Source organism: Sturnus vulgaris, chromosome 28 (assembly GCF_052056855.1).
Source record: "Sturnus vulgaris isolate bStuVul1 chromosome 28, bStuVul1.hap1, whole genome shotgun sequence".
Lineage (NCBI taxonomy): Eukaryota > Metazoa > Chordata > Aves > Passeriformes > Sturnidae > Sturnus > Sturnus vulgaris.
Window position 1 is genome coordinate 4,320,158 of NC_142270.1, and position 285,465 is coordinate 4,605,622.

Here is a 285,465-nt window from a genome sequence, read left to right on the forward strand (position 1 = left end):
GAAAGGGGAGGAAAGGTTACATTAACACTACATTGTAAATTTAATGCAGCTCCAGATGCCTGAAGACTTGTGGCTTTTTTATAATAATTCTTTAGTTTGGAGAGCAACACCAGCTGCTTTGTGATCCCATTGACTATTGGAAATTTGCTTTGATATTAAATAGAGCTCCAAAAATAGAACGAAATCCTCTTGCTTTCCTTTTTTCTTTCAACCAAATGCAACGATTTTGTGCTGTTGAAAACCACGTTTTCCATCAGAAGTTGAGGAATGTGTGATCATTGTTTTAGTGAGGTTTTTTCCCCTGTAGTAACATGATTTTATTGTGAATTACTACTTCAGTGTCTGTCAGTGGCTAAAGGAGGGAAAGAGATTCTGGAGTTAAAGGAAAGGGAATATTTCTAGAACTAAGGGATAATTTCATGGTTACTTGATGGCTGCCCAAAACCCACAGAGATCAAGCAATATGCCTTTGTGAATTCAACTGAAGCAAATATTGGTTATTTATCAATTAAAATATTTCCAAATAAAGTTGGTGGGTGGAAAACTGAGGCAAAAACCATCCTAAAATCACCTATTCAAACCCAGGGTTTGAGTTCAGCTCCTCTGCAAATTGAGTTTACACAGGTATTGTTAAGCAGGGCTGTGTTCTCAGTGAGGGATTCTCCCAGGAATGGAACTTAAAAATAAAATTAAAAATTAAAAAAAAATAAAAACGATGCCCTCCATTTAATGAGGAATTCTCCTGCAGAACTTGATTGAAGCCCAATGATATTTAATGGTAACGACTGGTGTGTAAAGGGGAACAATAATTCCGTGGAATTAAGATGAGGCTCTTCAGCTGAAATGCTTCAGCTGAGACCTGCTGCTCACACATTTGGCTCCTGTTGGTTGGGAATTCTCCTTCCTGCAGGAGCACAGTGATTAAACAGGCCCTGCAGTGCCAGGGAGGGGTGCAGGCAGCAGAAATTTATATTAACAGTGGTCAGCTTTGAACCAATGTCCTTTCTTAGGAGAAGAAAGAGGAAGGTCAGTAATTGCCCTGTGTTTTCAGCAGAAAACATGACATGGAGTGTTTCCTGGCAGGTACCCCCTCCTCCTCTAGATGCTCTAGGGAGGAAGAGAAAGGAAAAATAACAAGGTGCATCCCTGGGGAGGTTTTCTTCCTGACCTCGCAGTGGTTGGATCAGTTCATCATCAGGCATGTGAGCAAAGCTGGGATTTCACCCAGCTCACTCTAATCCACAGCTCACAGGGCTCTGTGTCACTCAGGGAATGGAAAATGATTAAGAGGGGTGGGATGATATTGGGAGTGAGGAATGTAGGGAAAAGGATGGCAAGGATAAACCAGAACTGCCCAGAATGGGAATCCTGATGGGGAACTGTGGCAGAGACTCCCGTGGTCAGGCTGGGATGGGGATGGGGATCACTGAATGCTGGGACAGGTGAATGCTACATGGAATAATCATTGTGGGGGACTCAATTCCCAGGTAAAAATTGCAAAACAAATGCAGCTGGTGTCAGCAGAGCCCGGGCCCGACACTGGAGGGGGCAGATTTCTTCACTGGGTACTGACTGATCCAACAAAAGGTGATGTTATTTTGGATTCTGTGTGACTAAGGGAAGGACTGACTCAATTGCAAGAGAAAAACTACTCAAGAAGTTTAATGTGCTCAGATCTGAAGGCCAAATATCCATGGGGAAAGAAAGCTCCCAGAGTGATGTCTCATCCATTAAAAACAAACCACAGATGAGATCCACTCTGTCTCACACTGCCAGCAGAAAGGAGGGGAATTTGTTGCATTGGGCTCCTCTGGTTTCTTGTTTGGGTACAATAAACTGGATTAACTACAGCCAAAAGAGAGCAAAATGACATTGGAACAGATGCAGGAATGGGGCATTAGGGGGACAGGGGCTGGACACAAAGACACTGTACAGGGATGGAAGTGCTCTCTGAAATTACCCTCAGGTAGGTCAGGAAGGGAAATAATTATTTTAAAGCTAATGTTAAGTATAAACTGACTAGGAATAAATTGAGGCTGTAAGCCATAAATTCCCTCATCATCAGGCTTTAAAACAAGATGAGTGTCCAAGGCAGAAGGTGGAAATGGTTGCAAATTATTTTATGAAAGCAGCTGCCATTATCTGTGGATAAAAGCAGGAGAAAAGGTGCCAGTGAGCCAGGAGTGGTGCCCAACCCCTGTGCCCAAAATCCTTCAGATTCCCTGGGGTGAAAATGCCCAGTTTGCCCTGCCAGCTCCCAGTTTGCAGGCTCAGGGTCCTGGAGAGGATTTCCCAAACAGTTCCATGGAAGTTTTGAGCAGAGTGAGGCTGCTGGAATTTTTCCCATTGTTTATCTTATTCCTAATCCAACTGAAGCAAACCCACCATATCCAGGCTCTCCTCCTGTGTTACTCCCTCAACCAAAATTCCTGTTGACATCAATGGGAGCCCTGTCCAAGCCCAGGATGAGGCTTGACATATTTCCTTCCACTCAGCTGGAAATTATTATTATTATTAATAACGATTTTTATTAATAATAATTTTTATTGTTGCTGTTGTTGTTATTAATTTTTTTAATCCTCATAGCAGTTGTTTTTTGGTTTTTTTAAAAAGTTCAAATAACATGGTGCTGTGACTAGAGAGTTTAAGGGAAAGTGCATCAGGAATTCAATATTGTTTCCAGATGTACGATGTCATAAAGAATTTTTTCCACACTTGGAATGGTAACAGGAATTTTTTGAGAGAGATCATTTACACAGTGATGAGATATGTTACATGTAAGTAAATGCCTGTATGCCTGGAATGTTTGTACCATATGTCTAAATAGGTGTCTGTGACTGATACAGGTTTTATATCTGGGGATGTGAACGGATTTGCATATCTGTGATTTGAAGAGCAGCACACTTTAGAATGTAAAAACACTGATATAACCTAGCTGGGGGAGGGAAATTTGTAGTAGCCAGGTGGAGGCTTGTAAAGAAACACAAAGCCCTGAGCTGTGCAGGGAGGTGAAGGAGGGGCAGTGCAGCTCAGAGGAGCCGAGTTTAATGTGCTAAAGACACTTTGGCTGGATGTCACGGGAGGTGAACCCTCCCCGTGGGTCGTGAGCGAGGATTGCATTACAGAAATCCACCTGGGAAACAAAAATCATGCGGAGATCCAGCCCCAGCATTTCTGCAGCTCTGCTGGGGAACGGCTGCTCTGTGCCTGTGGCCTCCCAGCTGATAAGAAGAGCTTTGCAGATTGGCAGGGAGAACCTCAAGGAGTGTGAAAACAGCTCAGGATCCTGTAATTCCCCCAGAGTTCTGGGGGAGATGGGAATCTGTGTTTGGGAGGATGCAGGAATAACACACTGCCCTCTCTGTTTCCTTCTTGCTTGCTGTTCTCTGAAACCCCAGCAGAGGTGACAGTTTGGTCCAGCTTTTGGGCAGCTGGACTCTTAACAGATTCTCAAACAGAATCTTAAACAAAATCTTTAATTTTTATGCTGCCTCTGCCCAAAATTTGGCCCCAATCCATGGCCTACCCGACCTATTCTGTTGTCCTCAGATCATTCCCTTTGGATTAAATTTTGTATTAACAAATGGTGTTAGGCAGAAGATGACCCACAGAGAGCAGGCAAAGAAGCCAAATTATCATACACAAGAAGCAGTGCCATCAGGGCAGGAAAAGAAAAACTCACCAGAGCCATCTGCCAGTGGGCAAAAATCAGAATTTAAATCTCCAGGGGAGTTTGCACATCACCTTTCATCAGCACCAAACACAGGGGTTTTTTAAAAGGGCTTGGACTATTTTACGAGGTTGGGAGAACAAGTGTTGTTGATAAATACGTGTTCAGGAGGGTTTTGGCAAAAGTGCACAGAAATGGTTAACAAGGTAATGGTAAGAAATGTTGACCTTGATTTGTTTAGCTAAGATGTAAAGATTTTTGAAGGTCAAAGGTGTTCTTGTGTAGTGTTTTGGAGTCTAACTGTGTCTGACCCTCTAACATTAAGCTGCTGTGGCCTGCAGTTTTGAAGAGTGAAGCAAACCAGGGGGAAAGAGGGAAGGGGGAGAGAACAGGAAATGGAGTGAGGTGTTTCAGGAAGTTGTCAGGAGTTGACTGATTGATTCCAGATGGAAAGGGTCACCCTTCATGACCCAGGAAATACTCACTGGGGGAAAGCAGTTGGCTTGTGAAAGGGAAGGGCCTGGGAGTTAGAGACCATGGTGGAATGCACATTCCTCCTCCTTTTATCCATAAAACATTGGTTTTTAATCTGCAGAATAAAATAATTGTATTGTGATCTCCATCTGGCAAGAGGGAATGGCTGGGGCAAGGTGAAGAAGTTCAGACATTTGGATGATTTCACGTGTCCTTCCTCCACACCACAGATGAGGAGTTGGCTGCTGGTGGTGTAGCAATGACAAAAGTCTCTGCCGAAATTCAGGTTACAACAAAAAACCTCCCAAACTTCGAGAAGGTTCTGCTCCAGATCTGAACTTTGCATCTCACCCTGTCCATGAGACTGGTGTTTATTCACCCTGGGTCCCAGCTGGGGACAGGCCAAGGGGCTCTGGCCCTGCTGCCATGGATGGGAAAGGTGAATAAAAATGGAACCACACACGGGGAGAGGTCTGGAAGTGCCTCTTCCATTGCTGCTGGCTCAGGGAGCAGAGGAATCTCAGCACTTGTGTCTCCTGGGCTGGTTCTTGCCATTACTCTGCCATTGCTGTGGGGGTCTCTTCATCTCCTACCAAAATGTGGCTCTTGTGTTGTGCACAACCCAAATGGTGATTCCAACGCTGCCCTCTGCTCTGGGGCAGTGACAGGAGCCAGGGAACAGCTGGAGCTGTGCAGGGAGGGTTAGGCTGAATTTTGGCAAAGGTTGGATATTGGCAAAGGTTGGATTTTGGCAAAGGTTCTTCCCCCAGAGGGTTTGGGCACTGCCCAGGCTCCCAGGGGATGGGCACAGCCCCAAGAGCTCCAGGAGAGTTTGGCCAGGGATGGCCAGGGTGGGATTTTGGGGTGTCTGTGCAGGGCCAGGGGCTGGGCTGGCTGATCCCAGTGGGTGTTTTTTCCACTCAGGACATTCCATTGTTCTTTTCTGTGTGTGAACACTTAGCCTGCCTCTGTTCTCTCTTCCTGGGAGCACGTGGCTGTGTATTGATCCCACTCGTGTAAGTGAGCTCAGAGATGTCTCTATTGCACAGTGTAACTGTATATACAACACACTCTTTTTTATTTACATTTGGTTGCAATTTAAACACTTGCTGTAAATATTTCAGACACTGGAATAATTCAGGCCTATTCCCCTTTGCCACAGTGTGCTCTGGGCTGGCCAGTGAGAGAAGTAAAATTTATTTCCATTGTTTAAGGGAAAATAATGAAGTGCATCTGAGTGGGCTCAGCTATGTCATGCGGGAAACGTTCCCTTTGGATGGAGTCACACCCCACCCTAAAGGGAATGAGGAAATCAGTTGGCACACAAAAGCAACACATTCTGTGACAAGAATGCTTGAGAAGTATAAGAGTACAGGATGACAAGAGCCTTTTGGAATGAATTAGAGTTGTCTCGAGAAAGAAAGGATTCTTTAAGCTCGCCTAAGCCTGGGGAGGGCAAGGTCTCTGCTGCTCTGTGCTGGATAGAGTTTTATCAACAATTGGAGCTTGACATTCTCTTACCTCGCCTGTGACAGCTGAGGCTGTGAAAATCCATGAACACATCCAGGGTTTGACTCTCCGTGGCTGTGCATGACTGTGGGTGTGGCAGTGGGATGGAATTAAACTCCTTTACACCAACTGATGGTCAAAACTGCTCAGTCAGAGGGCGTTCTTTTTCCAGGAGTTAAAAAATTGTTTGTTTTTCCCCAAAATTTGTGGTTTGAAGTCACACATCTTCCTGGATTGATGGGATTTAGAGCTTTGGATACTGTAAAAACTGAAGTGGGATTATTTAACATGTACAGTTACTTCCTCGAAGAATTCAAATTGGAGCCTGGTCATGGAGGTTTTTTAAACCTGCTGCTCACTTTGGGGTGCTCAGGCTCAGATGATTTTTCAGGAGGCACTGTGAACTCACCTGTCAAAACCAGGCACGATATTAGGTCTTGTTTTCTTGGAGTTTCCATCCTGCAGGAACTGGGTCATTATACAGTGAGGCTTCCATGCAGGATCTTGTGTTAAATGCAATTAATGCACTGAATGAAGGCTGAGAATATTTTCTCCCCTTCTTAAACCCCTGCAAGGTGTGCTGCCATTTTACAAAACGAGGGTCTAGCCGAACTGAATAATTAATCCATAACGAGCTGAGTTTGGAATAAATCGTTTACCTGGGTGTTTTTCTCTTCTCTTTCTCAATATCCAGGTGGTGCTATCGACAACAGTGAACGTGGATGGACACGTGCTGGCAGTGTCTGACAACATGTTCGTGCACAACAACTCCAAGCACGGGAGGAGAGCAAGGAGACTCGACCCCTCAGAAGGTGGGAATTTCGTCTGGAGAGCAGAGCAGAAATTACCCATTCTTCCATTTCTGTTTGTTTTCAGGAGTGAAGGAGAGAGCTGAGGGGGGAATTGCAGAGCCTCAGGGGGTTTGGGGAAGGCAGAGGCAGGAAAACAGTGTCTACTGCATGCAAAATATGATCCTCCTCACATCTAAGGGACTGGCTCCCCCTCCCCCTGCAATTTATTAATTAGTATGTACTGCAAAGATGAAAAACACAGAAACACCAAGTATTATCTAAATTTCAGCCCTCTCATTCAGCTGGGATAGATTTGATTTCAGGCAAATTAGGCAAGATGACATCTTAGTTAAACAGAGCCGTTCCAGCACGAGATGTGTATGAAAAAGTGTCACTGGTTCCCTTAAACAAACTGTGCACGGAGCCTAACGATGCGCAGAGGGAGCTGACACTAATTGATGGGAGTTTGTTTGGCTAAGCCACACTCATGGCCAGCTCCAGGATGGGTTGGGGACTGCATTCAAGCAATTACAAATTCTTGTATCTGTTAAGTTTCAAAACGTTCGGCCCCTCCTCTCCCTCTTGGTTCCCAAAACATTTCACCTCCCTCGGGCAGGCAGTGCTCAAAAACGGCTGGAAAGTGCTGGAAAATGCTACCAGTGCCTGCTTTTCCCTCTCCTGCAGCCACTGAAAGTGAGAAGAGCTGGTGATGTTAGTGGAATAGACAAGCAAGGATATTATTTCATTATAATGTTTTGCTGCCCCACTTCTTAACTGTGCCCTGTATCAACCTAAAAGAAGAATTAATGAACTGGAAGAAAATGATTGAATCAGTAAAGAATTCAGAGTGGTGTTAATTCTCCCCCAGCGGGCAGTGAAATGGTAGAAGGAAAATCCCAGGATTCCTAGCCTAGGAAGCCATCCAGTTTTTCCTTGACTGATTGGATGTGATTGACTGGCTGTTCAAAGGAGTCTCATGTTTTTGGAGCACTGCCAAAGTTCCCCTCCACCTCTGACCCTGTCAACATTGGGAATGGAGTGATGGATTGACTTTGGTTATGGCCTGGAAACCATATTGGGTTCCTGATGGGATGCATAGTCCAGAGGCCTTGAACATATGGAAGAAAGAAATAAAAAAAAAAATAAAAAATTGACTCTATAAAATCAAGAAAATTATTAGAAATTATCTCCTGATGTGAATTGGAGGAGACATTTGATATTCCTATATCTTCTCTCACCCATTGATAAACTTAATGGATGTGACTCTACCTTTTTTTCCAGGGGGTTTGTGTCTGTGGGATCATATGCTAATGAGTGGGTGTTATTTTGGATTTTTAAGCAGCCTCTGCACAACCATTTAAGCCTTTCGTTTTTACACCCACTACAGTTGGCCTATTAGGCTTTAATGACACGATGTTAAGTGCCAGTAATGAATAGGCAAGTAATTAACACTTGCAAGGCAGAAAACACTCCTTTATTTATTTATTTATTTATTTATTTGTCAACATTCTGGGGGTTGTGGAGAGGTGAGCAGCCTTCGTGGGTGAAGGGATTTGTCCCAGGTCTCTGCCAGCAGTGGGAATTGAGGAATTCCCAGGTGTGCATGGGTGGAGCTGCTCTCAGCTCCTGTTTTCACCACTTGGGATGTTGGATGCTCACAGGAATTGCTGCAGGGATTCACACCCAGGCCTGCAAACGTCCTCAAACCTCTTGGAGGGGATAAAAAAAAACACCTTAAAGCGATGTTTTGATGTTTTTTTTTGTTGTTGTTGTTTTGTGCAGCCACGCCCTGCATCAAAGCCATCAGCCCGAGTGAGGGCTGGACCACAGGGGGGGCCATGGTGATCATCATCGGGGACAACTTCTTCGATGGGCTCCAGGTGGTGTTTGGGACCATGCTGGTGTGGAGCGAGGTGGGTACAGCTGCCCCCAGCCCCTGGGCTGGGAACAATTCCCTTTTCCGGGGAGGAACAGGGTTATTTCCCTTTGCCAAGGAGGAATGGGGTTAATTCCCTTTGCCAAGGAAGAACAGGGTAAATTCTCTTTTCCAAGGAAGAACAGGGTAAATTCTCTTTTCCAAGGAGGAATGGGGTTAATTCCCTTTTCTGGAGAGGAATGGGGTTAATTCCCTTTTCTGGGGAGAGATGGGGTAAATTCCCTATTCCAAGGAGGAACAGGGTAAATTCTCTTTTCTGAGAAGGAATGGGGTTAATTCCCGTTTCTGGGGAGGAACAGGGTAAATTCCCTTTTCCAAGGAGGAACAGGGTAAAATCTCTTTTCTGAGAAGGAATGGGGTTAATTCCTGTTGCCATTCTGTGGTGCTGTGTCAGGTGGGGCTCATAAACCTGTGTGAAGGGAATTCATGGGATGTGTTTTCCTTGCTCTGTGATATTGTTGAGTGATACCCAGAATGGAACTGAACAATTTTGAGCATCTATAAAATCAAGGAAATTATTAGAAATTGTCTCCTGATATGAGCTGAAGGAGACATTAGATATTCCCATATCTTTTTTGAACCCATTGATGAACTTAATTAATGTTAAACTACCAAATTTTCCACGGGGTTTCTTATTTACACAGGTTTAGTTACATAAGAAAAGGGAGAGAAATAAAGAAAGGGTTTGAGTTTGGGAAGGAGAAAAAAAAATCTGTCTGGGCTCAGGAATAAACCATCAATTAACCAATGGGCTTAACAGTACCAATTTCTTGATGACAATTTGTCCTAAAATGTGTGATCCTCTCCTGGAGGCCAGGACCCAAGCAGGTGTACCCCTCTGCTGATCTATAGTGCTAATAAAAAATAAAGAGTTTTTACTGAGGCCTGTGATGCAGGACAAGAGGGGATGGTTTTAAAGTGAACAAGGGTAGAGCTGGAGATGAGGATGACATTTTTTTGTTGTTTTGGTGAGACCCAGAGAAGCTGTGGCTGCCCCATCCCTGGAAGTGTCCAAGGTTGAACAGGATTTGGAGCAATCTGGGAGGTGTTCACTGGGGGTTGGACTGGATGATCTTTAGGGTCCTTCCAACCCCCGACTTTTCTGTGATTTACTCATGGAATAAAGGCTGGAGCAGCCAGCTGACGTGCCTGTCCTGTTGCCATCCCCAGCTGATCACACCTCACGCCATCCGTGTGCAGACGCCGCCCCGGCACATTCCCGGCGTGGTGGAGGTGACATTGTCCTACAAATCCAAACAGTTCTGCAAAGGAGCACCAGGCAGGTTCATTTACACAGGTGGGTGCCTGGGATTGGGGCTGCAGGAGCTGTGTCCATGATTTGGTTTGATTAATTAATTAATCAATTTACCCTCTTGTTCTTCCAAGGCCACTCTGGCAGTGGTGACACTTTGGGGTGTAAGGAGGAGATTTCATAAAGCATTTTGACTTCACATTCTTATTTTTCCCCAACTGCTGTCACAACATGAGTCTGCCCACAGAATATGCAACCAAATATTTATGTTCAACCTGATTTATATTTGAGCTTTTCTGTTTTCTTTTTTTGGAGAGAGTCACACTAAGACAGATTGCTTGAAGAAGAAAATGGCAAAGCTGTTGGAAAGATGAATATAAAAATGAGCTACACATTTGAAGGGTAAATTTGACTGGCACAGTGAGGCTGTTGTGGGAGCTCATCTGTGTCTTTAAGCTGGGCTCCTGCCCAGTGTGCTGTGGTGGCACTGCTGCACTTTGGGGCTCTCAGCATTCCCACTCCCCAGTGCTCTCACCCAGGGTGCTGCAGCCTGGCCATCAGCCTCCTCTCATCACCAAAATGGGACCTGTGGACTTTTCCAAAAGGTTCCCACATGGAAAACTTCCTGTCAGAGTGAAGCCAGCAGGGTTCTGTAGACAGGTAATGATGTGCAGGAGAGTAGAGCAAAAACCCAGACAAACGGCTCCTTGGAGGGGAGTGGCAGCTGCTGAAGCAACTTCAGCAGCTGAAGTAAGAGATGAAATACTTAAAATGAGAGATAAAAGCCTGTTTTTAAACCACCACACCCAAACATTTAGTCCCCGTGTGTGCCTTCATCTGGTGGGGATGCAGGTTGCACACACATCCCTGCTCTGAATTGCTCTCCTTTCATCAGCTGCTCCTGGAATAAAAAGACATTTGTTCTCTGCTGCTAATCTTGCTGTAGCCTCATATTCTGCTTTTAATACGACACAAATTCAAATTCTCTGCTGCTGTAAGTGGTTCCATTATAGTTCCCTTGGCTTTAATAACACACCAGTTTATGCCAGCTGAGGGCACGTCTTGGAGGCTTTCCTAGCTCAGCTTTGATCACAGCTCTGCATTTACTTTGTCACAGAGATGCTAACCTGGAAATGTGTATATCAAGGAGATTTGGAACATAATTTTCCTTGCTGAGCAGAAATCCTCCAGGGGTTACCTTGTCAGAGCAAAGCAATATAAAATCATCTGTGGGAGAGGTGGCGCTCTGGGTTGTGCTGTATCAGCCAGGATCCAGGGAGGGGAAGGTGCTGCTTTGCTAAATCTTGTAAGGGGATTGGAGCTCTTGTTTTCTGCTTGTGAGAAGCAGCACTTACAAGGATGCAGAGAGCTCTATGAATTGGAGGAGTGAGTTGGACAGAAAATGCTGAGGTGACAAAACATTTCCTGCTGTCACTGCTTTAGCCTGTGAGAGACATGGGGGGAAAAAGAGAACTCCAGGATCTGAGGGGGCTGACAGGAAAACCAGAGAGGGACCCTTCATCAAGAACTGTGGTGACAGGACAAGGAGTAATGGGCTGGAACTGAAAGAGGGGAAATTTAGGTGAGATTTACAGAAGAAATTCCTCCCAGTGAGGGTGGTGATGCCCTGGCACAGGCTGTCCATAGAAGCTGTGCCTGCCCCATCCCTGGGAATGTCCAGGGCCAGGTTGGGCAGGGCTTGGGGCATCCAGGATTTGTGGAAGGTGAGCCTGGGAATGTCCAAGGCCAGGTTGGACAGGGCTTGGAACATCCAGGACCAGTGGAAGGGGTGTTTGCCCATGGCAGCAGGGTAGAACAAGATGATTTTTTCAGGTCCCTTCCAACCCAAACCATTTCATGACTCAAACTGTGATGCCACAGGTGCCTTTTCTCTGTTAACACCTTAAAGTTTGGGCAGCCCACTGCAAAAACTGCTCTCCCTCTGCTGCAGCTTTGTGGGTTCAGGGTGTTTCTAGAGATATCCAGACTTGGTTCTCCTGTTTTCCCTGTGCTCTGTGGGGTAAATCCAAGGTGAGCTGCAGAGCTGTGGCCCTTTCCCACATCTCCCAGGGTGATCCCAGCACGAGCTGCTGCCACTCAGGGTAAATCATGCATCATCATCCTCCTCCAGCAGCCCGATGTGCTTTGATGTGTGCTGAAATAATTAATATTTCCAGTGTCAGCACTGTGCTGGGTGGGTGTTGCAGCCACAGACAGGGGCTGAGCTGCTGCTGCTGCAGCTCTGGCAGATGCAGCCAAGTGTCAGGGAAGAACCTGCTCAGCTGTGAGAATCCTTCCCCTCCTCCTCAAGTCAGAATAGCTGTGCTGAAGATGAAAACACAGGTTTGGAAGGGTAAAGGACATCAAAGAGGAAGCACTGTCCAGACTCTGAGCCTCACTTAAATAAAATCAGTTGTTGACATGTTTAGATCCCTCCCTACTCTTATACAACAAATCTCTTGTTACAACAGGCCTGCTAGGGAGAGGTTTACAGGCTCACTGATAATTTCGTTTATTCCCTAAGTGGCTTCTCTTTTTGTGAATAAATTGTATCATGCCATGCCCAGGTTTTTAAACTGTTTTGGGAAGTTCAAGAGACCCCTTGAACCCGACACTCTGGATTTGAGGATTGCCAAAGGGATTTGGTACCTGAGTCCATTTGCTGAGAGGTTTCATTTCAGATATCTGATTTCTAGGAAATAATGAACAGCCTGCTTGTGTGTCAGACCCCTTTATGGTCTCTGAATCCACGAACCCCAAAGCATTTGGATTTAATTCTGGCATATTTCTGTGCAAAACACAGATAAATCTTTCCTCAGTGGAAGTGGGATTGTGGGGAAGCTGCTTAAACTTCCTGGTGGATTCTTCATCTGTGGCTCCACTTGGGAAGGTGTCATTTACTCCTCCAAATACTTGGTGTTGGTTTTTCACAGGATTTCACAACAGAGATATTTTTGTTCCATTAATGAGTAAAACCAGTAGTGGGCAATTTTGTTGCAGGCTGCACAGAAAAGCTTTGTGCTGAAAGAAATAATGTACACATTGATTCAGGATGCCTGAGTCCTGAGAACAATTCAGCATTGTTGGCAAATCATTTGCTGCTGCTGCTGATCTATCAGGATGAAACTGTCCATGTCAATCCACTGGAAAAATGTTTGTTGAATAACAGCCAGCTTCTTCTTCCTGAATTAGAATTTTGCATATTCCCACTAGCTATTTTTAGTAACTTCATATATATATATATATATATATATATATATTTGAATTCCTGTACATTTCACATGTTTGAATTCCTATATATTTCACATTTCTGTAGCTTTAGATATATAACTTAAATGAGTAGATTTGTGATCAAGAAGAGAAATGGCACATAATGATGTTTAGGTTCTTGTGAGAACTGATCTTTAATTCTCAGGATTATTGGCATAATAGCCCCCCAAATAACCCCCCAAAAAAACTGCTCTTCCCAAACGGGATGTAGATTGTGTGGCAGTTGAAATGTGTATTATTAAACTCCTTAAGCAAACCAGAATGGCTCCCAGTGGAGAGCAAAGACATTCTAAGTATAGCCAAGACTAAATTCTCAGGTCTGGGTTTTCTCTGCTCAATTCCCACTCGATTATCTCCTGTAATATTTAAACTTCATGCCATGCCATAATTATTTAATAAAAAGTAAATATAAAATGTATCTCAGTGGGGAATTTGACCTTTTACCTTCATGTTGTTCTACCCAAAGGCAGACAGGGATAAACAGGGAACCTGGATCAGTGTAAAAGTCTCTCACTTGATGGGTTCATCTCCTGGTGCAGGAGATGCTTCTCCTGTGAGGTGCTCAGGATATTTTGGATGATTCAATAAGAACCATCAGCATCTCTTGTAATCAGGAGTTTTCAGCTGTGCCAGTGCCAGAGATAGTTATTTTAAAAAACAAAGATTTTTTTTTTTTCTCCCCAAAGGACCACAAATGGTACAAGAAGGTCTAAGCCAGCACTGACTGAGAGTAGTGCTAAAGGACTTACATATGTTACTGATTAAATGTGTCATGAAATTCTTCACAGAATCCTCAGCATGAATGTGTCGTTTGTGTTAAAATGTGCATTCTGAAGAATAAGGGAATTCAAAGAAAAACATCCCTGTGGCCGTGCTGGTGCACAGTGGCACTGCTGAGGTGTTGGAGGCAGGCAGAGCCCGAGCACACAGAATGCTGCAAGCTGACTTTTGGGTTCTGCACCAATTGAAATTGGAGTTTGAATAATCAGGAATTTGATTATTATTGCCGTGATTTCCTAGCAGAGACTGGGAGAGTGTCTGAAGTTTTCTGAAATCATCAGCGATGCCAGTAGGGCTCTGCCAGCTATTGCTAACTGAGGATCTGGGTCAAAATATCCTGGTTTATCCACCAGAGATTCAGATCATTACAGGGAAGTGGTGGCGTATGCAGAGCACACAAGTGGGGAGGGGAATGTGTCTAATGAAGAGCTGTGCCCTACTTTGGGACTGCAAAACGTTGGGGGCATGTGTGGAATGTGTTTATTAGAGGAGCAAACACGGCTGGCTGATTTCTGGCTGTGTAAGCAGCAGGACCAGACCTGTTCTGGTGGGTATTTGTCTCATAATTTGCTTTATTGCTGTCATGGTTCTGTCCAGAGTGAAACATTCATCCTTAAAGGAGTATTTTGTGACAGCGCTGCTGCATCTTGCCAATTGTTCATTCAGCCTTTGATAGAGGAGTCAGCCAGGGAAACTGGAGCACTTTTAAGGGCAGAAGTTGTGATTTCTTTGTTGCCCTGTTGAGACAGAGCCATATAAAAATCCATGTTTAGATACACTCCTAAAATGTCGTGGGGTTTGATGTTTTCCTTCCAGCTTTAAATGAACCTACCATAGATTACGGCTTCCAAAGACTGCAGAAGGTCATCCCAAGACATCCTGGGGACCCTGAAAGATTAGCTAAGGTAAAATCATTTTAAGCATTTCACCCAGCCCACCAACTGTGTTCTTTCACTTTTAATTCATAAAAGAGACACAATTATATCTTAAATGAAAATCACATCTGAATTCACCAATTAGTTGTAAGTGTGGCACGAATGGGGTTGTGTAAGCCCACCGTGATTTTTGTGTTCAGTCTTTGTGTCGTTTTGCTGCGGAATTGAGTCCAGTGAACGTTCCCAGTTCGTTGTCCTTGTGCTCTGCCCCATCCTTGGTGGCAGATCCCTGAGCCCAAATGCTGTGTCCACGCCAAGGAATTTATTGAACCCTACCCACGTCAGCGTGTCCGTGGAAAGGACCCACTGAAATCCCCGGGGGAGCACAGGGACACCTGGGATTTGTCTCGTTTTTTTGGGGCTGCTGAGGTGGAGCAGGTTCAGGACTCTGGAGAGCTCCGGGTCACGGAGCAGCCCAGGCAGAGCCAGGATCAGCCCCCGCTGGCTCCGAAGGGACTCGGGCTTTGGGGGGGCTGCTCTGAGCCTCTGGGAAGGATTAAATTCCTCGGGTACCTGGCAAATAACACGTGGTGAACGCAGCTGGGCTCCAGAGTGACCACACACAAACACTGGAGTCACTTGAGAGAATACTAGCTCATGGTGTTCTTTAATTTATTTAACCATTCCATTCCATTCCATTCCATTCCATTCCATCCCATCCCATTCCATTCCATCCCATCCCATCCCATCCCATCCCATCCCATCCCATCCCATCCCATCCCATCCCATCCCATCCCATCCCATCCCATCCCATCCCATCCCATCCCATCCCATCCCATTCCATTCCATTCCTTTTTAAATTTTACTTTAGGCTAGTCTATTCTCATATTCAATTTACTATTTTATTTATTTTCTCCTATTTTATTTTATTATTATATTGTGTTTATTGTACTTATTTATTGATTTGTATTTTATTTATTACGTATTTATTTAATTGTATTTTTGTATGTATTTTTAATTTATTATACATTTATTTCTATTATTTATTTCTTTATTATTTATCTATTACCTATTTAATTTTTAAATTTATTTTCTTCATTTATTATAATCTTTTTTACTTCATTTTAATGACAAGAGCTATGTTTGGGATTTTTTGTTTGTTTTTTGCCATTCAAACACCTCTTTCCCTCTGCCCCACAGGAAATGCTGCTGAAAAGAGCTGCAGACCTGGTCGAGGCCCTGTATGGGACCCCCCACAACAACCAGGTCAGGCTGCCATGGGTGGGACAGTGCAGCCCCAGACACTGGGAATGTTTCCCATTCCCAGACCCGGGGAGGTTTCCCATTCCCATTTCCATTCCCATTCCCAAACCCTGGGAAGGTTTCCCATTCCTATTCCGAGACTGAAGGAAGGCTTCCCATTCCTATTCCCAGACTGAAGGAAGGTTTCCCATTCCTATTCCCAGACTGAAGGAAGGTTTCCCAGTCCTCCATTCCCAAGTGCCAGGAAGGTTTCCCATTCCCAGACCACAGGAAGATTTCTCATTCCCATTCCGAAACCCTGGGAATGTTTCCCATTCCCATTCTCATTCCCATTCTCATTCTCAGACTCTGCAAAGGTTTCCCATTACCAAGCCCTAGGAATGTTTCCCATTCCCATTCCCAGACTCTGCAAAGGTTTCCCATTGCCAAACCCCAGGAATGTTTCCCATTCCCAATCCCTGGGAAGGTTTCCCATTGCCAAACCCCAGGAATGTTTCCCATTCCCAATCCCTGGGAAGGTTTCCCATTGCCAAACCCCAGGAATGTTTCCCATTCCCAATCCCTGGGAAGGTTTCCCATTGCCAAACCCCAGGAATGTTTCCCATTCCCAATCCCTGGGAAGGTTTCCCATTGCCAAACCCCAGGAATGTTTCCCATTCCCAATCCCTGGGAAGGTTTCCCATTGCCAAACCCCAGGAATGTTTCCCATTCCCAAACCCCAGGAAGGTTTCCCATTCCCATACCCCAGGAAGGTTTCCCATTCCCATTCCCACTCCCATTCCCATTCCCCATTCCCATTCCCCATTCCCATTCCCATTCCCAAACCCCAGGAAGGTTTCCCATTCCCAGACTCCAGGAAGGTTTCCCATTCCTATTCCCATTCCCCATTCCCATTCCCCATTCCTATTCCCATTCCCATTCCCAAACCCCAGGAAGGTTTCCCATTCCCATTCCCATTCCCATTCCCATTCCCATTCCCATTCCCACTCCCATTCCCATTCCCATTCTCCAGGAAGGTTTCCCATTCTCACTCCCATTCCCATTCCCACTCCCATTCCCGTCCCCCATTTCTCCCTTCCCCTCCCTGAGCCCCTCCTCGTTCTCAGGACCTGATCCTGAAGCGCGCGGCCGACATTGCCGAGGCTCTGTACAGCGTTCCCCGGAACCCCGCGCAGATCCCGGCGCTCTCCAGCTCCCCTGCCCACAGCTCCATGATGGGCATCAACTCCTACGGCAGCCAGCTGGGCGTCAGCATCTCCGAGTCGGCTCAGGGCAACAACCAGGGTGAGCTCAGCGGGTCCACAAAGCCAGAAAGCCTCACGGTCCTGTCAGTCAAAGCACGGGAGTTGAACTGAGAAAAATTCAAAAATAGGAAATGTGGCTGGGGTGGGGAATGTGAGCTGTTACCTTCGTGTTGTTCTACCAGAGGTAGGGAGGGTTAAACAGGGAATGGGGGTGCTGGAAGTAAGAATATAGATGTAAAATTTAAAGCAGAGATGTGTTAAGTGGAAAAAAAATGTAGTTATAAAGTTCAGGATATAGAAAGAATAAAGTCGTTGCAAAGGGGACACAATGGGTTTGTGTGTCCGGACAGGATTGAGAAAAGTCACGCTGTAATTAGACAAAATTTCTTAGTATTGGATTAGAAATATAAATATCCTTGTTGGCAGAGTTTTATTGGTGAATAAGCCCTTAAAAGATCTGGTAGCCATAAGTCTTGTGACTTCTGGTCTTGATTTCAATACCTGTGGCAAGAACTCAGGTTTTCTGTAGAAGATAAGAAAAATTAACCACACTTTCTGGGCAGCCACAAGTCCCATCTCTCTGCCTCACTGGGAGTAAGGAAGAATCCCCATGGAATGTGATAATGTGGGAGCAAAAAGCCCCCAGTGAGCCCCAAACATTCCCTGGGCTCTGAAAGCCCCAACCCAGTCACATTCCCAATAATTTTTACCCAGTCACATTCCCAATAATTTTTACCCAGTCACATTCCCAATAATTTTTACCCAGTCACGTTCCCAATCCTTTTTACCCAGTCACATTCCCAATAATTTTTACCCTGGAAAAGTTTTTCTAACCTCTCCATGTGCCCAGTGATGGCTTTAACTCCCATCCCAAAGGGTAGTGCTGTCCCATGTCCCTAATTGAAATAATTTTTGATATTTTTTGATATCAACTCACCCCTGAATTCCTTCCCCGTCCACCTCAAAATATCAATTTTTTTAAAAATTTTATCTCTGTTTTCACAAACAATGGCAGCAGCAGGAAAAAGTCTCACACAGAGATGGAAAATTTTCCCTTTTTTTGTTTTGAAGGCATTTTCTTCATTGTTAATTTTATCAATATTCATATATTGTATGTATTACATTTAATCCAGATACACTATTGATTGTGAGGGAAACAACCCATAAACCACTGTATGAACATTGGAAGAATTATCAACTTTTCTGCCTCCTGAATATTTTGATATTTTTTAGCACACACAGTCTGGGGTTGATCTCAGTAATTGGCTGTGTGTAACACTCTAAGGCAGCAAACCCAGATCCTTTAAAATTAATTTTCTATCTGCCCAATTAAAATCCATCATAAAGATAATTTTGCTCATTTTTTCAAGGTGTTACCAGCCCTGAATTAGAACCTCATAATGCAAATGAGCAGAAATTACCTGACTTGATATACTTAAATATTATTTCTAAATAGTGACTACTCTTAATGTAATTATTGTATCAGTTTCTCCAATGAAAGTTTTTCCATGGAAAAACCCTTTGCAGCTGGAATAATGATTTTGTCCTTTTATGCTGGTAGCTACAGTTTTCAACTCTCTTTTTGAGTGAAAAAGGATCAATTCTGGCTCTCAATATTTGTTAGTATTTTTTTAATACAACAAAAATAAGTTTTACATATCCACTTTATTTCTTTCTCCCAAGTAGAGGAAATTAAAAGTTAAATTGCAAACTTTATATGGGTTATAATTTCCCTTTAGTAATGTACTTGCTTTATCTCTAATTCAACGACTCAACAATAATTTGAAGAGTAAAACCTCCCCCATTCAATGGTAGAATATATTATAAATATATTCCCATATATTATAAATACTATCCCAGGTAAATATAAGCACACACAATATTATCCAGGTTATTGGAGTGAATTTAAAGTTTTAACAAATCAAATTTTATCGGAAAAATATGCATCAGATGGCTTCAAAAAGTTGGTTCAAAACTTGAACTGCAGAAAAAAACCCACCGGATTTATCATCATTGCTTAAAAATTTTAAATAACGTGGGCTTCAATGCTAATTATTTAAGCGGGGGGGGGGGGGGATGTGCAGGAGGGAATTTTCAGCTCTGAAATGGCTTTTATTTACAGGTTACATCCGGAACACCAGCAGCATCTCTCCCCGGGGTTACTCGTCCAGCTCCACCCCGCAGCAATCCAACTACAGCACGTCCAGCAGCAGCATGAACGGCTACAGCAACGTGCCCATGGGCAACCTGGGCGTGCCCGGCTCGCCCGGCTTCATCAACGGCTCGCCCACGGCGTCCCCGTACGGATGTACGGCCACCCCTGCCTCACTGATGCCCCATTTGTACCCCATTTGTACCCCATTTGTACCTCATTTGTAGCCTATTTATACCTCATTTACATCCTATTTATACCCCATTTACTCCTCATTTATACCCCATTTATAGCCTATTTATACTCCATTTAAACCCTATTTATACCCCATTTATACCCCATTTATACCCCATTTATAGCCTATTTATAGCCTATTTATACCCCATTTACACCCTGTTTATACCACATTTATACCCTATTTATACCCTATTTATACCCCATTTATACCCCATTTATACCCCATTTATAGCCTATTTATACCCTATTTATACCCTATTAATACTCCGTTTACACCCTGTTTATACCCCACTTATACCCTATTTATACCTCATTTACATCCTATTTATACTCCATTTATACCCCATTTATACCCTATTTATCGCCTATTTATACCCCATTTATACCCTATTTACACCTCATTTATACCCCATTTATACCCCATTTACACCTCATTTATACCCCATTTACACCTCATTTATACCCCATTTACACCCTATTTATACCCCATTACATCCTGCTTCAGTTACCCCATATACCCCCATCTATACCCCATTTACACCCCATCCTGCCTCAGTGATACCCCTTTTATACCCCATTGCATCCTGCTCCAGTTACCCCATTTATACCCCATTTATAGCCCACTTATACCCCATTTATACCCCACTTATACCCCATTTATAGCCCATTTCCACCCCATCCTGGTCCTTTCTGCCTCAAAAACCATCAAAAACCACTTTAGTTCCCATTTTGCCAAAGGCTCTCTCTGTGTTTGGGTACAAACTAGAAAAACCTCCTGTTTTTTTTTTTTTTTTTGAATGTTGAACCTTGCTTCTTTTTTTTTTTTTTTTTTTTTTTTGAGTTTTGAACCTTGCTTCTTTATTTTCCTCCATATTTTTTTTTATCCTAGTGCAGATTCTCGAGTGGCAAAGCCACCGTGGGAAATTAGGAGCAGCTTTATTAAGCGAGTAGCCACTGCTTTTAGCACAGAGACTTTGCAAATCCTGGGTAAAAGCCACTCTGAAATAATTTTTATGAGTTTGAAGGCATTATCAATAACTGAGAACTGAATTGGGGATTAATTTCCTGTGACACCATATTAACTTGGATAAATTAATAACCAGAATTATAATATATATAACATAGAATGGAATTAAGCTCTCAATTTCTGCTTGTTTTACCATGGCCAGCCACTCTTCCTTCCATAACTTGATTTCTCTCTGGCTAGGGGATGGGTGAAAAGCAAAAAAAAAAAAAAATGTATACACCACCAGCTATGGTATAAGTAAATAATTAAATATATGATATATATGTATATCTAAAAAAACCAGGATAAAGACTTAAACAGATATATTTATTATTATTATTATTATTATTATTATTATTATTATTATTATTATCCTCTGTTCTGGAGCTTTCCATAAGGAAAGGACCAGGTCTCCAGCATCGTGTTATTGTGATTTCAAACTAATCCTTCCAGGAGAGGCAATTCACATGAAATATTGTTATTTGTTCCCCCTTTTGCTGAGGAATGGCTGATACAGTTCTGGAAGCTCAGCAAACAGTTCCTGGACAAGTTATTGGACATAGAAAAAGCTTTTTTCTTGCAAGGCACTTCTTTAAAAAGTATTCAATTTAGAGTAAAATCTAAGCAGCAGCTTGAAACATGGGAAATTTAATTTTTAAGAAGCTGGGGAAGACACGGGATTTGCCAAGTTTTCCAAATTCCAAGGACACTGAGTGGCCAGGCCATTACTGTTCCTATTGACTCTGTTTCTCCCTCGATGGATTTCAATTTTCTGGCACCTTCACCTTTAATTCTGAAAGAATTAGGCACCATTTTTTTCTGAACTATTCAGTTTAACTCCCTCTCTACTCCAGACCTTAACTGTACTCACTGAGAGAACAGAGACTCCTTTAAGAGGCAGAACAAGGAATCAACCAACGGATCCTTGAAGGAGTTTTTACCAAATTTCTGACGAGAAATTCCCTTTTTTTTTCATCTCTGGCAGTGATGTCCTCAAGTCCAACCGTTGGTTCCTCCAGCACTTCTTCCATCCTCCCGTTCTCCTCCTCGGTGTTCCCTGCTGTCAAACAGAAGAGTGCCTTTGCTCCTGTCATCAGACCCCAAGGGTCCCCCTCTCCTGCCTGCTCCAGTGGCAATGGGAATGGCTTCAGAGGTGAGCAGTGTGTCGATTAATTAATTCATTAATTCATTAATTCGCGTTACATTTCGGTGGTCACTGCGCTGCAAAGAGAGAGAAAGGGCAGCAACACCCACGGAGCTCTGTGGGGAAAAAAGGCCAATTTATTGTACAGCCAGCCCGGATTGAAAGTGTGTCAGTGCAGCCAGGACAGCACAGGAGCTCATGGGACAATTGGGAAAAACATCCTTGGGACAGCACCTCAGGATGTGTCCCACGGGAAAGACACCAGGGGTTAATGTTGGTGATGAATTCCACTCTGTTTGTCACCGTGTTGTCACCCTGGGAGACTCCTCCCTAACTGAAGCTGCAGTCAGCTTGTCAGCCTGGGAATGGAGCTGAGAGTCAGGAGAAATCCAGGCCTGGAAGGAATTCCCAAGCTGGGATTCCCCAGCTCTGTCAATGTGTGTGTCCACACATTCCAATTTGGGCACCACCAAACATCACCTTGAGTGCCATCACCAGGCCAGTGCAGGGCTCAGGAGGGAAAATCTGCCCCAGCCCAGCTGGATTAAAGGATTAAATGTTGGATTAAATGTTTGGATTAAATGTTTGGATTCAATCCAAACTTTTGGCTTTAAAGCAGGGGCCAGGCACTGATTTCCACAGGAAGGTTCTGACCCAATACATTTCAACCCCAGAACGGTTTGGGCTGGGACCCAAATTGGACCCTAAAGATCCAATTCCAAACCCCCAGCACAGGCAGGGCCACCTTTCCCTGGAATATCATGGAGTAGGAGCTCTTTTGTGGGGAATGACTTCTCCCCAGGCTTGGGGGACACGTTAAACAGAGCAGAGTTAATCCCCAGCTCTGTCCAGAACACAAACCTGCTGCAAGGTTTAGGCTCAGCCTGGGAATTGAGCCCCACAACCCATTTACAGCCCTTTTAAAGGTGATCTGTGAAACAAATGTGAGCAGTGAGATAAGAATGGAAACCTGTACGGAATTCTTGCTTTTAACAGGCTGGTGGGGGGTGTGTGCAGCACATAAATATGCTCCAAGTCTCCATAAAAAATGTCTTTATAGGGCCTGGGAAGTCATCTGGCTCCTTCAGACTTCACTAGAGATAGCCTAGGAAACACAAATCTGGGAATTGAGCCGTGCCAAGAGGCAGTGGCAATTCCAAATGAGCCCCACAAACAGCACCTGTTGGGCTGGGTGTGATAGAAACCCTCAGCTGGGCCACGGGGACCTGCAGAAAGTGTGATTATTTTATGTAATAAGGAAATTCTAAAGTGTGCTGAACAAAACCAGGAACACTTTTAAAGGCTAACCCAGAGAATTCTGAAACAGCTTCTTCCCCTGCCCCAATTACAAGAAAATCCACATTTTGCTAAGATGATTTTCTTCCCATGAATGGGTAGATCCATTGATCTCACCATGTGAATGCATAGATTCAAGTCTGCTTTAAAGTTAAACTTGTCTAATTGTTATGTAGAGAAGGCCTAAATATTAAGCCTAAATATTAAGGAGTTACCTGAGGTGGTGCAAAACACAAATCAGAGAGAAAACCACTCAGGCTGCTTGTGGGAGACAGAAAAAGGACAGATTAAAATATTGAAATATTTAAATGAGTAATTTTCCTTAAGATAACACTCAAGGCTCTGCTTAGAAAGAGTTTATCTCTCTTTCAACCTATAAAGAAATAAAGTACTGGAGACCAGTTGGTGCCATCAGTGCCATTTGGTGTCTATAATGTATTTTATGCAGTCTATAAATCAGTAATCAATGAGAGATTCTAAAAAAAATGAGATTTAATATTAAATATTACAAAATCTCAAAGCTAAAACCTGACATCCATCCATTTCTACTGACCCAAGTCCAGTCCTGAGCTGGTCAGGATTAATCCAGGAGTCAAGGCTGTGAATAATTGCTGAATTAGTAAAATGAGAGATAAATGGATACAGAATTTATTCACCACATCCCTTTCTCCGTGGCATTTCTACCTGTACATCAACACAACCATAAATATATTCATATTTTACAACCGTTAAATATAAATATCCAGTAAAGCAGGACTGCTCAGTGACACAACAAGAGGAAACAAGGTTTGTTACACCAGGTCTTGGTAACTATTGAACTCTTCCAGCCATGGATGCAAATTCCAGCAGAAATATTTAAATTGATGCAAGCTGGGGAGCACATGCTTTGGAAAGGATCCAGGTACATGCAGCCTGATATCCAAATTAACGTTCCCACAGTGCTGACAGACAGATGTGGCCAAAAAGTCAACAGGAGGCTCCCAAAGAGGCTCCTTGCCTGGATTCAGGACTTGGGAGATGGATAAAACCTTCTGCCACCCCCTGGGGCTGCAAACCAGGATAGGTGTGCTGGGCATGGCATTTAGGATTTATTTACTGATTTATCAAACTTAGGCATCTGAAAATGCTGCTGGAGAGAGAGAGAAAAACACAGAGCAAGCAGTGAATATGTGCAGGCCTCTTTCCAAAGCCCATTAATTCTGAATTTCCCCACCCATAACATGTGGAAAACATCTCCTCAATATATAATAGTAATAGTAATAGTAATAGTAATAGTAATAAAAATAATAATAATAAATTATAGAATTGTATATCTACATTTAGAAGATTATAATCTTCTCCTCCTTCTTCTTCTTCTTCTTCTTCTTCTTCTTCTTCTTATTATTATTATTATTATTATTATTATTATTATTATTGTTATTGTTATTGTTACTATTATTTACCAGCAATGAAAATCTAGATTACACCTTCCATATGTGTTAACCATAGCAGTATTTAAGCCTGGATTAAACCCCAGCCTAAACAGGAGCAGCTGTGCAATCCTCAGATTTGCATTCCCATTATTCCAGTCGTTTACAGGGAGGGTTTTTTGTTTGTTTTTTTTTTCCCAAAAATGTATTTTAGGAAGATTTGGTCCCTGTGGGGCTGGGATGGAATTCCCAGAGGAGCTGTGGCTGCCCCTGGATCCCTGGGAGTGTCCCAGGCCAGACTGGAGGTGTCCCTGCCATGGGTTGGAATTAGAGAATCTTTCATTTCCCTTCTCACCCAAACCATTCCATGATCCTGGAGCTCAGCTCTAATCCCCTTCCCAGTTCTCACATCTGAATTTCCACGAATCCTTTCCCACTCCAAGACAGTTTTCCAAAGGCCGTTTGTACTCACCAGGCTTGTGATCATTATTAATTGCACCCATTAAAGGTGCCTATCACCAGATCATCTGGATGTTACCCATCTTTGATTATTTATTTATAAAAAAAATTTCTCCAACCTTGTGACAATTTTAATCAAGTGTTTCAGTTGATAATTGCAAGCTGTCAAGGTTAATACAATAAGGCTCATCTCTAATTCTTTTTCCATTTCCCTCCAAGAGAGAAAAAAAAAAAAAAAAAAAGAAAAGACCCTCTGGGATAATGACTGGTGGTTGCTATATTCCCAACTCATCAGGGAGTGTCCTGCATTGAACCACCTTTATTGAAAAGTTACATCGATTCAATATATAGTAATACAGGCAAAAATAATTACAGCTTTGCTAGCAGTGTAAGACCTTAATCCAAACCTCCCAAACATTCAATAAAAAGCGATCCAGGCTGGGAATAAGCTTTTGACAGTGCAGCCCCAACGGGGAGTGGAGGTGGGGTGGAAATGGGCAGAGCTGGGTGTGTGAAAAGAGAGAGAAGCCTTGAGATGAGCTGGGGAAAAGCAGGGCAGAATTCCAGCCAATATTCCTGGACAGGCTCACTCTTTGTTGCAGGAGGAGGTGAGGCTGAGGGTGAAATGCCAGTGACACAAATTAGGCTTTGCTTGTATTTTTTTTTTTTTTTTTTTGTGTTCTAGAACTTGCTGTGGCAGGTCGTGGAATCACAGAATTCCAGGATCATTTGGATTGGGAGGGACATTAAAACCCATCCATGGGCAGGGACACCTCCCACTATCCCAGACTGCTCCAACCCCATCCAACCTGGCCTTGGACACCTCCAGGGATGGAGCAGCCACAGCTTCTCTGGGAAGCTGCTCCATTCCAAGACATATATTATTTTATTATTAATATCTGTAATCCTACAGTAAAAAACGTACTTTCATTTAAAGTTAAGAAACTTCCCAAAATCACCCATCTACAAATTTTCTCAAAACATTTTTGAAGAGACAAGGCAAAAACTCAGATTTAAACTTTGCTTTGCTGGAAGTTTCCCTTGATTAAAAAAACAAGTGAAAATAATATTTTTTATTCTTAATAAAAATAATATCACAAAAAAAAAAAAAAAAAAAAAAAAAAAAAAAAAAAAAAAGCAAAGCATTGATGCCATGATGGACTGACTCTCTTGGGAACAGAGCTCAAATCACACTGGAAAAGACCCATCCAGGACACCTCAGATAAACAGAATAAACTCAAAGACCCAGCCAGGACACTTCAGATAAAACCAGGATAAACTCCTGGCTGGTTTTGCCTGGAGCAGGACATGAGGATCTGCTCCCCTGGGGTACCTGTGGGATGGAGCCAGCACTCCCTCACCTCTCCCTGCAGCCCAGCAGAGCCTGGAGCAGGGCAGAAATCCCAGGTTAAATCAAGTTTTCCTTTCAAAGGACAGAAAAGCAGGCACGGGGTGAATATCCAGCTCTCCATGTCACTTTCGAGGTCACCGTTAGAATTATTTTTGGGGTTTAGGGGTGGGGAGAAGGAATGGAGCAGCATCCTTGGTTTCATGCAAAATTCTCTCTTCTAATGCACTCACACATATCCCAAAAAGAGGCATGAAAGTGTTTACCTGCTTTATTTAGGGTTGAAAATACGAGGAAACAACAGCACATTCCAAAGCAATTACAAAAAGTATCTGTTTCACTTGGAGCTGTTGGGTTTCACTTTCTCTTTCAGCTATCTGCTAAAATTGGCAGGGACTTTAGCCCCAGTCAGTAAGAAAATATGAAAATATTTATTTTCCTATTGTATTAAATCACAGGCCATATCCACAGTTGTTTAAAAACACAGCTCCAGTAACAGCCTTGTGTCAGCTCAGCAATTTGCCCAAAGCACTTTTTTTTTAAAAAAACCCTCTCAAGGAAAGGGTGAAACGAACTCTCAGAGGGACGTGGCTTTAAACACACCAATAATCCCACAAATTTCAGTGAACATAAATCTTTGCAGGATTAAGACCTTGCACTGCACCGAGGCCCCTTTGAAAAGGTGACTCACTCATTTGTTACATAAATACATCCAAACTCAACTTAGCCCTGAAAACCTTGGGGAGCAGCACCGGCTCCAGGCAGCTCCAAACTTTGCTGCTGTCGGTTACGAGGAGCAGAGCTGCAATTAAAGGCAGGGGAGTGACTAATAAATAATTTACATAAGCCCAGCGTTCTGGGAATGTGCCAGGTAGGGCTGCAGTGACTCAGACACGTGGGGGAAGCCGAGTGAGGCAGTTTCCACTTGGACCCAGACTGGCAAAACCCAGCCCTGAGCCTTGGTTTGGGATTCAGGGCTTGGAATTCCCGGGCTCGCAGCAATTCCCTGGTCAGTGGCACAGGGGGGAGCTCCCTTTGCTTCCACTCCTTTCTGTGCTCCCAGCCCTTCCAAGCACGTGAGCTTGGGATAAGGAGCAGAGTTTTGATTTTTCTCCCTGCTCGGTTTTGGGTTTTGAGGATGGTTTTGAGTGCTCAGCTTGAGAAATCTGGATTTGGGGACATTTCGGAGCTGTGTCCATCTCCAAGAGCAAAGCACTCAAAAATGGGAAGGTTTTTTTCTGCAAATGCACGTGAATTGATCCTCTCTCTTTTTTATCCATTTATAAATATATTTATTTAATAACCCTGGCTTTTCACAGGATCAGAAAACCATGGAGTGGTTTAGGAAGGGACCTTAAATCCCATCCCATTCCACCCCTGCCATGGTCAGGGACCCCTCCCACTGTCCCAGATTATCCCAACCTGGCCTGGGACACTTCCAGGGATCCAGGGGCAGCCACAGCTCCTCTGGGAATTCCCTCAGCCCCTCACCACCCTCACAGGAAAAAATTTATTTATTTTTTTTTACCCTGGAATAACCCTTTTCCCATTGCCTGTGTCATGGTCAGTCCTCACAGTTCTCCAAAAGATTTCAAGACACTAAAATTCTAATTTAACCTCAGATCAGGCCCTTCTGTGATTCCTGACTGCTCACAAAGGGCTTGAATATATTTTGTTCCATAACATTTTTGTCACAATTTCATCTTTTTCACTTTTCTTTTTCAGCCATGACTGGTCTTGTCGTTCCCCCGATGTAAGGAAGGGGCAGCTTTGCTGCTCTCCCTCTTCCCCTTTTCCTCCTTTTTTTTTTTTCATTTTTCTTTTACAGCACAAAACTACTTATTGTGATGGACCACTAAAAAGAAAAAAAAAAATAGCACTACAAGCTCTTTTTTGGGGGAAAGCCAGGCCTGGAAAAAAAAAAAAAAAAAGAAAAGAACATTTTTTATGGATTGGACAAGATAGAAGTCTGCATCATTTACCTGTTTCATATTTCTGACACAACCACATCAACTCCTCAAACATTAGGAATGAAGAATCAGCAAGAGCCAGGAGGAAGAAGAGTTGGCAGAATGGAATTAGAAATGCAAAGTCTTTCCTGGAAGACACGAAAACCTTCCTAAGATTTGTAAAATATTCAAAGGGAAAAAAAAAAAAAAGAAATTGGCGAAACGATTCAAGCTCGATATTTTGGATACAATTTGTTTTACTTTGTAGGGGTGAAAAAAAAAAAAAAAAAAAAGCTGAAGTTTCTATTTTCTATGGAGCCTTTCAGATATTGATTTAGTTTATGCAGAAAAAACAATTCAACAAAACAGGGTACCAGCATGAAAGAATTTCTAGGACAAACTGACATGAATGATGGAACTTGGTGTATGTGTGTATTTGCTTATAGTTTAACCTCTTTAAAAAATGTAAGATGTTTTACAATTATTTAAATAAATAAACTTGTAACTTATTGTATGTAGAGGTAGAAATTCAACCCTTTTTTGGACTTTTTTCCTCCAGTTGTACAATGAAGAAAGATGATGCAAAAATGTAGTGATAAGTTTGAGATATATTATTACTGCTGCAATTGCTCCTCACTTTTTCCCCCCTTTTCACTGAATTCTTGTGCAAGGATGTATAGGATTCTTTCTGATTAACAAAACCCTCAGAAAATTTTGCCTACATTGTGCTAAACAGGTCATGTAGGGATTTTTTTCACCCTCCTCATCTTTTCCCTACCACCCCTTTCCATTTTTTTTTTTTTTTTTTTTTTTGCTTCAATTTAAATATTCAGGTACTAAGATTAAAATGCTAAGTCTCCAAGACCCAGCTGATGAGTGAGTGGCACTTAGGGATTTGAGTGAATCGGATTTTTCATGAGGTACTGAGTTTATTTTATAGGTTCAATGTATGAATTAGGAGGGGAAGGGTTCTCTGTGGTTTTTTCCATGTAGTTAGAACACCTTAAATTCAGTTATGCTTCATATTAAGGGTGCATTTATAAAGGGTGAACATGTATTTGAGTGATTTATGCACTTTTATCCTGAGTCATTTTAAATGGTAAGTATTTGCCAGTTATATATTGAATTTCATAGAGGTAATCAATTGCTTTGAATTTTCCTGCATTTTAGCCTAAAAAAAAAAATAATTTAGTTCTCCTTTGCATCTCCTCTTCTGAATTTGGAAGGTGAGGACAAGTCTGATAAACTAAATCACAAATTATCCAACTAAACCAGAGAATACTCACAAGAATTTGGTTGTTGGAAAGCCATTTTTAATGGGGGGGGAAAAAAAATCAGTTATACTATGGAGACCCCTCTAAAATCCACACAGTTAATGAGTGCATGGACAGTTGTTCCTATGGAAACACCTTGATGATAATCAATAAACCCCAAATTAAGCCCCAGGATCTGAACTTCTCCATTTGCCCAGTAGTTTTCTGGGTGTAAAAGGCAAATTGTGCTCTTGGTGATCTTTAGGGATGGCACAAGCTGGGCTGTGCTGGGGATGGTGACATTGGGACAACTCACATGGCTGAGCTCGTCTGGAGCTGGTGTGGGGCTAATTGGGATTAGGAAGAGCCAAAAATCCTCTCTGCACATGATGGGGGGTGACCTCAGGGACCCTCAGCTGAAGGACAGGTTTTGGGCACAGGGCAAAGAGAGCAGGGCATGGAATCAGAAAATCCTGGAATGATTTGGGTTGGAAGGGACAGAAATCCCACCCAGAGCCACCCCTGCCATGGCAGGGACACCTCCCACTGTCCCAGGGTGTCCCAGCCTGGCCTGGGACACTGCCAGGGATTGGGAAACACTTCCAAGGATGGGACAAGGTCCTGCAAGTTCCCTTTCCTGGTGTAGTTCAGTTTATTGGATAAACCCACAAATCTGAAAGGATTTCCCAGAGGGACTGGAGACACCAATGGGGCTGCTCTGGCCATTCCTAAAGAAAGCCCCAGGTGTTGGGAAGGGGTTTTGTATTCCTGGCAGGGTCTTCTTGGTGCCTCCTCAGTGCCATCCAGTCCCATTCTCTTAATCTCGTCTAAAACTCAAGGCCCAGCTCGTATCAGCAAAAACGACAACTTAAAGAGAGATTTGGTGGGAATAATGTGGGTTTGAGAAACGTGGATATCATTAATATTTCACAGTCAGGCTGCTGAAACTGTCTGAGCTGCAGGAAAAATGAAATAAAAGCAATCCCTGTTAATTCTGGCTGCAGGTTGATTGTCCTTACGGGTTCTCTGCGTGCCCCTCGTGCCACCAGGGGTGTGGCAGCCCTGACACCAAGTGAGCTCTGAAATATCCCAGAATCACAAATGCTAAAAAGTCTGGAGTCCTCAGTGAGCCTCTGGTAACAAAGCAGGAATATCTGACCTGGATATTCCAAACAGCAGCAACAAAACTCCCCAAAATATTTTATCTATTCATAGGTACTGATATCCCAGCAGGGCTAAGTGGGAGGTCCAAATTCATATTTGGAATTAGGGATTTATCCATAAAAATGGATTAAGGGCTGGAAGATCCGGGATTAAAACTTCCATAAATTTCAGTGAGAACATATTGAGCCCTAAATCCAAAAATTATCTTGGTGGACCAGGCTCATTCTATCAAATCCCTCCCTCCATTCCCACCTCCTGAAAACCCCAAAGAGCTGAAGATGGTGAATATTCCCCCTGCCCTTCTCTAAAATTGATCATCAAATGGACTCAACATCCTGTCTGCCAAATATTCCAGATCAGTAGGAATTTCTAGACCATCTGCTGGAGAGTTTGCTACCTTAAATCCTCTCCCTCTTTTTAACAAATGGGATTTTCATGATAAAAATCTCAGTCAGGAAAGTTTCCAATTAAAAAGAAAAAGGTATTTAATGGAAAATTCTGGGTTTTGTCCATCCTTCTGTTTGATTTTTGCTTATTCGGCACAGGCACATTAAAAATAAAAAAAAAGATCTACCACATCACTGAAATCTGGGGAAGATTCAGGGGGAAAAAATGACAGTCTGGCAATAAAAAATAGAAAAAGATGAAAGTTTCAGGAGCACTGAACATTCCTTTCACCCTTCAGTTGTTTTTATTAGTTCTGTCCATTTGCCCATGAGCCCAAGTGAAAAACCTCCCTAAAAAGCTGCTCCAAGCACTTGCAGAAGAGGAACTGCCTGTGTTGATGCAAATATGAAAAAATCTGATTTGCTTTGAGCCAAAATTATGAGAACAAATTAAACCTCGGAATTATTTCCAACATGGATTTTGCTCATGCAGGGAAATCATGGCAGTGGGGATGAGTGTGGAATTAATTGAGAAAAACACCTGTAAATAAACACAACCAGAAATCCTTGGCCAAGAAAAAGGAATTTGGCAGTGGCAAAACACTCAACAAAAAGGGGAAAAGATGATTTCAGAATTGAGTTCAGAATTGAGTTCAGAATTTATATCAGAATTGATTTCAGAATTTATATCAGAATTGATATCAGAATTGATTTCAGAATTGAGTTCAGAATTGATTTCAGAATTGATATCAGAATTGATTTCAGAATTGATTTCAGAATTGATATCAGAATTGATTTCAGAATTGATTTCAGAATTGATATCAGAATTGATTTCAGAATTGAGTTCAGAATTGATATCAGAATTGATTTCAGAATTGAGTTCAGAATTGAGTTCAGAATTGATTTCAGAATTAATGTGGGAGGAATTTTTTCAAGCAAACCTGCCCTCTTTGAGTGGTTGCTGCTGCCAATTCCCTGCGAGTTTTCCTCTTTGCCACTGGGAAGATGAAAGTGTTGCAATAGGTAATGACAAATTTCATGACAAATTCATTTCATGACCAATTTCACCATGACTTTGGAAGAGTTGGTTTGATCTCCTAATTTCTCTCGGTAGAGCATCCTCCTCTCCCTCTTTCTTTGCACACTTCCACCATGCATGGTTTCTGGTTTCTCCAAACCATTTCCTGTAAATTAAAGCCTCATTTCTCCCTCCTGTATAGTTTTGGGGTTGGCTGGTTGTTTTTATTTTTTGTTTTTTTGTTTGGTTTTTTTTTTTTTTTTGGTTTGGTTTTTATTTTATATTTTTTTTTTTTTTTTTGCTTTGTCAGTTATATACAGTATGAAGTTGCTATGCACAGAGCTTTTGTAAAGATAGCTTTTTTTTGGTTTTTTTTGTTTACTGTTTTTAATGGTCCTACTTATGGAAGAATATCTTGTTTGTAAAATGAATATGTCTACTTCCGTTTTAAACTTTAAATTATCCTAACAAAAAAAAAAATAAAATTTTTGTACTGTAAATAAGGGGGGAATTATCTTAATTTCAGAGTGTTCAATCTGCTTCTTTATGGGTCACTCCGGGTAACAATAACACTTTAAAATGGTATAAAATGTTATGTGAGAGTTTTTCAATCAAGATTTGAAGGTTTGCCTGTAAAACATCCAACCATAATTTGGGAGAGCCACAATTTGAGATTATGCTGCAATAAGAGGATAATTAATTTTAATTTTTGGCTTTTTTCTGACCATTCTTTTATTACAAATGGACAACAGCTCTGTGAGAGTTCAGTCCTTTATTGAGGGGAAGGACTCGAAGGGGATGTCATTTTTGGACACCTCCCCTTTTTTTATGAGTATATTGTTGGTCAAAGAACAAAATCAAAATGAAAAACTGGGACAGACTGATCCTGAACTTTCCCTGGACTAAATTTGGGGTGGGTCCTGTTTTAGGCACTGTCTTTGTGCAAAACTCTGAGTAAACAATGAGGTGAATCACATTGGCTCCCAAAAATAATCTGGATTTATTTACTCCCTCTTGTGCAGAGTGCACATCTCAGAGTGCTGAAAGCTGCTTGGAAAATGGCAATTGGCCATTTGAACCAGGAATGTTCCATTTTCTTCAATGAAAATTACTGGAAAGGTTCAAACAAATGAAAATTTTAATGATGAAGGTCATTTTTACTGACATCTTTGACAGAATGTGAGTCAGCGTTTAAATTACTGCCAGATGTCAGTGAAAGCATCTGAAAACACGAGGCACTATCAGCCCAAAACTGAGGAGAAAACAGAAGTTTTTGGTAGCCTGCACCAATTCCTTCCTTCAGGAAAAGGTGCAATCAGCAGATGACCTCCACCCCAGCACTGAAACCCAGTTTTTCCACTGTCCTGATGAAATATCCTTCATCTCCTCTTGAACAGAGGCCCATTCTCCTGAAAATCTGATTCAGCTCTTTTTTTTTTTTTTTTTTTTTCCCTCCCCCTAAGAAATCCCAGCAGTGCTTTAAGTGATGATTTTGGTGATAAACCCCCTCCCTGGTTGCTGTGAAAAAGAATTCTCAGTTTTTAACAGGGGAGGAAGTGTGCTGGGCAGATGAAAGCTGGGGATCTGCTGCTCCACTTCTCTTTTCTTACATCTTTTCTTACATCTCTTAAGGACCTGATGATGGACACAGAAAAACACGAGCCTGGGCTGTGTCACCCTCCGAGCTGGAGCCTGAGAACTTCCAAAAAAATAAAAAAAAAAAATAAAAAAGGGAGGGAAGAAGGAGATGGATGAGTTTCAGACCAAAAAAAAAAAAAAAAAATCAGGTTCTTAAATAAGAACATGAACAGCTGAGATTATCAAGGATTATCTGCCCAGAAATGTTTTTTAAAACAAACCAAAAATCTCTAGGATCGCTGTCACGAACGTTTTTCGTTATCAGTCTTGCTCCACTCTTAAAAAACATTGTGAAAAGAGATTTTTGGTCAATGTTAAGAGCAATAAAGGCTCGAAAGCTCCCCCCATGTAAAAATCCTCGGCTCACCAGGTTTCACAGGAGGATCAGATCTTCAACCTTCCCTCCAAGGCTGCTGCCATGCCCTGGCAGGAGTTTGGTCACATCAGACAGAGAAAGTGTCCCTTCCCCAAAACCAAAATGTCTGGCTGAGTTTGTAGAGCATCAGGAAGAGCAAAGGAATATTCCTGCTAAGAGCAGGAATAATTAATTATTAATAATTAATAAATAATTAACAAATAATGGGAGTTCCAGGGGATTCAGTGCAGGTTGCTCTTCCCCAGGGAGGGAATTGTCACATCTGGGCATGGCCACGATGCTCTGCCTTGGCTCAGAAAGTCCTTCCAGAACAACACATCCTCTCCCACCCTGGTTTTTATTTATTTCCAGGTCTTTTCTAGATAGGAAAAAAAAAAAATCTGAATTTCACCTCAATAACGTTGAAACAAAAGCCACTCCCTCAGCCACTTGTGCAGGGCAGGCAGGCAATTGCCAGCCCAGTTAAAATATTTATCTCTGTGACAACACCCAGCTGCTGAGGGGCAGAGATCTGAGGCTTTATTTAGGCAGGAATGTCTCATTAAGTCCCAGAGCAGGCCTGGCTTAACCTGCAGCTGGGCACGGAGCTGAGGGTAGTGACAGAGCAGGAGAACAAACACCAGGGGAGATAAGGGAAGGGGGAAACCCAACACTTCTCCATCCCGGGGGAAAAGACACCAAAAAAAAATCCCCTGGAAGAATTCGTGGGGAAGGGAAATGGGATCTGTTGTCCTGTGTCAGGTCTGGGCAAAATTACGACAGAAAAAAAAAAATCCACAAATCTGGACCTTGGCACGTCCTTTTGCACGGGGAGATGTGGATGCAAATTCCTCCTGCAGGAATTGGACCTTCTGAAGTCACTTTCTGGCCCATTCATTGGCAGGGGAAGGTCCTTAGAAATAAAGCTCAGCTCTTCAGAGAGGCATTTTACACTGCTTTTACAGCAGTGGTTATTCCTAATTGAAGCTGTGATTTTGAAGATGTGACTCAGTTATTTCTAAGAGTGATAGAAAACAAAACCATTTCCAACAGCAAGCAGCCTTTTGAGAACTCTTTGGATCAGTTTTAAGAGTGCAATGAAGCTGGGTGAGAAATCCAAGCACCCCTTCTGTTCTCAGGACCCCCTGGTTTAAGTTGTGGAGCAGAGTGGGATTTGTGTGGGGTTGGGGTGGAGAAGGAATTCTCCCAACACCTCCCTGCCATTGCAGGCACTTGATTGGAATTTACCAGCAGGGTCCCTCTGACACTGCAATTGCTGCAGTCATTTCTTTGTCTTTAAAATGCCATATAATTGCTAATGTAATTAGTGATGTATACAGAGGGGGCCCCCGTGCAATTACCAAGTCCTAAGATCAAGTAATTAATGTTCTGTCAACAAAACAGCAACTGTTTCATTAACAACTGTCTGGGTTTGAAAACAGACCAACTCACAACATACCCACTTGGCTGAGTTTGGCAAGAGCAGTGAATTCCAGCCCAAAACACACCAGCCTGGACCAGCTGGGTGTGCAAAAGGGGGAAAATTCCCATTCCCACCTCCAGCTCCCAGTTATTCCACCCCCAGGGAGATGAGGATTCACCAACACTGCCCACAGGGACAGGGCTCACAGCTGGAGCTCCCAATTTTATGGATAATCTCAGGTTTTTAAAAAAAATCACAGAGGGTTTCTAGGACCTGCTAAATTTTATTGGATTGCAGGACTTGGAATTTTGGTGAGGTGAGGTCTGTGATTTTGCTGGCCTCGGAATATACCTTGTATTCCCAAGGTTTCCTTTGATTCCCAAAGTTTCCTTAGAATTCCCGAAATTTCCTTTTTATTCCCAAAGTTTCCTTTGTATTCCCGAAATTTCCTTTGTATTCCCAAAGTTTCCTTTGTATTCCCAAGGTTTCCTTTGTATTCCCAAAGTTTCCTTTGTATTCCCAAAGTTTCCTTAGAATTCCCGAAATTTCCTTTGTATTTCCAAAGTTTCCTTTGTATTCCCAAGGTTTCCTTTGATTCCCAAAGTTTCCTTTGTATTCCCAAAGTTTCTTTTGTATTCCCAAGCTTTTCTTTACTGCCACGACCCCAAGCACCTCCCTCAAGGGACAGGAGTGGGGTGCCCACCGTGCTCTGATTTTTCACTCTCCTTCCTTTACGAATTCGAGTTTTACAAAGAGGTTTTTAACCAGGTTTTCACCTTTTCCTCAATGCCCAAATCCCTCCAAGTGTCACCCAGCCCCCCTTTGGTGTCTCTTGCCTGTCCCCTTGTCCCAGTGCTTCCACCCAGAGCCCATTTTTAGGGGTGAGACCCTGGAAGGTGCTGGGCTGGTCCTGCCCAGCTCCATCCCCTGCTCTGTCCCCCTCAGCACCACCCAGGGCTCCTGCATCTCTCCCTTTATCCCTGGGGAGGATTCCAGGGCCAGCCCTCCCAGGACACAGCACAGCCTTGGAGCCCTGATGCATCACCTCAAATTTCCACCATGGGAATTGTCCCTGTCCCCTCAGTTTGCTGAGCCTTCAGTCCAGGATGAGCTCTGTGCTTCCCTCAGAGCATGGAATTCCAAATTTCCCCTCTTCTCCTTTCCCATTTTTCCTGTGCCTTCAATCCAGGATGAGCTCTGTGCTTCCCTCAGAGAATGGAATTCCCAATTTTCCCTGTTCTCCCTTCCCTATTTTTCCTGTGCCTCCAATCCAGGACCTCCTCACTTTTCCTGTGCCTTCAATCCAGGATGAGCTCTGTGCTTCTCCTCATTCCTTCAGAGGATGGAATTCCCAATTTTCCCTTTCTCTCTCCCCATTTTTCCTGAGCCTTCAATTCAGGATGAGCTCTGTGCTTCCCTCAGAGCATGGAATTCCCAATTTTCCCTCTTCTCCCTTCCCAATTCTCCTGTGCCTCCAATCCAGGATGAGCTGTGCTTCTCCTCATTCCTTCAGAGGATGGAATTCCCAATTTTCCTGTGCTTTCAATCCAGGAAAAGCTCTGTGCTTCCCTCAGAGGATGGAATTCCCAATTTTCCTGTGCTTTCAATCCAGGAAAAGCTCTGTGCTTCCCTCAGAGGATGGAATTCCCAATTTTCCCTCTTCTCCCTGCCCACTTTTCCTGTTCCTCAGACAGCACAGCACAGGAGCTGTGGCAGGGTGGAATTTAGCAGCAGGAGCGAGAGGGATCAGCGAGGATTTCCGGGGAGATTTGAAACACAAACAAGCATGAGGAACTCTAAAAGTACACAATTTTTTTCCTCCCGCTCTGCGTGTGTTGTTTTATTACAGGGTAATTAAAGAACACTTTAAAATTGTGATTAATCGGCTTTTTAGCTTCAGAGAAATCACATCTTTGATGTCAGTCTCTTAAACACTCCGTTTACTTTGCCATTGAGGAATGGAAATAAATAAAGGATGCCCAGGATGCTTTTTTCCCCCCTCCTCCTGCTTTCTACAGGGAAGGTTTGTGACAGTCACACGGATAAAAATGGGATTCATGCAAGGAAAAAAAAAAAAAATGCCCTTCCAGCGTGAGTGAGCGAAACCCTGGTCACAGCTCTGCTCACACTCAGTGTCACAGTGTGGCTCCAGCAGCACTTGGTGTTTATACTGAATTTAGAGGTTCCACACAGCAGCAATAATTCAGATTATTGGATTTTAAAGGAAGCCACCGTGGTGAGGCAGATCCCAAAGCCAGGAGCCTTCAGAGCCCATTCCCTGGGGAGAAAACTCTTCCCTGGCTGCAGGGAACGATCTGTTCCTGGTCTCTCTGGCAACACCAGCAAATCTCAGGTGCCCAAAGCCCGGCTTGCTGCTTGGTTCCAGGCTCTGATTGCAGCAATGCCTCTCTAGGGTGCTTGTTTTTATTTCATGGGATTATTTTTAACCATGGGTGAGCTTGCACAGCGTGGAGAGTTAAGGAAGAGATCGGTTCTAATTGCTCTTATTGTTAAGATTTAAGATCTGGGCTCCAACACCACCCCCAAACCCTCGACAGCCTGAACCCCACACTTTTTATCATAAACATGGAGATGTTCAATCCCATAACAGTATTTTCAGCCCCCTGGCTGCTTGTTTAGCCAATATTTTTTCTTAAAGACTAATTTTCACTCTTTTTTTTCTCCATTTCTCCTTTCTCAGCCTTTCCCTTTGCATCCATAATTACAGAAAAAGTAAAAAGGCAGGTTTTGGAGTTTGAGGGGATAAATTAATCAGTTAGCCTATATTTAAGCACCAATTTCTTGAAATATTTTTTAAGCTTTATTGGAGTTCCTTAAAATATTTTTGTAGCTTTATTATCAGTGGGGGTTTTTTTTGCATAAATCCTGCCAACACACACACAATTCCTTCCAAATATCCACCTCTATGCAGATTAAAATCATGGATGCTTTTTCATTCAGCTGCTTTTGGAAGAAAAAAAAAGGGAGGAAAGGAAAGAAGGGAGGTGGGGGGAAGAGGCAACTTTAATACTCTACAGTAGCACAGCCCCCCTGGGCATGAAGCAGTGCTCAGGTAGACACATCTGGTGAAATGCATCACATCAAATTAGTATCAAGGGTATTGAGATTCTGAGACGCCTGGCAGACAATTCCCCTTCTAATGTACTGCTTTGGAGCTTGTTGAGGAAACTTGAATCCCAAATCTCCAGTGAAATGAGTGATACTAAACATGCCTGCTCAAATACTGAAAGTGAAGATCAAAGGCACAGTGTCCAAATTGGCTTTGCAAACAAAGCAAGCCCGGGGATCCCCAGGAGGAGCTGGTGCTAATTTTATCAGATCTCCCTGACTCCTTCCTCCCAACAGTTTGTCATTTAAGAGAAATAACAATAACAATAATAATAATATTGAGAATGCATTTCTGGCTGGCTGGCAGGAGCCTGGTTGTGAGACAAACAAATCCAGTGTCTCTTAAGGGTGTGCTTTGCAAGGCACCTTAATCCAGTTAAAGTGAAAAAATGAGAATATTTCCCTCTGAAATCTGCCCACGCCTCGGTCCCCAAACCACACATAGACAAACACACAGGGCCATGAATATTTCAGCACAGCTCAGCCCTTCAGATCAATACAGACAACTCTCAAGTTCTATTGATTTTTCAGAGGTTTGGCTCACAGGGGGTGATAAAATATTTCTCAAGTTATGAAACCTGAGCTCGGGAGCTTTTGCTGACGCCTCAGCATTTACCAGACACATCCCTCTCCCCTCCGTGTGGATTTATGACTAAGCAGTAAGGACTGGAAAGGTGGGCACTGCCATCCCATAGGGCCCACTTAAGGTCAAAAGAGAAATCAGGGCGGTCCTCCAGGTCACCAAACTTCTGTTTTCTGAGGTAATCACTTCTTCTTTGCCCTCCAAGTCCTTATTCCAAGATTCATTAGGCAGCGAGTTGAAATTCCCTTTCAGCGTCCCCTGAAAGCTGTCAGAGAGAAAGGGACACCAAAGCAGACACCAAATAAAGCAACTCCCTGCTGAGGCAAGGGAGTTAATCCCTCTCCATATGGAAAGGAAATACACTTAATTATGTATTTATGCATGTCATTGCAGGCTTATATCTTGTTTCACTTTCAATCCACAGTGATCCAAACCGATTTCAATATAATGAGTAAACATTTCTGGGTTTACAATAACACAAGCACACGGTCACTCACCATTTCCCAACCATTTCCTCACAGTTCAGTGCGGTTTTTATTTGTCCTGGAGCAGCATCCAGGGAATGCTGTGCTGATCTGTGACTGTGAGGTGTTTATAATCACAAAACCCAGAAGAGCTGGACCCAAAGAGCTTAAAACTGAGCTGAAAAAGCATTTTGAGAGAGAAGAGGGAATCTGTGGATGCTGCTTGCAATATTCCAGTTATTCCCTCCCAAAATGGGTATCTCTGCATAACCAAAAATTACTTTTTTAATCCACTGGGTTCCCCACAATTAGGTACTGAGGTCATTTGCTGGCCCCACCAAGAGACCTGGTGTATGTGAATTATGGATCTTAAGTTGCTTTTTGATAGTTCAGGAGGAGAATCCTCTCCGTTTCTTTGTTTAAAGCTGTTTTGGTTATTTTTGATATTAATATTATTAATATTAGGAGCTTTAAGGGCCCTGTGCTCCCTGTTGTCCCTCAGGTGGCAGGACAATGTCCCCAGACAGCTCCTGCCAGTTACAGACAGGGTTTCAGGGGGAATAAATAGCAGAGAAAAGGGACCCGTGCAGATCCACAGGCCAAGGCAAGGGGAGACCCTGTGAGACATTCCCAGAGCCTGCAATTAAAAAAGGCAGCAGAAAGGACATTTTCCAAGTCATTCACAAAAAAAAAAAAAAAAAAAAAAGAGGCTTTGTGTGGGGGGGGAAAGACCCACTGGCACAGTTCCACTGCCCTGCTCTGTGCACGACCTCGAGAGAGCTCCTGGACTGCACTGAGACACCAGAAAAGTTCATTTCGAGACCCCTCCCCAGGTGCCAGGGCTTGGCAGGGGAGTCCAGCCTGCCCAGTTCCCCCTTTTCCCCTGTGTGATGGCCTTCTGTGACTGTCAGGCACAAAAAAAACCAAACCCTTCATTTCATTCCTTCCAACCAAATCTGGCTCTCCTGACAAAGAGCATCCATCACCCCCCGCCTCATTTCAACATGGGTTTCAACATTTAAACATTTAAAAATGGGTTCTGCAGCCCAGCCCCTTGAAACTCTGCTGCTGCATCCCAGCTTGGCACTTCAAAAAAATGCAAGTTCACATCATCCCACCCCCATCCAGGCCTCCCCTGGCAGCAATACCTGGGAAGAATCCTCAGTCAGACAAAACCCACCTCAAACCCCCACATTGGCCATCTCTAATCAAATTACCCTTCTCAAGCTGTTCACTCCCCAAATACCCTCAAATGCTTCCTCAGATTTTTCCCACAACTGGTGTTAAGCTGTAATTGCTCGCTGCATCTTTTTTTGCCCCTCTTGAATAATTGGTGTTAGATTTGCCACTTTATAGTCCTTGGGAATGTGACCTGTCATTACAGAGCTTCTAAAAAATCTCCTTTAACACTTCCCAATTTTCTCTCCTTTATTTCCTCCTGCAGCAATGGATGTGCCCTCCCCGGACCAGGTACCTGATCTGCCTTTGGAGCATAAAAAAAACCTTTCAGCAATAATTTTTTTTGCAGTCATTTATGCAGTAACACCTCTAACATGCCTGGGAATAGAGAGGCAGGTCTTTAAAGGATGTAAACTGGCAGAGCTCCACTGATTTTAATGGTTACCTTGGTTTTGCACCACTTGGAGGGTTCACTGAGAATTTTTGCACATTTACAGGCTCAGACAAGCTTATTTCTCATTATTTAAAAGGCTCAGCTTGACTACTGCATAAAAAAATCAAACTCAAGTGATAAGAGCAGCTGTTATTAAAGAAGAGATTTCCAGACTAAGTGGAGATTGCATTTTGGGACATGCCTAATGGGAGGTCTATTGAATCTATCAATATCCTCAATTAACTCCTTGAACTGGACCCTCAGTTCATAAGTTCAGTGCCTCATCTTCCAATGTGCCAAAAAAAATCCACATTTCCAGTGGCTGGGACGTGCAGAAGGTGGGATTTTGACAGCCATAGCCAGGAGGATCTTCGTTTGGATAAGTTATACACAAAGTTCCCTGTGGAGAGGAGGGATTTGAATACAGAAAAATGTTCTGGAGGGCTGATATTTCCTGACTTCTGTAGCCTTTTCCTTCACAGGTTCTTGGAGGGTTTCAGGAGTGGCTGGTGCTCTGATTCCCATCTCCCAGATCCCCAAATCTCAGCTGGCATTTATGGTGCTCTAACACACACACACAAAGAACCTTTGGCAGGACCTTTGCACACTCACTCTCCAAGCCCCAGTGCCCAAAAAAACCCCTAAATATAAAATACTGAAAGCACTTCTCTTGGCCAAGCATTGCCCAAACTCTTTATGGAATGGATGGAATTCCTCAGCAATCCCGGGCTTGGCCATTCCTCCTTCCCTGCGTGCTCCAGCCCCGTTTTCCCAGCTCTGGGAAGGGGGAGGCAGCTGCACCCAGCATTGTTGCTCCAGCTCCACAGCAGATTGACCCCTGGCCTCTTCCAGCAATCCCCAATTCCCGGCGTTACATGATTCCTAATGGCACTTTTTTGGCGCTGGACAGGGCAGGGGTCAAGGTCTGGAATGTCACCAGAGCTGCTACTTAACAGGGGACAGACAATTAGGGGATTGTCTGGGCAGGGAGCTCCGGGCAGGGTGTGATAAGCTGCAATCAGCCCTGGGAGGTGATAAGAACAAGCTGCGAGCCACTGGCTTTTCCTTTCTTCCTTTCCTTTCCTTTCCTTTCCTTTCCTTTCCTTTCTTCCTTTCCTTTCCTTTCCTTCCTTTCCTTTCCTTTCCTTTCCTTTCACTTTCCTTTCCTCTTCCTTTCCTTTCCTTTCCTTTCCTTTCTCTTTCCTTTCCTTTCCTTTCCTTTCCTTTCTTTCCTTTCCTTTTCCTTTCCTTTCCTGTTCCTTTCCTTTCCTTTCCTTTTCCTTTCCTTCTGCTGCACACAAACCCTTCTCCACCCTGCAGCCAAAGGATTGGGGCTGAGCCATTTGCAGATATTATTTATATTTATTATGGTGTTATTTATGCAAATACAGAACTCCTAATCCTAAATTTCCCTGACAGACACACACACACCCCACAAGCTCTTGCAGAAAGGAGCTGAAACTGCATTCCCAAAGCCCAGAAAAGCACATTAAGGCACAGAATTACTGCATTTTAAATAACAAAACTAACCCAAAATAACCAGGCAAAGCATTACCCCCAAGTATCTCAGGCTATTTGTCACTTCTAAATTTTAAGTTTTAAGATGAGCAAACCCCATTTATTCCTGGTTGGAAGTAGGGAATAAATATCACCATGTTTTTTTTTTTCTTTTACTGCAAAATACTGATATGACATTCAGTTCTCTAACACCTCTAATTCCAATGATCTCCCAGTATTTTACTTGTGGTCCTTGTTCACCAAAAAAAATGTAATCACAGAATTAAAATCCCATTTACTCCAGCAGAATGTACTCAAGTGCTTTGCTGAACTGGGGGACAGAACTATTAAAATTTACATGCCCACAAGGCAGGAATTATCTACCCTGGTTCACAGAGCAGAGGAAATGAGGCTTGCACAGAAACTCCCTCAGACCTGCACTCCGTGACTCAAGGTATGTCCAAATCAAACACCAGGATGCACAAGGATCCAAAAACAACAGACTGGAGGCAGCCCCTGCTTTACAGAGTTTGATGAGCTCATCCCTGAGCCACAGAGCCCTGACTCGAGTGGAGAGGAGACAAGACCAGGTGGAGGGACGAGTCCATGGGCACTGAACATGAATATTCTGGAGAAATCCCATTAATTGCTCTTTTCCCTCAGAACGAGCACCCAGTTCTTGCTTTAGACCTGGCAAACTGGCACGAACTCAACATCTGAAATCCAAACCTTGCCTCTGGCTTCATAAAAGGATTTATGGAAATCTCAGCCTCCTCAAGCTCTAGAGCCAGCAGGGAAAGCCTCGTGGATGTGTGTCTTACCCAGAGCTGCTTTACAGGACCCTCTCAGTGTCCTGGGAATGCTTCCCTCTGCTTGCTGAGAGGGATTTGGGAAGAAATGAATTTCCTGGGGATCCTGCTGGTGTTTTACACTGAACCCACCCACACGTGGGTACAACCCAAAAACCTCACAGTTCCCTCCTCAGCATCCCTTCCCCTGCCTTGATTAAAGGAGCTCCCAATGACCTGGGACAGAGCAGCAACCTCCACACCAAGTGATCATCAGGCACGAGAAAATCCTCTCCCAAATTCACCAAGTGAACATCAGGCAAGAGCAAATCCTCTCCCAAATTCACCAAGTGATCATCAGGCACGAGAAAATCCTCTCCCAAATTCACCAAGGGAACATCAGGCACGAGAAAATCCTCTCCCAAATTCACCAAGTGAACATCAGGCAAGAGCAAATCCTCTCCCAAATTCACCAAGTGAACATCAGGCAAGAGCAAATCCTCTCCCAAATTCACCAAGTGATCATCAGGCAAGAGCAAATTCTCCCTTAAATTCACCAAGTGATCATCAGGCAAGAGCAAATTCTCCCTTAAATTCACCAAGTGATCATCAGGCACGAGCAAATCCTCTCCTACACAAGCCAAAGTTAAGAGAATATCCAGGACGTGTTTTATTTACATTCCTCAAATAAAGCACTTGGGCCTTTGGGGGTTTTGTGGGTTTGGTTTTGTTTTTTTTTTTTTTTTTTTCCTTTTTGTTTCAAACCATCTTTTGTCGGATGAGTTTTGTCTGAAAATTTCTTGTAAAGCCCTGAACAAGTTCTGCTGAGCAAATCCAGGCCTGCATTTACTATTCTCAAGCTTCCAAGGCACCTTCCTGCACCATAAATGCACCATCATGGAGCAGTGAGGGGGGGGGAAAAAAAAGGAGGGAAATGAATCAGAGCTGGTCATATCCAAACTATTAAATGTAAAACTTCTGTTTGTGAGCCTCAGAGGTTTCTTAAAGAGTGGGGAACGTCATCAGTCTGACTGTGCTGGGGGCTGGGGGCTGTTTAAAGCTTGGTGGAGAACAGTTTCTTTCAGGTTCAGACCCACTTAAACCCCACCTCATGTGAAGTGAGAGGTTCTATAAAAACTGGGAAAGAATGGCTCACTTGGAAAACATCTGTTCAAATGTTCTTTGTCACCTAGAGCAGTGACAGACTCAGATCCAGAGGAGCCCAGGACTAATGGAAGGGCTGCTAAGGACTGAGAGAATGGAGATGTGGGAGTTACCTACCAGCCCCAGCTCTGTCTGGCCCAAATTCGGGAAGAATTTCTGCACAAAAAGGGTTGTTAAACATTGGAATGAGCTGCCCAAGGAGGTGGAAGTGTCCTGGAAGTGGCACTGGGAGCTCTGGGCTGGGGACAAGGTGGGGATTGGGCACAGATCCGTGAGCTTGAAGGGCTTTTCCAACCTCATTTTTTTTTCCATGATTCTCTAAAATGACTCTGGGAGTCAAAAGACCAAGTCAGGGTCTGCCTTTCCTTCCCTGATGCAATAGGAACCAAATCCATGACGATTTCCATTGCATTACAAACAATAAAAGATGAGTGTTTGTACAGCCTGGGCAGAATTTAGAGCCACACTGGGTACAAACCTTCAGCTTCTCTTGCTGCCTCTGTGCTGGGTGTGAAATCAGCTGCCACTGGTACAATTCTCCTGCAGAAAGAGGCCCCTTCCTCCTCCCTTCATATAATTTGACCCCCAGGGCACAAGAGCTTTCTCCTCTGCAGCTCTTGCCCATCAGTGCATCTCCTTTGCATCTCTTTTCCCCTCCAACTCATTCACACTCTCTTCTAAACTCAGCTGGAAGCATCTCTTTTCCCCTTTGCCCATGACTCTTAATTTCTCTCTCCCTTGGCAGTTATTTAACTCATTAACTGAATTAATTTTAACCCTAAAGCACTTTGGGTGAATAGATTTTATGAAAGATCTGATGCGAAATGAAGTCTTGGGGGCCTTTTTTGGCACTGTAGGTGCACAAAGGAGCCTCAGTGTGCCTGAGAAGCAGACCCTTATTTCCCAATTTCTACATGGAGCTGAATCTCAGAGCAACTCCCAGATTCCAGTTAATGACAAAGTGGCTCTTTGATTGATAAAGTCCCATGCCTCTGATGCAGACTAAATAGCCAAGCATCCTGAACAGTGGAAAAATTATTCTTGGATCTGTATGAAATGAAGTTCTCCATCATTTTCCCACACTTGCTCCTTAGAAAAAATCCTTTTCGTTTTAAAATGCTGTTTTATTAGGAAATATTAAGAGCAGAGGAGACTCCAACAGGGTGGTTTTGCTTTTTGCTCTGAGAGGTGCCTGTTTGGCAGGGAAAAAACCCAGAAATTCTACAGAGAAATAACATGGAAGTTGCCCTACAGATTGTTTATTTTGCTTAGGTGCACTGGTGGCTTTGAAAAGCAGTTTAGTTTCTCTTTCAGGTCAATAACACTTTTGTTCACCAAAATTGCACTGGAGACAAGAGTCTACCAACAGGAGGCATTGATTGGAGGCTGCCAGCACCCAAAAAGGAGCATTTTCAGCTGGCTGGGCAGAGGTGGTTTCTGAGGCTCCAATTTTCCACATAAATGCTGGGATGAGGAGGAAGGAAAGCTGCAGGAGTGTGATGGGAAGGGAAGGAAAGGGAATTATGGCTGCTCAGCCCCATTTCCATTCCCTATATCCCATGGACAGGAGCTCCTGGCTGGCAGCTTCATGGCATTCAGACCAGCTGAACTCAGATATATCCACAAATTCATCCCTTTCTATATCATTGCTATATTCTAAAATATGGTTACTGTCCACCCTGCTCTTTGGAAATGAGAAACTCATCACAGCCAGGCATCCTTTCCAGAAGCAGCCAATTTTCCCTGCACTTTGCACTGCTCAGCTCTATCACAAATCTCAACTTTAAAGAGCATTTCTTCACCAATAAAACAGTTAGAGAACAGCAGAACTAAGAGTGGCCCATAAAATCACCTTCTGTTTCCCCTCCCTGCCTGCTCACTGAATCACCTCCAGCAAATCACTTCCCAAATCCTTTTTTATTCCCAAGACCATCAGCTACTGGGGGCAGGGTCACTGGATGTGAGAGGTGAGCAGGTTTAATGGCATGGTGGCTGGACAATATTCCTATAAAAATACAAATACACGAAGTGACTGGAATGTGCTCCACCCCTGGGGGTGTCCAGGGCCAGGTTGGGGGGACTTGGAGCAATGTGGGATAGTGGAAGGTGTCCCTGCCTGGAATGAGATCTTTAAGGTCTCTTCCAACCCAAATAATTCCATGATTTATGATATAAATAATGGGAAAAAAAAAAAAAAAAAAGTCCTGTTTGGCTGCTATCCTGTATCCTGGAAGGAAAATCTATTTGAAGACCAGTCTGGCACACAAAAGCTTCAGCCCATTTTTTATTATAACATATTTATTTCAGTGTGTTTGAAAGCTCCATCAGCTTCTGCAGCAGGACCAAACTTCCAGGAAAAGGGATAAAAGCAGCAGGAGCACGTTGTTGATGGGCTTGGGAAAAAAAAAAAAACAAAACGGGAAAAAAGGAGAGAAAGGGGAGGAAAAAGGAACCTGTCTGCAACTGCTGCTATTTTCTCCCTCACAGCCTCTCACACACTTTAATCACAGGCACTGAACTCCCTGCTCTGATCCTCTCAGCACAGGTGACCTCCCAGCTCTTGGCTCACCTGCAATTGCTGGGTTTCAGCTCATTTCAGCTCCTGCTGCACGACGACCCCTGGTCAGAGCTCTGAGCCAAAGAGCATCCCCTGCACCCCGGGCACGTCCCTCTGTCCCTGAGACACGCAGAGAACTGACCCCAAACCCAGCCCTGCAGCTGCTGGGGCTTTTCCCCTGCAAGCAGAAAATCAGGAGCAGGGCTGAGGAGCTGAGCCAGAGTAATTTGGGCGGTTTTGCTTTGCCTGAACGTTGATCCCCTTCGCCTTTAGTGGCATCGTTCAATCAGGACGACTCAGCCTCCGAGGGAAGGGATTGCAGGCACCCAGGGAATTGCTCACTCCAGCCAGGAAATGTGGGGTTTGTTAGTTCAAACAGCATCTGTAGGAAGCCGGTAAACAACAGCTGAGATGATGAAAGATCACATCAGCTCCTTGCTTTGAAGTAAAAGATATTAAAACCACGAGTGCAGGAGTTCTTATTCTGGTTTATCTTCCCCCCCTGCCTGCTGATCCCTGAGAACCTGGCATGGCTCTGGCTGCTGCATAACAAGCTGGATGATAAAAATCCATAAAAATATCAACGAGACACTTGGAAGTGACATGAAAAAGCGAGGGAGGCCTATTTCTGGTGATGCTGCCATTAAAGGCAATTTGTTACTCAATGCCTGGAATGAAATCAAACATCCTTCCAGGCCCAGAGTGACGTTTCCAGTCTCAAAAATTTGGGCTGTGTCGTCACCTGGATGGGCACATTATGGATATTCAGAGGCAGAGCCATCAGCACCGTTGGCACCCAGAGCCAGCATCAAGGACAAGGACAAGGGGTCACATTTTAACAGACTCGTGAGGCACTGAGCTGTGAATTCTCCCATTTGCAAAGCCAGGTCGATTTGTATTAATTATCAAGTTTAGGAGCTTCTGCAGGGCTCCAAGTCAATGCCTGCAGTGGACTCGATGAGCCTGTGGGTCCCTTCCAGCTCAGCTTGTTCTGGTTTTCCCTAAAGCTGCTGGAAAAGCCATGGGTGCAGTTTATGAAAGATCTGATGTGAAATGAAGTCTTGGGGTTTTTTTTTGGCACAGAGGAGCCTCAGTGTGCCTGAGAGGCAGATCCTTATTTCCCAATTTCTACATGGAGCAACTCCCAGATTCCAGTAAATGACAAAGCTGTCCTGGAAGTTTTTTCCAGCTCCCTGGACACCACCTGAGATGCAGAGCTCACATCCCTGCCAGCCCCTGTCATTCCAGCCCATTCCAGCCACCCACATCTCCTCACCCACTCCCCTCCCATCACCTGCTTTTCCTAAATCTGCTCTCCTAAATCCCCTCAGCCTTTGGTTCTGTGCTTCCCAACCTCTCCACCTTGATTTTTTTCCTCTGAGCTAATTAATCCCATCACGTTTCTTACCCTGGACAGAAATGGCACCTCCAGGATCCACTGGCCTGGGATGATGGAGGCCCCTTAATTCCAGTGCAGTCATTTCCCTCTCTCAGCCATTCCACTACAAAACGAGGAGAACAATTTACATCTTCATTTCCAAAATGCTTTGAGATGTCGACATGAAAAGAGCCAAACAGCAAGAATGAATAATAGATGAGAGCTACAGGACAAGAGATGAGTTTATTCCTGGTCCTAACATGCCAAGTGCAATATTTTAATCTGTGTAAATATTTTTCCATAATAAATTATTGTTAGCAACTGCTTTTTCCTTTTTTTTCCCTTGTTTTGTTGTTTTTTTTTTTTTTGTTTGTTTGTTTGTTTATTTGTTGGTTGGTTTTTTGGTGGTTTTTTTTTTTCTTTTTTAAGCCTTGAGCTTTCAAAATTGCCTAGTCAGGGAGACCTCTAAAAAACATAACCCTGATGATGTGGAGTCTTTCTAGTGCTACTGTGCAGCCCCTTGTCCCCCAGAAAAAGACCCTAAATTGTGTATTTAATATCCAGGCATCATTACAAGGGTGGGATAAGCAAATAAAGTGAAATTTCTAACTATTCATGTCCGTATGTCAGGAGATGCCTGAAAGCTGAAATACTCAGAGGCGTTTTGCCACCTGATTTGTTTGATTAGATGCCTTTCAGCTCATTACAAAACATTTATTTAGGATGCCATGAAGCTCACAGAAAAAAAACCCAAAGTGTTTTAGGGTTCAGCACATCCAGATTCTGCAGAAAACAAATATCTTAGGCCCTGACCCCACAATAAACCCCACACCAACAGCTCTGGCTCTTCAGCAGAGCTGGGTTTAGGCTCTAAAATCTTAAATTTAACTGCTGTTCCCAAATGGAGGAGGGATGAAGGATGTGGATGAAGGGAGCAGCCCGGGACAGTGGGAGGTGTCAGCCCACGGCTCTGGGTGGGATTTAGGTCCCAGCCCCAACCATTCCAGGATTCCCTCATTCTGTGCAAAGCAGATGTTCCACAGAGCCGTCAAGGGGACTCATTTCTCCAGGTTTTGTAGGGAATATTGTGGTGAGAGGCTGTGTGGACACTCACTTGAGAGAGCCAACCTGGAAAATATTCCAGGCTGGATCTTCTCAGCCCTGTTCCCAGCCTGATGAGCTGGTGCAGCTCAAGGCCAGGGAGAATTTCTGCCAGGGTGATCATTTGGTGACAATAAAAAGGAATTAATACCAAGCTAGAAGCCCTGTTGTGGTGTGTGCCCAGGCCCTGGCCATGGGGTGTCTTCTCTCTGAACCAATCTCCTTTTCTCTGCTCTGGCAGTTGCAGTCCTGCTATCAAACCAAGGGTGTTTCTCAATAAACTTGGCTCTTTCCATCATGACAGACCCCCATGGAGCTGTGCATCTTATTTCTGCCTCCCTTAAAGGGTTAAAACCCCTTTCCATGGCTACAAGGCTGCAGCACCCCCAGGATGAAGCCCCAGGAGAGGTGGGAGCTGCAGCCAGCACCCCCTGCTCCCCTTCCCTGTGTCCCCTCCCTCCCAAACCCCTCCCAGTGCCTGAGCATGGCCAGGAGCCCAGCCTGGCACCACTGATGGGTTATTAATTAATTAATTAATCAATTACTGGTGATGCTCTCCACAGCCTCCCCTCAGCTCCAGGGTGGAAAATGAAACATTTTCCCTGCTCCAACCAGGGGCTGCAGCTAAAAGCTGAGCACCAGCAGGGCCAGGTTTTGTTTCTTAGTGCAGAGCTCCTGCTCCAGGGGCTGGATGCTGGGAAAACAGGGCTCAAAAATAATAATAATAATAATAATAATAATAATAATAATAATAATAATAATAATAATAATAATAATAATCCCGACCCAAACACTTCTGGTGTTCTCTTTTTGAGATATCTCAAAGATATCTCTTTTTTTTTTTTTTCCAGCACAGGATCTGATTCCGTCAGCCTCGACAACAAATCTGTTCAGGTTCCTCCTCTCTGATTGCAAGACTTAGCACCTCTGCAGAACGAGCAGGGAGAGCAGCACACGCTCTGCAAATGAATTAATTAGACCTCGGGAAAGAATGTGTGGGCTTGGAGGAGGGTCTGAGCGAGCAGTTTACAAAGTAATAATGGGTGAAAAAAATTAAATTGCATTGCCCAGCGCCCTGAACAGCAGAGATCAGAGTGCTGGGTGATGCTCTGGTCACCAGGAATCTCTTTGGAATGATTTTGGGCTGTCAGAACACGCTGGGCTTCAGTCACCCCCTTCCCCAATCCCAAGGTATCTGCCTGCATTATGGGACTGCAAGTAATGCCATAAAAAGAAAATTCCAGTTTCATTTGACTCCTGTTGCTCTGTACACCAGGGCTGCCTGCTTTACAAGTCTACTGGAGTGAAATAAAAAGTAAGACTTCCTGCATGTCTGCTCCACTTCTCAGGTTATGAGGCAGAGAAAAAAAAAAAATCATCAGTAATTGCTTTACATATAAATGTGAAAACAATTTTAGAACTCCCTGGCCCTGCATCAACATTCATGTGCCTTTTACCAGCTCTGAGCTGGGTATTATCCTAACTTTAGAGCCATGATAAAGGAAATGGTTCTGCTCCACAGCTCTGGGTTAACCTGCTCACATCCAAGTATTTGCAGAATTGCTCTTTTTCCCCTCGAGGTGCTGCTGGGGATGCTGAGGGCTCTGCAGTTTGTTTGGTTTTTTTTTTGGTGAGGGGTAACAAAATAAAAAACCTGGGACCATCTCCCTTGGCCAGGATCCACCCCAAAGCTGTGGAGAGGAGCAGGAGGAGGAATCCAGCACGTGAATCCCAGCAGCCATGGGTGTGGATAACATCAGGGCTGCTGTGGTTTCTGTGAATGCAGAAAGCACAGCACAGACAGAGCAAGATGCTCAGTTGTGTGTATTTCATTAAATCCAGCACAGAAAGCCAAATTCTGTGTGGCTCAAAGGCAGGAAAATCTGCCCCAAAAGAACTGGATGGGTTTAAACCCCAATGTACAATTTTATTATTTCGGAGCTGATCCATCTACACAAACCAGCCCCACGTTCTGCTGCATCCATGAGCAGCAGAGCACACACTCCACCAAGGAAAAAGAGAAAAATCAATACTATGCAATTAAAAATATTTCTTCTAAGTAGCAGCAACCTGTCTTTTCCTTTGGCAAAGACAGCCAAAAGCTTGTACAGTACAAACACAACAGAGGTAAAGCGAGTGGACATTCTCCTTCAGCATTCATAAGCAAACCCCAGGGAGCTGAGTGCCACTTGAGGGAGAAACAAAGCACTTACCTCGGTGTAATGCAGTGCCAGAAACCATTACAAATAAAAACCCAGCAGCTCAGGCACTGCAGCTCCTTGCCCTGCCTGCTGGGGATGGCCCTGCACCCCAGTTCCTGCTCTGGGGACTCCAGTTAAAGCATTCCAGTTCAGTTAGAGCTCCTGGAAAAAATGAAATTCAGAAGTTGTATTAATTAATTAATTAATGAAGTGGCCAGTGCAGGCAGGGCTGGATTCTGGCTGTGGAGGAAGCCCTGGTAGCCAGACTTGGTATTTTGTGGCCAGGCCTTGTGCAAACCCACTATTATTATATTTTTATATTATAAATTATATTTCTATCATTATATTATTATTGGGGATCTGCAAAAGTCCTCCCCTGGGCCCAGGAGCCTGTGGAATGATGTGCTGGATTTTAAGGCCAGCAGTGCCATCACAGAATTCCCTCTCCTGGCTGGAGAATTCTCCCAACACCCTGAGCTCACCAGCTCCTGCTGCTTTCCAAAAAGTCACTCAGTCAAAGAGTGGAGAAGAGGAAAGGCTGAGATTCCATCACACTCATTGTCCCAGGGGCAAAGGCTAAGTTTAAATATGAGACAAGCTAAACTTCAGCCAAAATAATTCTTCCCAAAAAAAAAAGGATATTTTTTCCCCTTGGCTCTCTATGCCCCTACAACATTCCCAAAAAAATCCCCCTGAGCCAACTATTCTTTTTCAGGTTAAAAGAAGTGAAGAATTAGAAATCAAACATGGGATATATGTGGAAAAAACCCACATGAGATATTTGTAATAAGCTGCAGTTTGATGGTCTCCTGTCCTTTTTCACTGGGTTTTCATTTCCAAAGGGAACAAATCCCAGATCCTACTCCATGAGCACAGCAGGGTCCTCCTGTGTCTGGGTGTGGCTGTTACAGGTGCTGAGGAGGAATTTTCTGTGATATTTGCACACATTCCATTTATTTTCTTCCCCTTCCTCACCCCTCTCATTCTTCTCATCATGTCATACCTAAAACCAAAAAATATTCACGGTCACAAATTCAAATGTGTGATCCAAAGGCAAGGAAAGGCTTCCCTAAAGGTGTTTCTAGTCCTGTGGAGTTGCCAGCAGTTTTTCTGGGGTTTTTTTTTACAGTTTTTCTGTAAAGCTCTGGAGGGGCAGATTTTTGAACCCCCTCATCCCGAGGAGATCAGACATGGGGGAAACGGGCAGTGTTTAATTCCTGAGGAGAGCAAAAGATGAACAAGAAAACCAAGCTGGGCTTGGACCTGATCCGTGGGGATCCAAAGGACCCAGCCTGAACCCTGCCCAGGATGTTTAAGGCTCTGACTCAGTGCCCGATGAAATCAATTATTGATTTCCACAGGAACTGGAAGATGTCTTCTGTGAGGTGCCCAGAGGGACACGGGAAGTTTTGTGGCACCAGCCCAGCTCCCCAGCCCTGCCACGTCTCCATATGTCCGTGTGTCCTTTCACATTTCCCTGCCTCGTTTGCAGAAGCCATTTCCCCCCAGCTCTGCCCCCCTGCTCTGCTGGCAGGGAGGAGATGGCACTTTCCCTCTTTCCCTCTCCCAGCCTCGCTCTGGCAGCTCCCTCTGCCACTTGGGATGTGCTGTCGCTTCCATGGAAACAGAATCATGAATCCTTTTCCCAGGAAATGCCTCCCAACTGCCTTCATTTTGTTTTGTTGTTCTTTCCAGACAACTCTGCTGCCTGTGCTCGCTGAGGCTGTAGGACTTCTGTTATTTATTGTAGAAATGTCCTTTTGGGAAACCAAATCGGGTGCAACATTAATTTAAGTGGAAAATATCCTCTTTTTTCCCAAAGATTTCCACTCTTCTGCCTTGGGCTCCTTTGCCAACATTGGCCTTGAAGTTTGGATGGCATGTGGGTATTAAAATATTCTCTGATTTCCCTACATCTGTCATGGTCAAGAGGAAAGAGAATCACAGGACTATGGAATACCCTGAGCTGGGATCAGCCAGCCCAGCCCCTGGCCCTGCACAGACACCCCAAAATCCCACCCTGGGCATTCCTGGAGCACTGTCCAAACTCTCCTGGAGCTCCTGGGGCTGTGCCCATTCCCTGGGAGCCTGGGCAGTGCCCAAACCCTCTGGGGCAATCCCAAGGATCTCTTCTCCCACAGCAGATCCAGCCCTCCAGTTCACCCTCAGTTTCAGCATGAGGATGATTTTCCATGGCCTTGTTAAGTGCTGGAGGCTGGACTGGAAGGATGTGGAGCTGCTGGAGAGAATCCAGAGGAGGAACCTGAATGTAAGGAGTGCTCCTGCTTTGGGCAGCATCCAGAAGTTCCAGGTTAATCCTAGAAAGGGGTACATGGATTCAGCAGAATTTCAAAACTCAGTGTGACACGAGTGCTCAGGAGAGCAGAGTCCTGGTCTGAAACCATTACACAGAATTTTCATGGAATCCTGGAATGGTTTGGGTTGGGAAGGGACCTTAGAGCTCATCTCATTCAACCCTCTGCCACGAGCAGGGACATCTCCCACTGTCCCAGGGTGTTCCAATTTGACCTTGGACACTTCCAGGGATCCAGGAGCAGCCACAGCTGCTCTGAGAATTCCATCCCAGCTCCTCCCCACCTTCACAGCCAGGAATCCCTTCCCAAAATCCCACCTACCCCACTTCTGGCAGTGGGAAGCCATTCCCTGTGTGCTGGCACTTCAGGCCCTTGGGAAAGCTCTCTCTCCATCTTTCCTGTTGGCTCCTTCAGGTCCTGGAAGGCCACAACGAGACCCCCCCAAAGCTTCTCTTCTCCATCCTGAGCAATCCCAGTTCCCTGAGCCTTTCCTCCCTGCAGAGCTGCTCCATCCCTCTGATCACTGGAGAAAAGAGAAGCCAGGATTAGGACAGGAGAGACCAGGATGGCACAAAACCCTTCAGGAGCAGCTGGTGGAGCCAACTCAGCTCTGAGCAGGGTTGAACTATCGGAATCATGGAATTGTTAATGTTGGAAAAGACTTGTAATCCCATCAAATGCAACTTCCAACCCAACCCCACCACGTTCACCACTAAACCAACATCTTCCAGTGCCACATCCCCTTGAATGTTTGCAAGGAAAGAGAAGCTGCAGGAACAGAGGAAACTTTGCTTTCTCATGTCCTTGGACCAACTCACCACACACAACAAATGATTTTGGCTGCCAAGGAGAATTCTCCCAGTGCCCCATCTGCAATGCTGAGCCGTGCACAGAAACCACAGTGTTGGTTTCATGTCTCACAACAGCCTGGGGGAAACTTTACTCCTTTCTTTTTATTCTAATTCCATTCCTATCTCTTCCTATTTCCCCTCCATCTTGCAAACAATTAATTATAATGCTACACCTAAATTATAAATTACCAACTTTCGGGGGGCACAAAAAAAACCAAAAAAAAACCAAAAAAAAAGGAAAAACTTAAAAATTCTGAAAGGCTGAGATGTCAAGACTGGGGAGAAGCAGCTGTTTTGGAAATGTTGCCTTTTTCTTTGTTCCGAATGCTATTTAAACATTGGCAGGGGGCCTCATTAAAGATGAATCGATGAATTAGTAAGTAGTGTTGTAGCCAGAAGAGACAGCATGTGCTCCTGTGGTGAAAACAGATTTACACAAAAGAAAGGAAGGGGGGGGGGGCATAAAATACCCCCCTCTCAACGTGCAACAAAGTCAGTTTTTACAATATTCTATCAGGGCTGTGCCAATCCCGGGCAGGATCCATCAGAATTTCCAATCTAAATTCATATTTGGGGGGTTAGAAGTTGGAACTGGCTGCGAAGTTTCCTCTGGGCTAAAATGGAATAGATAAGTTTGGAGCCCCAAGAGCATTTTGGTTACCAAAATGTTATGAAGTGTGAAATAATAATAATTAGGGGTATGGCATGGGAATCACAAACCAGATAGAATCCAGCTGCAAAAGCAAAGAGAGATATCAGCCCAAGCACCACCACTGATGTCTGCAGGCATGAATATGGAAATGGCACCTCACTTTTGGCACCAGACTGCAAGGGAAGTCCTGGAGAAAAGGATCAGCTTCAGCCATGGAACTGCAGGGGGGACCCACAGGGACAAGGGGAGAAATATCCAGGGGCAGAGCCCGAGTGGAGCTGCTTGTCTGGCTCTGAGATGCAGAGAAACCCAGGACAAAAGGGCTGTCACAGCTCCTGTCCCCAGCACGGGACCTGTTCTGCCCTTTCCCTCCTGCTCCAGCTCCAGGAGGTGTGGAACTGGAGCAAGGTGGAAGTTCAATGGGAATGGAGCTCCCACAATGCCTGGGATGTCACCTGCATGTCCCCACCTGGCCCTGGGTGTGGCATCAGACACCTGGCACCAAGATCTCATCCATGTGCCACCTCTCCCATGTCCCAGCTTCACACACAACCTCCCCAATGGTCCCAGACACTCCCCAAGTGGCCCCAGACTCTCCCCAAGTGGCCCCAGACTCTCCCCAAGTGGCCCCAGACTCCTCATTTCCAGCTCAACCCCAAGCTGAGAGCAGCCAGAAGCTGAGCTCTAATTTTGGTGGCACAAACCAGCTCCAAGCACCACCTGAATATTTTTTCAAAAGTCCCCAAGGTGTTCCCGAGGAGCATTTAGAACATGAGGTTCTGCAGTATTTTGCCATTTAAAACCAAACCATGACAATTCCAAAGTCCCAGAAGTTTCTCCTGTATTTTAAACCCGTGGAGAAGAAGGAGCTTGCACAAAACCACACAATCCCAATCCCATATTGCTCCATGAGACTTCTTTCCTTTGATAATAATTTGATTTCTGCCAATTAAAAGAGACCTGAAATTTTGGTTTTGGTTTTTTTTTTCTGGAAAATTATAGGAGAAGCTATAGGAGAAACAATCCATTATTAAAAAATAATTAATTACTGATCATCTATTATCACCTGTGTGCTGTTAATTCCTCTCCCTTTTTTGCTGGCCACAATAGGCAGAGGATAAATGAAACATTTACACAGCCCAGAGAATATTTGAGATAACTTTGTGTTTAATTTGCTCTAATTTTTTTATCTGAGTTCTGAAAGGGGAGAATGGAGGCCCAAAGAGGTTTTGTGATTCACTCAAGGTCACCCTGGGAGTCTCCAGCAGAGCCAACAGAATCCAGAGTTGCCATATTCAATATCCTGCATCTCTACCACAAAATGAAGGAAGACCAGAACCAGCCCCTAAACAGGAGATTTCTGAGGGACTCCAGTGCATTTTAGCTCATATTAAAATAAATAAATAAATAAATAAATAAATAAAATATATATATAATACATTGCTCCAGCTTCCAGGACCCTGATTCATTTCAGATCTATCACTATTAATAAACCTCAAGAAAAGTCTGAAATTCTTGCAAGACATTAGTTGGGTTTTTTTACCAGAGGTCCATTTATCCTACTTTATTAAGTGTGAAGAGTCAAAATGTTGAACTGCCTTAAGTTTTTATCCACACCAAGGGTTTGGAGCAAATACAAATTAGTGTCATTTCAGTCGATTCCTGCAGGTCGATTCCTCCTCTGTTGTTTTGCTATTTTAAATTGTTTACTGCTGTAGATCTGGTGCAAGACACTTTGAATTTGAAAGATTTGGAGGTTTTTAAAGAAAAAAATAAATATTTTGTGCTGAACATCAGCTGAATTACTGACCTGAGGCAGGCACTGGTGCAGGAGCATCCTGAGCAGGCACCAGCACTGGGATGGAGAATTCCTGCATTCCAGCTGGTATGAAAGCAAAAGCAGTGAGAGACTCCAAGCCAGAAATACAATTTAATAGGAAAAAAAAAAAAGAAAAGAAAAGAAAAAATGCAATAATACAAAAAAAAAAAAAAGCACTGACAGAGCCAGAATACAACCTGACACCCTGTCAGTCAGGGTGGTGGGAGCAGTCCAGATGAAGTTTTCTTGTTGAAGCAAAGATCCTGCAGGAAGGTCTGGCAGCTCCTGTCCTCTGGGATCCAGTGGGAAAAGGCTGCTCTGCTGTTCCAAATCTCCCCTTTGATCTGGGTAGGAAATGCTCGGCTCCTGCCCTGGCTGGAGCATCTCCCCATGGGATGATGGAATTTGATCAGCCCTGCCCTGGGACTGCATGGCCATGGACAGGAGAGATCTCCTGGAGGGAGGATGGGCTGTGGGCAAGAGAAAGAACCCTGCAACAGCTGGGTGAACAGCTGGAACATGAACAGCAGAGATCCCCACAGAGATCAGGATCACTGCAACAGCTGGGTGAACAGCTGGAACATGAACAGCAGAGATCCCCACAGAGATCAGGATCACTGCCACAGCTGGGTGAACAGCTGGAACATGAACAGCAGAGATCCCCCCAGAGATCAGGATCACTGCCACAGCTGGGTTAACAGCTGGAACATGAACAGCAGAGATCCCCACAGAGATCAGGATCACTGCCACAGCTGGGTGAACAGCTGGAACATGAACAGCAGAGATCCCCACAGAGATCAGGATCACTGCAACAGCTGGGTGAACAGCTGGAACATGAACAGCAGAGATCCCCACAGAGATCAGGATCACTGCCACAGCTGGGTGAACAGCTGGAACATGAACAGCAGAGATCCCCACAGAGATCAGGATCACTGCCACAGCTGGGTGAACAGCTGGAACATGAACAGCAGAGATCCCCACAGAGATCAGGATCACTGCCACAGCTGGGTGAACAGCTGGGGATAGAATCTTTTGGGCACATCTTTACATTTTAACCTAGGACACAGCACTTGAGACCCTCCCAGCACCCCCTGCTGCCCCCACAAGACCCCCCAGGCACAGGAACACCCAGGGATTTTCACCTTTGTTCTCTCTCCCTGCTATGGAATCACAGGACAATGAAGGTTTGAGAGGACCCTTCAGTTCATCAGCCCCCGTGCTCCCCACGTCCTCCAGAGCCACATCCACACGTTCAGGGGTGTCCAGGATATTGGGAAATCCCTTACAGAGGTTGTTGGAAAATCCCCTTTCAAAGGGGAGACCCTGATTTCACCCTCAGGTGCTCCCAGCTCTCGTTTGGAGCACAAACGGTTCCATTTCCCATGACCTGGATGTCAATTTTACAGTTGTTGTTGGATCCCAGAAACCCTGGGGGTTTGTGAACTTTCTGTGCTTTCTGACACTGACCCCCAGGAGAACACAGCTTTGGACCTGAGGCCTTGGAGAAGCTCCCAAAATGTGAGTGGTGGAGTTAAAATCACGGGTGTGTGGTTAAACAGAAGTGTGTGATTGCACACGGTGAAGGGTTTGGGATTTGGGGTTTTTATAATATAATAACAGGTGTGGGGCAAGATGGAGGATTTTGGGTGGTGTCTCTTTCTGTGCTCATCTCCCTCCTTCTCCAGGATTTCAGGCAGTTTTTGGTTGGACAGTCAGTGCTGCACGGGGGGTCACAGGAGTTTGGTTATTGGGCTAAAAGTATCAATAATATTGGTATTAATTCTTTATTGGACTGTTTAGCTTTAAAAGACCTTGTAGCAGCTGGATCTGTCTCCAGTTTGCTCACTCCTAGCAGGTGGCTGGATTTTGGTAAAATTCAATAAACAACCAAGCCCAAAACAGGAGAAAATTCATCTCCTTTGTAAGTTTTTTAATCCTGGCTCTGAGTGAAGGCAGGAGAGACTGAGAAAAAAAAACCCACTAATTTAGCAGTCCAAAACAGCCACCACTGTTACAATTTATTATCAGGGATATGAAGAGCAGAGTTGTTGGGTTTTTTTGGTTTTTTTTAATTAACTTTCTGTCCCCTGACTCATCCCCAGGTGCTCCATGCACATCACTTTTCCCACTGCCTCCCTGTGACCGTGACCCAGATTGGAGCTGGGACCATCCAGGAGGAGCAGGACCAGCTCACCTTGGGCAGCCACGCCACACCTGGCTTGATGGCTTAAGTTAAACCAGCCCAAAAGGCCCTCTAAGACACCTTCAGTCTGATTGGACCCCACAGAACAGGAAAATCAGGTGTCACCAGGGTTTTTTTTCTGTTTTTTACCCCACATCTCTATAGGAACTCATGAATTTAGAGCCTCCTTCCATTAATGTTCACCATTGCCAGGTAAATCCTCATCACTTTGCACCAGCTGGGGAAAAGCAAACTGGTAAAACATGGGGAAGTTTAGGGAGTAAATAGAATTTAATTCCTTAAAAAATCAAGTGAGTTGCTTGTAAAATAAAACACCACTCAGAAATAAAGGGGAGGATGCTTAGATTATAAGCCACAGCCTGATTTTAATGAATTACTGAAAAACAAAAAAAGTATTTAGGATGGGGAAAATTCTCCAGCAGGTTGTTTTCTAGCTCAGATTGGCAAGCACAAAGAGAAATGCTAAAGCTAAGATGAAACCTGAATTATTTAAATCAAGAGGACAAAAATGCTAAAAAAAGGCTGAGAGAGAACAGCGAGAGAGAGGAATATAAAATAATAGTAAAAAAAAAATTGGTTGAGAAAAAAAAACAGTTTTGGGGTTTTAAAATCCCCAAAAATTTGGGGTTTTGATGTCTGAGAAATATTAAGGTTACAGTCCCGAAACTGTTAAAAATTCCTGCAGCAGAACATGCCTTAAAAATAAATAAATTAATAAATGAATAAATCTCAGCTCTCTCTTCTCCTAAACCACCACGGCTCCCACTCAAACTGTTTGTTTCATCCCATCCTCTGCCTTCACTGTACTTTTCCGAGGTTGGGCCATAAAAAAAAAAAATATATATATATATATATATATTGTACCAAAAAAGAAGGAAAAAAAAAAGAAAAAAGGAGTTAAAAAAAAAAACCAAAAAAAATAGAAGTAGTTGGATCTATTGATTTGTGCTGTAGCAAAGCCCCTGACATTCCAGCACGATAAAGATATTGCTCTGGACCCTGTGTGCCTCCTCATACTTCTCCTCTGCTTATGAGGGTCTCCAAGGATGGTATTAAAGATATTGTAGTTCCCACTTTCTGACTCTGGGATATCAGCGAGATTCTCCTGTGTAAAGAATAATTATCAGCACTGCTGTTACCTCTAGTAAGTGTGTAATTACATGCTCTGTTTTGTGGGCTGTAGGCTGTGCAATTTTAAATTATACAGTAATGACAAATTCTCCCTTTTTCACCACCTTCTTTCCAAATAATCATCATCATCATTATCAACGTCATAATGAAAGAAAGAACCTTCTTCTCTGGCAGCATTAGCAGTTTGTGTTGGCTTGTGGAATTATTTTAAGGCTGAAAGGAGCCTTGAAATCTAAAATTTTTTTATTTTTTTTTTTGCTGAAAAATAGAAGCAGGTTAATATGGGGAGAAGGGGAGTGAATAAAAGCACGGGAAGAGCCTGAACAGGGAGTGAGGGCAGGTGTGGAATTCCAGCTGACCCCCGTTCATCCCACGGAATCTGCCCTGCTTTTATTGGGACAGATTCCCAATAAATAATAAATAGAAATAAATAATTCCAGAATGGCGTCCCCAGAAAGGAAAATCTCCATTGCCAGCCCTCAGTGGGGATTTCTCTGGAGGGAAGCAGCTCTGGGTGAAATCAGGTTCATTCAGATAAATCCCCTGGGTGGGATGGACCCTGTCCCTGCTCCAGGGTCAGGTGTCACCATGGTCCTGGTCCCCATCACCACCCCAGTCAGGGCTCCCCAACCTTCCCAGTTTGGGGATCCATATCAAAACCACAATAAAGGTTTATTTAAACCACATGTAAAGAGCTAAAATATAATATAAAGGACTTTCTATAAAGGCCACAAGCAAAGTTCAGGCATTGCTGGGAGCCACCACGACCCTGCTCTGTGCCCACACAGAAAAAAAGGAGATGAATTTATTGGGACTACTCAGGAAACAAGGGATAAACCCCAAATTCATTTGCAGCTCAGAAAAGGAGAGAAGCCCATTTCTCCTGAACTTTTCAGCTGCTTTATTCATCCTGAAGAGAGTTAAAAGAGTTGATATTTGCTGCAAATGTGGTTCATGGCTCTATTTTTATTTTCCTACTCCCACCAAGGTTTACATATATTCATGTTCCCTTCAGGGAAAGTTTTATAGTGATTACTGGGGAGAAAGCCAAAAGGGACCTCTATAAATACACCTCAAACCACTGCAGGATTTAAATCAGATCATTTCCGTGGGTTATTTCAAGGATGAGCCTTGCAGGGTGTCCTGGGGAATGCAATGGTTTGGATCCAACCCTCAATGAAATTCTGTAGGAATGTCACAAAATGCAAAATTCATTATGGCATTATTTACTAATTGTTTTCTTTGGTTTTTTTTCTGTCGTTGTTGTTGATTTCCAGCAGCTTTCATTGCCAATATGAGAAGCTGTAATTGCAGCACCATTGCCAAGTAAATATTCACAGGAGAAAAGCAGGTAGGGTCAGGCCCTGAGGGCACCCAGGGGCTCGGGGAGCATTCCATCAAGTTAATCTTGCCTGCAATGGGGACAAATAGATTAATAATTTGGGATTTTGGCTTGTGAGCTGCTCTTTGGGAAGGAAAAAATTTGCAGAGCAATTACACGAGATTATCTGGGAGCCCAGGACTGTGTTTTAGGACTCAGGCAGTGAATAATTCTAAAGGCATGGAAACAACTGGGGCTTGTCTTTGACTCCATTCCTGTTATCCTGCTAGGAATGAATTCTCCCACTGCAGCCAAATTCTGAGGCTCTGATCAGGCAACATCCCAGGGCTTGGAATGAGCTGGACTTGAAGGAACCTCCCCAGACCATTCTGGGATCCTGGAGATAAACAAAGAGCAGAGGGGTCAGTGAAGAACAGAGAGGGGAAAACACTTCCCCAGAGCTGTGAGGGAATTGGGGATGGAACCAGCCCTGGAATTCCAGATCCCACCTCCCACGGCCTGCAGGGATTGAGCTGACTCAGATTTTTCAGCTACCAATGGAAGGACAAACCTGCCTGGACCCTGGAACAGCCAGAGTAAGAGGTGTTAGAAAATATTTGGGATTTTTATGCTGTTCCAGGTCGCCTCTGAGGTAGAAAGAGTTTAAGGGATGAGGCCAATTCATTGAATTTCAGATCAATTTGTGACTAGATCCTGCTTCTCCAGACTCTGTGTTAATCCTGGTGTGGATATCCAGCTCACCAGTCCAGGGCAGGAGCTGATCCCAGTGATCCCAGTGCCAAAGGCAGAGATGGGATGAGTGTAACTGGTATGGAAATGCTGATCCAGAACCAAAATCAACATTTCTCCTGCTTGGTACAAGGGAAAACCAATTCTTCTCTGCTCATTGTCCCCAGGCAAGCCTGTTTGCAGTGAGCAGGAGAAAAAACACTGTCATTGTTCCATTATACTTTTATTTAACAGAAAATAGGCAGAAATCATCTCCTTTTCTACTATTTCAGTGTGTGGGATTTAATACAAGATCCAAAAGGTTTCCAGCAGTGCTGAGAGCCATTTTCTCCTCCTGTTTTGCAGCTCTCTCAGTGTCACAGCTCTGGTGTGGAAGGCAGGGAGGACACCTGGGATTCAGCTCCCTCAGGAATCCAGAGAGATTCGGGACCAAGTCACCTTGGAAAAATCCTCTCCGTTAAATCTGAGGGAGGAAATGCTTGAGGGTGTTCTTGGATCAGCCTCAAAAGACAAAAATCCAGCCCTGACAGAACAAGGTGAGGGAGAGGCACGACTGGGACACGAGAAATAGGAATGAAGTCAAGCATGCAAAATTGTCATTAAAATTTACCAGGCCAGGGACTAAATATCTGCTTCTCCCTTACAAAGCTTGATGGAGAGAATCTTAGAAAAATTAATAGGCACTGAGTCAACAGCAGTCTATAGGAATTAAACAGGATGCCATGGAAATTACTCCAAAATCTACAAGGACAGGTGAAGTTTTAAATACGTTTTCTTTTCTCATATGCTCATATTTTAAATCCTGCCACAGCAGTAAAAGCTTAAAAGAAGTCTAGAAGAGGAAAAAAATTCACCTTTAAATGCTATGAAGATGCAGGGGGAAACACATTGTTGTATCTTGAAATATAAAACTACTTGTCCAGAGCTGAGGGAATTTTACTCCAGGGTTACATCTCAGATGAATCTGAATGGTTTTTACTGAATTTGAGAAATGTTTGAGGAAGTTCATCTTTAATCTGTGTTTTTAGTGTTGGGTTTGTTTTGTTCTGGGACACAGGAAAGGCTCTGCTCACACTTAACAACAGATACCTCACAAAAATAAAAACCAAATCTTTCATAAATGAAGGGATGAGACCTAAATCAGGGATTGAGGCAAAGGGCTGAGATGCTGATTGAGATAATAAGGAAATAAAAATAGAAATTTGGGCTACAAAAAAACCCCCAAAAAATCCCCCAAACCAACCAACCAACCAAAACCAAAATCAACCAAACAAAACCAACAAAAATCAAACAAAAATGAAAAGAAAAAAACACAAAAAACAAAAAAACACCCAACCATCACCCAGAACCCCAACCCTACAACTGCAAAAAAACCCTCAAAACAAATCAACGACCCCAAAAATCCCCAAACAAAACCACAAACACTTTTCCTGCTGCTTCAATTCCCCTTTTCTCCCAACCTACCCCTGGACATCCCAGTCTGACACCCCAAGGAGGAGCAGCAGGGATTTGTGTCCCCAATTCCATCAACAAAAGCTTCAGTTCCTCAGGTGAAAGATGCCTCAAAACTGCTAAAATTCATTAATGAACACCTTCTCTACACATGTGAGTGCTTTTTAACCCTTCAAAAACAGCAGGAGGTTGTTCTCCTGTGATTTCCACCACAAATCCATACAAATGTTAAGTGCAGGGTTTTTTCCCTGGCAGCTCTTCCAAGTTTCTTAGGACAGATTTGGTTCCTCTATTTCAGCTCAGTGGGGAAAATGGCTGTAAAATTTCAGCTTTGGATGATTTTTATTTTTTTTTTCTCTCTGAGATAGAGAGAACCCAAATCTAATTTCTTTGTTACTTCCAAAGACAGTTTTGAAAAGCATCCCCAGGCTCCCCATCCCTTTTTCCTCGGGGCTCACATTTCGGATTTTTGAAGGGAATCTCTTTTCCCAGCCTCTAATTGACAGTGAAAAGCTGATTTCTGGAGCCAACCTAAGGTACTGAAGGTAAGTGATCAAAACACTGCCCCTGTAATAAATCACCAGAGCCCAGGTCAGGGGCTGGAGTGTGAATGCAGCGTTCAATAAAGAAACACTCTGCACCTCTCAGCTCCAAACTGACCCAGCTAATTGACCTTGTTGTGCTCCCCCCATTAATCATCCTGGCACGGGGGGCAAGAGGCAGCTCCAGTGCTCAGGGGCTGGGGCTGGAAATAAAAGGTGAGATGAAATCATAGAGAATTCTTCCTTAATTAACTCATTGGGTTTGCCTGCTCTGGGAGGTGTCACTGGTTTTTTTGGTTTTTTTGTTTTTTTTCTGGTGGGATATGAGGATTGAGGTGCTGGGTCATTCAGCCCATGGGTGACCAACACAGCAAATTTAGGGAAATAACAGCAGTTTTTTTGGGATGCAAAATCACAGAATCTGCTCAGCTGGGAGGGATCCACAAGAATCACCAAGCCCAAATGTTTGGGTTTGTTTCCACTTTGTTTCCAATCCAAGCCTCCATCCACAAAAACTTCACATATTCCCATAAACCCTGTGCATGTAAATATCCCTGAGTCCTTTACCCAACAGCAGAGTAAATGGAATTACTGATGCACCTGCCCAGGGTTTCCTGCAGGGATTTTTTTCCATTAGAAAATTGTGCAAGAACAAGTTGGAAAATCATGAAGTCAGTCCTGCATCCCTTCAGCCATTGTCACCCTTCATTCAAGATTTGAAGCCACTGTTTGGCACCTAAAACTCATCAGCTCAGAGTTTGTCTGTTTATCTGATCATTTAGAACCATCACCCAGAGATCGTGGCCATGCTCACTTGAGGAATTTCAGCAATTAAATTGAAGGGAATCACCTGATTAATGTAAAGTCCAAGTCTGTATGTGTTCCATTTTCCAAAGTAAATGAATTTTTGCTTTCCAAAATGGTTGAGTTAACAATGTAATTCAAAAATTGGGGCAAAAAAACCCCCCAAAAAACAAAACAAAACAAAAAAAACCCCAACAAACCAAACAGTGAGAGACAATGGAATTTAATCTCCAAAATCTCTGCTGAAAAAGGAACACATGAGCACTTCCAAACATCCCCCCATTTGAGGTTTGTGCCTGATTTATTTTCCTTTGGTCTAAATCTCTTTATTGGCTGTGAACATCATGATCCAACTCAAAAGTGGCCCAGCTTGGAGTGGGGGATTGGAGCAATGACCTCCACACTCAAACTATCCTGGAACTCCATCAGGAAAGGTGAAGGATGGACTGAAATCAGCCTTTTAAAGAATGAAACTGCAGTGATATTAACAGGAACTTATAATTACTTGTTAAACCACCAGGTTTTTCTGGGGAAACAACCACCACAAGGCTGAGATTTTCAAACCTCTAAAGGATTTATTAGAAACCAATGATTTAAAGTGAGTGAGGTGCTCAAAACTCATGCCTGCATTCACAAATATTACCCATATTCACAAATCAATGGAGATTTTGGGAAGAGGATAAAAAAATTTAGTCGTGTCTTCATAAAATATCACACTGAACCTGCTCATCTAACCGAGGAATTCCACAGTGGAGTGTCCCATGAATGCACAGATGCCCCAGCCCAAGGAATTGCTGGTGCTACCAGGAAATGACACGATTTACACAGAGTGCTTGATTTACAGAGACCCTGAGCTTTAAAACCAAGCTCCTATAAACCCAGCATCCCAATTTCTGCAAAACCTCCCATTTCTGAAGCCACACTCCCACCTGCCCTGAAACCCTCTCCTCTCCTTCCCCATTTTTCTCCATTTGCAGGCACTGAATGCTTGAATGCTTCCCCGCCAGCAATTCCAGAGCAAGGACAATCCCCTCGGAGCACGAGACACAGAACCTATTAATAAGCAAATGGAAAGAGCTGGCATTATATTTCTCATTGTTTAATTCAGCAGCCCCCAGAGCCTGAGCTCTCCTCTTGGGGGGCTCAGCCAGGCACAGGCAGAGTGGGAGCAAAGAGCCCCAAATTCATCCCAACCCCCCGTGGGATGGAGGGGTTCCTTCACACAGCAGGGCTGGATTGGCAGGGGATGGAGCCTTTAATTTCTCCCCACCCCGTGCTGGGTTTGATTTTTGGGGTGGGGAGGATGCAGAACCCAAAGGGGCTGGGGAGGGAGCAAGCCCTGAGTCCTTATTCCCAATTGGAAAACCATCCTCCAGTTGTGCTTCTGGGGCTGCCTTAGCCCTCTCCCCTCCCAAATCTGTAGCCGTGGAAAGGGATTTTAACCCTTTAAGGGCAGCAGAAATCAGATTCACAGCTCCATGGGGGTCTGTCATGATGGAAAGAGCCAAGTTTATTGAGAAACACCCTTGGTTTGATAGCAGGACTGCAACTGCCAGAGCAGAGAAAAGGAGATTGGTTCAGAGAGAAGACACCCCATGGCCAGGGCCTGGGCACACACCACAACAGGGCTTCTAGCTTGGTATTAATTCCTTTTTATTGTCACCAAATGATCACCCTGGCAGAAATTCTCCCTGGCCTTGAGCTGCACCAGCTCATCAGGCTGGGAACAGAGCTGAGAAGATCCAGCCTGGAATATTTTCCAGGCTGTCATTTTCTGACTTTCTCAATGTGTGTCCCACACCAAATCCCAAATCTTCCCCTCTTGGAATGCTGAGCAGCCTGAAGAGAATTCAAATCACCCTCCCTGGGACAGACCTTCCTACCCACCTTCCCTTGCTCTGGTCATAACACTCTTACATCAGGATTTGCTGAATTATTTCCATTATTTGAAAAAAAAAAATTTAATTTCTTTTCAGTTATTGTGGGTTTTTTTCCCCTCATACACTACAGATTTTGCACAACCACTCCAAGGATCAACACAAATATTTCCTGGGGAGGGACTGCTGGGTTCTAAGTCAGGCTCAAGGGGAAGGAGGCAAGGTTTGTACTCAACAAGTTCTGCACTTCTCCATCTTAAAAACATTTTCACCTCTGCTGCTCTGTAAAAAAGGATATTTTTCTGCCAAGCAACAGGAAATATCAACTCTGATACAACAAAACACTGGAATCTGCTTTTTTCCCTTTAAACAATTGCTGGCCCCAAAAAAATGTTCTATTTTCTGCCCCAGGCTCATCTTCTCTTCCCCAGGCTGAATTCTGCAGCTTCAGTTCCTTCCAGTGTCTCCAAGTTTGTTGTGTTCCTGCACACAACACGCCCAGTTTGCTCACAGATACACCAGAAATGTCGTGTGAGGGGAAAAAAAGCAAAAATCCTCAAAAATCTGCCCCCAAAGCCCCAAACCCAAAAAGCTCTGGATAATTATCCTGGTAAAATACATCTCCCACCTCCCCAAAAAGTCTAATCCTGGCCCTTGCCAGCCTGAGGAGTGTCGAGTGTTTAAATTCCAGGCTCTGTGAGTATCCTACTGGGTATTTCCTGTTCTTAAATCGTGGGCTTGTCTTTCACATTGACACTTCCTCCAGTGCAGCCCCATCACGGGAGTGTTGCAGTGACATGTGGAATGCAGAGCAGCATTTCAATGCTGTGAGCAGCCCGTCACACCTTTCATCCTCCTTCCACCTTGCTGGATAAATTGGGGTGACCAGAGAATGACAACGATCTCAGGCTCATGCACCATTTTCCATTTCCCCTCCCCTCCCTGGATTGCTGAGAGAATTTTTCACGTTTCACATTTCACCTGTGATTCCCTGCCTGCTTGCTGCCCCAGAACCTCGTGGAGCTTTAGCACCGTGGGAAATCACAGGGTGGCTTTCAGAAAATAAAAATGGGAGCAACCCCATTAGAAAAATATGTCCAAATGGCCCCGAAGAAAATGTGTTGATTTTTTTTTTTAAGTTGCTAAGGATTGTTTATGGTTTAGTATTTTCTACGTGTCTGTTTTGCCTGTTTGTTCTGTCCACGTGCACGGGCACTGAAAATTAATAATTTAATCAAAACTCTTCTAATTTATCAAAACTTTATCATTTCAAGGTCAAGCCTTCGCAGCACACCCCGCAAAATAAAGCTGCCTGTTTCACTACTGCTCTGATTTATTAGAACATTAAAAAAAAATAAACTCTTCCTTGTGAAATCAGCTCCACAGTTGACTCTGCTGTGAAGGGGGACCAAAATGGACAATTCCCAGCCTCAGACATGAAAATTTCACTGGAAATCTCAGCTCTCACCTGGGTGAAGGGCAGGGAAGCAGAGCTGTGTAAATGTTCTGTAAAATCCAGATCATGGAGCACTTGAACTTCAGAGCTCCTGAACAAGAGCAGATCGAACCAGGCTGTGCTGGTGGGTGGTTACTGCTGTGATTCACCCAAAAAAACGACTTCTGTTAATGAACAAAAGATGTGATTTAATATAAAACCACCCTCCCCCCCCACACACAGGTGCAGTCCCGTGCCCAAACAGGAAGGAATTCCAGGATTTTCCTGAGATTTCCATGAGGAGCCCCCTGGGAGCTGGTGCAGAGCTGAGCCCAAATGCCATTCCCTCGGAGCAGTTGGGTTTTACCCAGCCTGAGCATGGCACAAATTCCACCAGCCCTGTGCCAAAGCAGCTCCTGATGCCCTTCAGGTTTCCTGGGTGATCTCCCCACGCTGGCTCCGTTGGAACATGGAATATTTCCCAAGTCATTTCCACCTCCCTGGTCAGCCAAAAAAAAAAAAAAAACCCAGAAGAGTAATGAATGGCAGCGCTGCCCTTTGGAGGACCAAAGTTATTATCCTAATGCACGGGAGGAATGATGCATTAAGGCATTAAAGAATCAAAACAATCACATTAATGCCTGACAGCATAAGCAGGAAACAAAAGATGAGAGCTGTAATCCAAACCATATGGCTTAATAACTAATCTCTCATTTAAGCATCGTTATTAAAACACCTCCTGAATGTTTGGGCCTTACCAGGACATCTCAGCGTTGTTATTTTACACATTTTATCTTTTTTTTTTCTCTCCTCCCTTGCTCCTCTCCCTGCTCTTTCCCTCTCTAAAAGTGTTTTGTTGTGGGGTTTTTTTTTGTTTTTTTTGGTGGGGGGGAAAGATTTTCAAACTGTTTCTCCTTTCATAAAGTCCAAATCCTGCGTCAACCCAATTAAGCCTCCACAGTCATAACAAATGAGGGTTGTCAGTTTGGCTCACTTGAGACACAAACTGCAGCTAATATTACTCAATATGCAGATGTTTTCTGTCTCTTTCCATTGGAAAAAAAAAAATAAAGTATTATTCAAATGGATTAATGATGAATTGCTGTTAATTTGAAGAGGAGATGCTGCAGGATGACACAAGGTTGCAGAAATGTCAAGTGGAGGAGAAGTGTGTGAACAATGAAATCCTCTCCATGTGCAGGTGGGTTTCAAGAATTCCTGAATTGTTGTGGTTTATTTATCAGGAATTCAATAATTCCTGAACTGGTGCTGGACCACACCAGCTCTCCCTTAACAAAACACCCCCAAAATCGGTTGCATTAAAATGTTTGGATCTCAGCTGATGCTCAGACAGATCCAGCTGTGGATCTGTCACAGAGAGAATTCCCAGGAAAACCGCTGGGATCATCTTCAGCTCTTGCAGAAGTTTTTGGGAGTCAGGAGTCCTTAAAATGCCCCAAAATCAGATTACACCTGACTCAGCAGAGCAAAGTTCCCCCCAGTGGCTGCAGCTCCAATGACTTCAGTGCAGCCACCCCATAAACTGATTAAAAACAGTTTCCAGTCTGCTTTAAAAGGTAATAATTCCCAATATTATCAATACCAGTGAAGTAGCAAAAGTTATTTAAATGCCTGAAAAAAAAAAAACCCCAAACAATACATCAGCATCTGTTTTACTCAGCCTCTGTAACTCTTTCTGTGAATTTGTTTGAAAGAAGGGAAATTTTGGTCAGATGGATGGAAACAATTCCTGCCTGTGAGGGTGGGATGGAATTCCCAAGGGAAGATGTCCAAGGAAGTGCCCGAGGCCAGGTTGGGTCAGTCTGGGACAGTGGGAGGTGTTGGGGTTGGAACTGGAGGAGTTTTCAGGTCCATTCCAACCCAAACCATTCCATGATTCCCTGATTCTTTCATTTTCATGCCATTCTTTCTACAGCTCTCAATATTTTTTATGTATTTATTTCACAGCTTGACACCAATGGCAGAAGAAATTGTGGCTGAATTTGAAGCATTTCAAAACTTGGGAAAGCTTCAAATCCTGAGCAAAGCACTTAAAATAATGTTTGAACAACAGGTGCAAAAAGGAACTACCCAAGTGTAGGTGTGGGAAAAGGCTTCCAAAAAATCTCCTAATGCAGCATCTTGAATTTCTTTTTGATTGAAGAAAAGGCTTTTTGGAGGAACTGGAAGGAGGTAGAGAGAAGAAATCAAAACTATTTTGTATTGCACCAAAATGCAGGGTTAGGGCTCAATGCAAAATACTTTACAGCCCTAGGAATTTTCCAGAAAAAAAAAAAAGAGAATAAAAAAGTACATGGAGAGTTTTTTCCTTCTCCAGCACCAGCAGCTGCACTTTGTGCTTCACCAGCCACAGATTCCTCCTGAGCTGCTAAATAAATGTTAATGCTCAGGATCATTCTTTTCTTGGGGGTTTTTCCCTCTCCTTTAAAGATTTCTGTGAATAACTGGATGCTCTGATTTATCTCCATTAGAGTCATTGTTACAGAACACTGCCTTCATTCAGCAATAGTTTACTGGAAAACATCCAGAGTTGGAAATTTTGATGATGAGTGGGTTTTTTTTTTTCTCTTTCTTTCTTTTTTTTTTTTTTCTTCCCTGTTTTATTCTGCTTTGTTTCCAAAGCAGTTTAACAGGGGGTGAAATGCTATAGAAAAATCAAAGTTGCAATGAAAATGAGCATGTGAATAACTTCTAGATTTAACCAGCCTGAAAGCAGGTATGCCATATGTGGAAATTCCAGTTATATCTATGTTACAAAAAAACAATATTTTATTAAAAAAAACAACTTTATTTCTACAAATCAAATAACTTTGAATGAGATTACAGGAGCTACCTTGGCTGATGCTCTCCTATGGCAGAACTGGGATTTGTGAGAAGGAAATCAGAAATTACCAGAGCTGAATTAGATGTCAGCAGACACAAGTAAAAATCAGCAAGTTATTATTTATTTTTTTTACTTTCCTCCTGCTCTTCGGTGTATTTACAATGCACACATTTGTTGCTAAAATAAATAATCTGGTTTTGATATTTTCTGTGGATTTGAATGCAGATATTGGCTAAACAGGAGCATAAACATTATTTGATGCTGTAAAAACAAGATACTGTAAATCTGATCGTGATCTTAAGTTACAATGGGGCTACAACGATGCCAATTATCAGTTCCAGAAGTGTAAATTCATTTATTTCAGGCACAGAGATAAAGAGGGATCGAATCAAATCCTGCAGTGAAAGAATTTGCTGGTTTTCCACTGGCTCGTGGACTTTTCCATCACCTGTGCCCCGGAATCCCAACCAACCAAACTCCCCCACTGCTTTCTGCATTCATCCTTCACAAAAAGAGGCAAAAAAAAAATAAAATAAAATAAAAAAAGAGCAAAGCACAGAGGAATTACAGTTCTAGGCTGTGGGAGAGAACGCTGAGAAGTTTGAGGTATTTTATTTAATTTTTTATTCCCTCATTTTGCATCCTCTGCTTGGAAGGAGTTGGCAAAGTGTGTCAGCTTCCTGCCTTAATTGGAGTCTCTGTCTACTGAGATCCACAGTAAGTAATAAATAGATTCTCACCTCCCCACTTTCCAGAGCTATTCAAAGCCCACCTGGGCTACTGATGTTCCTGCTTACAATGGAGAATAGAGCAGGAGCTGAAGGATTTGACACTGCCTGAAACAGACACTTAATAAATAGTGTTCTCTTGGAATGATTCAAACCAGCTGGCCACGGAGAAGCAGGGTAGAATTTAACTCGGGAGAATGAAATAAAGATAAAGTCAGAATAAATTCATCTTCTGCTTCCCAGCCTCGCTTTCCTCAGCTCCTCTCCCTTCCCCCAAGGCAGCAAACCTGGTTTTCATAACTGAAAAGAGAAAAAAAAAAAAAAAAAAGAAAAAAAAAAAAGGGGGGTGGGGGGGGAGTTGGAAATCCAAGAATTCTTACTAAAAGAGATCAGCCAAATGTAAACTGTTCCAAAAAACATGAAAACCATTTGAAAATCTTCCGTGTCTCTGAGAGACCAGTAATTCCCAACATTTGGCTGCTCAGCTTCAGAAATTGAGAGGGAGGGGAAGGAAAAAAAAAAAAAAAAAAAAAAAAAGGGGGGAAAAGGAAAATTTAAAACACAGGAACAAGATTTCCAGTCACGAGTAATGATTTTCAGGGACCCAGAGAGAAACACCTGCCTTGCTGATAAGTGATTCCCTTTCAGATAAGTCAAACTGGACAGCCCTGGAACAGATTCACCTACAGGCAGATTTTTCACTTTGGAAATAAAACTTAGCTCCCAGATTTGCCATTAATGTAACATCAATCTTGGTTTTTTTTATCCCTAATGGAGTCACGAAGTGTTTCAGAGGGAACCTCAGTGCTTGGCTGAAATTCAGCCTTAAAACTGCACAAACACAGAGCAGGTTGGGGCATTCCAGCCAGGGGGAAAGGCAGGAAAATCCAAAATCCTGTCCCCAACCAGGGTAATCCTGCAGTGAAAGAATTTGCTGGTTTTCCACTGGCTCGTGGACTTTCCCATCACCTGTGCCCTGGAATCCCAACCAACCAAACTCCCCCACTGCTTTCTTCATTCATCCTTCACTAAAGGAGGCAAAAAAAAAAAATAAAAAAGAGCAAAGCACAGAGGAATTACAGGTCTGAGCCCAGGAAAAGGTTCAGAAGTTCTCCAGTGCCCACATGGTTCGAGATTTCCTGAATTACAGTGAGGCACTGCTGAACTTACAGGGAGAAATTCCTCCCTGGCTGGGATGGAATTCCCAGATTTGCTGGGGCTGCCCCTGCATCCCTGGAAGTGCCCAAGGCCAGGCTGGGATAATCTGGGACAGTGGGAGGTGTTGGGTTTGGAACTGGAGGAGTTTCCAGGTCCATTCCAACCCAAACCATTCCATGATTCCATGAACTCTTCTGGATCTGGATGGACACACTCCAGGATTCAAAATCAGCATTTTCTTTTTTCCATTTACAGCCAGCTGGGATAGTACAAGGAGAAATAATCCCAAATTGAGCAAGGAGAGGTTCGGGTTGGACATCAGGAGGGATTTGTTCATGGAAAGGAATTGTTAAACATTGGAAGGGGCTGCCCATGGAAGTTTGGAGTCCCCATCCCTGGAGGTGGCACTTCCCAAAAGGCTGCACTGGGCTGGGATTTGGTCAGAGACTGAATGGGTGAAGTTGGAGTCCTTTCCCAAACTTAATTAATCAAGGAAACTTTAATTTTTAGTATCAGCAGCTAAAAAGGTGAAATGACACCTAAAGGCACTCACTGCAGCCTCAAGGATTTTCTCTACCTCAGCTTTCTGTCCAAGACTAAGAGGCACTGAGTTGTTTTTCAGACAGAGCAGAGTAAAAAAAGATGAAAAATAATATTCTTAGAAGTTTCAGAGCTCCAGAAGCTCATTTGTCATGTGACACATGATAAGTGACTTGAAGAAACGCAGGCACTGGCTTGAAAAAAGAGGAGAAAATCATTAATTTTTGAGTTTGTGTTCAGAGGTCACAAGCCTGAGGCTGAAAGTTACTGGAAGAACATTAATGCACAAACAGGGAGGGAAGAGCCTGATATTTCTTGCAGGGACAAATCCAGCAGGATTCCTGTGATAATTCTGTGATCATTTAACAGATATTATGGCATATATTTAACATGGGTCTCTTCAGGAAAGTCATTTCAAAATATCCAGAAGTTGCAAGCACACCTTGAAAAGTTCTCATTCACAGGACATGAATTTTTGGGGGTTTTGTGTTGTTTTTTTTTTTTTCCAAGATACCAGAGAAAATGATGTTCCAAATTGTACAGCTGAAAGAAGCAGATCTGGGATGGAAATTCCTGCTGGGGAAAAATGATTTTGTTCACAATTTTAAAGCATCTTTTGTTTGTTTCCTAAACAGTTTGACTTGGTGAGGCTGAAAGGCTGAAATCCCAAATACAAATACAAATACAGGAATGTAGCCTCCCACTGAGTTCTCCCATCCCCACTCTTCCCACTCACAAAACTCAATTAAATTCTTGAAAAAGCAAGTAAAATCTTTTTTTTCCAGGTGCCCAAGGCCAGGCTGGAAGGGGCTTGGAGCACCCTGGGACAGTGGGAGGTGTCCCTGCCATGGCAGGGGTGGCTCTGATGGGATTTAAGGTCCCTCCCAGCTGGATTGATGATCTTAAAAGTCTTCTCCAACCTTACCAATTCCACCATTCCATAAAATGGAGGCCCAGAGCTGTCCAAAGTAATTTATGAAGAGTGTAAAAGAAGCAGGAGCAGATCCTGAGAGATCCCTGCTCCAGCTCTCTGCACCAAAACCCAACAGGATTTAAAATATTTATTTAAAGTATTTGTTTAAAGTGTTTGGAAGCCATAAATACACCCAGACCTGGTGGAATGAAGAACTGGACAAGCACTGGGAGGGAATGTTCTTGTCCTGGGAAACAAACAGGGAGGAAAAGGGAAGGGAGAATTCATCAGCAGAGGATTTGGAAGAGAAATCACTGAATTAAGAGATGGTTTGGGTTGGAAGGGACCTTAATTCCCACCCAGTGGTTTTTAGGGTCCCTTCCAACCCAGGATTATATAATAATTAGCACCAAGGTTCTAATTGCCTTCAGCAGGCTTTGAATGAGGCTGAGTGTGTTGAGAACCAGCAGCTCCCCAGTGCCACAACCCTGGGATGGGTCCTGGGACGTGGATTCCCATCAGGGACTGCAAACCCAGCCTGTGGGAGAAACATTTCCAACCTTCCTGCACTTCCCTCGAGCCCTCCCTGCTGCCCCAGGAGCCTGAGGACCAGGGCTGGGCTCTCCATGTCCAGAGCTGCTCTCCATGCCTGCTCCTGGAGGATCACCCCTGCCAGGCAGACTGCACACATTTGCTGGAGTGAGAGAAGATTCTCAGTCTAATTTTAGGGACCTGAACAGAAGGCAACACTCCAGCTGGGAGAAGATTTCCACCGAAAACAATTTTTTGATGCAAACCAGGGGGGTGAGGGGAGGAGGGAGAGGGGGGGGGCAGTTTCACAACGTGATTTTCCTGCTTTTCCCGAGGCTGCAGGGTGGAATCCACACGGGACATTGCTTGGTAGCTGCCACTGGCACCGAGAGAGCCGAGATGGTCCCTGCAAAAGCTGCACCAAAACCAGGGAGCTCCTGCAAGGAGCAGGGATTCCACAGTGGGATGGATGCTGGAGTGAGGCAGAGGATGCTTTGTGAGCTGTTCACACGAGGGACCTCAAAGAAAAGAAACACTTTGGGGCACTGGGCACAATTCCTCAACAATTCCTTTCGTACCTGGGCACTGGGAGTTGCAAAGAAAAGAAAAAAAAAAAAAAAAAGGTCTCCAACCTGCAGAAATTGTTATCCTTTCCTTCCTCCAAAGGAGACAGACTCAGAACTTACCTGAGATTGGGGAGTTTTGGCTTTTTTAAGAGAAGGCAGAGATTTTAAACTCAGTCAAACCAGCGATTTTCTGGGAAAGAATTTAAAAGCAGGGTGGTTTTAATCAACATCACTTACAATTCACCTGTCCCAAAAGTAATGCAAAATTTCCTCCCTTTAAGGACAACAAATAGGTAGGAAAGCTTCTAGCCAAGGCAGCACATTTATTAATTTTAGAACACACAAGTCAGATCTTGCCAAAATGTACATTTAAACTATATATATATATAAAAAAAAACCATTCAGAACTCAGGGTCACCCTTGGAATTGATCTTGTAGGAATAACTGAACGAGCAGGGAATGCTCAGAGGAGAGGCTGGGCAGACTCCCCCTCCCTGTCAGACTCTGCTCCAACACCCCAGCCCTGCTCTCCCTCTCCTTGGGATGCTCTGGGAAGGAACCAGACCATGGACCCGGGGTTGATGTCCCCTGGTGCCCATCCAGCTCTGCTCCAGCTCAAAAAAAACCACCCTGTCAAGCTGTTCAAAAAACCCAAACTAGTATTTATAACTTCCTGACAGCCTGGATTGCACAGAGCTTTAAGAGCCCTGTAAAATCTGTCTTCCCTCCTTTCTCTCCCGACAATAAAACTCGTGGTGGCTCTTTGGGGTGAGACATTTCTCCCCCAAATTCAGAGCCAGTCCTGGAGACACCTTTGCTTTCAACACCACCTTTCCAGCACCTCCAGCTGCCAAATCTCCCTCCCCATCCCACGAGCAGCCCAAGGCTCAGCTCCATCCATGAGTGTTCCTTGACCAGCACTGATTTCAAAGATAATGGAAGGCACCAGAGGAAAATCCTCCAAGTGGCAGCTTTAGGTGACAGAACAAGCAGGAATCCTGGCAAAACCCACAGTGGGACTGCCAAGAAATTCTATATGATACAGGTGCAAAAGGGTTTTTTTTTTTTAAATTCAGACCAATTAAAATATGTATTTTACAAAATGAATTAAATTAAAACATCTGCGAGCGAGGGGGAAAGGCAAAGGCTGGAGAGCAGAGCAGGGTTGGTCTACACACACACACACAATTCCTCTGTTTCCAGTGAAAAAAAAAAAAAAAAAAAAGTAGATTTGAAGGCCCAGGATTTCATCAGGACCCATAATTGTGGGAAAGTAACCTGAAGATGCCAAACAACAGGAAATTACCAGAAGAATCTGTCAGCACAATCAGCTGCTATTTTCATTGTTCTTTGGCAAATTTATACACAGTTGGAACACCTGGGCTGGCACCCAGCCCGGCCCTGACTAATTGCCAGGGGAGAGGAGCAGTCATTTGTCTTCAGTGGGGTTTCCTACACTCGCTCCTCCAAACATGTGGTTTCACTTTTCCCCCTCTCTCTGCAGGAAATGGCAGGACAGTGAAACGCAGAATAAATGAGCTCGATTCCAAGAGGTTGCCTCCTCAGAGGCCACTCCAAAAATAACTGTCTTGTGAGAGGTTGTTAATAACTGAGATTCTCTGCACTGTCTGCAGCAAACAGCGTTTCAAAGGCTCCTCTGCTTCCCCCAGCCCCTGCACGCTTTCAAAACATTGTGGGGGGAAGAAAAGGAAGGCAGGGAGAGGAGGAAGAGTTGGGAATCTGGTGTAATTTTGTGGGGAGTTCACACCCTCTCCAAATTGCACCTCAAAGAAGTTTGTTTGAGTTTTCCCTTCGGCAGGACCCTGCTGCTTTCCCGGCTTTATTCCAGGATGGAAGGAGGATTTGTTGAGCAGCTCCTCAAGGGCATTTCTGTCTCTCCATCTCACACCTCCATCCCCTTGGAGAACCTGATCCTGCTGGCATCTCAGCCATTTACAGACAACAGACAGAGGCTCCTTCCCCAAAAAAATCCCCAAAATCCAGGCACAGAGTCCTCCAGCAGTTGTGCTTTGATCCCCCCCTGGCCCACAGGGACACCCCAAGGTGTGTGAGAGCAGGGCTGTGCTTTCTGTGCTTCACATCGCCAGGGTTCATTGCTATTTGAAGCAGGTATTTGCTGCATGTGTCTTGTATTAAAACAAAGCAAGTGCCTCTCCGAGTGCAAGTTCTGAATGGGATTTTAAAGCCCTGTGACAGACACCAGAAGAGTCCCAGCACTCACCTGTGTTATAGCTTTATCTCTGCCCAGACTCTGACATGCTAAGAGTGCACTTTAAAAGATCACCTCTTTACAAGAACCACCTGTCTAAAGCGACAGCTTTTCCCTTTAACCTCACAACAGATTTTTAAGGTTAGCATACCATTAAAAAAAAAAAAAAAAATAATGCCCTCTCCTCCCATTACCACCAATTCTCAGCAAATCCAGGCTGGGATGTCCCCTCTGTGCAGCAAAAATATATTTTGTATATTTTGTGTGTTTTTCTTTTAAACCTGAGGTGCTTTTAATTTAAATGGCACTGTATTTACCATTTGGGATGGTCCCAGCAGCAGCACGTTCTATATTGATGTGCAAAGCCACATTTGGGATGTTTTTACCTGCATCTTGTCCAGCCCCTACAATGATTTAGCATCATGGCACTCTGACAGCAAAAAAATCACCAAAACAAAACAAAACAACCCCACCCAAACCCAACCACTAAAATCCATTTCTAACATACAGCAGATGGTCATTAGGGTGGGTGAAGGAGCTGAAGGAACATTTTGGCTCCACTTGCAGCCTCCTGAGCAGGGCACAACTTGGCCATAATTCTAAACTGACCCAACTTTTCTTCCCTTTCCCCACCCCCCCCCAAAAAAAAGGTGGAAAACCCGATGGAACATTTCACAACACACAGCACATCGCTTACACTGCAGCTCCGAGAGGGCTCAGACTTGGCTTATTTTCTCTAGGACTGAGATGTTTTGACATGTTTATTTGTTTAATTTGTTTATTTTGACTAGCTCTGATTATAATTGGCAGCAATGAGCAGCATTAACATTAGGCAGTGTCTTAGACTTGTCGGTTACAATAATGCAAAAGGCATTTGAAGCCAAATTCTCCAAAGGAGTGACAAGAGCTGGAGTTTGGTTCAGCAAAAAAAAGCAAGGAGAACAAACAGGGCTGGAATTTCATCTGCCCACTGATGGCAACAACACAGGACCAGCCCCTTAAACAAAATTTAAAACTATTATTATGTTTAAAATCATAAAATCTGTAGCCTCTAAATCACTGGATTTTTAATCAGAGCCATATATATTATCTGTCTATCTATCTATCTATATTCTATATATAGTCTATTTCTATTCTATTCTATTCTATTCTATTCTATTCTATTCTATTCTATTCTATTCTATTCTATATTTGCAACGTACTTTTGCCCTCAGGTTCACTCCTTTGATGCCACGGGCAGTGCAGAAAGGGTTTGTGATCCTTCCCATCCAGACTCTTCATTTATTCCTTGGAACTTATTCAGGCAATGAAGGCTCTCATTGACTTCTCTTCCCCAAAACCTTCATTTAACCTTCATTTACTTCTTTGCACTGGAGCTGTTCTTTAGACCAACAAACTTTTCTGGATTTCTCTTGGGGTTGTTTTTTTTTTTTTTTTTGTTCTTAATTGCAGCCACAGAAACACAACACGAGTTGGGAGGGGGGGGGAAGGGAATCTCTTCAAGACACGCACTGCAGAGCATTTCTATTTTTTTTTTTTTTTCCCCCTCAATCCAAATGTTTTGCCTCCAACAGCATGTATTTAAACTGACAAAAGCAGGGATATTTTCTGAGCTGCTGCCTCCCTCACACAGGCTAGCGTGCTGTGATATTGCAGCCCATATGTTCCACGACCTCACACTTCCCCAGCTCTACCTGGGCGATGCCAACAAATCCCCGTCTGTGCCTGGAGCCTGAGCAGAGGGAGGGGGATCAATCTGCACCCAACTGCCAGAGCTTCCTTTCCGTGGCTGATGCTGCTCTGGACATTTTATTCTCTGTTTTAACCTTGCTCCCCACCCCAAAATGCCATTCCAGCCCCCAAATCACAGCCAGGTTTTAGCACCCCTCAGGTTCTCCGATGGAAATTTTGCCAGAGCGTTGCTCTGCTCCATCACTGAGCAAATAAAACACCCCCTCAACTGCTGAGCTTTGAAACGCCATCCTCAACCTCTACCAGTTAAAGACCAAACACTCAATCCAAATCTTCCCCAGGATTCCAAAAAATCCCCTTGCAGAGCCCAGCTGCGAAGTGCAGATTCTTCTGCACAATTCCAAGAGCCTGACAGCTTCAGTTCAGGATCCAAACATCTCCACAGAGCACTGGAGATCCAGGCCAGATGTCAGTGGCTTCCTCCTTCCCAGAAGGAGCATTCAGATCATCAGAGATAAACTTCAGACCCTTCACCAGCAAATCCCAGAGAACTTTGAAGGGAAGGGAAAAAATAAAAACCACAGCAGGTTTTCCAGACGAGAATCTGAGGCACAAAGGGGGAAAAAAAGTGATGTCAAGCATGAGAAAGAAGTATAAGATTTAACTGTTCTTAGTTTTGTTATTATTTTTCTTTTCCTTGAGATCATTTACAAGGGATGGAGTAACAGGAGAGGGGCTGGGATGGAATTCCCAGAGAAGCTGTGGCTTCCACATCCCTGGAAATGTCCAAGGTTGGGTTGGACAGGGTTGGAGCAATCTGGGATGGTGGAAGGTGTCCCTGTCCATGGTGTTCACACAAACACTGCAGAGTTCACCACACTGAATGCCTTGGGTTCATGCTTTTGCTTACTCATTTTGCACTTTTAAATTATTGATGTGTTTGAAAACACATTCCCTCCACCAGGCCCCGTGTTCAGCTCCAAAATTGGTTAAAATACCAGCAACACCTGGAACTGGCCAGGACTTCCCTGCACAGGGTGAGGAGCCTCGTGGTGGAGAGCAAGCTCAGGAGCTGTGTTTAAATTCAGTTTAAATATTCAGCCCATCTTTCAGTGAAGATTCATTTCTGGTGTCCCTGGGCACTCTCCAGGCTAATTATTGAAGGCTCCACACTCCCACCCCAGAGCCTGTTGGTTTTAAAGTGATAACACACAGCTCAATCCACACAGGGGAAAGGAACAAGGTTCCCTCAGCTGCCAAACCTTTGTGGAAATGGTAAATATTTCCCATTTCTAGTCTGGACTTGTGTAGATCAAGGGGTGAGAGGTGATGGTGTCACACCCACACTGAAAATGCTCAGGTGCACCTGAAGCAAACACTGAAAAGATCCCCTTGGCTCTTGTGGTAGAACATCCTGGAAGGTTCTGGTGCCTCAACAGAGAAATTCCTGCCAGGGCAGGTGCAGGGCAGGTGCTGCTCACACTGCTCTGGATTCTCAGCGATTCACAAGCCTCGAGTATTTTGCCACTCCACGGCATCTTTCAGCAATCCAGGCCTTTAAATTCCCCTCACACGACTTTCCAAAGCACACAGCAAACAAAAACCTCCCCAGCACGTGGAATCAAAGAACCATGGAATTACTGAGGCTGGAAAAGCCCTCCCAGGCCATGGAATCCAACCTGTGCCCAATCCCCACCTTGTCACTGAGTGTCACCCCCAGGGATGGGGATCCAAACCCCCCTGGGCAGTTCCAATCCCTGCCCACCCTTTCCATGGGGAAATTCCTGCTGCTGCCCACCCTGAGCTCCCCTGGCCCAGCCTGAGGCCGTTCCCTCTCCTCCTGTCCCTGTTCCCAGATCCCAAATCCCCCCGGCTGTCCCCTCCTGTCAGGAGTTGTGCAGAGCCACAAGGTCCCTGCTGAGCCTCCTTTTCTCCCCTTCCCAGCTCCCTCAGCCTCTCCTGGGGCCCCAAACCCTTCCCCAGCCCCTGGATATTCAACCCTTTCTCATTATTTCACAAAAAAAAAAAAAGAATTTTGAGCATTGGTTTTAATGGTTTTACAGGTGGGAAATCGAGGCTGGGCCAAGAGTCACCCCCAAAGCCACATCCTCAAGGCAGCAGCAAAATCTTCCCAAAGAGCCCCACAAGTGCAGGGGGGTGAAAAACCTTTCAGAAAATCCCTTCTGCTGGAGATGGTCCCAGGCACTGGCCTGGCAGGGTCCCCGAACAAAGGCAGCACAAGGGACAAGGCTCAGACTTTGCTCCACAGGCAGCAAAGGTCACTCGGGGCTGAACCTTCCCAGAAAGTGTCTGGGATAAAGCAGGAAAACCCAGATCCTGCTCTCGGGGCTCTCTAGGTGGCTGCTTGTTGCCATCTCGTGGATAAAAAATATAAATCAACCGTAGAGCAAAATCAAAACCCCCTCCTCAGCCCAGCTCGGTGTCTTTCCCTTTGGATTATCTCTGAACTCCTATTGCTCTGTGTTATCAGCTGCTTGTTGTTTGCTTTTCAGATAAAGGGATTTTTTTTTTTTTTTTTTTTTTCCTGTTGACTGAAAAATCCAGTGAAAGGACAGCCTGGGTCAAGTCTAAGTTCCTTTAATTAGTTTGAAGAACTGGCTGGGAGATGAAAGAGAAGGGGAAGCAGATGAAACTTGTGCCAAATGGCAAACAAAGGGTTTGCTCTGCAATTTCATGGATCAAGCAGTGGTCAAGGGGTGAAAACCTGAACTGAGTCATTTAAAAGGACTAAATTAACGTTCATTGGGAAAGAGAAAAGTTTTCTTTTGTCATGAACAGTGTGATCCAAGTTCCCTCCCGGCCCTTCCTCTCCCAGTTTAGCCAGGGATGAAAGTGTTTAATGTCATTTATTCAATGCCATGTCATGGGACAGTGCTAATCCTGAAAAATGGGAATTTTTGTGCCCCTTTTTGAGTCCCCAGTTCACGAGAGAGAGAGAGGGAAGCAGGAGCTGGGCCTGGAGGAGTTGTTATTCTCAATCCTTCCCCTGGAGATTTATGGATTTTGGGTTAAATCACACATTGGCTCCGTGTCTGCCAATAAAAACAGCTCAGACATTCACATCACCTGCCAGATGACCCCACAGAGTCTCCCTGCCTCAGTTTCCCCACTGAAAAAATTCCAACTCATCCTTGGACCTTCATTTCTTAACCCCCCTCGAACTTCCCAAGTGGTGATTCCTACTAGAATTTAACTATTATTAACGTGCTATTAAAAAAAAAAAAAAATCTTCTGAACGTTGGTGCCAGCACAAAGGCAAAAAGATCACAAAATCAATGATGGCATAGATAGAAAAATAAGGGTTGAGGAAGATATGAGGGTGGTTCCAGGGGTCAAGCACTGATATCAATTCCAACAGAGAGATTCATTCATATTCAGTCAATCAAAACAATAGGAAACCAACCAAAACCATAGAAAAATCTGCAGTTAATGAAAAAAACCACACTAAAATAATAAACATTAAAAAACATTTGAAGAAAAAAACCGTTTGCAGAAAAAATTCACTTGCAGAAAAAACATTTAAAGAAGAAACGCATCAAGAAAAAAAAAACTTAGAGAAATAAGCATTTAAAGAAAAAATTTAAAATTTAGAGAAAACATTTAAATAAAAAAAACATTTAAAGGTTTAAAGAAAAAATACGTTTAAAGAAGAAACATTTAAAGAAGAAACTTCACTTGAAGTGACTCAGCCAAGCCCTGGTAGCCCACCCTGAGCCCCTGGAGCAGCAGAATGAGCACATCGATGGCTGACACCATTTATCCTTTAAACAAAGTGTCAGAGAAGTCAATTCACGTCCAGTGGAAGGTGTTTAAGGAGTAGGAAGAGATTTCCTCTTTATTTTCTGGCCCCAGGAATGGGGATGAACATTTCCCACCCTGCCAGGGAGGAATCCCATGGTCAAATGTGACAGATGAGTTTGGGGTTATGAGCTTTGCTGGTCCCACATCTTAACCAAAATTCTGTTGTTTGACACCAAAGTCGATCAGAAATGGTTCTTATAAACCATTTAATAATAAATAAATTATAAATTAATTAATTAATAAATGATCAAGCTACTAAAATTGGTTGTGATAAGCAGTGGGGCAGGCTCAGAGAGCAGTGGCCACTCCCTGCTGGACCAGGACCAAACCTCAGAGGCTCTGCCAGGACATCCCAGCCCTCCTGAGCTCCTTATTCTGCAAAAATCCCCCAGGCAGGGCTCTCCAAAGAACATTTCATTCAGCAGAGCTGGACTTGGGTCACTTTCCTCTGTCACCAGGCTGGAAACACCTGAAAATTCAGAGTCTGACACATGAAACACCAGAGCAAAATCACTCTGAATCCTCTGAATTCACCACTCTGAATCCTCTGAATTCATTACTCTGAATCCTCTGAATTCACCACTCTGAATCCTCTGAATTAATCACTCTGAATCCTCTGAATTCAATACTCTGAATTCTCTGAATTAATCACTCTGAATGCTCTGAATTCAATACTCTGAATCCTCTGAATTCACCACTCTGAATCCTCTGAATTCACCACTCTGAATCCTCTGAATTCATTACTCTGAATTCTCTGAATTAATCACTCTGAATCCTCTGAATTCATCACTCTGAATTCTCTGAATTAATCACTCTGAATCCTCTGAATTCAATACTCTGAATCCTCTGAATTCATCACTCTGAATGCTCTGAATTCAATACTCTGAATCCTCTGAATTCATCACTCTGAATCCTCTGAATCCATCACTCTGGATCCTCTGAATTCATCACTGAAACTTATGAATTCATCACTCTGGATCCTCTGAATTCATCACTGAATCCTCTGAATTCATCACTGAATCCTCTGATTTCAATACTCTGAATTCTCTGAATTCATCACTCTGAATCCTCTGAATTCATCCCTCTGGATCCTCACTTGCCCAGAGGGGACTGGAGGATTCCTGGCACGCTGAGTTCCATGGTATTAAAGCACCCAGGAACATTTTCAGCTCAGAAATCATCAAAGCTCCCCCCGAGCTCCGGGAGCTGTGTGAGCCTCAGCCCCAGCTGCACCGAGCCCCAGGGGAATGGAGCAGGGAAGCTGAAAACCCCCAGGGAAATGGTTTTTGGTGAGCCCAGAATGTTCCCCGGTGATGAAGCACCAACAGCTGGGCACGCAGGGTGAAATGCCCTGGAGCCATCAGCAGGAAGTGAAATCTCCCTTCCTGCACAGAGATGAGCTGCTGGAAATCCATTTCCACCTTCCAGCACACCCCACACAGCACTTCAGGGCTCATTTCCCACGTGCTGGAAATCCAAGAAATCCAAGAAATCCAAGAAATCCAAGAAATCCAAGAGATCAACTACCATGGCAAGACCCCCCCCCCCCCCCCCACTGCTGCAGATGTCCTGATAAATATCCAAACACTCAGGCAATTCTCCAAATTTGTGCTGAATCACAAACCTTCTCCGTTTTATTCCTCAAAATTCCATCCAGTTTGGACCACGAGGGACTTGAGAATTTTTTTTTTTTTTTTAAAGCGCAAAGTGAGTGAACAGAAGGGACAACAAAAATCACCAACCTACCCCTGTCCCGTTTATTCTGCTTTGCATCACTTAAAAAACCGAGCACTGAAGGGCTGAGCCAGGGGCTCTCCTTTCTTTTTTTTTTTTTTTTTTTTTTTTTTTTTTTTTTTTAAATGTACTGTAATTTCTCAGGAAAACTCTTTGTGAAAAGTAAGCAATATATCCTCGTGGATAAGCCTGGAACCACAGTTTCCCCCACCATGCAAAACATCTGTGCCCTTGCCCAGAGGTCATTGCTGTAGTGGTGTTTCTCTTTACTTTTAAAGAAATGTCAGGCCATTTTTTATCCCAGACTTATGACAGGGTGCTGTTTATTGTATCACAAAGCCACTATAACTCCAGCACAAGGAAACTGCTATTATTTGGGGAGTATATATCTTCCTGACTAGCAGTAAGGATGAAAATAAGAGAGGTCCTTTTTTTTTTGGAGAGTAAAAGTCAGAGTCTCACCTACTGACACCGATATCTTCTGAAAATTCAGGATTTCTGGGCTGCTCAGCCTGATCAAGGCTCATATTTTAGGCTGGGGGTTTCTATCAAGTCACTCAGCTGATTTTCCACTGAAAGTGGTGCCAAAGTCACTTTTTTTGTGGTCCCTCACGTAACCATCAGATCATTTTAGCCACCAGACTTCAAATTTCAGCTCCCACACCATCAAATCTTTTTTTTTTTTTTTTTTGCTTCATGGGGGAAGCGTGGCAGAAAATGTCAAGGACGCTTTGGGGCAGAAAGAATAAAAACCATTCCCAGTTCTCCTTTATTTCCTCTCCACCTCTGCCATGGAAATCAACTCGTGATTTTTCCTGGTGCCTCTGCTCAGTGCTGGGTGCTCTGGGCAGGCTCCAGGGCTGCGAGAGCTGAATTTTCTAAATCACGATTGGAGTGAGATCCAAACTCGTGGTGCTCACTGAGCTCCCCCCGTGCTCCTCACACGAGTAACCCCCCCTGTCCTGGCCAAATTCCAGCTCCAATAATTACAATCCACTCTCCCCAGCACCTCTCCTCTCTTCCCCCCCTGCAGCATTTCCAATTGCACGTGAAATTATTCCGTTCTCTAATTAGAAAGGTGCCCACGGGCTCCTGGCGAGCTCAGGTTGGGGCTCACCTGGAGCCTCCCCAGCACTGAACCAGGGCTGGCACTGGGACCCACTGGCCAAACTGGAGCACAGGGCCCTGTCTGAAGGGCGATAAACTGAGAAAAAAGACGAGTGGAAGGAAGTTGAAGAAAGGGAAGCAAAAAAAATTTAAAAAAAAAACACAAAAAAACCCCAAAAAACAAAAAAAAATTCACCCCAAAACCAAACCAAAACAACACCAATTTTTAAACTAAATAAAATAAATAAATCAATATTTTTATTTACAAATCAAAATAAAGAAATTTTAAAAACCACCAATTTTCACCAATTGGTTTCACCAATTCTTGAACTTCTCTCCCAGCTCTGATGTTACAGATTCCAGCCAAAGAAGTCTCAAAATTGAGGGAATTTTGAGAATTCCCTCAAAGAAGAGGGAATAAAAATTTCCTTCTCCTAATAACTTGGACAGCTCATTATTACTTTTAAAAACCCCAATATTCATTAACTGAGTCATTTCTAAGCAGCCTCTTGTCATGCTCGATGCTGAAGTAGTTACCAAAGAAAGATCAAGGGTTAAGCTGCAAGACTTTAAAAGAAATAATAATAATAATAATAATAATAATTTAAAAAAAACAACCACCAAAAAACTTCATCCAATTTTTTTTTTCCCCAAATTAAATCAAGAACATTCCTAATTAGTTTTTCCACCAGAGACATCTAGTGGGAAATGAAAGAACTGAAAGAGCCATGAGCTGCCTTCACCCTTTCATTAATATTTGCTCCCAAATGCAGGTCAAATAAATCGAACTCACAGTTTGAGACGAGCAGCTTTAAAACTCATGTATTATTTTCTGCTCAGTTTTATGCCACCCATTTTGGATAATTACTCCCAGTGCTTTTTCCCTGTTGGCTTCAGAGCTTCTTCATAAGAATGAAACAAAAAAAAAGTTGTGATCCTTGAGAGCTCTCCTGCTTTTAATAACTTTTCATTTCCCATCCACCCTCCAAGATCATTTCCAGTGTGAGGAACTGGAGTGCAGCCATGGAAAGGGGTTTTAACCCTTTAAGGGAGGCAGAAATAAGATGCACAGCTCCATGGGGGTCTGTCATGATGGAAAGAGCCAAGTTTATTGAGAAACACCCTTGGTTTGATAGCAGGACTGCAACTGCCAGAGCAGAGAAAAGGAGATTGGTTCAGAGAGAAGACACCCCATGGCCAGGGCTTGGGCACACACCACAACAGGGCTTCTAGCTTGGTATTAATTCCTTTTTATTGTCACCAAATGATCACCCTGGCAGAAATTCTCCCTGGCCTTGAGCTGCACCAGCTCATCAGGCTGGGAACAGAGCTGGAATATTTTCCAGGCTGTGATTTTTTTACTTTCTCAATGTGTGTCCCTACAGGAACACCCTTGGTTTTACAGCATGACTGCAACTCCAAGGACAGAAAAAAGATGGGGCCTGGAACAACAGGTGTTCTATCTTTGTTATATATTTGTTATTAATTCTTTTTTATTTTAACTAAATTATTACTCTGGGAGAAATTCTCCCTGGCCTTGAGCTGGAGCAGCTCATCAGGCTGGGGACAGAGCTGAGAAGATCCAGCCTGGAATATTTTCCAGGCTGTCATTTTCTGACTTTCTCAATGTGTGTCCCACAGCTGGAGGTGCTGCCACTTTTTTGGGTGGGTTTGGCTCCATCCAGGCACAAAGCAAAAGCAAAACTGTGTCCCCTAAAGCTCAAATTCCCATTTAAAATCCATTTAAAATCCCATTTGAAATCCATTCAGAACCCCAAGCCACACGTGGCTCATGTCCTGGGTGAGCAAAGAGCCCAACCCTCCCTGCCCTGCCTGCAGGGCTGACAGCAGAGCTCAGGCTGGGATTTTGGGGGATCTGAACGTGGACTTGGTGGCTTGGACTGGAGCCACTGGGAAACCAAGGGGGTAAAACTGGGACTGCAGCTGGGAAAATCCGGGGAGTCCAGGCTTTGGGGATCCTCCACAACTTCCAAGAGAAAAATCAGCCTAAAACAAACCCCAGAGCAGAATCAGGGAATGCTGAGAGCAGAGCTGGGTCCTTTTTTTTCACGACCAGCCAAAACCATCAGACAGCTCTGAGCACCCCCTGAGAAGAACAATTGGAGGGCAGGAGGCAAATCCTCTCAGTAACACCCCAAATTATTACTTTATTAATTAATTAATATTAAATTATCACACACAAAGCTGCACCATAGCCCCTCCATCATTTTCCTCCCTGAATTCTTTAGTGCACCTGAGGTTGTAGCCACCTCTGCTGTGACAGTGGGGGTTAAAACCATGAATTCTTGGATCAGTTTTGGTTTTATCAGAATTATTAAATCACTGCTATTGCCTGTATATAACATTTCTAAATATTCCTTGCTCCCTGACTGGTAAATCCACCCAAAAAGAACAGGCCAGCATGTCCCAAAATCCTTTTTCCCAATATTTAACCTTTCAGAAGGTTCTGTCTGCAGACATTTGCCAGCTGAGGGTGGTTTTGGGCTGCACATCCCCAAGGGAGGGCAGGTCCTGGGCACTCCTCAAGTTTTTTCCTTCTTTATTCCTTTGCTTCCCTTCAGCACATCCAGTAATTGTGAAGGGAAAACCTGTCCTGGAGAACGAGGAGCTCCAGGATATCTGAAACTCTTATAAAGACAAAATAAAAAAACCCTGTATTTGCTCACTTCTCTGGAGAGATGAACTGAAGTCTTGCCAGATAAAGGGAAAACCTAAAGAGGAAGAAGAGGCTCCACGGAGGGGAGCACTGGAATGTGGATTTTAGGCAGCCTTGTTCCACCTGCTGGAGAGACGAAATGAAATTAAATCCTCTTTGCTTTGTTTCATTCCCCCCTCACAGCAGAGTTCAGGTCTTGCCTTCTCTGTCCTCACCTGCCCAGAGAGCAAAACTTGCCCAATTTCCAGGCTGGATGGTGGAGAAAAGATTTAAAATGAAAATCCAGGTCGGGTGGTGATGGAGGAGGAGGAAACCTGAGCAAGGCAGAGCTTGGGCTGGGACAGGTGACAGGAGGATGTGGCACCAGGGAGGGCTCAGCCCTGAGCCCAGCTGGCCCTTGGCCACTGGCCACTGTCACAGCTTGCCTGGGGGACAGCAGGAAATTGCACTTTTGCTATTTATAGACTGTGAGAGGGAAAGAACACGAAAACCCTGGGTTTGCCTCTGCCCAGCCCCATCTGGGGGAGGTTTAAGAGTCCTGAAACCCCAAAATTTGTGTTTTCAGCTCTCACAAGGGCACCTCCCTCCTCCCAGCCCAGAGCACATCTCAGAGTCACTGCACTGCAGTGCCAAGCTGGATAAAGAACATTTTGGGGTACAGCTCCAGGGGGCCTCTCTTTAATCCAAGTTTTTTGGGAGAAGGTGGTTTATCTGCACTGGCTTTGTCAGCAGACAGAGCTGCACATCCTTTACAGGTTTATTTTGTGGAATTATTCACACTTTGGACCTTCCTGTGTATAAAATTAACAGATAAGAACAAAGCAAACAGCTTCAGGTGAAGTCAGCACAGCGAGGACTCGGCCCAAACCAATCCATTTATACAGAGCCTAATGCAAAAATGTCTCAGGAAAAGAAAATCTCCCTGATTTGGAAATAAAAAGTTAAAAAGGGGGCTGCTTCCACTGTGGCTGTGGGGTTTCTCCTCCAGCTAAAGACTGATAACAAAAATCCCTTCATGCTACAAACAAACATTAAACTAAGGCCGATTTTATAGCAAAATGTATAAAAAGAGATTTTCTGCCTTGTAAAGCACGAGTTCAAGTTACAAGCAAGTCTCCTTTATTGTGTATTTATTCCTTTATTTCTGTTCTTTGCCGTGTCCCAGCTGAGGCACCTGTGAGAGTTTCCAGGAAAGCACAAACTCACCCCAGTGGGTTGTTCCAGCAGATTATGGTTTGTAATATTTCCCCCAGCAGAGCTCTGTTAATGGGAGATGCTGGTGCTGCACTCACCAGCTGGGAAAAAAAATTCAGTTTCTACCAGATAGTGTGAGGTTCAGCTTTTCAGGGCAAGGAAATTCCCACTGGGATGGGAAAAGCTACAGCTGATGAGCACATCCATAAAAATAATAAAAGAGGCACTCATGATTGTACTGAGATAATGACAGGAAATAAAAAGATTTCGTGCACTGAACACTCCAGAATATTTAATCAAAACGCTGCTCCAAAGGGGCCTCCAGAGTGAGAAATAACTGTGGCATTTTGGAGCTGCAGGGATGGGATCTCTGTTGTAGGATCATGGAATGTCCTGAGCTGGAAGGGACAGGATGGTGGATCCAGCTCATGCACAGACACCCCAAAATCCCACCCTGGGAGAGCTGTCCAAACTCCCCTGGAGCTCTGGCAGATTTGGGAATGTGCCCATTCCCTGGGAGCCTGGGCAGTGCCTGAACCCTCTGGGGAAGAACCTTTCCCAAAATCCAACCTTTCCCAAAATCCAACTTTTCCCAATATCCAACCTTTCCCAAAATCGCCAACCTTTCCCAAAATCCAACCTGTCCCTGATCACCAACCCTTCCCAAAATCCAACCTGTCCCTGATCCAACCTTCCCCAAAATCCAACCTTTCCCTGATCCCCAACCCTTCCCAAAATCCAACCTGTCCCTGATCCAATCTTTCCCAAAATCCAACTTTTCCCAAAATCCAACCTGTCCCTGATCCCCAACCTTTCCCAATATCCAACCTTTCCCAAAATCCAACCTTTCCCAACACCCACCCTGTCCCTGATCTCCGAGCTGTCCTCCCTGACACAGCTCCACCCATTCCCTGCTCCTGCCATGTCTGGAATCAGCTCCATAACCTGGGCAAGGCTCGGATCCTTCCAAGCAGGGACTTTGTCCTTGTCTCAGGGGGCTCATCAGGGCTCAGCCCCACAGGAATGGACCCTGCAGGTTCAGGGGATGCCACAAAAATGTGCAAATGGGTTTTGCAAAGCAAATGCAGAGACTGCTGGTGCCTCAAGAATTTGTAAATTGAATTCAGTGTTCATAAATGGAGTGAAATGGGAGAAAGGGCTGAAGGAAAGGAGGAACAGAAAGGTGTCCCATGGCACACAAAGGGTGAGGAAAACTCCTTGTCAGCTGTGGGGCTGAAAATCCAGCCCTGAGAGTGCCCAGAAATCCCTCACCTGCCCTCTGCCCTTTCACACTGAATAAATTCCCCCAAGAGAAGCCCAAAGGTGCCTGCAGCCTCACCCTGTTAGAAAGGTGTAAATTCCTCTGGACTGGATTTTGGGGAGAAATTCTTCCCTGGGAGGGTGGGGAGGGGCCGGGATGGAATTCCCAGATTTGCTGTGGCTGCCCTTGGATCCCTGGAAGTGTCCCAGGCCAGGCTGGAGCCCCCTGGGACAGTGGGAGGTGTCCCTGGAGGTGGGACTGGATGGGATTTAAGATCAATTCCAACACAACTGTTCCACAAACTGGCAACACCCAGTTCCAAATTTTACAGTTATTTAGCAGGAAAGAAAACCCCAAAAAACAACAACAACAACAAAGAAAAAACACAAAAAAACACAAAAAACCCCTTCAGTGCCAGGAGTCCATCCCTGCCCAGCAGAATGTGCTGGGGCTGAGCCTGCTGGACTCTCCTTCAGAGGGTTTAGATCAGAGTCCAGCAAGGAATGATCCCCTCCCTTCACTTAAACATCAATTCTTTGCTAATAAAGTATCCCAGGCATTGGGTTTCAGGCCCGTGTTTTCAGGGATACACGGGTTATTTCCAAGCCCAGCTATTACCAGTGCACGCGGTGACATTAATATGAGTAAATGCAGGAAAAAGGATGAAATAAAACATATCCTATTGAAGGAAATGAGAGCTCCTTAAGAAAGAAAAACACACATAGGAAAGACGTGGGCATATCAGGATACAAATGGGACACTGGGGAGCTGCAGATTCCACAGGCATGATGTTATTGCAGTGTTTGATACCCGAGTAAGCACCTGCAGATATGAATTACATCCTTGTTCAGACCACGAACATCGCGGCCCTGACATCTCAGGAAGTGCTTATGTTATATTTCAAATCCCCCTGCCAACTGCATAAATATCAAATAAATCAATCATGGATCTAAAAGACATTATCTTAAGGACTTGCAAAAGCTGAACAAGCCATCTCTCTTCTAAAAGTAGCCCCAGACCTGAAATCGTCTGGGTTTTTTTTGTTTTTTTTTTTTTTTTTTCTGTGGTTGCACCTGAACAGCAGGGACGGGAGTGCTGTGACTTCACCTCTGCCCCCAGAGACAGAAATGGCACAGAAATGGTTCAAGGAGTGACAGCAAAAGAGGTTTGGCACAAATTAAACAGAATTCCAGCTGCCTTCAAGAGGGGACACCTCGTTTGACACGTGGAGAAAGTGAGGAACTGATGTCCAGAGTCAAGAGGGCTCTGGAATGGTGGGAGCAGAGCAGGAGTCCTCGTGATGCCCATCAGACCATGCAGACTTTGTTTCCAGTGCATTCTGAGAGAGAAAAAAAATCAAAATTTGGTATTTATTTCAGTGTATTCTGACCAAGACAGAAAATGCAATCCAGGGATCAAATGTTTCCATGATAGAAAGACTCATTGTCACATGGGTCAGGTAAAAGGATGATTAAAACCAGACCACAAACAGCCCATCTCACAGAAATGGAACTGAAAATGTTCATTCTGCATTGAAAAAGTCAGATCTTCATGCTATAATTTTTTTTTTTAAGTTTAAAAGTAACAAATATCAAAATATAAACTCCAAGTCTGAGTTTTAAATAATGCTGAGAGCCTTAATAAAGTAAAATTTTACCAGCGTTACAGAATTTGGGATTTTCAGGACACTTTTCAAATTAAGAGTTCCCCCCATAAGCTCTTATTAGATTAATTTGTTATTTTTCCTTGCTTGCCACGGGAGTCTTAATTACAATTGCTCCAAATACAGCTCCCATCCATCTTAATCAACAGGGACTGTTTGGCCGTGCTGTTAAATCATCTGGTGTAATCACTTTGAAAAAGTTTGTTCTGCACTGAAAAAATGGCTGAGAAAGGGAGAAAAAGCAAATCTGTCTTTGCACATTCATCTTGTCCCATTCAGGTCCCAGCAGCAGGAAGATGGAGAGGCCCTTTGGCTTCAGCTCAGAGGTTGAAAAAGTGGTTTTTGAGCCACAAATTTTGGGAAATATTCAAGCAAAGACGTTGTTGCAATCAGAATGGGTTTGTGGATTAAAATCAAAGTGGCAGGAGAACCCAAACCCAAATGGAATTGTGGGATGGATGGGGTGGGAAAAGGGGAATTAAATGATCCAGTGCCACCCCTGCCATGGGCATGGACATCTCCCACTGAACACTTCCATTAAATTAAATTAAATTAAATTAAATGTATCTGCTCCCCACTTTGTCGTGGGATGACCTCATAACCTGGATGCAGCAGTAACGAGCTCTGGGTAATTAATGTGTGTGTTTAACTTCATTACAGAACTGAAAGATGCTTTGGCCAAAGCCTTCCACAGCCTGTGCCAATTCCCAGTCACCAATTCCAGTGCCAGGCCCTGAGCAGCTGCCCCAGCTCCATGGGCTCTCTCCTTAGGAACACTGAAAAATTTGTAATTTTTTCCTTAAAAAAGCCCCATCAAACCCCCACTTTTTAGAATGATTAAATTTCAAATAAAAATGGAGGAAACATCTGCAGGGCTTGACCCTCCCTGCAACCTCTTCTGATCTTCACGTGTCAGAACCTTGGAGCGAGAAAACCAAATTTAATTAAATTTTTTTTGCCTGGTTTTGTTTTTTCCAAGTTGTGATTGAAGGTGCAAAACAAAAGGTTTGGATATGAAAATTCTCTGTGTGCCCATCAAACCAATCTGGGGCACACAACTCATGTTCCCCTCTAATTCATCCCCACAGCCCAATTTAAGGAACTCCTGAACCACTCAGTGCCCTGCCCTGGGGCATTTTTGCCCAGGAGAGTTTTTCTTCCAAGTTTTATTCCACTGGTTTGTATTTTGATTGGATATCCTCGAAGGAAATTGTGTGAGTTGAAGATAAACAATTCAAAACTTTCCAAGTCCAACTTGCTCTCAGGTCTTTCAAACCAAAGTGTCCATTGCAGTTTATTCTCCCAGAGAATCATTTTGCAGAGCTGAGGTGCCTTATGAGAAAAAAAAAAAAGTCATAATAATAAAACCTGTTGATCTGCACTACTACATTTAAGGAGTGTATTTTTCCTCGTTCTAAGAGTTTTATTTGATATAGGAAACTTTATCAGGAGCCTCCATGGTTGATGGGGAAACGCTCCCCACTCAGGAGGAAACACAATCCTGCTCCAGCTCAACATGCTTCACATTGTCCCATTAATCCAGCCAAATCCCTCCATCCTCTGCACTTCTCAGAGGTTCCTCTCCTTTTAATCCTCAAAAAGCCTCCTAAATCCAGAGTTTCCAAGGAAGTTTTCCTAATTAAGATTTCATTAGCAGCTTGCACACGGACCCGGAGCACCTTCAGCAGCGTCGCTGTCAGAGGAGCGAGACAAACCCCATCACCCCAGCTCAGATCACACGGAGAAGAGGGGGAAATGACATGACAAAAACAAAAAAAAAAAAAGGTCAAATTTCCTTAAAAAAAACAAAGTCTAGCCCCCTCCTTTCCCCGTGCTCAGCTGCAGCAAGGTGAAAGGCTAAATGTGGACAGAACGGGAATACGTGAGTGGTTTCTGAGCTTCCTGGGGGGAATACTCAACAGCAGAAATATGTTTCCCCTGGAGACCTTCCCCACCATTTGGTCCAATTTCTTACTCCAAGAACTGAACCAGCTCATGATGTAATGCTCCAGGGAAAACATTCCTCTCAAAAAAGAGTATCTTCCTAGGGAGAAGTTTGAAGAAAACATCTTAATATTGTTTAAACAGCTTTTGGCACAGGCACCGCCGCTCGTGCTGCGCTCGAGGCTGAAAAGATGGGAATGGAAAATTTTAGGATTTAGTTTTAGGCTTCTCCTCGACTACCAGCCCAAGTCCCTAATCCTTAATGGAATGAGTTAAAAAAGGACATTTTCAGAAGCAGGTATTTGCCTTGCTAATAAAAAGAGGAACAGTTTAAGGCTCGGGCTATTGTGTGTTAAACTGGGTTTAATTCTGCCTAAAGCCTGATCGTTTTCTCAACTCCTGCACACAGGGGCAGCTCCAAGGCTCTGAGCACCACGGATGTGGCTGGGAATGAGGCTTTTGTGGCCACCATGCCAAGGGCCAGGAAAAGTTCCTGCCAGGCCACCTTTCATTGCTCAGCTTTTGTGTGCACCCCTTCCCCGTGCTCGGTGCCCTTTCTGCACCATCCTTCTCAACAAATCTGGACATTGGTGTCAAACAAGGGCAGGAAGCACTGGGGACAAAAAAATTCAGGAGAGGCAGAACAGGAGGCAGCACAATCCAAACCCAGGGCAGGGGGTGCAGGAAAACCCGGGACAACAGAGCTCTGTGAGGAGCAGGGAGGGGGAGAGCTGGGGAAAACAAATGTAAAATGAACATTTAGGGATTCTCTTCCATGGCTGGGATTAGTCATGCACTGATATAACTCCATGCACACATTACCTACTCCTTACATAAACCTTACAAAGCTTTCCTTGCAAAAAACACACCCTGGGTACTTCAGGGGGTTTTTTTGGGGTTTTTTTGTATTTTTTTTTCCTTGACGAAGGAGTAAAATGAGCCTTTTATTCCTCATTAATATTTGTACCCACACAATTACTTTTTCCTCAATGGCACACCCGAGGCCACTCAACAGCTCCAAATCCCAGTTCAAATGTGAATTCCCTTAGAACCTTAATAGATTTGCATTAGTGAATATTATTTACTGCCAGAACCCAGCATTTCTGACCTGCTGAACGTGGGACCGAGGGCATTTGTTTGTGCAAACATTTGGGTGCCACAGGCAGGTTATTTATGGCAGGCTGAGGTTTTTATCTGCAGTGTAGCCCAGGTGATTTAAGGGATGGGGATATTGGATCCCTGTTTTCCACCCTGATGTTCCCTGTGCTGGCAAGACAAAGAGCAAGGGAAAGGAGCAACAACTCCATTCAAAGCAGCACGAGCCCAAAGCCAGAGCACAGAGGGGATAAAAATCCCAATTTCCCAATTCCTACCTTGTTTAGTTTAATTTCATCATCGGGGCTTTTGAGGAACATTCCCCATTTGTGCTGCAGCTTCTCCTCAGACTTTGAGGCACTTGGTAACTTTTAATAATTTCATCATCAGGATTTAAAAACCAGGCTCATTTATCTACTTTGACTACTTTAAACACAAAATACTAAGTTTTGCATTTTATCTGTTCAAAGGGGTTTTGCTTGTAGAGAGGGATTGTGAGGAATAAAAGCTTTGTAGGGTGGGGAGGTGGCTGGTTTGATAATTCAATTTTATTTCCTTCATTGTCCAAACTCTCAAGAGACCTCTGGGCACAGGAACTGAATGAAAAGGTGCTGTTGTTATTATTATTATTATTATCAATAAATAGGATTGTCCAGACCATAAAACACTTTGCACAGCAAGGAATATCTCAGCTGCAGAGTGCCAGGGCTTCCCTGCACTGCCTGGCAAAGCTAAACCCAGCACTAAAGGCTCCATAAAAAATTTAAACCCAACTGAAAGGAGTTGAAGGCCAGGGCTTTGCAGGCTTCTGTCGAGAGCTTTTACTGCTCCTTTGCTGGGGCTTGTGGCTGCAGATTTTTCAGGTTCTTGGTAAACCCTAAACTCTTAAAGCCTTGAATCACAACGATTTATCACCCATCAGGGAGCTACATAAAATGTATTTTCCTTCAGAGTGACTATTCTCATAAAAAAAACTAATTTAAAAAGAAAAAAAAAAAAAAAGACAATTAAGAATGTTTTTTTAAAAAATCTACGCTACAGCCCAACTTTACAGGATCCTTAAACCTAAAAAGTCTGACCCCCAAAAAAATGAATGCCACCTGCAAGCTGTAAATATATGTATTATTTAATTTTTTTTTTCCCTCCAAGTATTTTCTTTGGCCGTTACATTCAGCCCAACAAGGCCTAAAAATTGTCAAACTAAATTCTTGTTTAAGAGTGGAGCTCTAACTACTGCCAGTTTGAGTGCAGCACACAGCCAGGTTTAGGGAATAGGTTTTATTTATCTTGGCCGTGGTGAGGGGTGGAACATTTTCCATCCCATCCGAACTCAGGCAAAAAAAAAAAAAAAAAAAAAAAAAAAAAAAAAAAAAAAAAAGGGGTTGAAATATTGCACAATAAAAGCCATTCATTATATCTGTCTCCTCTGCCTTCCAAAAACAGAGCTGCCTGACCAGCCCCGAGCCTGGGCAGGGGGCAGGAAGATGGGAGTCAAGGGGTCACTGGAAATAACCCAAGACTAACAGTGGCTTTTGCAGGCCTGGCTTAGGGGATCTGTTCCATGCCCTCACTCCCAGAGCACACAGGTTTTTCCTGCTCTCTCCCCCCCACCCTCCCTTCCCCAGCCTGGCTAAAGCAGTTAATTGCTCTGTTCTGCACAATTTACAGGAGTTAATTACTAAACTAATACATTAGGCTGCTTGTCTCCCATCACAGGCCCAGCTCCTCCACTGGGACATTGGAAATTGGACCTTACTTTGACTTAAAACATTCTGATTTTACCTCCTCACTTTAAAACCATGTGGAAGGAATTCCCCATTATTTTTTATTTATTTCCAGTGCTACCTGCTGGCAGCTGGAAAATGAAATTTCTTCCCCTGCCCATTGGTGTTTTTTGTGTTGAAGCCATCCCTGCCATTCTTCTTCAATTTCCTCCTTTCTCCTCGTCCACAGCTCTGACAACTCTTTGCTGTTTGATTCCCTGGTCAGCACTAAAATCTCTCCAGGTCTAAGAGTGAAAGGATTCACAGGGAAGAGGAAGAAGAGTCCAGCACAAACTTCCTAAACATTTCTGAACCAGCTGGATGAAGATGAACCCACAACAGTGACTTTTCTAGGCAGCACTCAGATGTTTCAGCATCTTCTGTTGCTCATGATTCAGGAGAAAGTAGAGAAAAATCAGCTGAAAGCCAGATTTATTTCCAATTATTTTAAAGGGAAATAAATAAAAATGGCATATACAGTTCTTGTTATTTTTTTCCTTTGCTTATCAGGTGAGGATGAGAAAACTATTACTTCTTTAACTTTTATTAACTCATATGGGAGAAATTTGGCCATCTCATCCCCACTTTTACAACTTATGTGCACCTTAATTAAGGCAAAATATTGGCATAAAATAATTCCTGGGAAACATTAACACTTTCCCTTGAAAACCTCCTGGAGAATTGAGGGGTAAGGATTGTTCTTTGTACCTTGAGCAAAGCGAAGCAGAGACTTTTCCAACTATGAAACAGCTGCCAGATACCAGGCTCTGAAAATCTGTCACCACTGCACTTCACCAAAGTGATGTGTAATTATTCTAACTTATTAACAACATCATAATTACAGAGCTGCAAAACAATCAGCCTTTGCAGGCCCCAGCACTCGTCCTCCCTGCCAGTCAGAGCAGTAATTACGTGGGGAGCTGCTAAATGCAATTATTCACCAATCCCCACCCAGGGCTGGCTTAGACCTGCTTGAAGTCATTTCTAAGTCCACACAAATTAAAGTAGGGAAGTGTTTTTAAAACATAAATTCATCTTTATAAAAGCCTTCCAAAGGGAGGAGAGCCTGGCTGTGGAAGGGGAATGGCAGTGCCATGGATTTATTTGGGTGCCACTATAAAACACGGTCTGAGCTGGAGCTCAGCACATAAAAATGGGATAAAACCACTGGAATATCCAGAACCAGACTGGAGAACCATCAGCTGATAAAGAACCAGAACACAAACTGATAAAATCCCCCTCTGCTGTCACACACCTTGAGCTCATTTCCTACCCCCAGCACGGCCCCTAAGGCAGGACACAGCCCCAGGGAACTGCTGGCCATTCCCAGGGAAATGTTGATTTTGGAAAAGCAGATGTGACCATGGAATAACGCTGCTGTTCCCACCTGTGTGACACCACAGACACCACGTGGAGCTCAGTGAGCTCCTGCTCCAAGGCACAGCAGGCACTCAGGTGACATCTGGATCTTTAAAACCCCAAAACGCTGCAAATGAGGAGCTCTCCCAAATTCCAGTTCCCCCACTGAGCCATTCCCCAGCTCCACCACGGATTCCATCCCAGCTCTGGGCTGTTCTGCAATCTCCACAATCAGAAAACACAGCCTGAGCCTCCAGAGGCCATCCCAGCCTATCCCTACCCCAGGAAGGATCATCTGTCATTCCTGACAGATATTTGTTTAATCTGTTCCTCAAGGCCTCCAGTGATGGAGATTCCACACTTCCCCAGGCCCTCCATTCCCCTGCTTGGCCATCAGTGAGAACTTTCCCTTAATGTTTAACAGAGATGTTTTGCTCTGATTTAAACACATTTCTTGTCCCTTTGAGTGCAGGTATGGAGAACAGATTATTGCCTCCCACCTCTGCACCTTGGACTTGTTCAAGCCCTCTCCAGCTTAAGGAGATAAAATATTTTGAGGATAAATTCTATCCAGAGAAGGATAAAACGAACTAAAATGCACCATAAAGTAGAAATATCTCTTGGAAGGAACTGCAACCTCTTCATTTCTTGTACAAGGGTTTCCTCACCCTGCCATCAAGCACCCACAAACGATTCCCAACAATCCTTTTCCACCCAGCTATGCCAGGAGGAAAAAACCAAGTTTTGTTTTCCTCTCCTTACCCTTGTTCTTCACTCCCACCCGCCAGGGAAATGCACTTGGAGCTCCTCAGGGAACCTCGAGGTCCCTGTGCTGCTGGGGCTGAGCATCCCTCAAACCCAGCTCTGGGCAGGAGCTGGGATTCACCCATCTCGTATCAAACACAGGAATTTATTGCCTCTTCCTCCAGCACAACTTTGATCTCACTATCCCAGTGTGATATTGGGGATGTGACAGCCCCAGTGTCACCCCGTGCTGGATTTGGGACCTAAAAGCTGCACAGAGACAACCAGACAGCTCAAGGACAACTTTAAAGATGATTTCCATATAAAACTCCCACCTGATTCCAGTCCATCATCATTTCACTTCTCCAGTTTAATTCCAGTGCCCAGTTCAGTTGCTGCCGTGTTTTGAACAGTAAAAGGAGCAGCGATTTTTACTGATTTACTCATTTTTTGAGCTTTACATTTTAACCTCAGCCAGCCTCTCAGATTTTATCCACGATATTTTCTTTTCTTCCAAGCAGAAAGCTCAGCCCAGGCTGCCCTCTCCTGGCAGCCAAGCACAGCATCCAACCCAAGAACTCTTCCCCACACTGCTCCCAAACCTAACCCAAAAGCAAATCCCCAAATCAAACATTCAGCCAACTGTTTTTAGAGGGATTTAAGACATGGAGATGTGGCACTTGGGGATGTGGTTTATGGGCCACAGGGCAGTGCTGGACTCTGATCTTAAAGCTCTTTTCCAACCCCAATGATTCTGTAACTCAAACACCACTTAAATAGTGCAGTTTCTTTCAAGTTGCTTTAGGAATTCTTGTCTTGGGAGAAAGAGGTATAAAAAAAATCCAAGTGCTCTGGTTGCTTTCAAGCTCTATAAAAGCAGCCAAGTACATAAAGGATTTTTATCCCACATCACTCCTGGTTAAAACCAGGTCACAGAAGGGACTGTGTCAGACACAAAGCCATTTCCTCCAGGCTGGCACGGGGATCCCTCTGGGCTGGAACAGCTCAGGATGAAAAATGAAAGCAGCAGCAAACCTTGGAGCAGAGCACCTGCAGTCCTCACTCTTTATTCCATTGCTCCAAGCACAAAAGTGCAAAGAGGAAAATGATGGGGCCAACAGGGGATGGACTCAGGACACACACACAGGGCTGGGAACTACTGGAAATGAAGCACAGCTTCTCTCCCCTCAGCCAATTCCATTTGCCAGCTGAATTCGATACACAATCAAGGTTTAAAAGGTTTTTTTTTTTTCCTTTAATGACCACCCTTTACATCAGAGAATCATTCATGAACTCCAACACAAAATCTTACTCTAAGGAACTCCACCTCTGCTCATGGCCAAAGCCTTTTCAGAAGATAGAAACAATTTCCTCACTTCCTCCTCGTCCCTTTCAAGAAGTGATTCCTTTATTTGTTGCAGACAATCTCATTTTAGTGCATTTATACACTAAATATATGCAGATTTCAACAGCAATTTGTAGGGAACGGTCAAGCACATGGGAAACAAACCCTTGGAGCAATAGGAGCTAAAGGACACATTTGACACCCTGGTTTAACTCCTAAAAACAAACCACATTTATCAGGGAGAAGAATTTTATTCTCTTCATTACCTACCATAACTGTACCAGACCAATGCTCTGAGCCAGTCTGCCGTTCAGATCTTCAAGCATTTGAGGCACCAAGACAAGGAAAATGAGTAAGAAAATAAGTGAGGAAATACAAAGTGGGAAAGAGAAAGAAACTGCACTTGAGAGACAACACAAGCTCTAAGAAGCACTTTCACTTCAGAAAATCAGAGATGCCTGAAACATCTTTCAATCTTAGCTCAAGAGTTTCTGCTTCTTCTGAGTGTTTTGGGTTCCTCCTGTCCTTCCCACACGCAGAATTTGTGCTTCTCCTCCTCTGGCTGGGAGCCCAGGGCATTTCTGGAGCTGTGGCTTCACAGAGGCTCCTCCTCCTCCACCTCCTGGCAGGAGCAGAGCCCTCATTCTCCTTCCCTGGGGCTGGCAAGGGGAGGGGGTTTTGCTCCCTGACCTGAATATTCTCAGATCCTGCCAGGATGGATGTGCTGATGCTTCTCCTGCCTTTGGGAAGCTCCGTGGGGAGCTGGATCCACGCAAGTCCCTCGTTTTGTTCATCCCTGCTCAGCCTCATGCTGCGCCTCACCCTGAGCTCTGCACTGGCTCTGCTCCTCCTCCTGCAGCCCTGCAGGGACCCCTCGTGTGCCTGGGACACTGACAAAACTTCTTCCACGTTGTAAGAGCAAAGATCAGCCCCAGTTATTTCCATGTTTTCAACAGGAGGGAAGTAGAAGGAGCTGCTGCTTCTTCTTCTTCTTCTCCTTGCTGGATCACCTCTGACAGAATCCTTCTGTGGACACTTGGTTCTCTCCTGTTGGTCCAGAATTTCCAATCCAGTTAGGAGATTTCCTTCTAATTCCTCCTTTTCTAACAAGGAACTGCTTTCTTTTGCTTCTTTTTCACACGGAGTCTCTTCACCTTGCTGAAAATACTCAGCTGCATCAAAATCACCTTCTTCATGTGGCACAGCATTTGAAAACTGGGGGGTAAAGAAATAATTCTTAATTTTTATTAGGCAAGAAGTAATCCATAAAAAAACTGGTTTTGAACAGCTGAACTGGCAACTCCTCTCACCATGTCAGTGTCCCAAATCCCAACACCTGACAGGGAATCCTGCAGGCTCGAATGTGTTTCAGTGTGAGGCCAAACTTAGGAAAGCAGGGAATGCTGGAATAATCGAGGTTGAAAGAAACCTTAAAGATGATCCAAGATCATCCAATTCCACCCCCAGGTTACTCAAGAGGCTCAGCTGAGCTCTGAATGCCCAAAACCCCCTCCCCTAAGGATGGAGATTCCATGGCCTCCAGGCTGCCTGGTCCCCACAGTTTAATCCCACCCCTTGTTTTCCCTCCAGACCCCAGCCCTGTGTCCCCAGCCCAGCAGGTACCTGAGCAGCAGTGCCAGGAGCACACTCCAGGCTCCCTGGCACCTCGGGGACTCCAGGCCCAGAGCTGGTGGCTGCTGCCTCCTCCAGGAGCTCGGTCTTTGGGCAGCCAGCAGCTGCACAGAGCCCCTTGGCACGGATCCTGGCAGCCTGGGGCTGCTGGGGGGTGTCCCTGTCCCTGCAGGCACCCCTGCATTTGGGGTTACCCAAACCTGCACCCTCTGCACAAGAGCAAACACGTGGACAGGGTTAATTCACTTACAAAACCTTCTGGCTAGTACAAGAAAAGCTTCGTGGTGTTTTATTTCTCACAGCAATTTTACCACTGTCACCTCCTCCTTCCTGCCACTGTCACCTCCTCCTTTTTTTTTTTTACTTCCACCTCTCTCACTTATTCACCTATACAAAAATAACCTTTTAAACAACCACCCCAGATAAGCAGTGGGGAACAAACCCAACAGAAAGTTCTGCACATCCCTGAACTCTTCATGCCCGACTCAGCAGCTTAAAGATGACTTTGGGTGCTGCTATTTTCATAAAGAGGTGGATTTATTATCAGATTTACACTGGAGTCCAACAAGAACTGGATTTATCAGCTGGACATTATTAATTGATTAAATCCTCCAGACTCTGCTATTAGAGAAGCAATTAAAAGTAAAAAAAAAAATTTGTGTAACTGTTGAAATAAAGGAGCAGAGGAGCAAAGCAAAACAAAACTAAATCACAAATTACCTGTAAAAAGTGGTGAGTTTGGAGATGAGGCAGAAGAGAAAACCTCTGGAATTTCAGGGATAGGGCTGAGAAGGGGTTTCTTAGAAGCCATTTCTCTTTCCCCATACAAAGATTTCTTGACTCTTTTCTTTCTTCTTTTCCCAAAGCCTGGGTATTTTGTTTTCTGAAAAGATTGAGAAGGAGAATAAAGCACAGTGAAATTTTCATCACCCTCTACAATATTTTTCAATAAGTGAGCCCATTACTGCATTTTGATGGATGACAACAAAAGGAAGGTTCCACTTCTTCTGCCAGCTACAGAATCATCTAAAAACTCAAAAGCAAAAAAAGAATGACTTTTCTAACATGGCTCTGCAAGAATTTGGTAAGGGAAGAACCAAAAACTCTTTTGTTGGTCCTCAAGTCTGAAAAGTGACACACAAACACCTCTCTCCAAAAAAAAAAAAAATTTTTTTTTGGCCCTACAAGAATTCAAGCCATTAAGGAAGAGGGATGGGGCAGGAAATGCAGGAAAACAAGATGGGGATGAAGAAGAAAATATTGGCAGCAACAGGAAGATCAAAATAATCCTGGAAGACACAAAGAGAGATGCTTGGAGAGAAAAATAAATAAAAATAATTTAAAAAAAAATAAAATAAAAGCAGAATTCAGCAACTGCAATGGCTGGAACCCACCTTGGTCCTCTTGGGAGCAGCTGTGGTTGGATTTTTCTGTTTCTGGATCTTGCTCTTTCTTGGACTGTCAGTGATGATGGGGACACTCTCAGCCACCATGGGGACACTCTCAGCCACCATGGGGACACTCTCAGGGATGATTTGGGCACTCTCAGGGATGATTTGGGCACTCTCAGGGATGATCTGGGCACTCTCAGTGTCTGTGGCTCCTGAGCTGCTCCCCTCAGAGTCCTCTGCCACGGCCCTGCCCTGCTGGGAACAGGATTTGGGGTTATTGGGGGCACCCACCAGAGCCCAAAAGGCACAAAAATCAAAATGGAATTCATCTCTATCATCTCATTAAGGGTTGGCACAACTGGAAATTCAATATTAAAGATTCATTTCCCACAGTACAATCCAGTCCTGTTTGTATGATAATAAAAATAAAATCAGTTTTCATCTCCAGTTTTTTCTTTTTTTCAATTTCTTTTTTTTTTTTTTCCATTCCTGTCTTTTGTTTGCCTTCCCCTCCCCACCAGAGCTGTCCAACACTGCAGTGTGAAATCACTTCTTGTACAACCAATTCTGTGCCTTGAAATTCCAGCAACCAAAACTTTTGGTCAGATGATTTGGAAAAGCTGCCAGAAAATTCAATAGAAATTGTCAATTTAAGTATCAGGCTGTATTTTTAATAAGTGGAAAATCATTTTCATTGAAAAATCTCATTTTCTCAAGGCACTAACAGGAGATATTTCCATATAGTTGGATATAGATAATCCTCATACCTGAGGATGGAAAAAACTTCTTTTTATGCATCAAGAGGGATAAAAGAGAAGAATTCTGGCTGAAAAAGTTCAAAAAAAACAAATTCAACTTTATCACTAAGGAAACTCACCTTCCTTTTAGTAGAGGAACAAGTTATGTCAGGTTTGTCAGTCTCTGCTACTATAAATAAAAAAAATTTAAAAAAAGGGATTTTTAATCAGTTTCAATGCAAGTTAATCACATTTTGAAGAAATTATTCACATCATTTCTGATATTATTCACTCCAGCCATTTTAGTCTTGAGTAGAAACTTAATCTTGAGCACTATCAAACAAGGCAAGATAAAAAAATTCTACTTTGCTCCACAAAATAGAGAAAAACTCATCTTGGGGAGATTTGGTAACAATAATTAGAACATGTACAGCTTGCATAGATAAATATGCACAAGCCACTTTCAATTCTTTTGTTGTTGGGTTGCTATTTAAAAAAATCATCAAAATTACAGTATTGAAATATAACCCATGTACTAAAAAATACAAACAGAAAAATAAACCAAAACCCTCAAGTGTCAATTTTCAGGTACAAAAAGCTTCATTTTCTAGTGATAAAAACACAAGCTGGGGTTACCTTCTGCATTTTCAACAGGTGAAGGGGCTTGTGCAGCAGCAGAACCTTCCAGGAATTCTGGGAGAGTCTCAACACCTTCCTTCAAACAAAAAAAAAATGACATTTTTTAGTAATAAATTACAGCAGATATTTGATGGACTTTGCCAATCAGTGTTTGTAGATAAAGTGGTTTTGTTTTGGTTCCTTAAAGAAAATTCCTTTGCTGTGTGTGGCAAAAAGAAACACAGCAGCAAAATATGAGAAAAAGCGAAGGAAAAAAAACATTTCGAGGTTCAGAAACCTAAAACAGCTGCTCAGAATTCCTAAAAACTCAACCTCTCAGTGTGAGTTTATAACTCCAAGAAGACTCTGCTTTTAAATTTCAGCAATTTCTTTACAAAACAGAGTGACCAGGTTGGAAGAGACCTCCAAGATCATCGAGTCCAGCCCAGCCCAAGCCCTCCAGTGACCCCTGGCACCCAGAGCCACATCCAGGCTTTATTTAACACACCCAGGGATGGTGACTCCACCACCTCCCTGGGCAGAACATTCCAGTATTTTATCAATCTTTTAGGCTGGATATTAAGAAAAAGTGAATTTTTTTTTTCCTAATATCCAACCTAAATTGCCTTGGCACAGCTTGGGGCTGTGTCAGAGCTGCCTGGAGACAGAGCCCAAGCCCAGGTGACACAGCCACCTTTCAGGAGCTGTGGAGAGTGATAAAATCAGCCCTGAGTCTCCTTTGCTCCAGGATAAACAACCCCAGCTCCCTCAGCTGCTCCTCCCAGGGTTTGTGCTCCAAACCCCTCAGCAGGGGTGGAAAATGAACCAAGAATTGAGAAGAACGAACTCACCTCATCCCAACCAAAATCCAGGAGGGGCAAAGGCTCCCCAGAGAGGCCTGGCCTGGCCCAGGGGCTCTGCCCTTGGGGACAGCCTGGGGAGGCTCCTCTGCGTAAGGGGGTGTTGGCAGGAAGGCTCTGGTCAAAAATTTCGGGGCTCAAAACTTCCCCAAAAGTGACTTTTTTCTTCTTTGGTGTTTTGGAGCTCTGAATGTCAGTTGTCTCTGTTGGAATAAAAGGAAAGGAAAAGCTGAGTGAAGGGGGAGTGGTACAGAGAGGTTTTGCAAGAGATGGAAATGTTCTCCTAAAAATCACCACCCAAATAATCAGCAAAACACCAAGTTCACATGAGGCCAGCCAGGAATTTCACTCTGGATTTATGAAAAAATTAATGAAGAAACAGATTAAAAATGACCAACTCTTCCCCCAAGTTTCAGTTGAAAAGTGTAGAACTCCTCTAAAAATCAGAGATTCTATTCTGCTGTTCGAGGCTTTCTGAAGTTTTGGGGTGGGATTAATTTTTTTTAATAGACATTCCTTTCCTTGGTAATCCTGTTTTCCATGTCATTAGCAGGATGCCACAAGGAGGTCATTCAGTGGTGATTAATAGCAGTTACTAGACTTAGCAAAGAGACAAAACCTTATCCCACACAATATTTATTTTATATTTCATTTATTTATATTAGTTTCTTATTTATTTATAATAAATAGAAACTATTTTAAAAATAAAATTATTTTAAAATATGAATATCTATTTACATTTATATTTATTTTTAAATTACTTATTTAAAAAACAAACAAAGCCAAGGGATTTTTTTTCCTAGAAAGGGGAATCTGACCTGTTTGCAATGTTTTAAAGGTTTTTACACAATTGGAGAATGCAGCAGATTCATCTCCTCCTCTGTCAATGGCATTGTTTGAGTATTCCTGTCAGATTTAAGAGATACATAACAATAAAATTTAATTAAAATATTGTCCTCTAAGCAGCATTTAATAATCAGTCCTTTTATTTAACCAAACCTGCTTGTTTGCTGCATGAATAAAACTCAAAAACATTCATGGAATCATGGAATGGTTTGGGTGGGAAGGGAGCATAAAATGATCCAAAATGATCCAGTGTCACCTCTGCCATGGCAGGGACACCTCCCACTGTCCCTGGGTGTTCCAAGGGATCCAGGGGCAGCCCCAGCTCCTCTGGGAATTCCATCCCAGCCCCTCCCCAACTCCCAGGGAATAATTCCTTCCCAAAATCCCACCCACCCCTGCCCTTGGTCAGTTTGAATCCACTCCCTGTGTTCAGACCTTTGTAAAATCTGTTTTTCCTGTCACCCCTTCAGGTCCTGGAAGGTGCAATTGGGTCACCCCAGATCCTCTCAGAACATGAAAGCTCCAAGCAAAGCTCCCAAAATGACCAAGCTGCACTGGTCAAACATTGCACATTGCAGTTTTAAAGCTGCAGGCTGCAACCCAGGCTGGGAGCAGTGAGGACAGGATGGGTTCGAGCAGTGAGGACAGGATGGGTTTAAAGCAGTGAGGACAGGATGGGTTTAAAGCAGTGAGGACAGGATGGGTTTGAGCAGTGAGGACAGGATGGGTTTAAAGCAGTGAGGACAGGATGGGTTTAAAGCAGTGAGGACAGGATGGGTTTAAAGCAGTGAGGACAGGATGGGTTTAAAGCAGTGAGGACAGGATGGGTTTAAAGCAGTGAGGACAGGATGGGTTTAAAGCAGTGAGGACAGGATGGGTTTAAAGCAGTGAGGACAGGATGGGTTTAAAGCAGTGGGGACAGGATGGGTTTAAAGCAGTGAGGACAGGAGGGGTTTAAAGCAGTGGGGACAGGAGGGGTTTGAGCAGTGAGGACAGGATGGGTTTAGAGCAGTGAGGACAGGATGGGTTTAGAGCAGTGAGGACAGGATGGGTTTAGAGCAGTGAGGACAGGATGGGTTTAAAGCAGTGAGGACAGGATGGGTTTAAAGCAGTGGGGACAGGATGGGTTTAAAGCAGTGAGGACAGGATGGGTTTGAGCAGTGAGTGATAATAGGATGAATTTAACAAATTCAGAGAATCCCAGCCCATCTATTGGACCCTGAGTGCAGATGGCCAAGGAAATGAGTGACTGAGATTGTATCCAATCATGGGTGTGCCTGGGAAATTCAAACTCTCTGTTTCAGGAGAATTCGCAAGAATTAAATGTTTAACCTTTTGTCACATGAATCACAGAATCCAGTGTCATTTGTCTCTGTCCCAGCACCAACCTTACAACCAAGCAGCATCAAATCATTTCCAAACCATTCCCAATCAAATCAGACACCAAAGCAGCTCCAGGCTCACCCTGAAAGCACTGAACCAACCTTGGGGCAGTCCCTGAGCTCCTTCCCTGGGGTTTTCTTCAGGATGGATCTCAGCAGGGAGCTGCTCTGGGAGAGGGCACAGCTGGGAATGTCCCCTGTCCTCAGAGGGGTCACAGGGCCTTGGTTTGTCCCCAGCATTCCAAGGCTCTCATCTTCAGTGTCCCCTGTCCTCAGAGGTGTCACAGGGCCTTGGTTTCCTCCCAGCACTCCCAGGCTCTCATCTTCCACAGTCTCAGCCTTCCTTGTGCTGGGATCTGAGACAGCATCCCTGCCACAGCCACTGTGGTCACACCTGGGAACTGCAGAGTAAGCACAGCTGTGACACTGAAGGCTTGAAGGAATTTTTTTTTTTTTTTTTAGTACTAAAAACATGAAGTGCACACATCTCCAAAGATCCTGTCCACAAAAATCCATCAATCCGTAAATTCTGGATTTTTTTGTGCCACATTTGCTATTTTCAGAAATTTATAAAGCATACAAAAAAGGAGCACTGCATGAAGGAAAAGTTACATCAGGTTTCTATTGTGTCCTGAATTGTACACAAGATGACAAATGTCAGCTCAAACGTTTCCTGACAAATATTCCAGGATTTTTATTTCCTAATGAGAATTTAACAAAGATTGTAACAGTGCTGAATCCTCTTACCATGGCCTTTATCCAGGGTATCTCCAGTCAGAACAGTCTCCAAGGATTTAATAGGATTTTGCTGCTCAGAAACCCATTCCTAAAGAAAAAGTTACAGGATTTTTACAACAGCACAAACTATGCAGGGTTTTAATCCCACAGACAAGCATTTCAGTTTTCTCCATCATCCACTATTTCAGCTGAATTTATTTTCCCAAAACACCCAGGGAAATGCTTAGCAGGATTAGACGTGGCAAATGAAGAAATTCCATATTTTAATGTCTAACTGAGAGGTTTCTCCCCAGTTCAAGGCACCTTGGCAGCAGCAGCAGGGTCAGTGACAGTCACAGCTCGCTCTGGGGACAAGATGCTGCAGATCCTGAGCTCACTCCTGCTGTTCTTGTTCCCATTTTCACTTAAATTTTCTTTCAAAGCAGCTCCTCTGTTGCCCAACATGAACTTTTCACTCCACTGCTCCAGGTTTGGCTCTTTTTTAAAAGGTGCTTTGTCCTGAGCTGCATCAATTAAAAAAAAAAAATTAAACAGAATCCAAACAAACCACAAAGACAAACTTCAGGTTTTTCAATGAATTCTCTGTGTTTCTTCATCAAGAGGAGCAAAAAGTCAGGTAATGTTCAAGGCAGGGAAAAGATCTACTTTTTTTTTAGGTCTACTCTGAAAATAACATTACCAACCTTCAAGACAGAATAAATTATTCTTTTCACATAAATGTTGTTAAGAACAGCAATAACAGAAGTAAAATGAAAACAATTCTCTGTTTCATGGAAAAGCATTAATGCTCAGTGAGAAATCCATCAAAGAGTACAAATCTAGGAACTAAAAGTAAGGAAAGAGTCCCAAAAATACAATTTTTCAGAGAAACCACTAATCAGGATGCACTGAGATGGTTTAAACCAAGAAAACAAACCTCAAACCAAGCACAAACACCTGTGTCAAACCTTATACAGGAAGATTATTTTGTTTTTTAAGAAGTATTTCTAGTTTCATACTTTTATCCTAAAGGAAAAGCTGATATTTAAGGTAAATCAGTGACCAGGATATTTAATCAACTCACAGGAATCTCCATCCTTGGAAGGCTCCCCCTCAGCTTCTTGCAGGGATTCAAAGGAGGCTTGGAAAGCATCAATTTTGTCCTTCAGTGACCTCACATTTGCAGGTTTGAAAGGACTGATCTGCCAAAACAAAATTCACCCCATCAGGTTTCTTCCCTCACCATTTGAGCTTTAATGGTTTGTATTTACACTTTGATATAAATCTGGCATTTAATCTGGCTGAAAATGTATCTGTACAGGAAAAAAAAAAAAGAAAAAGGAACTTGACCCAGAAATCTGGTACATTTTATTGCATTTAATCTGTTCTTCTAGTCTAGAATTTGCTTTGTGACAGCCCAGGATAGTTCAAGTTATGAACAAATCTGATTAACCAAGTCACTCGTGCTTGAAATCGACTTCACTTGGAACCAGCAACACTTTAATTACCAAAATAACAAGTGCAGCAAACACAAGAAAGTAAAAAAAATTAGAATTTAGCAGCAAGCTCAACATGGAAAAGAAATTCCAACCTGTAAACAGTTTAAACAAAACCTGCAATCAGTGACCAAGGGAGAGCAGCAAATGAATGCCATGGTTTTTATTCCTCCTGCTGGATTCTTGCCAAGCCTTGTCTCCCCTTTTCCCAGCACAGCTCCTGGAGGGAATGGAAATCTTCCCCCACCAGAAATTTGGGAATTCTCACCTGGGTGAAAGCTTCTTTGTGCCTGCTGCTCCTCTGCTGGGCCAGATACCGGATCAGGGAGTTGTTTTCTGGTGATCCCCTCAAGCCAATGGTTGATCTTCTCCGAAATTTTAGTGAAGCTGGAGAAGTCCCTGAAAAGGGGAAAAGAGGAGAGGTTAAAGAGAAAAACAAAGCACAAACCCACAAAAATGTTTTGTAGTACCTAAAGCTTTAAAATGGTAATTTTGCATCCTTTTTAAGGTTGATTAATGCTATTTGTTCTAAGGTACAAAATGACCTGCTCAGCCTAGAAACCTTCCTGAGCAAATCAAATCAAGTGTCTAAAAGCAAATCATCACAAAGCAAGTCTGCCTTGGAGCTTTTCAGTTAATTTTGTTTACCAACACTTGCAGAATTTGTCTTGCAAATTGTGAAACTCAAGACACTCCATTAACTGAAGAGAGACAAACACAGAGTATTTAACTGGGTGGGATACAAGCTATAAATTTAAATGGTATAATTGAGGTTAGAGGAATATGTGGGGTATCCTAGAAAGATGTTGCAGCAACAGCCTCAGGGTGTGCTCCCAGGCACCCTCAAGCTCTCATCACCTCAGTCTGCCCTAAATTAAAGCCTCTGGCACCAGGTTGGACTAAACAAACTGGAGAAGCCCCTGTGGGAAGGACAGAAGTCATTTGTCACCCCAGCCTCACCCGCGGGTCGTTTGCCAAAACTCTCCTGAGCGATCCCAAACTCAGCACTTATCACAGCAGTAAAATCGACAGTTTTTCTCCTCTCTTCAGACACTCCAAAATCAGGATTTCCTTCCACTTTGTCCCTCTCAGGAGTGATGAAATCATTTCCCAAGGGAGCAGCTCGGCTGCTGGGAAAATCCTCCTTGGTGTGCAAAGGCAAGGGGGGTTCAGTGAGCAAATCCCCCCCGGACACCCCAAAACAGCTCCCATCAACCCCCTGGGAGCATCCCAAATTCTGCTTGAGGCTTTTGGGGCATTTCAGGGCACGTTTTGGTGGCTGTGTCTGGTCGCCATCAGTGAAATTCTCCTTTTTGGATGTTCTGATGGCTTTGGATTTGGTCACTTTGCAGCTCTTCGGGTCTCTTGAAGGAGGGAAAGACGACTTTTCCTTCTTTTCAGGACAACCACTCTCATTTTCTTTAACTTTCAGGGGAGTTTTAGATCCTCTGAGCATTGTTTGGGATTTATTTGAAGGAACATTCACTCAGCCTTTGCTCCTGTAATTACAGATTCATATTAAAAAGAAAAAAAAATTATTACTTGCTAACAGCAAGAGCTCACTTCCACACTCAAGCTTCTCCCAAATCCACATTTTTCCTGGACAAGGTGTTTAACAGTGGGGTGGGAAGGGAAATTTATCCCCCAAAAAAACCGCAGGGAAAGGACACAAGGGGTGGGAACCAGAAAGAAAAACACAGAGCAATAAAAACCTGCATTATTATTATTATTGTTAACCAGTGTTTTGCACTATAAACACACATAGGAGTGGCTGAGGGTAAGGAGCCACAAGGCTGTGATTTCACACTGTCAAATTTCACGTTAATATAAAATATGTGTATAAAACACATTAATCACAATCACACTGCTTTGCTCCAAGTGTTGCAATAAATATCAGCAGTTTTTAATAACACTAATTAGTAGCAACAGAAAGAGAAGACAAGTCTTGGAAAGAAATCAGAAGAAACAGCACTAGTAATATACGTGTTTTGAAATAATACTAGCTTTTAAGTAAAATCTTTAAAGGGCCAATTTCTTCGCTGTTAGTTTCTTGAAGTTAATGATGCACAACTCAATAACGTGACACTGAAACTACAAATACGCGCACTTTCAGAAACAAAATTACCGAAATTAAGCTGCTTCTCAACGCTTGGGCAGAAACTTTTTCTTTCTTTTTTTTTTTTTTTTTCTCTTTTTCTGCTCTCAGGCCGCAGCAGAGCCCGATGGACACAATCAGAGCCACCAGAAGAGGGAAAATTACCCAAGCTGATGTGTGCCCCACTCTGGGCACTCTGCCCTGGGTACCCCCGAGGGTTCCCCCGGTCTGTGCCCACCCTGGGCACTCTCACCCGGGTACCCCCAAACCCTCCCGGGTACCCCCGAGGGTTCCCCCGGTCTGTGCCTCCCTCTGGGCACTCTGCCCCGGGTACCCTCAAACCCTCCCGGGTACCCCCGAGCTCTCCCCCGGTCTGTGCCTCCCTCTGGGAACTCTGCCCCGGGTACCCCCGCACCCTCCCGGCCTCTCCCGAGCTCTCCCCGTTCCCGGCCCAGCCGCCATCACCTCGGCCCCGCGCCCGTCCCGCCTCACACTTTCAAACCGCGCCCCGCCCCCGCGGATCCCTCCGCGTTCCCTCCCCTTTCTCCCATCCCCAGCCCCACCGCAGCCACCCCCAGGCCGGGCAGCACCGCAGGGAGGGCGGATCATGGGGGTGACCCCTCAGCGCTGCTCTGCCCCGGGGGTGCGCGGGGCTTGGCGGGGACAGCGGGGACTCTTTGGGCCGGCGGAGGGATCGCGGGCCGTTGAGTCACAGCACCGCTTGGGGGACGGGAGAGAAAAAAATAAAAGCGATTAAATGAATTCATTCAACGGCCCGCGCGCACGTGACGGGCCACAACCAATCAGAGCAGGTTCATGCAAATATAGGCGCTTCTTCCAGCAGCGATTGGTTGCCGCCCTGGCTTCGCCCCTCCTCCTCGCTGCCCATTGGGTGGAGAGGCAGCGCCTCACGGCTCTGATTGGCCGTGGGGCCTGTCCGTCAGCGCCCGCCCCTTCCGGGTGTCGGCGCGGCGGCGGGCGCAGCATGAGGCGGGTGACGCTGTTCGTCAACGGCAGCGCCCGCAACGGGAAGGTGAGGCCGGGCCGGGGCCGGTCCCGCTCCCCGCGGGGCCCTGCCCGGCCCTGCCCTCCCCGCAGCCTCCCGGGACAGCCGGGCCTGCGCCCCGCGGTGCCGGAGGGGAGCGGGGCGCGGGGTCTCTCCTCGTTGCCTGTGGAGGGAATCGCGACAGGCGGGGATTTGTCGCGGGTGGAGGCGCTTGGTGGCTTTAGGGAGTCGCGTCCGGCTGCTCGTGTCAGGCACGGCTGTGGGATGAGGGCTCTGGGGGGAGAATGACCCTGTGGGGGTACTCTAGGAATAATCGCGTTTGATTGTTTAAAACCTCGCTAAAACCGTCTCAAGACTGAAAATAGTGATTTTTTTAGGCCCAAGCAGTGCTTGTCCAGCACAGGAAAAGCGCTGGGATGCAGTTCCACAGAGAGTCCGTGATGTTGGTGTTTCCATGCACATTTTGAGTGTAGACCTTGATGTGACTGTGCCTTCATGTGTAATTCTGTTAATTCTGTCCATGATGCCGCTATTTCCACCTGGAGTGCAGGAGTTAACGTGACTGCATTTCAGCCTTGCAGTTCTGCTGAATTGTGCCCGTGATCCTGATTTTCCCATCCAGTTCTGAGTGCAGACAGTTCACGTGCCTTTAATCCTTGGTTTTAGGGAGGGAAGTACATTTGGGAGAGGCTTGGAACAGAACAAGTAACAGTATTTCTTTAGAGAAATAAATAACTAAATTATATTCTTACAGCACCAACATTTATTCCCACACTGCTGTTGCAGTGACTTTTGGTGGGAGCTGTGCAAAAGTCACCCCGTTTTTGTGTCCCAACACCAAAGTTGTTATTTCCCCTTGTTTCTTGGTCGAGATCCAAATGGATTTTGCTCCTTCTAATAACCCTGATAAATCTGAAGTGGCAGAACTTTTTTTGGAGCACGGGTTCACGGGTTTGTTTTTATTCACAGCCTCCTCCCTTGTCTCCTCCCCCAGGTCGTGGCTGTGTATGGGACTCTCTCAGATTTGCTCTCTGTGGCCAGCAACAAGCTTGGCATAAAAGCCACCAGCGTTTACAACGGCAAAGGGGGGCTCATCGATGATATTGCTTTGATTAGGTGAGGATCAGCCAAGAAAAGGCAAATCAGGGCTGAGGATTAAAATTCTGACCTGTTAATCCTCCTTAATCGACACCCTGTGCTTTCCCTAAAACCAGATGTGGTCATTTCCAGCCAGGATGCTCAAAGGTCCTTTTGTGTCTTTTGAACTTCAAACCATTTATTGATTCAGAACTTGGTACAAGCTGTGTTTGAGGCTTTCCCACCTCCTCCTGTGGTGATTCCAGGGCAATGTTTGTGCTGTGAAATCCCCACTGTTCCAGTCAGCCCTGGAATTGGGGGTGGTTTCTGTAAAGGAGACAAATTCTGTCACTGCTTTGGCCTCACAGAATAGAATATTTTGTAAGAATTAATTGATTACACAAGTGGTCCCTACCTGGCTGCAGATAGAATCTCTGGTGAAATCAGTCCATTCCAATCCAGTAGAACCTGCAAAATACAGATAAAAATCAGATCCAGAAGTTCCAGCTAATGACCACTGGTCATAATTTATCTGAAAGTAATCAGGAGAGGTCCCACTGTCAATTAGATGAACAATAAATTATGATTAACCTTCTTTTTCTCTTCTCTCTGCTCCCTCCTGTCTCAGGGATGATGATGTTTTGTTTGTCTGTGAAGGGGAGCCCTTCATTGGTGAGTCTGTAATTCTTTTTATTTCATATATAATTTTAAAATTAATTTTGTAACTTTTAACTTAATCGAGTTGATTTTGCATTCATAGAAACTTCAGATTTTATTTAGTGGTGTTTTCAGAAGATACCTCTTTGTAATGAAGGAATATCGACAATTTTTCCAACAATTCCTTTGTTTCTTCTCTGCCAGATCCTCAGACTGATGGGAGAGCTCAGGAGGAGCTGACAGGGTCCCACACGGACTGGCTGACTCTCAATGTGGGAGGCAGATATTTCACCACCACCCGGTAAAAAATGCTCTTCAAAAACTTCATTTCAATGAAACAAAAGACCTTAAAAAGTTTAACTTACTTTGACTCCCGCAGCTTTCTCTGTTTTTTGTATTTGCCACCACAGTTTTGCAAGAAATTATTTCTTAAACATTTACAAGTGAAGGAAAAGTAAAGTTGGGCTGCTTTTGTTTTCTAGGAGCACTTTGGTTAACAAAGAACCTGACAGTATGTTGGCACACATGTTCAAAGATAAAGGTGAGTATATATTGAGATAAACTTTATTCAAAGTAATAAATGAGCAAAGTAGGTAAAAGTCACTGTCAAGCTGAGGTTTTTGTTCATAAAGTAAAATATCCAAAGTATGTTAAAGTACCAGAGCAGAACAGAGAATTATTTTTTAATAACTTTATTTCTCCCTATTTATCATTTCACCACCTAATATTGATCATCTCACAAGCTGCAAATACAGCTCCCATCCATTGTGAGTAGTTTGAGTCCTTCTTTTTTTGTTTATTTGATTTGAGGTTTTCATCTTATTACATCTTCCTCAGTTTTATCAGCAGAGCCAATGAACAAAACTCTGCACGAGGCAGAGACAATCAGACTAAAATTTCAGTGCTGCTTTTATCCTAGCCATGATTCTTCCTTATGTGGTAAAAATTCAGTTATTCAGAGCAGGAACAAGTTCATTTTAAGCTGATATTTCCCCCCCTCCACTCCTCTTTTCCTTCCTTCTTTCTCCGAACCGCCCTTGCAAGTGGAATGTTTGCTATTCCCTTTGGTAATTAAAAAAAAAAACAAAACCTCTGAAAACTGAAGCAAATGCTCTTCTATCACTACATCAAAAGTAATTTTATATATATATATGTTGTGGAAACAGATGCTTGGGGGAATAAACAAGATCCTAGAGGAGCTTTCCTCATTGACCGCAGTCCTGAGTATTTTGAGCCCATTTTGAACTATTTGCGTCACGGACAGCTCATTGTAAATGATGGCATTAATTTGCTAGGTAGGTATTACCTGTCTGACATCTCCTAAATTATTCCTCCTTGGAATTATAGCTTTGCCCTCAGGTGCCTGTGGTGAAGCCAGGGAGGAGCTTTGTGTGCTCATCCCCGTGGTTGGGAGTTTTCCTTTGGTGGATTTATTCTCAGCAGTGCAGCTCCATGTGCTTGCTTTAATGAGGATAGGCTGGTTATTTCTCTTTGGAGCATTAAAAATCCATACTGGATTAATAATCTGCAATTCTGGATCTTTATCTCTTTAACCTAATGCTGGTGTTGGAAATGTTGTGTCTGAGTTATGTTTTTCCTTTTAGCTGCAAGCAAACCTTTCCTCTGTGCCCAGTTACATCCAGTAGAATGTGTGTGTGTTCTCCAGTAAGGGGAGAGAAGGGTTCTGCTCCCTGCACCAGCAATGCCCTGCAATAACCAGCACTGCTTTGTTTGTAGGGGTTTTGGAAGAAGCCAGGTTTTTTGGGATCGACTCCCTCATTGAACACCTGGAAATTGCTATTAAGGTACCTTGCTGTGTGTGACCCCTGGATGGCCGTGCTGCTGGCCCAGGGAGTGTGTCACTGACTCAGTGCTGTCCCTGTCAATTCCTGTCCCCAGAATTCCCAGCCAGCTGAGGATCACTCTCCCATCTCTCGGAAGGAATTTGTCCGATTCCTGCTGGCCACGCCCACCAAGTCGGAGCTGCGCTGTCAGGTCAGGGAGCTCAGCCTTTCCTTCCCAAATAAAACTCCAGGAATTGCTTCCTAACCCCTGATCAAACCCTGCCCTCTCACAGTTTTAAGGAGAGCTTTGCATTTCCATTTCGTGGTGTTATGTGGTAGAAGAACTGATTTTGTAAGTGTATGTTTATATAGAACCATGGAATGCTTTGGGGCTGGAAGGGACCTTAAGAATGATCTTGTTCCAATCTGCCATGGCAGGGATACCTTCCACTACCCCAGGCTGCTCCAACCTGGCCTTGGACACTTCCAGGGATCCAGGGACAGCCACAGCTCCTCTGGGAATTCCATCCCAGCCCCTCTCAACCCTCACAGGGAAGGAATTCATCCTAATATAAACCCAAATTATGTATTTCTTCCCAACCTAAACTTCCTCTCTTGTCAGTTTAAACCCATTCCCCCTTGTCCTTGTCACTCCAGGTCCTTCCCAATATCTCTTATAAACCTCCAAGTCCATTGCCCCTTGTCCTGGCACTCTCTGTCCATATAAAAATCCTCTCCCCTCTTTGTATCAGCCCCTTTAATGTACTGGAAATGTTTCAGTCCATTTATTTATCTGTACAGATTTATATACACAACTACCCAGCCGTGTCTCTTTGAATTTTTTTTTTTGTGTCCAGACCTCCCCTTTCCCATCTGTGACCATTTTGGGGGGGATGTTCACTGGTTTTTTTTTCCAGGGTCTGAATTTTAGTGGAGCCGACCTTTCCCGCCTGGATCTTCGTTACATCAACTTTAAGATGGCAAATCTGAGCCGCTGCAACCTGGCCCATGCCAACCTGTGCTGTGCCAACCTGGAGAGAGCTGACCTGTCTGGATCCGTGCTGGATGTAAGGATGCTGCACTCTCAAGGATGCAGTTCTCTCAAGAAACAAGAATTGGAATTAAATTAAAAAAAAAAAAAATGAGTTTCCCAATGTTTTCTGGGATTGTTCCACTCCCAGTGCTTCCAAACTTCCTCACAGTGACAGGGGGGGTTCAGTTGTAATGCAGAATTTAAATCTGTGTTCTGCTGGTTTTTGGTTTTTAATCTTCACTCCATCCTGTCTCTGCCAGTGTGCCAACCTGCAGGGGGTGAAGATGTTGTGTTCCAATGCAGAGGGAGCATCCCTGAAAGGCTGCAACTTCGAAGATCCATCAGGCCTTAAAGCTAATTTGGAAGGTGAGTTTTTGTCTGTTAATTATGCCTTGGAAACAGCCCTGTGCCTGCACATTCATGTGGCAAAAGTTCAGCTGTGTTTGTACAGTCCATGGAAGAACCCACAACTCTGGGCTGGTTCTGTCAAATAATCATGAAATTCCCAGCTCTGCCTTGAGCTCTCCCAGTTTACCCAGCTCTTGGGAAGCATCTCCTGGAGCTGCAGGATTTCTGGCTGATTCTCTCCAGGAGCTGCAGGATTTCTGGCTGATTCCCCTCCAGGAGCTGCAGGATTTCTGGCTGATTTCTCTCCTGCAGCTTCAGGATTTCTGGCTGATTTTTCTCTTGGAGCTGCAGGATTTCTGGCTGATTCTCTCCTGGAGCTGCAGGATTTCTGGCTGATTCTCTCCAGGAGCTGCAGGATTTCTGGCTGATTTCTGTCCAGGAGCTGCAGGATTTCTGGCTGATTTCTGTCCAGGAGCTGCAGGATTTCTGGCTGATTCTCTCCAGGAGCTGCAAGATTTCTGGCTGATTTCTCTCCTGCAGCTTCAGGATTTCTGGCTGATTCTCTTCAGGAGCTGCAGGATTTCTGGCTGATTCTCTTCAGGAGCTGCAGGATTTCTGGCTGATTCCCCTCCAGGAGCTGCAGGATTTCTGGCTGATTCCCCTCCAGGAGCTGCAGGATTTCTGGCTGATTTCTCTCCAGGAGCTGCAGGATTTCTGGCTGATTCCCCTCCAGGAGCTCCAGGATTTCTGGCTGATTTTTCTCTTGGAGCTGCAGGATTTCTGGCCGATTCCCCTCCAGGAGCTCCAGGATTTCTGGCTGATTTCTCTCCAGGAGCTGCAGGATTTCTGGCTGATTCTCTCCAGGAGCTGCAGGATTTCTGGCTGATCCCCCTCCCTGTGGGTGTGTTGCAGGTGCCAACCTGAAGGGTGTGGACATGGAGGGCAGTCAGATGACCGGGATTAACCTGCGAGTGGCCACGCTGAAAAATGCCAAACTAAAAAACTGCAACCTCAGAGGAGCCACGCTGGCAGGGACTGACCTGGAGGTGAGTTAGCACTCATTTCCTATTCCATATATCTAAAAATACCTATATATTTACAAAAAGATGGTAATTTGGGGGATTGCTGGCTTTTCTCCAGCTGCAAAGTTGAATGGAATTAAGGGAAGTGGGGTTAAACTTTTGAACAGGGTTCTGTCTCTATCCAATTAACATTAATTTTCATTTCTCCCTTCAGAATTGTGATCTGTCAGGCTGTGACCTACAAGAAGCAAATTTGAGAGGCTCTAACGTGAAAGGAGCAATCTTTGAGGAGATGCTGACACCCCTGCACATGTCCCAGAGTGTCAGATAGGGGCCAGAACACGCTGAAGAGGAAGGAATCCAAACATTCATCGTGACTTTCTTCACCTCCTCCCCTTGCTGAGTTCAAGTCATGGTTATTAGCCACCTTCCATTTGCAGTAGTGCCTAGGTAAACTCTTTTTGATCACTTTTTGGGGAGGGAATTTTTGTTTTCAGAGGTACCAACAGAGAGTTTGTACCTCTGTGAGCAGAGTGAGGAATTGGGCTGGTGCTGAAACCAGACAGTGTGGCAGGTATGGGGGGGGAAAGGGTTCAATGGTTTCATTATTTAGCATTGCCTCACTTTGGAATGCATTTTAATTTATCAAGCACAATATATGCAATTCTATTTATTAAATCTGTAGCTGCAATATGAATAGAAAACGTTACTCCTGTACAGTAGCAACCAAGTTGAGGTTTACAGGTGTTTATTTCCAGTCTGTGTCCATGCCAGGGGTGGCTCAGTGTCCCCAGGGGGTGCTCAGGTCTCTGCTGGGGTGGAAGCTGATGGGAACATCCCTTCTCAGAAATGGGATGTATTTAATTAATCCTCTCCAAATGAGCGTGGAGGTGCACTGTCAATCACAGCTGCTGAGACAAATCCTGCTCTCACATGTCCTGACCACTCCAGGCTGGAGTTCCTGCAGAGTTTTCACCCTCGGTGGTGAATTCAATGCAGAGAGGAAAGTGCAGAGCTGTCACCAAAGCAGAGAGAGGCAGAGGGGCCCCAGCTCGAGCTCCACCCTCCCCTCCTGACCTCAACAGGTGAATATTTCCCTGTTCCCCCTCCATGTACTATGCAAGGACTCCCTGAGAGCTCCCTGGCTGTCATCCTTTTCCCAGCTGGATCTCCCTGTTCTCTTTGGGCACTTTGGAGGTGGCTGGATCTTACCTGGGGCCAGGTGCCCTCCATGCCCTCCCACACCTGCTGGGCCTGTGCTGAGAGCAGCTGGAGCTGCCTGTGTGGGGGAACTGTGCAGGGCAGAGGCCTCAGCACCCCTGGATGTGGATCAGGAGCTGCTTCCCTGTAGGATCCACAGAGTTCTCAGCTCACACCAACCTTTATTTTACACACAATCAAAAAGCACATGAAGAAACTATACCAAAAAAAAAATAAAAAAAAAAACAAGAAGAAAGGTGCATCAAGAACTTACCTCAGATGCTTAAATCACCCCAAAGTTAAAACTAACCTTGAATTTAAGGAAAGCAAGCTGTTACTGTAGAAATAGAAAGGAGGAATAAGAACCAGTGGATCCCAGCTGGAGTCCCACAGTTCTTCAGGGGTTTTTGTCTCTCCCTTGCAGTGCAATTTCTGTCATCTTGTTGTCTCAGTTGTTGTTACAAAAATGCTGCTTTGCCACCAGTCTGGGAGGATCAGTGCTGATGTTTTTTTTGGGGGGGGAATTGCAGGATTCTCCCTCCTTTTCAAGTTGGTTTGACTCAGGTGAGCACCGTGAACTTGCAAGGCTCAAAATCCCAGAGCCACGAGGGTCAGAATTGGGATTATTTCCTGCAGATCCCTCTGCATCAGGCTCTAGGACAACACTATATCCACTGTCCTTGGAGAAAGAACCTGTAAATTCCAGGGAAATATTCCAGTGTGACTTTGGAGTCCTTTTCTCCCACCTCATGGCTTTCAGTGGGAATGTTGTGTCTGTTGCAGTAGAAGATTCCTAGGGCTAGAGAAACAAATGAATTATTTTTCTTTATCATATTTTGTAGCTGGCAGAAGTAAAACTATTGTATGGAAAAAAAATATATATATATATCTCTATTTTCATAATCACTGTGTATAAAATCTCTTTGAACTTTCACTGAAGCACTATGGAATAATCACAGCATGTGGCACCATCATTCACAGCTGGATTTTAGGTACCTCTTTTGTCAGGACAGAGCTGTGTCAAGAGCCCTGTGCAGAATTTGCAGGTTCCAGCTTATTTAAGTTGCATTAATAAAAAGTGTGAAAGAGAAAAGTGGCTTCGTTGTCTTCATTTGAATAAAAACCCCCAAATCTTACCTGCCTTGTGTGAGATGAACAAGGATTTTTTTGGTTTTAAGCATCAAATACCTGCTGGAAAAACAACTGTGCTGTGGGGGTTCTCATCCATGAATTGGGAGAATTTGCATGGAATTGTTTTTTGGTTTCTCATTCCTTTCCAAGACTTCTCAGCCTTTTTGCCCCAAGCCTTCCTATTTTCTTTGTAAAATAGTTGGGGGCAGAATAGTCAGAGAATCGTGGAATATCCTGGGCTGGAAGAGACCCAAGGATTATAAAAGTCCAATTCCTGTGGATGCACCAGAAACCTGTGGAGATAAAAGTTGTTCCAAGCTGTTGGGAGCAGATTCATCAGGCCCAGGGTAAGTGGTGGTTAATGAGGAGCAATTATTGGGCAAAGCTCTTTTTAAATGTCCAAACCAAATCTGCTTTTTCCTTTAAACAACTCTCATTTTTGCAAGGCTCATCAGGGCAGGAAGGAGGCTCCAAACAGGAGAATCCCTGGCTGAATCCACGTGCAGAATCCAGAGGAGCAGGAACATTTCTCCCCCTGAGCCCGACTTTGCTCACAGCTTGATCAGGGAGTGGGAGGAGCACTGGGGCAGGAAGGGTGACTCTGCTCAGAGTCACCAAATCCTCCCTGAATTATTTACTTATTAAATCACTTTAATCCATGAAAGCTCCAAGAGGCCAGGGGAGCTGGAGCAGAGGATTTTTGGAGAACAGAAAACATGAAACATTCAGCTGGCATAGAGGCAAGGCAGAGGAGCTGCCAGGTGAGGGAAAATACAATTTCTGCAGTCAAAATTCCTGAATTGCAAATAAATCTTTATAAAACTGCAGTGCACAAACTAAAGATTGAAAACCAGGGAATCATGGAATGGTTTGGGTTGGAAGAGGCCTTAAGGATCATTTCCATCAATCCCATCCCCAACACCTCCCACTGTCCCAGGCTGCTCCCAGGGATCCAGGGGCAGCCACAGCTCTGGGAATTCCATCCCAGCCCCTCCTCATCCTCCCAGGGAAGGAATTCATCCTAATATAAACCCAAATTATAGATTCCCAACCTAAATCTCCTCTCTTGTCAGTTTAAACCCATTCCCCCTTGTCCCTGCCACTCCAGGCCCTTCTATAAAGGATTTTTGGGATCCTATTCACACCAGGGACTCCCTCATGCCAACAAAGTACATTTACAACCATGGACTCATCCAGTTTAATCCCAGCTGGAATTTTATAGAGCAAAGAACACCAAGGCACCTGAAATTTAAAATCAAGGAGGATTTCAAGGTGCTCTGAGCACTTGTGCAACCACAGGCTCCTGTTAGAGCACAGAAAAGTTTCCTTTGTGCCTGATAAAAATGAAGATGGGCACGAGGTGCTGCCTGGATCGTGGATTCTCCATCCCTGGAGGTGTCCAAGGCCAGGCTGGGCAGGGCTTGGAGCACCCTGGGAGAGGGGAAAGTGTCCCTGCCCGTGGCAGGGGTGGAAATAAATGAATTTCTTTCCCAACCCAAAACATTCCAGGTTTCTTAAATACGGAGCTCAATTCTTCACCCATTTCACACCCTCAACAAACTCAAACTCAAGAACTTTTACTAAAGGAAGCAGAACTCACCGACAGAAAAGCTCCTGCATTTCCCAGCAGGATCCCAGTGTGGGATTTACAACCTTTTAAAAGCCAGGCTGTTACTTTTATGGCTCTTAGAGAAAACAGCTGAATTTAATTGCTGCACTGGGGTGTTCCAATTAAAGGCTTTACTTGTGCTGCATGACAGCCACTGTAACAGCAACACCGAAATTGCAGCCTGGGAGGGAGAATGGGGAAAAAATCTCCTGCTGGGGAAGGGGTGGCACTGGGTATAAAAAGTGAGCTGAGAGCACATTTATAAATATTTTCCAGAGGAGAAGAGCTGGAACTCCACAACCTCTCTCAGGCAGCAGGTAATGGGCTGGGACAACATCTCACACTCCTTTTTTATTTATCTCTGCTTACAGATGCTTCTATTAAAAAAAAAAAAATTGGATTAGAAGAGATTGCAAAGGGCAGTTTTTAAGGAGCAGGGACATCAGAGCAGGAATGAGCTGAACACATCTGCCAGACACCACCAGGGAATGCAACCTTTGAGGTCCACACATGCCTGGAGCTCAGAAATCCTAATTTAGAGCTGATCCAAATTTTTCAGATGTCCAATGTCTTTCAAGTGAGCTAATCCACACTTGGAGAGGCTGCAAATCCCACCCAGGAGGTGCAGACCAGAACTGGAGCAGCACAGGGTGGGATTTTTGGGGTGTCTGTGCAGGGAGCTGGAATTCCATGATCCCTGTGAATCCCTCCCAGCCCAGCATATCCCACATTTCTGTGACTCACAAATTCCATCAATTCCAGCATTCCCATCCCTCCTCTCCAAGCTCCACATGGAGCCTTTCTGAGCAGACAGGTGTTGTTTTTTTTGGTTTTTTTTTATTTTTTTTTTTTTTTGTCTCTGGCAGGATGGAGAAGTCCAGGAGGATGGTGGCCACTGTCCTGCTGTGTGTGCTGGCCACGGGGCTGTGCCTGGCCCAGCACTGGTCCTATGGCCTCCAGCCAGGGGGCAAGAGGAGCACCCAGGACCTGCTGGGACCTTTCCAGGAGGTGGGTGCTGGGCTGGGAAACTCTTGAAATTCTGGAATTTTGGGTTTTCTGTGATGATAGGCACTGACCCCCAGGGAAAACAAAAAAAAAAAAACCCAAAACCCCCCCAAAAACAAACCAAAAAAAAAAAAAAAACAACCAAAAAACCCCCAACCAACCAAAAAAAACACAAAAAAAAAAAAAAAAGAAAAAAAAAAAAAACCAACAAAAAACCCCCACTGCTTTTGACCTGAGGCTGTGGAGGTTTCCAAAACTGAGGGCTAGAACTGGGATCACTGGTGTGGAGTTTGAATAGAAATGTGTAGAATTTGGAATTTGGTGCAAAATTTGGAATTTTAGAATGCAGTGATGTGTAGAAGGCAAGATGGAGGTTTTAGGGTGGAGGTTTCTTTCTTCTTCATGGGTTTAGGTGGTATTTTTGTAATTCTGCATTGTGGGTCATGGGTGTGTGGTTATTGAATTAAAAATAAAAATAATTTAGGTGTAATTTCTTAATTGGACAGTTTGGCCTTAAAAGATCTTATAGAGAGAGAGAGATACATCTCCATTTTTAGTTTGTTGGCTTGAAGTGCTGAAGAACTCACTGTAATTTAGATAAGAATTAATAAACATCTGATTCCAAACATGAAATATCATCTCTTAATTCAATTTTTAAATTTTAATTTCCTTTGAAATGTTGATTTCATTTTTTAAACCATTATAAAGTGGTGTGAGGACACCTGTTAGAATCAGAGCCAGGAGCTCCCTGAAGGAAACAACACTGACCTGCAAAAAATGCAGCCAAAAATGTGCCAAAGGCTTCCCCTCTACACCTGTCCCTGTGTCTGCCCCACAAACAGCCCCAGATTTGGGCATAAACACCTGGTTTGAAGCAGGATTTGGAAAATAAAGGGTGAGGTGACATTTGTCAGCCTGGCAGAAGTGAAACTACTGTGTGGAGAAAAAAAAAAAAACCAGATATATTTTAATAATCAGTGTGTATAAAATCTCTTTGAACTTTGAAGCACTGGGGAATAATTTTGGGCAGCCAGCTCCAAGGGAGAGAGGTGGAGCTCTGAGGTTCAGGTTCAATCTCATTTCATCCTCTCCCTAAATTCCAACATTCTGCTGGGTTATTTTAGGACAATTTATGACAATTTATTTCAGGACAATTCCTCCACTTCCCTTCAAACGTTGGCAATTTGCACGTGGTGGATGCTCAGCAATAAAATGACAAAGCACATGTGGAAGGTGATGGTTTTTTCCCCCTCTTTCCCAATCAATATTTCATGTCTGGTTCCTCCTCATTCCAGCATCCCGGGTTTTGTGAGGAAAAGGTGAATTCCAGTGGAACAGTTTTGTCTCCATCTCTAACTGGGGTACAGTCAGAAATCTCCTTTCCTGAAGGTTTATCATTTCCTTCTGTCACTTTTCCAATCCAGGCTGCAAATGAAATGGAAAAATTGGAGGAGGTGCAGCAGAGGGAGTGCCCGGGCTCGTACCACAATTCCAGGATCAGGGATCTGAAGGAAGCCGTGGTGAGAAATGGGGATTTTCTCTCATCACTACGGGAACATTTAAAGAAAAGATGTAAGGGGAGGGAAAAAAGGGTGGTGAGGAGGAAAAAGGGGGTAAAGTTTAGGTCACATGGGGAAATAATGGCTCTGCCCTTATTGTGGAATCCCAGGATGGTTTGGGTTGGAAGTGACCTCTAAAATCCACCTTGTGCAGGGCAGGGACACTTTCCACGTTCCAAAATTACCCAGAATGGCCCTGGTCCCTCACTGTCACCTGCACTGTTCCCAAATCCCTCCCTGGACACTCCCAGGACAGGGATCCATCATTCCAAAGCTCCCCTTGGAGCAGAGGCATTTCCTGCTGTCAGGAAAATGAACCCACAAACTCCAGAGTGTCCAAAAAGGAGCCAGAGGAGCCCTGGAGCTTTATTGGGATAAAGGCAGAGGCCATGGGACATTCCCCTGGGCTCTCTCACATTTTTGGAGGACTCCCCTCCCTTTTTATCCCAATTTCCCTCTCTCTTTCCCCATGGGCTGAGATCATTGAGAGGCCCAGACTTCCCAAACCCCTGATCCCTGAGATTCCCCTCTAATGTACAACCCTCCCTTGGCATTTTTAATTCTTACAGAATTCATGGTTTTCCCCCATTGCTTCTTCCACCTTTCAATATCCAATTTCATTGATCAGCAAACCTACACTTTGTTTGTAAAGGCAAATATATTTTTTTTATTTTTCCATTCATCAATCAGTGGAATCCTTCCCATTGTTCCTTTTCTCTCTCAGTGCTGGTTTTATCTCCCAGCAGACCCAGAGCTGGTTTGTACAGACAAATCCCTCATTCCTCTCACTGCCTCAATCAGCCCAGACCAAGCCCAGGTCCCCAAGAAGCCACAGCACTTCCAGCTGCTGTCCCTGGGCTGTCCCTGTCTCTGGGCTGTCCCTGTCCCAGAGTTGTTCCTGTCCCTGTCCTTGTCTCAGGGCTGTTCCTCTCCCTGTCCAAATCCCAGAACTGTCCCTGTCCCTGGGCTGTCCCTGTGTCTGTCCCTGTCCCTATTCTGTCCTTGTCCCTGTCCCTGTCCCTAGTCTATCCCTGTCCCAGAGCTGTTCCTGTTCCTGTCCCTGTCCAAAAACTGTCCCTGTGTTGTCCCTGTCCCTGGGCTGTCCCTGTCTCTATCCCTGTCCCTGTCCCAGAGTTGTCCCTGTCCCTATCTCTGGTCTGTCCCCATTCCTGGGCCGTCCCTGTCCCTGTCTCTATCCCTGTCCCTGGTCTGTCTCTATCCCTGTCCCTGTCCCTTGTCTGTCCCTGTCCCTGTCCCAGTCCCTGCAGGATTCAGGACAGATGGAAGCTGCAGCTCCCGGTGTCCCCAGGCTGGGAAATTCATTTTCCATCCATCAGCTGCTGCACAGCCCAGCCCCTCCCGTGTGAGTGCACTGACACACCACGAGCCTTCTCGGGAAAAAAATGGGATTTGTCATTATCCCAGCAGTGCCTTGGCAGGGCCAGATGGGCCCCATTTCCTGGGCCATCCCAAAAGCTCCATCTCTAAATTTGAAGCCAAACCCCAAAGCTCTGAGTGCCTGGAAGCCTCTCCAGCCTCTCACTGAGGAGCCAGGCCTGGAAAAGGCTCATAAAATCAGGGGCAGTAATGCAGAGCCTAAATTCCACTGGATTTCCATGCAGAAACTGCTGAAATAAATATGATTTTAGCTCCTCTTTAATCCTATTTGTACTGAACATGTGTTGGAATCGTGGCCCATGATTTCCAGCAGCATTGCCTGCACAGTGAAGAGCCAGCAGCAGTCATTTATTATATTTAATTTTTTATTTTTTTTTTTTTTACTGGAAGAGATGATTTTAGGCAGGAAAACACACCAGAATAATTACCAGGATATTTGAATTGAGTCTTTTCTGGCTCACTGAGGGGAACTTGGCTTTGAGGAGCTGAAAGGACCAAACCCCACCAGATCCTGAGCTTTGCTCAGGAACTCCTCAGTTCTTGCTGCTTAATAACATTGAAAATAAATGAAGCTTTTTCCAACCCAACACATTCCAGGAATATTAAAACAGGGAAAGAAAGGGGAGTGGCTGGAAAAATTCCACCCCCATGGAAAAAAATTCCAATTATCATTTCCTGGTGAAGGTGGGCACAAAAACAGGGATAAAAAAAAAACCAAACCAGATATTCACCCAGTTCATCTCCATCCAAATCACCCCAGGGCTTCACCTCTGTGATATTTCAGCACCTGAAAATTCCATCCCCGAAGTCATTTCTGCTCTTTAAACCCAGAATTTGGTGTGTGGTTACAGGAGAGGCTGGTGGAGGGAGAAGGCAGAAGAAAAGTTTAACCCCAAAACCAAATGGAGCCACAGAGGGAGGTCTCAGAGCTGGGTTAAAATAAATTCCTCCTCAAATGCTCTTTGCTTGGATCAACGTGTGAATAAATACTCTGAAACTGCATGAAAATAGTGGAAAATTGTTGTGTAGATTATTGGATTTCTGTGAAAACGTCCCAGTGCAGAGTGGGAGCAGCAGAGCAGGGTCTGCTTTGAGTCCTGCAGGGATAATTTGGATTTGATAATTTTTGTTCCACAAAACCACGGCCTCACCTCACTCCCCTCTGGGTAAAACAAAGAAACTTCAATTAAAAAAAAACAACAAAACCAAACTTCTGGAATTAACCCCCCCCCTTCCATCAGTGGTCCATGGAGAAAAGACTTTTACTGCTCTTCTTTTTCTGGTTCAGTCATAAAAACTACATTTATTTTAAAAATGTATTTACAAACTTTACAACAATCATTACATTAAAAAAAAAAAAAAAAGGAAATTTGTACACCTTGCTTTACAGATTTAGTGAATTGTGTGGCATTTAGCAGAGAGCTGCAGCTCCTGCTCTCTCCACAGCCACTTTAAAGCTGTATTTTTTTACTGATTCAATTGCACAAGACTGAAAAAAAAACCCCCAAAACCCCAAATATTTTATTTTCAGGGAGTTTGCAATGAAACCACCAATCCAGGATCCCAGAACACACAAAAATTCCTTTCACAACACCCAAATCCTCCTGAATTCATCCCAGGGTTCAGAGTGATGAAACCTTTGTGATGCCACAGTGAGAAAAATCCATCGAATGTACATTGGGATCAAAAAATAATCAAAATATACACTTTGGTGAACTCTGCCTAAAAATAGAAGCCAGCACCACGAGGACCTGAAAAACAGGTGAAGTAACCTTGGAGTAACCCCTGTAGTGCCCAAACTGTCCTAAAGGTGCTTTAATTAATGTTCAGAGAGAAGAATCAGGTGAACCTTGTGCCAGAAAAATCCCATTATTTGTTTAATTTTCCTCCCTGCTGTAGTCTTTGGTAAAGCTCACCCTGGATCACCAGAGGATTTGGTCTGCAACAGTAAAAATAAGGTCAAGTTTTTAATTAAAAATAAAAATAATCAAAAGAAGATAGCAAAAGCAGGTCAGGAATGTTTTCACTACATAAAATTCGTTAAATTACAGATTTAAAGTTATTATTTCCATTTACAACGATAAAAAATAAATAAGGAGAGGAAAAACCTGGGGCGTTGTCACTGCAAGTGCAGCTCGGTGTGGGTGTGGAGCAAACACTGGGCTGAGAGCAGCGAGTTTATGGGATGCAGATTCCCAAAAATCCTCTGCACATCCATCCTGCTCCCCCTGCAATCTGTGTCCTTTCCTAATCCCTAAAAAAAAATCCACGGAAAGGCAAAGCTGCCCGTGCCCCTCGTGTGGATTAGAGGCTGTCACATTTTTTTAAGGAATTTATCACAGCGTGAGAAATTTTAATTAAAAGCTTCAGAAAACAAGTGTTGAGCACATTTCTCCAAAGGAGGAAAAACTCAAATCTTCAAAGGCTGGAGATTTCACAGCAGTTTTGAACAGCTTGGCTCTGAAATGGGATTAGGTTTTGTCTCCTCTGCAGAGTGGATGTTTTGAGATTTTATTCAAAACCACGAATTGGGCAGAAATTGCTGTAATTTGTGGTGTGCAGAGATGTTCATTATGGGCAGTCTTATTCCCATTTTTAACCCTTCAGTTTAAAACACATTAGAGGCATTTCCTAAAGCACCTAATTAACCTGAAGAGATGATTCTTGTTAAAAAAAAACACAAGGTAGAGACACCTTGAAATTGTCTCTGAAAATGAAATCTCACAACTCAAGTCAGGCAGGTACCCAAGCAAAGAGCAAACACTTTAAAAAATCAGATTTCTGATGGGATTTCTCCTAAGAGTGGGCACTTAATTCCACTAATTTAAAATCAGTCGAATGCCCTGTTCTTCCTCACACCTTAAATGCCCAACTGCTTTTAAAAACCTGACACTTGGATGATTTTTTTTTTCCCCTAAACCTGACCCAAAGCCCTGAATTATTTGGGCACAGAACAGAAATTCCCTCCTGCTCCTCTGAGCCAGTGATGCCAAATTTTATCAGCCAGGTAAGAGAAACTGGACATTGCCAAAAGGAGGAGGAGGAGGAGTGGGACAAGGTTACAAATTCTGCAATATAAATAAATGCTGAAAAGGGGGGAAAAAAAAAATGAAAAATTGAACCAAATTTAGAGCCCTTTCTGGGAAATTTGCCAGTGAAAATACCCAAAATTTCCTGGGAAGGGGAAAAACTTGTCCTGAACTCTTCAGTGGCAGCTGCTCCTCTCCTCCCAGTTCAGAGGGTCCCATCCCAGTGCCCAACTGGGCAGGCAGAGGAGAAACCTGAATTTGTCAGCAGCAAACCCAGGTGAGGTTTAAGGTGAGAGGAGCAATTCGAAGGCAGAGCTGAGCTGAAGGTGGAACTGTTCTCACCCCTGGCACTGCACCCCCAGGGAAGGGAGGGATAATTATCCCTGGTGGTTAATTAACCACTGACATGCCAAGGGTTCTGTTCAAAATCCTGCTCTGTAACTGCAAAAAAATGCAGCCAGAGCCAAATCTCCCCGAGAAAAAGAGCAAAAAGCTGATTAAAGATCAGCTGAAATATTCTTCTCGAGCTCAGAGCTCCTCCTGTGAGCGTTTCTTGTGTGGTTCCCTTCTCCAGGAAAAAACCTGGATGCACAAGGTACCTCCACATGGAAAGGCTGTTAAAACAAAATAAAAAGGCTGCAAAAGAGAACTCCAAAGTCACTTAGAACCAAACCAGCTCCAGGTGTTTGTCCACACCTGGGAAAGCATTGCTGGGATCCGCGCTGAGCTGATTGACTGCACGAGTTAAACCCGAGCTGCTCCCAGCACAAGCCAGGACTGAGCTCAGGGGCAGATGCAGAGCGGGGAAAGGCACTGAATTAACAATGACGCTGCTAAGATGCACTTCAGACAGCTCACACCACATCCTGCTGTTCTGCCTGCAGCAAAATCCTCCACAAGTTGATGCCGAAGTGAAGTTTCAGAAGCTCCTGGGGCGAAGGCAGCACGGAAGGGAGGGAGAGGGGACAGAAAATGCAAAGACAAGAAACCCCAGCGGTTTTCAAGTCAAGCAGCGTCTGCGTCCAAGAACACAACGAGGAGCTGACACATCCTACAATGCCCCAGAGAGGGGGGGAAACCTGGCCAGGGTGTCCAGGAAGATTCCCGAGATTTCCCCCGGGATGCAGCAGCCTGGAGGCAGCGAGTGCAGCGAGCGGGCTGGGGATGGATGGGATGTGACTGCAGAGCCACCTCCAGAGCAGCTCCAAGCTGGAGGTGATGGCACTCCGGGATGGCTCTGGGACCAGAACAATCTGCTGACAGCGGCTCCTGCAGCCACACTGACGTCAGAAGGATTGGGAAGAACAAAAGGAAATGACAACTTCAGTCTGAGCAAAACTCTCCCGGGGGTGGTTGTTGTTGTTGGGTTGGGTTTGGTTTTTGTTGGGTTTGGTTTTCCCTGAAAAAGTTTTTGCCGAGGAAAACTTTTCATGAGGTTTAACAAACGTTGGTTCTGCAGTAAGGTCAGAAAGACATTTCACTCAAGGGAGCACAAGAATGGCCTGTGAACCCCCAGCCCAACAATAATTGCATTTCCTGCTGGGAGCAACACCCTCACAGCAGGGTTTTAGTGGCTCTTCCCAACTTCTACAAGATCATCAGAAGCAAAATGACTGAATTAACAAACAAAATTATTTCCTGGAAGAGAAAGCAAAATGTTCATCAATATTGATGATAAATAAACAGGCCACGAGCTGTTTATGGAGCTGGTACCAGTAAAGTCCTGGTATCAGTGCAGCTGGTACCAGTCCAGCCCTGGCAAAAGTGCAGCCCCTGTCACCTCAAACATTCACAGGAGGGATTTGTTTCCACCCCATTAAAAAGCACAAAATGAGATCTTGTGCCAAACCAAGCACAAGCTGAGCAGAGACCCTGACCCAGGCAGGAAATCCCACCAGTGAGACCAGCCCAGGATTCCCAGTTCCACTGGGAAGGAGCTGCTGGGATTGCAGCAATGAGAAACTGGGGACAGACAAGAGCAGGAGAGAGAGAAGAATTCCAGTAGGGAGATGTCTGGATTAGTGTGTCAGTACTGCACAAACAGAGGGGAGGGAACCCATTCCCAAAATTCCTTTGTGGCATTTCCCAGGAAAAAAAAAAAAAAACTGCAGGGGAAGTGCTGCAATCAGGGCACTGGAAATCGAGCAGCCACGGCATGGGGGGGATTGCTGGGACCCCAAATCCTCACTGCAGCCCCTGCTCCGAGGACACCACGCTGGATTTCCTGGTTTTTGGGGGTGGAGGGGGAGGTTTGGCCTCTCGTCTGCTGGGCAGAGGTGGAGCAACCTGAGGAGATGGAAACACACACACAGAAATCAAATAAAGCAAGGGGAAGGAGTTGTGCTTCACCAAATGAGAAACCCAAAAGGTCCTGATGGTTCCTGCAGGAGCAAACCTTGGAGTTCAGCCTCAGCTCCACGTGAAGGGGCCAAACGAGGACAGATCCCCAGGAAAGAACAGAAGCTGAAATGTTTTAGCTGCTAAAACATGCCCAGGATAGACTTTAATTGCTTCTGACCTGCAGCCCAACTCCAGCATTTTTATCCCTCAGCAACAAACCCATTTCCTTCCAGCTTTCAAAATTCAGGGGTTTTTTTTTTGGTTTTTTTTCCTCCTGCTGCACCAAAAGGATGTAAAATGTGTTCAAATCAGAAGGGCAAAACTTAACAGCCTGAAATGGGAGTTCTAATTAAACAAGCCACATCCTGCCTGCCTGCAGAGGGGCTTGGGGTTTGTTGCACTGAGGGGAGTTTTTTCAAGTTGTCTCTGCCCATTTTTAGGGGCATCCTGTAAATAAATGAGATGGGAAAGGCCAGGAGAGTGAGGAGCTTGTGTGGTTCATCAGCCAAAATCAGCATTTCAGCACGGTTTTAACCAAAGGAATTCCCAACTTTGCAACAGCAGAGTAACAAAACCCTTCAGAAAACCCTTCCCAATGTCCCTTTGCAGCCCTGGGAATCCTTTCCCCCCAAGCCAGCCAAGGGGATGCTGTCATGGCAGTCATGAATTTCCTCACAACACTCAAGGGAAGGAGGATCTTCCCTTAATCCTCTTGATCCAGGGGCTCCCAGAGCATCCCTGGGATCTCTGCTGGCCACAGCACCACAGCAGCCACTTCCAGCCAAATGAAGGGCAAAGAAGAAAAAATTTCCTGCCCATCCCACATTTCAAGGCTTTGTTCCAGTGCCACAACACAGAATTAAGTGATGAGATGTTTTCTTGTCTTCCTGTGCTGCTAAAGCAGTTAAATGTGGTCACTGCTCAAATTCTTTTTGGCCAAATCCCAGTTTATGTCACTCAGGTACTCCCAAATCCCCAGCACCTTCATCCCAGGGCCAGGTGAAATAATTCTGACACGAGATTTGCACGTCAGGGATTGCAAACAGCCTGGAGACAGCGAGGTGTGAGAGAAACATCAGTGGCACAGCACTGAGAAAGGGAAAGTTTGATATTGCTGCAAGAAAATGGAACTGGGACAAAGGGCAGGGTTTAAATACAGGCTTTTGAAAAGTCATTAATGGCTTGTAAAATCAGATTTTGTCAAGCTGAGGCTTAGAAGGAGACATTGGAGACCTCTGAAAATTGAGATTTTCCACCCACACTTCTTTTTCAGCCCAAATTATTGCATTATTTAGTTTGATCATGTTTTTGAAACTTTTGCTCTGCTGTGTTTTCTGTATCTCTTCCCACCCCCACACACCTTCTTCCTGACCAGGGACAACACAACTCCCAGTTGGAAAAAAAAAAAACAAAAAAACAAAAAAGGCACTGCACTGCCTTCTCCTGAAGCAAAAAAAAAAAAAAAAAAAAATTTCCTTCTTTTGTGGTTTCAGGGAGTGAAGCAGTGAAATGATGAGACAGGTTTCAAGCAGCACCACCCCAAGAGCAGCTTGGAAAATTCCAGTGGTGCCCCCAGCTCCCATTTCCTCATTTCCTCACCTCCACGGAGCTCCTGGGGGTGCTGCTCTCGTAGGGTTTGCTTTTGGGTGGAGGGGGGGGTGGTGTGGCCAATCCATCAGCCTGCAAGGAGGGGACACCTGGAGAAACACAGAGAGGAGAAATAGCAAAAAAAAAAAAAAAAAAATATATATGTATATATATGGAGAAAATAAGGGGAAAAAAGAATAGGAAAAAAAACAGAGAAAAGAAAAAAAAAGGGAAAAAAAAAGAACAGAAAAAAGAACAAAAGAAAGAACAAAAAGGGGGAAAAAGAACAGAAAAAAAGAACAAAAGAAAGAAAAGGAACAAAAAAGGGAAAAATAAGGACAGAAAAAAGAACCAAAAAAAAGAATAAAAAAGAGCAGAAAAGAACAAAAAAAAAGAACAAAAAAGAACAGAAAAAAGAACCAAAAAAAGAATAAAAAAGAACAGAAAAAAGAACAAAAAAGGAAAAAAAAGAAGAAAAACAAAAAAAGAACAAAAAAAAAACCCCAAAAATAACAAAGAAAACAAGAAAAGAACAAAGAAGAACAAAGAAAACCAAAAAAGAACAAAGAAGGAATAAATAAGGAATAAATAAGGAATAAATAAGGAATAAATAAGGAATAAATAAGGAATAAATAAGGAATAAATAAGGAATAAATAAGGAATAAATAAGGAATAAATAAGGAATAAATAAGGAATAAATAAGGAATAAATAAGGAATAAATAAGGAATGGGAAATGGTGTTGGACACGGATTTGAGGGGAGCTCATGGAATATTCCTGTGCTTTCCATCTGTGGCTGAACCTGCCTGGATGTTTTCCCTGCACTTCCCAAAGCTCTGATGGAGGAGATAAAACCCAAATTTCACAAAGATTCCAGCAATTAAATCCCTTGCTAAGGAGAAGAGAGAGGTTTCACATTTCTTTCACAGATTTTTTTTCACAGATTTCCTGAATTTGTTTCTGGTTGTTTCACCAACTCATCCCCTGCCTGGGGGTAATAATAAATATATATATATATATATATAAACAAAATAAATAAATAATGAATAAAAATATATTTTTGTTGTTGTTGTTTTTATCCTCTCGTGGCAATTTTATGCAGGTTCAGATCATTATCTGCACTGGATTCTGACTTGATACCCACACAAAGAGCCAGGTCCTACCCAGGAATTTTCTGTTCCTTTCAAAAAGGAGCAGCAGACTGAGAAATGCAGCAGCCAGGGAATTCTAGGGGTGCAGCTGCCCAGGGGTTTTTATTTTTACCTTGAGCCACATTTAAACGTTGCTGCAGAATTAATTACAGAACTTCCTGAATATACAAGAAAGGCCTTTTTTTTCCCCCCCCCCACCTCTCCTTTTCCAGGATCGGATTATTGTTCTGTTTTACATTCAGCACATTTTGGAAATCTCTGAAATTATCCAGTGGGCACCTGGAATGCACTGGGGACAACTTGGGGTTCAACTCCCCTTGTGTTTGTGCTCCAAAACCCTAATGTGCAAAACGGAATAACACCACAAATAACATTTTAAAACGCGTTTCCACGGAATAAATCTTGATTTTCCAGATTTCCAAGAGCCCTGAGCTGCCGTGATGTGACTCGGAGCAGCTCCTCCCTCCCTCCCTCCCTCAGCACCACACGAGAGTCACCCCCACAAAATTCCAGCGGCAGGGACTCACTCTGTGTCCGGGGGGTTTTGGGGGTGATGGGGGGAGGGCTGCAGGGGGGCAGGGTCAGCCTGTTGTCACCCAGCTGCAGACTCTTGGGCCTCTGTGCCTTCCCTGCCGTGCCCTGGGGAGAGAGAGACACACAGAGCCTGCAGGTGAGCACACACAGGTAACTCAGAGCTGTCACTGTGATAAAAACACCCCAAATGAGACAGGTGAGCACACACAGGTAACTGAGAGCTGTCACTGTGACAAAAACACCCAAAATCAGACAGGTGAGCACACACAGGTAACTCAGAGCTGTCACTGTGATAAAAACACCCCAAATGAGACAGGTGAGCACACACAGGTAACTGAGAGCTGTCACTGTGATAAAAACACCCCAAATGAGACAGGTGAGCACACACAGGTAACTGAGAGCTGTCACTGTGATAAAAACACCCAAAATGAGACAGGTGAGCACACACAGGTAACTCAGAGCTGTCACAGTGATAAAAACACCCCAAATGAGACAGGTGAGCACACACAGGTAACTCAGAGCTGTCAGAGAGATAAAAACACCCCAAATGAGACAGGTGAGCACACACAGGTAACTGAGAGCTGTCACTGTGATAAAAACACCCCAAATGAGACAGGTGAGCACACACAGGTAACTGAGAGCTGTCACTGTGATAAAAACACCCCAAATGAGACAGGTGAGCACACACAGGTAACTGAGAGCTGTCACTGTGATAAAAACACCCAAAATGAGACAGGTGAGCACACACAGGTAACTGAGAGCTGTCACTGTGATAAAAACACCCAAAATGAGAGAGGTGAGCACACACAGGTAACTGAGAGCTGTCACTGTGATAAAAACACCCAAAATGAGAGAGGTGAGCACACACAGGTAACTGAGAGCTGTCACTGTGACAAAAACACCCAAAATGAGACAGGTGAGCACACACAGGTAACTGAGAGCTGTCACTGTGATAAAAACACCCAAAATGAGAGAGGTGAGCACACACAGGTAACTGAGAGCTGTCACTGTGATAAAAACACCCCAAATGAGACAGGTGAGCACACACAGGTAACCGAGAGCTGTCACTGTGATAAAAACACCCAAAATGAGACAGGTGAGCACACACAGGTAACTGAGAGCTGTCACTGTGATAAAAACACCCAAAATGAGAGAGGTGAGCACACACAGGTAACTCAGAGCTGTCACTGTGATAAAAACACCCCAAATGAGACAGGTGAGCACACACAGGTAACTGAGAGCTGTCACTGTGATAAAAACACCCCAAAATGAGACAGGTGAGCACACACAGGTAACTGAGAGCTGTCACTGTGATAAAAACACCCCAAATGAGAGAGGTGTGAGCACCCCCAGGTAATTCAGAGCTGTCATAGTGACACAAATACCTGGTACAAGAAAGGTGAGCACACCCAGGTAACTCAGAGAGGTGTGAGCACCCCCAGGTCACTCAGAGCTGTGACACTCACACAAACACCCAGCACCAGAGATGTGAACAGGAGTGACAGCCCTGCCCTGCCCTGCCCTGCTCTGGCTGTGTCCAAGGCTCCCTCTCTGCTCCCAGCTCAGCTCCCCTGGCACTTCTGAGCAGCCCTAAACTGCTTTTAACGACCTTAGGGTGTTAATTAAGAAGGGAAGGTGCCACACTGAAAAAGTGCTGCAGCTCTGTGGATAAACTTTGGAGGGAAGTGAGGGTCAAGTCTTTCCAAGAAATAAAGAAAAATGAAATTCTAGGTGCAGGTCAGGGCTGCTGGTATCCTGCAGGTGAAATGAGTCTATTTTAGGCTTTAGAGAGCAAATCCTTTGCCTTTGGGAATTTGCATCCAGCTCCTTCCAGTGTCACTTCCTTTGTGCTCTTCACTCAAACCACGAGGCCACCTTAGTGTGGCCCCAAAAGTCCAGGGCTCCTTTTAAATATTAATTCATTGCTCCCCAGAGCAGGCTGGCACATGAACACATAATTAAACTCTTTTTTCCAGAGGTCAATTCCCCATCCCCAGCAGTTCAGGATTTCTCTGTGCACAGAAGGGACCCCACACGGGGGGATATAAAACACACAAAGCTCAGGCACTCTTTGCTTCCCTCTGGTTTTCCAGAAGCTCAGTCCAGAGCTGCAGAAAATCCCTCTGCCCAACTCCAGTGCTCACCTGGAGCACAGCAGCCATAAAAGCAGCTTTTCCTGGGCTCTGCAGTGTCCTGAAACAGGACTGGAACCCTTCAGAAATATTGGGGATTTCACTCAACAGCAATTCCAGAGGCAGAGGGCCAGCCCTCATCCATAAACCAAATTTCCCTGGGCTGGAAATCCTGTCAGCACCAATGACAGCAGCCTGGAAGCACAAATCCCTTTCTCAGACACACTCTGCAGCCTGGCAGCATCCCTCAGACCTGATGGGAATTCCTGGGAATGGATCAGCACTGCCTGTCCCTGCCAGAGTCAGCTGGGAACCCGGGAGAGGAAAAGGGAAATACAGGAATTTGTGTATTGTCATTATTGTGAAAAATGAGCCTGTGTTAAATCAGATCAGCAGCCAAGTCGAGTGAGATTAGGAGCACTGAAACACCCGGGTGCCCAATTCTCTCAGCCTGAGGGTGTCACACAGTTTTTACATCCCTCAGGACAATATCCCAGGGTGTCACACAGTTTTTACATCCCTCAGGACAATATCCCAGGGTGTCACACAGTTTTTACATCCCTCAGGACAATATCTCAGGGTGTCACACAGTTTTTACATCCCTCAGGACAATATCCCAGGGTGTCACACAGTTTTTAGATCCCTTAGGACAATATCCCAGGGTGTCACACAGTTTTTACATCCCTCAGGACAATATCCCAGGGTGTCACACAGTTTTTAGATCCCTTAGGACAATATCCCAGGGTGTCACACAGTTTTTACATCCCTCAGGACAATATCCCAGGGTGTCACACAGTTTTTACCTCCTCCAGGACAATATCCCAGGGTGTCACACAGTTTTTACATCCTCCAGGACAATATCCCAGGGTGTCACACAGTTTTTACATCCCTCAGGACAATATCCCAGGGTGTCACACAGTTTTTACATCCCTCAGGACAATATCCCAGGGTGTCACACAGTTTTTACATCCCTCAGGACAATATCCCAGGGTGTCACACAGTTTTTATGTCCCTCAGGACAATATCCCAGGGTGTCACACAGTTTTTACATCCTCCAGGACAATATCCCAGGATGTAACATGATTTTTATGTCCACCAGGACAACACCCCAAGGTCATACAGCTCTACCCATGGGCTGAAACTCATCCCCCACTGTGAGCCTTAAAACCCAAACAACCTCCAGTCTGTTCCTCAGCCCAGCCTCCTCTGGGGATGCAGATTTTGGTTCATTCCTCCAGGAATGACCACCCTGCCCTCACAGGGGCTGGAGCAGAGCACAGCCCTGACCCATCCAAGGGCTCTGCACCTCACAGGACATTTGGTTTGTGCTGCCTGACAGCTGCTCAACATCTGGCTGGGCAGCTGGATCCCCGGCTGGCTGAGCAGGGGCTCCTTGCTCCAACAAAAGCAGGGATTTCCCTGGTGCTGAGAGCACCCCAGGGCTCTGCACCTCCCTGAGCCACCAGTGCCTCCTGCTCCCAGCCTGCACCTCCAGCCAAGCTGCAGTTGGGCCTGTGACACGAATTTTCCAAATTAAAAAAACGAGAATTACTCAGATGATCGAGGCTTTTTGGTATTTGAGCCCCTCCCAGCGTTTAATGAAATTCCCCCTGCCCAGCATGGCTGAGAGCAATGGAAACACTTCAGCTCCTGCTGTGGCTTTTATTCTTGCTGTCATTATTATGATTTTTTTTTATTTTTTTTTTTACCATTTTGGAAGTCAGTTCTGTTTGTGGCTCCTTCTCCACGATAACCTGAGACTTGCTAATGCTCCACTCCTTCCTCTTGACTTTGCTAATCCTGTTGTCACCATCATCTTTCACGGGCAGCTCCTCATTCCTGGAAGATGTGGATATTCTCTTCTCCAAGAGAGGCTCCAGGGTAGATCTGTGGCCCAAAAGAGTGAGAAAAACATGAAACACGAGGCCATCAGGCACGGATTTGTTAAAAAGCTGTGATCTCTCCGTTTGTGTAAGGGATTATGGGGAAAAAGTGAGGCAGGACTGTGGATTTTTTCAGTGGGATTTGTGCTGTCACCTCTGGAATTCTGAATTTCTGGGGATTTTGTCCAAGGTGAAATGTGCTCTGCTTGCAGAGGGAGCCAGAGCTGCAGCTCCTGCTCAGCCATGAGTCTCACTGACCTTGAGCCACCTGACCCCTGGTTGTGCCAGCTGTGAAGTCACTGTCCTGACAAGTGACAGCACAGATGTCCCCAGCTGGGACAGCTCCTTTCCAGAGCTGCAGACAGAGTGAAACCATTGCTGTGTATTCACATTTATTGACTAAAAGAAATCACTTTGTGGGGCCTCACACCCCATTTTCCTGGGAAACAGAGGCAATGGGCACCTGGAATGCACTGGGGATAACTGGGGCTCCAGAGGGAGCAATGGGCTTCAATTCCCACTATCAACACAATGGTATTGAAATTAAATATGGAAATTAAATTTGAGACTTAAAAATTGAGCTTATAGAGAAACACTCTTTTTTCCTATATATATAAAGGAAGTTTTGGCTTGAATTAAATTTTACAGTTTAAACGATGGTCCCAGAAGTGGTCCTGATTCGTGTTCATGAGGCATTTAATCGATAATTTGAGAAATGCAAACTAGAAATTTATTACAATTTGGTTTGAAGGGAAAGCTAAATAAATAACAAATAATAAATAATAAATAATAAATAATAAATAATAAATAATAAATAATAAATAATAAATAATAAATAATAAATAATAAATAATAAATGTGTGAGGAAAATATAAAAATAATAACTGTAAAAAAGAAACATACAAATATACAAATATAAAATAATAAAATTGTGGTATTAAATTTGTGAGGCATAAATTTGCACGTTTCTTCTTTATAGAAATTCAAAACTTATTAATCCATAATGAGGGCATTGCAAAGACTTAGAAGCAAAGCCCTGTGTGTAAAGTGGAATAACAGCACTGACCCCCAGTAATAGTTTAAATTATATTTCTATGGTAGGACTCACAGCTGGTCTGTGGGCCAGAGAGGGTTAATGAATGAGGGTTATTTCTGAAAGGTTTTCTATCAGGGAAGAGAGAGAAGAGAAGAGAAGAGAAGAGAAGAGAAGAGAAGAGAAGAGAAGAGAAGAGAAGAGAAGAGAAGAGAAGAGAAGAGAAGAGAAGAGAAGAGAAGAGAAGAGAAGAGAAGAGAAGAGAAGAGAAGAGAAGAGAAGAGAAGAGAAGAGAAGAGAAGAGAAGAGAAGAGAAGAGAAGAGAAGAGAAGAGAAGAGAAGAGAAGAGAAGAGAAAGAAGAGAAGAGAAGAGAAGAGAAGGACAAGGAGAGAAGGACAAGGAGAGAAGGACAAGGAGAGAAGGACAAGGAGAGAAGGACAAGGAGAGAAGGACAAGGAGAGAAGGACAAGGAGAGAAGCAGAAGAGAACCTGCAGCAGGGATAAGTATTTTCAGAAAAATCTTGTGAAAAGCAGAGGTGGAGAGGGGTTCCACAGCAATCAAGGTCGTGTTGATTTACTGTAACCCATGAGCAGAGTCAAGTGTGCAGTGGGTAGCAAAGGCAGCGAGCTGGAGGAATACAGGGGATGTTTCTGTGACACTCGGTGTGTCCCTTGTGTGTCGTGCCTGCCTCTGCAGTGACACATTTGCACGGAATAAACCTTGATTCCCAGAGCTGCCTGAGCCACATCCCCCCAGCAATCACTGACCCATCGGAGCCCGGCCTGGAGGAAGCGCTGTCGGACGAGGTGGACGAGCTGGAGGCCACGGAGGAGGCCAGGGAGGTGACCGAGAGCCTCCTGAGCGTGGAGGACATGATGTAGGGCAGCACCACGGAGCCCGAGCGGCCGGGCTTCCTGTCGGTCAGCGCCGCGGGCTGCGGGAAAACACGGCCCCGTTAGCAATTAGCAAATGGTCAATCCACAATTAGCACCATGGAGCTGGTCAATCCATCAGGAAATTTATTAATTCATGGATGGTATCGACTGCTCATCACATCGAGCTGGTCAATCCATCAGGCAATTTATTAATTCATGGATGTTATTGATTGCTCATCACATCGAGCTGGTCAATCCATCAGGTAATTTATTAATTCATGGATGTTACCGATTGCTCACCACAATCGGGTAGGTCAATCCATCAGGCAATTTATTAATTCATGGATGTTATCAATTGTTCATCACAATCGAGTTGGTCAGTCAATAAGGTAATTTATTAATTTACTGATGTTATCGATTGCTCATCACAATCGGGTTGGTTAACCCATCAGGCAATTTATTAATTGATTGATGTTATCAATTGCTCACCACAATCGGGTAAGTCAATCGATCAGGTAATTTATTAATTCATTGATGTTATCAATTGCTCATCACAATCGGGTAGGTCAATCCATCAGGCAATTTATTAATTCATTGATGTTATCAATTGTTCATCACAATCGGGTAGGTCAATTGATCAGGCAATTTATTAATTAATTGATGTTATCAATTGCTCACCACAACCGAGTTGGTCAGTCAATAAGGTAATTTACTAATTCATTGATGTTATCAATTGCTCATCACAATTGGGTAGGTCAATCCATCAGGCAATTTATTAATTAATTGATAAGTGTGCAATATTCCACAGTGCTTGGTGTCATTATGGAGCCACAGCACGGGATTGATACAAACAAGAATACTGGACTTAAAGTAAAGCATGGGCACGAAATAAAAGCAAAATACAATGATTTCATTGCATTTGCTTCAATCACTGTGCTGTGAATTGCTGCCTTTATGCTGTTACGTATTTTTTCTTTTTTTTTTGCCACTGTTATTATGAATTGTACCCACTTTATATGTGTAAGGCCCTGGTTACACTCCTAGCAAGCAGGTACCAGCAGTAAGAAGCCTTTTCATGTTTGCACAAACCCACGTTTTGCTTATACATAAAAACTGGACACAATTCATCGTTACACCTTGGACTCGGTGAGACCTCAAAGCTCCTTCCCAACCCTGCCCATTCTGGAATTCTGTGACACCACCTCCAACCCACCCGTGGGTGAAAAAAAGGGGGTCAAGTTAGCTTCCTCTGGAGCCAAAAATACGGAAAAACCAGGTTCCCTCACCAGAGTTATGACCCCGTACTGCTTCTCCACCTTCCTCCTGAGCTCCCTGAAGCACGACGTGAGCCTCTCGTGCAGGGGCTTCAGCTGCTCCGTCAGCTTCTCCCCGTGGATCCGGATCCCCTCCGCCAGCAGGGGCATCTGAGGAAGAGGCAGAACGTGAGGAAGGAGCAGCAGGAGCACAGACCAACCCTCCTGCTCCCCCAGAGTGCGAGTTACACGGCTCGGATGCGATTAAAGCGTTTAAACGCGCCTGGTTTGGGGTTTGCAGAGGGGAAAATAAAACAGTGACACAGCGAGGGAGCTCCGCTGCTCACTCAGAGCTGGTGACACCGAGGGGATTTTTGGTGTTGGAGAAATATCAACATTTCCCCCAAATCCCACGCTGGATGGGATTTGGAGTGAGCTGGGATGTTGGGAAGTGTCCTTGCCCATGGAATTGGGGGCACAGGATGGGATTTAAGGTCCCTTCCCACCCAAACCATCCCAGGATTCCCTGATTCCTTCTTCCCCACTCCCCCAGTGCCTCCAGCTCTTTCCCAGTTCCACACCTGTATTGCAATTTGTTGCTTGAGCAGCTCGATTTTGTCTTGATCTTCAGGATGTTCTTGGAGATATTTCTCTGTGAAGAAGGCCTGGAAGCAGAGAGAAGGTGACACAGGTGACACACACTTTTAAATTCCTTTAAAAGCAATTCACTGCCATTATTCCTCATACTAAACCCAAATTTTGCTGGCACCAAGCTGAGGAACAAAGAACCAGGGTTATTTGCTGGGAAAAGGGAACAAACCCCACTTTTTTATTTTTAAAAAATACGGGTTTTTTCCAGTGAAACACATGGAAAAACCTTCCATCAGAAGGTTTTGCTCAGTCCTGATCCCCTTCTCACAAACCAGCATTGATTTGAATAACTGAGGTTCCATCACTTAAATGGGAGTGGCAGACCCAAAACCTCAAGTTCTGCCTTCAAAAGCCTCTTTATTTTTCAGCAGTGAGTGTCCCACAGCCCCCAAGGACACCCAGAGCTGCCCCAAGGACAGATCCTGCTGCAATTTCCGGGATTTCTGCCCTTAAATCCCTCGTTTTCACCTGGGGCTGCCTACAAAGATCCAGCAGAAATAAAAACCACGCTGGGATTTGGGCTCCCAGCTTCCTCCAACAAAGGACCTTTAGTCTCCCCTTCTCCTGGGTTTACCTTTAATCACCAGAATCTGGTCTTAGATTGAAGTTGAACAAACACAAATCCACTTTCCTGGACTGAAAACTTAAAATTGTGCCAATTCCCATGATGTATCCCATTGAAATGGATCTCAGTTCCTGGTTAGAATAATTTTTCTTTTTTTTCCTTGATAAACCCCCTAATAAGTTTTTCATTTGCAACTCTGAGCTATTTCAGCCTCTGAATATATATTTTTTTTCACTTCTGTAAAACTGGAGTGTGGTACAAGTTTATAGGGCTGGGGGTTTGATCCTGAACAGGATGGAGGTGAGCCTGGGAAAGGGCTCTGGGTTGGTCCCAGGGGATTTCCCTTGAAAGTGCTTAATTATTACAAGAGGAAAGATGTTAAAAACCCCAGATTTGATTTTTGGCTAAAATGAAACAATTAAAACTCAAGATTTTAGCCTCCCACAAAAACCAAATGTTCTGCAGTGATCTGCAGCTGAAATAGGAAAATATGAAGCAGAAATGAGTATTTCCAGATGTGGCTGCAGAGACTTTGTGTCTTCTAGTTTTAAACTGCTTTCCCACTTTCGTAATTCTAAACTTGATGTCAACCTTAATTCATAAAATGGGAGGATTCAGGGCCAAACTGAGCCCTGGGAAAGGATCCAAACTCCTCTGGAATCAGCAGAGTTAGACCCCAGAACAATCAGCCCCTCTCCCAATTAACGTGTGCCCCTCGTTTCATGGGGCTGGGACACAGCTGAGGAGAATTAAATGTGTTTTACCACATCCCACCCCATTCGTGCAAACAAGCAGAGCATTTTGTGCTGGGAGTTTCATCGTTAGGTGGAGGGAATCAAAGAGCCTAAGTTAAAAACCACAAAAAAGAACAACCTACACTGCTCAAGTGCAATCAGCTGAGTAAACCTGCACAGGAAATGCTGCTTTTTTTCCTGAATTATTTGCTCTGTCGCAAGACTCCAAAGACACAGAAGCTGCTGGCGAGAGAAAACCTCCTCTGCTTTCTCATTCCTTATTAATACAGGGGAGAAATGCCAGGTTTTGGCTTTTCTCTCTTACCTGGGCTGCCTGAGCACCTCTGTGCAGGAGCAGGTTCTTATCACAGAATCACAGAGTGCCCAGGTTGGAAGAGACCTCCAAGATCATCGAGTCCAGCCCAGCCCAAGCCCTCCAGTGACCCCTGGCACCCAGAGCCACATCCAGGCTTTATTTAACACACCCAGGGATGGTGACTCCACCACCTCCCTGGGCAGAACATTCCAGTATTTTATCAATCTTTTAGGCTGGATATTAAGAAAAAGTGAATTTTTTTTTTCCTAATATCCAACCTAAATTGCCTTGGCTCAGCTTGGGGCTGTGTCCTCTGGTTGTGTCAGAGCTGCCTGGAGACAGAGCCCAAGGCCAGGTGACACAGCCACCTTTCAGGAGCTGTGGAGAGTGATAAAATCAGCCCTGAGTGTCCTTTGCTCCAGGATAAACAACCCCAGCTCCCTCAGCTGTTCCTCCCAGGGTTTGTGCCCCAAACCCCTCCCCAGCCTCGTTGCTCAGGAATCTCCACGTCCTTCCTAACCTGAGGGGACAGAACTGGACACAGCACTCGAGGTGTGGCCTCACCTGTGCCAGGTACAGGTCAAGAATGACCCCCCTGCTCCTGCTGGCCACACCATTCCTGACCCACTGGCCTTTGGCCACCAGGGCACACTGCTGGCTCATGTCCAGCTGCTGTCCATCAGTGTCCCCAGCTCCCTGGCCCAGCCACTCTGTCCCCAGCCTGGAACGTTCCAGGGGTTCTGGTGGCCAAAATGCAGGACCTGGACTTCTCCCAGTGCAAAGGAGCCCCAGAGGAGCTGGAGCCTCCCCTGGCCCCGAGACCCCCAAACTGAGCACTGACCCCAGAGCCAGAGCAAAGCTCTGCTCCTCATCCTCCCCTCGTCCTGTGTGAGCTCTGCACACACAGACACACACGGGGCCACGGCTGTGACAGCTGGACACGGAATGGACATGGAATGGACATGGAATGGGACATGGAATGGGACATGGAATGGACACGGAATGGACACGGAATGGGACATGGAATGGACACGGAATGGGACATGGAATGGACACGGAATGGGACACGGAATGGACACGGAATGGACACGGAATGGGACACGGAATGGACATGGAATGGACATGGAATGGACACGGAATGGGACATGGAATGGGCATGGAATGGACACGGAATGGACACGGAATGGACACGGAATGGGACACGGAATGGGACATGGAATGGGGCATGGAATGGGACATGGAATGGACACGGAATGGGACACGGAATGGACACGGAATGGACACGGAATGGGACACGGAATGGGACATGGAATGGGGCATGGAATGGACACGGAATGGGCATGGAATGGACACGGAATGGGCATGGAATGGACACGGAATGGGACATGGAATGGACACGGAATGGGACATGGAATGGACACGGAATGGGCATGGAATGGACACGGAATGGACATGGAATGGACACGGAATGGGCATGGAATGGACACGGAATGGGACATGGAATGGACACGGAATGGGCATGGAATGGACACGGAATGGGCATGGAATGGACACGGAATGGGACATGGAACTGAGCATGGAATGGGACATGGAATGGACACGGAATGGACACGGAATGGACATGGAATGGACACGGAATGGGACATGGAATGGGACATGGAATGGGACATGGAACTGAAGCTCCCAGCTCCTGCCCTGAGCCTTCCACACTGCAGAGCTCACAGAGTCCTGCAGTGCTTTGGGCTGGAAGGGATTTCAGGGACCAGGCTGCTCCAAGCCCTGCCCAGCCTGGCCTTGGACACTCCCAGGGATCCAGGGGCAGCCACAGCTCCTCTGGGAATTCCATCCCAGCCCCTCCTCACCCTCCCATCCAGGAATTCCTTCCCAATATCCCACCCAAATCTCCCCTTTCCCAGAGGGAATCCATCCCCTGTGTCCTGTCCCTCCATCCCTTTTATCCCCAGTCCCTCCCCAGCTCTCCTGGAGCCTCCCCCTCCCCAGGTGAGCACCCCCAGCCCTGCAGAGGGGCTCCATGGGTGGGCCAAGCACCTTCTCATAGTTGGTGTAGCCCCCCATGACTGCAGGGTCCACGATGCCGTTGAGCAGCATGGACAGGGGGTGCACGGGCAGGCTCCTGTCCCACATGTGCTGCTGCACAATGTTGGTGATCTTCTCGTTGGTGAGCTCCATGGTTTCTATGGCGTTCTCCAGGGGGCTGATCTCCTCCTGAGGGAGGGGACAAACAAGAATGAACCTTCTCTAGAGGCACAGAAGAAACATTTCAAACCTTCACTCGATTTTTTTTAGGGAGAAGTTCTTCCCTGGGAGGGTGGGGAGGGGCTGGGATGGAATTCCCAGAGGAGCTGTGGCTGCTCCTGGATCCCTGGAAGTGTCCAAGGCCAGGTTGGAGCTCCCTGGGACAGTGGGAGGTGTCCCTGCCATGGCAGGGGTGGCTCTGGATGATTTTAAGCCCTCCCAACCCAAACCATTCTGGGATTCCATGTTTCCATGTGATTTATTCCTCTCCACTGAGTAAGAAACGAAATATTTTGCTTTTTATCTGTGCCACATCCAGCAGTGGAAGGACTGGAATTCCCAAGAGTTCCAAGGCTTTATTCCACAAGGGATTGGAGAGGAGGAGATCCCCCGTGGAGAACTCACCGTTGTCACCTGCTTGACCTCAAACCACTTGAGGATGCCTGGAAATGAATAAGCTGTCGTGTAGGTTGTCCTTTCTATCCACATGTTCTGGTCAGAGAAGGGGAAAAAAAAACAAAAAAAAACAAAAAAAACGAGATGTAAGGAAAATACTGGTGTTGCAATTCAAGTCTCCTGTGTGGAATGAGGCTTCCAGAAGGAGCTGGCAGAGATTCCACAGCCATTCCCACAGCCCTGATGGGAGCTGGGCTCACACAGCCCCACATTCACGGATTCTGATGGATGCTCCATGTTCAGACTCCAGCCATGGAGCCCCCTTGGCATCACCCCCAATTCCATGCCCTTTGTGTCCCCGATTTTTAATTCCCAACCTCCACGTGCACAGGCAGAGGGAAAAGGTGACACTTTGGTCAAAATGCCACCAAGAAAACAAAGAGAAGGCAAAGGACTCACAGCAAACTCGTTGTCTGGGTCTTTCTCTCCTTTCCTGACAGGTCTGGAGTGGGTGAATTGCTGCACCTCGTTGGCTCTGTAGTAGCTGGGAAGAAGTAAAATAAAAAGGTGATTTTTCCTCATTTCCCATCCTCCCCACTCAAATGTTCAAGGGTTTCCTCATGGCTTGTGGGGAGGAATTTACACAATCCACACAAGACACAAAGGCACAGCACCTTGTGCCCAAGTGAGTGGGGAAAACACAAACAAAATGTTGAGGGAAAAGAAACACGAATTACTTTAAGATCTGCTCAGGAACAGGTTTATCTTTGTAATTGGGTGGCAGGTTCATCACAGGCTTTACAATGAAGCACTGCACATCTGAGAGCTCTGGTTAAGGATGAAAAACCAGGAACCCTTTTGGGAAAACAGGAGAGGGAGAGAAAAACCCTTCCTGTTTCCATTGTCAGACTTTTCCACAACTCCCTGTGCTCTCATGAAGCATTTTTCTTCAAACCTGACTAATTCATCACCAATCACAGGCATTATGCTGCATCTTGCAGTTTGTAGGCTCCCTTGTGAATTAAAAACCCAAAAAAGAAAAGGACTTTACAAATAACAATCCCAGACTGGTTTGGGTTGGAAGGGACCTTGAAATTCATCCAGTGTCACCCCTGCCATGGGCAGGGACACCTCCCACTGTCCCAGGGAGCTCCAGCCTGGCCTTGGACACTCCCAGGTGCTGAAATTCCCTGGTGAAAATGCTTGGGAATCCTGGGCACCACCGATTTCTGCTTTTGGGAGGAAAAGGAAAAGGTTCTGCAGGAGGTTCTGTGGATGCATCTGGCTCTTCTCTCAGCCCACAGTTATTTATCAGAGGCTCCTTCCCTCCCACTTTTTACATTCATGAAGCCAACTGAACCAAGGAATTGCTTCACCCTCAGCTTTTGCACCTGTGAATAATGACAGACATTCCAAAAATTTTAGTAATTGTATCCCCAAGCACAACCACTTATCATGTTCCTCCAAAATTCTGCTTTAAGGACTGTGCTGAGGCTTTACAGGAGTGAAAACCTGGCTGGAAAAGCAAAGCTTGGCCAACCTGAGCCCATGAGGAGACGATTTCTGTGAATCCCCTGCCCTCTGGAGTGGCAATGGGGGGGTGAAGGCAGCCCCCACACATCCTCTAATTCACTGAGGCAGCTCTGAAGAGCCAGAGCACAGTGAGGAGCAGCCAAAGCTGAGCCCAAAACCACAGAGCCACGTTAGACCAGGCTCTGAGCCCAGGCTGCTGAGCTCTGTCTCAGGAGAGCTCCTTAGGTCGGGCTTGGTGCCCTGCTGAGCCCTGCACAGCTCCCAGTGCTCAGCTGGTGGGGACTGGGCTTTTTTTGGGGTGCAGGGAAGCCCTGGGGCTCAGCACAGCTCACCTGGTAGCCCCAGCACATTATCACCTAAAGAACGAGGTATTTTGTCATGAAAGAGCCAAAAAAAATCCAGCCTAAAGAAATAAAAAAAGAGCCTGAGGCAAAGGAGGGTAAAGGAGCCTGGAAGTAAAACCAAGCCCAGCAGCAGCAAGGCCTGCCTAACACACCAGAGATCTGGGCACTCTCATCTTCTCAGGAGGTGTTTGTGGGAGTCCAAGGAGAACCTGTCCCAAATCCAAGCCCTGCAGCTGCTGCCTGAATTCATCCCAGGGCTGTGCCAGAGTCCCGGAACACAACACCCCCAAACCTTTGGGAAGGTTCAGATCTGCATCCAAATTGTGCAGCTCGGGTTCATCCCGAGCCAGGAACATCAGAACAAACACGAACAGATGCAAAGGAAGCAGCTGAAACAAAGCAGCAACACAAGAGGCATTTCTGATACCAAGTCTGTGAATGGATTTTCATTTCCTCTGTGGATTCAGAGCTTGGCAGGAGGATTCAGGGGAAGCATCTGCTGCCACTGCCTGGCTTGGGCCTTTGTGCACAGGGTTTGAGAGCCAAAATGGACCTGCAGATTCTCCAGCCTGGCCTGCTGAGCACAGGCTGGAAGCTCAGAATTTGGTTTTCCTGGCGTGCATCCTCCAGAAGCCACTGGCAGCAATCTGGAGCATCTCCACTGGCTCACACTCAAAGTTCAGATGTTCTTAAGCCTGATGGGGAGCTTGGGACACAGCCTGGAGTCCCACCAGCAAGGGGGAAAAATAAGGAATAAAAAATAGTAATGGCTCTGCACCCAACAACTTTGTCATAATCACACTCCTTACAAAGGGACTTTCAGGGATAAAAACACACAAAGCCCAGCACTCATAAATGCTAAAGGGCTGCAAGGAGGAAGGGAGTGCCCTTCCCTTTCCATGCCACTTTCATGGCCTGCATTTCACATTTCCACCCAGAAATGCAGGGTCCCACCACGGCCAGAGCACTCAGCACCACCTGAGAGTGAGAACACAGGAAATCCTCCCTGCAGTCTGCTCCTCACCCTGACAGCCCCCAAGAGCCTTGAAACCCACCCCTACACCTCTGGATAATCCCATTGTCATACCCAGTGCTGCCTCCACATCCCCCTGGAGCAATCCCCCCCTCGTTTGTCATTGCTGCTGCCTCGCTGTGGGGCAGAGGCAGCTCTGGGGTGCTCCAAAATGCCCCCAAAACCCAAAAGATACACTGTTTGGGGGAAGCCTTGATCTCCTCTGCTGGAGGGGCTGTGCTGGTCATCTTCTCAGCACTGGGGAACTGCGTCAGCAGCTTCAGGTTAAAATCCTCCCTCCTCTCGTACTCCTTGCCACGGTAAATGAAAATTTTATTCTGTAGGGCAGGAGAAGAAGAAGGGAATTAAAATTTAACAAAGCAGTGGGACAGAGATTTCCAAACCCCCCTTATGGGAAGGTTGATCCCAGCTGGAGAGAAGAGGTGAGGGAAGGAATGAGGCTGGAATGAGGGCACAGCAACTGCCAGGAGCCAGGCCTGGCAAGGGGAATCTCAGATTTGTCTAAAAAAAATCCATTTCTTCACAGAGAATCATCAAACAGAGCTGGAAAGGAGCTTTTAAAGCCACCTGCAATGAGCAGGGACATCCTCAAGCAGGTGCTGATGTCCACAAACACATCCCAGAGTCACTCACACCTCCCAGAACTCACACGGGGAATCTCAACCAGCAGCTGATTTTTGTAACAGAATAAAGTGCCAAGAAATTCTTAAATTCAGGGAGCTGCCTGCCAGCCCCTGGTGTGGGAATTTTACCTCAGTCCCATTCCTGACCCCACCACCCACAATGTCCAGCCCTGGCAGTTTTGCTTTACACACCCAACACCAGCCCATGGCCAGTTATTTTTCCACCTGGCAGTGGTTTCTGGAAAGGATGGATTCCAAAACATGAAGCTGAAAGCCTCCCATGCCATCTCCTCACACAGCTCTAACTTAATATTCTTCTTTTTTTTTTTTTTTTTAAGCTTGGTTTCCACTGAAGACCAGAACATCAAACAGCTCCAGTCTGAGAAGGTAAAATGGCCCTGAATTTTAAATAACAGGAATATTTTCAGACCCTGGATTTGAGTAATTCCTGTCCTCCACACAGGCCCAGCAGTGCTCAGCAGCTGCCCCAGACAAGCAGCACCTTTGCACTTGAATTCTTCTGTGTGGGACAAACTCTCCCTGATCACTGAAATCACCCCTGTCCTGAAAATTCGGTTGATTGAGGCTGAAAAACAACAGGATTAATCCTTCACAGGCTGAGCCTTTCCTAACAGCAAAGATCACATTTCAGAGGTATATACAGTTTGTATATATCCAAACTATGTATCTGTAAATAATACAAATAATTTTGTATTGTTTGTAAATACAAAAGGTAAATTCTGCTTAAATCCATAGAAAAATTTATCAATCATCTAAAAAATCGATTGTAACGCCCTGACTCCACTGGAGCTGGTAAAACACAAAATTTCACCTCTGACTTGTCTCTTTTTAGACACTGAAATGCTCTGAAACACTCCTGGGATTTAGATCTGGCAGTGCCAGGAAAGGAAAAGGAGTTTGGCACCGAGTTTTCCTGGAAGCTCTGCAGAAGTTGTGACTTTTGGGGTCTCCAGCCCTGCAGAAGTTGGGTGGGGAAGGATCCTTACCCGCAGGAAAGAGGGAAAACCCTGCCCATAGTATCCAACTGCAAAGTACTCGGGCTGGGGTCTCATGGCCTTCATGATATTCTCATAAAATGTTGCTCTTTTTTTCTGGAAAAGAAAACATCACCACACACTTTCACTTTGGAATGCTCCAGGACACTGCCAGCTCCCACTCCCAGGGACAATTCCTCATCTCTGAGCTCTGCCCTCTTCAAAATTGCTTTTTTTTGATGCAGCCTCTCATCCTTATCCATTTACTTGATTAAATATTTGCTTTGTCTGGGCCAGAACCAAGTTCATTTCCTGGTCTGCAGCCATGAGAACAATGCCATGGCTTTTAGGGTTCCAGAAGGATACTTGAAATCCTTCACTGTGGGAAAACAAATGAAATATAAATATATTCTGAAAGTGAGCAGACACAAACGGTGACAAATGTCAGAGAACTGGCAGAAATAAAGCTGGGCAGATGATTCTGCCATGAAAGAACATAAAGACCATCTGGTTCCATCCTGAACCACTAAAAAGCAGAATTCAGAGCCAAGAGGATTTTACAGCTCTGTCTTCATGCCCAGCACTTTCACCACAGGAAAAAAAATAAAGTGATGAGATTTATGGGGCCTGAAAATACACCTTGGTTGTTACTTCACTTGGTTAAAATCAAGAATTCTGAACATCTGCACGTGGTATTATCACGCTAATTAGGAGGTCAAAAGAAATTAAGAACATATTTATCCTGCTACTAACCTTTACAAAGCCGTGGGGTTAAGTTGGCTTGTTTGTCTTTAACATAAATTTATTTTAGGCTTATCCTGCTTGAACAGTATTAATTTAAGCAGTCAGCAGCCTGCTGGAAAAGGAGAAAAAATAAAATCCTTACCAGGAGATCACCGATTCCCTCATAGTCGAAGACCTTGTTTTCATACATGTCAGCCAGCTCCTTGCTCAGCTCAATGGCTTTTTCCCACATCTCCACAGAGGGTGAGGACAGGCAGCAGGAGGAAGAAGAGCACAAGCAACATGAAAGACTCACTTAAAAGCCTTCATTAGCACCCATAGGTAAACAAAAAAAATGCAGCTGATTTTCATTCAGGCACCGCTTTCATGCTCTGCCAGGTTTCCCCCTCAGACTCTGCTGTGCTTTTTTATTTTTGCAGGGATTATTACAGTCGTACACATGTTGTGATTTGGAGATCTGAGGGTGGTTTACAAAGCCAGGTCTCCACTGGGATCCTGACAGGACAAAGCAAAGCACTGGGAGGAGGAAGGACAGGTCTGAACAGCAGGGACAGAAGCCCAGGTGCTCTTCTCCTCCAGCAGCACTTGGGGTTCCCGGGGTTTGGAGAGGAGTTCCTGGGGTTTGGAGAGGGGTTCCCTGAGTTTGGACAGGGGTTCTCAGGGTTCGGACAGGGGTTCTCAGGGTTTGGACAGGAGTTCCTTGATTTCGGACAGGCTCCTTGTGTTTATCTCATCATGGAATCACAAAATTTGGGTGGAAAGGGACCTCAAAACCCAGAGCCACCCCTGCCATGGCAGGGACACCTCCCACTGTCCCAGGGAGCTCCAGCCTGGCCTGGGACACTCCCACGGATCCAGGGACAGCCACAGCTCCTCTGGGGGGAATTCCTTCCCAAAATCCCATCTAAATTTCCCTTATTTCAGCTTAAAGCCATTCAGCCCCGGCAGAACCCTCTGTCCCAGGGCTCTGCAATCCCCAAATCCTGACAGGAGCCACTCCCAGGGGAAGGCAGGCAGGGACACACCTGCACTGTTCCCACCCACCCCGACCCTCGAACAGCTTCACTTCCCAGGCACCTTTGGCCAACACAAAAACAGGATTTCAACATCTGCACACAAACAGGTGCCCTGCTGATGGCAGTGCTGGGATCCCTGTCCTAAACACAGCCAGCTGTGCAACCACATCTGCTTTCACCCTTTTAACCAACCCAACCAGCTGTGCAACCACATCTGCTTTTACTCTTTATTTTTTTTACCCTCATCTGCTTTTACCCTTTTAACCAACCCAGCCAGCTGTGGATCCACATCTGCTTTCACCCTTTTTTTCCCCACATCTGCTTTCACCTTTTTTTTACCCACATCTGCTTTCACCTTTTTTTACCCACATCTGCTTTCACCCTTTTTTTCCCCACATCTGCTTTCACCTTTTTTTACCCACATCTGCTTTCACCCTTTTTTACCCACATCTGCTTTCACCCTTTTTTTCCCCCACATCTGCTTTCACCTTTTTTTTACCCACACCTGGTTTCACCTTTTTTTTACCCACATCTGCTTTCAGTCTTTTTTTTACCCCTCACATCTGCTTTTACCTTTTTTTACCCACATCTGCTTTTATCCTTTTTTCCCCCCACATCTGCTTTCACCTTTTTTTCCCCCCCACATGTGCTTTTCACCCTTTTAACCACGCCCAGCCCACCACAAGCAGGGAGCCAAGGATTTGGCAGTGAGGAAACCCCGAAGGCCGGGCCAGGTGGGTGTGCCCAGGTGCGATGAGGGCAGGAGCAGGGTGGGGCACTCACCTTGCCCCTGTCGAAGAAGGAGATGATCTCCTGGTAGAGCTTCTCCTTGAGCTCCTGCTGGGAGCACACGCAGAACGTGTCCCTCTGCAGCAGGTGAGGCACGCACGGCTTCTCGGACCACTGGCAAAGGAAAGGCAAAGGTGAGGGAACCGGGACACTGCCAGAACCGGGACATTGACAGAGCAGGGACATTGACAGAACCGGGACATTGACAGGACCGGGACATTGACAGAGCAGGGACATTGACAGGACCGGGACATTGACAGAATCGGGACAGTGCCAGAACCGGGACACTGCCAGGACCGGGACACTGCCAGAACCGGGACATTGACAGAGCAGGGACATTGACAGAACCGGGACACTGACAGGACCGGGACATTGACAGAGCAGGGACAGTGCCAGAACCGGGACATTGACAGAGCAGGGACACTGACAGGACCGGGACATTGACAGAGCAGGGACAGTGCCAGAACCGGGACATTGACAGAGCAGGGACATTGACAGGACCGAGACATTGACAGGACCGGGACATTGACAGGACCGGGACACTGCCAGAACCGGGACATTGACAGAGCAGGGACATTGACAGGACCGAGACATTGACAGGACCGGGACACTGCCAGAACCGGGACATTGACAGGACCGGGACATTGACAGAACCGGGACATTGACAGGACCGGGACATTGACAGAGCCGGGACATTGACAGGACCGGGACATTGACAGGACCGGGACATTGACAGAGCAGGGACATTGACAGAACCGGGACATTGACAGAACCGGGACATTGACAGAGCAGGGACATTGACAGAGCAGGGACATTGACAGAGCAGGGACATTGACAGGACCGGGACATTGACAGGACCGGGACATTGACAGAGCAGGGACATTGACAGGACCGGGACAATGACAGGACCGGGACATTGACAGAGCAGGGACACTGACAGGACCGGGACACTGACAGGACCGGGACATTGACAGGACCGGGACATTTCCAGGGAAATCCCTACAGGGGTGACTCAAAACAAATCCCTCATCCCTCAAAGGAATCCCATTTTCCTCAAAGGGAAATTCTCTCCCAGCTCACTGCAGCAGGAGCATGGCACAAACTGATGCTCATAAGAACTTCTCTATTACTATTATTATTATTATATTAATATTATTAATATTAATATAATAATAATATATTAAAGATATTGACTTGTTTTATATATATGTCATTATATATATATATCACAGTTATAATTATTTTACTGTGGAATGTACAAAACTGTGAAGGCCCTCAATGACAACTGGTACTGACATGACTCAAAATCACATTAAAAACAGAAATAAAAAACAGAAAAAATCCCAGAAATTAAAAAAAAAAAACAAACAAACAAAAAAAAAACCCACAGAAATAATAATAAAAGCAGTGTCTCGGTTGCTCTGAGCTGTCTGTGCCCCATTTAAATTGAATTTAAAATTGAATTTATCCAGGCCTGGCATACCTGGAGCAGCTCAGCGTGCAGCAGCAGAGTGTAGGCAGCCTCTGTGAAATTCTCACAGTCCGTGTGCAGGTCCCTGAGCTTGTACAGGTACCTGGGCAAAGCAAAACCAATTCCTGCACTGAGGAAATCCTGGATCCAAGGGAGCACCGAAGGGACTCAGCCTACCTGATGTAAATGTCCTCTCGCTTCTTCTCCTTGTAGAAATTCTGCCAAACAACAGAAAAGTCAAACATGGCAATGCAGAACAGCAGGGAGCTGCACAATCAGCTCTAGACAAGTGACCCAACAGCAGTTTTAGGAATTTCAGGGATTTTTGCTGAAATTTTGGCTGCTCAGGTGGATCCAACCCCGGGACCATCCCTTCATACCAAGGGGGCACCTCCAAAAAGGAGATAAATGAGAGAAATCATTTGTTTAAAGCTGAACTGGCTTTGTAGGGGAGCAGGGATCCCAACCAGGGACCTGCCCGTGCTCCAGACTGGGAGCACCAGTCACCGACTGGATTTTGGAATTCCCAACACCAGGGACCTCCCTGTGCTCCAGACTGGGAGCACCAGTCACCGACTGGATTTTGGAATTCCCAACACCAGGGACCTCCCTGTGCTCCAGACTGGGAGCACCAGTCACCGACTGGATTTTGGAATTTCCAACTTTCTGTGCCTACAGCTCCAGAGCCTGGTTTGGGCACATCGTTCACCAAAGATGGCACGGGGAGTTCATTAGGGGAGTTCATTAGGGGAGGAATTCATTAAAATCCTCCTCTAGATTAAAAATTATTGCACGGGGGTGTCTAGAGAAGCCCAGAGGGTGTCCCCAGCCCCGGGGAGGTGTCCCCAGCTCTGGACAGGTGTCCCCAACCCCGGGGGATGTCCCCATCCTTAGAGAGCTGTCCCCAGCCCCACAGGGGTGTCCTCAGCCCCAGGACAAGTGTCCCCATCCCTGGACAGGTGTCCCCATCCCAGGAGCTGTCCCCATGTCCCCAGGAGCTGTCCCCAGCCCCAGGACAGGTGTCCCCAGCCCCTGGAGCTGTCCCCATGTCCCCAGGACAGGTGTCCCCATCTCAGGACAGGTGTCCCCATGTCCCCAGGAGCTGTCCCCATCCCAGGACAGGTGTCCCCATGTCCCCAGGAGCTGTCCCCAGCCCCCAGGAGCTGTCCCCATGTCCCCAGGAGCTGTCCCCAGCCCCCAGGAGCTGTCCCCATGTCCCCAGGAGCTGTCCCCATCCCAGGACAGGTGTCCCCATGTCCCCAGGAGCTGTCCCCAGCCCCCAGGAGCTGTCCCCATGTCCCCAGGAGCTGTCCCCAGCCCCCAGGAGCTGTCCCCATGTCCCCAGGAGCTGTCCCCATCCCAGGACAGGTGTCCCCATGTCCCCAGGAGCTGTCCCCAGCCCCAGGAGCTGTCCCCAGCCCCCAGGAGCTGTCCCCAGCCCTACCAGCACGTTGACCGTGCAGCTCATGCGGTTCTCCTTGCTCTCGTCGTGCATGATGGTCCTGTAGTCCAGCAGGTTCTCCAGGAGGCTGCTGACCAGCAGGGCAAACACCTCCCCCGGGGCTGCCAGGTATTTGTGCTTCCTGCAGTGCTCCAGGAGCCTGCAGGGACACCCCCGCAGCTCAGATGGCATTTTGGGGTTAATTCCCCAAAATCCCCAACCTGCACGGACACTCACACCTGACACACCCAACTCTCGCAGCACTTGTCGGGTAAAAAAAGGGGAAAAAAAAAATGGAGTTTTTGTTGCTAAAAGCGCCGATTTTGCTTTAAGTTTGTGCTCTCCCCTCTCCCCAGTTTGGCAGCTGACTCTGAATTCCATCTCCAGCTCGGGGCAGGTAAAAGTGCAGAAAAAATTCCTCATTTTTGGGGCAGTCAGCCCCAGAAGAGCTGCACAGCACTAAAATCACTGCAGCTGCTCCAGCTCCCTGCTCACTGGAGAAATTCATGTTTGCATTAGAAAAGCAGCCCAATAAAGTGTAAATAAAAAAAAAAAAGAAAGAAAGAAAGAAAAAGAGCCTCCAGGTGCTTTATAAAACTCACAGTTTCTCCAGCAGGACCTTGTACTGCTCATCCCCTCTGCCTCCCTCCACCTCCTGGTCCAGCTTGGTGATCAGCTCGTTTTCAAACTGGAAAGGCAAAAAAAAAAAAAAATAATAATAATAAAACCCAAAATGAAACTGGAAAGGCAAAAAATAAAATCTCAAATCGAGCAGAGAAAGGCCTGGGGTGCCCTGAGCCTCCCCTGCAGCACATCCTGAATTCTCAGGCCAAGGTCAGGATGTTCTCAGTGCTGGGGCAGAATAAAAAGAGTAAAAATCCCCCCAAAAAAACAAAGATTGGAGCAAGGAAATGCAATCCCTCCCTCTCCTACCCCTGGTGTCATTAAACAGCCACAGAATCCTAATATTAAATGAGAATATAAAATAATATATAATAAAATAATAATAATAGAATATGTAATAAGAAGAAAAGAATATAAAACTGCCCAGCAGTTTTCTGCAGAGTCACTTACAGCCAAAAGTCTGATTGGGGGGGGTGGTTTATGCTGTTATTTTAAGGGTAAATAAATAACTAAAATTACATTTTAGACCCTCTGAGGGTCTCCAAACTGTTTCCTAATTCCGAGGTGGGCACTGACACCTCTGCAAATGCAGGGAATGGTGAAAAAAAGGGAAATTCAGGGATTATCCAAGGCATGGAAAGGCTCAGTCAGGACAGAAGTGCAAAAACGAACCCCACAAAGGACAGCGACTTCCCAAGGGGCTTGGCACAGCTGGGGGTGGGGATTTGGTTGTTTTGTTGAAATAATTCCATTTTTCTTCTGCCCTCTGGACAATGTGGAACGTTTGTGGTGAAGCCATTGCAATAATATTGTGTGTCTATTGCAAATATTTGTATTATTGTCAGTTTATACATATTAATTTATATACATATTATTTTATATTCCCATATAATGAATGTCAGATTACATTACAGATAACACTGTATATATTATATATTATATATTATTATATAGCAAATAATAGATATTGCATCTTTATATATTGTAGATACTATTATACATTGTATTATATATATGTAACATATATGATAGATAATATATATTTCATATTATATAATTATAGATTCTATATTTAATATCTATATTAATATTATATATTAAAATAGTGTGTCTTCTTCCATATTTTATATCTATATATCACATTATACTGTATTTAATATCTATCTATATTGTATAATTATATATTTTATAGATTATATATACACTATGATATAATATATATTATACATTATATATTGTATAATTATAGTTTCTATATTTAATATCTATGTTAATATTATATATTAAAATATTGTGTATTCTTCCATATTTTATATCTATATATCACATTATACTGTATTTAATATCTGTATATAGTATAATTATATAATATATATTTTATAGATTATATATACACTATGATATAATATATATTATATAATTATAGATTCTATATTTATGTTAATATTATATATTAAAATATTGTGTCTTCTTCCACATTTTATGTCTATATATCACATTATACCGTATTTAATACCTATATATATATATTGTATAATTATATTTATTGGTTTTATTTGTCATCCCTTACCATGTGGAAGTTCCTGTTCCCACTGAAGTTGAACTCACACTGCATCATGTCAAAAAAAATGGGAATTGTTGCTTTTCTCAGCTCGGGCTCTGGGACCAGGGTCACCTCCAGGATTGGCCCCACCATTGCTGGGATAAATTTGATTTTGTGGGGACCTGCAAGAAATTCCAAACACATCCAGTGGCAGGATTTGGATTTCTCAATGTTTAAGAACTTTATTCACACAACAAACTGCTCAGAATGTGGATTTTATGTGGAGAGTATTTAAGGAAGAATTAAAAGGTTACAGCTCCAAAATTCAGGAATAGCCCAAGGAAATAATGGAGCTGAATTATAAATCAATTAAAAAAAAAAAAAACCTCTCTGAAAAATCCCACTCATCCTTTACATGGCAGAACATCCTTTAGAGGGAATCTAAAAAAAATCATCTCAGCAGCTGATGTGAGGGAAAAAATCAGCTTTTCCAAGTTAATCACAGAAAAAAAAAAAGAGGTTTTTGTGTGCTGAAACAGCTGAAAGAGCATTTCCCCACATTAAACACGTGCAGCTTTTGTAAGGAAATAAAAGATTTAAAAGGCAGCTTGAGAGCTGGAATAAAGAGAATTCTTTAGCTGCAACTCACCCAGGTTATACCACATATCCCTGATTTTGAAACCAATTTCTTTCCTCATGTCCCCATACCTGCAAAAAAAAAAAAAAAAAAAAAAAAAGGATTAAAAGAAGAGATGAGAGAGGCCCAGGAACTGAAATGATCCTTGGGATGTTGGTGGAGAAGGGAATGGCAAAGCCACAAATGGCTCACTCTGAGTGCTGAGAGCAGAATTTCCTCTTAATTCCCAATTCCTGGAAGCTGATTCCTGCAATTCCACCTCATTTTGCTTGGATTTGGGTGGTTTTTTGTTTTTTTTTTTCCCCTAAAGTTTAACTGCTGATGTCAAGGCAATGTGAAAAGATTTTATTATCAGGCTTTAAGGCACTTCTGCAGGAAAAATGGGACAAATCCTAACAAAAAAATCAGTGTCAGGATGCTCAGAGTTATCCAGGCACCTGATTTCAAGGAAATTAAGAAATAAAAACTGCTCAGTGACTCAAAATTGCTGGTTTGGGACTATGAATGGCTCTGAAAAAAAAAAAAAAAGTAAAAAGTTGGAGACTAAAAAGCTTTTAGGATTCCTCCTTCCATAAAGGCTGAGGAATTGCAGGAGGGAATTTTGGGAATCATGACAACCTTCCCATTACTGAGAATCCAAGAATTGCAGGAGGGAATTTTGGGAATCATGACAACCTTCCCATTACTGAGCATCCAAAACGTTGGCAAAGTGCTGAAACAGTTCAAGATCTGCTTGACCGAACTGAAAACGTAATTTACAGCCCTGACATCTCATCCTGCTCACCCCTTTCTCACCTTAAAAAAATCGGCATTTCCACAGCACCCCCCTCCCAACCCTGGGGCTGGAACAGCCCAAATGACAGCAAAAAAAAAAAATTAAAAATAAAATTAAAAAAAAAAAAAGCTTGAAATGTGAACTCGAGAAATGTGAACTCACTTCTTGATGATTTTGCTGCGTTTGGCCTGGGAGAAAGTTTCCAGCTGGAGGGACTCGTGAGTGAGAAATGCCACGGCCAAGTGGAAATAATTATTCCAGAGCTGGGGGAGAGAAAAGGAGATGAAAATGGGAAATAAAAAGGAAAAGCAACAACAGGCACCAAAAAAAACCCAAAAAAACCCAAAAAAAGCGCCCCAAATGCAGAGCAGAGGGGAATCACGGTGAGCTACACCCTGCTAACAACGGGATTTAGTTGTTCTCTAAGTCTGGGATCCATAAGAAAATCCAGAAAAAAAAATGGAGAATTGTCGGAGAAGGGAGACGCGGACACCAATTCGGTCATCAGCAAAGTCTCGTTTATTGATACGCAGAGTGGCGATTAAATACAGTGCTTAATTAGCTCATGCATAGTGCAAAATCTGAGCTCATCATTGGTCTAGCTGTGCGACTTAGCTAAGCACTTCGGCATTCATGTTTTTCTCAATTCTGCGTGTCTTCCTTATCTCAAGGACACTGTATCCGTGAGACTGAGGCCCACTTTGCTAGCTTTACTAAGTTGATCTGACTATGGCCTTTTTCTTCCAGCTATTCCTGCAGCAGGCTCTCTACACTTCCCCCGTTTTCTTTTTGAGCTAGAAGAGTGGCATGCCAAGCTTTGCTAATAGTCTTTTGAATAAAATTTTGTAAGCATGTTATCAAGCAAGGTAGCAATAAAGCTAAGCACAAGAATATATCTAACACCATAATAGCATACTTAATAACGGTTTGAATCCATCCCCCAAGACCTAGGCTTTTTAACCACTCGTCAATGCCCCAACCATCTTCTTCTTTTAGGTTGTGTAATTTCTGCTGCGTGTTTTGTATCTTTTTGTGGATGGACTCAGAGTGGTTAGATAAATTCATGCAGCACATTCCCTTGAACTCCTTGCAACCATACTGGCAACCTTACTAGGCAGGTTTTAAAAGGATTTTGTACTCCCCCTAGGCTTAAGCAGATTGATTCTTGTCTTGTTATGTTAGTGAATGTTACCCATACGTTTTCCTGAGGTGCATGCTGCATTGAAAAAGATTTTGTGTGAGCAAAGTTAGCAAGCATAAGCAGTGTAATGATCATCATTTTGATTTCTTTGGCGGCCTATTCTTTTTACGCCCTGTATTGCTCCCTGTTATCTGCAGTTGTTTTACCTCTTCTATACTTTGATTTAACACCTCCTCTGGGTCTGTACCGGGCCTAATTGGTCCTACCTGAGGCCAAGGCAGGTGTGGGACTTTATGTCTGCATCTTGCAGCGATAATGTGTGAATTTGCATAGATGTGCTGCCTTTTAATCCAGTTGGTAAGTTCCCACCGGGCCCAAGCTAACAGGAGCTGTTCTGGTGTCTCGTATAGGTTTCGTACCTGGGCATATGGCACTCCTGCTTCTTTTTCTAGGGCCCGACCCCAATTTGAATTTCTTAGGTCGTCACTTTGACACCTCCAGCACCACAAATTAAACACTGTTCTCTGTTCCACCCACGAGCAGTCCCCACAGCCCCCGCACTTTAGGGCTACCCAGGCTTCACACCATGACCCCCCACACGCACAACAAGGACGGCCGCTGAGAGGCTGTTCTTTCTAGTACCCGTGTCTCCCGTGTTTTCTTTTGTAGCTGTGTGAGTGCACCGAGTAGGTGGTTGGCAGTACTCCAGATGGTAAGATCGATGGGCGAGGAGATATTTCGGCGGGAGACAAACCCCTCATCGATGTAGCGTATAATACCCTTGAGGGCTTCCTGTTGTTGCGGGGTTACGGTTACGGGTGCGGTTGGGTCAGTCCCTTTAAGTAGTGGCCTGAGGGAGTCTAGCAAGGAGTTGGGTATCCCAACAATCGGCTTGAGCCATTGTAGATCTCCTAGCAGTCGCTGTGCCTCATTTAGAGTGGTGATCTTTGTTGCAAGCTGGAGCTTCTGTGGCCGTACGATTTGGTCTGTGATAGACCACCCCAAGTACCTCCATGGTGTGGATCGCTGTATTTTTTCTTGAGCTATTATGAGGGATGCCTTTGCTAGGGTGCTTTGAATTTCCTGCACCTGAGTGTCTGTAAATGCTGATTCTTGAGCAAAGAGGATATCATCCATATAATGATAAATAATTGTGTTGGGCCACTGTATCCTCAATGGTTGTAATGCGGCATCCACATACAGTTGGCACAGGGTAGGCGAGTTTTTCATTCCTTGTGGAAGAACAGTCCATTCATACCGTTTATCAGGTTCTTCTCTGTTTATTGCTGGTAGGGTGAACGCAAATCTTTTAGTATCTTGAGGGTGTAAGGCAATAGTGAAGAAGCAGTCCTTTAGATCAATGATTAGAAGAGGCCAATGCTGTGGGAGCATTGCTGGGTTGGGGAGGCCTGGCTGTAATGCCCCCATTGCCTCCATCTGATTATTTACTGCCCTTAAATCATGTAGAAGACGATATTTTCCTGACTTCTTTTTGATCACAAAAATTGGCGTGTTCCATGGGCTTGTTGAGAGTTTTAAATGTCCTTGTTGGAATTGTTCTTTTACGAGTTGATGTGCTTGTATTAGACTTTTCCTTTTTAGAGGCCATTGCTTAACCATTACCGGTTCATTGGTAGTCCAGGTGATTGGGATTGGGAAAGTCCAAGCAATGGCAATTACCCCAAAGGGTGCTCGTTGGATAAAACGACCCCCATCTGAGCCAAAATGTCCCTTCCAATCAAGCAATGTACTGATGGTGGTAACGCAACTACGGACAACACAGTCACCAAATCTTGCCCATCTATAGTGACCCTTACTGGAGGAGTTTTTCTGGCAAGGGTGAATCCTCCGACGCCCGTCACGGTATCCGTGGTCTGCAGCGATGGCCAGTTGTGGGGCCATTTTTCTGGTGAGACAATGCTAGTATCTGCCCCAGTGTCTAGGAGTCCCATCATTTCTATTGTCTCTCCTGCATAGGTTAGTTTCACCTTCTTTTTGGGTCTGGTATGGAGATCCATTGTGAGCATAGCAATACCTGATGATCCGAATCCTTGGTCTCCACGTGGGGTTTGTCTTTGTGGTTGAACACCCCGGCTCAACTGTGGAAGTGGAATAAATTGAGCAATACGCTGACCTGCCTCAATTGTCAGAGGAGGAAAAGGAGTATAAACCATTATTTGTATTTCTCCCGTGTAGTCTGCATCGATGACATCTGGTAGCACAAACAGTCCTACAATGGAGCTTGACGAGCGTCCCACTATTAGTCCTCCATAAGCTTGTCCTTTGATATTTATCGGGCCATAAACTCCCGTTGGGACTTTGACGGAGCGAGCTGTCATCAAAGATGTTTTTACTGCGGCTGTTAGGTCGAGTCTCAGGCTCCCTGTTGTGGCTGGTTGTAGACAGGAGATGGCGCTGGTGTCACGGCGGCTACTTGTGACTGGGGCCAATATGGCGGCGGCCGCCGGGGGCTGGTCGGCGGCGCCCGTCGGGCCGCGCCGCATCCACCCGCATCTGTAGCAGCGCGCTGAGGGAGGCCGGTGGTCGTTCGATGTGGCTGGGGCCACCGTGGAAGCACAGAGCGGAGCAAGAGCGGCTAACACCTGTGACTGTGTGGACTCGGCTTGTTTCTGCAGCCCTAAGCCTAATTCTTTTAGTGCATTAACTAAGAAAACCTGCGCCCCTCTCATATACTCTGGGACTCCTGCCTTTTCAATAGCAGCAGCAGCCTTATCTACAAAGTCCCTAAAGGATTTATTTCTTCCCTGTTTTATCCCCATATACATGGGTATGCCTGAGCTATCTTTGACTTGATTGATGGCATTCCTTACTAGACGCATGGCTTCCCTAACTTTGTCGGGTCCCGAAATCATTTGAGCCTCTGTCCTGCGGTATTGTCTTAACCCCATTAGTTTGTCTATGGTAATTCCAGCTAACGGATCTCCCGGGCCCCTCTGTGTTGCAACTGACTCCTGAACAAGGGCTTGCCAGTGGGCGTTAAATAGCAACTGCTGATGTTGCGTGAAAATCAGTTTCACTATACTTCTCATATCATTTGGCAACAGCAGGTATGTATCGAACAAGAAATCTAGCATTTGCTTAACTGGCTCACTCCGGAAACCAAACTGACTCACTGTCTGTCTTAGCTGGGCTAGCAGCTTCCAGTCGGGAGGCGAGTATGCTCCTACTTGGACAGCTTGTCCTTGCTGGTTTATTCCCTGTGTATACGTGACGGGGAAAACCCAGGTTTTCGCTGTGTCAACAGCGCTTTCGTCCCCAATCTCCAAGCCGTGTCTGGCTAGCATACTCCACGCCTCCCCCCGCCGTCTTGCCATCTCCTCCCACAGGTCGCTTTCCGCCCTAGGGACCGGAGCTGGCTCTACGGTGGGCTTAGGGGCGGTAGGCTCAGACTGGCAAGGGGATTTTTCGCCGCCGGTCTGGGGCCCTTCGCTTTCGGAAGGCGGGGTTACTCCGCCTTCTGCAATTGTCTCCGCCGCCGCGGCGGAATCCTCCTCAAGCTCTTTTAAGGGGGGTGCCGAGGGCCAAGCACAGCTAGCCATGTCTGTCATTCCTGCCGCCTCCCCAGAGATAGGTATTTCTACTCTGGTCGTGCTGGGTGCTCGGGGCTCATTATCACCATACTGAGCATTCCTGTTATATGCCTTTACTGCCTCCCGAGCCGCCTTTCTCTCCGCCTGCTGCTTTAGCAGTGCGTTGTGAACTACCCGCCAGATCTTTCCCAGCTTTTTTGCTGTTTTATCATCCTCTAATACCGCCTCCCACAGTGCATCCCCTAACTTACGCCACTCATTCAAATCATGCACGGTGTGAGGATTAGAGAATAAACCTTTAGCATAATCCCAGGCTAACAACCCTGGTATGTCCTTCCTGGGATTAATTTCTTTTAACCTTAACTTATCTATATGTAGTATATAGTATATATATATGTATCTATGTAGTATATGTATATGTACTATAAATAAATCATATGCTGCTTGCCTGTCCATTTTTCGTCGTCAGCGCTGTTGCAACTCTCCGGCTTCGGCAGCACGTATGGCCCAGGACCACCTTTATGGCTCCTGGGGGTGTCTTCCCTACGTCGTTTGACACCGACCCGGTTGCAGCAGGCCCCAACTCTACTTCACCGACCGTGGCGCGTTCTCCCCCGTTTTCTGAAACTGTTTTCTTTTCAGCGACGGAGGCACGTCGGGGTTCACCAAATGTCGGAGAAGGGAGACGCGGACACCAATTCGGTCATCAGCAAAGTCTCGTTTATTGATACGCAGAGTGGCGATTAAATACAGTGCTTAATTAGCTCATGCATAGTGCAAAATCTGAGCTCATCATTGGTCTAGCTGTGCGACTTAGCTAAGCACTTCGGCATTCATGTTTTTCTCAATTCTGCGTGTCTTCCTTATCTCAAGGACACTGTATCCGTGAGACTGAGGCCCACTTTGCTAGCTTTACTAAGTTGATCTGACTATGGCCTTTTTCTTCCAGCTATTCCTGCAGCAGGCTCTCTACAGAGAATTACCTGGAGCTCAAAACTGGCTTGATCCAGGAAGAAACGGTTGAGGACGGAGGTGAATTGATTCACTGCCCGCAGGAAAACCCTGGAGAGAGAAAAAAAAAATGAAATTAAGGTGATTCTGTGAAAAAAATAAATGACATTGCAGCTCTGGGTTCACTGCTCCTATGTGTGAGCTCAGGAGACAGCAAGAGATGATCCCAAAAAAGGCAGAAATTCCTCTAAATCAGGCAGGAATTCCTCTAAATCAGGGAGGAATTTTCCTCTAAATCAGGGAGGAATTTTCCTCTAAACCAGGGTGGAATTTTCCTCTAAATCAGGCAGCAATTCCTCTAAATTAAGGAACATTCAGGAAAATTTATCCCTTGGTTCAACATCCTGGAGTTGCATCAGGGATGCTCAGGTTGGGTATCAGGGAAATCTCCTCTCTGGAAGAGAAGTTAAGCCTTGTCCAGATCTGCCTTCGGGTTTCCCAAGTGATTCCCCCAGAACTGAGACCAAAAAGGCTTCTCTGGTTTAAGCTGTAAAAAAAAAAAAACCCCAGGGCTCCTCTGGCCAGGGGAGAGATTCCCAGTTCCACCAGTACAAACACACAGGAACTAAAACTGGCTGCAATGGGATTTAAACCAGCCTGAAGTGGTTGGAAAAAATCAACCTCCATGTGTGACCTCCTGTCATGTCCAGAAAGGCTCCTAAGCCAGACTTAAGCCAGACTTAAGCCTGTACCTGCTCTGCATCATGGTCATGACCATCCAGTCTGCTGCATACACGTTCTTGCCAATGAGATCCTTGAACATAATGAAAGTTTCCATCAGGAAATCCTGTTGGAAAAAAAAAGAAAACCCATCAGGCTGCACGTGGTGGTTTTGTACCCAAGGATTTACAGGGAGATGCTGCTGTGAGCCCATGAAATGCAAATGTTTGCATTGATTAATTAAAACACTGATTGGCAATCACTGCTCTGCCTAACAGGGGTCTCTCACTGAGGGGGTGCAGCCCAATAATGAAATTATTCCTGACATCTCATCCATCCAGCTGCACAAGGAGAAGGAATTGCACACGATGCTGGTCTGTTTAATTAAATCTGTCTTTGCTGTTGTGCATTAAGCTGTGCTGGAGGGAGTCCTGTGCAAGAGCTGGATTAGAGAGCAAAAGCAATATTGCAGGGCTTGTTCCCAAAGCTCTGAGTGGTGACAATGCAACAGAATGATCCACAAAGCCTGACATTACAATGTATTTCCACTCACTAATTAGTTAAACCTTTCCTGGTCCAATTTAAGGAGAGGCAATGAATGTAACATCAGAGATGTGATTTCGAATTATTCTACATGATTATAGAAATTTTTGCACGAACACCCTCCAAACAAGACTTCAAACTTGGAAAAAAAACAGGGTGAGTTGCAGAATGAGAAAGAAAATAAAAGGAAAATGAAGAGAGATGAGCAAAAGAAAGGAATATCAGGAATATTGATCTCCTCCTTGTGGTCTCTGCAGATACAAAAGCCACTCTGAGCTCTTAAATCAATTCCATTCTCTGCAGCAGCACATTAATATTCAAAAATGAGAGGGACACAGAGAAGGTCACAGGAGGAGCCATCCCCTTGAAATGATCACCAGCAAAAAAAAAATCTGTTGAGCTGAACAGTTTAGGCTGAAAGAATTGGCAAGATATTGATAGAGAAATGGAGCACTTGGTGCTGCCTCAGTAAAAATCCTTTTGGCATAATTAAATCAGAGCCTGATGGAGAGGGCTGGACTTGACACAGGCACCTTGAGGATATGAATTAACTCCCAAAAGTGCTAAACTGACCAGGGAATGATGCCAAGCCAGGGCTGGAAATATCAGCACGAAGAAATCCAATCATGAACAGCAAAAATAAAAGCAGTTATTGCAGTAAAACAGAATTTTCTGTTGGTATTAACAGCTACCACACCACTACAAAGGCAGGTTTGCTTCTGTAGATTTAAAAATCAGATTAGAAATTGTTATTTTCCATAACTGCCCTGAAAATCTTCTCACTGGATGAACATTTCCAGAATTCCTGAATCTGCCTGATTTTGCCTTTTCCTTTCCTTTCCTTTCCTTTCCTTTCCTTTCCTTTCCTTTCCTTTCCTTTCCTTTCCTTTCCTTTCCTTTCCTTTCCTTTCCTTTCCTTTCCTTTCCTTTCCTTTCCTTTCCTTTCCTTTCCTTTCCTTTCCTTTCCTTTCCTTTCCTTTCCTTTCCTTTCCTTTCCTTTTTCTCCTTTTCTTTTTCCTTTCCTTTCCTCTTTCCCAACAAATCATTTGGGAAGATAAAACCAGTTCTAAACCCACATGAGATGAGTGACCTGTAGATGGCTGTGTTGCTCCATGCTGCCTCAACAGCTGATTTTTTTTTTTTTTTCCAAGTGATTTTCTGTGAAATTCCAAAAAGAGCTCACCTTGGCTGCCCAAACTGAATTACAAAGCTCCTGGTGGGTTTTGGTACAAGAAAAACACAACTGCAGGCCCTTCCCCAGCTGCTATTTCAATAAACAGCTCCTTCCCAATTGCAAAATAAGGAATTAAGGGACAAAATTGTGTTGTGCAGCAGTCTTGCTGAAAGTTTGGGTCATTTTGGGGAGTTTGGGGGAAAATCTGCTGATTTTAAGCAGAAAAACTCCTCAGAAATGTGATGCTTCATACCCAAAGTTTTTTGGGATGTGAATTTTTTAACGTTTTGGTAACTTTCTGCATTGCTGGCACTAAAGCAAGATTCAAGCATTTAATTAAACTTCAGAAGAGGGGAAAGAATTAGATAAAGAGAACAGGGGCACAAAGTGAGAGCCAGACAAGGGGAAATGCTTTTCCTTTTCCATCTTCATTCCCTCTTCTGGTTCCTGACTCAAATCAAACTTTTTTTCTTTTTTTTTTTTTTTTTAACCCATTTAAAAACCTTTTTCCTCAATGCCACAAATGCTCCTTTTGGTCTCTGCTGAGTTCAATTCCCAGTGAGGGTGACACGAAGAAATTCTCAGCAATTTTGGCAGCAGCAGCCACTGCTGAGGGTTTGATCAGCCCCAAGCCAGCACAGAAATGACCCTGCAGAGCAGAGTGTGGTGGTGCTGAGGTCACTCCCCAGCCAGGCTGACTTACAATGATGTCCTGCCTGGTTTTGAAAGTGTTGATGTAATGGTTGTAATGGAAATCATCCATCTGCCTCAGGATTGCTGTCATGCAGGCCACAAAAATAGCCTGGAATGGGAAAAACAACAAAATATTGGGTTATTTTCCTGGGTTAAACACTGTGACTTCAGAGTGTGGGACATCAGTGTGACCTCATCAAATAAACACAAAATATTGGGTTATTTTCCTGGGTTAAACACTGTGACTTCAGAGTGTGGGATATCAGTGTGACCTCATCAAATATCACTGATCACAACCCTCCTTATCTGTGTCCCAACATCAACCTGGGGCTGTTTGCTCCTCTAAACCAGTCAAGAATTCCTAAAATTCGAGTTTGAAATCCGGGTGCTGCTTTCTTTTCCCCCCATGGATCACAAGTGAAACACATCCTCCAAACACAGGATTTCATTTTGTATCTATGGATCCACTCCATCAGATCTTAAAAAGTCTTTTGCAAGTCGGCTCTGCTTTTCAGATTCAGCAGGGCCAGCTGAAATTCTCGTGGGTGGCACATTAAAGTGACCCCAGATTTATAAAAAATCACTTAAATCCCCAGCTCCTGGCTTTCCCATCCTTCTGTACACGAAATTCAGGGGGAATTAAAACACCCCAGCTGCCACACACGGGTCAGGAATGCCCTGAGGGATCTCATTTTATCCTTTTGAGCCCAGGTGACAAAATGCAGCAAAGATCTCATGTCAGGCACTGCACTGACACAAAATTCTGTGCACGGGGGCCCAAAGGAAATGAAATCATCCCCAGTGACTCAGCTCAAAGTGGAGTTTAGGATAACATGAATCCTAATCCTCAGAAAAACATCAGCAGCCACGGCTGGGTGGCACAGGAGCCCTGCAGGGAAGGGAGGGATGAGTTCATCAGGAACTGCTGCCCACTGAGAGCTCCCAGGGGAATGAACCCCACTGTGAGAGAGTGCTGGGGATGGAGGGCAGGCACGGGAGGCTCCCAGGGACACAAATCCCAGTGTTAAAGGTGCTGGGGATGGAGGGAAGGCAGAGAAAGGTTCCCAGGGACATGAATCCCAATGTTAAAGGTGCTGGGGATGGAGGGCAGGCAGGGGAGGCTCCCAGGGACACGAACCCCAGTGCTAAAGGTGCTGGGGAGGCAAGGAAAGGCTTCCAAAGAAATGAATCCCAATGTTAAAGGTGCTGGGGAAGGAGGGGAGTAGGAAAGGGCTCCCAAGGACATGAATCCCACTGATAAAGGTGTTGGGGAGGTAGGGGAGGCTCCCAGGAATATAAATCTCACTGTTAAAGGGGCAGGGAGGGAAGGAGAGGCAGGGATGACTCCCAGGGACATGAACCCCCCTGTTAGAGGAGCAGGGAGGGCAGGGATGGCTCCCAGGGACATGAACCCCAATGTTAAAGGTTCAGGGAGGGCAGGGATGGCTCCCAGGGACATGAACCCCAATGTTAAAGGTTCAGGGAGGGCAGGGATGGCTCCCAGGGACATGAACCCCAATGTTAAAGGTTCAGGGAGGGCAGGGATGGCTCCCAGGGACACGAACCCCCCTGTTAGAGGAGCAGGGAGGGCAGGGATGGCTCCCAGGGACACGAACCCCAATGTTAAAGGTGCTGGGGAGGCAGGGATGGCTCTCAGGGACATGAACCCCCCTGTCAGAGGAGCAGGGAGGGCAGGGATGGCTCCCAGGGACATGAACCCCAATGTTAAAGGTTCAGGGAGGGCAGGGATGGCTCTCAGGGACACGAACCCCCCTGTCAGAGGAGCAGGGAGGGCAGGAGGCTCTGACCATGTGCGGGGACTGGCGGCTCATGGCGATCACCGTGCGGTTGATCCGGCGCAGCAGCCGCTCCATCATCAGCTGGATGTGCAGAGCTGTGGCACCCTGGGGACAGCAAGGGACACTGCAGAGCACTCCTCAGGGACAGCTCCCCGTGGGGGAGGACTGCCCTGGCAGTCTTAATTGTCATTAGAGGGAGCAGAAAAAGGAGATTCAAGCACACGAGCGATCGATTCAAACGCTCTGGGATTCACTCGGTGGAGAATTCCCTTAATGGACCTGTCCCAGCTTCATCAGCTCATCCTGGGCTTTTGATTTGTTTTCTCTGAACAGTTCAAAGCACTCTGTTCACAGCCACTCAGAACAATTCCCATGGCCACAGTGGGAAGTGCATTTTTCTGGCTGAACAGTGACTGTTGTCCCCATTCCATAACAGAGAATCAGCAACCTCCTCATTTTTATACCATTTAATACTTCTTTGACTTGCTCCAAATTACTGAACAAGCCACCAAAGCAGCTGGGATGACATTTTGGTCTCTGGAAAGGGAAGTAAATGCTTCTAGTAGTGATAACAACTAATTCAACCTTTCCTGCCTCCTTTTCAGACAGAGCCACTACAAAGAACTGCACAGCAAGGCATCACAGTTTCTATAAATATCATAATTCTGACTCACTAAAGCATAGATTGAGGATGTTTCTTTACTGTAACCCCTCAGAGGAAGGGCTGAGCTGAACTGGCAGCCCTGAGAGATTGTTCTCACCACATCTTTGCGGTCCAGGACCTCCAGGACACTGCTCAGGAGCTGGGAGCTGGCCTCGTGGTCGGGCTTGCTGGAGTTGTCATCCAGCTGCCCACTCAGCTGATCGATGAGCAGGGGCAGGAGGGCATCTCTGCACTCTGCAAAGGGACACAGGGACAGAGCAGGGCCTCAGCACGGCCACTCACAGCAGGGTCAGCATCTGAGTCCACCTGGGACACCAGAACTTGTTAAAGCCACAACAAACCCACTGGAGAGAGTCATAAATGATCTCTGATTTGGATCATGGAATCCCGGAATGGGTTGGGAGGGTCCAAAAAGATCATCCCATCCCAGCCCTGCCATGGCAGGGACCCCTCCCACTGTCCCAGGGGGCTCCAACCTGGCCTTGGACACTTCCAGGGATCCAGGGGCAGCCACAGCTCCTCTGGGAATTCCATCCCAGCCCTTCACAGGGAGGAATTCCTCCCCAGTATTCCATCTAACCCCACCCTTTCGTTTATAAATTCTGTATATTCCATCAAACAGCACCCTCAACTTCTCCCTCCTCCTAAACCACCACCCTGGGCCAGGATCCCACATTTTTCACATCGCATAAAGCCTGAACAGCAAAAAAAAAACTCTTCCAGTTCTTCCACGGCCAGAAACATTTCTGGAGCTGGATTTAATGGAGGACTGCCCCTGATGAGTGAAGGGGAACTCGTTTTGAGGGGTTTGTGGCCCCTGGCAGAGCCCAGAGCCCCCAAGTGCCTCTCACCAGCCTGCCTGAACAGGTCACTCTCCACGATCTTGGTCAGGCAGTTCAGCTTCTGCCGCACCAGCTGGTTGTCAGGGATGCTCTGGATGAACTTGCTGAAGAGGACACTGTGTGCAGCCCAGAGAGAGCAGAGGGTCAGAATTCCCATTTATCCATCCATCCATCCATCCATCCATCCATCCATCCATCCATCCAGCCATCCCACAGGACACTGCCCTGTAGGAATCTCTGCCTTGGCACGGTCGGGACAAACTCAGGCTCTCTCTTTATTCTGGTCTCAAAGTTTTGCAGTTTATTTTGTAGGGTGTGGGTTTATAAAAGGCCCTGCTGGGAACTGCAGCCACAGCTCAGAGCAGGACAGAGAGAGGGAGAGAGTGAGAGCAAGAGGAGAAAGTTTAAGAAAGTAAGAACGAAGAGAATAAGAGCATAAGAGAGCGATTTTCCCCTTTACAATACATTAAATCTTCTATGTTGAATATTCTCATTTCCACTCACCAATCTAATACAAGACACAAATTCTCTAACATTTGCATGCAACCTATAGCAATCACCATATTACCATGTTTTACTGCTTTTCTCATCTCTAAATTTTATCTGAGACCCTTCCTGCCATGCCTAGGGAGGATGTCTGTTTGATTTTTGGTATTTGCAGCATCAAACATTATCTAAACCAAGGGGCCTTCAGGCATTCAGTTGCTTTCAGCCACACACAGTCGAAAATTGCTCTCATTTCTATTTCACTTCTATTTTCCATATTCTCAAAGTCTTTTGCTAGGCACTCATATTTATAAGGTTTTCCTAATTCATCCTTCCCAACACTGCCCTGCACCTGGGCCAGAGAGAAACCACAGCATCCCACAATGGAAGGGATTTAAAGCTCATCAGTTCCACCCCTGCCATGGGCAGGGACACCTCCCACTGTCCCTGGGTGCTCCAAGCTGGCCTGGGGACACTTCCAGGGATCCAGGGGCAGCCACAGCTCCTCTGGGAATTCCATCCAACAGGCAAATTACTACAGAGCTCGGACTTATTTGCAAGAAATTTAGCACAGGACTTGAAGTAAAACTGAGCAGTGCTCAGGAACTGAAGGCTTAAACCTCTTGAAATGAGACTTTTATTTATTCCAGGACACACCAGGCCCATCACAAACCCTCTAAACAGGCATTGCTCTGTCCCTCCAGGGCCAGCACAGGATAACCACTGTGACAGCCAGGCAAAGCAAGAGGTTGGAAAGATTCATTTTGAATTCATTTTGAAACTTGGAAAATCCACAGCAGCCAAGGCACATCCTCCTTGCAGTGCCCCTTTCATCAGCAGTGGTGACTCACTCCAGCCCAAGATTCCCTTAAATTAAATTCCATGGGCATTTGCTGCCTGTCTGCTGCTTCCCAGCAAATCATTTGTGTCAGGACAAGGAGACAGGGCTGGGCAGCTCTGGGCAAAGCCCTGAGCACCAGAACCAGGAATCCACAGGGCTGAGAATTTCCTGGCTGAACACAAGTTTTGGTTTCCCAGCCAAGGCTCTGCCTTTGCCACACTTTTCAGGAGCATTCATCAAGAACTGGTGGAAACTTGCACAAGATTTCTACTCTTCACTGCCCTCAGATTTTGCTTTTCAGTAAAATCTCAAGGTGGCTGCAAGGATCCCAAAATCCTGGGATGATTTGGGTAGGAAGGGACCCTAAAATCACCCAGCTCCATCCCTGCCGTGGGCAGGGACACCTCCCACTATCCCAGGTCACTCCAAACCCTGCCCAACCTGGCCTTGGATACTCCCAGAATGAAAAACTGGGATGCAGAGAATCCCCTGAACTCCAGTGACTTCCTCAAGTCCAAGCACAGGATCTGCAGCACCAGATCATGACCAGAGGGGCTTTTTTTTAGCCAACTTTCCAACATTTTTCCCACCAGGTGAGCTGGGTTTAGAGGACAAACAAACTCAAAGCACTTACCTGAGCTCAACGGGGTCAAACACCAGTTTGACATCATTGATGATGCTGGGCAAATATTTCAAAGCTGCCCCCTGAAAGAAGAAAGAAACCAAAGACATGAAATGCACACGGGAAATCCAGGGCTTGTCAAATACGGGGAGAACTGGTTTAAAATCAGATTTATGCATCCCCAGAACCTCCAGCCAGCCCAGATCTGCAGTGCAGGGTGGGAAAGGTGGGAGAGAATGGATTCATGGATAATTCTCTCATTCCTTTTTCTGGCCCAGCCCCTTCACAACTGCACCAGTTGATCCAATAAAGGATTTTTAATTTTCCCTGGAAATTGTGCTCACCTTGATCTTGACAGCCTCCTCCAGGGGCCGGTCCATGAGGACGTTGAAGGAGAGGAACAGTTGGCGAATTGCATCATTGAATTCATTCCCATCCTCACTCTTCCCATAAACACTGCAAAGAACAGGGCAGTCACACACAGAAATGCAGCAGCTGAAACAGGATTTTATCCCATGCAATCACATCTTACTGCCAAATCCTTCTACAAACACATGGGGGTAAAAATGGAATTGGAGAATTTGCAGTCATTTCCTCTCTGGAATTTGTTATAAGGGAAAAAACTGCATTTTTGGTGCTGCCACTGCAGCAAATTCTGCTTGGGTTCCAAGTATTAAACAGAAAAAAAAAAAAATCCAGAATGGACATGAATAAAGGGTTTCAAACCCTCACTGGGAATCTCTGGAAAGATGTTTTGAGGCTGCAATTAAACCACTGGCATTGATTTTATCCCAACTGGAGAACATGTCATCCCTCACCTCACCTAATGATCTAAATATCTGTGTATTTGTTTCTTAAGTTCCTGAAAATGAGGAGGTTTTATTTTATAAAAATAAATACTGGGTTCCTTTTCAGCTCTACTCTGTCCTGCCTGTTGCATGTCAGGGAGGACTAGAAGTTTTTTCTCCCTTCTACTCTGATATTTTAATTTTTTGCTCAATTTATTTGTTCCAGCCACAGACAAAGGGCAGAAAGATCCTCTGAATCATTCAATGATGGGAGGATTTGGTGAAGAATATTCCTTTTGGTGATATTTATTGGAAAGAACTCCAGTGGGGCTGCCAGGGCTGGAAGGGCTGGACCCACCTCAGGTACAGCACCCGTGACTGCACGATGAACCTGAACAGGTATTTCAGGGCTTTCAGGGCTGCAAAGAGCAGCTCTGTCTTGCTGGAGTCCTCAGCATTCCCCACGTAGCAGTTCAGGACTTTGGTGAGTTTCCTTTGGAAATAAAACCAAAAAGAGGAACCAATAGAGGCAGGGCTCAGCTCCCGTGTTGCTCATCCCAGAGAGGAGCTGCAGGTTCATGAACATCACAGAGCTCCTCCTCAGAGCCATTTCCTCCTGAAATTCTGGGCTAAAACTCCACAGGAGCCACCCTCCTGCCCTGCTTTGCTTTTGCCCTAAAAGGAGCTGTCCAGGAAGCTGCAAATCCCAGGAAGCTGCAAATCCCAGGATAAGGGACTGGATTCTCCCTTTGTGAGAATTCCCACGTGTGGAGCAGGAGGAGAAAATGAAATCACGAGTGGCAGGGCAGGGAAGGAGGAATTCCAGGATAAGGAGACTTCAAATTGGGTTTCCTTTAGGGTGACAGCCAGGAATTCATCCGTGGGGAATTGTGTTTCCTTTGGGGTGTTTCCCTAAATTGTGTTTTCTTAGGAATCCATCCATGAATTCATGGATCAGTAAAAATTAAGAAGAGATTTTTCTGAGAGGAAGAGAGTTTGGTTTCTGGTTTTGCTCTCCCTCATGGCCTCGGTTTTAACTTCTCACTTCTGTTACCACAAGGGTGATGACCTTTGGTTGATCAAGGGGCTGGAAAACCAAGATCCACGACAAAAGTGTCTTTTCTGTCTGTTCTGACAGAAAAAAAAAAAAATAAAAAAATCTCCCAACAGAATTTTTTACAGGGCAAAAAGAGCAATAAGAGGAGGGATGGAACTCTGCTCCCTGCTGCCTTTATCACATTAACATCATCCAAAATTACCCAATCAAACACAGCACGAGGAGCTGAGCCCATCCCCAAGGCCCCCAGGGGACACTGCTGGGTGACACCCAAGCCTTGGCACCCATACTCACACATAGGCCAGGGTTGCACTGAAGTGTTTGTAGATGTAGGTCTCAAGCACAGCGTTGAAATGCTGGAACTTGATGTCTCCAATCAAAGAAATAATAAATACCTGCCATAAATCCAGAAGGAAACAGATGCACAGAGCTGACAGTAACTCCAACAGAACAGTCTCTAATTCCATTTCTTTTGATGGGTTATAATTTTTGGTTTACCAACAGCATTAATGCTACAGACAGCAATATTCGTGTTCTAACAGTCACTAAATATGTGTGTGTGCAATTTATTACTCTTTTCACTGTGGCTACTAAAAACCCGATGTGTATTTCAGTCAGGAAGCATTTAAATATCATTTATTTCTAGAGCAAAATACCAATTGCTCATTGGAATCACCAGGAACAGACTGGAAATGTGGCTGAAAACAAACTCTGAACCCACAGAAAATTCACTCACCAGGGCATCAAACACCAGGAAATCATAAGTTTCATTTTCTGACATTTCCATCATGATGTTGAAAAGTGCATCGAGGGTGTCAGGCAAAAACTAGAGGGGAAAAGGAGCAGTGAAAGGGTGGGAAAGGGAACTGCTGCAGGCACCCTGCACAGGAGCATGGCTTGGATCATTTGCCCCCTTCCTGAACTGTAAAACCTGTCCATGAGAAAATATCTGAAAATGGATCCCAGCCCCGTGTTCATGCACGTGATTCATCATCTCTGTAGTAATTAATATATTTTCTCCTCAGCTCTGAATGGCCCCACTTTGCTCCTCGATTGTCTCTTCATCCCACAGGATAAAATCCTGACCTCTCCAAACCAGCCCAGCCTGTCTGCAGTGACACAGAATTAACTCCATAAAACCATGGCCTGCAAAATCCCAGCACATTCACTCCTGGGACCCCTCTCTGCAGGTAAGACTTCCCCCTAAATCCTTCAGCAGAGCAGGGAATTCCTGTTTTCTGTTGGAACTCTCCCCATTTCAGGTCCTCTCCCCACACTATTCCATGAGATCTCTGGGCTGTCTGCACTCCTAAATTCACAGCAAGTCCCTCCTCATTCACGAAGGAGTTGAAAATTAAAATTTATTCTCTGGATGTATTTCTTATAAAGGGGAAAATAAAGTCACCGCCCTCTCCCTGATCCCTGCAGTATTTAACTTTCATAATTCTGGTGAATTCCTCTAACGAGAGGTGGAGCCCAGGCTCCCACAGGAGCTGTGGCTGCTCCTGGAAGTGTCCAAGGCCAGGTTGGAGCACCCTGGGACACTGGGAGGTGTCCCTGCCCATGCAGGGGGTGGGAAAAGCTGATCTCCAGTCCTTTCCAATCCAAACCATTCTGTGATTTGATGATCCCCCCCCATTGCTCCCAGAACTGCCCTCCCAGCCCACCAGACACCTCTGGGTCCAACACCAGAGTCTGTGCCCCAAGGATGCTCAGATCCCTGGGAATACCTTCACAATTTCTCCTCCTTCCACCTCCATGAGCTTCCTGAGGTTGTGGGCGATGTTGTGGGAGTTGGAGCGCCAGTTCAGCAATCCCAGCAGGTCAACTGCAAGGACACAGAGCAAAAATCACAGCTCCCAGCTGACTGAACAACCCCCAGCAAGGCTGGGGATTATTTTTAGAGCCAGACAAGGAATAAAGTCACCCCGAGGTACAGAGTGTTACCTTGAGGTGCTGCTTTTGTCTTGGCAAAGCAGCCAAGCTCTGCTATAAATGGAAAGCTGGCTGCCATCTGATAACACATTTGGAGATAAAACCATCCTGCTGGATTTTTTTTTATGGACTCAAGAGCAGGTATCTCAAGCCAGGAATTCTATTAAAGTGTATGACTTAGCCCAGAGTGGGAAGTCTGCCATCATTTACCAGCACAGGCTGGACTCATTCACACACCTCTCTTCATTTTGGTGCCTTTGGCAGAGTTAATTCACACCATCACCCTGGGCAGCTCAGCCCGAACTGAACACGCAGAGCAAAGAAGGCAATTAACCTGAAATATTTAAAATTCTGACAGAACACAGACACTGCCACTGACAGGTGACATTTCCACACGTGCCAACAAACTTGTTGGGTTTAACACTGGCAGTCTGGACCCAATATTTGTGTGAAGAAGTTTCTAAAGGCTGCACAAACATTCTGGGAGTTTGTTCTGGCAGCTTGATGGCACAGGGCTGCCACTGAGGAGCGAAATGAAAGCTGAAGCTCTCTGCCCACGCAGAAAAACCTGCCTGGAGAAAATTCCCTCTGCATTTCAGAGCCCCAGCACGAGCCCTACCATTCTGGGTGAGTTTGGTGGAGCAGATGACAGTGGCAATCTGGAAGCTGTCCTTTGTGCTGTCCTTCGTGGGGGTGAAGTTGGCCAGAGGGTGCAGGTTTTTCCCTGAGGGAGCCTCCTTCTCCTCCATCTCCATTTTGGTGCAAGGAAGAGTCAAATAACTCTTGGCATCTTCCATTTTCTTGTTGTCACCCTGTTGTGATGGCACAGAGAAGGGTCACATCCCACAGTGACAGCCAGAGTGGGTTTGATGAAAACACTTTTTCACCTCTATCACTGTTTGAGTTTCTGATTTCAGGGATAAGTTGCCCATGCTGCAAAATGAACTGAGATATTTCCAAAGCCACAGAGCTCAGGAGGATTTCCCACCCTACACATTCTGTAGCTTTCCACTGCTTGGAAAAATCAGCCAGGAGAGAGTTTTGATGATTTAAACACGAGCCAAGGCAGGAAATGCCCAGGTTACCTTGTAAACAATCAGATTGTGTTTGCCATCCTGCAGCGTTGTCCCATCTGCATTCATCAGCTTCACAAAGCCCACGCCAAAAGCTCTCTCAGATCTGTCCCTGGCTGCAAACAGCAGAAATCTTCATTTACAACTGAGTTCTTCATGTCCACACAATCCAAAATGCAGCCCTCTGACCTCATGATTTCATTATTTAATTGATTTATTAGTTTATTAAGCAGTATTTAATGGGTAACTACACAAACACATCCTCTGGAGCATCCCCACCCACAATTGCAGTGGTTTTTGTGCTGATGGATGGGTAAATTGATGGTTGGACTCCTTGATCTTCCAAGTCTTTTCTAACCTTAACAATTCAGTGATCCTCTGATATAAAATTACATTGATATTTTTTGGCTGGAATTCTGGTTTGTGAGCTGTGGATTTGGAAGGATGTCACTGCCTTCAGAACCTCTGAGAACCTTTCAAAGGCTGAGCCTCACATTATTGATCTCATTTCAGAGCTCTGATTTCACGGAACTTCTGGCTTTAACTCTCTCATTAGCCATTCATTAGCCTAATTAGAAATCCTCCTGTAGGAAGATCATTAGAAGCCCACCAGGCCTTTGCACTGAATTTCCTGAAACAAATCAAAACCAACACCCTGCACCAAGAACTCAAAGCAGTAAAAAAACATCGATAATTATCGCGTGGGGGGGCGGAATAAAACGTTGCTCCTTATCAAATTTCATTTCCGGGACAAAACCAAAATTTGGGCGCAAAGAACAGGAAGGATTTTTTTGCTAAGAAAAAAACTGGGAATAAACAAACAGATCAAGAGAAAAAAAAAAAAAAAAAAACAAAAAAACAAATGTACAACAGCGTGAATAAGCAGCAAAGCAGCCCCCGGACACTCACACTCCTGGGACGAGCGGTGACGGAAGGTGAAGCGCAGGTGGCAGCGGCTGACTTCTTCAATGGCAATGGCCACCTGCAGCCAGGTGGGGAAATACGGGATTGGGGGGAAAATATGGGATTTTTAGGGGGAAACACACCGGTGTTTGGGGGAAAATACGGGATTTTTGGGGGAAAATACGGGATTTTTGGGGGAAAACACACCGGGGTTTTGGGGGAAAACACACCGGGGTTTTGGGGGAAAACACACGGGGGTTTGGGGGAAAAGATGGGATAAACACGGGATTAAGGTAATTATTAAGCTAATAAACATACCGATTAATAAACATGCTACTTAAAAAACACACCAATTAATAAACGTAGCACTTAATAAACACAACACTAAAACACACCAATTAATAAACACACCAACATACAACTTAACATACACTCCATTTAATAAGCACACCAATTGATAAACACACCAATTAATAAACACACCACTTAATATACACACTACTTAATATACACACCATTTAATAAACACACCACTTCATAAACGTAATACTTAATAAATGTAACACTTAATAAACACACCAACACACCACTTAATAAACACACCAATTAATATACACACCATTTAATAAACGTAATACTTAATAAACATACCACTTAAACACACCAATTAATAAACACACCACTCAAAACCCACACCAATTAATAAATGTAACACTTAATACACGTAACACTTAATAAACACACCAACACACCACTTAATATACACACCAATTAATAAACACACCATTTAATATTACACACCAATTGATAAACACACCAATTAATATACACACCACTTAATAAACACAGCAATTAATAAATGTAACACTTAATAAACACACCAACACACCACTTAATAAACACACCAAATAATAAACACACCACTTAAAAAACACACCAATTAATAAATGTAATACTTAATAAACATACCACTTAATAAACACACCACTTAATACACACACCAATTAATATACACACCAATTGATAAACACACCAATTGATAAACACACCACTTAACATACACACCATTTAATATTACACACCAATTAATAAACACACCAATTAATAAACACACCAATTAATAAACACACCAATTAATAAATGTAACACTTAATAAACACACCAACACACCACTTAATAAATATACCAAATAATAAACACACCACTTAATAAACGTAATACTTAATAAACATACCACTTAATAAACACACCAATTAATAAACACACGACTTAATAAACGTAATATTTAATAAATGTAACACTTAATAAACACACCAACACACCACTTAATATACACAACACTTAACATACACACCATTTAATATTACCCACCAATTGATAAACACACCAATTAATAAACACACCAATTAATAAACGTAACACTTAATAAACACAGCAACACACCACTTAATATACACACCAATTGATAAACACACCATTTAATAAACACACCACTTAACATACACACCACTTAACCACACACCAATTAATATTACACACCAATTGATAAACACACCAATTGATAAACACACCAATTAATAAATATAACACTTAATAAACACACCAACACAACACTTAATATGCACACCACTTAATATACACACCACTTAACACACACACCATTTAATATACACACCACTTAATAAACACACCAATTAATAAACACACCACTCAAAAAACACACCAATTAATAAATATAATGCTTAATACACGTAACACTTAATAAACACATAAGCACACCACTTAATATACACACCACTTAATATACACACCGGTTGATAAAGACACCAACACACCACTTAACACACAAACCATTTAATACACACACCACTTAATAAACACACTAATTAATACGCACACCAATTAATTCACACACCAATTAATACAGACACCACTTTCTAAGGTTAATCAGAGAATGTGTGTCCGTGCACAGGGGAGTTTCAGGGGCTCAGTACCTTGACAGTCTCGTACCAGCAGGGCTGCTTGACCTGGTAATAAACCACAGACTTGTACTCGGAGACGCCGTCGTAGCCCGCGCCGGGGTGGATGGCTTTCTTTGGCCACGGGAAGGGAAAAAAATGTGATTTTTTTTTTTTATTTTTGGATTATTTTAGGGTGTGAATGGTCAGAGGGGTGGCTGGGACTCTCTTACCTCCTGCAGGTTGCCGTCCTCATCGTGCACAGACATGGTGACCTCGACGTTCTTGGGGGTTTTCTTCTTGCCTTTGTCGAAGTCGCCCTGGATCAGGGTGACGTAGATGTCATTGCGGATGTCCCCTGCAAATCCCACAGGTCCATCAGCTGGGCTCTCCTCCCCAGAGCGACATCTGAACATTTAACACCCCCGGGGACCTCAATTATCCTCATTGTCCTCTCAGCCCTTCATTAACAACACCTCGAAAGGTCCCGAGTTCATTCCTCACACGGAGCACCACTTTATTTTATTTTTTTAAATTTTTTTTCCTATTTTTTGGGCGTTTTTTAGGGATTTTTTTTGTTTTGTTTATGGTTTCTTTTGGTTTTTTGCTTCTTTATTCGGGTCAGGATTGAATGTTTGAGAGACGGAATTTTTTGTTTGGACTTAGATATTTATTACTTCTTACTTATTAAAATAAATAAGTATAAATATAAGTGTGAATATAAATACAAATATAAGTGTAAATATAAATACAAATATAAGTGTAAATATAAATGTATATATAAATATAAATATAAATATAAATATAAATATAAATATAAATATAAATGTAAATATAAATATAAATATAAGTATAAATATAAATGTAAAGATAAATATAAAGATAAATATAAATGTAAATATAAATATACATATAAATGTAAGTATAAATGTAAATGTAAATGTAAATATAAATATCAATATCAATATAAGTATAGATAATATTTTAAAAATGTAAATATAAATAATATAAATGTAAATACAAAATTAAAAATAAAATGTGGGTTTTTCTATCCAATCACAAAAAATTACCTGGAGCCATGAAGAAGAAGGTGAAGAAGAAAGACAAAACTTCTGCCCTAAAACCTTCATATCTTGCTTTTTATACATTGTTCTGTTTTAAAACCTGAAAGTTTAAATTCTTCACCTTGTGATGCTACACCCTTCTATTCAAACTGCACACCTGGGATCTTAATCCTGGCTCCTCAATTTTGGGAGCCTTTTCCACAGCCTTAGATGAAAATTTTCTTTTCCTGGGGGTTAATTTTTGTTAGCACAGAAAGTTCAGAGCTCTCAGTTTCCAGGGTTCCAACAAACACTCACCATCAACCATTTTCATTTCTGTCTCAAATTACATAAAATATTCTAAAATTAACCATTATCCTTTCTACAAGCCTTATGTTTAATTCTTTTTTTTTTTTTAATTTAATGAGGTCTCTAGGGTTAAACCCACTCTGAATGGGTGAGTCAAAGCCACATGCAACAAAAATTCCTTTGGCTAAAGAGACCTTTTAATTAATTAACAGACATTAATAAATAAAGAGACATTTTCTTCCAAAAAGCTCCACAAACCATCATTTTACCCTAAGAAAAGAAACTCATGTTTTTCAACTTCTTGTGACAAAAAAATATAAGAAAATAACCTGGAAATTTGAAGAAAAAATAAGATGTTTTCAGATAATTTTTTTTTTTTTTAAATGAGTATTTTTGTGACAGAAACTCTGGAATTTCAGGTGGTTCTTTCACCTGATGTAGAAGCACACGGGACCTACCAGGAAGGATGATCTCAGGGAACCCCATTTTTCGAGCCACTGCAGTGGATCTGTCTACAAGGTGGGAAAAATCCTTCTGAACCTGAGCCAGATCCCCAGGGAGCAGCTTCAGGGACACCCAGAGACCTGAGAAAAGGGAGATGACACTTGTTTACTGAAACCAAAAAATGAAATTTAAGCCTGTGCTTCCAAAAAAATCTGTATTTTCATAAAAACTCTGCGTCCCCATCTGGTTCTGTCTTGCCCAGTCCTCCATGTCCCTGAATCTGGGCAAGAAGATTCTTCAAAGTAAACCCCAAATTTTTAGAGATGAATTTCGAGTGTCTTTGAGCCAAGGAAGACCAGAAAATTCTGCAATAATGTGATTTAACCCCAAAGCCAATTGGGACACGCAGCCACCTACACTTACAAATACTTCACGCCCGTAAAACACTTTTTTTTAAAATTTATTTTTAAAGGTGCTAAAAAATATTGACCTTAAACATAAGACTAGCAAGTGAGGAGCTGGAGGAGCTGCTCTCATGCAAATCTGGATTTATCTGGATTTTAGGGGAGGAGGTGACAAAGGGACAAAGTGACAACCACGGCAAAGAACGAGCTGGGCTTGGGGAAGGGATTAAAGTGAATTAAAGCTGGAGCTGGAGACTTTCAGTGTGGACACACACATTGACAGAGCTGGGGAATCACAGCTTGGGAATTCTGGATTTCTCCTGACTCTCAGCTCCATTCCCAGGCTGACAAGCTGACTGCAGCTTCAGTTAGGGAGGAAATCTCCCAGGATGATAATACAGTAAAAAACAGAGTGGAATACAATAAATTGGCTTTTTCCCCTCTTTTTTTGCTGTCCTTTCTCTCTCTTTGCAGCACAGTAACCACAGACACACACATTTATAGAGCTGGGGAATTCCAGCTTGGGAATTCTGGATTTCTCCTGACTCTCAGCTCCATTCCCAGGCTGACAAGCTGACTGCAGCTTCAGTTAGGGAGGAGTCTCCCAGGGTGACAACACGGTGACAAACAGAGTGGAATTCATCACCAACATTAACCCCTGGTGTCTTTCCCGTGGGACACATCCTGAGGTGCTGTCCCAAGGATGTTTTTCCCAATTGTCCCATGAGCTCCTGTGCTGTCCTGGCTGCACTGACACACTTTCAATCCGGGCTGGCTGTACAATAAATTGCCCTTTTTTCCCCACAGAGCTCCGTGGGTGTCGCTGCCCTTTCTCTCTTTTTGCAGGGCAGTGAGCACATTTCAGCACCCCTTTATTCCCCTGCAAAGTCCCCAGACGTGGCTCCCCCAGGCTGCACCTTGGCCTTTGTGGTTGACCTCCTTGGCAGCGATGACTTTGTTGAACACAGAGGTGAGGGGCTCGTTCTCGCCGATGACGTGCGAGGTGAGCAGGGGGGACATGATGAGCTGGCGCTGCCTGATGTAGGTTTCCATGGCAATCCTGGGCAGGACGGGCACAAAAACAGCATCAGCAATCGGGACAGAACAACACCAACGGTGTAAAAGGAAAGGGTTGGCCAGCAGCTGTTTGTTTTCTCTATAAATGCGGGGTTTTGGAAAGGATTTAATGGGGATTTTCGTTCCTTCACCTGCACAAAATCCATTGAAACCTTCACACTAGAAAATGCATCACATTTACCCCTGAGTTTATCCCTCACACCTAAGGTAAGTAACACCGACCTCAGGATTTAAGCCCTGACTTCAGGTTTGCCTCAGAGCTGTCCCTATGTAGATTATTGGTAAACGAATATAAATTAATATAAATTAATGACTGCTATGACAACACTGAAGTGATGAACCCATCCCCAGTCATAGAAAAGACTACTGAGGTTTGGATCTTGACAGGTTTGCCATAGAGCTGTCCCTGTGCAGATGAACTATTGGTAAACTAATGTAAATTAATATAAATTAATACAAATTAATATAGATTAATCTAAATTAATGACTGTGATAACACCTAATTGATGAACCCATCCCCAGTCACAAACAAGACGACTGAGGTTTGGATCTTCACTCCTGTAGCCACAACATCAATAATGAGGGAAAAACGAGATCTCCACAGGCTGCCCATGCTGGTGTCCAGCTGGGGGTCTGAACTCAGCCTCATTAGAGCAGAAGAAAAACAGGAAAAAATCCCAAACCAACAAAAAAAAAAAAGAGAGAATCAAGCAAGCAAAAAAAAAACCAAAACAATTTAAAAATGAACAAACAAAACGAAAAACACCTAAACAAATAAAAAATAACCAATCAAAGCCACCAAAAAATAAAAAGTAGCAGACTGAGGTTACTGTGCAAAGGAAAAGCCATCCTCCCAGGCCCTGAAAGGGCAGGAGAAAAAACCCAAATCTCCCCTGAAAATACCCTGCAATAACAAATGGCTGCAGCAATGCTTTGCTATATTTAGGGCTGTAACAACAAGGCTGGGTCTACCCAAACAAACTCCATTTTCCTTACTCTAACGTGCCAGAAAAAGTGAGCAAACCAGAGCAGGCAGAACAAACACAAAGTCTAACTCTCAGTGCAGAAATGCAGAATTCATTTGGGCTGGAATTTCTCCCCCAGGAAGAGCAGAAATCCCAAATGACTGAACCTGCCCAGGAAATGTGGGAAGGGAGGGGCAGCACACAGGGTCCCTCACAGCAGTGACAAAAATCTGAATTTCTGCTCAGTGATAAAAAGCTGAGTCTCTGCTCAGTGACAAAAAGCTGAGTTTCTACTCAGTGACAAAAATCTGAGTTTCTGCTCAGTGACAAAAATCTGAGTTTCTGCTTAGTGACAAAAAGCTGAGTCTCTGCTCAGTGATAAAAAGCTGAATTTCTGCTCAGTGACAAAAAGCTGGGTCTCTGCTCAGTCTCTCTGAAAATCCTGCCTTTCCAACCCCCTAAAAATTTTGGAAGTCACATCCCCCCAAGCCCCACAACATCATTTTGCTCTGTGCTCGTCCTCCTCCTGTGGGGTGCCACAGGTACCCAGAAATTCCAGCTGCAAAGTCCTCAGGCAAATGAGCCTGCCACAGAGAAATGTGATTTTCTCCATGAAAATCACAGGGAACAAAAGCTCCTGAGGGGTGACAGAAACTTCTCCCTGCAAAGAGCAGATTTCTGCTCTCAGCTGATTTATTGGTAGATAGAGCTGGGGTGAGCTCTGGGGGTCAGAACTCAGAGCTGGGGATAAAATGTGAGCTCTGGGGGTCAGAACTCAGTGCTGGGGATAAAATGTGAGCTGTGGGTTCAGAACTCACTGCTGGGGATAAAATGTGAGCTCTGGGGGTCAGAACTCAGTGCTGGAAGGGATAAAATGTGAGCTCTGGGGTTCAGAACTCACTGCTGGAAGGGGATAAAATGTGAGCTGTGGGTTACTCACTGCTGGAAGGGGATAAAGTGTGAGCTGTGGGTTACTCACTGCTGGAAGGGGATAAAATGTGAGCTGTGGGTTACTCACTGCTGGAAGGGGATAAAATGCTGCTTCTCCTCGTCGTCCACCTTGCCGTGGATGATGTCAGTGATGTCCATCACTGCAACGACACCAGAGCATCACTGAGAGCTGCCAGGAAGCACAGAGAGCTTCTCCCTCCCAGAACAGAAACAACCAGGGGTTATTTTGGGCCAGTGTCACAACAAGGGCTCTGAGCGACCTGGGAGGAGTCCTGGCCATGGCAGGGGTGGAGCTGGATGGGATTTTTGGGATCCCAAAATATCTGGGATTCTCTGACAGCAATGGAGGCATCATTCTCATTTTAACTTTTTTTAAAAGCACGTTTACATTGATGTGCAGCTCAGCCCACAGCAGTGAGTGTGAATATATTGAATACTCTCTGATAAAACACACTCTGAGATAACATATTCTGATAAAATATTCTGATAAAATACTCTGATAAAATACTCTGATAAAATACTCTGATAAAATATTCTGATAAAATACTCTGATAAAATACTCTGATAAAATACTCTGATAAAATACACCCTCTGAGAAATAACCAGGTGGGACTGGGGCATTTCAAGGCAAAGAAAGGTTCAGAGGACCAGTCTGTGAAAATGCAATTTCTACTTTCTACTCCTGCAATCAATCACTTCTTCTACTTTCTAAGTGAAGCCTGTATTTCTTCACTGCTCCCTAGCCTTAAAGTGACACCCCAGGGCTTCCCTGGGCCATGCTGGTGTCCCCAGTAGCCCCCAAGGTTTCACTGGGCCATGCTGGTGGTCCCAGTGATCCCCAGGGGTGCACTGGTCCATGCTGGTGTCCCAGTAGCCCCCAGGGGTTCCCTGGGCCATGCTGGTGTCCCAGTGTCCCCCAGGGGTTCCCTGGTCCACGCTGGTGTCCCCAGTAGCCCCCAGGGGTTCACTGGTCCACGCTGGTGTCCCAGTGCCCCCCAAGGTTTCACTGGTCCATGCTGGTGTCCCAGTAGCCCCCAGGGGTTCCCTGGTCCATGCTGGTGTCCCAGTAGCCCCCCAGGGGTTCCCTGGTCCATGCTGGTGTCCCAGTAGCCCCCAGGGGTTCCCTGGTCCATGCTGGTGTCCCAGTAGCCCCCAGGGGTTCCCTGGGCCATGCTGGTGTCCCAGTAGCCCCCCAGGGGTTCCCTGGTCCATGCTGGGGTCCCAGTGCCCCCCAGGGGTTCACTGGTCCATGCTGGTGTCCCAGTAGCCCCCAGAGTTTCACTGGTCCATGCTGGTGTCCCAGTAGCCCCCAGAGTTTCACTGGTCCATGCTGGTGTCCCAGTAGCCCCCAGGGGTTCCCTGGGCCATGCTGGTGGTCCCAGTGCCCACCTGCCACGCCGCAGGGCCGCCGTAGCCCACAGGTGTGCTTCTTGCCATCCTTCAGCTCCATGTGCCCCACCCGCACGATCTGGCACACCAGGCTGATCCTGGGCCTGATCAGGTCAGAACTGCTCAAGTCCTGGAAAAAAGGAAAGAGTTAAAATTAAGCTTTATCAATGTCTTTTCTGAGTGGGAAAGGAGAGGAAGAGGGAGGGGTTTTGTTGGGTTATACACAGGGAAAAGTTGTGAAATTCTGGATCTGGAGACAGACCACGAGGAGGGGATGGAGAAATTTACAGTGCCAGGACACAGGAATGGCTTCAAACTGACAAAGGGCAGGGATGGGTGGGATATTGGGAAAGAATTCCTGGCTGGGATGGAATTCCCAGAGGAGCTGGGGCTGCCCCTGCATCCCTGGAAGTGTCCAAAACCAGCCTGGAGCAGCCTGGGACAGTGGGAGGGGTCCCTGCCATGGCAGGGGTGGCTCTGATGGGATTTAAGGTCCCTTCCAACCCAAACCATTCCAGAATTCCCTGGAGAGAGACTGGGGACAAGGGATGGAGGGACAGGACACAGGGAATGGCTCCCACTGCCAGAGGGCAGGGATGGGTGGGATATTGGGAAGGAATTCCTGGCTGGGATGGAATTCCCAGAGGAGCTGGGGCTGCCCCTGCATCCCTGGAAGTGCCCAAAACCAGCCTGGAGCCCCCTGGGACAGTGGGAGGGGTCCCTGCCATGGCAGGGGTGGCTCTGGGTGGGATTCAGGTCCCTCCCAACCCATTCTGGGGTTCTCTGATTTTGGGATTCTCACAGTAAACACTGCGTGGAGGTTGTTCAGTTTCTCAATCTCCTTGGGCATCCCATTGCTGCCCCAACGAACCAGGTAATTCTCACTGCAAAGAAAGGGAGAAAAAAAAGTCAATTTTAACAAATCAACACCCGACATCTCCATTTCCTGGCAAAAGCCCAAAAGCATTTTGATCTTTTAGGAATATTTGTCCCAATCTTTGATCCCAAAATGCTTTTGAAGTGACTCAATTACTGGGAAAAGGATGGGGGGAGCCCTGGCAGCTGCTGCCCTGGACAATTCCCCCTGCATGGCCACACCTGATAAGGGCAGTGATGGACACAGAGTGTTCCTGACACGGAACTGCCTCCCTGATAAAGTTCCTCATATCCTCCCCAACTCTTCAGATGGGAGCTGGCACTGACTGGACACCATTGAAATTCATTATTTACTAAGAAACAATTAACAAAATGTTTAACCAAGGCTTGCAGGCACAGCAGGGAAAATTGAGAATATAAAAAGACAGTGTGGGATGAAAGGAATCCCCAGCTTTAGGAGGGACAGTGCCTGGGCTTCCCATCTCTCTGAAATTCATGCCAAAATAATTGGAATTAATTTTCCCCCACTGGGGCAGCAACCAACAGAACTGGAAAACATCTTCTTTCGAACCTGCTGACTTCTTCAGAACGATCACCCCGATGATTAAACTGCTGAAGAATCTCCAAAAAAAAAAAAAGCCCCTACCTGATGAATTTGGAGAGGTCAGGGTCGTAGAGGCTCATCAGCAGCTCTGCATCTTCCCCAATGTTGCAGACAAAGTTCTTGAAGTTCACATAGAGGCTGTAAGTGTGTGTGGAGTTGAAAATTGGCTGCCCCCTGAGGTCCAAACTCTGCTGCAGGGACTGCAAAGAATTCCATTAAATTTATATGAACAAATACAATTACTTTAATTAATTCTGCTGCCAAAGGAGCACAGCATTAAGAGGAATATGAAAATATTGAGCACAATATATTGGAATATTGGGCACAGCAGGGGCCCCAGAGGTACCTTCTCCTCCTGGATCCTCTCATCAATCCTCTTGGATGCAGTTTCATGGGCCTTGAACAGGGAGATTGTGCTGGTCTCATCCGGGTCCAGGATGTTGCCATTGTCATCTCGAACAACCAGGTCCAGACCCAGGATCCTGGACAGCCCCAGGAAACAAAAAAAAAAAAAAAAAAAAACAAAAAAATTCCAGGATGTGGGAGCAGCAAAGATCAAATCACTGCCCAGGGCTGCCAGTGCTCAACATCCCTTGCAATAACCTCACTCACTGCTGGTTTTCCTGCCTCCAAAAACTCCTCTCTCCCATTTTCCCATTAAAGGCAGAAGGAATTAGCCAGGTAACTCAATCCTAAAATGACATCTCCATTAGTCCTGCTAAAATGGCTTTGTTTCAAAGGTGGATGAATGGAACCAAGCTCGTTGTTATTCTTGGCCATAAGCTTTTTCTTAATTCACTTTACTGGCCTTGAATCAGAGCCAAGGGGCAGATAAATGAGTCCTGGAGACTGCAAACCACCGAGGGCTGCAGTGTTTATGGAATCCTGCCCTCAGCTGCTGATAAAACAAGAGAATTTCCCACCAGCATCAAAAATCCAGGTGCAAACTGTGCTCCAAGGGAAAGCCACCCCCTGCCAGGATCTGTGCAGAATTAAGAGAGGAGAATTCCTGCCAAGGCACACCAAGAACCAACTGCTCCACGTGCACCTGCCAGGTTGTCATGGGGACTCAAAGCTGCCATTCCAACCCTTTCCAAGGGGAAAAAAAAAATAAAAAAAAATCAACCCTCATTCAATGCCTGGTTTGCATTCAGAGCCTCGCCTGCCCTCCAGGTGGAGTTTGGAGCTCACCTGTTGCCATAGTCGATCTTGGCAGTGACTTTTTTCTTCAGCTCAGCCAGTTCATCCTTGGGCAGGGTCCCAGAGAGGATTTGGGATCTCCACTCTATCAGGCTGTAGGTGAGCTGCTGCACGTGCCTGAACTGCGTGGTTTTGTTGTTCTGAGGCAAAAAAAAAAAGAAAAAAAAAGAAAAAAAAAGAAAAAAAAGGAAAAAAAAAAAGGCAACTTTAATCAAGGAAAACCTGGAAACTTCAGCTCAGCAACCCTTGTGAAATGTGTGCAGCAGCAGAACCCCATAAGTTTTATTTTACTGAAAATACCTGGCACTTTTTAACACCACAAAATCAGAACCCCACAAGTTTTATTTTATTCGAAATACCTGGCACTTGGTGGCACCACAAGGTCAGAGCCATGCAGTAAATTCTGCAGCACTTGGCACTGCCAAGGTTGAAGTGGTGCCTTTAAGATCTTTAAGTGTCTTTAAGGGCCTCACCTTTCCCTGGGACATTATTTCACAAAAACCTCACCCACTAAAAATAAACCTCTGGTGCTTTCCAGACAGCTCTGCTGGAGGGTTTTGATAAAAGGGACAGAAAAATTTTGTTGCAGGAACAAAACTGAACAAGACATCAAAACCTGCCTGCTGAAGAGCCCCCTCCTGCCATTCCTTCTCTAATTATCTCTAATTAATGAAAATACTTCCCATGCCCTTCACTGCTTCCACCCTCATAAAATCAGTCCCATTCCCACACCCTGTTCCTGCAGCTCCCAGGCTGTAATTAAACATGGATATGTTATAACCCACCCTGTTTGGGGCAATATAGACCCAGGTAAATAAATAAATTTGAGAAGTCTCAGGGAAGACATTTCAACCATTAAAAAGGGAGCCCAGGCTTCAATTTCTCTCTGCCACCACAGTGGGGCAGTTCCTGGCAGGATTCTCATTCTTTTCACAGGGAAATGCCACAAATTTGGAGTTACAGGGACAGTGGTGAGGTTTTCAGCTCCAAAGGAGAAAATTTAAGCCAAATTCAGTGCCTGGTTTTGCATGAAGAGCCTTCCCTGGGGTTTGAGAGCCCAAAGGCCAGGAGTTTGGTTTGGGTCACCATTGTGTTTTATTTTCTTTTTTTTGCCAGGGTCACGATTAAAAGCTCCAGACAGAATTTCTTGTTCAGACTCAGATGTTTTATGAATTCTTATCTAAATTACACTGAGTTCTACAGCACTTCAAGCCAACAAACTAAAAACTCACTCTCTGCAAGGCCTTTGAAGGATAAACTGTCCAAGTAAGAAATGACACCTCAATTATTTTTTACTTTTAACCCAATAACCACACACCCGTGGCCCACAAAGTGGAATTTTCTACCCAATTACAAAATTACCACCTAAACCCATGAAGAGGAAGGTGAAAAAGAAGGAAACCTCTGTCCTAAAACCTCCATCTTGATAAAACTTCCAAAACTTTAAACTCTAAATTTTCCCCCATGTGATATTCCACATTCTGTTCAAACTACACACCCATCATCCCAGTTCTAGCATTCAATTTTGGAATTTTTCAGCTTTTTTTTTTTTTTTTTCTCTCCACGTTCTCAGGTCAAAAGCAGAGTTTTCCTGGGGGTCAGTGCCTGGCAGCACAGAAAATTTAAAATTCTTCATTTCCAGGGTTCCAACAATTCTCATCTCCCCCACAGCCAGGGATGATGATGAGCTACAAACCCCACCCTGCTCCCACACAGCACAAAAAGAACTTAATTGCAATTATTTCCCCATTCTCATCTCTGCAAAGAACAGAAATTATATCAACCACTCATATTTCCCTCAAATTTAAAGGTATGGAAGCAATCCTGCCTTGGATTGGGGTGAACACCAAGCTGCTACTCGAGTTTTTAGCTCTACAGAAAGGATATTCGAGATATATTTAATAAACAAAGAAAATATGTTCTTGTGTAAAAAAAGGCTGGACAGAAAAGGAAATTTGTGTGAATTTTCAGAGCAGACCTCAATTTGACCTGAGTCATTCCTATTAATCAAACCAATTAAAAACTCTTCCCATTTTTGTATTTATTTTGCAGTGGAGATAAAGCCACTGCTGCAATGAAACCCACAGAAATTAAAGAAGTGAAATTAAATGCAGCCAAAATAAAAAAATCCCCCTTTTTCTCCTCAAATGCCTCCTTCCTCCTTTAGCTTTTTAAAAATTCTTTTAATACACACAGCAGGGAAAATAAAATAAACTCGAATCCATTCGAAACCACAACATTCTCCAAACCTATTTTAAGATTTATAGTGGTTAAGCACAGGAACATGAAAGATTTCTGCTCGTTAAAAAAAAAAAAAAAAAAAAAAAAAAAAATTCTGAGGCTGGGATCTGAAAGTTACTCAGAAATAAAAAAGGCCAGGAACAAAATTCTCACACAGTAACAGCATCACGTAGAGCTCCTCGTTAAATCGAGAGGGTGGAACAAATTCTTGTGGTTTCGTGGCACAAAAACACAAGTGGTGAAATTTCCAAGAGGAAAACTTGCTCTGGGTGATTAAAGCTCATTTAAACTCGGCTCCCTCTTCTTAATGAAAGCACTGGAACACATTTTGTGCAGGTTGAACTTGCTACTTGCTCAGAGAAAAAAAAAATCAAGTTTTGAGTCTTGAATGTGACTTTAAAATAAAGGAACTCGCTGTGGATTTGTCTGAGAAAGAATCCTCAGATCCCTGCTGGGCCCTGGCTGTGACACTGCTGAGGTGACTCCTGTGCTCAGGGATTTAGGATGTGAGAAATGAGATAAAAATGAGATAAAAATGAGATAAAAATGAGATATAAATGAGATATATATGAAATATATATGTGAGATATAAGAGATAAAAATGAGATATATATGAGATATAAATGAGATATAAATGAGATATAAATGAGATATATATGAGATATAAATGAGAGATATAGGAGAGATATATGAGAGATACATGTGATAAATGAGATATAAATGAGATATATATGAGATATATATGAGATGTATCTGAGATATAAATGAGATATAAATGAGATATAAATGAGATATATCTGAGATATATCTGAGATATATCTGAGATATATATGAGATATAAATGAGATATAAATGAGATATAAATGAGATATATCTGAGATATATCTGAGATATATATGAGATATATATGAGATATAAATGAGATATAAATGAGATATAAATGAGATATAAATGAGATATATATGAGATATATATGATGAAATATATATTATATATATGATATATATATTATATACATGAGATACATATGAGATACATATATGAGATATATGAGATCTTCCCCACCCTGCTGAGAGCTCCAGATATGGGAGAAGCCAAGAAATTCCTGCTGTGGAATTCCCAGCTCCTGCTCTGTGCTGTCACCCTGGGAATGGCTGGAGCTGGGTCAGGCTGGATTTTAGGGAAAGGTTCTGTTGGATCCCAGAAACTCGGGATTTTTGAGCTTTCTGGGTGTGTTAAGTTAAGCCTGGAAGTGGCCCTGGGTGCCAAGGGTCACTGGAGGGGTTAGGGCTGGGCTGGGCTCGATGATCTTGATTTTCCAACCTGGATATTCTGTGAATTCTGTCATTTCCCAGGTGAGCTGGGACTCCCAGGCAGCCCTGACAGTGACACTGTGACCCCTGACAGTGACACTGTGACCCCTGACACCCCTGACAGTGACACTGTGACCCCTGACAGCCCTGACAGTGACACTGTGACCCCTGACTGTGACACTGTGACCTGTGCCACCCCTGACAGTGACACTGTGACCCCTGACAGTGACACTGTGACCCCTGACACCCCTGACAGTGACACTGTGACCCCTGACAGTGACACTGTGACCAGTGCCAGCCCTGACAGTGACACTGTGACCCCTGACACCCCTGACAGTGACACCGTGACCCCTGACAGTGACACTGTGACCCCTGACACCCCTGACAGTGACACTGTGACCCCTGACAGCAGTGACAGTGACACTGTGACCTGTGCCAGCCCTGACAGTGACACTGTGACCCCTGACTGTGACACTGTGACCCCTGACAGTGACAGTGTGACCCGTGCCAGCCCTGCTGTGTCACCCTCTGAGCCCAGGCCACCCTGCCCCTCTGCCAGACCCCAGCTGTGACAGCTCTGAGCCCCCCCAGCCCCACCCCACCACCCAATTGTGCAGCACCCACAGAGAGCCCTGCCCAGAGCCCAGGCTGAGCTCAGCTGGGACAAAGCCCGGCTTTGTCACCAAGGCAGGGACAGCAGCAGCCCCCGAGGAGCACTCACCACGTAGAGCTTGTGCCAGATCACTGCCCACTCCCGCAGGGTGGCCGTGAGCTCCTGGCCCAGGGGCAGCTCGCTGGGAATCACTGTCTCGTGCTGCCTGGGCAGGGAAAAAGGGGAAAAACAGCCGTGAGAATTGATAAAAGATTGGTGTCAATCACAAAAACACTGGGGCTTGTATAAACCAGAATACTCAGCTCTGAACTGAAGCATGGATACTGGATAATGGAAATTATATGATAAAATAATTCTGTTTAAAATCACCTTGTTATGTTATATTATGTTGTATTATGTTACATTATATTATGTTCTGTTTTCCAAATAAGTTGTATCAGCTACAGCAAAATCAGACTTCCCAAAAATCCCTTCCTGCCTTTGTCTGATCAATACTGATCAATGATTTCCCAACAGCCCTTCCTGCCTTTGTCTGATCAATACTGATCAATGATTTCCCAATAGCCCTTCCTGCCTTTGTCTGATCAATGCTGATCAATGATTTCCCAATAGCCCTTCCTGCCTTTGTCTGATCAATGCTGATCAATGATTTCCCAATAGCCCTTCCTGCCTTTGTCTGATCAATACTGATCAATGATTTCCCAATAGCCCTTCCTGCCTTTGATCAATACTGATCAATGATTTCCCAATAGCCCTTCCTGCCTTTGTCTGATCAATACTGATCAATGATTTCCCAATAGCCCTTCCTGCCTTTGTCTGATCAATACTGATCAATGATTTCCCAATAGCCCTTCCTGCCTTTGTCTGATCAATGCTGCCAATCCCAAAAACCAGACTCCAGAATTTCCCTGGAGGTTCTCTCCAAGGCCCAGCTGGCTGTGACTGATCATCACCCAAAGGCTTTGTCAATTTGTGTGAGGGTGTTTATTCAAACACCACTGCTTATGACAACAACAAAAAAAAACCAAAAACCAAAATTATTGATTAGAACAGAACCACAGTCTGAGAAGAGGCTGCAAACCGAGGTTGGGTGGAGTGGGCAGTGACCCCTCACATTCCCCAGCTCTGTTTGCTCTTTTTATATCAAATAAAACAATTTAAATTCTGCTGAATATCCAGACTTTTGTCTCTCATTTATAACACAGAGAAAGGTTTCACACTCAGGGTTCAAACTCAATGGAAAACACCCTTTTTTTAAAAATAAATACAGAAATGGAAATTCCAGAGGAGTTGATTTTCACACAATTCGTGATGTCCAGAGGCTGAAGCTGCTCTCAACACACACATTCATCATTTTTTCATGTCAAATTCTTCAAGCTGCCTTCACTCTTATTCCCAGTGAATCCATTCCAAACCCAGGATAAAGAGACAGAAATTAAGTTTGGATGAATCCCCAGTCACAATGGTAACAGCCACTTGAAAATAAGGGTTTAAAAATAAAGTGTTTTATCCAAAAAAGAGTGTTTTATCAAAAAAAAAAATAAAGTGTTTTATAAAAAAAAAAAGTGTTTTATAAAAAAAGTGTTTTATCCAAAAAGAGTTTTATTCTAAAAAAATGGGTTATATAAAAAAAAAGGGTTTTTATCCAAAAAAAGTGTTTTATCCAAAGAAGTGTTTTATCCAAAAAAGAATGTTTTATCAAAAAAAAGTGTTTTATCCAAAAAAATGGGTTTTATCCAAAAAAAACGGTTTTAGCCAAAAAAAAAGAGTGTTTTATCAAAAAAAAAGTGTTTTTTCCAAAAAAAGGTGTTTTTTCCAAAAAAAGTATTTTATTAAAAAAAAACTTCAGCCCTGCTGGGGTCTCACAAAAAAACCCCAGCTTTTACTGCTAATTAAAACTTCACTTCTAATTAAAACTTCACTTCTAATTAAAACTCCATATTAAAATCTTTTAACATGAACTTTTAACACTTGAAACTTTTTACCTTTCAAAACGAACGTACCTTTACAATAAACAACTGTATAACAACTAACAACCACTCAACTTTAAAAAAAAAAAAAAAACAACAATAAACCACAGTTATTTAAATTAGTTCTTTTGGGGTTTCAATGGAATTAAATTTTCGGGGTTTTGCTGCCAAAAAAAAATTCCAACCTACCCCCGGTCCTTCACGATGGCCTCTTTTAAATGGATGTAAGTTTCTGGGAAAATGCCCTAAAAATAAAGAGAAAAATGAAATAAATCAATCCTGCTGTGGGATGGGATGTGACAAGAAGATATTTCACCAAAAAAAAAAAAAGAAAAATGAGTAAGAAAATGTCCCAGTGTGCCAGGAAAAAAAGGACAGGGAGGAGGAGCAGGGTCCCTATTGGTAACTCAGAGCAGCTGATTCCTTGTTTTACTCTAATGACCCTCAGGAAATGTGGAAATTCCTGAAAATCATCATCACTTATTGCCATGAGATATTCCTGGAGTCCCCTGTCAGCACCTGCAGAAAATTCCTCATTTTTTGTTGTTACAGGGAAACTTTCTGGAAATGCTGGAATTCTTTTCCTGGTCCCTTTTCTCTCTTCTTCACCCCCAAAACCAGAGGCTGTGAGGGATGGAGAGGGGCCAGAATTGCTGGGGGATCTCAGATGTGTCATTTCTGATTTTTCAATCAAAATTCTGCTATTCCCATTAAACAGAATTAATTCTGGATGTGCACAGGACCCAGAGCATCACAGCAAAGCCACAAACTCGGGAATGGAAATGGGGAAAAAGAGAATTTTGGAAATTCCCAACTGCTCTCCTCACATTTCCAGTGGAGGAATTACCCAACACAAGGCTCTGAAATTTCACCTCCAGGTCACTGAGGACAGGACACCGTGGCCAGGGGTCCTGCCTGATGTCAAGACCAAAAATTGAGGAATTTTCAGCCCCAGATTGGGTCTGGCAAGGTGTGAAATTCAAATGGGAGTCACCCAAAAGTCGAGCTCGTACCTTCTTGCATTTATTTCGCAGTGTGTATCCTCGGTACCAGCCTGGCAAAGCAAACACAGATATTCACATTTCATTCTTTATTAACACCATTAAATGCAGATTGCAATTCTCACCACCTTTCTCCAACACCAATTTATTCATCTCCTCACTTGGGATCCACTCCTGTGTTTGTAGGAGCTGGGCCCTGACACGAAATCCCATTTATCAACCTTGCTTGGGTAAAATCTAAAAATTTATTTAAGACAGAAGAGAGAACATTTATCTTGTCTGGGCACCTGGGGTTTAACCAGGATTTCCATGCACTGCCTTGGGTTGGGAGGGACATTAAAGCCCAGCCAAGGGGATTAAGTCCAGCTGAGTGGCAGCACCAAGAAGGCAAAGGGGTTTAAGGGAATAATCAGGCAAAGATGAGAAGAGGGGAGAATTGTTTCTTTGGGTTTGTTTTTTTTTTTTTTTTTTGTGGTTTTATCGTTGGTCCCTCCCATATTTCTATATTTATCAAAGCAGGTTCCATAGAGAACCATGGATCTGACACCCCTCAGCCATAAATTAGAGCTTAGAAAGGTTTAATCCCTATTTTATCAGGATTTCTATGTGCACGTGGTTGTATTACCATTTATTTATTTTCTGAAATGCAGTTTCTGGTCATTCTCCACCTCAAAAACCCCCAATATTCCAGTAATAAGTTGGGAGGAAAGAAGAAATTCCATTTTTTTCCACAGGAGGAAAACAAGATTATCCATTGCTCATGGAGCCATGGATGAGGTCCTGGATTAAGGATGAGAAGATTTAGGTTCTATTTTTATCCAAGTTGTCATTAATTGAAGGGGAAAGCACAAATTCCTCAGGGTGGGAGACAGAGCTCATGGAATTAAGCAGGAGGGATTTGGATCCCATTTGACACATTCAGCCTTTTGATAGCACAACTTCCTCCTTTTGCAGAGGGGCCCTGGGCCTTCCCCCCATTCCTGTCAAATATTTTGCAATAATTGCATAAAAGCAGATTGGGGCTGATTGTGCAAAGTTGATTCTGCAAGCACCTCGTGCAGTTTCTGTGGGAATTATTTCAATAATTTATCCATCACTTCAACAGGAACATCAAATCTTTGGGTAGTGGTCAATTAATTACGTGATTTCTTCATTAAAAAAAAAAATAAAATTCCAAAATCTGCTGAAATCTTCAGAGGAATGACTGTTTGAGGGGGGATAAAAATGGAGGAAGGTTTTGCAGTTGGTGATGACATGGGAAATGTCACTCAGCCTGAAATCTGAGTGAAACCATGACTTGTAAAAAAAAATGGCTGAAAGTTTGGGGCTGTTATTTTGTTGGGTTTTTTTGGGTTTTTTAACGGATCAAGTCCTCAGTTTTGCCCTTGATGAAGTGGGTTTTCTGCAGTATGGAAAAGAAGAATCTTTTCCAGCAGTGCAGCCATGATAAAGCTGTCCCTGGTGATGCAAGGCCAGGTCACAAGTGGCACCACAAGGTCCCTGTTCCTCCTCCTGTGGGGCCCTGCCCTGTCCCACAGCTCAGGGCATTGCCTCACCCTCCACTGGGGTGACTGAAACCAGGAACAAATTCAAGGTAAATTCCTTTTCAGCACGAGCAGAACCTGCCAGGGGCCATGTGAGCACACATTCCTTCCACCCCCAGCTCCCCTCAAACACTGCAATTCACGAAAATAACGAAGAAATCCTGCAGATCACGAGAGATTTCCCCTCAACACCAAAGTGTCCTCCCAGCTCCCTGCTCAAGGACACACTCCCTGCTCTGGAACAGCCTCCAAAATCCTGCAAGGCAGCAAAAGTTTTCCTTCTTTTCTGGGATTCTGCAGGAGGAGCAGGCACTGCTGGGGGAGGAGGAATCCTGCACTGAGAGCTTTTCTGCAGGCAGAGAGGAGGGGAAAATAAAACCCTGCTGTGCAGTGTGGGACCTGAACAACAACCCCGGGCTCTGCCTCTGCTTGTTTAAAAGGGAAAGGGATCCAGGAAAAGGGAGCTGAGAGCTCTCAGGTGTCCCACACACATTGTGACTGGCACTGAGAAGCATCCCTGAAAGAGTCTCCATCCCTAAAAGTGTCTCCCTCCATCCCTGAAAGTGTCTCCATCCCTGAAAATGCCTCCCTCCATCCCTGAAAATCCCTCCATCCCTAAAAGGGTCTCCCTCCATCCCTGAAAGTGCCTCCCTCCATCCCTAAAAGTGTCTCCCTCCATCCCTGAAAATCCCTCCATCCCTAAAAGTGCCTCCCTCCACCCCTAAAAGTGTCCCAGGCCAGCTTGGAGCAGCCTGGGGCAGTGGGAGGTGTCCCTGTCCACGCCAGGGCTGGGACAGGATGATTTTCATGTCCCTTCCACCCCAAACCATTCCATGACTCCAAGGACATCAGCCTGGAAATATCTGGAATTTTCAGCTCACACTGCTCAGCCCGTGCTTCCCCTCTGAGACCCTTCCCTGTGTCCTTTGTCCAAGATGGAGCTGAACTTCCAGGGATGGAAATCCATGAAATCCATGAAATTCATCAAATTCATCACATCCATCAAAGCCATCAAATCCATCAAATTCATCAAATCCATCAAATTCATCAAAGCCATCTAATTCATCAAAGCCATCAGATCTATCAAATCCATCAAATCCATCAAAGCCATCAAATCATCAAATCCATCAAATCCATCAAATCCATCAGCCCCTGATGAATCCCTGGCACAGGGGAGCTGCAGGTCAGGAAAAATGAATCAATCACCCCCTGTGTTCTCACCCCACCCCACTTGGGAAGCACAGCATGGTCAGGGTCTCACCCCCAATCTGGGTGGGATTTTGGGGGGTCTGTGCAGAGCCAGGGGTGGGACTGGACGATCCCCTCAGATTATTTTGTGATCCCACCCTTTGCAGGAGGCCTCTCCCTCTGGACAGCAGTGACAGCCCAGCAGGGATTTGGCAATTTTAAGAATTTTCCTGGCACTGAGAGGCAGCTGAGGAGCAGCAGCACTGCAGGGACTTCCCTGGGCCTTTGGGAGCCCCCTCAGGAGAGGATTGTGCAGCCCAGAGCTGCCCCAAAAAACACCCAAAATTCTTCATGCTATAAAGAATAGACTCTCCATCAAGAATTCTCCATCAAGAATTAATTTTGCTATCAAGAATCTATTTGCTATCAAGAATCTTTTTGCTATCAAGAATCTTTTTGCTATCAAGAATCTTGCTATTAAGAAGCTTTTTGCCATTAAGAATCTTGCTATTAAGAATCTATTTGCTATTAAAAATCTACTTGCTATTAAGAATCTACTTGCTATTAAGGATCTATTTATTTGCCATTAAGAATTTTGCCATTAAGAATTCTGCCATTAAGAATTCTGCCATTAAGAATTTTCTATTCTAGAAATTTACGTTTTGGAGAGAGGAGCAGTGACCAGAGAATTCCTTAAATTGATTAAATGGCTCTGGTCCAGTCTTGATATTGAAATCTTTGTCAAAGTGGATGGGGTGATTTGAAACACTCAAGTGTCATTTTAATCTTTAAAAGAAGAATTTTGTTTTCTTTGTGGTTTATATGAAGGTATTATGAAAAATGTCCCAGGAGGACTGAGAGGAACAGCCTAAAAAAGGCCTGGAAGCTCCATGACTGGAGCATTTAATGCCAGATTATGATATTACAACTCAAAACAACATTAATTATGAGCTAATCAGCCCTTCCCTCTCATTTTCTGTCACTCAGATAAAAAAAAAAAAAAACCCTCAGGTTAAAAGCTGGGGGAATTTTTTTTATTCTTATTTTCCAGCAGGCTCAGTTGATGCCATGAGCCTGGCCCAAAGAGGTGTGGGGTAAAAACAGCAATTAAAGGTTTAAAATTAAAGCCAGAATTAAAGGTTTCTTCCTCTTTTAATCCTGCCTTGAGATATTGGTGAAACCTTACCTCGATAAACTGCCTGGAACAGCACAGAGAGGAGAAAAAACTCTGCATTTCTGCCTTTCGAACATTTAAAAAAAATAATTTTTAATATTTTAAAAATCAAGAGGCTACAGCAACCACTACACACCAAATCTGTGCTTTGGGCTGTAACAGAAGTTGAAAATACAAACCTAAAATTTGAAAAAGAATCTTGATTTATTGCCATTTTCATTCCAAACCCCCTGTGAGCTGCACCCACCTTCGTACATCTCCAGGATGTGAACGGTGTCCCCCACCTGCAGGGACAGCTCCACCTCCTGCGTGGCCTCATAGTTGTAAATGGCTGAAAAATGAGGAGGAAAAAGGAAAAAAAAAATTAAAAAAAAATGAGAGAATCAGGTTTGGGGCTCTCCAAAGGCAAGGGTGGGATTTGGGAGAAGGAATAAAGTGATTAAGTCATGGTGGGAAAGGTTATTGTGGATCTAATTCCAGATTTTATCATGAATAAATATTATTAACAGATACCAAAGGTGGCTGTGGAAACATTCCCAAAATCCTGCCCAGGAGGTCACCACCACCTCAGGCACATCAATTCCAGAATTATCTTTTTTTTCTTTTTGAGTCTTTACTAAGTCCAGCAGCAGAGCACATCAGAACTGGGATAATAAATAATAAAATAGAAATAAATAAAATAAATAAAATAAATAAATAAAATTAAATAATGTCCTAATAAAACCCAGCCCTACTCCAGACTAAACCCTGCTCATTTCCAAACCAAATCCCATTTCTCTGCTGCTAAAGGCTCTGCCAGGCCAAGAACCAATTTTAGCACCAAAACTTGGGATTCTGTGCAAGTTTAATCCCTCCCAAAGACAAAGCTAAGCTGGATAATTCTGGGATTTCCAGCTGGAATAGGATTAAGTGCAGGAGCTCACAGGTCTGGAGTTCTTTTCCCTGAGGCTTCACTGGGTAAAGCAGAGCCTTCTCCAGGACCAGGTGAGAAAATTTAAATTGAATTTGAATAAAAAGACACAAAATCAGTGAAATGCTTTGCCGTGGTTCAAACTGATCAGGAAAGGCAGAGCAGACCAAACCAGAGCACCTGATTTATTTAAAATATTGATTTAAGAACAGATCACATCCTAAATACAGCAGTGAAATTCTTCCCAGACACTAAATTCCCATATTTATGTATCCCTAAGCAAAAAAAAAAAAAAAAAAAAAAGAAAAAAAAAAAAAAATCACCCAAATATTTTCAGAGGACAACTCTTGAGACTTCCTAAGGTTTATGTTTGAGGAGCTCTGGATTGGAAAGGAAATAAATAAAGACAACCCAGAGCTTTTTCTGGCAGGAAATTCCCATGGGATGCCTCCCAGGGCAGCTGGGATGAGGTGCTCTGGGTCCTGGCCAGGCTCCAGCACAGCCTGGAGGTTTCACCACCGGAAATTCCCTCTCAAATGGGAGCTTTCCTCACAATATTGTGATTATAAATATCCCAGCAGGAGCTGGGCATGTGAATCCCTGCAGGATCTTCCTGTGCTGCAGGGCAGGCTTTGCTCCCACTGAATCCACGATTTCCATGGGAATTTGGCTGAATTTCTGCTCCTCAAATCTGTCTGCAGCCACTTTCCTCTCCCTCCTGTGAGTTTTTTTTTTTACACATTCCTGTAAAATCGGGATTTTAAAGCTGACTCTGAGCTGGGTGTGTGGCTCGGACACCTCGAAGAGCCCTGAATTTAAAATCCCCCAGAAGTAAAAATTCCATTCACATTCTAACAGAAAAATCGGGATAAAGCTGAACGTGAACGTGAATCCTGGAATGGTTTGGGTTGGGATTTAAATCCCACCCAGAGCCACCCCTGCCATGGCAGGGACCCCTCCCACTGTCCCAGATTATCCCAACCTGGCCTGGGACATTTCCAGGGATCCAGGGGCAGCCCCAGCTCCTCTGGGAATTCCATCCCAGCCCCTCCTCACCCTCATTCCATCCCAAAATCCCATTTAAATCCCCCCTTTTTCCCAGTCTGAATCCATTCCCTGTGTCCTGTCCCTCCATCCCTTTTGTCCCCAGCCCCTCTCCAGCTCTCCTGGAGCCCCTCCAGGTGCTCTGAGCTCTCCCCTGGATCCTTTCCCTTCTCCAGGTGAACATTCCCAAATTCCCCTCGGGTCTGGTCCCTGCAGGTCCCTGTCACACCCAGGGATTCCCACACACAATCCCCACACGCTCCAGGGTTTTTTGGGGGTTTTTTTGGGACAATCACTCATTATCCAAATGCCAGGCTGGATTTTTGCCATGAAAGGTGGGTGGACACAGCCCCAGCTTTTCTGCTGGGAACACAAGAGTTAATTCAGCCCAGAGAGCAGCAGGGAGGACCCAGCCTAAAAATCCCAGGAGCCACAAGACAGAACTAAAGCCTGAGCTCCCCTTCCCCTGCTCCACCAGGCAGGTTTCACATCCTAACACGCAGCTTTTACTACGTGGAAGAAGTCCTACATCAAAAGAAAAAAAACAAAACCAAAAACAAAACAAAACAAAACAAAACCCAAAAAACAAACAAACAAAAAAAAACCCGAAAACCAAAAACAAACAAAAAAAAAACCAAAAAAACCCCCCAAAAAAACAAAAAACCCCTAAAGAAGCAAAAGAACCCAAAAAACAAAAAAGAACCAAAAAAACAAACAAAAAAAAAACAAAAAAGAAAAAACAAAAAAACCCAAAAAACAAAAGAACCCAAAAACCAAAAAAAAACCAAAAACCCAAAAAAACCAAAAAACCCCAAAAAACACGAAAAAACAAAAACCCAAAAAACAAAAAAACCCAAAGAAACAAAAAAACCAAAAAAACCCCAAAACCCCAAAAAACAACCAAAAAACCCCCAAAAAACAAAAAACAAACAAAAAAAACCCCAAAAACCCCCCAAAACCAAAAAAACCCCAAACAAAAAAACAAACAAAAAAACCCCAAAACAACAAAAAAACGCAAAAAACCTCCCAAAAAAACCTAACCCCCCCCAAAAACCTAACAAATAAACCCCCTCAAAAAACTAAAAAAAAAAAAAACAAAAAAAAAACCAACAACAACAAAAAAATTCAATTTAATCATTCCTAAGCTAGAACAGAGGGTCACTGTCTGAAAGCTCCTCCCTCGTGGTTATGTTCGACATTATCAAAGCCAAATTGCTGGCATATTTTATTTTTATTTTATTGCTGCTGTCCCCAGCCCATCCATCCCCTCGGGCAGGGGATTTGTGATTCCCATCCCTGACCTGAAAGGAAAAGGAAGATTCACATCAAGAACTTGGGTATGGAAAAATAAAAACCCCTCCAATCCAATCGCGACAGAGCAGGGAGGGGGAGGAAAGGAAAGAAAGAAGAATAAATGCCGAGACTTTTTTTTTGTATTCAAATTTGCAGCAATAGCTGAAGTTTTCTCGCTCCCAGCTAAACTTCAGCTGGGATTTTTTTTTTTTTTTTTATCCTTTGAAATTCACTTCAGAGCGTTGATCCCGCTCCTTTTATCATCGCAGATGAAAAGCAGCGTTGGAACCGAGGAAATTTAATCCGAAGAAAGAGGCAGAGGTGGAAACCACGAGCCTGCGTTTGTTTAATGAGCATTTTCTGCAGCTCGTGCTTTTCTTTAGTGCTCCGGTTTGCTGAAAACGTCAGGAATTTATTTCCCAAGTGCACCCCCAGCCCATGGAATCCACCAGGATCAGGAATTTATTTCCCAAGTGCACCCAGCCCATGGAATCCAGCAGGGTCGGGAATTTATTTTCCAAGTGCACCCAGCCCATGGAATCCAGCAGGGTCGGGAATTTATTTTCCAAGTGCACCCAGCCCATGGAATCCACCAGGATCAGGAATTTATTTTCCAAGTGCACCCAGCCCATGGAATCCACCAGGATCAGGAATTTATTTTCCAAGTGCACCCAACCTATGGAATCCACCAGGATCAGGAATTTATTTTCCAAGTGCACCCAGCCTATGGAATCCACCAGGGTCAGGAATTTATTTTCCAAGTGCACCCAGCCTATGGAATCCACCAGGATCAGGAATTTATTTTCCAAGTGCACCCAGCCTATGGAATCCACCAGGATCAGGAATTTATTTTCCAAGTGCACACCCAGCCCATGGAATCCAGCAGGGTCGGGAAGGGCAGCACGGATCCCCCCAGGAGCAGTTGGTTTTATGGCACAGAAGGTGAAGATAAGCAGCGATTTTCGTGCTCCAGGGCACGGGGTGACAGCTCAGAGGGGCTGCAGGAGGAACTGAAGGCATTGCACAACCTGGAGGATGCTCTGCTCCAAAATCAGCCCACAAACAGGGACGGCACAGAGCCCTGGCACAGCCCCAGGGCTGGAACAGAGCCCAGGGAGAAGCTTTGGGTCTGTCCCTGCCCCAGGACCAGCCCAGCCCCAGCTTAGTTAATCCTAACCCTAATTCTGAGCCATGGAACAGTGACACTCACTCATCACAGCCTCAGTGCCACACAACGGGCACAAAACAGGATTCAAAATTCTATTGCAAGTAAAAAAAACAAACAAAAAAAAAACCCCAAAAACCAAAACACACTTCAAACCCATCAAGCTCCCCTTTGTGCAGGAGCCCAGGGAGCAACTTTGGGTCTATTTCTGCCCCAGGACCAGCCCAGCCCCAGCCAGGTTAGGCTTAGTTAATCCTAACCCTAATTCTGAGCCATGGAACACCCACAGTGACACTTACACACCACAGCCTCAGTGCCACACAAGGGGCACAAAACAAGATTCAAAATTCTATTACAAGTAAGAAAAAAAATGAAAAAAACCAAAACACACTTTAAAACCCACCAAGCTCCAGGTTGTGCAGGAGCCCAGGGAGCAACTTTGGGTCTATTCCTGCCCCAGGACCAGCCCAGCCCCAGCCAGGTTAGGCTTAGTTAGGGTTAGGATTAACTAACTATTACAAGTAAAAAAAAAAAAAGCCCAAAACACACTTTAAAACCCACCAAGCTCCAGGTTGTGCAGGAGCCCAGGGAGAGCCTCAGTTTGTGAGAGGTTTGTGAGCAGCTGCTGGAGCCTGAGTGGGCTCAGCAGAACCAGGGCCAGATGTGGCATTTTCAGGGGAAGGGCTCCAAAGGAACAGAGAGCAGGGTTAGACTGGATATTGGGAAGGAATTCCTCCCTGTGAGGGTGGTCTGGAATTCCCTGAGAATTTCTGGCTGCCCCTGGATCCCTGGAAGTGTCCCAGGCCAGGTTGGAGCAGCCTGGGACAGGGGAAGGGTCCCTGACCTGGCAGGGGTGGGATGGGATGAGCTTTTACATCCCTTCCAACCCAACCATTCCATATTTATATTTTTTTTTCTATATTTCTATTCCATTTTCCTCACAGATCAACTTCTTTCCAACACTGCCCTAAAGGCCAAGCTGAGCTCAAACACCTCTAAATGCAAAGAGAACGAGGCAGGAGCTGCCACACACAAATCCCGTGTAACTCAATGAACGAAATGTGGATTATTGGCCTGGAAAACAGAGTCCCTGCAGGATCCATCATCTCTGAACCTTCCCCCTGCCCCACCCAGCACAGAGACACAGCCACCCCATCCAAAAATCCCCAAACTCCAGCTCCTGCTGCCCCTGCCCTCCCCACTGAGAGCAGAGGCTGGGGCTGCCCCCCAAGGACAAAGATTCCATTCAGGGCTCTGCAGGAGCCTGGCCCCAGCTCCCTGCAGCCCTGAGCACAGAGCCAGAGTGCTCTGGTGGCTGCTGCAGCATCAGCAATGGCCTTTCTGCACCACTGCCACGGGCCAAGATCCAGCCAAAAATACAGTGGCTTTATTTAAAGAACAAGGAACTGCCCAAGGAATTAATTCTTCAGAGGAACAAAGCCTTTTTTTTTTTTTTTTTTAATGTTTGGGAGTAAAAATGTTCTGGTAACTTCCCAGGAATTTGTGTCTGACAAACTGAGAAGGGTGTAATTAAGATTTAGATGTCAGGGTATTTCTTCTGCTTCCAAAAAAAAAGAAAAAAGAAGTAATTAATAGTTCAAAACTGGAAAATACAGGCTTTTATGAAAAAATTCCCACTCCTGGATGGTGGTTGCTGCCATTCAGATCAATTCCAAGAATTCTGAGTGAACGCTGAGCATTTGGGGTGTCAGTAATGAAGATTTAAAGGGGATTTTGCAGCTGGAAATGCTTTCACTGACAGCCACCATCAGCCAGCTCTGAGGAGCTGCAGGATCTTTAAGATCCTTCCCAACCCCAAACTCCCTGGAATTCTGGGTTGTTTTTTTTTTGATTTCCAGCACCTTGTGCACTCCCTGCTGCAGGCTGACCTCACACCACGACCACACTCGCCCTTTTTAAACTGAACCATCTCAAAAATGAGCGTTATAAACCAAGTGAGAAATGACATCGGTGCCCCTGCAGCGGGGTGGGACGTGACCTTTCTCATCGCTGGGTTTTACACTCGCTCCTTTCTTGGTGAACCACGAAAAGCCCCAGCCCCTCCAGCCCCGGATAATTCCAGAAATCAAACCCAAATGAGGGTGGTCTCCCATGAGGGTGCCCCCCTGCTCCCCTCCCAAGGAGGGACTGATGCACACCTGATGAAATTCTGGAAGATTTCCCTGGTTTTCTGAACAATGGATTATTTTATTCTACCTGCAGATTCTGCCCCAACAGCTGCAATGTAAAGAATTCCCAGCTGTGGGAGCAGGGAAGGGTCTCAGCCTTGCCCTCATCATTTTTGGGATAATCCTCACTCCTCACCATCACATCCTGGGCTCCCTGCTTTCATCTCCTAAAGCCTGGATTGCTTCAGGAAAAAAAAAAAAAAAAACAAGCTCCATCCCATGGGAATGGGGAGGTTTCCCCAGGTCACACAAGGACTCACACGGGATGATCCCACGGTGTCTGATGGCTTTAAACACCCCCAAACCCCACGGCAGAGCTCTGGGGCACGCACAAATGAGCCCCTGGATTTTAATTAGAGCTTCTCAGATCCAAATCAGCCAAACTGAGACGACTCAGAACCACTAAAGCACGAGATATCCTAATTGTAAGGGGGAAAAAAAAAAAAAAAGGTAATATCTGTATTTTCACGTCTGCAGGATCCCCACCAGTCACCCTCAAATATCTGTGTAAAAATAAAGAATATTCAGTTCTCAGAGTGCATCTGAGCTGCACACACAGGACACAGACCCTGAACACCCAGATTTGGGCACCAGCATTCATTTCAGCCCAGCACAAATTGGTTTTTTTTTTTTCTGAGTGTGCTCGGGGTGGAAGGAGCCAAATTCAGCTGCTCCCATGCTCTGACCCTCACAGACACCCCGGTTCCTTTTCCACCCACACACAAAACCTTCTGCTGTGTCATTTTCTTCACTGGCCTCTCCATTTCCTTCATTATTTTCACTCTGAAGGGCCCTTGGGGGTTTTAAGCTCAGATAAGGAATTAATCTACATGAGCTGTCTCAGCTCCTGTCTGGAGTGAGAGGGAGTGCTGTGAGCCAGAGAGAAAAATAAAAGAGAAATAAATCAGTGCTGCCAGTGGAGGAGCCAACCTGCTCCTGAATTTACAGCACCCAAACAGATCCAGGCTGTGATTTCAGAAAAAAAAAAAAAAAAAAAAAATAAAAACCAAAACACCCAGACCTGCAATTCCAGTCCCTTTGGAACACCAGGAAATGTTCTCCTTTGCAGCTGGAAAACCAGCCTGGCCTCTCCTCACACTTGGGGGAATTTTACCAGGTTTGATGCTGGTCTGCTCTTGGTGCTTTTCCAAAGTTTTGCCAGGAAAAGTTGGAGCAGATGCTCCTCGAGGTCTCCCCCAATCCTGACTCTGTGCTTTGGGGCAATGCCCCAAATTTTGCTCCTCCCAGGCATCATCCAAACAATTCAAATTCATATAAAATTAAATAAAATTAAAATTCATCTTCGGGAAATAATGAATTCCACCCTGAGCATCAGGCAGGTTTTAAGGCTGCAGAGTGTCCCAGGTGTGGTGATCCCTGCCAGCTTTGCTCTGCCTCTCTGGGGATCCCTGTTCACCCAAAAAACGCATCCAAACCTTGGAAATCCTCACCCCGACCCCAGCAAATCGTTCCAAAGTGACCACAGAATAAACAGATTTGCCACTGGCCCCGTTGGCATCACTGCAGCTCAACCTCGAATATTTTGGTTTTTGTTTTTTTTTTTTTTTTCCTTTGTTCCTTTGCACGCAGAGGTTTGGCAGAGCACAAAGGCACCCCTGGGGCTGTGCCCTCCACGAGGAGGGGTTTGGACCCCACAGCACTAAATTCTGATTTAATGAGCCCCTACCAGGCCTCTGAAATCCAATTCCACAAAAGCAAGCTCGGATTTTATTCGAATTTTTACAGCCCAGTTGAAAAATGCAGTGTTTGTTTACAACACCCACACAACTGCAACTGGATTTTACCAAGTCTGGCTGGAATTATCTTTTTTTTCCTCCGAGCTAAAAGTGCAATTTGTGCTTGGGTATACTTGAAGTACAAAAAAAAAAAAAAAAAAACAACCAAAAAAACAACTTTTCCAATTAAATTTTCAGGCAGATTTGTAAAAGCAAACTCCAGAAATTGAACTGCTCAGCTCCTTTCTAACTTGAAAGTGTGTGGCACTTGGAAAAGAATTAATTGAATTTGCCACTGGCTTGAAATTATTGTCCCAGTTCTCACTGGGCAAAACATCAAAGCAGGAAAATTTGGAGTTCCCAGCCCTGAGCTCTGCTCTTTGCACATTCCAGGGGCAGAGATGAGGGGTTTGAGGAGAGAAATTTTGGAGCACAGGGTCCAAGTGTGTCAATTCAGAGAACAGGAAAGTTCCTGAGCTCAAAATTCAGGGTTGGCCCTTGCTGGAATCACAAAAAAAAAAAAAAAAAAACCAAAAAACAAAACAGGAAAACAAAACAAAACAAACAAACAAACAAACTAAACAAACAAACAAAAGAAAACATAAAAACAAAACAAAACACAAAAGAAGCCCCCCCAAAAAACCAAAAAAAAACACTAAAAAAAAAGCCCCCCAAAAAGCACCCCCAAAAAAGCCCCCCCCAAAAAAGCACAAAAAAAAGCACAAAAAAGCACCAAAAAAACAGCACCAAAAAAAAAAGCCCCCCCAAAAAAGCACCAAAAAAAAAAAAGCGCAAAAAAAAAGCACAAAAAAAAAAAGCCAGGCTGAAACTTTGTTGCCAAGAACAAGAACAAAACTGCTCTAAAATTTGCAGTAAATTTAATTAAAGTGCCTGAGAATGCAGGAGATGAAGAATTAACCACTGAAACATTTCCTGCTTTATTCAAACTCCGTTATCCCTGCAGCTTGGAGCCCTGTGCAGAATGAAAATGCTGCAAAAATCAGGTGAAAGAAGCTAAAAAAAGCACAAATAATAAAAAAAAAAACCAACAAAAAACCACATTTTCCAGAACCACGTGGCCACTGCTTTTTCCTGCCATTCTGAGCCACCCTCAGACCTTTAGAGCTGAAGCCATAAATGATTTTATTGCCATGGAGGATCAAAGTTCCAGACTCCCCAGGAGCAGGGATCATTATCTCACTGCACCTTTAACGAACTTTTGGCTCAGGCTCAGCCCCTCGCAGGACCAGGGGCACCAGAACCTCCCAAAATTCAGGGGCAGTGAGCAGAGAACCCCCCCAGGGCACAGGCACTGCTGGGTTCAGCCCCTCAGCCAGGGAATTCATCCTCCCCTCCATTCCAGGGAGAGCTCCCTGCAGAACAGCCCGTGCTGCAACAAAAAAAATGACTTTTTTTTATCATTTCAGCGACTTCTCCAACTCAAACTTGGCAACATCATCACTCTGTGAAGGCAATCACGGCCTGCCAGCCCAAAAAACTGCTCAGTAACTTGAATTTCTGTTCAGTAACCTGAATTCCTGCTCAATAACTTGTATTTCTGTTCAATAACCTCCATTCCCGATCAATAACCTGTATTATTTCTGTTCAATAACCTCTATTATTCCTGTTCAATAACCTGCATTTCTGCTCAATAACCTGTATTATTTCTGTTCAATAATCTGCATTATTTCTGTTTAACAGCCTCTATTCCTGCTCAATAACCTGCATTATTTCTGTTCAATAACCTCTATTATTCCTGCTCAATAACCTCCATTCCCGATCAATAACCTGTATTATTTCTGTTCAATAACCTGCATTATTCCTGTTCAATAACCTCTATTATTCCTGTTTAACAACCTCTATTCCTGCTCAATAACTTGTATTTCTGTTCAATAATCTGTATTCCTGATCAATTACCTCTGTTATTCCTGATCAATAACCTGCATTATTCCTGATCAATAACCTGCATTATTCCTGCTCAATAACCTGCATTATTCCTGATCAATAACCTGCATTATTCCTGCTCAATAACCTGCATTATTCCCGATCAATAACCTGCATTATTCCTGCTCAATAACCTGCATTATTCCTGATCAATAACCTGCATTATTCCTGATCAATAACCTGCATTATTCCCGATCAATAACCTGCATTATTCCTGATCAATAACCTGCATTATTCCTGATCAATAACCTGCATTATTCCCGATCAATAACCTGCATTATTCCCGATCAATAACCTGCATTATTCCTGATCAATAACCTGCATTATTCCCGATCAATAACCTGCATTATTCCTGATCAATAACCTGCATTATTCCTGATCAATAACCTGCATTATTCCCGATCAATAACCTGCATTATTCCCGATCAATAACCTGCATTATTCCTGATCAATAACCTGCATTATTCCTGATCAATAACCTGCATTATTCCTGATCAATAACCTGCATTATTCCTGATCAATAACCTGCATTATTCCTGATCAATAACCTGCATTTCTGGGCTGGTTTTATTAGCTCAGGTTTGCTGGCAAATGCACCCAAATCCCCTGCAGGATTCCAAGCATTCAGCAGCACTGAAATGCACTGGACCTGAAACATCCCCTCAGCTGCAGCAGCAAAAAGGAGGAAATGTGTTTATGGCTTGAATGTCCTGGCAGAAATTGCATTTTTTTTCCTTAAAAAAAAATTAAAAAAAAATTTTAAAAAAGACTTTTTTTCCTACCAGAAATGTCCTACCACTCAATTGAAGTGCAAGCTGAAGAGCCAAAAATGCAGATTTTCAATTCAAGTTTGCAGGTAGAAGGGGTGAGCATTTTTCAGCGGCTGAATGATAAATATAATTACTCATTATGATAAAGATTATTCCTCATTAGCACACAGTCACTGTTTCTTGACCAAGAGATTTATGTTTTTCTCGGTTCCTGAGTGTTTATTTTGTTTTTCCTCTCCCCCAACTCCCACCTGAAGTCGTGCTGGCAAACCCAGTCCCTGTGCCAGGGGAAGAAGCAGCAGAATAATCAAGAATTGATGTGAAATTCAGCACCGGTCCCACACCCGGCTCTGGGGGAGGTTGGTTCTGTCATCTCCCGACACCTCAGAACAATTAATTCACATTTAATCAGCTCAGCCCAAGCTCCAGCAGCTCTGGATTCCCCTTCAGAGCCTCCAGAAATGGATTTAATTGTTCAAAAGATGAACTGGGGGACACCAGGGCGATGCCAGACACAAACTGAAGCACCCACAAGTCACGAAACACTTGGGGAAATATTTCTTTTCAAAGCAAGAGCAAGATAAGGAACATTTCCAAGTCGTGTTCCTGGCAGTGAGATGCCTTTGAAATCCACGGGATTAATTTCACAGGGAATGACTTCAACAAGGGAGCAGAAATCACCAAAAATAAGAGAAGACAGGCCCTGACTAATAGGGATTTTTAAAAAAATAAAAACCAGAAAGGACAATGGAAATAAGAAACAGCACTGCCAAATTTTACATCAAATTTTACATCAAATTTCACATCAAATCAACTGCAGGCACAGCAGTAAAAGTTGGGAACCTAAATCAGAAATGAAGTGTCAAAATTCAATTCTTTTGCTGTGAGCAATGCCAAGGTTTTGCTTTTTTTGTTTTTCCCCCACGGGGGAATTTTGTTGGCATTGCCAGCAGATAATTTTTGGCCAGGAATGATGACAAAAAAAAGGAGGAAGGAGAAGTGATGGATGGATGGATGGATGGAAGGTTCAGTTCTGCTCCAGGAATGAAGAATTTGGTTTTTCCATCCTTCTGGAACCCCCAAAAGAACCAGAGGCAGGAGAGGGGATGTGAGCTCTGAGTCAGAACACGAATGGTGGAGGGAAAAAAAACCAACAACAACAAAAAAAACAACAACAACAACAAAAAAAAGAAAAACAAAACAAACAAACAAACAAAAAAAAAACAAACAAACAAACAAAAAAAAAAAAAACAAAAAAAACAAGGAGAAAAGTTGAGACAAATTCGGATTTTGCCCAAATTTGACACAAAGCTCAACCCCCAGCACTGGGAAGGGCTCTGATCCCAGAGGCAGGGAATGGGGACAGGGAATGGGGACAGGGAATGGGGACATTGGGCTTGGGGATTTTTGGGTTTTTTACATCCTGAATTACTGCATGACAGGAGATGAAAATCTAAACTCAATATGGAGTGGTGGTTACTGCCTTGGCGATTTGGTCACAAAAAACAATTCCTCTAAAAAACATTTAAAAAGCTAAAATCTCTCTAAAAAACACCAAAAAAAAGCCAAAATCCCCCTAAAAAAACAAAAAAAAGGCCAAAATCCCTCTAAAAAAACACAAAAACCCAAAATCTTTCCAAAAAACAAAACAAAAAAAAAACCAAAAATCCCTCCAAAAAAATACATCACAAAAAACCGAAATCCCTCTAAAAAAACCACCAAAATATCCCTCTTAAAACACACAAAAAACCAAAATCCCTCTTAAAAAAAAAACCAAAACAAACCCACACCAAAAAACAATCCCTCAAGGTCACCCTACAGCCACAGCCCCTAAAAAGTATAAACAAAAGTGAATTATGGGGGAGCAAACTGGAGGTAAATTACTTCATTCTCCGAATTAATAATTGGACAATTAACCCCTGATATGTAATTGGACCAAACTTTTAATTATCTGAAAAACTCGTGACCATCTCAGGTTGAGCCCCTCTCAGAGGATTTGGCTGCCCAAGGTGTATCTATTAAAGACTTCAATAAATATTATTAAATATTTTATTCTCCAACTTAATAAACATTATTAAATATTTTATTCTCGAATTCTATCCAGCCTCTGCTCTAGGGAGTCACTCCAGGGCATCACAGGAGTCACCAAAAAACAAATTGAGGAATTTCTGCCATTCCTGAGCAATTTCTGCCATTCCTGAGCTGGTGTTGGAGGAATTTGAGCAATTTCTGCCATTCCTGAGCCCTGACTGGAACCAAGCACCTCTGTGGGATCTAAATACTTTATTCTCTAACTTAATAAATATTATTAAATATTTTATTCTTTAATTCTATCCAGCCTCTGCTCTAGAGAGTCACCAAAAACCAATTTGAGCAATTTCTGCCATTCCTGAGCCGGTGTTGGAGGAATTTGAGCAATTTCTGCCATTCCTGAGCTGGTGTTGGGAGGAATTTGAGCAATTTCTGCCATTCCTGAGCTGGTGTTGGGAGGAATTTGAGCAATTTCTGCCATTCCTGAGCTGGTGTTGGGAGGAATTTGAGCAATTTCTGCCATTCCTGAGCTGGTGTTGGGAGGAATTTGAGCAATTTCTGCCATTCCTGAGCTGGTGTTGGGAGGAATTTGAGCAATTTCTGCCATTCCTGAGCTGGTGTTGGGAGGAATTTGAGCAATTTCTGCCATTCCTGAGCCGGTGTTGGAGGAATTTGAGGAATTTCTGCCATTCCTGAGCTGGTGTTGGAGGAATTTGAGCAATTTCTGCCATTCCTGAGCCCAAGCACCTCTGTGTTATCTGACAGAGGAAAGACTTCAACATTTATTTTCAAACCAAAGCAGCCCAATGCTCTGGTCCTGCCAGCCAGGACAGGGATGTCACCAAAACCTCAATTCCAGGATCATCTCCCAGGCCCCTCCTCAGTCCCACAAACTCTGTGGATCTGCCCCCCCCCCCAAAAAAAAATGAGGGTGAAGGAATCATGGATGTGCTGAGCTGGAAGAGATCTCTGATCCAACCCCTGCTCCTGCACAAACACCCCAAAATCCCACCCTGGGCATCCCTGGAGTGGTGTCCAAATGCCCCTGGAGCTCTTGGGGAGTGCCCAGAACCCTCTGGAGAAAGAATCTTTCCCAAAATCCAACCTGAAACCCCCTGGCACAGCTCCAGCTGTTCCCTCAGGGCAATGGAATCCCCCCCAGCCCTCCCCACTGCATCCAGGTGTGAACCAGCACCTTCACCAAAATCCAAATTATTCTGGTTCTCACGTCTCAGAGCTCTCCCAAGCAAACCTGAGCCAACAATTGCAGATTCTGGAAGCTCAGATTTGTGCATTCACCGAACAATTGGTGCATTCTCAGCTCAGGCTGCACAAGGATGAACAAACATTTCACATCCTGCTGTTCCACAGGCAGAGGTGCCCCAAGAACCTGCTGTGGCCAATCCATCATCACTGCAGCCACTGAAACCAGCCTGGCCCCAAAGCCAGCCCTGCCACTCCTGCAGAAAGCAGGCAGGGAAAGGGATCTGGCTGCTTGTTTGCAATGGATTTATCACAGAATAATTCAGGATCCCACAGGCTCCAGGTTCTCTCTCTCACTCCGTTGACAAAAGGTGAGGAGCAGCTGATGGGCAGTGGCAGAATCGATTTTACAGCCCAGGTGTTTCACTTGAGTTAAAGGCAGTGCAAATCCAGCAGAAAACCAAATTACATTATTGGTTCCTTATGCTCTAAGTCAGTAATTTTAGGACAAACAGATAAGAAGAATTTAAAATCTTGGGTGTTCTTTCCCTCAAAGCAGAGTTTTCTGACTGGGATTTCTGCACATGTCCACTCCTTTGGGAGAGAAACTCACGACCAGGACAGGTCACTTTGGTTCAGGGTGGCCCAAAAACCTGTCCAGCTCCCCCAGAAGATGCTCTGCCAGTCTGACATCAGAGGGGGAGGCTGTGCCAAGGGGCTCTGTCACACCCTGTGTCTCAGGGGGAGGCGTTTGTGTCCCCCCCCAAACCCCATCTGTCACCTGGCTGAGAATTCACAGCGAGGGAGAAACTGCAAGAGCTGCAAGCTGCTTGTCTCTCACGTTTGCTTCCCCCCCAAAAAAAAAAAAAATCAGCTTTTCCCAAAAATTCCCAGCTCTGCCCTCGCTGCTGCCTCTCCAAACTCAGCCCTTTGCCATCTGTGGCAAGGGGAGCCCTCCCAGTTTTAACCAGTCCGGGACAGAACTCAAACCCAGCAAACACAACGCAGAGATGTGGGAAATGTAACCCAGGACAGAAATCACACAAGTGACACTCAATCTCACAGTGCTGAATTCCTGGAATTCCCCACTTCACTGCCGTGACTTCCAGGGCCACATTTTAAATAAATCCAAGTATTTTCTACAGCAGTTTCCAAAGCAGAGATCACCAGCAGCTACAATTTGGGCGTTCTTTTGCAGAATCCCAAAATATTTAGGGGTGGAAGGAATTCATCCAGCCCAAGGCTCTGCCCAGGCAGGCTCAGGTGGAGCAGGTGACACATCCAGGTGGGTTTGGGATGTCACCAGAGAAGATTCCAGGCCCTCCCTGGAGCTGCTGCAGGGCTCTGCCACCTCCATGGAATAAGTTCTTCCTCATGGTGAGGTGGAACTTGTTGTGTTTCATTTTCTGGCCATCACTGGGAAGGGTCTGGCACCATCCTGGCACCCTCTGGAGATGTTTACAGGGATTGGTGGGACCCCCTTCAGCCTTTTCTTTCTGAACAGAAGTTGTGTCTTTGCACTTGGCTTGTCACAAACCCACACAAACCAGGGCGTTCCCCTCCTTGCAGCCACTTCACCACTGGTAAAGTCCCAGCCCAAAAGCCCAAACCTCCCCCTCAGCCCTCATCAACCCCTCCAAAATAACCCCAAACCAGTGAGGGCTGGGATGGAACACACTTGCAGATAAGAAACTCAACAAGTCTGCAAACACCAAACTGACAAAATCACAATGCAAGTGAGTCAACACTGCCTGGCAAAGCCAGGCTGAAATAATTCCTATATATAGGAATATATAAATAATGGCCAAATAATTCTGTCACTGCCTATGCATCAACCTTATCAATCCTGGCTGCAAATGAAACCCCAGAGCTGCAGCAGGACAGCTCCATTTGGGGAAAAAAATAATCACCTTTTCCACCTAGGAGTCACAGACACTTTTTGAGTGGAAACATGCAGGAAGAGGCATTTTTTCCCTCCACCCTGCTTACTCACAGCCCAGTGGCCTTTCTGGGAGAGGAGCTGTCACAAGGAGCAGCTGGCTGAGGCCAGCACACAAAACTCACCCCGGAAGGTAATAAATGAAAGGGAAGCAGAGGAGTGCCTGTGATTCATCTCTGCCCAAGGCCATGCTGAGCTGTGCAACAGCCTGGCTCAAAGGTGTGCTCAGAAAACACCAGCACAGCCAATCACCCCGGCACGATATTTCCTATCTGATTATCCAGCAAAGTTTGGGAATTACAGATGCCCACAGCAATCCCAGCCGGCCGGGCACACACTTGCATGGATAAACAGCAAGAAACAAAGTTCATGGTGTGAACGCTCCACACCCTGCCAGTTACCTGGAGAAACCAGATAAGGCTGAGTGGTGTAAAATATCTCTGAGCTGAGCTGAGCTGCCTCCCTGCAAAGGCACTCCGAACTGCAGCGCTCACCCAGCTCCAATTCGCTCTGAAAACCAAGCACGGTGAGGTTTTTCACCTCCAAAAACACCCCCAAGGCAGCTGGGGCGATGAATAATTTGCAAACGCGAAATTAGTCAATTTTTTTTTTTTTTTTTTTCACACGTTGAGAAGTCCACTGCTGAGCACCAGAAGATCGCTCTTAGTGAAATAAATTCTGTGTCATTTAGTGGCTTCCTGCCAACTGCTCCCTGCCCAGTTCTCACCACCAACCTCAAAACTGCGGGTTTAAAACTCTCAAGCAGAGCGGAATTTTATCAACAACACCACAGGGTTCTGTTCCTGTTAGAAACCAGCACTCAGGAAAATCCTTTTACACAGCGGACAGGGCAGGAGGTCCAAGGTGTCAATCACAGAATGGTTTGGGTCGGGAGGATCTTAAAACTCACCCAGTTTCACTTTGGACGTGGGCAGGGACACCTCCCACTATCCCGGGCTGCTCCAAGCCCCGTCCAGCCTGGTCTGGGACACTTCCAGTCGAGCTTTCCCCATCCCTCACCCTAAATCAAGATTTCCAGCCCTTGGCAAGGATGTCACACCTCAATTTGCCCATGACACCCTCCTTATCCTTTTCCAACCACATCTCCTTCCAGCCACACCAATAGATTATTTATTTTCTTCTGTGTTAGAGCTTTTTTTCAGTGTAAAACATGCCGGAGAGGCAAAATGATAAAAAGTCAGCGCTGAACTTTGAGGGATTCCTGGACACACAAGCAGCGCCTCCATCCAGCCCATGGATCCAGGAGAGGACGGACCGGGACTGGAAATGGGACAGAAACCCAAAAAAGATGCTCAGGAATACCGGGAACAAAACCCGGGGAGTGCGGGGGAGGGAAGGGAAAGGAAAAGAAGGGAGGAGAGAGAAGGAAAAGGAGGGAAAGGGATGGGAGAGAAGGCATGGAAGGGGAGAAGGGGAAAGGATGGGAAGGGGCGCACAGATCCGGGGCAATCCCGGCTGGCACTCACTCACTCACCGACCCCGTACTTCTCGCGCTTGGTGGGGATCCAGCGGGCCATGCCGGGGGGTTCGGGGGGGGTCCCAGCAGGTCCGGGGGGTCCCGGCGGATCCGGGGATCCCGGCGGGCTCAGGGTCCGGGCAGGTTCGGATGTCCCGGTGGGTCCGGGGGGTCCTGGTGGATGCGGAGATTTCGGCAAGTTCAGAGGTCCCGGTGGGTTTGGGGGGTCCCGGGGTGAGTCCCGGTGGGTTCAGGGGTCCCGGCGGGTCCGGGGATTTCGGCAAGTTCAGAGGTCCCGGTGGGTTTGGGGGGTCCTGGGGTGAGTCCCGGCTGGTCCGGGGGGTCCCGGTGGGTTCGGGGATTTCGGCAAGTTCAGGGGTCCCGGTGGGTTCGGGGGGTCCCGGGGTGAGTCCCGGCTGGTCCGGGGGGTCTCGGCGGGTTCGGGGGTCTCGGCGGGTCCGGGGTCCGCTCAGCGCCGTCCCTCGCCCGCCGCAGCCCCGCGCTGGAGCCGCGGGCCGGGCAGCCCGGGCTGCTCAGCCATGCTCCGCTCCCGCCTCCCAAAAATCGATCCCAAACTCGCTCCAAACACTGCCCGGCACACGCCCAACTTTTTCCAGCCTCCCCCGGCGCGCCGAGCGCAGCAGCGGGAGGGGAGAGGACAGGAGGAGGAGGAGGAGGAGGAGGAGGAGGAAGAGAAGGAGGCGGCTCCGCCCGCCCCGCCGGCATCACCTGCCCCGCACGGCCCCGCCCCGGCACCGAGGGGAGCGCTCGGGACGGAGCCGGGGATTGGTTTCGTTATTGGGCTGGGAAGGTTCGCGGTGTGAGCGTGCAGAAATGAGCCCGATGTGTCTGTAAATGAGGGGCTCACTGCCCGTCACAGGGTGGGGATCCGGGAAAGGTTGGGGATCAGAAAAATTTGGGGATCAGGGAAAGTTTGGGGATCAGGGAAAGTTTGGGGATCAGGGAAGGATTGGGGATCAGGGAAGGATTGGGGATCAGGGAAAGTTTGGGGATCAGGAAAAGCTTGGGCATCAGGGAAGGATTGGGGATCAGGGAAGGATTGGGGATCAGGGACAGGTTGGGGATCTGGGACAGGTTGGGGATCTGGGAATGGTTGAGGATCAGGGAAAGTTTGGATATTAGGAAAGGCTGGATTTTGGGAAAGGTTGGATTTTGGCAAAGGTTCTTCCCCCAGAGGGTTTGGGCACTGCCCAGGCTCTCAGGGAATGGGCACAGCCCCAAGAGCTCCAGGAGAGTTTGGCCAGGGATGGCCAGGGTGGGATTTTGGGGTGTCTGTGCAGGGCCAGGGGTTGGATCAGTGATCCCTGGGGGTCCCTTCCAGAATCACGGAATGGTTTTGGATTATTTGAGATTTCAATGCCCATCCCATCCCAGCCCCCTCCCGCAGCTCCGGTTGCTCCAAGGCTGCTGCGCTGTTCAAAGTAACTCATTAATAGCTAAGAAAACAACGAGGTTACTCGGAAAGCACTCCAGGCATCTGGGAAATGGTCACAGGGCTGCACTTGAGGACACTCGATGTTCTGCAGGCTGGCTCTGGCTGAGGCAAAGCTCCACTCCGGGGCTGGGAGCTGCCACTCCAAAGGGGCTGAGAGTTAAAGCACCTCGAGTTGGGGACAACCAGCCCGGCTGGGTCCTGCAGGTGTGTGGAGTGTGCTGGGAACACCTAAGGAGGTGTTAAACCACATTGTTCACCCAGCCCTAGGGCCCAGCTGGGGAGATCCGGGTTCTCCCCATCCCTCCGGGGCTGTTTGAGGGCCTGTGGAGCCCATGGAATCACGGAATAGTGGGGCTGGAGGACACTTCAATCTTCTCTCCTTGCAGCCCCCTGCCGTGGACAGGACACCTCTGTCTCTCATGGAAGAGAACAACGATCATTCAGAGCAATGTAACATCTGTAATTGCATTAAAGTGTGAACATCTGGAGACATCATCCCGTTTTTGATTATTTTACCCTGCACCAGGGCAGAGTTACTGCTCAGCTCTCGGGGTGCCCTGGGCTGATCACTTTGGATCTCTCTGACCCCAGCCTGGCGTGTTCAGGAGTTTTCCACACTCCCTCCTCTCTCTCCCGTGTTTCCAGTGAGTTCAGTTTTCCTTCCTCTTCTTCACCGCTGCCTGTCAGGGGCAGAGCAGCATAAATAAGAATTCATTACCAAGCAAATAAATCCAAATCAAAGCAGAGAGGTGCACACAGGACATTAATTCAATGTCACTCTTAGCCACAGTGCCCTGGTTGTTGTGCTGATCTGTCACCTGCCAAGGACAGAGCTGGCATTGTCACACTCTCAGGGTATTTCCCACCCAGGATGTGCAATCCTGTCACAGCCTGGCAGCCAAACCCTGCCCTGAAACGATGTTTGGGTCCTGTCCCGAGGTCAGAGCTGTTCCCTGGACTGCAGTTTCTGCAGAGCTCCAGCAGCACCTGGAGCCTCAGACAGAGCGTGGCAGGGAGGGACAGCAGGAAAAGGAGACAAGAATTGCAAGTTGGAGCTGCTGAACTGATTTGTTATTTATAAAACCCCAACTCAGCACAGCCAGCCACGCTCAGATGTTGTTCTGGCACAGAAAATCATTGTTCTCATGCAGGAAAAGCTGCTCTGGTTCAATGTTGGAGGTGTCAGGGTGTGTTTCCCTGGAGCTGGGGGCTCACACAGAGCTCAGACCCTGCCAGGTCCCCTCCTGGTGGGACGGGGACATCCCGGCTGTGTGAAGAGAAAATGTTTATTTCTTTGGCAAATCCTGTTGCTCCGAAAGATTCACCCAGGCTTTATAAACGGAAACTTGATATTGCAAAAAAAAAAAAAATTTCTTTGAGGCCTTCACATGAAGAGCAATGTCACAGGGATGTCAAGACAATTAACCATGATTTTCTAGGTCTGTTTTTGGATCACCTGGATTTCAAAATATTCCCTGCTATGACTGAGATGTGGCTTTTCTCTGGGCTTTTCTCTGGCCTTTTTTTTTTTTTTTTTTTTTTTTTTTTTCAGTGTATGGCAGCCAGAGAAGCAGAGGAGAACGGGATTTTTTTGGATCACTCTGCATTCCCTTCCATCCAACACCCACCCACCCCTCCAGGGCTGATGTAACAACTCACAAAGTGTTAAATCTCGTAAAAATTCCAGTGCTTCGAATGAAATACTCCTTGCTGAAATCCAAGGTGCCCTGTGTGTGAAAACACACACACAACCAGTTAAAATGGTTTTTTTTTCCTCAGCAGGGCAAAACCAGCTGTTTCTTTCCTAAGAAAAGCAGTTTTATTTCTTTCTTTATTTCTTTTATTTTTACTTGGCCTGGGCATTAATTTCTGCAGCACAAAAAAAAAAAGAAAAAAAGATGAGAATCATCTCCATGAGAGGTGTCCTGCAGGGGACAGGAGGGGAACTGAGGAACCTGCTGGGATCTGAGATCATTAAAGAAGAAAAGTTTTCATGGAGATTTCGACTTTTTTTTCAAGTCTGCCTGAATTCTGGCTGCCAGTTCTGTGCTCAGGAGTGGAACTGACAGCCCAGACCTTGATTTTACTGTGAGATCTCTGATTTTTAGATAAGCTGCCTGAGCTGTGCCAGTGTTTTTCCAGCCCAGGTGGAAGAAATTCTTGGCAGCAAATGAAAACCAGAGCAAAGCATGAAAGGCAGGCAAGTAGCAACTGGAGTGCTTGGTTTTACCCGAGTGGGGGAACCTGGGGGATGTTCCATCAAATATCAGGATTTGCAAAAATGTCAGGAAGCAAGCTCAGCTCTCACTGGGAGGTGGAATTATTTCAGCAAGTCTTTTATTCTATTTTTTTTATCACCAAATCCGCGTTTTTCCTTCTCGTTTTCTCTCTCGTTCCGTTGATGGGGAGCCAATTCTTCTCTGCCCCGAGCAGAAGGATAAAATCATGAAATTCTCATGGAGGCCACAGCAGAAATTAACCCTCAGCCACATCAAAGCCTCCATTCTGAGGTCACGGGACCGAGCAGAGCTGGGGAGGATTTGGGTGACTGAGGTTCACCCACGTTTTTAGTGCCCTAAAAAAGTCATTTTACTCCTGGGTCCTTTATAGCTGAGAGAGCAGCACATTTGCAAACGATGAGGCTGCAAAAGTAGAATCTTCCTCTAAATTTCTAAATGTCTCTAAACTTCTAAATGTGAGGTTCAAGTCATTAAAAAGAAGCCTCGTTCTTACAGACTTTTCTGAGATTTTTTTGGTTTTGTTTTTTGTGGCACAACTGAAGTTTAAGAATGGAATTCTGGTGCCCTCCTGTGTCCAAATCAAAACTACAGCGGGTTAAAATGTCACTAAAACGATGGGAAAATAAAGAAAAAAGTTGGTTTTGGTTTTTTTTTTGGATAACGCTTAAGAACTCTCCTGGATCAGTCTGGATCCTCTCAAGCCAGGTTCTGTGCGTGTACAAACAGCAAAGAGGGCCCTTGAATAAACCAGTTTATATTTTGGCAAGAGAAAGGACATGAAAAGTGGAGAAAAAAAAAAATAATGAAGGCAACCAAAAAAAACCCTCATACAACAAAAGCCATCTGTTCATTAATGTAATTAGTCAGTTCCTCTAGAAGATGAATGATCAGGTCTGATAAGAACTGAATTCTTAATTTTCAATCCCCAGCAGAAACCATACAGAAAAAGCAGCAGAGTAGGGTGGATAATTAAACATGCAAATACCCCACAAAAAAAAAAAAAAAAAAAAAAAAAAAAGGAGAAACCGGTGGGTTCATCCAACTGCCTGGACTTGTTTTATCATGGAACAATGTTTGAGACATTATCTGACAATCTCAGTGCCCAGACACATTCTGTCTGAATATTCCACTGCACATTTTGTTACCCAGTTGTCTGATAATGTTGATTTTGTCCCTTGGTTTGCATTTCCCTCCTGGCAGCTCATTTTGTGTTTTCTTCAGGTGTCAAGGGTATTTATAAACATTTTTTTTTTCAGCCAAACCTCTCTCTACCTGCCACCAGCATCCCTGGCTCCAGCCAAGCAGTGAGAAAGGGCAGAGCTCGTTAATTAAACTGAATTTACAGTTTAATTCCAGCTCTGATGGAGCCAAGGTGTGACAAACTCGTTCCCATCTGCAGCTGGACAGGGGAGAGAAAAATTTTTGTTTCTTCCAGTAAAGAAATGATTTCTTTCCATCCCTGCAGGAAGGTGAAACACAAACCCTGCAGCAATGCTGGGGCTGCTGTGGGTTCATCTGTTCCTGCTGGAAATTGGATTTGTGCTCCTGGAAAAGTTGTTGCTTTTGTGTAAAATTACAAAACTTGCAGGATTTGGACAGGAGATTTCCTGGGGACGGGTCTGTGAAGGTGTTTAATGATGCTGAAAGTTATACCAAGGGTTATTTCAAGGGATTCAAAAGTAGCTCAGATTCCTGCAGAAAGGAATCCAGGAATGGTGAATTTCCCAGGAATCGCTCAGGTCTGGGTTTGTTAGAGTTAATAATGACCTGGCTTTGCACCTCCCCAGCACTCACAGCTCATCGAGGGATGATCATCGAGGTGGGGAAAGGCCTCCAAGGTTGGAAAAAACCTCCAAGGTTGGAAAAAAAAACCCCAAACCCAACCTCAGGCAGTCGCACATCCCCAAATCCCACTTTTCCCCTGGACACTTCCAGGGCTGGTGGCTCAGCTGGGTCCAGCAATGTCCAAACCCTCCCAGTTTTGTGACTTTGGGATCTGAATTCCAACCACAGACAGGCACAGATTCCCCGGAGAGCTCCAGAGGGTTTGAATTCCCTCTATCAGCAGGATAAAAGGAATTCCTAGAGGATTTTAATTCCCTTTATCAGCAGGACCCAACACGGAATTCTGCCACAGTGCCACGGAATTCCCGGGATTCCCAGCCAGCCCCGTGGATTCAGGACAATTTTGCCCCTGGGAAATTGGGTCACACGGAGCTGAGCAGGGCAGTGATTTGTCACACAGGTTTGTGGCTTTTAATGCAGGGAAATAATCCCTGAAATGTCATCTCTGCTGTTTCGTGATTGGGAAATATTCAGTGCAAATATTTTCAAAGGCTCCTGACTCCTGGAAGCTGAGTCCCCTCAATTAAACAGGAATGGGGAGCTGCAGGTTTTTACTTTTCTCTTCTCTTCTCTTCTCTTCTCTTCTCTTCTCTTCTCTTCTCTTCTCTTCTCTTCTCTTCTCTTCTCTTCTCTTCTCTTCTCTTCTCTTCTCTTCTCTTCTCTTCTCTTCTCTTCTCTTCTCTTCTTCCCTTCCCAAAACTTCCCTTCCCAAAACTTCCCTTCCATTCCCTTCTCCCTTCTCCCTTTTCCCTTGTCCCCTTTTCATCCTTTCTGGAGCACTAAAAGGTCACAGGGCCGCGTTTTGCCCCTTGTTTCCAACCATATTAAAAATCCTCCATTCACACATTAGCTAATATTTTTATTTTTATTTTTTTTCCTGTGCAGGGAACTCCACAGAGCAGCTCCATGACTGGTTTGGAGCTGTGCAGAGGCAGCAGGGAATTTTTGTGACACTGAGAATGTGCCTGGGCCCCCCTGTGCTCTCTGCCTCAGTAATTCCTGGGGAAATTAATGTTTTGTAGGAAGGTATTGCTGATAAAATACTGAATTATTGCTGATAAAATACCGAATTCCAGTGCTGAGGTTCTGTGGGGCTCCTTCTGTTCTGCTGTTCCCATTGACCTTGGAAATTAAACTGGGTTTATAATCAGAGCCATAGGACAGAGCCCAGTTTGTTCCCTGATAGAAGAATAAACTCTGCTCTTGTGGCATTTCCCACCCAGGAGGAATTTCATTGGAAAAAGGGTAAAGGATGAAGGAAAAGATCAGGGAATTCCTAATTGCTGCTCAAAAAGGAGAGCTGGGGTGGATTTGGGTTTGGCACTAAGAGCACAAAGGTGTTTTGCCAATGCTTGAGGAGCTGAGGTGACAGGAGTGATGTTTGGGCTAAGAAGATAAAAAATCCCGTGAGATTTTTGGCATCTTAGGCAGAAACTCTGCTTATTTTCACCTCTGGGAATTCGGGTGGAGTTTTCCCAGTTCCCCCCTTGTTCCTGCACCTCTGTACCCTCCACCAGAGCCAGGGGTGCCACAAGAATTCCAGACTCTGATTTTCCATTTTCCTTCCTGTGCCAGTAATTCCCTTCCTCCCCAGAGCAGGGGGAAGATTAAAAGGAGGAAGTTCTGGCAGGATTTTCATTAATAACCCCAAGCTAATTCCGAAGTTCCTGTTAGGAGGAGCCTTCTTGGTGTCCATCCATCACAGCTGGCTCCTGGGTATTGATTATTTTATATTTAATGCAGCTCTTACATCTTTAATGCCTTGTTCCCGAAAGTGTCCTCAGCAGGGGGGTGCTGTGGTCAGATTTAATCAACATTTCCAAGGCTGGAAATGAGCTCCCAATAATTCTTGGGATGTGTCTTCAGCAGATGGCAATCAATTAGTTCCTTTCTTAAAAGCAGTAATCTTTTTTTTTTTTTTTTTTTTTTTTTTTTTTCTCCTGTGCTCCTGGGAGGTTTATGTTAAAAACGTTGCTGTAAAATGAAATCTCTGATTTTGGCAGTCAGAGAGTCAAAATCCCACATTTAAACTGGAAATGTGTTTGGGATCATGGGATGGTCTGAGCTGGAAGGGACCTTAAAGATCACCCAAAGTCCCTCCCCAGCCCCATCCAAGAGCAAAGTGATTTTCCTAAGGAATTCAGATGCACTTTGTACCTAAAAATGATTGTCCAGCCTTGGTTTCGGGGTTGCTTCTCACAAAAAGTCACCAAATTTTTGGTGGTTTGGGATGGGAATTTTAATTTCACTGGAAAGAGAGAGGCAGGGAAGGACCTGAGTGTTCTCCCAGGATTTGCTGCTTCCTTGTCTCTGCTGTCACATTTAATTATTGCTTCAGTGACAAATCAATGCTGCTAAAAGAAAAATCCAGAAAAGAAAAATGCTTATGTAAAAAAGAAAAATAAAATCCAGATCTTAGAGCTGATGAGCTCAAGCAACTTCTAGGCCTAATCACAGACAAAAAAAGGACCCAAAAAACACAAAAAAACCAGATTTTATAGCTCAGACTGATCTCCACTTAGGATGGAGCTCCAAACCTCAGCTAGGCTTGGTTTTGCTGCAAATAATGAGTGGTTCTGTGCAATCCTTCAGAAATAATAATTTCCAGCTTAAGGACAGCATCTTCTTTGCACCCTCTAAACACAAATTCTCTATTTGCTCTCAGGGTTGGATTTATTTGCACGAGCAGCTTCGAGATCTTTATGAGAAATGCTCTGAAAAAAAAGCAGAAGCACATTTTAGGTTGACAGAAATAAAATCTGCCTGCTTTTTATGACTCAGCTGCATTTCATAGGAATAAATGAGCACATCACTGATACATTCAGAACCCTCAGAATTTCTCCATTCATCCAAGGCTGGCTGATTTTATGAGTCTTATCTTTCTTAAATTTTTTTTTTTTATTTTTTAAATTTAACTTTATTTCCTTCTTGTTCCATTTAAAAAGAGGAAAGAGACATATTCCCAACACAGACACCACAACTGAGCAACAAAAGCAGCACAAAAATCTCTTTTTCCACGATTCTGCTGCTTGCAGTGCTGCTGATAAGAGACTCCAGAGCTTTCAGTGTCCTCTGGAAATCCATCCTGCCTGCCTTGGAAAAGTTGGGATTTTTGAAGGAAATTGAGTGTACAGCCCCATTAGGGTTTGATTCTCCAGAGGATGGATTCTCCTGGGAACTGCTCCATTCCAGAAATCCAAGTTTGGGTGATTTGGGGTGATCTTGGGTGATCCTGGGTGATATTGGGTGATCCGGGGTGATCCTGGATGATACTGGATTATATTGGGTGATATTGGATGATTTTGGGTTGTACTGGGTGATACTGGGTGATACTGGATTATATTGGGTGATACTGGGGCCTCCTCCATTCCAGAAATCCAAGTTACTGGTGTTACTGGGTGCTACTGGGTGATATTGGGAGATTTGGGGAGATTTTTGGTGATTTTGGGTTATACTGGGTGATACTGGATTATATTGGGTGATACTGGGTGATATTGGGTGATTTTGGGTTGTACTGGGTGATACTGGGAGATTTTTGGTGATATTGGGTGATACTGCACCCAGTCCTGGGTGTGAATGGGAGCGACTGGGAGCCACTGGGAGCCACTGGGAGCCACTGGGAACCTCTGGCTCGCAGATAAACCCTGGGAGCAGCGGCTGTGCCTCTCTGCCACGCACAGAAGGTGGCACCGTGTGACAAGCAGAGACTTTGTCCTGTAGGGAAATGTGGGAAACAGAGAGGCAGAAACTTCCACAGACACTGAAAGGCTTCGGTTTGCAGCCTTGGAAAAAAGCTTGGATTGGTGGAAAAAAATCTTGGATTGGTGGAAAAAAATCTTGGATTGGTGGAAAAAGAGAAACACACAGACATGAAGCAGAATAAATCATGTTCCTATAGTTGTAAGAATATGCCTTAAGTAAGTAAGAAACTGTATTAGATAAAATAGATTAAAAATTAGATTAAAATTTCATATTTTAGATAAAAATTCCATTACTACTATAATGTAATAATGGGATTGTATAGGGTAGATGAGGAGTTTGAGCGTTATAATAGAAGCAAATATATGTGTGTGTAACAAATAGTTTATTGCATAAAAACATACACAGTGAGGCAAAAGTTAAGTAAAGGTGAGTCAAATAAAATAAACTTTGTTTACTCTCTATTGGATTAAAATGTTCTATATGGCCTTGTAAGGAAGTGATAGATCAGTAAAATAAAATAAACTTTGTTTACTCTCTATTGGATTAAAATGTTCTATGTAGCTTTGGAATGAAGTGATAGATAAAATAAATTTCGTAGCAACTTCGTAGTAAAATAAAATAAATTTCGTAGCAACTCTATTGGATTAAAATGTCATTTATGGTCACGAAAAAACCCGTGAGCACTTTGGCTATGGCTGACTCCTTGCTTCTCTAAATCTCTTCTCTAAATCTCGAGTCCGATGCATTTTGGAACAATAAATCATCCTCAGAACCATCCCGGTCCCGTCCCTTCACTTCCAGCATGATAATGGGGAAGCAGCTCCTGCTGTTCCCAGCTCATTAACTAATTAATTAATTAATTAATTAATTAATCACACCCCCCCCCCATGCAGCCAGGGAATGTGAGAGCCGGCTGTGCCTGCAGGAGCTGCGTGGGGCTCTGTCCAAGGAGAATTCCTGACAAATCTCAGCTCCTGAAGCTCGGGAATGCTGAGCTGAGTCAGTTCGCTGCTGAACCCGCTGCCTGGAGCAGGGAATCAACCCGAAAAAAAAAAAAAAAACCTAAAATTACTTGCTGGCAGCTTGTAGAAAAGCTTCTGAGTGTCTGTGCGTTTGTTGGGATTTTGATTATTGAGTTTGAGGAGCAGCTTGTCAATACCCTGGCCCAGTAATTCAGCCCAAATGGAGTTATCTCCACCGCAGCAGCCTGATTTCAGCAAAGCTGCCGGGAAAGGCTTGGTTACATTATTGCTCTCCTAATCCAAGTGTGATCGCTGTGAGAGACAAAGCTCCTGAGCCAGCAGCGGCTTCCAGGGCTGAGGATTACACCCCGTGAGATTCCAGAGCCTGGCACATCCTTGGATAAATGTGGGAGGTGAGAGGGATGAGAGCTTTCAGCCTGGAATATTAACTCGGGGCTCAGACACGAATTAGAGCCACGCCGCTCGAGAAACAGGGGAGTAAAAACTGCACGGAAAGGATGGATTCTCTTGTGCTAAGAGAAAATAAGCACATTTCTTCCATCAACCCCCAGTTAGCGACCCAAAGCGTGTCCGGGGAAGCCAAGGAGAGCGGAGGAGCTGATCCGCTGAAAATCAGCCCCGCTCTGCCTGCTCTGACACCTCAATGAACGCTCCTCAAAGACACAAATCCAGCCCGGAGCCAGTGCAGGGCTGCGATTCAGCCCCCAGAGCAGGGGCTGGGCTCAGGCACATCAGGGCAGGGAGAGAGTGGAGCTGGCATTTGATGATCCCTGTGAACATGGAGAGGTTTTGTTCAGCGCTGCAGGAGCAGCCTGAGCTCCTGGGGAGGTTCCTGATCCACTTTGCCAAGACTGAGGGACTCTCTCCTTTCTGCTACAGCAGAAAAAGGAAATTCAGAGAGCCTTATCTGTCCTGGGGCCGCTTCCAGTCTTCACTGACTTGGGAAATGTCAGTGACAATAGTGATTAGAAAATCCACTGGCAAGGAAAATTCTCCACTCAAGTCCCCATTGCAGCAGGGATGTGCTGCAAACACTCAGAGCTGGCTGCTAACACGGGTTTAATTTGATATATAAACATTCCAGTCTTGTTAACAGCACTGCTGTAGTAGCACACCATCCTTAGCCAGTGTAAAATATTCCACGTTTTGTTCAAAAGGAATCAAGGGCTGAAAAAACCCGAATTTTTTTGAAACGGAAGAAAAGCCAATTGCTAGAGCTGGTGCAATTCATCAAAGCTCTGCTGATGGGAAAAGAACAGCAGGAATTTATATTTCTGTATTACCTGAGCTCTGAACCCCAGGCTTTTAAAAATTTATTTATTCCCAGAGCAGAGCAGAGGGAATGCAGGACAAGGCTGGATCACCTTGAGTGGCTGAGAACAAAAGGCAGGCAGCACAGAGAGTGCTGGCAGAGCCAGCCCTCCCGAGGCTCCGGAGTGAATCCTAAAAATGTCCCAGCTCCCAGTTTACGTCAGTGCTGGCACTCTTGCATCTGCCATTACATAAATCAGTGCATCCCCAGCATGTGCCACCGTCCCACCCAGCCGAGCTCTAAAGCTGCCACAATTTAAAGCTGTGCCTTCCCTCCTTTTCTGTTTCCATCTGGATTTCACAGAATTTTTTTTTTTTCCCCCAGCTCTTTCCCTGCATGCAAACCCCAGCCCAGCACCCCCAGGTTGGCTCTCAGGCCACCCCTGCACTTTGTGCTGAGTAACCTGCCCTGCCTCTGGCTGGGGAGGAGAAGGAGATGCTCAGGAATGAAGCATCTGCCACTTTTTTTGGTCTAAACCGTGCTGCAGGATCTGCATCTGCTGTGTCTACTCCTAAATTTTTTTTTCTGGCATTCCAGCCAGCACATTTAAGCTGAGAACGTGTCTGGATCACTTATTAGCAGCTAATTCACAATCAGGTTTAAGGCCTTGGAAGGATCCGTGGTGTAAATGTCCACTTCAAGTTTTTCTAGTGCTGTTTCAGGGTTATTTTATTTATTTAATTCACACAGATCTCTGCATTCCCTGGGAAGGATGAGCTGGGAGCTGAGTCAGGCAGGCAGGGCTGGCTCCTGGCTGGGGAGCTGGCACTTGGTGGCACCACAGCTCGTCCTAGGAAAGAGAAAAGAAAGCAGCGATGAATCAGCAACATTTCTGTGCCGGTGCTCGCCGGGCTCCGGAAAGGTTCGCTCTGTTCCAGCCCTCCCCGAGCTCCCCATCCTGGCTCTGCCATTCCTCTGAATCCTGAGCGGAACCAATCTCTGCTCCCCGCAGCCCCCTCGGAAGTTTCCAATGCAGAATTGGGAATTTTCAGAGGGAACAGAACAACTTCTCCCGTCCGCGGTGCCAAAAGTACAGCGAGCCCTTCGGGGGCAGGCGGGGAATGATGCCTGCCCTGCCCCAACTGCAGGGATTGGTCCCAAAGCACGTTTGATCTGAATCCCACACAGCACCCACGAGCCCCAGACACGAATGCAAGCTGCTATTAAAGCAGCAAGGAGATTACAGTTTTATTGTGGTTAAGTATCATTCTCGGATTTAGGTTAAAAAAAAAAAAAAATCTCCAGCTTCTCGGAAGGAAGCTGAAGTCTCAGATGCATTTTGTGATCAAAACCCCAATTAAAAAGGGATGAGATTTGGAGCAGCGAGTGCAGCTGGTGACATTGGGATTGTTCTGAGAGCAGCACTTTGTGTCTGAGCAGCGAGGAATTACAAGGTGTGCTGAGGAAATGGCTCTAAAAATAACTGCAAACTCTGTCTACCGAGTTCAGAATAAACAAATTCCCCAGGATTTTAATGTGATACTTCTGCCAGACGTGGCTGTTTTAATAGAAAGAGAACTCAGGAGACTGGGGGAAGCTTTGCATCACCAAACCATGCCATGGAAAGCTTTGGGGTCACCAAACCATCCCAAGGAAAGTTTGGGGTCACCAAACCATCCCATGGAAAGTTCGGGGTCACCAAACCATCCCATGGAAGGTTGGGGTCACCAAACCACTCCAAGGAAATCTTTGGGTCACCAAACCACCCCAAGGAAAATTTTGAATCACAAAATCATCCCATGGAAAGTTTGGGGTCACCAACCTTCCCAGCACCAGTGGCTCCCCAGCCCAGCCCAGCCCAGCCCAGCCCAGCCCAGCCCAGCCTAGCCCAGCTCAGCCCAGCCCAGCCCAGCCCAGCCCAGCCCAGCCCAGCCCAGCCCAGCCCAGCCTAGCCCAGCTCAGCCCAGCCCAGCCCAGCCTAGCCCAGCTCAGCCCAGCCCAGCCCAGCCACCACTGCAGTTGTGATTCCATAATAAACCCACAGTTCCAAAAGATTTTCTGTCTGAATCCTCTACAAGCTGCCTCTCAGGACTTTTAGAAGCCAGCACCTTTCACGACCACACATCGAATGAGTTGAAGGAATTGTTGGAAAAGCAGAGGAGACTCAGCAGTTTCTCCTTGGAAGTGCCAAACCCAGCAGATTCTGCAGGAAATGTTTGATGAGTGGGGAAGGCTGAGATGCTGCAGGTGCTGGAATCTCTGCCTGGCTCCTTTTCGTGCCCAGCAGCACCTTTTAACCCCCTAAAGCCCAGACCAGGGCTTTTAACCCCCCAAAGCCCAGATCAGGGCCCAGACCAGGGCTTTTAACCCCCTAAAGCCCAGATCAGGGCCCAGATCAGGGCTTTTAACCCCCTAAAGCCCAGATCAGGGCCCAGATCAGGGCTTTTAACCCCCTAAAGCTCAGATCAGGGCCCAGACCAGGGCTTTTAACCCCCCAAAACCCAGATCAGGGCTTTTAACCCCCCTAAAGCCCAGACCAGGGCTTTTCACCCCCCCAAAGCCCAGATCAGGGCTTTTCACCCCTCTAAAGCCCAAATCAGGGCTTTTAACCCCCCAAAACTCAGATCAGGGCTTTTAACCCCCTAAAGCCCAGATTAGGGATTTTAACCCCCTAAAGCCCAGATCAGAGCTTTTCACCCCCCTAAAGCCCAGATCAAGATTTTTAACCCCCTAAAGCCCAGCCCAGGGGCAGCTCCCTGAGCTGGGTGTTATCAGAGCTGCGGGACGTTTATCCCATTTTATGGGACGCGTATCCCAATGGACGGGATAATTTTTTTTTTTTTTTTTTTTTTTGTCTCACATGCAGCGTCCAGAGCAGTTCCGTGTGCCAGCGTGACATCGTTAAAGCTGATTAATTTGGGGCTGCAGCAGAGCCCTCACTGCAGCAGAGACTGCAGCAAGGCTGGGCACACCCAGTTAAAGATGCAGCACATCCGTGGTGCTGCCCTTGAGCTCAGCTCCATCCCCTGCTGCAATGCTGGCACCAAACCAGAGCTTAACTCTTTGCAAGCCGAACCGCCTCCGGGAAAAAGCAAGGAAAAAAAAAAAAAAAATGCAGAGTTTGAGGTAGAAAGTCTAGATATGAGTGGTTTGTGCTGGCTGGAATTGCCTCTTTCGTCTAAAGTTTTGATATTTATGAAAGTGTGTGAAGAAAGATCCGACTGCTGCAGTTGCAATAAAAAATTAACACCTGTGTTATTTTTTTTTAAAAAATCATAATTAGATTTTTTTGGGGATTTTTAGTGTGATATTGATTGGCTAATTAGAAATTGTTATTTCAAATTTATGAAGAAAAAGGGAAAAAAATATTAAAAAAATACTGGTTTTTATTTTATACTTATTATTATATTATAAAATCTTTAAATTGAAAACTTTTTGCTCTGTAAAAGCACACATTTTTATTTAATTACATATTTGTTATTTTAATTTTATTACTTAAATTTAGAAGGTTTGGGGGTTTTTTTTAAGGCTTTAGGTCAAAAGCAATGTTCCCCAGGGGGTCAGTGCCAGAAAGCACAGAAAGCTCAAAAACCCCCAGGTTTCTGGGATCCATGTGAGCATGGAAAGGATATTTTTGGTTTTTTTTTTTTCTCTCCTTGCTGCAGGCAGGTTGAAAGGCAGGGATGACTCTGCAATTTTCCCAAGCCCAGCTGGTTTATCAGGTAAACTGAGGCACGGGCTCCACAATAATTCTGTGATTTTGGTGAAAAAATCAGCTATTTGTGAATTATTTATTTTATAAATCCAGCTCTGCTTCAGAAAAGACTTTTGGCCAGCAGGATGAAGCAAAAGTGGAACTTTGCTGAAGTTAATCAGAGAAACATCTCCTCAAGGAATGTCTTTGACTTTTAATTTCACAACTGACCTGAATTTCTTTCCGGGATAAGAATCTGTGTCAGATCACCGAATAAATCCATTATTCCACTCAAATATTTCACTGGCATTGCTGCTCTTCCTTGGATAAACTCCAGTGCCAGGAGCTGAGGGAACCTGGGCAGGAAATTCTGCACTTCCCCACTCTTGATGTGTCACTGGTGTGCAGGAGAGCTGCACACACCATAAATGAGAGGTGACAACTTTAGTTTTAATCTGGGAAGAGCCAGAGCAGCTTTATCCTCCCTCCCCTGTGAAGGGCAGCCTGGATTTTGGCACGCTGGGGATGCTCTGGGATTTATTGTATTATTTATTTGGGATTTATTGTATTATTTAGCTGGGGTTTCTTGTATTATTTATTTGGGATTTATTGATGCCTCTGCAGCAGGATGCACTGCAGAGCCAGCCCCAGAGCCCTGCTGCTCACAGCCTGGGGCTGCATGAGAGGGAAAAACAGGGGGGAAATTCAGGGCAGGGGGAGGGAAGAACAAAACATCCCCAGTGAGAGGGGGAAGGAGCCAAAAAATGTCCCGGGGAGAGGCAGGAGTGACCCTGAGCCCCCCAGCAGCAATCAGAAAATTGGGGAAAAAATCCGAAATCCGTTGTGTTCACAGCAGCTCCTGGAGCAGAAATAAAAACCTGGCACGTTTTGGTTGGGTTTTTGGCTCTGTGGGTGAGCCTGGGGGTCACTGCTGGACCTGGAAAGATCTGGAAGGATCTGGAAGGACAGGAAGGACTGGAAGGATCTGGAAGGACTGGAAGGTCTTGGAAGGATCTGGAAGTACAGAAGGATCTGGAAGGACTGGAAGGATCTGGAAGGACAGGAAGGACTTGGAAAGACCTGGAAGTACAGAAGGATCTGGAAGGATCTGGAAGGATCTGGAAGGATCAGGCAGGATCTGGAAGGATCTGGAAGTACAGAAGGATCTAGAAGGACCTGGAATGGCAGGAAGGACTTGGAAGGACCTGGAAGGATTGGAAGGATCTGGAAGGACAGGAAGGACTTGGAAGAATCTGGAAGGATCTGGAATGACAGAAGGATCTGGAAGGAGCTGGAAGGACAGGAAGGACAGGAAGGACAGGAAGGAGCTGGAATGACAGGAAGGACTTGGAAGAATCTGGAAGGATCTGGAAGGACAGGAAGGACAGGAAGGAGCTGGAAGGATCTGGAAGGAGCTGGAGCTGCTGGAGACAATGCAGAGGAGGCTCCAGGATGATCCCAGGGATGGAGCAGCTCTGCTGGGTGGAAATGCTGGGAGAGCTGGGATTGTCCAGCCTGGAGAGGAGAAGCTTTGGGGTAACCTCAATGTGGCCTTGAAGGAGCAAACAAAATAAAAATTCCCGAAGAAACTTCATGGCATGATGTAATTTGATTTAAAATGGGAGCTGGATGAGGATCCTGAGGTGGCTGGGACAGGAGTGTGGAGCGTGGGAGGGAAAAAGTGAATTTGCACAGCAGAAAAGAAATAATCCTGTGGACACACACATTGACAGAGCTGGGGAATCCCAGCTTGGGAATTCTGGATTTCTCCTGACTCTCAGCTCCATTCCCAGGCTGACAAGCTGACTGCAGCTTCAGTTAGGGAGGAGTCTCCCAGGGTGACAACACGGTGACAAACAGAGTGGAATTCATCACCAACATTAACCCCTGGTGTCTTTCCCGTGGGACACATCCTGAGGTGCTGTCCCAAGGATGTTTTTCCCAATTGTCCCATGAGCTCCTGTGCTGTCCTGGCTGCACTGACACACTTTCAATCCGGGCTGGCTGTACAATAAATTGGCCTTTTTTGGGTGTTGCTCTCCTTTCTCTCTGTTTTTAGCACGGTGACCACATAATCTTTGCTGGGAGCCTTTTAGAGAGGAATAAAGGCCATTTAAAGAAAAAAAAACCAGGAAGGGTTTAAGTGCTTGATGGAGACTTTGGATCATTCCTAAAATTCTGTTTATTGCATGGACGAGGTTCCAGCAGTTGGGGGTTGTGGGTGAGCCCAGAGCTGCTGGCTGTGGGCAAGCCTTGTGTTTTGAAACCTAATTTTATTCATGTTACAAAGTATTATATTCATTTTATTTTTTTTGCTGTGCATTTTATTGCATAAGTAATTAACATTACACACAATACCTTTTACATGTGCACATAATTTATCAAAACTGCTAAAATTACCGTAGTACGTTAGTGAGTAGCTAATTATTTGATTTGTAGTTACATGTTAAATTTTGGGATTTGTTTTGCAGTGGAAATTCCTTTTAGCTTTGATTTAAAAAAAAAAACAATTTTTTTCTGCCTATGCTTTTTTTGTTTGATAGAAAACATGCTTTATTTGAAGAAGACTCATTTTTTTGTTTGAAGGCCACTTAGTTTCTGGATTTTCGTCATCCAACTCCACTAAACTTTTGTTCTTTTAACTGTTCCAGCAACAACTGGCCCTAAAAACATCTTTTATATATCAAAACTTGCTTTCATTTCTATAAAATTTTCTGTATATTCGTAAAACTTTTCTGTTAAATTTTCATCCTTCCTGACAGAAGAGGAGGAGAAGCAGAGCAAAAGGAGCAGAGGGGGTTGGTGGCACACAGGACACACGAGGTCACTTTGTTTGTGTTGTCTGGGTCGTGCTCTGCTGGCACTGGGGATCTCCAGATAATTCAGGCTCTGACACTGGGCAGGCTGGGCAGCAATGGTCTGGAATAGAGAAATAGAGAATGTGGAGAATGTGGAGAAATAGAGAATATAGAGAAATAGAGAATGCAGAGAATATAGAGAATATAGAGAAATAGAGAATATAGAGAAATAGAGAATATAGAGAAATGGAGAATGTAGAGAATATAGATAATATGGAGAAATAGAGAATATAGAGAATGTAGAGAATATAGAGAAATAGAGAATATATAGAGAATATAGAGAAATAGAGAATATAGAGAATATAGAGAATATAGAGAATGTAGAGAAACACAGAATGTGGAGAATATAGAGAAATAGAGAATATAGAGAATATAGAGAATATAGAGAAATAGAAAATGTGGAGAATATAGAGAAATAGAGAATATAGAGAAATAGAGAATATAGAGAAATAGAGAATGTAGAGAAATAGAGAAATAGAGAATATAGAGAATGTAGAGAAATAGAGAATATAGAGAATATAGAGAAAGAGAAAATGTAGAGAATATAGAGAAATAGTGATCCCCAAAGCTGGAGGGATGTGAAATGGAGATTGAAATGGGACCCCAGCTGACTGGGCTGCAGGCAATTATCTTGCAGCCAGCTTCCTGCTCGGTTCTATACATTATTCATCCTCTGGGGGGATGAATAAAGCAGGAAAACATAATGGGAGCTGCACAACAGCTCAGAAAAGCAAAGCAAGGTCAAGGCCTGGAACGCTCCAGTAAAAGCATTTGGAAGAAAATGGATCATCAAATAGCCTGGATGTGCTGGTAAAAAAAAAAAAATCTGAATTATCTAAAAAATCGCAATAAATCTGGATTTTACCCCCAGCTTTTGGGAGGTGAGGATTAAGTAGAGGAGTTTTGCTCTCTGGGCTGTGTGGGGGATGAGAAGTGGAGCCAGGAGAGCTGAGGGATTTTTTTTCCAGGTGTGGGGATGTCACTGCAGAGCCCCAAATGTGTCTCACTCCCCATGGAGCGACAGGAACCCAAACAGTGCCCTAAAAAAACCGTGCCCTAAAAACACCCCCAGCATCCAAGCCAGCCTTACCCTGCTCCTCCCAACCCCTGCCACAATTCCTGGCACATCATCCTCACCAGGTCCGGGGTGAGCCCAGCAGGATCGCCCTGCTCAGCTGCTGTGGGGGCTGAAATCAGGAAATCCATCACAAATCACAGCTGACCCTTTAACTCTCCCTCCTGGAACCACAAACGGGGGATGTGTCTTGTGGGACACACATTGAGAAAGTCAGAAAATGACAGCCTGGAAAATATTCCAGCCTGGATCTTCTCAGCTCTGTTCCCAGCCTGATGAGCTGCTCCAGCTCAAGGCCAGGGAGAATTTCTCCCAGAGTAATAATTTAGTTAAAATAAAAAAGAATTAATAACAAAGATAGAGCACCTGTTGTTCCAGGCCCTGGCCATGGGGTGTCTTCTCTCTGAACAAATCATCTTTTTTCTGTCCTTGGAGTTGCAGTCATGCTGTAAAACCAAGGGTGTTTCTGTAGGGACACACATTGAGAAAGTAAAAAAATCACAGCCTGGAAAATATTCCAGCTCTGTTCCCAGCCTGATGAGCTGGTGCAGCTCAAGGCCAGGGAGAATTTCTGCCAGGGTGATCATTTGGTGACAATAAAAAGGAATTAATCCCAAGCTAGAAGCCCTGTTGTGGTGTGTGCCCAGGCCCTGGCCATGGGGTGTCTTCTCTCTGAACCAATCTCCTTTTCTCTGCTCTGGCAGTTGCAGTCCTGCTATCAAACCAAGGGTGTTTCTCAATAAACTTGGCTCTTTCCATCATGACAGACCCCCATGGAGCTGTGCATCTTATTTCTGCCTCCCTTAAAGGGTTAAAACCCCTTTCCATGGCTGCAGTGTCTTTGTCCATAATTCATGTCCCCGTGGCCAGGCTGAGGTCAGCAAATGGCATTTGTTAATGGTCCCTGCATCCCCCCCATCCCTCATGGAATAATTTAATAGAGCTGATGTCTATATCCTTTAATAAATTGAATTTAAAGCCTGGCAGCAGCTGCATGTGGGACAGAATCCCTTCAGCACTAATTGATGATTTTATTCCTGCTTGTTCCAGGCAGGTGCATCACAAAGATCTGGGGCAGTGTCAGAGACCAGCCCTGCCTTATTCCACAGCTGTTGGATCCCAAAAAAACATCTGGAGTTTGGGAGTTTTCTGTGCTCCCAGGCACAGAGCCCCTGGCAAACTCTGCTCTGGAGCTGGAACCTTGGGGAAGGCTTGGAAATGTGAATAATGAGTTAGAAATCCCCAATGTGCAGTGGGTTAGATGGGTGTGTTTGCACTGGGTGATAAATAAAAATAAATCCCCAACCTTGGGAAGTTCATTCCCTTGCTCTGACACCTTGAAACTGCCAGGGATTTAATTCAAAAATAAATTTAAATTTAGAATAAATTTAAAATAAATTTTAAATTGCCTGAGCAAGGCACAGGCAATGACAGACAGTGCCATATCCATAAATGCTGATAAATTGAACATTTCCTTTAATATTCTGATAGCCAGGCCCTGACTCTGTATTGCAGCCTGTGCTCCCTCCTTCACAGTGCAGTAATTAATCAATTAACTCCTTAATAATCATTCCATTCATAAACTCACCATTGATAACCTGTAGCACAAAATACTCCAATATAAATATAAATATAAATATAAATATAAATATAAATATAAATATAAATATAAATATATATAATACGTATCATAATATAATATAATATAATATAATATAATATAATATAATATAATATAATATAATATAATATAATATAATATAATATAATATAATATAATATAATATAATATAATATAATATAATATAATATAATATAATATAATATAATATAATATAATATAATATAATATAATATAATATTTATTGGGGTTTTTTTAATAGGACCCTTCCTCTGGACCATGCTGCTCCACCCATCCTGACCTCGGGGCATCTTTTTTTTCCCCAAAAACACATTGGACAATTTCTGAGAGTTTTCCTGAGCTCTTTTGCAGGAATCTCAGAGGAAAAAGAGGTTAAAGGAGCAGCTTGTACAAAGCAGGCAGTGCAAAGCAGCAGCACAGAGCTTTTTATTGCTGCCAATTCCTGCAAGAAATGAAAAAAAAATCAAGTTTTTCTCCAGTCCAACCCTTTCTCCAAGAAGTGCCAGTGATGGAGAATTGTTGCTGACTCATCCAGTGCCCGGGAGGGATCCTTTGAAAAGAAAATTGCTGCAGAATTCTGTGTGTGTATCAATTATTGCTGCAGAATAATTCTGTGTGTGTATCAATTATTGCTGCAGAATAATTCAGTGTGTATCAAAGATTATTGCTGCAGAATTCTGTGTATCAAAGATTATTTCTGCAGAATAATTCAGTGTATATCAAAGATTATTTCTGCTCTCCCAGGAACGGGAAGATCCATCCCCAAAGGAGAGGGGATCCGGCAGCCGAGCCGTGTATTTTTATTTTCCAGCGATCGCTCCTTTGGAATGGGGCTGGGAGAGGGGAGGGAGCCGAGGGGAGCAGAGCAAAGAGAAACAAAAGTCAGGGAATGTCAGGGGAGCTGAGCCGGGAGCGGCGCGGTCACTGCGGGAAACGCTCGGGGGAGGAGCTGCGGGAGTGACTCAGCATCTTCCTCCTCTTCATCATCCTCAGCATCATCCTCAGCATCCTCCTCCTCCTCTTCATCCTCCTCCTCTCCATTCTTCTCATCCTCCTCCTTCTCCTCTTCATCATCCTCTGCATCCTCCTTATCATCATCCTCATCATCCTCAGCATCATCCTCCTCCTCTACATCCTCCTCATCCTCAGCATCATCCTCCTCAACATCCTCCTTATCATCATCCTCTTCCTCCTCCTCTCCATTCTTCTCATCCTCCTCCTCCTCTTCAGCATCATCCTCTGCATCATCCTCAGCATCATCATCCTCAACACCCTTCTCAACATCCTCCTCCTCCTCCTCCTTCTCTACATCCTCCTCATTCTCAGCATTCTCCTCATCATCCTCCTCCTCCTCATCCTCAGCATCCGCCGTGTGCCAGGGCCTGGGAAAGGTGTCAGGAGCGAGGGAGGAGAGCCCCAAGGCTGCTACAAACCCCACTCTCGATTTTCCATCTGTCCCCATCCTACCTCTCAATTCCTTATTTACAGCCTTCCTCCTGGCTCTTGTTGATTTAGGGTATAAATGGACTTTTTTTTTTTCACCCCTCATCCAATTTTACCTGGCCGTTCTCTCATTAAAAACCAAACCACCTTCCCTGGGACAAAACCCTTCTGCTCCCATGGACACCCCAATCCTTTTGCTGCAGCATTTTTGGCTCGTTTGGGCGAATTTCACGCAATATAAAACACAAACGGCAGCTCTCAGGATGAGGCCTGGAGGTGCTAAAATCCTATTTAACCCTCTGGAAGTCGAGGCACGGCAGGAACTGTTGCTGGAAAAGGGAAATGAGCTCTTTGCAGCTTTTCCCTGACCAGAGACAACCTGGAACACCGGAGCTCCTCCTTTCTGCGGGACTCTCTCCCTCCCTCCCTTTCAGGCTGGTGCAGCGTTGAACTTTTGCCAGGACTGGACCTGCAGCAGCAGCAGCAGCTTCCCAGAGGGAGGAGGGGCCAGGCAGGTGGAGGAAAAGCCCTCCTTGGGCTCTTTAGGACAGCGGAGCTCCTGGGTTTGGTGTGTTGTGTTGACCCACAACTCCCCGGCTCTCACCGCCGCGTTCGGAACGAGCAGAGGGCACAGCCAAGGGCTCCTGCAGGAGGGCTCCCCTTCCTTTTTTTTTTTTTTGTGGAAAAAAAAAGGGCAAATCCCTCTTTGCCACGTCCCATTCCTCCCGAAGGATGCGGGGTGCTCGGCCCCACCTTTGCCTCTGGTGCTCTCCTGACACCCGGCTCTCCTGCAGGAGGTTTTCCCCCCAAAAAAACTCCAGCAAAAGGAGTTTCTGCTCTCTTATCCCTTATCCCCCAAATCGCAGCTGCCTGGGGGACAATTCCCAGAAGGAGGCGCTGGAGGAGCCCCAAATTCCCGCAGATTTTCCCCCAGGGGTTTGTAAATCCCTTGTGCACCCTTGTCCTTCCCTTCCTGCAGCATCTCCCAGCTCCCTGCAGGAATTACGAGCTGCCAGGGGTGATTTGGGTCACAAGAGAGGGGTGGCAACTCCACATTGGGACATTCTTGCCCAGCCCAAATGAAATCTGCAGGAGTTTTTTAGTTGTTGTTTTTTTTTGTTTTTTGTTTTTTGGGTTTTTTTTTTTAGTTTTTTGGGGTTTTTTTTCCCTCCTCTGAGCTCAGTGGCTGCCTCCTGTTTTATTCACCAGCTCCATTTCTGTTTCTTCTATTCCTGCATTTCAGGAATAACTCCTCCTTTCCCCTTGGCTCACCCCGAGCTCTTCCACACACACACACACCTGGAGGAAACATCCCCAAAATTCACCTGTCCCTGCCTGTGGCTGAGCCTTTGCTCCCTCCTGGCTGTGCAGGAGCTGCCAAAACATCTCCTCCTCCTCCTCCTGCAGCCAAATCCGCACACTCAGAGCATCCACCCAGCTCTGGGGTCTTAAAACAAACATTAAAATTAAATTAGTGACAGGATGAGCCCAGGTTGTGCGTTTGGATTAATGGGGAGCAGCACTGCCACACTCCCAAATCAATAAATCCAGCAGAAGGAGCATCCCAGCCTCACAGAGGTGTCCCTGGGGAATGGGAAAAATTCCTTTTTTCTCTCTTCACCTGCACATTCAAAAGAGAAAGGGAGATGGAAAATAAGTAACTTGTAGCCAAATTAAAAAAAAAAAAAACAAAGCAAAACCGAACAACCCCCAAAAAGTATTCAAGAAATTGCTTTCCATGATGTGCAACGGGTATGAAAAGCAAAGCATCTTTTCCTGAAATCTTAAAATTTAGCTTGAGATCCTTCAGCCTTTGAAATGTTCTTTTTACAGCCTCTCATGGATCCCACAGGGAGAAGCAGGAAAATGGGAAATAAAGGATGAATCTGCCTTGTCCTTCCCAATCCCCTGCCTGTTCTCTGCAGACTTAAAGGTTGTTCTGGAAAAGTAAAATCAAAGGTTGTTCTCCTGGAAAAGCAGAGTTAAAAGTTGTCTGGAAAAGTAAATTCAAAGGTTGTTCTCCTGGAAAAGCAGAGTTAAAGTTTGCTCCCCTGGAAAAACAGAATTAAAGGTTTTTCTCCTGGAAAAGCAGAATTAAAAGTTACTCTGGAAAAGTAAAATCAAAGGTTGTTCTCCTAGGAAAGTAGAATTAAAGGTTTTTCTCCTGGAAAAGCAGATTTAAAGCCATTTCCAGGCTGTTCTGATGGCCCTGTTTGGGAACCAGCCTTGAAGATTTAGTTCTGATTTTTTGCTGTGGCTTCAGAACTGCAGCCCTTGCACAGCTGGGGGAATTAATTTCACCCCATTGCAAAGGGAAATGTCCCCCAATTAATGCCCCACCTCCCTGTTAGTTAATTACTGGCGCCAAATGATGTTATTTCAATTGTGCATTTCTTTTCTAGAAAAGCCAGATTGGTGCTGTAATTTCTACCAGCCTGAAGGCTTCTGAAGGGTCTAAACTGGTCACAATTTTAGGGTAAAAAATCCTGAATATCCTGAAGGTGTTCTCCAGACAAACAGGCTCTGAAATCCTTTTGGAATCAACAAACACCCTGGGAATGGGATTGGACAAAGGGAAAGATTAATGAATGTACATTTAACAAATATAATCATAAAAGTATGATTATGATGATCAAGCCAGCTGAAAAGAATTGGTAAAGATTTATTCATGTGAACATGATTAAAAGATCCAAATCAAATGTCTGAAACAGAAGTATTAATACTCAATTTTTACCATTTAAGGTTTTATTGAGGGTTATAGAAAGGACTGAGAGATAGAGATGTTAAAGGGGGGGAAAAAAAAGAGAAAATGGAAGTATTTGTCCAAAAAATTGCACAGATAAAAAATACACAAAAATATTTCCCTCAGAAAAATTGCAAAGAATTAAAACCAGCACCTCCTTATCTTCACTTATCAGCAGTGCCAACAAAACCCCTGATTGTCTGTGGGAGAAGCTCTCATCCAGGCTGGGTAATTTATAATTTAATCTCTGCCTCAGAGTGCTGCAAAGCCCTTTTCTCTCCAGGAGGAGAAATGCCAGGGATGAAACAGCTGAAATGGAGATGAGTATCTGCAGACTTTGCAAACCTTTCAATTAAGTGCTGAGATTAAAATAAACCCGGAGTGATGGAGATTCCTATTCCACCCCACAGAAATCCTTAAGGACAGAGCCAGGGATGTGCCGCAGGGAGAGGAATTTGGCTGCAGAATTTTGGGATTTTTATTCCCAGACTGCAGAGCTGAGCACATTCAGCTGCCCTGAGCCACCTCACTGCAGCAGAGGGTTTTTTTATTTATTTTATTTATTTTATGTGTTTTATGGGCAGCAGCTCGTGCCAGACTGGGAAATAAAAAGGATTTTTACATTTTTCCCAAGGAATGCTTTTCACTTGTGTGTGTGGGGGGGGGAGATGATTCACTCACCCCAGGTATTTCTAAATGCCCCACGTGGGTTTTATTGCTGCCTCTGCAGCAAGGGGGAAAAAAATATTCCAAAGATTGAAATAACTGAGTTATAGGGAAAATATTCCTCAGCTCTTCATCCCCTGCCTGTGACCAAGGGAAGTAAATCCTGGAATTCTCTGCCTCAGCTCCCTGCAGATAAAACCACATCTCCAAAATCTCTCTGCTTTTTAATTGTCCACGCAGCCCACAAATAAATGTTCTTTTCAATCCATCTTTTATCTTTATTTTCATTCATATTGGAAAGTTTTGGGGAGGAAATGGAACCTCTGGCTGCATTAAGAGCCTTCATGTGCTCTCAGCTGTGCTGTAAATGCACTTTTCTCTCTTCACCCTGTCACCAGCAGGACTTACTTCAGCTGGCACAGCAGAAATGGGAAAATTGGGAAATATTCCACTGCTTCCCTCTGGGGATTGCTGCTGCTGTGAGGATCCCAAAACACGAGGGATAGAAAATTCCTCCTGCTGAACCAGCTGCACTCGTCCAAGCTCCTGTTCCTTCAGCACCCGGCCCTCAACCAACAGCACAAAAAGAAAATTATTGTCAGAATTAAAATAATGGTTAAATCTTTGCAGCAGGGATGGGGTTGGTTCCCAGAGCAGATTTTTTCAGGGCACAACAAAGCTCAGCTCAACTGAGATCAGCAGGTAGCCTTAAACGGGGGACTCCAGTGAGGCCTAAAGTCAGGACCAGCTTAAACCCAGCTCAAAGCCAGCTCAAAGCCAGCTCCTGGTGTGGGGCTGTTGGGTCCAACCCTTGCTCCTCACATGGGCAGGAACCCAATTAAAACAACGAGACTTTGCAAATTAGTAAATTATCTCCTTCCAAACGGGCTGGGAGGGTTTGTTTTTTTTTCAGGAGTTTGATTTTATTTAGGAGAAGCTGCCCCACTCCTGGAAGTGCCCAAGGCCAGGCTGGAGCAGCCTGGTCCAGAGGAAGGTGCCCAGCCCATGGTAGGGAGTGGAAAAAAAGAAATTTTTAAGGTCCCTTCCACCCAAACCACCCCAGGCTTCGGCCCCAGACCCTCTCAGTTGATGTTTAATTGCTGGAAACAAAAGCAGAACATCCATTTAATTGATTCTGGGAGATAAGAACCATCCCCAGGATCTGCCATCAGATGTTGCAGCCCAGTTTGGAGGCCTGATCCAACAAGTAAACAAAGCTAATTAATGAATCTTGTAATTAAGCCTTCCCTGATAGAGCTCAGATGAAAGAATTGGCTGCCTGCTTCCTGCAGCTCCTGTAATCGAGAGACAGGACAAACTCAAAGTGAGCAAATTGCTGCTACTGTGTGCAGAAATTGCTGTAAATAATAATAAAAAAATGAAAGCTGCCCAGACAGCACCAACAAAGCAAACAGTGCTTCAAAGGAGATAAATTAAACCTTATTTGCATTTCTTCTGAGTCTCCCAGAGGCTGGAGTTCAGTCCTTGCAGACAAAATTCTGCTTTGGTTTGGGAAATTCCTGTGAGTGTTGCCTCGTGTTAGAAGGGCTGATTGGAATATAGGGAGAGGAATTCCTAAAATGTGAGGTTTTGTTCCAACTCATTGAAACACATCAGAGCATTTTTCTTTTGCCTGCTTTAATTCAACTCACCCAGAGACTTTGATATAATTTTAGACAAATACACAAGACCTGACATCAGAGCTATTGAACATTTTTAGCAGTGGGAGTGTCAAATTCCCCACTCCCTCAGAGCTGGGCTTTTATGAAGTAGAAATAATTTTTTTTAAAAAGGAAAACCAATGTTTTTTTGCTCAGGACTGCTTGATTTCCATGTAAATCCCAACTCAGCAGCTCCTTCTGTGCTTCTGCAATAAAAGCAGCAGCAGACAATGAAGGCTCCACCCAAAACGCCCCTGTTGCAGTTTCTGATGGGAAAATCTTTGATTAAAAAAGGAAAAAAAAAAAAAGGCAAACCCCACCAGACCTCACTGAGTGCACTCAGGTAATTCCTTGGGGCTCAGAGAGCCCCAGGGCTCAGGTCTGAGCTTTTCCTGGAGGAAATTCCAGCTGCAGGTCAGGATGTTTTATTTATGGATGCAGCAGAGGAAAAGGAAGGAGCAGGGACGTTTTGCCATGGAGTTGTTGCTTCTCCTCGGGCAGCAGTGGGGTTTGGGATCATGGAATGGTTTGGGATTGTGGAATGGTTTGGGATCATGGAAGGTTTGGGATCAAGGAATGGTTTGGGGTCATGGAATGGTTTGGGATTGTGGAATGGTTTGGGATCATGGAAGGTTTGGGATCATGGAATGGTTTGGGATGATGGAAGGTTTGGGATCATGGAATGGTTTGGGATCATGGAATGGTTTGGGGTCATGGAATGGTTTGGGATTGTGGAATGGTTTGGGATCATGGAAGGTTTGGGATCATGGAATGGTTTGGGATCATGGAAGGTTTGGGATCGTGGAATGGTTTGGGATCATGGAAGGTTTGGGATCAAGGAATAGTTTGGGATCGTGGAAAATTCATCCAGTGCCCCCCCTGCCATGGCAGGGACACCTCCCACTGTCCCAGGGTGCTCCAGCCTGGCTTTGGACACTCCCAGGGATGGGGCACAGCTGCCTTTTCATTTCTGCATCATCCCCCAGGATAATCTGATTATTTAGACAGCTCAGGAATGTTTTCAGGAGGTGACCCCGGGTTTGGGATTTTCTGCCTGGGGACACTCACACCCAGTTAAACCAGTAAGGGAGCAGCTCCAGCTCCAGCAGGGGAAAAGGGGGACAATGCTGAGCTGCTGCAGGTGAGACAAGGGGCACAGGCCACTCCATCCTGGCCCTGCTTTGTCCCTTTCCTCTGTCACAATATTGATTTTTCTAACACTAACACACCCAGGGGCTTGATGAGCCTCTGCATTATGGCAGAAAGCAGCACAAGGGACACAAAGGGAATGATGGAATGTGCCAGCACCTCCCTGTGCCTGGAAAGACGAGTCTGGGGAGCAGGATGCCTTCAGGAGTGGCTTTCTTTTCCTTGGAGTGCCAAAGCTCCATCCTCACGCTGAGCTTCCACACTGCAGGGCTGTCTGCAGACTCCCATCCTCCTCCCCACCCTCCTGGCACACAGCAAAACGTTTGCCACTCATTAAAAAAAAAAAAAAAAAGGTGAGGAGCAATATGAACAGCCTGCAGTTACAAGGCTTGTTTTGCTGGGCTCTGAAGCTCAGTGATTTCTACAAGCTGAGGTACATTCCTTTATTAATACATGGCATTAAAAAAATGGTAGCATTAATAATTAAATCTTGTTCCCGGGTTGCTGTAGGGCAGATTAGCATAAATCCATTGGAATGAAGCAAGGAAATTCAGTTTGCAGGAGCTGAGTATCCCAGAAAATATCAGCTCCCTGAATCTCTGGCCAACATGCTGGGAATCCTCCTCTCCACAGTTCCTCATTTCTTCCCCTTTCAAGCCCAATCTCAGCTAAAGATAAAACAGATCAGCACAGAAAACTCTACCTGTGCTGCTCTCTGCACACTCAGAATAATGAATGGCTGCTCTGACATGCATGAATGCAGCCACGACTCAAATTTAAGGAGCAAATGGTGAATCCAAAGGGAGGCAGGAGCCGGGTTTGCAGTGCTGGCTGCTGAGAGCAGCTGCTCTGATCTTCAGCAGGACTCTGCAGATTTGCACAATAAAGTCTCCCAGCAGCTCTGCTGGGGTAGAAGTGACACTTCAGCCTTTATGAGCTCTTGGTACAGTTCATTCCATCCACAATGAGCTCAGAGGAGCAGGGACTGCAGCTTTGTGCCGCTGAGAGGCCCTTGCCCTTCACAGCTCAATGATCCTCGTATTTAAATACCCTGAAAACCTATGGAGAGGCTGTCACACAACAGGTGATGTTCTGTGTGAGGTCACTGGAAATTAGTGAGGAATAGATCAAACACATCCTGCTCTACCTTTCCTAAAAGGCTGCCATTAAACAAACATTTGTTTGTACCAGAAATACCCAAATACCACTGCAATTAGTGACAGGCACATTAATTCATACATGTTATTGAGTCCTTCCCCTTTCTCTGGGAAGCACCTCAGCATTTTTGTGATCTGTGTCCAGTGAATGTCCCCCAGTCTGTACTGACTGTCATTCCTTCCTTGAGAAAGCTTTGAAGGGTCTTTTTTGATATCTTTGCCCTTCTGACTCCAAGAGGTGAATTCTCGTTGTCTTTTTGAGCCTCCCATGCAGTCTGTGCTCGATACATCTCTAATTTACCTCTGATAAATCTCTACCACATAAATGCTGCTTTGCTTTAATCCACCATTGGTAACAGCCTGGCCCAGGGGTAGCTGCAATGCAGCTGTCCAATTTAATCTCTGTATTAGCCAGATTAGACAAGGATAAATATCCTGTCCCAGTGATCCATGTCAGACAGATTTGGCTCCAGGGAATCTCAAAGAACCAGAGATTCCTGTGCTCTGCCAGGACTGAGAACCACCCTGTGTCTGCTGCTGCTTTCGTGTAATGAAAGGACAAATAACAAACAACAAACACTGCCAGGCTTCCCCTGAAGTGCCCAAGGCCAGGCTGGGCAGGGTTTGGAGCACTCTGGGACAGTGGGAGGTGTCCCTGCCCATGGCAGGGGTGGCACTGGGTGGGCTCTAAGGTGCCTCCCAACCCAAACCATTCCATGATCCTATAATTACCTGGTAATTAGGGACCACTTGTAACAAAGGACGTGGGGAGGATGCAGGGGCTCAAAGAGCACTCCTGCCTTGTGAAAGCTGCAAACCGAAGGGGAAAAAAAGTCCAATTTACACTTCTGGGTGTCCCCCAACCTCACCGAGGTAACCTCAGCCACAAGCTGGGGCTGGCAGCACATTCCCGAAGCTTCCACCAGGGCAGCTGTGGAGGAGCAGAGCGGGGGGGTTAAACACAGCCTGGGCGGGTTGGGGGGTGCAGACAGACCTGAGGGGAGCTGGGTCTGAAAGGGCCAGAGGAGGGGCCGAGGGGGCCGAGAGATGCCCCGGGAAGGTCCGAGGCTGAGCCCAAGAAGGGCTGAGACCACGAGGAGGGGACGAGCCGGGAATGTTCCACAGAGGGCAGGTCACAACCCCCTGTGCCCGCGGGGACGGCCGGAGCTGTCCGGGCATCCCTTCACTGCAGGGATAGCGGGAACTGTCCGGGCATCCTTTCAATTCTGGGATACCGGGAACAATCCGGGCATCCTTTCACTGCAGGGATACCCGGAGCTGTCCGGGCATCCTTTCAATTCTGGGACACCCGGAGCTGTCCGGGCATCCTCTCACTGCAGGGATGCCCGGAGCTGTCCGGGCATCACCGGGCGAGGTCCGGCCCGTAGCTCTCAGGGCATCACAGCACTGAGAGAATGCCTGGGCCACTCCTGTCGCCACCTCCCCGCGGCGATGCCTGGACCACTCCTGTCGCCACCTCCCCGCAGCGATGTCGCCGCGCCCCTCCTCGTCCCCGCCCTCCCCGCGCATAAATACCGGGATGCGGGCGGCGCCCGCCGCAGAGCAGCCTCCGGAGCCCTCGCAGCCATGAGCTCGTACGGCTACGACCCGTTCTTCCCGTCCTACAAGCGGCGCTACGCGGACAGCCCGCGCATCCATGTGTCGGTGCGCAGCGGCGGCGGCTTCGGCTCTGCGCGCTCCGCGTACTCCAGCCTGTCCGCGCCCGTGTCCTCCGTGTCCGTGCGCCGCAGCTACGCCACGTCCAGCGCCTCGGGCTCGCTGCTGCACTCGGTGGACAGCCTGGACCTGAGCCAGGTGGCCGCCATCAGCAACGACCTCAAGTCCATCCGCAGCCAGGAGCGAGCGCAGCTGCAGGACCTCAACGACCGCTTCGCCTGCTTCATCGAGCGCGTCCACGAGCTGGAGCAGCAGAACAAGGTGCTGGAGGCCGAGCTGCTGGTGCTGCGGCAGAAACACGCCGAGCCCTCCCGCTTCCGAGCGCTCTACGAGCAGGAGATCCGCGAGCTGCGCTTGGCCGCGGAGGAGGCGACGAGCGAGAAGCAGGCGCTGCAGGGCGAGCGGGAGAGCCTGGAGGAGACGCTGCGAGGGCTCCAGGCTCGCTACGAGGAGGAGGTGCTGAGCCGCGAGGATGCGGAGGCGCGGCTGCTGGAGGTGCGCAAGGGCGCGGACGAGGCGGCGCTGGCGCGGGCGGAGCTGGAGAAGCGGGTGGACAGCCTGCTGGACGAGCTGGCTTTCCTCAAGAAGGTGCACGAAGAGGAGCTGGCCGAGCTGCAGGCGCAGATCCAGTACGCTCACCTGTCGGTGGAGATGGACGTGTCGGCCAAGCCCGACCTGTCGGCCGCGCTGCGCGACATCCGCGCTCAGTACGAGAAGCTGGCGGCGCGCAACATGCAGAACGCCGAGGAGTGGTTCCGCAGCCGCTTCACCGTGCTCAGCGAGAGCGCGGCCAAGAACACGGACGCCGTGCGAGCCGCCAAGGACGAGGTGTCCGAGAGCCGCCGACTGCTCAAAGCCAAGACGCTGGAGATCGAGGCCACCCGCGGCATGAACGAGGCGCTGGAGAAGCAGCTGCAGGAGCTGGAAGAGAAGCAGAGCGCGGATATTTCCGCGCTGCAGGTGAGGGGGGTGGAAGGGTCCTGGCAGGGGAGGAGGGAGGGGATGATGGGGTTTGAAGGGTTCTGCAGGTGAGGGGATGATGGGGTGTGCGGGATGCTGCGGGTCAGGAGATGTTGGGGTTTGGAAGGTTCTGAAGATGCGGGGATGATGGGGTTTGAAGGGCTCTGCAGGTCAGGAGATGTTGGGGTTTGAAGGATTCTGCAGGTTTCAGGGGTCGGGGTTTACAGGGTTCTGCAGGTTTCAGAGTTTTTTGGGCTGTGCAGGTGAAGAGATGGATGTTGGGGTTTGCAGGGTTCTGCAGGTAAGGGCGGGTCAGGTTTTGCAGGGTTCTGCAGGTGAGAGGTTCAGGGTTTTGCAGGGTTCTGCAGGTGAGGGGTTCAGGGTTTTCTGGGCTCTGCAGACTCTCACAGATTGAGGGATCAGGTTTGTGGGGGGTTTGCTGGGAGCATCGCTCCTGGTTTGTGCTGTGCCTGTGCTGCAGATAAGGAATCCTGAAATCACAGGGCAGAATGGCACAGAGCTCTAGAGCAGGGTGTGGTGTGTAAACACAGACCCAAATCAGGATCTGAATTACCAAAATCACCCCAGAGATGGGGACGCTGCTTCTGGTACTGCTTGTCTAAAGTGTGAGGAGCTGTAAAATCAGAATGCAAAATGCTCCTGATAAAACCCAATATCATGTGTCCATACAGCCTGAATTGTACCAAAAAATCATGGAATCATAGAATATCCCGAGTTGGAAGCGACTCACAAGGATCATCAATGGATAACCCTAAGCTAGAATTAGAAAAAGCACGTAGAGGTCAAAATCAAAATGAAACAATGCACAAATTTCACGGATGCTTTAGCACTTGGGTACCAGAAAATTGGTCTCTGTGTGTTAAATAGGGCTGGAATAATGTGGAGTGGAAAACCTGCCAGGTTTTAAAGGTGTTAAATGATGGTTTTTGGCTGAGGGTGGAGCGGGAGCTGTGCAGTTTCTGTCTGCTAGAGCAGGATTAAGTTAAAAGGATTGGAGAAATTCCTTCTGATTATTGCTAGACTTGAGAGAACAGAATTTTATGCTGTCAATATGATTCCATCCAACAGGATACAATCAACAAACTGGAGAATGAGCTGAGAACCACAAAGAGTGAGATGGCTCGGTACCTGAAGGAATATCAGGACCTGCTCAATGTGAAAATGGCCCTGGATATCGAAATTGCAGCTTATAGGTATGGTGAGAGATGTTTTAATGAGCCAGAGCTCAGAGCAGTTCCCATTCTCTTCAGGAGAATTCAGGTTATTCATATTTCTCCCAGCAGAAATTTTCATAGATTTGTGGCAGACTTGAATCAGTTCCTCTCCATGTGCACACAGAATTTTTAGCTTGGCCAGAAATGATCTCAGTTCTCCATCCTTACAGATAAAAGTACCTGTTCTGTACTCAGGGAAGAGATTTTGTATCAATGGAATTCCTCAGTACCAAAAGCTCATTCTCTAAATGCAAAATCCCTCAAACGCCGTCAAGAACAGGTTGTTGTTTTTTTTTCTAAGCTGTAAATCTAAAAATTAAATATTTTCCAGTAGAATTGCTGCTAAATCACCAGAGATTTCGATGCTGGAACAGAATTTCTGTGGAAGCCACAAGGGGGAATAGTGAGAGAGCAGCTCCACACCTCGTCCTGCAGCTCAGCAGCAAATTGTTAGAGCTGCACTGATGTGTGCAAACTGCAGGGTGGCAAAATGCACCTCTGGCTTCACCTGCCAGAGGAACCTGCTTCTAGAGAGGTTTGCCTGTTCCTTCCAACAAGGAAAAAATATTAATTCAGCCACAATGGTGAATTAATGGTGAACGTCTGAAGAAATTATTCCAAGAAAATAAGGCAGCACTGGCACTGGCACACAGTGCAAAGCTAACAATTAATACCCACATTTATAGAGCTGGGGAATCCCAGCTTGGGAATTCCTTCCAGGCCTGGATTTCTCCTGACTCTCAGCTCCATTCCCAGGCTGACAAGCTGACTGCAGCTTCAGTTAGGGAGGAGTCTCCCAGGGTGACAACACGGTGACAAACAGAGTGGAATTCATCACCAACATTAACCCCTGGTGTCTTTCCCGTGGGACACATCCTGAGGTGCTGTCCCAAGGATGTTTTTCCCAATTGTCCCATGAGCTCCTGTGCTGTCCTGGCTGCACTGACACACTTTAAATCCGGGCTGGCTGTACAATAAATTGGCCTTTTTTGGGTGTTGCTGTCCTTTCTCTCTGTTTTTAGCACGGTGACCCCACGTGTGCAGCCTGCAGGGATTGTGATGCTGCAGCACGACCAACTCCTTTCTCCTTGCTTTCATTTTTTGTTGTTTTTTTCTCCTCCTAGGAAACTTCTGGAAGGGGAAGAGACCCGGCTGAGCTTCACCAGCGTGGGCAGCATCACCAGTGGCTACAGCCAGAGTGCTCCCACCTTTGGCAGGTCAGCCTACAGCGGGCTCCAGTCCAGCTCCTACCTGATGACCACTCGCTCCTTCCCCACCTACTACTCCAGCCACGTGCAGGAGGAGCAGATTGAAATCGAGGAAACCATCGAGGCTGCTAAAGCAGGAGAAGCCAAGGCAGCTCCTGCAGAAGAGGGTGAGGAGGAGGAGAAAGAGGAAGGAGAGGAAGAAGCAGGAGAAGAGGGCGAAGAAGAGGAGGAAGGTACTTTTAAATCTCTTATATTCATGCTGCACCCTGGGATAAAGCCCAGAGATCCCAATGATTAAATCTAATTGTTAAAGCTCTTTTCTACTCCCATGAGCCAAAGGATGGTGGGGGTTAAGCACGTGGAATTTACCAGGAAAGTCTAAATATTGAATGGAGGATAAGGTCAAGTGTTTGAATCAGGCAGATCATAGGTTTCCAAAAACCCCAGTGATGATGTTCAGATCCTCAAAAAGAAGGACCAAGGACATCCTGAGCTAAATATGAATTCCCAGAGAGCAGCCCAAGATAATGAGAACATCAGCTGATGTGTGGGCTGGAATGACTGAGTTCAGTGCATGGCCATCACTGCTCTGCAAGGCCATTGAACTGTGAGGGGTTCATTAATGTAAAGTTTAATTATAGTGAAATTACAGCTAAAGAGCCAATTGGAGAGCAGTGAAAGATAATTCACTTTGGATAAGGCTGTAAGCACTGAGCCCAGAACTGGTATTTTTCAAGTCCATGGTTTGTTTTTTTTATGAAGTGTTTCAGTCCCCTGAAATCCAGGAGAAATTAATTGTGGCAGTTTTGCTGTAGCTGGCTGCCAAAATTGGGGTTGAAGGGGATCAGGAGCTGTACCTGGATGTGAAATACCTTTCTGCCCTTCAAAGGTGCTAAGGAGGAATCAGAAGAAGCCAAAGAGGGTGAGGAAGAGGAAGGAGAAGGCGAAGAAACAGCGGCAGAAGAAGGGGAGGAGTCCCAGGAAGCTGCTGAGGAAGCTGCTGAGGAGGAGAAGGAGGAGAAGGAAGAAAAAGAAGCAGCAGGAAAAGAAGAGAGCGAAGGCAAGAAGAAAGCTTGACCCGAGGGCAGCTTTCCAGCAGAAACCAGTGACTGGGCTCCAGCTGCAGTCTCACCTATTTAATTCAGTGCCCACGGAGGTTGCAGTCCATGATTTTGATGTTTTTTTTCCCTGTGCAGAGTCTGAGTTTGCTTGCAGAGCACCCAAGGCTTGCTCCCCGAGTGCCGCATGGTTCCACGTACGAGTTCAGGGCTTCTGTCTTTCCTGGGTGACCCAGAACCTTAACATTTCAAACGGGAAGGGGGGAAAAAAAAAAAAATAAATAAGCGGTGGGAATGAAAGGTTAAGTTTAACTTGCATTTAAAATAATTCTGGAAAAGGTGGGTGGGGGAAATGATGGAGGCTTCATTAAGTACGTGCAATAAAGCTGTCAATAAAGTTCAGAAATGCTTACACGGATTCCTCGTGCCTGTGTCACTGATGTCCTTAAATGGTTGATAAAAGGGATTTATTCCATTCATCTCGTGGATGAGAAGTGGGAAAAAAAAAAAAAATCTCTTGGGTTGGTGTAAAATTTCACACATTTGATAAAAATCCCCTGGGGTGTGGTGGTGGCTGGGATGGGTCTCACTGGCTGAGGGTGCAGCAAGAACGAGATCCCTTCTGCAAAATGGGAATTTAAAAATACAAATTACATAATACATAAAATTATTATATAAATGGCGATTATAAAATAAAATTCTGAAATGGGAATTTTATCAAACCAAGCAAACGTGGCTGTTAAATTCTGGCAGGGGGATCAGTGAGGAGAGAGGGAAGAACAATTGAGGGTGTTGGTGAGGCTTGGAGCATAGAATATCCTCAAAAATAACATTAAAATAATAATAAATAAGAATAACAAAATAATTAAAATAAATAATTAATAAATAAATAATTAAAATCAAACGATGGTGAGCAGGGAGAAGGATGGGGGGTGTGGGGGAAGGAGCTGCCTCCCTCCCCAGGTGCTGTCTGAGCTCAGCCCTCTCTGGGCTGCAGAGGCTCCTTTTCTTCTGAGAATCTCCCAGGGCCTTTTAAAGTTCTCATAGCACCAAAAAAAAAACAAAACAAAAAAAAGTTTGGCTTTTTTTGGTGCCGAAAAAAGGCACAAACAAGGAGCATCTCAGCAGCAGCACAGCCTGGCAATTCCACAGCAGCTCTGAGCCTGTGAGTGTTCAATTACCTGCAGCTGATACACAAAATTAAACCTTGTAAGGGGAAAGCACCGAGCTAATTCTGCAAATTAAACCAGTTTAAATAAGCCAAACCCATGGAAATTTGAGTTAAAATAGGGCATTAATGGCCGCACCAAACTTCACAGAGAGATTTGTCTGGATGAATTTTTTGCACAGGATTTTGGGGTAACGTTTGATTTTATGCACTGGTGGTGTGGTATCAGCTGGTCTGCATTGGTCCTCAACGGATTTGTTCACAGAGAAAGGAAATCCCTTTTTGTATATTAGGGGGGTACTAAAAGCATCTCCCTTTTCAGTGTTTAAAGGGTGATAAAAAAAAGATTATTATGGATGATCATTATTATTATTATCACTTCTAAATATTTTTTTCTTCCACATTTCCAAGAAAAGCAGGAAAAGAAAGAAAAAGAAGCTTGGTCAAACCATTCAGAAAAGCAGGAATTCCAGTAACTCACAGAGTTCCAGTTTCATTTCCCATCTTTTTTTCCCTGGGACTTTGATGCTTTTGAGAACCAGGAGGAAAACAAGTGAAAATAAAATATTAAATATTCTATTACAATCTTAAACATTTCTTTTTACCATTCCCTCCTGTTTTTAATGGAGATTTTTTTTCACCCTGTGTCTTTCTCCCTGTGTCTAACCATGCAGACCTATGGTTAGAAATGAGATTTTATTTTCCCTCTCTAGGACAGTGGTGAGGAGAATTTTGGGGGAACTTTCAGCTCTTCACAGAGAACTTTCAGGGCTGCTGGGGGGGATGGAGAGGAGCTGCTCCTGTGGGGTGTGACAGCTCCAGCTCCCCCAGCTCCTGCAGCTGGGGATGAGTCAAGGAATGGGGGCTGGTTCTGGGAAATGGGGGCTGGTTTTGGGAAATGGGGGCTGGTTTTGGGAAATGGGGGCTGGTTCTGGGCAAGTCCTCAAGTGCCACTTGCAGGAAATGACAGCAGGCACTCAGCTGGGACAGAGGGGCTGCTCCTGAGCAGGAAAATCCTTCTGCAGCCCTGGTGGCAAAGATGGAGCCTTAAAGAACATTAAAGAGCATTAAAGGCGGAGCAGAGCTGGACACGGAGCACAGACAAAGGGTGGAGGGACAGGACACAGGGAATGGCTTCAAACTGACTGAATGGGATATTGGGAAGGAATTCTTTACTTGGAGGATCTGGAGGGGCTGGGATGGAATTCCCAGAGGAGCTGTGGCTGCCCCTGGATCCCTGGGAGTGTCCAGCCTGGGACAGTGGGAGGGGTCCCTGCCGTGGGCAGGTGGGACTGGATGGGCTTTAAGAGCCCAAACATTCCATGATTTATCAAACCCTGCCTTTCTCCAAGCACTCTGAGCTCCTTTAACTCTTCAAATCCCAAATTTTCATCCTCTTTCTTGACCTTTCTTTTTTTTTCCTGCTGCCGAACTCCTCCTTCCCTTTGCATCCCGGTGTGTTTTGGGAAGCTGAGCTCCCTGTGCAGCCAGGGCTGCTCCAGAGCAGCACTGCAGAGCTGCAGCAGCTCCCCCCTGTCTCCTGCTGCCGTTCCCAGGCTGATCCCGGGGTTATTTTTAATGCATCGCAGCTCTGCAGGGCTGAGTCAGCCCCAGCAGGAGCTGCAGCAGGGCTGGCTCTGCAGGGACTGCTCCCAGTCCTACCCAGTCCCAGACTGGTGGGAGGGAGCTGGGCTGGGTTTGTGCTCCCAGCTGCTGCCAGGGCTGTGGGATGGATCCTGCTCCAGCCCTCGCCTCACCTTGGAAAATCTTCCAAAAGCATCCAGGAGCTGCTTTTGACGCAATGCAGTAAAAACTGGCAGAGGGAGGCTCAGGAGAAACTTTCAGCCGAGTTGCAGCTGCAAGTGGAGCCAGGAGTGTGTCCTGCGGGATTTTCTTGCTCTTTGAGCGTGGGTCAGGCTGAGGTCTCATCCCGGGGAGGGGCTCGATGCTTTCCCCCTCCCCAGCCCTCCCCTCGGCAAGGGGAGCACCTGTACAGAGCATCCACGCTCCAGAAACCTGCCTGCTAATTACTCAATAATTAACAATTCATCCTCGGCTGCCTTCCCACTCTGCTTGAGGATATTTAATCCTGAAAAAAAGCAGGAATAAAACCCACACGTGAACGGGGAGAGGACAAACCCTGGTGACTGGAGAAAGTTCTGGTGCCTGACTCAGCTCCCTGGCAAACGCACCCTGCCTGTGTTTTGTAACGTTTCCCAGTTCGTTCCCACCTGGAATTTTGTTCTGGGATGCTGAAAAATAACTGTGGCATCTCCACAACCCAGCACAGCAAAAAGATCCTGGTTTGGAGCCCTCCAGCTCCTGAAGGTGGTCAGAATATCCCACCTTGAAAAAGACACAGAAATCTTCACTGTGAATTCCTTTAATTCTTATTTTACCCTTCATGGATTTATTTATTTTTTTAAATTGTTTAATGAACTTCTCTGTCTGAAAATAATTATGCCCTTCTCTGGTTCTGTGCAGTCTGGAGGAGTAATTGGTGCAGAACAGGCAAATAACATCCTATTTATGCCTCTCTGCCCGGGAATTGTGCTCTCCTTTGAAACTGTTTGATTGCAGATGTCAGTAGACAAAACCTCTTGGCACCATGAAATATTAATCAGCTCCTGCAGTTTTATAAACATTTAGAAACATGTTAACTGCTTGCTTGTTCCTCCTAGGATTTGCTGGGAACATCTGCAGTGGGAAATGGGCTAAATTCACAAATCCAGTGTGTTAGAGAAGGGGGAAAAAATACCGTTGTGGGTAATAACTAAAAGCTGTGAGATATTTTGGGTGGGAAATGTGGATATTGTGAAAAGCATCGTGCCAAGGGCTTTTCTCCCAAAACCATCCAGGGAATAGGGTTGGTCCAGCCCCTCATGCCAGGAAATGCAATCCTGGATTGCCCGAGTGCAACCAGGAACAAACCCACACAAATCAGGATTTTGGGGTCCCTGGAGCTGGGTCCTACCAGGACTGAAGAGAAAGAAGCTGGAAAGGAATTTCCCAACATGAAAACCAGCCAGGCTGGGATCCCAGTTCCACACATTGAATGTTCCCAAGTCTCCTGCTGCCACCAACATTTAATCCACAGCAAGGTGAACCCTTCCTCTCCCTGCTGAACATTCCCAAATTTCCACGGGGAGGGATGGGTGCTGCAGTTTTTGGACATTTTAGTGGCTTCTAGAACTTGTTTGGAAGCACACACACAGAATTCCACATTAAAGATGGGTCTCTGGTTTAGTCGTGGTGTTCTCTTGAACATTTTGTTTAAATCCAAGGGGAAAACGCCTCCAATTCTCACTAACCTTTGGGCACTTTGTGTTTTAACACAATTTTTGGGGCAGATACCAAAACCAGGGGCGTGCTGAGCTCCTCATTCCTAAAGGTAAAGCGATTTTATGTCACACCCACACATGTTTAATTTGCTAACTCTGCTTTAATTAATCACCACTCAGCAGCCAGGCTGTGGAGCACAGATTCCCATTTTTGATACCAGCAGGAGAAAAATCCTTTGCTTTGCCCCACGAAGACACCCAGATTTATTTGAAAGCCTTATTGCTGTGGGCCCTCCATTGTTTCTCCAGTGAGGAACACACTGAACCCTTTCAATTAAAAAACCTCTTGATCTTCAATTATTGATGGGGTGAAGAATCCAAGGCACGTGGAATTCCTAGATTTTGGTCAGACCCTCACTTAGCCAACAGATTTCAGGGCCTGAATCCAGGCTTGAAAATTCTTTGCATTTTTTTGTGAGTTAATGGGAGGTGGGGCAGCAGCTGCAATCTTAATTTTCTTTTTAAAACAGGGGAATAAACACAAAATTAATCCCATAATGTCCAATTAATACCCACATTGGAGCTGGGGCCTTTATCTTCTTCCCTTTGTTTCATTTGCCCCCATTTATTTTTCCACATGGAGCTTCTTAACAAAGGCAGCCTGGGAGAGGCTTTTCTCTTGGAAATTGGAGAATGTTGGGTTTAAAAACCCTGGGTTAACGATGGATTTTAGAATTCCGTGTTTAGGGTGAGATTGAACTTTTTGATCATTGGAGAATTAATAAGGAGGTTCCCATACAATTAAAGCAAGAGGGGGTGAAAAAACCAGAACCAAGCCCCTTTTGAGGACCTCAGGGTGGCTTGGTGGAGGTCCCTTAATGGGTTTTTGCTCAATTAAGTGACAATCTGGTGCCACGCCCAGCTGTGGTTCCTGCAGCCACTCTCCCCAGGAAAATCAAGGAATTATTTGGGAATTGGCTCTCTAAGTGTGGATGCTGGGGTGTAAGGAGGAAAAACTATACTTACAACAGATTTTAACATTTTTTTGGTTCAACACAAGCAGGATTGAGGGCTTGGAGACCTTCCCCTTCCTGAAAAAAGGAATTGCAATCCCTCTAACACCTCAAGGCCAGGCAGAGGCATTCAATGGATTCCTCTTTCCTCTAGAAAATTTGGGATATGGCTCTTATTTTCTTAATCCAGCCTTTGTGGTGTTAGAGGAAATGTATCCATCATACCCAGCTCCCAAGGCACAGAACAGCCTGAGCTGGATGGGACCCCCAAGCACCATCAGAGTCCTAAACAAATAAGAACACTAAAGGAAAAAGAACAAAAAAACCTCCAGCAATTTCCAACCCACACAATTCCCACTCAGGGGAGAGCATCCAGCTTAGGGAAGGGTTTAAATTGGGGGGGGTGGGAAAAACAAAAAAAAAGTCACCAACAAGAGTCATGTTTTCATATTGACCTTTATTGAGCAAGAACTGCTGTGACTGTTTTACATCAAACAACAAAAGGTTGCGTACTGTGCATGTCAACAAGGTTCTCCCAGGAGCAAAAGTCCACCCTAATTGCACCAGTGAGGTAAACATAATTAGTTATAAGTAGCTTTTATGTTTTTTTTTTTAAATTTTTATTAAGGCTAGGAGAGTTCTGGTTCTCACGAATACTCTATTACTGTTTTCAGTTTGGTTTTGGCTCAGTTGGTTCTTTGCATAATACATCTGAACTCACCCCTCAGATATGTCCCTCCAACAGCTCAGGAAATTTCAGAAAAAAAGCTTCCTCTGCACATTTCATCTCATGCACTAGTAGTAGTAGCAATTTTTTATTTTTGTATTTTTTTTATTTTTTTTTTTGTAGATCCCCAAGCTCTGTGGAGGGAGTACATCTTGAGCCTGCATGCATTCCCCCCCCCTTTCCCTATATTGCACGAAAAAGTAAAATACTGTGTGTCTGGAGCCTCCGTGAGAGAACCCGATCTGCTTTGAAGCCGTCACCCACATGCATTTTGCAGCTGTCTATGGCTTAACCTTTTGCACCGACCCAAGCTCTTGAATTGGTTTGAATTTTAGCTATGGTTGCTTTTATTCGCTCTCTTTAATCTCCTTTACTACGGCGTGTGAAGTGACTTTCTCCACTTTCTTGGTGGACACCAACTTCTCCTCGAAGCTCTCTTCGTGCTCCTCCACCTTCTGAGTGACGGTCACGGACTTGGTGATGAACGTGGTGCCGCTGTCCCCGCCCTCCCCTGTGATTTTCTCTACTTTTTTGGTCACCACGATTTTCTCAGCCTTGTCATCCACGGGGCTCACGTCGAGGCCGTTAGTGACCACTCCCTTGTCTTCCTCCTCCTTCTCTTTGGATTCCTCCTCCTTTTTCTCCTCCACCTCCCCGTTGACAGCAATGTCCTCTTTCCTGGACTCCTTCTCGGCCTCGGCGCTCACTTTCGTTACCTTGGTGACAGTGATGGTCTCCTCCACCACAGCCTTGGCATCCTTGACTGGGGAGGGAGGTTTTTCTGGGGACTTGGGTTTCTCAGGAGTCACAGGCTTCTCTGGGGACCTGGCTTTCTCGGGGGTCGCGGGTTTTTCGGGAGTCGCGGCTTTCTCGGGAGTGCGCGGCTTCTCGGGGCTCGCCGCCTTCTCGGGCGGTGCCAGCTTCTCCAGGGCCACGGATTTCTCTGGTGTCACAGCTTTTTCCGGGGTCACAGCCTTCTCTGGGGTCACAGCCTTCTCCGGGGAGGGCACCTTTGGTGTGGCAGGTTTCTCTGGAGATGCTGCTTTCTCCTCCTTCTCCGCTTTCTCCACCTTCTGTTCCTTCGCTGCTTCCGTGGCTTTTTCTTTCGGGGCAGCCTTGGCGGGTTCTGTTACAGGGGATTTTGGGGGGGACTTTACAGGAGGTGTTTTGACCTTCTCTGCCTTTGCTGGTGCCTCTTCAGCTTGGCCCTTGGCTTCAGGTTTTTCCTCCTCTTCCTCAGCTTCTTCTCCTTCTTCCTTTTCCTCGATTTCTTCTTTTTCAGAGCCACCTTCTTCCGCAGCGTCAGATTTTGCAGCTTCTTCTTCCTCCTCTGCTTCCTCTGCCTCCTTCTCTTCCTCCTCAGGTGCAGCTTCTTCTTCTGCTGGAGCCTTCTCAGAAACTTCTTCCTCTGCAGCTTCTTCTGCTTTTTCTTCCTCCTGTTCCTCTTGCTGTGCCTTGGCTGCCATTTCTTCTGCGATGGCTGCCAGGGCATCTTCCATTTCAGACTTTTCATCCTCCACCTTTGTCTCTTCAATGATTTCTTCTACAAACTTGTGCTGGACCTTCAGCTTTGGCGGTTCGATTTTTGTTTTCTGGATTTTGGTGGATGCTATTGTGACTGATGGTTGTCTGTGTGTGAATATGGGACCAGTAATGCTTCCAGAGAAGGCACTGAATCTTGTCTCTTCACCCTCCAGCAGCTTCCTAAGGGAATCAGGAGGAGAGAAAAAACGAAAATGAGCGTGAATAAAATGAGGGACAGCTATGGGAATAATTGTGGCTGTCCCATTGGAAGAGTCCAAGGCCAGGCTTGGAGCAGCCTTGGGTTAATGGAAGGTGTCCCTGCTTTAGGATGAGCTTTAAGTCTCTTCCAACCCAAACCATTGCAGGATTCTAGAATATTTCCCTGCTGTACCATTCCCCTGCCAGCAGGATGGAACCAGTTTGCTGTGGAATGTGCTGGAACTGACCAGGGCCATCCACAGCTCACAGCCCCAGCCCAGCTTTCCTTGATTCTGCTCTTTTGCAAAACTCACATTCAGCAGGTTTTTAGCTTGGTTTTGCTTATGGCAAGTGTGACACCTTCAGTGATCAGTTAAAAATTCATCTTTACTGTCAGAAAGCTCATTATGGCATAAATCAGCAGGGATTAGGACAAACTAACTAATTTGATAGGATTCATTATGACTTAGGCAAACAGAATTTGACACGGCCAACAGACCCAAATCAAATATTGTGTCTGAGACAGCCACAGCTGATTAGAGCAAGTGTTCTAATTTGATAATTTGGGCACCCCCCTTTTCTTTGTGGGAATATGAGAACTGCAGACTTCAGCTGACTTTGGCAGCAGCCAGCCACAGCCCCTGGGGTGTCTGTGTGTCTGAACAACCTCAGGAATTTCAACAGATCTGGAGACAGGGGTGGGGGGTTTTTTTGTTGTTTTTACTTTTGTTCTATTCAAACGCTTTTCATCTTAGCGTGTGACCCAGAAAAATCAGGAGCTCTCCAGTGAGAGTTCTGAAGTGATACAGAGGAGACTAAAAAAACCTGCCAGGTGATGGCAACAGCAAGCAACGCTCAGCTCCAGATTAGAGCAGATGCCTCTGAAGGAAAGTTGAGCAAGAAAAGCAAAAGTGTTTGTGACAGGCAGATCAGCACTCTCCGCCTCAAACCATGATCAAGCAAATTCGCTGTCTCTCCTCTGATAAAAAGGAACTCTGGTGACAAGCCCTGCACGCCTGGCATCTGCAAAGCGAGCAGGAATTAAAAATAACCTCGAGTTTCGCCGCATCCCCTGCTCGTGCGGCCAAGGACAGAATGCGGCGCGGGAGCCCCGCACTGAGTCACGCTGTGCTGTGCCCACGGGGCTCGCCGCCGGCTCTGCCGCTCATTAGCTGCTCCCTAATGACCTTCTGGGCTCTCTAATTGCTGCAGTGGTTCAGCCAAGCTCTCATTCCACCCGCAGATATTTCTCAGCTGTGGTAAAGCTCCCTGAGCCAGCAGCATCCGCAGTGCTATTAATATTCCAGACGTGTCTGCAAAGACCCCACCGTACCTGTATGCAGCAATTTCGATGTCCAGGGCCATCTTGACATTGAGGAGGTCCTGGTACTCCCGCAAGTGACGAGCCATCTCCCACTTTGTTCCTCTGAGCTCGTTTTCCAGCTGGTGAATCGTGTCCTGCAAGGGAGAGGCAGAAAACCCCTGTGGCACTGAGAGACACCGCGAGCGGGGACAGAGCGGGCACAACTTCTCTGAGGGCACTTTTAGAAACTCTTCCCGCCGCTCAGGGAGGCAGGGCCGGCATCAGAGCAAGACCCACCCGCTCCCACCGCCCTCCGCAGCATCCTCCCCCCGCCTTCCGCATCCCTGCATCCCTCGCTGCGGAGCCGGCACCAGGCACCTCCCGCATTTCCCCTTCCCCGGAGCCGGCACCGGGCACCTCCCGCATTTCCCCTTCCCGGAGCCGGCACCGGGCACCTCCCGCATTTCCCCTTCCCCGGAGCCGGCACCGGGCACCTCCCGCATTTCCCCTTCCTCGGAGCCGGCACCGGGCACCTCCCGCCGGGCCGGGGACAGCCCCGCGCCGCCCCCCCGGTACCTGATAGGTGCTGAGGTCGTTATTGTGGCGCTCCTCGATGTCGCTGAGCTGCCTCTCCAGCGACTCCTTGGTGCCGCGCACCGACTCCAGCTCGATGCTCTTGGACTGCAGCTGCCGGCGGTACTCGGCGATCTCCTCCTTGGCGGAGCGGATCGCCTCCTTGTTCTGCTCGGCCGCCTCGGTGAGCTTGGCGTAGCGGCACTTGAACCACTCCTCGGCCTGGTGCATGTTGTGGTCGGACTGGCACTCGAGCTGGGCGCGGATCTCCTTCAGAGCCGTGGTCAGGTCCGTCTTCAGGTAGTCCTTCCTCTCCACGGTGGCGTGCGACGCCTGCAGCTGCGCCAGCAGCTCGGCCACCTCCTCCTCGTGGTTGCCCCTGAGGAAGGCCACCTCGTCCTGCAGCGACTGCACCTTCTTGTCCAGCTCTGCGCGCATCAGCGAGGCCTCCTCCATCTCCTTGCGCAGGGCGCGGATCGTCGCCTCCGTCTCGTCGCGCAGCCGCGCCTCATCCTCGAAGCGCTCCCGCAGGCGCTGGATGTCCTCCTCGATGTGCTCCGAGTCCAGCTGGATCTGCGCCTTCTCGTGGCTCACCTGCTCCAGCGCCCCGCGCAGCTCCCGCAGCTCCTGCTCGTAGGCGTCGCTCAGCTGCGCCCGCCCGGCGTGTTTCTGCCGCAGCGCCGCCAGCTCCGCCTCGATCTCCTTGTTCTGCTGCTCCAGGTAATGAACCTTCTCGATGTAGCCGGCGAAGCGGTCGTTGAGCCCCTGCAGCTGCTCCTTCTCGTTGGAGCGGCTCAGTTTGAGCTCGGCCGCGCCGTTAAGCAGCGAGGACTGGCTCACGTCCAGGCTCTCGGCCGAGCTCAGCACCGTGGAGCCGTAGGTGGCCCGCGGGCCACCCAGGTTGGGGCGCTTGTAGGAGGAGGACACGGTGCTGCCCGAGCCCCGCGACCACGACTGCGAGCGGAAGCCGCTGGACGGGGACGCGCTGGCGCGGCTGTAGGTGGCCCGGGTCTCGGTCACCCTGCGGTACGAGGGGTTGCCCAAGGGCTCCATGGTGTAGCTCATGGTGGGGGCGCTGGGGGCGGCGGTGCGGGGCTGCTCCGGCCGCCGCTGCCCGTTTTATAGCCCGGCCGGGCGGCTGCGGGGCGGCCCCGCACACGTGTGCGGGGGGCGGCTCCCCCCGGCCCGCCCCGCGCCCCGCCCCGGCTCCCCCTTCCTTCCCCTGCTGGCCCTCGCCTCGTCCCGCCTGTCCCTGCCCGGCCCCCGGCACCTCCCTGCTGTCCCTTCCCACTCCTCACTCCCCTCCTTTCTCCCCTTCCCCTCGCTGCCCCCGCTCTTCGCCCCCTCCTCTCCTTTCTCTGCCCGCTGCCCACCCAGCCCCCCTTGTCTCGCTGCCCCCACTCCCTTTTTTCTCCCCCCTGCTGCCCCTTTCCCGTGTTCCTTCCCTCTTCCCCTGCTTCCTTCTCCCCCTTTCCTAGGCCAGCACCTCCTTTCTTTCCTTCCTTCTTTCTATTCTTTCCTTCCTTTTTTCCTCCCTTACTTTCCATTCTTCCCTTTATTTTCTCCCCTCCCTTTCTTTTATTTTTTTTTCTTCTCTTCCTTTCCTTCCTTTCATTTCTTTCCGCCTCTATTTTTCCATTCCCTTTCACTCTTCTCCCTCTTTTCCTCTCTCTCCTCTCCCTCATCTCGTGTTCCCGCAGCGCCCAGGGCAGAGCGGAGCGCGGTGCCGGCCCGGGGCCGCTGCCGGGGGCTGCAGAGCCGGGTAGGGCCGGGGGATGTGGCCGGGAACGGAGAACCGGGCTCGGGGAATTGGGATCAACGGCTCCATCACCACGGACAGCTCCGGCCGGGCGGGCTGGGAGGGGTCGGGACCGGCCCGCAGCGGGGGCTGGGGGGGTTTCGGGGGGGCAGAGGGACCCGCAGATGGGTGGGGAGGGTCCTTCCCTCCCCCGTCCCCCTCTGTCCCTCTGTCCCCAGGCGGGGTCTGGCGTGTGAAGGTCGCAGCGGGCGGGGGATGCGGGCGCTCCCCGGGGCTCTGCGGCACCGAGCGCTCCCCGCGCCGGCTCCGGGGGCTCTGCGGGAGGAGCGGGGAAAAGCCCCGGAGCAGCCGGGCAGCCAGCGAGAGTTTGGGAGACCCCTCCCCGGCATCCCAAATCCTTGCTCTTGGTTCTTTTCTTCCTCTCTTTTTTCCTTTCTCTCTTCCCTTCTCTTATCCTCCCACCCGCCCGCTTTGATCTAGCGCTTGGTGCATTGCTCGGAATGAATAATAAATTGTTTGAAACCTTGTTAGAAATTACGTTTATGGGGGGAGAAATAGACTTTGTATGGGCTGCATGACAGTGCCTGGCTGCCATCCAGGCTCGGGACTCCTTCTGGAGGGATTACAGCTACGGAGGAAATGGATTAGTAAACTGCAAAGAGAAAAAAAAAATAAAATAAAACAGTCAACCCCCCCAAAAACCCCCTAAAACTGCTGGTGCTAGAAAAATCCCTGCCACAGCTCGCTGGGAAAAGCAGAGGGACGCTGAGGGGGGAGAGTTAACTCCTCACTCAGAAGGTGCAGAAAAGGCTCTGTCTGCTTTCACAGCCTCAATTTTTGAGCAGATGATCTCGTGAAAGGCAAAACCCTCCTCACAAAACCTCCCGGGTGCCTCCAGCCCTGCCAATTCCTGCTGGCATGTGTGAGGCTGGGAAGAGCTGGGCAATTCTGAAGGCCAGGGTTAAACTTTGGCGAGCACATGGAGCCTCGCACCTCTCATTGCCGTGACGCTGTCACAGGACTGCAGCACTGCGGTGAGAGCAGAGCTCGGGTTTATCCCCGGATCTCGCCTTCCAAACACGGGCAGCTCCAGCCGCTGCCTCACCCCCCCACCCCCGAGTCTCGAATTATCCACGCGGCACAAGGATTTGATGCTAATGAAGCAATCAAGGATTCTAAACCCGCTTCGTTAATTGTACTGAAAGTTTCTGCCATAGGCACAAGCATTCGTTGGGAGTCAAAATGAAATTACTGCCTATAAGGGCGTTGGATTTTGTTTCTTTTTAGGGGTGAGAGATGTGTTATGGTCTGGTTTATTAATGTTTTTTTTCTCCTTGGTAATAAAGACTGGGAGGCGGGGAGAGCAGATCATGGTTTTATCCATAAGGAAAACTCACTGTGGAAGGAAACACAACGTTAACAGAGGTGCTTAGGAGCTTTTATTATCCTTTTAATCTCCTGAAAACAAGGACTGGCAGATGGAACTTTGTAATAAAACTCCCTCTCATTAAATACCTCCGTGTCTGAAACCCATTTACCCTGTATGCAAAATTAATTGTTGCTTTATAATCAAGCAGGGCTAGGTTTGATTTATTTATTTAATAGTGATACCAAGCAATGCAAACTTTTATGGAGCACAATACATCTCATATTTATGTGTGTGTGTATTACTTTAAAAATCAGGATATTTAGAAAGGAAAAAAGTTGGCATTCATGGAGGTGTTTAGTGCAGAAATTCTGAAATAAAATTCATTGTTTTAATTGCAAACAGAGCCTTGCAATGTGAATTTCTGCTCTCTAATCAGATGCAGGGGGACAGAGCTCCTGCTACATTATCCTGAAGGTGGTTTGAAGGTTAAAGTGACTCAGGGAAATCAGTCTGAGATGTTCCCTCTTTTCTGATGAGTAATTAATCCCTTTTCCCTTTCTGCCCAGCTCTGCTCTGGAGATTTTGAAATGCAGGCTGATATTTCTGCTTAAGGAGAACTGGGTTTTGCCTCAAAGTTGAGCAAACAAGAGTTTTTAGTTCGGAGCAAAGCTGATGTGTCAGGATTGAGGCAGGAGGAGGGGAGGAAAGGAAAGGGAAAGCAGCAGCATTGATTTTAATGTCGATTTTCCACTATTGACAGCCCTGCAGCCATGGGAGGGTGAGATTGAGTCCTGCAGCTTCCTTAAAAAAAAAAAAAAAGAAAAAAAAAATAGAAGGTGGAGCAGCACAACAGCCTGGCTGCTTCCAGGGAAAGATCAGAACACATCCAGTGATAATGAATTAATTTGAATATATTAAGAAATTATTGAATCAGTAGGGTGCAATAAAAGGGGGGGGTTGGGCGGGGTTTTTTATGTTGTAGAGAGGCAGCAGAATGGCACTGGACGGGTAATGCAACACGGTTGGAATTATTACAGATTATTTATCAGCTTAAAGGGGGCTTGTCTTGGTGAGTTTTTAATATAAAGTTTGAGCAATTCAAGCCTGAATTGATCTTAATGAAACCCACGCAAGGAGGGCAAACAGCGACATCAGATGGAATTTTGTCCAGAGGAAAAGGAGTCAGGAAATGAGGATTTGGTGGATTTTTGTGTGGATGGATGTCCAAGCTGCAGGATTCACACCAACCTGTGCCCCTGGAACCCCTGATGTCCTGTGGGGTCCCCCCAAACTCCCCACAAATAACATCCCAGGACATCAGCTGGGGAAACTGGGCTCGTTCCAGCTGAGCCAGGAGAGCAAGGACGGACATTGGAGCCCAGCTGAGGATGTGGCCTGAGATATTTAAATAGCCAGCGAGGAAAAATGGGATTTATGGATTGACCAAGGGCCTCGTCCTGGACTGCTGGATGCTCCTTGAGAAGGGATTTCATCCCTAAGGCAGCCCAGGAGAGCCCAGCACGGGGCAGGACAGCCCAGGGCTGGTGTCCTGCTCCCTGGGAAGAGCATTTTGAACAGAATTTCCTTTTTCTTTGTCGTTTGTTCAGGTTTGGGGTGAGCTGGTTGATAAAGGATTATCCTGTCCACTAAAGATCTTCAGCATCCTCGGGGATTTGAAGCAGAGAAGGAAGGGGATGGAGGGGAGAGAACAACCTGTGGGCATTTTGGGGTTGGAATGGGATGATCTTTAAGGCTCTTTCCAACCCAAACCATTCCAGGATTCCGTTTCCCACCTGTCCTGGGGAGCCTGGGCTGAGGTGGGGATGTCACTTTTTGGTATCACAGCACAGCCACAGGAAGGTCCTGCCGGGCAATGCTCTGAGAAATGGATGTGTTCATTTTATTTGTGCTGGGAGCTGAACTCCCCGGGCAGAGCTGTAACACAGCTCGGTTTTCCTAATGCAGCTCTCATTCCATCATCCCCCCTGGGCCACCTCAGGGCCCTAAATCAGGCACTGCCAGGCACTTGGGTTGTTTTCTTCGTGCACAAACGTTCTGTGCTGCATTTGAGGCTGAAATATTCCTGAGAGCCCAGCCCTGAGGCAGAATTTTCATTCCGCTGACCAGTGAAGGAAAATTTATTGGGAATTCCTCCAAATCATCACAGAGCTCGTGGCTGCTTTCATTTCCTCTGCAAAGGGAAGTTTCTCTGCTGCAAGAGCTGTTCATGAAATGATGGAATGGTTTGGGTTGGAAGAGACCTCAAATCCCATCCCATGGATCCCATCCCATCCCAATATCCCATTATCCCATCCCATGGATCCCATCCCATTATCCCATTATCCCATTTTCCCATTTTCCCATTTTCCCATTTTCCCATCCCCTCCCCTTCCACTGGCCCAGGTGGCTCCAAGCCCCATCCATCCAGCCTGGCCTCGTGAAACACCCACCCCAAAATTTCCTGCAGTGTCAGCACCAGGAACAATTTCACAGCTCCAGACACACTTCAGGCATTTGCTCACTTCAGAAAATGAAACTTTCCCCGGGCTGCCCACCCTTTTCTGGGGTGTTTTCCCTGCATTTTCAAAGCCCTGCACTGCACGTTGATTTTGTAACTCCTGGGGTGGGATGTTCTCCTTCCACCTCCTGCTGTGCTCCCATGGGCCACTTCTTTAATCTGCAGGAATTCCCAGAGGAGCAGGATGCTGAATGATTCCATGAAGGGCTTAGCCTGGAGTCTGCTTATTAATAATAATAGAAATAATTGAAATAAACTCCAGCAGATTCCTGCAGCTTCGTGTGGTGTTCTTTGGGATAACAGGGACAGGGAGATCTTGTGCCTCCCTGATATTCATGGCTTGGATTTTTCACCAATAAATTCCAGCAACTTTTGGAATCCTCGACCAGAAAAAGCTCTGTCTGTGAGTGTTGAACTCCTTTCCACTGCTCCTTTTAACCAATTAATTATAGAATTGTGATGAACTTGTCTTGTGAACCCCGGAATCACAGAGTCCTGGAATGGTTTGGGTGGGGAGGGATTTTAAAGATCTTCTAATCCCACCCCTGCCATGGCAGGGACACCTTCCCCTATCCCAGGTGCTCCAGCCTGGCCTTGGACACCTCCAGGGATCCAGGGGCAGCCACAGCTCCTCTGGGAATTCCATCCCAGCCCTTCCTAGGAAAGGATTTCTTCCCAATATTCCCATCTAAAACTGCCCTCCTCCAGTTCAGCCCAGCAGTGACCTGTGACCCTTCTTAGTGACATTTCTGAAGCTGTGGCCACGTCCTCTGGACAGGTATTGGAAAATTTGGCTCTTCCCAGAGAATTCCTTTGTGGAATTCCTGGTGTCAGAGAAGCCAAAACTTGACAGGGCAGAAATGGGAGTGCCTGGAGCAGCTTTTTCCAGGCAGGAAGAGTTTGGAGGTGAAGGTTGAAGGTGCAGAGGCAGAACAAGCTCCCATTTATTCAAGAAAAAAAGAATGGACTGCAAGGAATCCACTGAGCCTCTCCCAAGTAAATTTAGTAAAATATTATTTTTTAAACGGTGAACTGACTCAATTGTTTCTGTACGTGATTGGTGTAAAAGAAAAGAAGTTGTAGGGAAGAGGAAAAAAGTGTTCTTAAAGTTTTATTTAAATTCTATTATTTTTCCTTATAGTTTCTAGTAATAAAAATTTTCTTTGTACCCTTTAAAGTTTTGCCCTCCTTTTAATCCCATCTCACAGAAAAAAAAAATAAAATTTCTAGTGACTGCACCAGCAATTTAACCAACACAAAACCCACAACATAAATTAGTGCACTAACCGAAAAATCTCAAATTAACAAAACCACTGCACCGAGGAACCCACAGAGCCTCAGTTTCCTTTCTTCTGCTCCATCCACTGCGGGATTCAGGCACAAAACCCTGCCAAGGATCAGCTGAATCCCAGAAATGTGGGATTTAGGTGGCCCCGTGGCTTTGTCCCCGCTGTTGTGGCTCTCTGCTCCCTGTCCCACGTGTGCTGTTTGATGTCTCCAGCTGGAAATTGCCACCCAGAAAAACACAAATCCAGGTCAGGGTAGCAAACTTCTGGTGAGAAAGTGCCCAAAAATAGCTCTGCCTACCTTGTTTGGAGTGGTTTGGTTTTTTTTTTTTTTTTTTTTTTTTTTTAGCCTTCCCTTTCTAAAAATATCAACTGGAGAAGTGGCCACGATTGTGCTTTTTCTGACCCGTTCTCCTGGAGTTCTGTTCCGGTCCCTTTCCCTGTCCCCTGTTCCTTTTCCTTGTCCCCTTCCCTGTTCCTGTCCCATTCCCTGTCCCATTCCCTGTCCCATTCCCTGTCCCCTGTGCCTTTTCCTTGTCCCCTGTCCCTGTCCCGTTCCTTTTCCCTGTTCCTGTCCCCATCCCTGTTCCCTGTCCCTGTCCCCCATTCCTTTTCCCTGTCCCTTTCCCTGTCCCCTGTCCCCTGTCCTTTTTTCTGTCCCTGTCCCCTGTTTCTTTTCCCTGTTCCTGTCTCATTCCCAGTCCCATTCCCTGTCCCCTATCCCCGGTTCCTTTTCTCTGTTCCTGTCCTATTCCCTGTTCCTGACCCTGTCCCCTGTCCCCTATCCCCTGTCCCCTTTCCTGTCGCCTGTCCCCTCTCCCCTCTCCCCTGTCCTTTTCTCTCTCCCCTGTCCCTGTTCCCGGTTCCTTTTCCCTGTTCCTGTCCCCTTCCCTGTCCCCTGTCCCCTTTCCTGTCCCCTGTCCTTTTCTCTGTCCTCTGTCCCCTGTCCCCATCCCTGTCCCTGTCCCCTGTCCCTGTCCCATTCCCTGTCCCCTTCCCTGTCCCCTGTCCCTGTCCCTTGTTCCTTTTCTCTGTCCCCTGTCCCTGTCCCCGTCCCTGTCCCCATCCCTGTCCCTGTCCCTGTCCCCATCCCTGTCCCCATCCCAGTCCCCCCTCCAGCAGCCCCTCGGGGACATTTTTCCCTTTCCTCCTTTCCTTGTTTCTGCCAGAGGCAGCAGAACCGCGCTCAGCCGTGGCCGGAGCGCAAGGAAACAATTTCTGTGTCCCTCTCCTCTGGACCTGCGTTAATTGCTCTCCTGCTGGAGCTTTAATTGATCTGTGAGGAGGAAGCTGCAGCTCGGTGACAGCCCCACACAGCCACGCCGGCTCCTGATTTTTCTTTTTAATTAGTGCTGGAGGAAGAGTCCAGCTCGCTGCTGAGCCCTCTGAGGATCGGTTCTGCTGGAGATGCTGCACATAAATATCGTTTATTTTCCTGGTGCACATCTCGAGAAGAGCCGGAGAGGTTTTTCCAGGTGAGAAAGTTTCACGGCAAAATTCAGGAAGGAGGGCCCGTTCAAGGAGTGCTGCTTGGAGACTTCACCTCGTCCTTTATTGTGAAAAAAAAAAAAAAAAAAGAATTTAATAATATTAATTATCACTTTGGCCCAAGAGCTCGGAGGAGCCTGGGCAAGCTTTGTGCAAAAATCCGAGCCGGTTTTGGCTGGAATTTCACTTTAATTTCTCCAGTCTTGTTCTCTTAACATCTAAAGAATATTCTTAGCAGAAATAACTGTAAGCTGATTAGGAGGGAAGCAATAAATACAAATCAAATCGAATCATGCAGAGACTCCCAGCAAGAAAATCAATAATTTCAGTGATGTATTTTTAAACTCGTGTTATTAGGAAAAAACACACGCAGCTTTTTAAGTCCTGATTAAGCTGGAGCTGGGACTCTTCCTTTTTCTCTCAAGGTCCTCAGCTAGGGTAAAAATCAGAATTTAAAAAATAAATTTAAAAGAAAATACGTGAATTTGCACCAAAGCAAAGCTGGAAAACGCAGGACAAAGCCAGGACAGGTTGGGAAATCCATCCATCCTGAGGGAGAGATAATTCCAGGGAGCTGCCTGTGGCAATCCTTAAAACACTCCATAATCTGATTTAAAAATGGCAAAACCAAAGCTAATTTTTAGTGCTCGTTCTTTAATTTTTGAAATCAATGCCTGTTCTGGGCAGCTGCACATTGAATTAGCTCAGAGACTCCAGGTTTGTCATAAAACAGGAGCTTGTTTTCCATTTGGGATGTAGGGAAATGCCATCAAAATGTGCTTTTCTGAATTCACCAGCATCGAATGCAATTCTGCATTCCCTGAAGCGAAATTCCCTGAAATGAAATTCCCTGAAATGAAATCCCCTGAGATGAAATTCCCTGATATTCCCTGCAGTCCTGGAGCCTTCTCTTGGCTGGGAGTGATGGATCCTCCACCACCAAATCCAGCACACAGAATTCCTTAAAATCCCCACGGAAAGGGAGCGTGGGAGGGACCTCTGGGGGTAGAAAATATCCCAATATTCCGAATTTTTGGTGACTTCAGTGGTGCCAGCAGTGCCACACGACCAGGAGGTGCCAGCTGGGTGCAGATCCTGCTTTCCTTCTTTTTTCATTCCAACCCCCAGACCCACCTTGTGTCTCACAAACTGGAAAATTAATTACATCCAGAAGAGACTTTGAGAAGGGAATTTTGGAATTACCACAGTGAATTTTGGTGAGGAATGAATTTTGGAATTGCCACAGTGAATTTTGGTGAGGAATGAATTTTGGAATTGCCACAGTGAATTTTGGTGAGGAATGAATTTTGGAATTACCACAGTGAATTTCAAGGCCAGCACATTCTGCCCCATCACTGGAGATGCTCCTGGCCTCGGCAGGGCTGGCTGGGCTGGAATTCTCTCAGGTGTGGGGGTTTGGAATTAAAAACACAAAAAGCAAACAACACCTGACCTGTAAATATTCACTTTATTCTCGAGGTCTGTGCAGTGTCAGCTCCAGGGAAGGAATGGCTTTGTTGGCTCCTGAGGAGAAAAAAAAAATTAAAATAAAAAATTAAAATTAGTGGTGCTCCTTTATTTCAGGGAGATGCCAACATTTGCTTTATTTGGGAACAAACCCTGGAGCTGTAGATTTGGGTGGGATTTTGGGGAGGAAATTCTTTTGGGAGGGGTTGGGATGGAATTCCCAGAGGAGCTCCTGGATCCCTGGAAGTGTCCAAGGCCAGGCTGGAACAGCTGGGACAGGGAAAGGTGTCCCCGTGAGGGTTTGATTTCCCAATCTTTCTCTCAGGGTATTTCAAAGCAATTTGTGTTTAACATCAAAAACAACTCGGTTTTTTCTCTGTAGAGGGGGAGTAGGGGAGGAAACAAAAAGGATTTTCCCCAGGTTAAGGGAGAAGCCAAACCCCAATAAATTCAAAATTCACTCGGATCTTTTCCATCTTATTGGGCGTTGCTGTCACTGTGGGGGGAATGGGGTCACCCCTTTCTCTCTCATTTTTGGGGTCACTCCTCTTGTAATGGATGGATATGGGACCATCCCTTTCCGTCTAATTCTGGATGGATAAAAGGATCATTCTCCTCTTTCTGGATGGATAAAAGGATCATTCCCCTCATTCTGGATGGATAAAAGGATCATTCCCCTCATTCTGGATGGATAAAAGGATCATTCTCCTCATTCTGGATGGATAAAAGGAACTTTTTCCTCTTCCTCATTCTGGATGGATAAAAGGATCCTTTTCATCCTCCTCATTCTGGATGGACAAAAGGATCCTTTTCCTTCTCATTCTGGATGGATAAAATGATCATTTTTCTTCTCATTCTGGATGGATAAAGGATCATTCTCCTCATTCTGGATGGATAAAAGGATCCTTTTCCTCCTCGTTCTGGATGGATAAAAGGATCCTTTTCATCCTCCTCATTCTGGATGGACAAAAGGATCCTTTTCCTTCTCATTCTGGATGGACAAAAGGATCCTTTTCCTTTTCATTCTGGATGGATAAAAGGATCATTCTCATTCTGGATGGATAAAGGATCGTTCTCCTCATTCTGGATGGATAAAAGGATCCTTTCTCTCCTCATTCTGGATGGATAAAGGATCGTTCTCCTCCCTCGTTCTGGATGGATAAAGGATCATTCTCCTCTGGATGGATAAAGGATCATTCCCCTCATTCTGGATGGATAAAGGATCGTTCTCCTCCCTCGTTCTGGATGGATAAAGGATCATTCTCCTCTGGATGGATAAAGGATCGTTCTCCTCCCTCTCCCTTCAGCCTGAAATGCTCTCATGAGTCAGCAGCACCGTCTGGGCGAGGCTGCTCCTTCCAAAAAAAAAAAAAAAAAATGAATTAAACATTCCCAGCCCTGCCAAAAAATGAATTAAACATTCCCAGCCCTGCCTCCCCCCCCCTCCCCAGCTCCCACCGCGCCGCTTTCGAGGCTTTTCTCGCCTTCCACCTTCGGGAATCCGGGAAATCCCGCCTGGAATTCCAGGGAAAGGCGAATTTCAGAGGCGAGGCAGAGCTGGGCAGGGGGACTGGGGGAATATTCTGAAATATTCTGAAATTCCGGCGCTCTAAAACGGGGTTTTCTGCTTTTTGATCCTGGGGAAATGCGGAGAGATCCCCGAATGAGCGATTCCAGAGGCTGGGAAGGAGGGAGAGGAGTGGAGGCTGCTCTGGGTGCTAATGAGTGATGATGGGCTGGAATTATAATTAACGCTAATGACAGCACTTCGATGGAATGCAAAGAACACGTTCTGAGCGGCTGAGTTAAAAATAGATCCTTTTTTTAATTTTTTTTAATTTTTTTTTTTTTTCTCAAGACATGAAATTTAAACTCTGAGGACCAGACACCGCAGTTACCCTGCGGATTTTTTTGTCCATTTTAGCTGTAGAAAAACCTGGTTCTCGAGGAGCTCTGTGGGGACTGGGAAAAGCGCGGCCTCGTTTTTTTGGTTTTTTTTTTTTTTTTCCTACATCTTCACAAACGAGGGATGCTCCTTCCACGTGGCTGATATGGAGGAAAAAAAATCGCTTTTTTTTTATTTTTTTTTTTTTTTTTTTTTAATGCAGCACCAGAAATTATCCTAGCCAGACTAATAGAATAATAAAAAGAAAGGGCACAAACCAAGGAGCATCCACACGCCCAGACCCTCCTTTCCCCCCAAAAAAATATCCTGGATCTTTTTTTCCTTGTTCCTTTGGGGTTTTTTGGGGATTTTTGTTTGTTTAGGATGTTCTGTGGATGTTTTGTGAATGTGTTCTGTGGATGTTTCATGGATGTTTCATGGATGTTTCATGGATGTTTCATGGATGTTTCATGGATGTTTCATGGATGTTTTGTTTCATGGATGTTTTATGGATTCCTGGAGCATCCCACACCCTCCAGCCCCGTGTCCATCCCGCAGAGGCTCCTGGCTGGGTCTGAGCAGTCCCTGGGAGGATCCTGAGCACAAATCCATGGCTGGAAACCTCTCTGGAGCCAGCAGAGCTGGAGGGAAATGCCAGCCCGGCTCCCGGGGGGAAATGTTCCCCTCGGGATGAGCCAGGGGAGCTCCAGCAGCACGGGTGGGTTTGGCTCCTTCGTGTCAGGATCCTTCCAGTGCTCAGACACCGTGTAAAATAAACTTTAATTCTTTAATTCCTCCTGCCTGTGCTGCTGGGGGCTCGTCTTGATAGCATCCCATCTCATGGATCCCATCCCATCCCATCCCATCCCATCCCATCCCATCCCATCCCATCCCATCCCATCCCATCCCATCCCATCCCATCCCATCCCATCCCTTCCCATGGATCCCATCCCATCCCATCCCATCCCATCCCATCCCATCCCATCCCATCCCATCCCATCCCATCCCATCCCATCCCATCCCATTATCCCATCCCATTATCCCATCCCATTATCCCATCCCATCCCATGGATCCCATCCCATCCCATTATCCCATTATCCCATTATCCCATTATCCCATCCCATCCCACTCCCCTCAGCTCCCCAAAATTCCTGCCCAGGAGGAAATTCCCGTTGAAGGTCTGTGCTGCTCCCCAGCCCTTTGGGAGCTGCTGGATCAGGATCCATCCCCAGCTCCATCCCCTGCCCTCCTCCCCTGGGGACCAGGAATTCTCTTCATGGAGCAGAGCAGGGCTGGGATCAGCTCTGCCCCCCTGTTCCCGATTTCTGCTGATTTTTGGGGTGTCTCACCCCGGGCTGGGGCAGTGCCACTGTCCCCTGCCCCTGGAATGCCACCAGGACAAACAGGACGAGCACAGAGCTGGGCAGAGAGAGGGATTTTCCTTTTTATCGTGCTGCTGCTTGTGGATCAGCCTTTTCCTCCCTTTTAAAGGGGCCAAAAGCCAGCAAATAAACAAACAAATGAATCAATTTCTGCCCAGCCCCTCCCTGAAGATGAAATGTTCTCCTGCAGCCCTGCATTAACCCCTGGCCCCGCATTAGGCTCCAGCTCCTGGATGCTTTTAAGGCAGGATTTCAATTATCCCAAGTGGCTCCCGAGATGTTCCAGGGGGGCTCATCCCAGGGATGGAGCCCTGAAATCCATCCCTGCCCGCCAGGCTGGGCCAGGGGAGCTTCCAGAACCTCCTGCAGGGATGGGTTTGGGTGAAATCAGAGGTTGGGGAGTGCAGGGTCCCTCCCCTGGGGCTCGGGGATATTTATAGGAAAAAGCTTTTTAATAGCTTGAGTTGGGAAAAAAAAAAAAAAAAAAAAAAAAAAAAAATCTGGTTAAACCCGAGCTCATCCCCACGTAATTAAATAAGCCAGCTATGACTAAGAATATTGATCAGGCCCTTCCTCCCCTCCCTTCCAAAGGAAATTTCCTTGGGGAAGATTTTCCTGCTGCTCCCAGCCCTGTGGATGCTGCCAGATCCATCCCTGGCTCTGTTTTCATCCTTTGGAAATGCTCTGCTGTGCCTTAAATCCTGCTTTAAACATGTTTAAAAAAAAAAAAAATCCACAGGGATTTTTATGGGATGTTTTCATCTCCGTATTTCCCAGTTATTCTCACTCCCAGCAACCTCCCTGAAAGCCCACAAAGATGCAAATAAATTAATAAGTGTAAAACATTCCGGGTGAAACATTCCAGATTTTCTATTCAAAATGTCTTTCCATTTTATTATCATAAAACTGATGACAAACAAGGCACTGAAGGTGCTTTTAAATGTTTGCTGTTTGGACTCATGCCTGGTAAAAATGTAAAAAAAAAAAAAAAAATCATATAAATTGGAGGTAAAAGCTTATTTTCAGTTCTCCTGCAGTTAAATTAACTGTCAGCTTTGCCCATTAGGCTCCACATCCTTCAGTGATCTCAATTTTTATTTGGTACTAAATGTTAATCACCAGAATTGCTGCTCATATTTTAATATTCCTTTTCATTATCCAGGCTCCTGCACACAGGAATCTGAATTTATCTGAGGGGCTGGAAACACTTTAATCCACTTTCTATTATTTATACCACGCATTTGCAAAGGATGACACAGAAAAAAAAAAACAAAAAAACCAAAAAAACTCTTGTCAAAAAATTCTGTGCTTGGCCCAGGTACTTCTGACATCAATAAGTGCATATAAAACATGGAAAAATAAATGTGTTTGCAAAATATCCCAGCTGATTTGGGCTCTGGAAAGTGCAGGGCCTGCTGTAAGTTCACCCCTGCAAAAATGAAAACAAAACAAAACAAAAAAAAAAAATTCAGAACAGGAGCTGAGCTTTGAAACCTGCAACTATTTGGGATTTTTTTTCCCATAAAATTAACGAATGGAGGAAACTTCTTCATCTCCAGCTTTGTGCTTCAGGCTTCTGGAATAGAAGAGGAATAATAGAAATAAGAGAAATGATAGAAATAATGGAAATAATGGAAATAATGGGAATAATGGAAATAATGGAAATAATGGAAATAATGGAAATAATGGAAATAATGGAAATAATAGAAAGGGGGTTCTTGTTTTCCACAGGCAGTGGATTCCAGCTGCTCTGAAATAAAGAACTGGGGAGTGTTTGAGGCAGGCTTTGTGCTCCTTGATTTCCTTTGTGTGCAGAATTCTCCCTGGTTTCCTGAGGAGGGGAAGGGCTGGGGCATCCCTGAGCTCTGGAGAAAGGAATTGCCTGGAAAATTTGCTGGAATTGCCTGGAAAATCTGCTGGAATTGTCTGGAAAATCTGCTGGAATTGCCTGGAAAATCATCTGGGAAGGGAGGGCTGGTGTTCATTGACAGCCACTGCTCACCCAGTCCTGACCCAGGGACAGCTCAAAGGGTAAAACACAGCTCGTTCTGCTGCATTGGGGGGTTTTAAGTTAAAAAAAAACCTAAAAAAAAATCCTTAAAAAAACTAAAAAAAAATCAGGAAATTTTTTTTTACCTAAAAAAAAAAAAAAATTAAAAAAAACAACAGGAAACCAGGAGCTGCTGGAAAACCAGGAGCTGGCAGAAGACCAGGAGCTGCTGGTGGAACATCAGGAAACTCAGCTTTCCCCTCTTGCTGCATTGAGGATTCTTTTGGGTCCCTTCCAGCCCAGGATATTCCCTAATTCTGGGATTCTGGGCTGTTTTCTGGCCTCTTCTGGTCACAAAACTTCCAAATCCTTCAGTGCCTCTGGAGTTTGGGTTCTTGTGAAGCAAAGTGAGACCTGGGATCACACCAGACACCAACAAGGGACATCTCGAGTCTCCTCTTAGTGTTCAGATTTATTGAATTTTTAATTTTTTTAATGGAATTCTGGGATGCTTTAGGTTGGAAAGGACTTTAAAGCCCATCCCATCGCACCCACCCTGCCCAGGATTTTTTTTTTGTGCCTGCCAGGGCCTCTCCATCCTCACAGGGAAGAATTTCTTCCCTCATATCCCACCCAAAACTCCTGTCTGTCAGTCCAAAACCCATTAAAAACGTCGGGAATTGTTGTCCTTGTGTTCAGCCTTCTGATGGTTGGCAGATCATTTTCTCGCAGTTTGTTTTTTGTCAACAATGGATGTTTTGCATTTCTCTTTGGATGAGGAGAGGATGGATGGGACCTATGGGATCAGGGGGAATTATCCTCGCTGGTCACCGCTGGAATTCTATAAATAGACATGAAATTTAAATAAAATGTTTTTGTTTTTTTTTTTCCCTGCTTGATCCTTCAGAGTCACTGGGTGTGAATGCCTTTCCCTCTGTGACAACCAATTCCACACAAATTGCTGCAACAACTCCATGCCCATCCTGGCATCGTTATTTCACCCTCTGTCATCAAATCCATCGAGGAAAAAAAGTTCATTTTCAGCTGGAGCTGCCCCCCGGTGCTGGGGGTTGATTTATGGCCCTTTTTTTTTTTTTTGTAAAATCGTTTGTTTCTATTAATATCCCTCCCTGCCACTTGGGCAGGGACAAATGTGCAGCCACAGATGGAGGGAGATGAGGAATTTGGAAAAGCTGAGGAGCCTCCAAACCTCCCAAACCCAGCTGCAGTGAGAGCCCGGGGATTCTCTGAATTTACCCCTGGTAATTTGGGAAATTACCCCCCCCCCCCAAAAAAAAAAATCATCCCTGGTGAGGGGGATGAGACCCAGAACCTTTTTTTTTTGGGGGGGGTGATAAAGGAGAAGTGAACAGGGATGAAAAGTGAACAGGGGGGTGTGTGCTGAGCACTTTGCTGCTTGAAAAAAAAGGAAAAAAAAGCCCAAATCTTGTCCCGTTTAGGATTAAATTGCTTTGGGTCAGTGTAAAACCAGATCAGCCCCTTCATGGTCATAATTTGGGGTTTGCCAGAAAGCCTCAAGTGCTCCTTGCTCTTCATTTGTTATTCCAGGTGACTTCCAGCAGAATTTCAGTGTCTTCAAACGCTCAGAGCCTTCCTAATTCTGTGGAGAAGTCTCAGACATCCCACAGTGAACGAGCTCAGTAAAATCCTATTCCACACCAGGAAAATGAACCTCTGCAAAGGTTTCATTTCAGGGCTGTGGAAATGCAAATCAGCCTAAAAAAACCCAAAAACAACAAAACCAAAACCATTTTCCCCCTGCTCTTTATACAGAGAGCCAAACCTCTTCATTTTGTTATCAAAAATTGATTTCCAATTGAATTCTTTGTTTTGTTATCAACTGATCCGCCAAGACCCAGCCTTCAGCTCGGAGTGGATTTATTGATTGTGAGTTTAAATCCACGAGGAAGCAGCACAACAAAGGGAGATTCCCTCTGGCCGGAATGGAAGGAGACTGAGCCCAATTGCTGTGCCCACAACGAGCTCATTTGGATTTCTGAACCCATCACAAATAAATAAAGCCCAGAGGTGGCTGCAGCCTCCCCTCTTTGTTCGTTTATTTGTGTGAATGTCACTTCAGTGTGGATTTTTTTTAATCCCCTCTCTTGTCCACCCAAAATATTCAGAGGGAGACGTGAAAGATGAAAAGAAAAAAAAAAAAAAAAGGTGATGAGAGATGGGGAGGAGAACAAAGGGGGCTCAGAGCATCCATGGACTCCTGACCTTGGGAAAGAAAAGCTGCTCTGGGATTAAAATGTAACTTTTGATATTTGAGGGATGCTGGTATTTCACAGCAATTTGAAGGTGTGCATATA

The 285,465-nt window shown here is 45.2% G+C and overlaps 7 protein-coding genes and 1 long non-coding RNA gene across 13 annotated transcripts in view; 5 read left to right on the forward strand and 3 right to left on the reverse strand.

The window, feature by feature from the left end:
• EBF2 (EBF transcription factor 2) overlaps positions 1-31,470 on the forward strand; it is a 126,810-nt gene extending 95,340 nt beyond the window's left edge. Inside the window, exons 8-16 of the mRNA XM_088179832.1 lie at positions 6,348-6,465; positions 8,227-8,357; positions 9,551-9,677; positions 14,499-14,587; positions 15,758-15,823; positions 16,927-17,104; positions 19,187-19,372; positions 21,445-21,612; positions 27,841-31,470. Coding sequence (XP_088035958.1) covers positions 6,348-6,465; positions 8,227-8,357; positions 9,551-9,677; positions 14,499-14,587; positions 15,758-15,823; positions 16,927-17,104; positions 19,187-19,372; positions 21,445-21,612; positions 27,841-27,872 — 1,095 coding nt within the window. The 3' untranslated portion in view covers positions 27,873-31,470. The remainder of the gene's footprint in view (positions 1-6,347; positions 6,466-8,226; positions 8,358-9,550; positions 9,678-14,498; positions 14,588-15,757; positions 15,824-16,926; positions 17,105-19,186; positions 19,373-21,444; positions 21,613-27,840) is intronic.
• A 70,074-nt stretch (positions 31,471-101,544) lies between these two features.
• CDCA2 (cell division cycle associated 2) lies at positions 101,545-113,996 on the reverse strand. Of its 3 annotated transcripts, none has more exons than XM_088179950.1 (15): positions 113,643-113,996; positions 112,478-113,016; positions 111,786-111,916; positions 111,106-111,223; positions 110,346-110,545; positions 110,052-110,130; positions 109,407-109,705; positions 107,895-107,982; positions 107,068-107,279; positions 106,235-106,313; positions 105,739-105,788; positions 104,865-105,116; positions 104,191-104,353; positions 103,462-103,679; positions 101,545-103,053 (listed from the first exon to the last, which is right to left on the reverse strand). In XM_088179950.1, the coding sequence occupies exons 2-15, from the start codon at positions 112,971-112,973 to the stop codon at positions 102,274-102,276; spliced, it is 3,165 nt and encodes a 1,054-aa protein (XP_088036076.1). In that variant the 5' UTR covers positions 112,974-113,016; positions 113,643-113,996; the 3' UTR covers positions 101,545-102,273. The 3 variants fall into 3 exon arrangements, with proteins under 3 accessions (XP_088036076.1, XP_088036078.1, XP_088036077.1); XM_088179952.1 differs by having other exon boundaries at positions 104,865-105,113; positions 113,643-113,995; XM_088179951.1 differs by lacking the exon at positions 113,643-113,996 and having other exon boundaries at positions 112,478-113,604.
• Positions 113,997-114,563: 567 nt separating this feature from the next.
• Positions 114,564-122,832, forward strand: KCTD9 (potassium channel tetramerization domain containing 9). 2 transcript variants are annotated; one of them, XM_014885180.2, is made up of 12 exons: positions 114,564-114,645; positions 115,613-115,734; positions 116,324-116,367; positions 116,557-116,653; positions 116,835-116,893; positions 117,519-117,647; positions 118,090-118,157; positions 118,252-118,347; positions 119,054-119,203; positions 119,430-119,535; positions 120,430-120,563; positions 120,754-122,832. In XM_014885180.2, the coding sequence occupies exons 1-12, from the start codon at positions 114,598-114,600 to the stop codon at positions 120,868-120,870; spliced, it is 1,170 nt and encodes a 389-aa protein (XP_014740666.1). In that variant the 5' UTR covers positions 114,564-114,597; the 3' UTR covers positions 120,871-122,832. The 2 variants fall into 2 exon arrangements, with proteins under 2 accessions (XP_014740666.1, XP_088036008.1); XM_088179882.1 differs by lacking the exon at positions 117,519-117,647 and having other exon boundaries at positions 120,754-122,047.
• A 1,901-nt stretch (positions 122,833-124,733) lies between these two features.
• GNRH1 (gonadotropin releasing hormone 1) lies at positions 124,734-129,451 on the forward strand. The gene is made up of 4 exons (XM_014885164.2): positions 124,734-124,796; positions 125,346-125,487; positions 126,909-127,004; positions 129,293-129,451. Exons 2-4 carry the CDS (start codon positions 125,347-125,349, stop codon positions 129,329-129,331), a joined length of 276 nt encoding a protein of 91 aa, XP_014740650.2. The 5' UTR covers positions 124,734-124,796; position 125,346; the 3' UTR covers positions 129,332-129,451.
• Positions 129,452-129,653: 202 nt separating this feature from the next.
• Positions 129,654-222,724, reverse strand: DOCK5 (dedicator of cytokinesis 5). Its single transcript, XM_088179833.1, has 52 exons — positions 222,512-222,724; positions 205,040-205,123; positions 200,899-200,939; positions 200,075-200,130; positions 198,024-198,120; positions 193,740-193,888; positions 192,895-193,030; positions 192,591-192,748; positions 191,871-191,952; positions 191,069-191,198; positions 189,747-189,819; positions 187,604-187,746; positions 186,297-186,422; positions 184,720-184,844; positions 184,523-184,621; positions 182,535-182,607; positions 181,638-181,741; positions 181,172-181,364; positions 180,348-180,445; positions 179,354-179,443; positions 178,912-179,012; positions 177,919-178,053; positions 177,117-177,228; positions 176,785-176,855; positions 174,833-174,939; positions 174,079-174,215; positions 173,327-173,422; positions 171,529-171,627; positions 169,141-169,235; positions 168,421-168,499; positions 162,908-163,008; positions 161,983-162,041; positions 161,361-161,515; positions 159,769-159,854; positions 159,170-159,326; positions 157,903-157,943; positions 157,738-157,828; positions 156,249-156,368; positions 154,592-154,681; positions 153,718-153,822; positions 152,263-152,404; positions 149,915-149,996; positions 149,637-149,721; positions 149,187-149,273; positions 148,575-148,751; positions 144,841-144,924; positions 144,293-144,430; positions 142,899-143,065; positions 140,923-141,100; positions 137,075-137,186; positions 135,410-135,507; positions 129,654-133,756 (listed from the first exon to the last, which is right to left on the reverse strand). Exons 1-52 carry the CDS (start codon positions 222,552-222,554, stop codon positions 133,655-133,657), a joined length of 5,589 nt encoding a protein of 1,862 aa, XP_088035959.1. The 5' UTR covers positions 222,555-222,724; the 3' UTR covers positions 129,654-133,654.
• Positions 222,725-253,591: 30,867 nt separating this feature from the next.
• On the forward strand, positions 253,592-258,615 carry NEFL (neurofilament light chain). The gene is made up of 4 exons (XM_014885166.2): positions 253,592-254,696; positions 255,786-255,910; positions 257,056-257,372; positions 258,029-258,615. Exons 1-4 carry the CDS (start codon positions 253,647-253,649, stop codon positions 258,214-258,216), a joined length of 1,680 nt encoding a protein of 559 aa, XP_014740652.2. The 5' UTR covers positions 253,592-253,646; the 3' UTR covers positions 258,217-258,615.
• Positions 258,616-264,096: 5,481 nt separating this feature from the next.
• Positions 264,097-269,103, reverse strand: NEFM (neurofilament medium chain). Its single transcript, XM_014885167.2, has 3 exons — positions 267,988-269,103; positions 267,442-267,566; positions 264,097-266,090 (listed from the first exon to the last, which is right to left on the reverse strand). The coding sequence occupies exons 1-3, from the start codon at positions 269,047-269,049 to the stop codon at positions 264,734-264,736; spliced, it is 2,544 nt and encodes an 847-aa protein (XP_014740653.2). The 5' UTR covers positions 269,050-269,103; the 3' UTR covers positions 264,097-264,733.
• The window catches only part of LOC148220992 (uncharacterized), a 48,636-nt gene continuing 30,949 nt past the window's right edge, over positions 267,779-285,465 (forward strand). For 2 of the 3 annotated variants that reach the window (XR_015808620.1, XR_015808622.1), the window contains exon 1: positions 267,779-268,704. This is a non-coding gene — a long non-coding RNA (uncharacterized LOC148220992). Of the gene's footprint in view, positions 268,705-280,833 lie in introns of those variants that run through there. The other variant, XR_015808621.1, reaches the window with a different exon arrangement.

What these genes read in the sequence shown, in the direction of transcription:
- CDCA2 (XM_088179950.1), bottom strand. Translation starts at nt 112,973, where the DNA reads ATGCTCAGAGGATCTAAAACTCCCCTGAAAGTTAAAGAAAATGAGAGT. An exon ending in TTTTGGCAAACGACCCGCGG is followed by an intron (nt 111,917 to 112,477) that starts GTGAGGCTGGGG and finishes TCCCCTTTTCAG; the next exon opens with GGACTTCTCCAGCTTCACTA. An exon ending in AGCTCAGGGACTGCCCCAAG is followed by an intron (nt 107,983 to 109,406) that starts GTTGGTTCAGTG and finishes TAAATCTGACAG; the next exon opens with GAATACTCAAACAATGCCAT.
- DOCK5 (XM_088179833.1), bottom strand. Translation starts at nt 222,554, where the DNA reads ATGGCCCGCTGGATCCCCACCAAGCGCGAGAAGTACGGGGTCG. An exon ending in ACCTCCACGCAGTGTTTACT is followed by an intron (nt 191,199 to 191,870) that starts GTGAGAATCCCA and finishes CCTTTTTTCCAG; the next exon opens with GACTTGAGCAGTTCTGACCT. An exon ending in AAGGTCCTGCTGGAGAAACT is followed by an intron (nt 159,327 to 159,768) that starts GTGAGTTTTATA and finishes GTGTCCCTGCAG; the next exon opens with GCTCCTGGAGCACTGCAGGA.
- NEFL (XM_014885166.2), top strand. Translation starts at nt 253,647, where the DNA reads ATGAGCTCGTACGGCTACGACCCGTTCTTCCCGTCCTACAAGCGGCGC. An exon ending in CGGATATTTCCGCGCTGCAG is followed by an intron (nt 254,697 to 255,785) that starts GTGAGGGGGGTG and finishes TCCATCCAACAG; the next exon opens with GATACAATCAACAAACTGGA. An exon ending in GGGCGAAGAAGAGGAGGAAG is followed by an intron (nt 257,373 to 258,028) that starts GTACTTTTAAAT and finishes TGCCCTTCAAAG; the next exon opens with GTGCTAAGGAGGAATCAGAA.
- KCTD9 (XM_014885180.2), top strand. Translation starts at nt 114,598, where the DNA reads ATGAGGCGGGTGACGCTGTTCGTCAACGGCAGCGCCCGCAACGGGAAG. An exon ending in GCAGCGCCCGCAACGGGAAG is followed by an intron (nt 114,646 to 115,612) that starts GTGAGGCCGGGC and finishes CTCCTCCCCCAG; the next exon opens with GTCGTGGCTGTGTATGGGAC. An exon ending in ACACATGTTCAAAGATAAAG is followed by an intron (nt 116,894 to 117,518) that starts GTGAGTATATAT and finishes TTGTGGAAACAG; the next exon opens with ATGCTTGGGGGAATAAACAA.
- GNRH1 (XM_014885164.2), top strand. Translation starts at nt 125,347, where the DNA reads ATGGAGAAGTCCAGGAGGATGGTGGCCACTGTCCTGCTGTGTGTGCTG. An exon ending in TGCTGGGACCTTTCCAGGAG is followed by an intron (nt 125,488 to 126,908) that starts GTGGGTGCTGGG and finishes TTTCCAATCCAG; the next exon opens with GCTGCAAATGAAATGGAAAA. An exon ending in GGGATCTGAAGGAAGCCGTG is followed by an intron (nt 127,005 to 129,292) that starts GTGAGAAATGGG and finishes GTGTGGTTACAG; the next exon opens with GAGAGGCTGGTGGAGGGAGA.
- NEFM (XM_014885167.2), bottom strand. Translation starts at nt 269,049, where the DNA reads ATGAGCTACACCATGGAGCCCTTGGGCAACCCCTCGTACCGCAGGGTG. An exon ending in ACGACCTCAGCACCTATCAG is followed by an intron (nt 267,567 to 267,987) that starts GTACCGGGGGGG and finishes TCTCCCTTGCAG; the next exon opens with GACACGATTCACCAGCTGGA. An exon ending in ATCGAAATTGCTGCATACAG is followed by an intron (nt 266,091 to 267,441) that starts GTACGGTGGGGT and finishes TGATTCCCTTAG; the next exon opens with GAAGCTGCTGGAGGGTGAAG.